This window comes from Panthera pardus, unplaced genomic scaffold, assembly GCF_024362965.1.
Source record: "Panthera pardus isolate Hobbes unplaced genomic scaffold, ASM2436296v1 HiC_scaffold_27, whole genome shotgun sequence".
Lineage (NCBI taxonomy): Eukaryota > Metazoa > Chordata > Mammalia > Carnivora > Felidae > Panthera > Panthera pardus.
Genome location: NW_026526843.1, coordinates 81,656,507 through 81,861,447, shown reverse-complemented (window position 1 = coordinate 81,861,447; position 204,941 = coordinate 81,656,507). Strand labels below are relative to the sequence as shown.

The 204,941-nt window shown below is 39.0% G+C and overlaps 1 protein-coding gene and 1 pseudogene across 1 annotated transcript; both read right to left on the bottom strand.

The window, feature by feature from the left end:
* Nucleotides 1–23,557: 23,557 nt before the first annotated feature.
* Nucleotides 23,558–204,564, bottom strand: DGKK (diacylglycerol kinase kappa). The gene is made up of 28 exons (XM_019417507.2): nt 203,947–204,564; nt 139,388–139,498; nt 137,603–137,683; nt 135,549–135,653; nt 95,712–95,847; nt 95,132–95,238; nt 94,684–94,806; nt 74,836–74,938; nt 66,947–67,130; nt 66,121–66,229; nt 65,207–65,346; nt 64,217–64,298; nt 61,958–62,049; nt 61,027–61,126; nt 44,916–45,135; nt 43,171–43,275; nt 42,636–42,732; nt 40,996–41,103; nt 36,326–36,422; nt 35,944–36,051; nt 35,193–35,306; nt 34,718–34,852; nt 33,404–33,564; nt 32,718–32,859; nt 30,697–30,783; nt 27,016–27,126; nt 25,524–25,647; nt 23,558–24,419 (listed from the first exon to the last, which is right to left on the bottom strand). The coding sequence occupies exons 1-28, from the start codon at nt 204,562–204,564 to the stop codon at nt 24,340–24,342; spliced, it is 3,780 nt and encodes a 1,259-aa protein (XP_019273052.2). The 3' UTR covers nt 23,558–24,339.
* Nucleotides 176,556–177,016, bottom strand: LOC128773897 (60S ribosomal protein L32-like; annotated as a pseudogene).
* Nucleotides 204,565–204,941: the final 377 nt, after the last annotated feature.

Genomic DNA, 204,941 nt, shown 5'->3' with positions numbered 1-204,941 from the left:
CCTGGCCGCAGTCTTGGGGCACCGGCAGCAGGAGGGTCCAGAAAGCATTCCTGGGTGCAGCCAACATTTGGTCATTGCTCATTCGGGCATTGCTCGGTGAGACCCTTCCGCAGAGGGACGGAAAAGGTCAAAGCCGCAGTCCTTCAGAAGTCAGGGGCCGGGGAAGACAGCCACATCTGAGACAAAACTCAGGAGAGAGGTACTGCCTGGGGCCTGGTCACAGAGAGTGAAAAAGCAGGGAGTGGACAAAAGCTGAAGATAGAGGACAGGTGTGCAATTGCTGATCTGGGAGAACAGACTGGGTAGCTGGGTGTCCTCATTATCACTGCACATGCGCATATGCACCTACTAGCGCTGCAACAATCCACCCCAGTACGCTAGCAGCTCCATCGAGTGGAGAACAGAGCCGATACACGAGCCCCGCCCAACTGGGCCAACTTCGCTCTCAAGAACACAAGTCTCACCACCGGCTTAGTTTACGGACTATAAAGCACTACACACACTGACTTCTAGGGGAAAACGAAATAATTTCAGTCCTACTTCAATGTGTTAGCAGGTCCATCTATTCAATTTTCTTTCTTTCTTTTTTTTTCTCTTTTACACTTTTTCTTGAATACAGAAAGAGAAAAAACATTTTTATTTTCTATTTTTATTAAAAATATTTTTCTTTAATTTTTATTACTATAATTTTTACTTTTGTGTAAGTTTTTCAAATTCTATTTTACTTCCATCGTTTTATTTTAGTCGGCTTCAGTGTATTCATCTTTTTAAATTTTCAAACAATTTCCTTTTTTTCCTTTCTTTTTCTTTTTTTTTCTCTTTTTCATTTCTTTATCTTGAATGCAGAAAGAGAAAAACTTCATTTTTACTTTCAATTTCTATTAAAAATATTTTTGTTTTTTTACTATATTTTTCTTATGTAAATTTTTTCAAATTCTATTTACTTCTATCATTTTATTTTAGTCTAATACAGTGTATTCACTTTTGCAAATTTTCAAACGATTTCCTTTTTTTTCTTTTTTTTAATATTTTTTTCTTTTTCATTTCTCTCCTTCCTGAATACAGGAAAAGATTCATATTTATTTTTATTTTTATTAATTTTTAAAATTTGTTTTTACTTTATTCTTTTTTTTTTAACGTTTATTTATTTTTGAGACAGAGAGAGACAGAGCATGAACGGGGGAGGGGCAGAGAGAGAGGGAGACACAGAATTGGAAGCAGGCTCCAGGCTCTGAGCCATCAGCCCAGAGCCCGACACGGGGCTCGAACTCACGGACCGTGAGATCGTGACCTGAGCTGAAGTCGGACGCTTAACCGACTGAGCCACCCAGGCGCCCCTCTACTTTATTCTTTACTTTTGTGTATCTTTTTTTCGAATTCTATTTTATTCCCATCATCTCATTTTAGTTTACTTCAGTGTATTCATTTTTTCAAATTCTCAAACGATTTCCTTTTTTTCTTCCCCCCCTTTTTTTCTCTAACCTGTCAAACCACTTTCAACACCCAGACAAAACACACCTAGAATCTAGCATCATTTATTCAATTTGTGTGTGTGTGTGTTTTTAATTTTAAAATTTCTTTAATTTTATTTTTTAAGTTTAATTTTTCTACCTCATGAATTCCTTTTCTCCTTCAAAATGACAAAACCAAGGAATTCACCCCAAAAGAAAGAGCAGGAAAAAACAACAGGGATTTAGCCCATACAGATACAAGCAAGATGTCTGAACCAGAATTTAGAATCATGATAATAAGAATACTATCTGGAGTCAAAAATATATTAGAATCCCTTTCTGCAGAGATAAAAGAAGTAAAATAGCCAGAATGAAATTAAAAATGCTATAACTGAGCTGCAATCATGGATGGATGCAGCAGCGGCAAGAATGGACGAGGCAGAACAGACAATCAGTGATATAGAGGACAAACTTATAGACAATAATGAAGCAGAAAAAAAGGGAGATTAAGGTAAAAGAGCACGATTTAAGAATTAGAGAAATTGGTGACTCATTAAAAAGGAACAACATCAGAATCATAGGGGTCTCAGAAGAGGAAGAGAGAGAAATAGGGGTAGAAGGGTTATGTGAGCAAATCATAGTGGAAAACTTTCCTAACCTGGGGAAAGACAGAGACATCAAAATCCAGGAAGCACAGAGGACCCCCATTAGATTCAATAAAAACTGACAACAAGGCATATCATAGTCAAATTCACAAAATACTCAGGCAAGGAGAGAATTATGAAAGCCAAAGGAAAAAAAGTCCCTAACCTACAAGGGAAGATAGATCAAGTTTGCAGCAGACCTATCTACAGAAACTTGGCAGGTCAGAAAGGAGTGGCAGGATATATTCAGTGTGCTGAATCAGAAAAATATGCAGCCAAGAATTCTTATCCAGCAAGGCTGTCATTCAACATAGAAGGAGAGATAAAAAGTTTCCCAGACAAACAAAAATTAAAGGAGTTTGTGACCACTAAACCAGCCCTGCAAGAAATTTTAACAGGGACTCTCTGAGGGGAGAAAAGATGAAAAAAAATATATTTGTATATAGAAATAAATAAACAATAAATAAATACCAAAAGCAACAAAGATTAGAAAGGACCAGAGAACACCACCAGAAACTCCAACTCTACAAGCATCATAATGGCAATAAATTCATATCTTTCAGTACTCACTCTAAACATCAATGGACTCAATGCTCCAATCAAAAGACATAGGGTAACAGAATGGATGAGAAAACAAGATCCATCTATATGCTGTTTACAAGAGACCCACTTTAGACCTAAAGACACATTCAGATTGAAAATAAGGGGATGGAGCACCATCTATCATGCTAATGGTCAACAAAAGAAAGCCGTAGTAGCCATACTTAGACAATATAGACTTTAAAATAAAGAATGTAACAAGAGATGCAGAAGGGCATTATATCATAATCAAGGGGTCTATCCACCAAGAAGACCTAACAATTGTAAACATTTATATGCCAAATGTGATAGCACCCAAATATATAAATCAGTTAATCACAAACATAAAGAAACTCATTGATAGTAATACCATAATAGTAGGAGACTTCAACACCCCACTCACAGCAATGGACAGATCATCTAATCAAAAAATCAACAAGGAAACAATGGCTTTGAATGACATGCTGGACCAGATGGACTTAACAGATAGATTCAGAACATTTCATCCTAAAGCACCAGAATGTACATTCTTCTCCAGTGCACATAGAATGTTCTCCAGAATAGACCATATACTGGAACACAAATCATCCCTAAGTACAAAAAGATCGAGATCATACCGTGCATATTTTCAGACCACAATGCTATGAAACTCAAAATCAACCACAAGAAAAAATTTGGAAAGGTAACAAATACTTGGAGACTAACATACTAAGAATGAATGAGTGGGCTAACCAAGAAGTTAAAGAGGAAATTAAAAAGTATATGGAAGTCAATGAAAATGATAACACCACAACCCAAAACCTCTGGGAGGCAGCAAAGGCGGTCATAAGAGGAAAGTATATAGCAATCCAGGCCTTCCTAAAGAAGGAAGAAAGATCTCAGATACACAACCTAACCTTACGCCTTAAGGAGCTGGAAAAAGAACAGCAAATAAAACCCAAAACCAGCAGAAGACAGGAAATAATAAAGATTAGAGCAGAAATTAATGCTATCGAAACCAAAAAAAACAGTAGAACAGATCAATGAAACCAGAAGCTGGTTCTTTGAAAGAATTAATAAAATTGATAAACCACTAGCCACTTTGATCAAAAAGAAAAAGGAAAGGACCCAAATAAATAAAATCAAGAATGAAAGAGTAGAGATCACAACCAACACAGCATAAATAAAAACAATAATAAGAGAATATTATGAGCAATTATATGCCAATAAAATGGGCAATCTGGAAGAAATGGACAAATTCCTAGAAACATATACACTACCAAAACTGAAACGGGAAGAAATAGAAAATTTCTATGGGAACAGTCCCATAACCAGTAAGGAAATCGAATTCATAATAAAAAATCTGCCAAAATACAAAAGTCCAGGGCCAGATGGCTTTCCAGGGGAATTCTACCAAACATTTAAGGAAGAGTTAACACCTATTTTCTTGAAGGTGTTCTAAAAAATAGAAATGGAAAGAAAACTTCCAAACTCATTCTATGAAGCCAGCATTACCTTGATTCCAAAACCAGACAGAGACCCCACTAAAAAGGAGAACTATAGACCAATTTCCCTGACAAACATGAATGCAAAAATCCTCAACAAGGTATTAGCCAACTGGCTCCAACAATACATTAAAAAAATTATTCACCACGACCAAGTGGGATTTATACCTGGGATGCAGGGCTGGTTCAGTATCCGGAAAACAATTAATGTGATTCATCACATCAATAAAAGAAAGGACAAGAATCATATGATCCTCTCAATAGATGCAGAGAAAGCATTTGGCAAAATACAGCATCCTTTCTCGATAAAAACCTTCAAGAAAGTAGGGATAGAAGGAGCATACCTCGAGATCATAAAAGCCATATATGTATGACCCAATGCTAATATCATCCTCAATGGGGAAAAACTGAAAACTTTCCCCCTAAGGTCAGGAATGAGACAGGGATGTCCACTCTTGCCACTGTTAATCAACATAGTATTGGAAGTTTTAGCCTCTGCGATCAGACAACACAAAGAAATAAAAGGCCTCCAAATCAGGCAGAAGGAGGTCAAACTTTCACTCTTTGCAGATGACATGATACTCTATATGGAAAACCTAAAAGATTCTACCAAAAAACTGCTAGAATTGATTCATGAATTCAGCAAAGTGGCAGGATATAAAATCAACACACAGAAATCAGTTGCATTCATATACACCAACAATGAAGTGACAGAGAAATCAAGGGATTGATCCCATTTACAGTTGCACCAAAACCCATAAAATACCTAGGAATAAATCTAACCAGAGAAGTGAAAAATCTATACACTGAAAACTATAGAAAGCTTATGAAAGAAATTGAAGAAGACACAAAAAAATGGAAAAAGATCCCATGCTCCTGGATAGAAAGAACAAATATTGATAAAATGTTGATACTACCCAAAGCAATCTACATATTCAATGTAATCCCTATCAAAATAACACCAGCCGTCTTCACAGAGCTAGAACAAGTAATCCTAAAATTTTTATGGAACAAGAAAGGACCCTGAATACCCAAAGTGATCTTGAAAAAGAAAACCAAAGCAGGAAACATCACCATCCCAGATGTCAAGCTATACCACAAAGCTGTAATCATCAAGACAGTATGATACTGGCACAAGAACAGACATTCAGGTCAATGGAACAGAATAGAGAACCCAGAAATGGACCCACAAACATATGGTCAACTAATCTTTGACAAAGCAGGAAAGAATATCCAATGGAATAAAGACAGTCTCTTCAGCAAATGGTGCTGGGAAAACTGGACAGCGACATGCAGAAGAATGAACCTAAACCACTTTCTTTCACCATACCCAAAAATAAACTCAAAGTGGATGAAAGACCTCAATGTAAGACAGGAAGCCATCAAAATCCTCGAGGAGAAAGTAGGCAAAAACCTCTTTGATCTTGCCTGCAGCAACTTCTTACTCAACACATCTCCGGAGGCAAGGGAAACAAAAGCAAAAATGAACTACTGGGACCTCATCAAAAGGAAAAGCTTCTGCACAGCGAAGGAAACAATCAGCAAAACTAAAAGGCAACCGACAGAATGGGAGAAGATATTTGCAAATGACATATCAGATAAAGGGTTAGTATCCAAAATCTATAGAGAACTTATCAAATTCAACACCCAGAAAACAAAGAATCCAGTGAAGAAATGGGCAAATGACATGAATAGACACTTCTCCAAAGAAGACATCCAGATGGCCAACTGACACATGAAAAAATGCTCAATATCACTCATCATCAGGCAAACACAAATCAAAACCACAATGAGATACCACCTTCCACCTGTCAGAATGGCTAACATTAACAACTCAGGAAACAATAGATGTTGGCGAGGATGCGGAGAAAGAGGATCTCTTTTGCATTGTTGGTGGGAATGCAAGCTGGTGCAGCCACTCTGGAAAACAGTATGGAGGTCCTCAAAAAACTAAAAATAGAACTACCCTACGACCCAGCAATTGCACTACTAGGCATTTATCCAAGGGATACAGGTGTGCTGTTTTGAAGGGACACATGCACCCCCATGTTTATAGCAGCACTATCAACAATAGCCGAAGTATGGAAAGAGCCCAAATGTTCCTCAATGGATGAATGGATAAAGAAGATGTGGCATATATATATATATATACACACACACACACACACACACACACACACACACACACAATGGAGTATTACTCGGCAATCAAAAAGAATGAAATCTTGCCATTTGCAACTACGTGGATGGAACTGGAGGGTATTATGCTAAGTGAAATTAGTCAGAGAAAGACAATCATATGACTTCACTCATATGAGGGCTTTAAGAAATGAACATAAGGGAAGGGAAACAAAAATAATATAAAAACAGGGAGGGGGACAAAACAAGAGACTCATAAATATGGAGAGCAAACTGAGGGTTACAGGAGGGGTTGTGGGAGGGGGGATGGGATAAATGAGTAAGGGGCACTAAGGAATCTACTCCTGAAATCATTGTTGCAGTATATGCTAACTAATTTGTATGTAAATAAAAATAAAAAAAATTAAAAAATGAGATGTCAGAGGAAAGAGTAAACTTGAAGGTAGATAAAAATTATGCAATATAAACAACAGAGTGAAAAAAGAGTAGTCTCAAGGACATATGGGACTGTTTAATAAAAAATGTATCAGTTGTAGCACTGGAGTCCCAGAAAGACAGAAAGAAGTGCTGAAAAAAATCTTTGAAGAAATAGTGTCTGAAAAATTGCCAACTTTGGTGAAAGACACCAATTTATAGATTCAAGAAAATGAGTAAATTACAACCAGGATAAACTAAAAGAAATTCATAGATAGATACATCATAATTAACTTGCTGAAAAATAAAGACAGAAAAATCTTGAAAACATCAAGAGAGAAATGATGGTTTATGTATAGGGGAATGGTGATTTGAATGGCTGCAGATTTCTCATCAGAAACTCTAGATCAGAAGGAAGCAACACAAAATATTTCAAGTATTGAAAAATTTGTCATCCCAGAATTCAACATCCAGGAAAAATATTTTTTAGGAATGAATATTAAATTTAAAACAAATTTCAGATGAAGAAAAACTTAAGAAAATTTGTAATAAACAGACCTGGTGAAAAAGAATTGTTAAAGGAATTTCTTCATACAGAAATGAAATGATACCAAAAGGGAAATTGGAACATTGGGAATTGAGGAGCAACAGAAGTAGTAAATACCTAGGTAAATGTAATCAACTATTTTTTTTCTCTTGAGTTTTGATTGAAAGTAAAACTTATCAACATTTTCTGATAGGATATTCAGTGTATGTAGATGTAGTATGTAAGACAATGACAGTATAAAGTGGAGACGGTAAAGGACCCAATATGCTGATAAGGATTTTACATTGTAATTGAAGTGGTAAAATATTGATTCTAAGTAAACTGTGAAAGGTTTGTATTTTGTAATCCTTAGAGCAACTACTAAAAATTATAAAAAGAGATGTTAAAGTTACAATAAATATATTAAAATGAGATACAAAAAATATTCAAATAATCTAAAAGAAGGCATGAAAAGGGAAACAGGATTAAAAATCAGAGAGACCAAACAAAACAAAAGGTAAAATGGCAAATCTTAATCCAGTCATATCAATAATTATATTAAATGGTAAACACATCAATTAATAGATTGTCAGAATGGATTAAAAAACAAGACCCAACCATATGGTACCTACAGAAACTCACTTCAAAAATAGTTAATTACATGGATAGGTTAAAAGGAAAAGGATGAAAACAGATGGCATTCAAAAAACTAATCAAAATAAAGTTAGAGTGTTTTGTTAACATCAAAGGTGACTTCAGAACAAAGAAATTGCCAAGGATGAAGAGGGATATTATATATTGATAAAAATGTCAATTCACCAAGAAGACATAATGACCCAAATTATGTTTACTCTTAATAACAAGTTTAAAATACAAGAGGCAAAACTTGACATAGTTGAAAGAAACAAATCTATAATTATAGTTTCAGTAATTGATGGAAAGTAGCAGACAAAATCAAAAAGGATTTTTTATAGGTTAAATTTTTTTAATGTTTTATTTTTGAGAGACACAGAGCGTGAGTTGGGGGAGGGGCAGAGAGAGAGTGAGACAGAATCTGAAGCAGGTTCCAGGCTATGAGCTGTCAGCACAGAACCTGACATAGGGCTCAAACACGCGGACGGTGAGATCATGACCTGAGCTGAAGTCTGACACTTAACTGAGTCACCCAAGTGCCCCAGAAAGGATATTTGATTTTATTTATTTATTTTTTTTATTTTTTTATTATTTTTTTTAATTTTTTTTTTAATATATGAAATTTACTGTCAAATTGGTTTCCATACAACACCCAGTGCTCATCCCAAAAGGTGCCCTCCTCAATAAAAAAAAAAAAGAGGTTAGAGACCCAGAAAGGATATTTGAACAGCACCATCAACTGACTGACTCCAACTGACATTTATAGAATACTACACCCAATGACAGCAGGAATACACATTCTTCTCAAGTGCATGTGGGACATTCACCAAGACAGACTATTTAGTAGGTCATAGAAGAAGCCTTTCTCCCCAAGTTTTTATTTAAATTCCAGTTGATCAACATACAGTGTAATAGTAGTTTCAGGTGTACAATATAGTGATTCAACAATTCCATACATCCCCTGGTGCTCATCACAAGTGTGCTGCTTAATCCCCATCACCTATTTAACCCATCTACCCATGCACCTTCCTTCTGGTAACCACCAGTTCTCTATAGTTAAGAAGCTGTTTTTGGTTCGCCTCTTTTTTTCCCCTTTGCTTGTTTCTTTTGTTTCTTAAATTCCACATAGGTGTGAACTCATATGATATTTGTCTTTCCTGACTGATCTATTTTACTTAGCATAATATTCTATCTCCATCCATGTCATTGCAAATGGTAACATTTCATTCTTTTATCGATGAGTAATATTCTTGTGTGTATGAGATATATATCTATATATCATCTATCTATATCTCATATCTTCTTTATCCATTCATCAGTTGCTGGACAGTTGGGCTGTTTCCATAATTTGGCTATTGTAGATATTGCTGCTGGTGAACATCAGTGTGCATGTATCCCTTTGAATTAGTATTTTTGTACGCTTTGGATAAATACCTAGGAGTGTAATTGCTGGATCATAGAGTAGTTCTATTTTTAACTTTTTAAAATTTATAATATAATTTATTGTCAGATTGGCTAACATACAGTGTGTACAGTGTGCTCTTGGTTTTGGGGGTATATTCCCATGGTTCATCACTTATATACAACACCCAGTGCACATCCCAACAAGCGCCCTCCTAAATGCCCATCACCCACTTTCCCCTCTCCCCCACCTCTCCATCCACACAGTTTGTTCTCTGTATTTAAGAGTTTCTTATGGTTTGTCTCCCTCCCTCTCTGACAATAAATTTCATATTAAAAAAATAAAATAAAATAAAAAAGAAAGTTGAGAAACTTAACAGAAGACAATGGGGGAAGGGAAGGGGAAAATATTTTTAACTTTTTGAGGAAACTCCATACTGTTTTCCAGAGTGGCTGCACCTGTTTGCATTTCAATCAACAGTGCAAGAGGGTTCCTTTTTTTCACCACATCCTCACCAACACCTATTGTTTCCAGAGTTGTTAATTTTAGCCATTCTGACAGGAGTGAGGTGATATCTCATTATAGTTTTGATTTGCATTTCCCTGATGATAAGTGATGTTGAGTATTTCTTCATGTGTCTATTGGCCATCTGGATGTCTTCGGCCCATTTTATAACTGGATCATTTTTTGCATGTTGAGTTTTATAAGTTCTTTATATATTTTGGATACTAACCCTTTATCAGATATGTCATTTGTAAGTATCTCCTCTCATTCCATAGGTTGCCTTTTAATTTTGTTGTTTCCTTTGCTGAGCAGAAATTTTTTATCTTGAGGAAGTCCCAACAGTTCATTTTTGCTTTTGTTTCCCTCATCTCCAGCAACATGTCTAGAAAGAAGTTGCTATGGCTGTGGTCAGAGAGGTTGCTGCCTGTGTTCTTCTCTAGGAGTTTGATGGTTTTCTGTCTCACATTCATCCATTTTGAATTTATTTTTGTGTATGGAGTCAGAAAGTGGTCCAGTTTAATTCTTCTGAATATTGCTGTCCAGTTTTCCCAGCGCCATTTGTTGAAGAGACTTTTTTCTATTGGATATTCTTTCCTGCTTTATTGAAGATTAGTTGACCATATAATAGTGGGTCCATTTCTGAGTTTTCTATTCTGTATCTTTAATCTATGTGTCTGTTTTTCTGCTGGTACCATGCTGTCTTGACTACAGCTTTATAGTATATCTTGACATCTGAAACTGTGATGCCTCCAGTTTTGTTTTTCTTTTTCAAGACTGCTTTGGTTATTTGGAGTCTTTTATGGTTGCATACAAATTTTATGATTGTTTCTTCTAGTTCTGTGACAAATGCTGGTGGTATTTTATGGGTATGCATTAAATGTGTAGATTGCTTTGGGTAATATAGACATTTTAACAATGTTTGTTCTTCCAATTCATGAGCATGGAATGCTTCTCCATTCCTTTGTGTCCTCTTCAATTTCTTTCATAAGTGTTCTATAGTTTTCAGAGTACAGATCTTTTACCTCTTTGGTGTTAGGTTTATTCCTAGGTATCTAATTGTTTTTGGTGCAATTGCAAATGGGATCAACTCCTTCATTTCTTTTTCTGCTGCTTCATTATAGAAATGCAACAGATTTCTGGACATTAACTTTATATCCTGCAACCTTGCTAAATTCATGTTGTAGTTTTGGCAATTTTGGCGGAGCCTTTCCAGTTTTCTATATAGAGTATCATGTCATCTGCAAATAGTGAAAGTTTGACATCTTTCTGGCCAATTTGGATGCCTTTCATTTCTTTTTGTTTTCTGATTCTTGAGGCTAAGACTTCCAGTCCTATGTTAAATAGTAATGGTGAGAGTGGACATTCTTGTCTTGTTCCTGACAGTAAGGAAAAGGCTCTCAGTTTTTCCCCATTGAGGATGATATTAGCTGTGGGTTTTTTGTGTATGTCCTTTATGATCTTGAGGTATGTTCAACTAATCCTTACTTTGTTGAGGGCTTTTTATCAGGAAAGTATGCTGTATTTTGTCAGATGCTTTTCCTACATATATTTTGTTAAATTCTTTTCCTACATCTATTTCCTACATCTTATCCTTTCTTTTATTAATGTGGTGTATCACGTTGATTGATTTGTGAATATTGAACCAGCCCTGCATCCCAGGAATAAATCTCACTTGATTATGGTGAATAATTCTTTTAATGTACCATTGGATTCAGTTTGCTAGTATCTTTTTGAGAATTTTTGCATTCATGTTCATCGGGGATATTGGCCTATAATTCTTTTTAGTCGGGCCTTTGTCTGGTCTTGGAATCAAGGTAATGCTGGCCTCATAGAAAGAGTTTGGGGGATTTCCTCCCATTTCTATTTTTTGGAACAGTTTGAGAAGAATAGGTATTAACTCTTCTTTAAAGGTCTGGTAGAATTCCCCTGGGAAGCCATCTGGCCCTGGACTTTTGTTTGTTTGGAGATTTTTTATTACTGTTTCAATTTCTTTTCTGGTTATGGGTCTGTTCAAATTTTCTATTTCTTTCTGTTTCAGTCTTGATAGTTTGCAAGTTTCTAGAAATTTATTTCTTCCAGATTACCCAGTTTGTTGACATATAATTTTATCTTATAATTGTTTGTATTTCTGTGGTGTTGGTTGTGATCTTTCCTCTTTCATTTGTGATTTTATTTATTTGGGTCCTTTCTCTTTTTGATAACTCTTGTTAGGAGTTTATCAATTTTGTTAATTCTTTTGAACAACCAGCTCTTAGTTTTGTTGATCTGATCTATTGGGATTTTTTTTTTTTGGTTTCTATATCATTTATTTCTGCTGTAATCTTTATCATTTCCCTTCTTCTGCTAGCTTTAGGCTTTATTTGCTGTTCCTTCTTGAGCTCCTTTAGGTGTACGGTTAGGTTGTATACTTGAGATCTTTCTTGCTTCTTGAGGTAGGCCTGTATTGTAATTTACTTCCCTCTTAGGATGACCTTTGCTGCATCCCAAAGGTTTTGTACTATCATGTTTTCATTTTAATTTACTTCCATGTATTTTTTTATTTATTCTTTAATTTCTTGGTTGATCCATTCTTTCCTTAGTAGGGTGTTCTTTAACCTCCAAGTATTTGTGGTGTTTCCAGTTTTTTTTTGTTTGTTTGTTTGTTTGTTTTTTTTTTTTTTTTTACTGTAGTTGACTTCAAGATTAATAGCACTGTGGTCTGAAAATATGCATGGTATGATCTCAGTTTTTTTGTACTTGTTGAGGGCTGGTTTGTGACCCAGTATGTGATCTATTCTGGAGAATGTTCCATGTGCACTTGAAAAGAATGTGTATTCTGCTGCTTTAGGATGGAATGCTCTAACTATATCTGTTAAGTCCATCCGGTCCAGTGTGTCATTCAAAGCCATTGTTTCCTTGTTGATTTTCTGCTTAGATGATCTGTCCATTGCTGCAAGTGGCGTGTTACAGTCCCCTACTATTATTGCCTTATTATCAATGAGTTTTTTATATTTGTTATAATTGATTTATATATTTGGGTGCTCAAGTTGGGTGCATAAATATTTATAATTGTTAGATATTCTTGGTAGATAGACCTCTTCATTGTGATATAATGCCCTTCTTCATCTCTACTTAACAGTCTTTGTTTTAAAATCCTGTTTGTCTCACATGAATATGGCTACTCTGGGTTTCCCTTGACATCCATTAGCATGATAGATGGTTCTACATGCCCTCACTTTCCATATGCAGGTGTCTTTAGGTGTAAAATTAGTTTCTTGTGGGCAGCACATAGATAAGTCTTGGTTTTTTATCCATTTGGATATGCTATGTCTTTTGAGTGGAGCATTCAGTCCGTTTACATTCAGGGTGGTTATTGAAAGGTATGAGTTTAGTGCCATTATGTTACCTGTAAAGTTGGTGTTTCTGGTAATATTCTCTGTTGCTTCCTAGTCTTTGCTGCTTTTGGTCTTTTTTTCCCCACTCAAATATTAAGTTCCCTCTTAATATTTCTTGCAGGGGTGGTTTAATGGTCACAAACTCCTTTAGTTTTTTTTTGTTGTTGTTGTTGTTGTTTTTGTCTGTAAACCTCTTTATCTCTCCTTCTATTGTAAATGACAGTCTTGCTGGATAAAGCAAGACTGCATATTTTGGCTGCATATTTTCCCATTCAGCACATTGAATATATCCTGCCATTCCCTTCTGGCCTGCCAACTTTCTGTGGACAGATCTGCTGATAACCAGATCTGTCTTCTCTTGTAGGTTAAGGATTCTTTTTCCCTTGCTGCTTTCATGATTCTTTCCTTCTTGTCTGTATGTTTTGTGAATTTGACTACAAATGCCTTGGCAATGGCTGGCTTTTGTTGAATTTAATTGGAGTTCTCTGTGTTTATTGGAATTTGATATCTGTGTCCTTCCCCAGGTTAGGGAAGTTTTCAGATATAATTTGCTCAAATAAACTTTCTTCTTTTTCTCTCTCCTCATCTTCTGGGATTCCTATGATATGAATTTTGTACTTAAATTTTTTTAATGCTTTATTTTTGAGGGAGGGAGGGAGAGAGAGAGAACACACAAGTGGGGAAGAGGGGCAGAGAGAGGGAGACAGAGAATCTGAAGCAGGCTCCAGACTGAGCTGTCAGCACAGAGCTCTATGTGGAGCACAAACTCATGAAACATGAGATCATGACCTGAGCTGACATCAGATGCTCAACTGACTGATCCTCTGAAGCAACCCAGAATTTTATTTTACTTTAATAATTTGCTGAGTTCCCTAAGTCTACCTTAATAATCCATTACCTTTGTTTCTCTCTTCTTTTCAGCTTCATTATTTTCCATAATTTTGGCTTCTGTATCACTAATTCATTCTGCTGATTTGTCCATCCTTGCTATTATGGAATCCATTCGAGTTTGCATCTCGGTTATAACATTTTTAATTTCAGTGTGACTAGATTTTAGCTCTTTTATCTCTGCATAAGGGATTCTGTAGAATATTCCATGCTTTTTTCTAGCCCTGATAGAATCTTTATAATTGTTGTTTTAAATTGTAGTTCAGGGGCACCTGGGTGGCTCAGTTGGTTAAGCGTCTGATATAGGCTCAGGTCTTGGTCTCATGGTTGGTGAGTTTGAGCCCTGCATCAGGTTCTCTACTGTCAGCACAGAGACTGCTTCACATCCTCTGTCCCCGCCTCTCTCTCCCTGCCCCTCCCCCACTGGTTCTCTTCCCCCCCCCCCAAAATAAATAAACTTGACAAAAGTTGTAGTTCAGACATCTTATTTATATCTGTATTGTTTAAATCCATGACTGTCATTTCTTTCTGTTCTTTCTTTTGGGGTGAATTCCTCCATCTTGTCATTTTGGAGGCAAAAAAATAAAAATTTACAAATTTAAAAAATGTAATAAAGGAAGCTAGATCCTAGGGTGTATTTTGGTCTGCTTGTTAAGAGAAGCATGATAGAAAAAAAAGAAAAAAATTAAAAATAAAAAAAATAGTAGCACCTGGGTAGCTCAGTTAACTATCTGACTTTGGCTCAGGTCCATGAGTTTGAACCCTGCATTAGGCTCTGTTCTGACAGCTCAGAGCCTGGATCCTGCTTTGCATTCTGTGTCTCCCTCTCTCTGCCCTTCCCCACTCGCATGCTTGCTCTCTCTCTCTCAAAAATATTTAAAAAGTTTAATTAAAAAATAAAATAAATAAAACATTTGCTCTTTCTGTATCTAAGAAACAAAAACAAACAAGTAAAGCCCAAAGAAAGCTAGATCCTATTTCCCTTAGAGCTGAAGCCTTGCCACACTCTATGAGCGGTAGACTTAGTGCACAGAATGGGTTTGTGTTAGTCTTCTAGGGGAGGGGAGTGCTGCGCTGATTCTTAGAATGACTTGCCCTAGTGGAGATGTGCTTGGAGTGGGACAGGGCTTTGTGTAATGGCTTCATTTAGTGACGCTGTTTAGCTCACTGAGGTTGATCAGTACTGGTGGGCTAGGGGTGAAAATGGCTTCACCTTGTTCTCTAGTCTCTGGAGCAGGAAGTTCCCCCCTCACAGGTGTGCAGTCACTCATCCCTCCTGTGTCTCTGGCTTCTGTCAGATCCCTGCCTTCACCCTATCTGTATCTGAGCTTTCCACCTACCAGGCCATGCTGCTTTCCTGGGTTTTATCACAGACATAATTGTATTTAAAAACCCCATGCTTCAGAGACCCCCACAGTTTGGACCTGTGCTGATCCTCTGGGGGAGGGTCTTGCTGCAGTGCAGCTGGTACCTGCTTGTCCCAGAAAGTAGTTGGGTGAACTGCACAGTGGCAGCAACTTGGGTTTATGGTAAATCACAACACACCACCAGCACCAGGGTTTGCTGGTGTCTTTGTTCCTACACTGGTGACAGGGGCAGCCCTATGGCATGTGTTGGGTCTTTTGCCCCCAGAGAGGCCTTATCACCTCTACCAAATGCACTTCAAGCAGGAGAACTGCTTTTCCCTGTGTTATCTGTGGGATCCTCAGACTGAGCTGTCCACTCCCAGGGCTCTGCCTTACCTCCTCACCAGAGCACCACCAGGTGCTGACCTCCAAAACTTCAGACTCTACTCCACTGTTTATAAAAAAAACCTGGCACTCTTGAAGTCCTCTCCTTTTTCCTTGTCAATGGTTTTGGGAAAAGGTTTTCTTGTGCAGTCCCCTGTGTGTGTTTTAACTCTTTTTTCTTCTTAGTTCACCTCTCCACATTCAAGGATCCCTCCCCACCGCACTGCCCATGGCTCTTTTCTCCCACAAATCAACTCTCCACAGTTCCTACCTTCCACAGGTCACTTTTTCTGTTTCTGCATGTAGACATGCAGACATGTTTGTTCTCTAAGACCTCTGATCAATTTACTGGGTATTCAGAATGATCTGCTATCTATCTAGCTGTTCAGGGGAAAAGGTAAGCTTAGGGTCACACTACTTTCTGCCATCTTAACCCTCCTTTCCCAAGATTTTTTTTAATCACTATATTGTGCAAATATAATTTTAATATGTCTTTGTATGGTTCTGCTTTTGATGATTTTGATGGGAGTTCTCTGGTCTCTTGCATCTGGAAAAGAGGCCTTATGCAATTAAAAATAATGGAAATCATACAAAGTGTGTTATCTAACCACCGTGAAATTAAACTAGAAATCAGTAACAAAAAAATAATAGTAAAGTCTTCAAATGATTTGAAATTAAATAATACAGTTCTAAATAATTCATGAGTCAAAGAGATGTCCTGAGAGTAATTAGAAATAGTTTGTACACAATGAAAATTAAAATATAGTATATATCAAAATTAGTTGAATACAGTAAGAAAGTGACTTGAGGGAAATGTATAACACTAAATGGTCATATTATAAAACAAGAAAGATCTGACATCAATAACTTAAACTTTCATATTAAACTAGAAAAATAACAAACTAAATCATACAGAAAGAATAACAATCAATGAAATTGAAAATTAAAAAAGATGGAGGAAATCAATGAAACCCAAAACTGTTTATTTATTTATTTTTTATTTTTTAATGTTTTTTTTTATTTTGAAGTTGGGGGAGGGGCAGAGAGAGAGGGAGAGAATCTCAAGCAGTTTCCATGCTCTGTACAGAGACTGACACAGGGCTTGATCTCACAATCGTGAGATCATGACCTGAGCTGAAATCGAGAGTTGGATGCTTAACCTACTGAGATACCCAGGCACCCCCAAAACTGGTTCTTTTAAAAGATCAGTAAAAGGAATAAGTTAGGCTAAATAAAGCAAAATGAGAGAAGATTCAAATTTCCAGTATCAAGAATGAAATAGGGGAAATCACTGTAAACCTTACCTTCATTAAAAGGCTGTTAAAGGAATACTAAAAACAACTATTATGAACATAAATTGACAACTTAGATGAAATGAACCGATTTCCTGAAAAGCACAAACTACCAATATCATCCAAGATAAAATAGATAATCTAAGTAGTTCTATAGGTAATGTAGAAATTGAATTCATAGTTAAAAACCTCTGAAAGAAATCTCCATTACCAAGTGTTTTCATTGGGAAATTCTACCAAACATTTAGAGAAGAATTAACGTATACATTCTACGCAATCTCTTACAGAATATAGAAGAGGGAATACTTTCAACTCATTTTATGAGGCTAACTCTACCCTGATACCAAAACCAAAAGCAGTATAAAAAATGAAAATTACAGACAAATATCTCTCATAAGCATAGACTCAAAGATCTTTAACAAATCCAACCCAGAAATAATATACCACAAACAAGTGATGTTCATTCTGGGAATATAAGGCTGTTTTAATATTTGAAAATCAAACAGTGTAATCAACCATATTAAGGGTTTAAAGAAGAAAAATCAGAAGAATGCTGGTGCAATTTTGATTGGGATTGCATTGAATGTGTGGATTGTTTTGGGTAGTATTGACATTTTAACAGTATTTATTCTTCCACTCCATGAGCATGGAATGTTTTTCCATACAATCTAAAAATTTTTATGGAACCACAAAAGACCACAAATAGCCAAAGTAATATTGAAGAAGAAAACCAAAGTGGGAGGCATCACAATCCCAGACTTTAGCCTCTACTACAAAGCTGTAATCATCAAGACAGTATGGTATTGGCACAAAACCAGGCACAGAGACAATGGAATAGAATAGAGAACCCAGAATTGAACCCACCAATGTATGGCCAACTAATCTTTGCCAAAGCAGGAAAGAGCATCCAATGGAAGAAAGACAGTCTTTTTAGCAAATGGTGCTGGGAGAACTGGACAGCAACATGCAGAAGAATGAAACTAGACCACCTGCTTACAGCATACACAAAAATAAAGTCAAAATGGATGAAGGACCTAAATGGGAGACAGGAAACCAAGCCCTAGAGGAGAAAGCAGGCAATAACCACTTTGACCTTAGCCACAGCAATTTCTTGCTTGACACATCTCCAAAGGCAAGGGAATTAAAAGCAAAAAAGAACTATTGGGACCTCATTAAGATAAAAAGCTTCTGCACTGCAAAGGAAACAATCAACAAAACTAAAAGGCAACCGATGGAATGGGAAAATATATTTTCAAATGATATATTGGATAAAGGGCTGGTATCCAAAACCTATAAAGAACTTACCAAACTCAACACCCAAAAAACCAATAATCCAGTGAAGAAATGGGCAGAAGACATGAATAGACACTTCTCCAAAGAAGACATTTAGATGGCCAACAGACACATGAAAAGATGCTCAATGTCACTCATCATCAGGGAAATACAAATCAAAGTCCCTCTGAGATACCTCCTCAAAACAATAAGAGTGGTTAAAATGAACAAATAGGGAAACTACAGATGATGGCGAGGATGTGGAGAAATGGAAACTCTGTTGCACTGTTGGTGGGAATGCAAACTGGTGAAGCTGCTCTGGAAAACAGTGTGGAGATTCCTCAAAAATTTAAAAATAGAACTACCCTATGACCCAGCAATAGCATTACTAGGATACCCAAGGGATACAGGACTGCTGATGAATAGGGGCACATGTACCCCAATGTTTACAGCAGCGCTCTCAACAGTAGCCAAATTATGGAAAGAACCTAAATGTCCATCAACGGATGAATGGATAAAGAAGATATGATTTATATATACAATGGAATACTACTTGGCAGTGAGAAAGAATGACATCATGCCATTTGCAACAATGTGGATGGAACTGGAAGGTTATTATGCTGAGTGAAATAAGTCAGAGAAGGACAGATGTCATATGTTTTCACTCATATATGGATCTTGAGAAACTTAACAGAAGGCCATGGGGAAAGGGAAGGGTAAAAATTAATTACAAACAGAGAGGGAGGGAGGCAAACCACAAGAAACTTTTAAATACAGAGAACAAACTGAGGGTGGATGGGGGGGTGAGGAAGGGGGGAAAATGGGTGATGGGAATTGAGGAGGGCACTTGTTGGGATTAGCTCTAGGTGTTGTATGTAAGCCAATCTGACAATAAATTATATTCATTAAAAAGATAAAGACAAAAGAAAAATAAGAAAAATCACATATCAAATGATATAGAAAAGATATTTGACAAAATTTAACATCCGTGATAAAAATGATCAACAAAGAATAGATGGAAACTCTCTCAGCCTGATAAAGATTGTCTCCAAAAATCTACAGGTAATGTATTTAATGGTGAAAGACTATGAATATGTTCCCCCTAAAACTGGGAAAAAGGCAAGGATGTTCACTTTTTTAAATGTTTATTTATTTTGAGAGATGAGCATAAGTGGGGGAGGGGCAGAGAGAGAAAGGGAGAGAATCCCATTCAGGCTCCATGCTCAGCAAAGAGCCCAACATGGGGCTTGATCCCACAAACTGTGAGATCATGACTGACCTGAGTCAAAATCAAGAGTCGAGGCCTTAACCAAGTGAGTGACCCAGGCACCCCAGAAATAAGTCTTTAAATCAAGAATCATACAAGAGATTTATTGGGACAGTGGAAACTGTTCTATATCCTGATAGTGGTAGACACGAATGTCTACATGTGTTAAAATTCACTGAATTATACACCAAAAGAAAAACAATTTTATTGTATAATAATTTTTTAAAAACTGAGACAAATTGAATTCTGATGGTAATTCACTAGCCTACAGGATTAGTCTTAAACTTCTTAACATGAATTACAGGGCTCATTCTGGTGGTAGTTCTTCAGCAACAGGGCTTTTTCCCTCATAAAGCCCAAGAATGTAGTTTTTATGTGGGTAGACTGAAATATGGTCCTGAAAGTCACAACTTTTTTGTCTTTGAGTAAGAGACAGTTTTTAATATTGGAAAGTCAAAGATTTAGATCTGAGTTCTCACTCAGGTGTCGCATTTTGTGGAATCTGGTCTATTACATAAGCCTCAACGGCCTATCTATGAAATGTGACTAATAACTGCCCACCCCCGGTCATTGTTAGGACAGAAATTGAACCATTTTTGATCTTGGACTTAACGAATTTTGTCATCTGAACAAAACACACTCCTCCTCACTGAAAACCTTTGTGGAAGGGAGAGGAGTTACATGATGTATGTCTTAGGGGAGCAGATTGTATTATCAAAAGTTTTCAAGGTGCTTTTTGCATTTATGCATCTATTTAACAGTCTGGGCTGTACTATTCTACCTCATTTTACCTCTCTGGTAACTAATTCATTTCATTGAAATCTGGATCCTGAGGAGAATTGGCCTCTAGAATAATTACAGTGGCAGGTATTTCCCCACAGGATTATCCTGAGTTGTAGCTAGGTTTTAGAACTTTTTGTGGCAGCCCTTTTAGTGTTACGATCATCCTGATGGAGATTCTTGCCTTGTGCTGCTGCTGTCCTCCTCACCTGCCATCCCTATGTCCTCCTCACCTGCCATCCCCTCACAATGTGGCTTGTTTAGAATTTGGATGACTACCCAAGCTCACCCTCCATTTCCATTACTGTCCAACTCCCCCCATGCCAAGGTAAATGATGAGACACTGGTGTTGATTACATTTATCCATTTATTAAAATATTTTAAGAAGCAAAACTTTATTAACTTTGAGGACTGGTGTTACATTTGGGGGGGGGGGGAGGAGGAATAGGCACGCTTTTTGGACCTTTTCTTTCTGCTTTTTGCTACTATCCCTAATTACCCTAGTTTCCTCCCCCAACCAGACCCTGGCCCTGCTGCTTATTTGCAGGGACCTCTGAGGAAGCAAAAAACACAAAACAGGAAAAAACGTGGTTTACAGATTAGCAGAAATATAGACAAATCCAATTCCATAAACCATATAGCCAGTCAATGTTCTTTACAGGATGGAATGGTGCTCATGGGTTTGGTTGTTTTGGTATTAGTTTCTACCTCTTATGAAGCTACAGTTCTTCTACCTCTGTTCTGATGGAAGATGATGTTGACCCAAACTGTTTCTTCTTATGAACCTGAAACCTAAGTTTTTAAGTTGAAAATGTCTTCCTTATTCTTTCCTTGCACATTTGGACACAGCATAGGCCCTTTTTGGAGTGGGGACTGAAAGCTGCTGACCTTCTGTAGTATTGACACCAGAGGCAGTTGATGGCAGTCCAAAGCTCTTGATATTCTCTTTCCCCACTATTCTTCCAGCCAAGAATTGCCCACTGAATCAATCCCTCAGAAAGTACTACCAAAAATGCAACCAAACCCCAGAACGTTAGCTCTTAATGGCATCTCTGAACATAATTAAGATGGATATTTGGTGTCTGATTCCACCACCCGAGCGACTGTATTACTGCAAGTAGTTAACAATGAAATTCTGAAAGGAGCTTATTCTTCTAGAGGCTTAGCCAGCTCCCCTTGAGAAAGAGATCACCACTTCTTGCTTTGCTTCCAAGACAGGACATGCAAGAACAGGTGCTCAGCAAGCTGTCTTCCTTTATGGGAATCAACTGGTAACTAGGCAATTTAGGAGGTAAGCAAATGATTTAGCAAGCCACACCTGCTCCTGGGTCTCATCAGCTATTGATTCTGCTCTATGAGTTGACTTCAACCTTAAATCCTAATGGTTTCATTCAATATCGTTTTGACTCTGTGGGAGGACAGGATGGGTGAAAGGGAATCCAAATGGTACCATAGAGCAACAGTAGCCTTACAATGTACAAAGACATATAGTAAGTCAGCAAAGTAGGCACAAAAGATGGAGCCCTATTACAGTTTACTATCATCGGTGATGAAAATAATTACAAGACACAGCCCTGCTTAGGCACTGCCAAGATAAGGCTAGCCTCTCCTAGGACTTACTTCTGATTCCCAAAATTTGCTCATTTGGAAATTTTCCATTTTGAAAAAGGCTCTTCTGAGAAAAAAAAAATGTAACTTGGTACCCAACTCTGTGAGTGTGTATGCAAGACTGTGTAAGCCACAGAGAAGCCAAGTCGGGCTGCAATGGTGACCTTGTTGGTTTGATCTAATGCCTCCTTCTGGGAAGAAATAGTGATGCAGAGAAAGCCAAAAACACAGCAACAGCACAGTCCCCACTCACATACAGTAAGTTAACCTATTCTGATGCTCAAATAAGTTTTAAATGTTTTCTCATTTTTTCCATTAACTTTCTTCTCCAGTTGTAGAGCTAGGACTTTTTTTGTTTGGCACAGCAATCAGACGTCTGGGGACTATCCCCTTGTTAGTATTTTTCTCCTCACCCCTGTAGAGGTGGAACACAGGTGCCTGGTTTAAGTGGGCTAGGCTGGTGGAGTTCCAGAGTTGAGAACCAGTGCTTGGAGTCTGGATTGTGCACCTTGATGAACCAGCCAATGGACTGAGTCAGGTAATTGAGCACGCTGTTTGAGAAGTGGGGAAAGGCCAGTTTTCTGGCTTTCTCTTTATAAGTGGGAAGGGACACTTACCAAAGGTATGAGTTGAAGGGGATGGGGATGGGAATACAAGGCAGACCAGAGAGAACCTCTCTGGACAATGAGTTTGATTAGATTTGCCTGACCAGGTGCAGGCATTCAAAAAATGCTAATTGGGATTTGGAGCAACTTTTGCCTAGTTTGTTCCCATGAGAAATTTGGAGGAACCATGGGAGAAGCAGAGGCTTTTAGCCCCCATTTTCCCAGGCCCGTGTTGTTTCTGATCACTCTGAATGTCCTTTTGTACTCAAGGGAAAGGAGCAAGATGGGAGATTTGAAGGTGATTTGGGGACTGACCCAACAGCCTGTCCAGAAGACTCAGGCCAAGATGGAGCTTGTGGGGAAGGCCTAGGCTGTGACTTGTCAGGCAGTCCCTAGCTTAGGCATCTAAGTCACAGAGCTCAAGGCCTGGTTGCTCCATATAGTCTTTACTGGGGAAGGGGACAGTACAGTTTGGGGCAGTTGCTGATGTAGAGTCCAGGACAAATAGAGCAAAAAAGGCAGCATGCCAGCTTAGCCCCTTCTCTAGGGCATTGATGTTTTTGTTCCCCCTTCCGTGGCCTGGCTCAGAATTTTATGGAAGGGGGTCGTCAGAATCAGCTGGACTATAGATCCCAGCCACTTCTAAGACGCTGAAAATGCACCAAAATATTAGAAGCCCCACCAAGAACTAGGGCAGTTGGTAGAGGCATGTATATGGGTGTATGGTTATGGGAATTCGGGTGGGATCAAGGTGGGGAAGGATTTCTGGGTTAGCACAATAAAGTATAGGGTCACTTAGAGGTCGAGTTGTACTTTCAGTTCTTTAAAAAAAAAAAAATATATATATATTTTATATATATGTGTGTATATATATATATATATATATACACACACACATCTTTATGTCTCTGTACATAATCTATACTGCAGCACAGCGGCAAAACATTTAGTTAAAAAACCCAGCAAGAATGCAGGCAAACACTCCATGGAGGCATGCAGGCTAGGATCAAGGCAGTAGCAGGGGATCCTGTATGGTTGCCATTGAGGTGAGTTCCAACCAGTGGGCCCACCCAGCCACCAGAGCACCACCTGGACATGTGCAAAGATGTACATGCACACATGGAAAAACACAAAGAGTTTTCATAGAAAGCAGTCACCATGTCTACAAGAAAAGATTTCGCATGGTAATTGTAACAGGCAAGTGGACAAGCCCCCAGGACCTAGTTCTCATCTTAATAAGCCAACTAGAAGAAGCCTCCTGAAGTTACAAGTTGCAACTGGCAGGGATTGGGGGAGAAACAACCAAGCCTGGCTGGCCTCACCCCTCTCCTTATCTCCCTGAGAGTATTTCTTTCTTTCAGTCATTCCCTAGTATCAACAGTTTCTCTGCTCATCAGAGAAGACCATTCCCAAATTCCCTGAACAAGTGAACTTTATTGAATCCTTTGTAGATCCCAGGCCATTCATAATGAGCTTATCCCAATTAAATACTGTAGTTGCTCAAGATGCACAGAGGAGAACTGAACAAGACAACTCGGAACAAGAATCTTTGGCCAATGAGAAAATGTAAACCTCTAAGGAGACCTGATTGAGTCCAGGAAAAGCATATTAGTGTAAAGAACTGGAGAATCTTTCTTGGTGGTGCTCATGTTTGTTCTGAAATAATTTAGTCTAGCCTGTATTGAGGTTTTGAGAGTTTTGTAGTAGAATTCTAAACATTGTGAGTTCTCCTTCCAGCTTTTAAGGACTACAGTTGAAATCTTGATGATGTTGGAGGATCATCATCTTTTGCTTCATCTTCATGATTTCTGCGATGCCACAAACTTCCTTTAGAGAAAAAACAAGTATAGAAATAATGAGGTTAGCACATTACCAGATACCCAAATGTGTGGACCCTAAAGAGGCCCAACAAGAGTCTGTTAGGAGACAGACTGGTTTGTTCCTATTGTACCAACTGGCTCTGAACCATCTAAAAATACTAGCCGAAACCATGTGTGGCAAACACAAATGGGATGCGTTCTCAGAACCTGATAATCCATGGAACTGCTATTGACCCCTTCAGAGTTTTTAGAAAGACTCTCAAACACCATGGTCTCCAACTGGCAGATTCTTAGGAAATCAACCCAGTTAGACCAAACCTGAGAAAACATAGCTTGATCCAAGAAATTCTCTCTTGGCATCTGTGCAGACTCTCATTTCCTCAAAAACAAACAAACAAACAGCCACCCTTTCATGTCCACTATTGGTATATCTTTCAAGCTTTCAGGTTGTCTAGGCTCCAAATTTAGGAAAGACCACTGACATCACAATTGGCATAACTGACAACTCTAGAACCTTCTTTTGAGACCCACTGACATATCAATAACACTTAAGTCCAACTCTGAAGAAGGGATGACACCAAAATTCAAATGATAAAATATAGTAAACTTGCATTTCCAGGGATTTACAGATGAATAGGTTTAGATTAGTCACAGAAACTACTCTTCACCTTGTAGGTGCCCAGCACTGACACCCCCAAACCATATCAAACAATACTGCTTTTTGGAGCACAACCAAAAGCTTGTAGCTGTATTTGACTGTGAGAGTGATCTAAGTATGACTATTTTGCCATACTTTATTGACCAAGCACAGGAATGGGTCAAGGAGAAAAGTAACTGCCTGTTCCCATCTTTCTCTTCAGCTGTCTGTATCACAGAGACCACACAGCATGGTTACTTCTCAGGTTGTCCCACTGCCAGTGTCAATATCACTTTTTAACTCACACTTTGTCTAAGAGGCTGCTTGGCATTGCCTAAGGTTGGCTCCCAGTCCGTCTCCTCCTCCATTACCACCATACCCGTGAATATTTCTAATGGGAGATTTAGGTCCCTGGGAGGTTCCCAAGCTTCTGGGAAAGTCTTCATGACCCCTATGCCTGTGGGGGGCACTTACCAATAAAACCCTGGGCTCCTTGGCCTGATTTAGGCTTGTCTTCCTCTTCTACCTTCTTCTTCCCCAATTTGGGGAACTTAACTTTCAACTTGATGCTTCTGCTGTCAGTGTCTGAAGATTTTTCCTGGGAAACCACAGCAAGAGGAAGGTCAACATTAGTTGCCTAACATTCAGAAACAATTCCTAGAGACCTGGCAAGTTGCTGAACAAGGATGGCTGCAGAAAGCAGACGGATTTGCTATCTATCCAGGCATTGGAAACTAGTCCCATCCCCTAAGAAGGCAAATGATCTTTACTAAGATCCTACTCTATGCCAGGTGCCTTGCTAAGTGCTTTAATAAATACTCTAAGTCCCCAAACAACCTTCAAGGTGGATATTTTCATCACTATTTTAGAAATGAGGAAGCAATGGCTCAGAGAGGTAAAATATTTTGCCTGAGGTCATTTGGATAGGGATTGGAAGGGTGAGCTTGCTAGGAGAACTGCTAGCTCATATGGCACCTCTGCATGAATTAGAAAAAGACACCCCTTCTTCCATACATATGGTTTGGTGAGCTGCAACATACTTCTTGACCAAATACCTTCATGTATGGAAGAACCTGCCTCACAGGCCACCTGCTTCCTTGTCTGGAATGCGAAGAGTGTTCTCCACACGTAGCTCTTAATTATGAATGTGGATTCTCTGCTGTACAGATCATCTTTAATTCCAGCCTAGCCTCCTAGTCCTCTCACTCCTGCTAAAGTGTACTTATTTTACTACTAGTTGTAATAAAGCATAATTCCCAGGTTAACTTTGTTGCCAGAAAGTTCAGCAAAACACATTCCAAGAAACTTTGGGATTTTCTTCTCAAGATATTTATACCTCCAATCCTCTCCATTAGAAGAAGAGTATAAACCTATCTTCCTCTTTTTCCTGATCTCACAGCTATATTGTAGCCACTGCTGCCATGCTTGATTTTCTTTCAAGCCATACACCTGCTAAGGGAAGGCACTGAGAGAGCCTGCTATGCTCCCTGAGTGGGAGGGACAGGAAGTAGCAGAGAGAGGTGTTTTAACCACCATATAGCCTGGGCACCAACCACTTGGAACAAATGTTGGATGCACACAACTGGTATTGGCCATAATTGTATGTGCCAGATGAAATCTAATTCCTAGTAGCAGGTATTGGGCAGGGAGGGGGAATTATGACCAGAGAACAGCATAGAAAAAACCAATCTTGCTTATTCTTTCCCAATAACCCCCTGCCACAGAATAGTTCTTCTTTTTGGTTATTTACACAGGGTCATCTAGTTTTCAGTGTGCTTTCTACCATGTCCTGTCTGCTTATGATGAGGAGATGGGTGGAGGAGGCTCCTTTAAGCTCAGGCTGAAAGCCACTACTTGGACGCCTTTTGCTACATCAGTCACTGTTTCCTCCTGGTCCACACTGGAAAGGAGGGAACCAAGGAAGAATCCCTTTTCCTCATTATTTCCTAATCCCCAGTTAACACACCTCTGAAACAAGGATTGAATTCATCCAGTTGATCTCAGATAGCTTTTCAAACTCCTTATTCATGGTATCCAGGGTAGTTTGCAGTGTGGTTTCATCCTCAGCACTTCTCAGCTGGCAAAGACAGGAAAATGAGTGGGTGTCCAACTCCTAACACCCTGTCTTCATAAACTCTGGCTGTCTCCCACACTCCCAGTCCCTGCTAGTGGCCATGAGACCACAGGGTATTTCTTTGGGTAGCACTTGTATATCCTTTGGCCATGGGGTCAATAGAAAGTGTAGCTAGTTCTTTACTTTCTTAATAGGGAAATCCAGGAAACAACCACATTGTGGTGATTTCTTTGGGTCTGGGCATGCTCACAGTCTGGCAAGCAGAGAGGTCCTTTGATCAATACCAATGAACACTTGAGTTATACTCCTACAGCTTAAGATCCAGAACAAAGGTCTTATCCCTGACCCTCAAATCCCTGGAGACATAAAAGTGTCCCCCTAAATAACAGCTACCAATTTCTAACACATGCTGTATGTCAGGCATTATGCCTACATGATATTCTATCTTTCCAATAACTTTATAATACCTTACAAGGTACTATTCTTATTTTATAGGCAAGAAAACAGACTCAAAGAAGTTTGGTGATCAAGATCACATAGCTAGACAGAAACTCAGATATGTTTAACTCTGTAGCCCACCCTATACACCACACTTCCCAGAAAGGATATGTGGGGTGGTCAGATGCTGAGGGGAATCTTTATTACACAGTCACCACAATTTAAAGGCTACTTTGTGAAGCAAGGAGAAGGCTAGAGAGAGACTGGCTCAAATTTTCCCTTTCTGGTGGAGAAGGTCTGCCTCCACAAGTTGTGCTTTTGCTCCCAGCTAGTCACTGTTTGTAATTAAGAAATGAGATCCAGATGGCTTTTCCCATAGGTTCAGCAAACAAAGCTTAAGCATTCACTAATAACCCACAGAACCCACTGGATGAACACTTTAGAGTCTATGGAGAGTTAAAACGAATTCTTCTGGGACCATCTCCAACTTAGAAGAACCAAGTCATAGACTAGCAACATAGTTGAAATAGTTAATTTCCCTTAAATAGTGAGCTCGGAGAATAGATGCATGTTGCTATCATCAGCCCGGACATGCTTTCCAGCCCACCTAACTGGGCCTCACCTCTCATCCCTGTCATATACTTTACTTTCAATCTGGCATTTATGTGGCTTCTAGCTGTGCATGGGCCACTTGATCCTCCAGCCACAAACAGAGCCTTGCCCACTGTCACAAATGGCAGGTGAATAGGTGGGGGATGGGGTTGGAGATTATGGTCCATCAGGATGGGATATGAGAGAGAAACAAGTCAGTGATGACAAATAATCTTTTGTGTTTGCTTTACAAGTAATGATTTAGGACAGTACAGAGTAGCCCAGATGCATGGGACATGTGTATGCAGATGGCAGTGGGATGGGGGATAGGAGGTGTCAGGTAGAAATGGCTATCACTTCAAGGTAAGGGAGAAGGGGCAGGGAGTCCATAGGGGCATACTTACCAGCAATGCTCAAAAGGGGTTTGGTGGTCAACCCAAAGCCACAGAGAAGAAATAGGGATTTGGGACCTTGGAAAATGATTTCTAATCTTAACAGGAGAATAATAAAATGGCTTCCTAATGACTTCCTATTTGGCATCCAGAGACTCAGGCTCAAAATATTGTGGGTTGGTGGGACTGAATCTCATGCTCTATTCTCCTATCCTTCTGGCTGTATTGGAGACATTGTCCAGGAATCTTCTCTGAGGTAAATGTGCAAAGTGACTCAGAGGACTTTGTTGCTTATTTCTTAGTTCCTATTCTAACACATCAATGGCCATACATAGCATAAGTGAGGTTGCCAAATAAAGAAAGTGGGAGTTACTGGGTGGGATTTACTTCATCATAAGTCTACATCACTCTGCCAACACTGAGCTCCTTACTGCCTTCTTTCTTCAAGGGGAAGAATAACAACACCAAAATGAAAAGCTTTATTTCCATGCCACCTCTGACATAGTCTTTCTGGAGATATGTGGACATTCTTAGCTGCTGCCTGTCCCCTGGTCTCATTTAGATGTGTGTAATGTGTGTGTGGTCATTATCAGGCCTTTAACCTGTGTTAAGTGTGGTATATTCTCAATTTGGGTTATTGGCTGGCACAAACCAATTTTCATGCCATGAGCTTCAAGAAAGCCTGAGTGGCAATGAGAGGCCAAGCTCTCATATTTCCTGCCGCTCAGACTGGAAAGGCCATTGAGTTCTGCCTATGTATAGAACGTACTTCTGTTGCTGTTGCTTAAGGCTGAAAGATTCTAGCTTGGGCTCAGATGCTAGGACAGCCTGGCCTGATTGCCTTAGCCACTCTGCCACCTGTGCAGTGTGCCAATTAGATGTGCAAATGGAAAAGGGGAAGTGGATGCACTTCTTTCAATATCAACTCAGAAGCTCCTCTTCAAATAAACCTTAGATAAGAGGCAAGAACAGCACCTGCCTCAGGGCTTTAGCAGCCAACCCAAAAATGGGGTGGTCACGATCAGTTGACTCATCAGAGCACACTCGTGAAGTGTGCCTATGGGCTTTGCATTATAAGAAACATTCAACTATTCTTATAGCTCAAAAACTGAGTGTCAGTCCATTTTTCCTAACACTAATAAAAATGTACCATCTATCAGGCTGGTACTAGGTTCCAGGCTAGCTATGTACTTAATATACAACAGGTAATTTAATTTTCACAACCTGGAGAGGTAGAGATTACAATTACTATTTTATAGATAGGGAAACTGAGACCCAGAGATGTGATGTTACTTCATACAGCTAGTGTTATGTATTCAACTGTGTCTCCCTCCCCCCAAGAAAGATATGTTGAAATCCTAGCCCCCAGTACCTCAGAATATGACCTTGTTTGGAAATAGGGTCATTGCAGAGAGGTCATACTGGAGTGGGGTAGGCCCTGATCCAGTGTGACTGGTGTCCTTATAAGAAGATGGTCATGTGAAGACAGAGACACAGGGAGAATACCATATAAAGATGAAGGATTGTAATGCATCTACAAGCCAAGGAACATCAAAGATTGCCAGCCAGTCACCAGAAGCTAGGAAAGGGCAAGGAAGGATTTGCCTATGGTTTTCAGAGGGAGTATGGCCCTGCTGACACCTTGATTGTCTCCAAAACTATTAGACAATAAATTTCTGTTGTTTTAAGTTACCCAGGTTTCAGTACTTTGGTACATCAGCCTTAGGAAACTAATACAGTTAGTAAGTGGCAGATTTTGGATTTGAACCTTGAGTTTCCCACATGGTGACAAATGTATTTGGAAACTTCGAAGATTTAAAGCAACTCAAAAGAGCTCATCCTTTTCTACTGAAGTTGTGTTATGTATGATGAGAACACCCTACTTTTGATTGGCTTGGTCTGGACCCAGGAGACATTTGTCAGAGAAGGAGAGACTTTTTTTTCAAGGATATGGTAGTCCCTATGGTTTAGCATAACCTGTGAATTGATACAATCAATGACAATCCTGGGTGAGGATGACACATCAGGGACTTCCAGGGTAAGCATCTGGCCAAAATGTTCCTACATGTCTTCCAATACTCTGGAACCAAGCATAGAACATGACCATCTTCAGATGGGATTGCCCTCCCTTATTCCAACCCCCTCCACTCACCAAGTTTTCATCCAGGAAAGCTTTGGTATCATCGTAGAGCCCTTTAAGACTAAATGTAACATCTACTGCATCGTTTCTGCTTAGAGTCTGAGAGGAAGAGAAAGGAAAAGAACAGAAGGGAAAGGACAAAGACAGGGGAGTTGTTGGTTAGTAAGCATGCAGCTGGCTTCTCTGTAGGAAGGTAGGAGAAGGCTAGTAGGATGTGGCTGTAGGTGAAAAAGTAATTTTCAAAATATAGTACAACTAGTATAGCATGGGCATCAACCAATCATAACTGACAGAACCAGAGGTGTCAACTACTGGTACAGCTTTATTGGTGTGTCCTACGAAGTGGTGCAGCAGACCTTGGCATTTGGCACCATTGATCAAGTGCTGTGGATATAGTGAAATAGGAAGTATGTAAACCAGAGAGTAAATCTGATGCTACTTGTTGCTGATATACTACAATCACCTTCCCCATGGTAGGTGCAGTTGAGTTCAACCATCTCTTTTTGAAACTCCAGGCTTATTCTCTTCACAGGATATGCAAAAGCTAGCTATTTATTACTTTATACACATAGTATAAAATGTGGTACTAAAAACATTCTGCTGTCTGAAAAGTCCACATTTGTGTTTCTACAAAAAAATACAGAAGCCTATCAAAAGGAGATTAACTTAGAATATTTCAAGTTCAGGTTTATTTTACTTTTGGAATTGAAAAATAAATGCATCACTTCCTGTAGATTATATAAATGCAAAATAACATAATTATTTTAAAATTTTAAATTAAGCTGCCTGAATATAAATTTACTTCTGATATAAATATGTAATGAAATATTACATAATCCATATTACTTTTGACAATTAAATTTTTGTTAATTAATGTTTTCCACCAATTGTTTTAATTTTTCAAATATATAGGCACCTGAAGATTCACTTGAAATTCTATCAACTAATGATAATTTATAGCATTCTTTAAATCAGAAGAGAAGGGTGGTAGATTTCCCAATTCATTCATTATAGCTTCATGAGTGTGAAAAATATTCAGCTTAATAGTAGCATCACTTAAGGGTCCAAATTTATTGTATACAAGTGATTCTTTGACTTCTTGAGTGTAAAGAAGTGGTAAATTAAAATAAGCATAAGAAAAATCTCTACCAAGAATTTACATTATATCTAAGAAAATAGATACACTCAAAAACAAATTATAAAACCTACTTTAAATTTTAATGTGGCCAAATTACTGAAATGTAAAACCAAAACAAAACAAAAAACCTAAATTTACTGATCATGCTTTTTTAAAATGAAAGATGTGGTATAAAGTAAAAATCAGAATAATTGGAGAATTCTCTAGTAGCTTAAATCAAATAAACTTTTCAAACAAATCACTTGCTCATTAGGAAAAAATAAATAAAAGAAACTCCAGGCTTTGAGTTCCAGACCTCCACCAACTAAGATATGGCCTAAAATAAATAGGTAATCCACATTTCGAGAGGTCCTGATCCTATATATGGCCCTTTTGTATTATTTGTCTAGCATTAAAGTTACTTTTTAAAAGAATCACTTAAATATCCCAGCAATGGGTAAAGTCGTGGGATGGTACATTTAACACCAAGTATCCTAATCTGGACCTTATCCTCAAGAGGGAAACCAAGGCAGCCTGGAGCTCAGGCTTCAATGACAGGCATTGCCTTAACAGGCTATACAGAGATCCACCAGAGATGAGGAAGTGCCAATGCCAAGTTTCTCTCTATCTATTGGCTATTTCTTCCCTGAGGCCAGTGTGGTTGATAGCTATCAGGAAGAGGGCTAGTTCTCAGGCTGATGAAATCTGCTATGGGATTCCTGTCCCTCCCCGCCCAGCCATTCTGGACCTGTAACAAGCCAAGGAATATCTGCCCTCCCTTTCACTCTATAGACCAGTTTCCTGCCATATCATTTGCCCAGTTTCTCCACCCAGCCTCTGGCTCACTTTCCTTCACTTTCACCTTCTTACCTATTTGGTTTGACTCCTTTTCTTCATCTGCCCCTTCCTTTCTTACCTCATTGGGAATGCAGGAAGCTGCACCTGCCTCATTGCCACTGTCTTGGCTGTAAAATATGTCATTCAGGATGTTAGTACTGGCATTCACAGAATCCATGAGGACAGACACATGCTGGTGGACCTTGCTCAGGTCAGTAAGTCTGTAATAAAGCAAGAACAGATAAATGGGTCTGGATATTCTAAAAAAAAACTTCTGATGTGGGGTGCTGGTGAGAGGTGAGCTGAGGATAGAAATGAGAGCCCTGGGTATTCGAGTTGGGTAGGCAACTATGCCAGAAAATGTTTCTGTTCTTCTCTAGGTATTTGTCTTTTTTGATCCTTGTCTCACCTGAATTAGATGTTGGATGCTTTGGGCGAGTGGGAGACCAGGCTAGAGAAGGGTAGCTGACTCCACGAACTCTGGGGCCCTCCTGATATTTAAGGGCAAGGATAAATATTCTTAGTCTTATTGGGCCTGGGGTAGCAGGAGATCAAAGTTCATCTCTGGGGCTAAAGGGAGAGGTTCAAGCTGGCTTATTGCTAAGCCAAAGACTATTTTCTGCCTAGATTGTCAGGGTCCCTGTCAATCTTCAGGGCTCTGGAAAAGACTCCTTTCTGAGGCCAGGCTCTCTAGTAGCCAACACAGACAAGTGTCCCTATCTGTTCTTGGGATTCCCAGCCCTGTATTTGGGTCAGTCTACTTACTTGCTGATGAGGTTTTCTGCAAGCTGAACTAAGTGCTGCATCTGGGCATACTCTTCATCAGAGAGGCTATCCTGAGATTCCTGGGAGTCCAGTTGGGGTTGAGAGGCAGCTTGAATTTCACTATGTTTGTACTCCCACATTTTCATTGAGTTCTCAAAGTCCTGGAAATGAAGATGGTGGCATATCCTGGTGATTGCTATAGCTAAGAGAGTACATGGCAGATCTGTTTGTGAGTCTTATATTTGTGGGTATGGTGGGTAAAGGAGAAAGAGGACCCCATCCATTCTGCTATACATTCATCTACACACATCCACATCTATCCTTCATTTTACTTCATTTTACTTACTCTTTCCTATTAGGCACTATTAAATTTTGTTGTTGTTGTTACTGTGCTGCATCTTGAGACAACATGCTTCAGTCAGATGTTAACCTTCCAGAAGCTCTTATATGAGGGCATCACAATCATAAGACAGTGGAACACCTTTCATGCTCCCTTCTTTGCCAAATCTAGGCCACATGTTGTGACGGATTTTAGAGCCAGACATATCTAGTTTAATTTTGAATTATGCTTCATCATTTACTGGTTGTGTGACCTTCAGCACATATTATTTAACATTTCTGGTTTTCATTTTCATCACCTGTAAAATGGAAATAAGAGTATCTACCTCATAAGATTGTTGGGAGTACCTGAGAGACTACATGTGACTAGCACAAAATAGGCAGTTTGTAAACTAGACATCCCCTCCCCTCTCTATTACTGTTTCTATGGACTGTTCACAGGTTAGAGTGGAAGAAAGCCTCTAAGTACTGAATATCTGATCATTAATGTCTTCTTTCTAGCTTTAGATGCTTTGACTTAAATGGGTGACATTTGTGAATGCAGCATTTTGAAACTTAGAGGAACCTAAAGACCATATTCAGTGAAGAATCTCTTGTTGAAGATTTCTTTAGCACTTTAGACTTTAGCACTCTGTGCAGTCGAGGGAGCAGAATAACTGTCCAAAACCAAAGGAGGGAGCTCCTTGTCTCACTCTCTTCTTTTGGACAGTGGTTTGCAAATGTCAGTATATAGCAGAATGTCTCAGAGAGCTTGTTTACAAATGCAATTCCCAGGAACTACCCACCCCCATTCTGATTCAGTGGGTCTGGTGTTGGACCCAGGAATGTGCATTTCTAATAAGCACCCAAGGTGACTCTGATATAATTGGCATGCAGACCTCCCTTTGAGGAATTCTGCTTGATGGAAGTATTCAATACTCAAGTGATAGCTGTAGATGAGACAATGTAGGAGAAAGATGAGACTTTCTTTCTTACCCGATCTCTTGTCAACATTTGGGCGGCATTCTTGTATCTGATCTTTATAAGTCCTGGCCTCTGAACCCAGGCCTCCCCATCCACCTGAACTGGGATACCTTCTTCACCATCAATAGTTATCATCACCTCACGGCACTGCCAGAGAAGACGAGGGAGAATGGGGCAGAAAAATGAGGTAACTGCTACAGACCAATCTGATAATCCCACAGTAATGGCCTTAATGTGTATCTGAAGCAGGACTGGCAAGGATGTGAATCAGATTATCTCAGGGAAAAACATCTGTTTCCTATGGGATTTTTGCTCCTTTTGATCCCCACAAACTCTTTCCAACCTTAGCCAGCACCTTCCCACCCACCAAATAATTTCCTTCTACCCTGGCACTCTTATACCTAGTTAATTCGTGGGAGTACTCCACATTCTAAGTTGTAGCCACAAAGCCCAGCCTTTTTCTGATGCCTACCCAGCCCCTGCCTACCTGGGCGATACGATGATGATGCAGGTTAATGATACGGGACATTGCCATTTGTACTGAGCCAAAGATAGCCACTACCTCCAGCTTCCCATCATCTATTGCAGGAGCCTCATATTCCTGAGGAGGAAAAACTGTATCACATATCCCACCCTTGAGAGACCCCTTGTCTATCACAAGCACATATGCTTTTAAGGATCCTGGTGAGAATTTTTCTAGCTCATGAAGAGTAGAAAAACTACATATTAAAAGGGGAGAGATGAGGTCAGGAAGCCAATCTGGGAAAAGGGCACTGAGATCATAATTTTTAGCCCCTTTTGAGATGACAACTCTTAGCTGGTTCCTCGCTGTCCAATCTAGCATCATAAATCCCAAAGGCCAGTCCCACTGACCTGATAACCGTCTTGGGTGAGCTCAGAGAAAAGGGGCCATGGCAAATTTCCCAGGAGGTTTTATTGACAGAACTCCTTGGAAAAGACAGAAATATTTCAAAGATCTTTCAGGCAGGCCTAGGAGTAGAAAATTTGAAGTCAGGGCAAAATTAAGAATTGGTTTGATCCTGAGGTCTTTGGTTGATTCTGGAATGGTGATTGCCTTTTACATAGGCCCTGATCATATATCTGGGCTAATAAATGTTCCCAGTCTACCTCCTATTTCCCCAGTATCTACTTCCTACACCAGTCAGTGCAGCTACCCTTTAGGAGAGACCTTAGAGAGGTTAAACCTTTTCCTTCCCTGATCCTTGTTCCATACTCACTGTGGTTGCTGTGCTGCTGCCCCAAAAGTTGACACCCCCAGCATAGCTGGTAATGTTGAGCACTACGATGCCTTGAAGGTTTGGCAAGGAGATGGCTTCTCCATCACACTGAAAGAAAAGAGTAGTTCTCATTGGTTGGCCCTTCAGATACCAGTATGAAGGGACATTTACAGATATGGGGAGAGGGCTCTGTTTTCTCTTCATGCTGTCATTTTCTAATCCATAAAATGGAAATCTATCCTCATGCCTTCCTCCCTTGAGCTGCGAGGGAGGATCAGAGTTAAAGCTTGGGAAGAACAAAAGATAGGGGAAAGTTGGTTCCCAAAGTAATGAGATTTCCTTTCTCCATGTCCAGGAAGTATTGCCCTCTTTTTCCACTCACCTCCAGGTGTATTCGTTCTTCTAGTTTCCTATAAGAGCGCTGCAAAAGTTCCTTGCTTCCCAGAAGGCCATACCACATCTTGTTCTTTAGACGGCTACTATGGGGAGATAAAGGTAGAGAAAGATAGTCAGAGGTTGAATAATATAAAGATAAATGAATGAACAAAAGCAAGAGGAGACACCATCTTATTCTTCAAGTGCCTTCCTTTCTAAAAAAGTTTTTAAAAATTGAAGTATAATTAACATACAGTGTTATATTAGTTTCAGGTGTACAATATAGTGATTCAACAATTCTATACATTACTCAGGGCTCATCTTCAATCCCCATCACCTATTACACCCATCCCCACCCCCCAACCTCCCCTTTGGTAGCCATCAGTATGTTCTCTATGCCTAAGAATCTGTTTTTTGGTTTGTCTCTTTTTTCTTTGTTCATTTGTTTTCTTAAATTTCTTAAATTCCACGTATGAGTGAAATAATATGGTATTTGTCTTTCTCTGACTTATTTCACTTCGTATTATACTCTCTAGATCCATCCATGTTATTGCAAATGTCAAGATTTCATTCTTTTTTATAGCTAATATTCCATTACACACACACACACACACACACACCCCACATCTTCTCTATCCATTCATCTATGGATGGACACTTGGGTTGCTTCCATATTTTGGCTATTGTAAATAATGCTGTAATAAACATAGGGGTGCATATATCTTTTTGGATTAGTGTTTTCATTTTCTTTGGGTAAATATACAGTAGTGGACTTACTGGATCATATGGTAATTCTATTTAATTTTTTGAGGTACCTCCATACTGTTTTCCAAGTGGTTGAACCAGTTTGCATTTCACCAACAGTGAAAGAGCGTTCCTTTCTCTACACTTCCTTGCCAACACCTGTTTCTTGTGTAGTTCATTTTAGCCATTCTGATAGGTATCAGGTGGTGATGATGTTTTGATTTGCATTTCCCTGATGATTAATAATATTAAGCGTCTTTTCATGTGTCTGTTGGACATCTGGATGTGTTCTTTGCAGAAATGTCTATTCACATCTTCTGCTCATTTTAACTGGATTATTTGTTTTTCTTGTGTTGAGCTGCATAAATTCTTTATGTATTTTGGATACTGACCCCTTATTGGATATATCATTGGCAAATATCTTCTCCCATTGAGTAGGTTGTCTTTTTTGTTTTGTTGATTTTTTCCCTTGCTGTGCAAAAGCTTTTATTTTGATGTAGTCCCAATAGTTTATTTTTCCTTTTGTTGCCCTTGCCAGAGGAGACATATCTATAAAGATGTTGCTATAGACTATGTCAGAGAAATTATTGGCCTGTGCTCTCTTTTAGGATTTTTATGGTTTCAGGTCTCACATTTAGGTCTTTGATCCATTTTTAGTTTATTTTTTTGTATGCTGTAAGAAAATGGTCCAGTTTCATTCATTTGCATGTAGCTGTACAGTTTTCCCAGAATAATTTGTTGAAGAGAATCTTTCCTATTGCATATTCACACCTCCTTGGTTGTAGATTAATTGACCATAAAATTGTGGGTTTATTTCTGGGCTCTCTATTCTGTTCTATTGATCTATGTGTCTATATTTGTGCCAGAACCATCTTCAAGTGCCTTCTTATAGAGAGGAGTCCTGTCAAATGGTAAGTGAACACAAGAGGGGATGCTAGGATAATATAAAGGGTATCCCTATGCAAACACCTGCTGAAACGGGTTCCTGGGCACCCTGGAAGCCCCAGCATCCCCCCAATTTGCTGATTTTCCTTGATGTTGATATTAGCTCAGACTTGGAAGAGATAGGCTATATTCAGAAAGCAATACTCATAAAAAGCTATGAGCATAACTGGTTTATACACACCAGCTAGCCTGGAAAGTGCCATTCCAGGAGCACAAAATTTCAGCTGCTTGGGATCAATTTCATTAGAAACATGTGACTCTTATACTGCCATATATTTGAAGCGTAACCTTTCTGGCAAAATGGAGGGATTTCCAAGACCTGTATATCAAGCCCTTAGTTCAGTGCCATAGAATAGGGCTAAGCTTACTAGGCAGATTATAAAGGAGGAGCCAATGGAGAAAATGTGGGACAGCCAAAGGATATTGGGAGACTTGGGGAGGAGGTGGGAAAGACAGGGTTCTAGTGACTATAGGATATCTGATAAAAACAGGCAGGGGACTTAAAATCACTATAAAGGTTGGATAGAGTTTACTATGAACTTTTATTTTTATTTTTTTTAATTTTAGAGACAGAAAGAGAGCATGAGTGAGGGAGAGGGGCAGAGGAGAGAGAGAGAGAGAGAGAGAGAGAGAGAGAGAGAGAATCTTAAACAGGTTCATGCTCAGTGCAGAGCCTGACATGGGGCTTGATCCCATGACCCTGGGATCATGACCTGAGCTGAAATCAAGAGTTGGACACTCAATTGACTGAGCCACTCAGGTGCCCTACTATGAGCTTTTAAAGTAGAGCCACGATGAGTCACTACAAAGCATGAGTTTTGAAATGCAAGAAAGCTAGCACAAAATTATTTGGACTCTGTTTGAAACCATAAGTTCTCTGGGCAATCTAGTTTTCTCATCTATAAAAATAGGAGTTCAGTCATATGGAAATTCAAAATACCTAGAACGACCAAAACAATTCTGAAGAAGAACAAAGTTGGAGGACTTTCATCTCCCAATTCCAAAACTTATTATAAAGCTACAGTTATAAAGATAGTGTGAAAATAGACATATAGAATACTGGAACAGAAGTGAGAGTTTAGGGGAAAAAAACCTTAAATTTATGATCAATTTATTTTTGACAAATGTGCTAACACAATTCCTTGGGGGAAAGGATAACTTCAAAACTGGTGATATGGTAATTGGATATTCATGTGCAAAAAGATGAACCTAGACCCTTACCTCACACCATACACAAAAACTAACTGAAAGCAGATCATAGACTTAAATGTAAGAGCAAAAACAACAAAAATTTTGGAAAAAACTTAGGAGCAAATTTTTGATACTTTAGGTTAGGCAAAACTTTTTTAGATGTGGCATCAAAAGCGTGGTCCATAAAAGAAAAAACTTGATCAGTTGGAACTCATCAAATTGTAAAGTTTTGTATTTCAAACGATACTACTGAGAAAATTAAAAGATAAACAACAAAAAAAGACAAGCAACAGAATTAAATCTTGCCATTTGCAACCACATGGATGGACTCAGAGGGTATTATGCTAAGTGAAATAAGTCAGACGGAGAAAGACAAATACTGTATAATTTCACTTGTATGTGGAATATAAAAACAAAATAGGGGTGCTTGGGTGGCTCATTGGTTAAGTTTCTGACTTCAGCTTGGGTAATGATCTCATGGTTTGTAGGTTCAAGCCCTACATCAGGTTCTGCACTGACAGCTCAGAGCCTGGAGTCTGCTTCAGATTCTGTGTCTCCTTCTCTCTCTGCCTCTTCCTGGCTTTTGCTTTCTCTCTTTCTCAAAAATAAATAAATAAATATTTAAAAAATAAAAACAAAACAAAGCCAAAAAAGGTTCACAAATACAGAACATAAACTGGTGGTTTACAGAGGCAGATGTGGGTGGGAAGATGAGCAAAACAGATAAAGGGGATTAAGAGGTACAAACTTCTAGTTATAAAACAAATAAGTCACAGAGATGAAATGTACAACATAGGGAATAGAGTCAGTAATATTTTAATAACATTGTGTGGTGACAAATGGTAACTACATTTATCCTGGTGAGCATTGAGCAAATGTATAGAATTGTTGACTCAATATGTTGTACACCTGAAACTAATATAACATTGCATGTCAATTATATTTCAATAATTAAAAAAGAAATATATAAAGTAGAAATCAAAATTACCCTGCAACTGAATCTCTATGAAATAATCACTGGTAACATTGTCTTATAATTATAAATCTTTTCCTATATACATCTATGCATACCTATTTAAAAATGTTTACTATAAAATGAGTCATAAAAAAGACAAGCAACTGGAAAACACTATTTGCAAAGCACGTATCTGATAAAGTACTTGTTCCTCAGCCCATGTCTGCTCTGAGAAAGAGGTTCTGGTAGCAGATGGCAGGGGTGGTGGAAGGAGGCATGCTTTTTTTTTTACTTGAGGTTTCAATTTACAAGAACTCTGAGGCTGCATTTAGGTATGTCTGTAGTACAAAAGTACCAAAAGGTGTCAAGTAAGCTAACACCAGATAAGGTAAAATCAGTGGGTCCAGGGGGACCAGATTAGGGACACCAAGAACTAGTAGGGAAATCTTTGATAATTTGCAGCCTTGCCAAACTGCAAGCCACTTAAGCCACTCCTAGGACCTGGTCAAGCTCTCACATACAGAGCAAAGGTAGGAAATTTGCTGAATAGTCAATGTAATCTGTTTTCAATAATAGTAACACCATGAGCTGTGTTACAAAGCAATCTATAGGTCTAAACTCTGTAGGCAGCTCCAAGTTCAGGATACCAGTGCAGAGTCATCACAAACCAGGTCAACATTTGGAGCAAGCCATCACACTAGGCCAACGTTGGGACCAATGTGTTTTACTTCCAAAGAACCTCTTTCTTTCTCTTTCTTGCCTGGAAGTTAGGGGATGTAGGAGGATATGTGTATATTATGATTGTGTGTTTGGATATAGGGAGGGGAGTTTCTTTTCCTTACTTGTATTGTCCTGGGTGTTCATCTCTTCTGGTGTTGAATTCCAGAGAAATTTTAGCATCCAGTCCAATTCCAAAATAGTTGTTCATGACACACCTTTCTTTGAAGCGTCTTAAATTCACCAACGGGAAGAAGAGGACAGACATAGGTGCAGGAAAGAAGTGCCATTATCATTAGGCTGGAGGCTTCATCTATATAACTGAAAACCACTGAGGGAGGCCTCCCTTACATTGGGCACAAGACTTTATGCTCTTGACAGGCATATACAAATACCCTATTATGTTAACAATTAGCTTGTTAGCTTTAAGAGAGGGAACCCAGCAGTTGGGAGGATTCAGTGGGATTGAAACTCATAATAAAGAAATCATCCTTGGAGGCCCTTAGATATGAGTGGCCAATATTTTCTTCACATATAATAAAGGGAAATAGTCATTGACTTATTCCCATAAAGAATAAGTATCTCAGATAAAAATGTATGATGAAAGTAAAGTCTGTACTACCGTTTTCAGAGATGTCTGAACTCCTTTGTACCACTTTCACATCAAAGGTCAAAGTGACCACACATTTGAGGGAAAAGACTGATGAAAGAGGGTAGATATATATACAACCAAAGCCAACCAGTTTCTTGATTCTTCTGCAACCACCTTGGGTGTCAACATCAAAACCAGTAGTGTGCTAAAGCCAGTTAGTACCAGCTCATATAAGCTGATTATGCCTATTATGTCCCAACTCTGCATTCAATGGAATTATATCAGTAGCTTGAAATAGGCCATGGTGGGAGGGTTTGCACCAGGAATAAATCAGGATTTTCCCCCCAGAGAGCTAGTTGTTAAACATTTGGCAGCATACAACTGATCAAAGCTCATAAGGTAGGTACATGAGACCTCAGACATGAGCATAAGCCAATAATGAAATAGAGGGGAGTGGGGGTTGGAGATAGGAATAAATGAGAAGCTGCAGTTAAATAACTGCCAACTGTGTCCTTCTTTTGAGCAACTGAAAATGAATACAGTTTAGTTACTCATAGATACATTTTTATTTGATACTAAACTGACCCCACATCTCTCACATGAGATTTGCCTCTCTCAGCTGCAGTCCAGAGATTGGAGTTTCTTCAAGTGATGTCCAAACTGTTCTTAGTGAAACTCAAAATGAGTAAATGTGGTGGAACTTGGCTCCTGGGAATATTTTAAAGAGGTAGGGCTAGTGATACAGATGTTTTTAGATTTCCTATCTAGTCCCCTAAATGATCACTTATTTTTTAGTGTTTCCAATTATTTATTGTTAAAGGCAACAATGGAAAAACAGGTCCTTTGCAATAACAACAGCTAATATTTATCAAGTATTTACAATAAGAATAACAATAATTATGTTAACACATATAGTACTTAACTGTGGATGCTAAGCACTGTTCAATGCAAGTACTGTGTGTATATAAACTGAATAAACACAAGAAGCTTATGTGGCTAGTTCTACAATTATCTTACATCTTTACATGAGAAAATTGAGGTTCAGATTGGTTGAATTACTTGTGTAAGGTCACACAACTAGTAAGTAGAGTCAGGATTTGACTCAATATCCTTAGGCTACTCTTAATCAGAGAAAGGAAAAGTCATAAAATGGTGGTAGGGCTAAATACTTACATAGTTTCAGGTGTGAAATATAAGTGCTCCAAATTAAGGTTGTCTAGGTCTTCACTTTTGAGAGAAGATATAGAAGACAAAGTGCCACGATGGGAACCTAGACACAAAAGATGTCACCTTGGTGTCAGATACAAACAAGAAAGCCCTTCCCCCCACTTGCATTTCACCCTATTTTCTCTGTGGAACCATGGTCAAACTCAATGACTTTCTCTTAGATTATAATCAAGGTTCTCATTCCAAAGAGGGATCATCTTAGATGGACAGGGACTTCCTCTGAGAGAACAGTAAGGTTGGGTTGCTTGCTTCAAATCTTGGGTTTCATCAGGCCAGCCTTTTCAAAGTACCTAATGAGGTCATTACTTCTGGACATTGGCATGGGATCTTATACTGTGAAGTTTCTAGGACATAGGGAGAGATATCTACTGCAGAGTAGGATTATGGCTAAAGAAAGATGCATGAAAACACATCTTAATTCCATGGGAACTAGAAAACAGTGATAAAGGATAGAATAAGAGAAGGAGAGAAAGATCCTTACGGTGTCTTGGGTTCATCTGGCTAATGTCTTTTAAGTCATCTTCCAGGAAGAAAGTTGAAGTAAAGTTCTTAACCGATATTGTCTGACGGCTTTGCTCATCAAGAACTACAGAGAAAATGTGGAAGGAGAAAAGGAAGGAAGGAGAGAAGGAGGAAGCAAGGTAGGAAGGAAAGATGAGAGGGAGGGAGAGAACAAGGTAGGAAGGGAGGGAGAGAACAAGGTAGGAAAGGAGGGAAAGAGAAAAGGAGAGAACGAGGGAGGGAGAGAAGGAGAGAAGGAGGGAAGGAAGGAGGAAGAAATAAAGGAAGGAGGATTGGTCACATTTGTTGAACTTTTCTTAAGCATCTCTTTCGTTTAGTTAATGCCAGTAGAGACCCCCATCTGACCATCTCCTTACCTCCATAATGCTGTTTGTAGTCTTAGCTTTCTTACAGTGTTGCCCCCATGTCTCTTCATATCCATACTTGAGCTTTCTCTATTTTACTGGTTACTCTTTTTTCTGTCACTCAGTAAATGTGGTGTGAGTAGAAGCTCAGAGCCAGGGGGAGAGGGAGAAAGGTGGAAAACCCTCTGCTCTTCTACCTCCATTATCATCTTTGTTAATACATTTACTCACAGGACTGTTTTCCAGACTTGAGCCTCTAGGACCATGCCATTCTTTCATCCAAATGTTTCGCCCATTCCAAGAATATTTGAGAAGCCTCCTTCCTTTCACCAGCGTATATGTTGTATGGCTCAGATGCTCAGCGTGTGCCAAACCTCATAGGTTCAATCCCTATTCTACTAGATGTGCCTTTCTCTGTCCCATGGCCACAAGCTGCACCTCTAAATCTGACTTATACGTTCATGGAGGAGACTGAGAGTTAGTTGTGATAAGATTATGGGTACATCCCCACTTGGAAACTTAATTACAGAAATAGAGGCAAACAAGCTGTTTACTGCATTCCCAGTGCATAATGGAGATTTTCCTTCTTTTTTGGAAACTTGCTGAGGCTGTAACTAAAGGAACCAAGGCAGGAGAAAGTGCCATGGCTAAAAGTCAGAGGCCATCCAAGGGACTTCCTTGCTACGTGGACTTCTCAACTCCACCAGTTCAAGAACACATGGTCTTATACCATTTTATGATATGTTTTTCAAGGAAGCATTGTGGGTAGAAGTGGGAGCCAAAATGTTAAATTTTGGAGGAAGAAGTTGGAGGAGTTTAAAGAGTTTTCATACTGAGTTGGAAGCTTACAGATGTCATGAGTTGTGGGAAATGGCAGTCAATGCCAGAGATCCCAGGACCACTCTCAGGGCCCTTGTGCCTGATTAATACTATATAAGACATGCAGAGATGAACATTATTTTCTTTTTAAAATAGTCACAGGCTTGTGGGTTGGAAAGAAACATGAATAGGTGGAAAAAAACTCCATGGCTGGTGGTGGAAGCTGACAGAGCTTTGAGCCAGACCTCTTGGGAACTGTAATTGTTTAGGATGAGTGTTAGTTCCAAAAATAAATGTGTTGCAAGGATTGAGTGTCTGGGAGGTAGGAGGAGCCAAAGAGACAGCTTATTAGGACTGAGGTTTTTCAAATTATCAGTCTGAAGACTGACTTTGAATACTATATGAATACAGGATCTAGTCAAGTTTTGGCAGTGGAGTCAAATAGCAGTCCCAGAGTGCCCAGAGTGAGGGAAACCAGTAAACCATCCACTGGAACCTTCTTTTTCCTTTACCTCAATTGCCACAACTCTGGGACCCTTACCTTGTTCAACTTGGAATATGATGAGCTTCAAGGATTTCTGGAGATTCTGGGCCTTTGTGGCCAGCTCCAACTTGCACTTGGCTATGTGGTCTATTTGAGGGATGAAGGTCTTTCCATCTGCCTTTCCACTGTCTGCGCATACTGTAGCACTTCTCTCAACTGCTGCTTCCTCAGCCAGGACATCAATCAGGACACTGAGCTTGTCATACATTATGTCGCTCTGTGTAACAATGAAGGGGACAGGGCATTGTTATGAGAGGTTAGTGCTTGAAAGGACAGAATAAGGAACTGGGTGGTATGTGAGAGGTGGGGAGAGGTAGTAGTTGGCCAGGAACTCTGAGCATAGAAAGTTGAATGTGAGGAGAGAAAAGTTTGGGGAAAGAAGTACTTGGTAGATGTGATGAGATAGCCAAAGGGTGCTAGGGTATCAAACAGATATCGTTTGCTTCTGAGCAGTTACAGGCATCAATGTATATTGCCAAGTTTTTCTCATGTCAGATTGGCCTGTAAAATGATATGTAATGTGGCAAACTTGAGGAAAGAGAAAAATTACTGGATTGGCGTTTCTATGGGCATGCTCCTATGGATGTGGGTGTACCTCTGCATGGGTGCCTAGTGTCTTCCTTGGTATATGCATATGTTTGGGGACTGCATTCAGTGATTATGGCTTGATTTCCAGCTCCATCCCTTAATAGTTTGTGACCTGAGGCAAGTTACTTAACCTCTATGTGCTTTTATATTCTAGGGCAGTTGTGAAGATTACATAAATTAATGCATTAAAAATCCTTAAACATTTCCTGGCATAGTGTAAGTGTTATATAAGTTAACTATTGGTGCTGTTGTTATTATAGAGAGGCTGTTATACAGAGGTTATTATATAGAGGTTATTATAGAGGTTAATGTGGGTGTATTTCTAGCATGTATTTGTACATATTTTCATGTATGTTCTAGTATACAACCATGTGCATACATGCTTGGTGTACACTTGTGTCTATGTGTAAGCAGATGCTTGGCATATGCTTAGGTACATGGTACATGTATTAGCATGCATAATGCCACTCTTCATTTGGTGAGATGGAAGTTTGATGAGGTCAGACTTCTCCCATAATGGAGGCATACCAGCCTCTTCTCGTTCCCTTTCTTTTACAATACCCAGTGAAAGGCACATTTCCTTTTCTTAAGTTTATTTATTTATTTTGAGAGAGAGAGCACAAGGGAGAGGAGAGAGAGAGGGAGAGGATCCCAAGCAGACTCCACACTCAGAGCACCATACGGGGCTTGAACTCACAAACCTGTGAGCTCATGACTTGAGCTGAAATCTAGAGTTGGACACTTAATTGACTGAGCCACTCAGGTGCCCTCACATTTGCTTTTAATTAAAAAGGGGGCCCTGGGACTTCCAGGGAGATGGCAGAGTAGGAGGATCCTAAGATCACCTCATCCCATGGATACACCTACATAACAGCCACATCAGTGTAAATAATGCAGAAGATGACCCAAAGACCAGCAGAACAGATTATCCACAGCTAATCACAGAGAAGAGGCCACATTGACAGTTGGAGAAAGGGCAGAGACATGGTTGGGAACCAAAATGACCTGTGAGACTGTACACAGGGTGGAAGGACACCAAAGGTACAGAGAAGGGAGAGAAGACACCACACAAGGCACCCCAGGTACAGGGGACACACACTGAGAAGACAAACCCCCATAACATTTGGCTTTGAAAACCAGAGGGGCTTTGTGAGTTCCTATAATCAGTGGGGCTCAACACCAGGAACTTTAAAAATCAGTGGGCTCAGTTATGGGAGAGCTGGAAGGTGAGAGGAAACTGAGTTTCTACCCTTAAAGACACAACAAAACAACCCCACTGAGATACAACATAGAAGCAGCAGTTTGATAAACACTTGGGGACATATGGGAAGGAGACTTATTTACTAATCTCAGAATGTGTGCTGGAAGGACAGGGATCCTTAGGAGACTTCTCCAAGAATAAAAGAGCTGGCAGGTGCCATTTCCTTCCCCTGCTCCCAGCCTAGAAACACAGACACCTGTGGGAACCAAGAGGAACACTTTCCACCTAGCTTGCTAACAGCACACCCCACCCCTGTGCACTTCTGTGGACCTGCCCCCTTCAACCCATCCTCAGCAGTTCTCCAAAGGAGCTACACGTCCCCTCCCACAGAGACCGGCACACACCTTGCTAATACCGGGCACCCCACTCCCTGAATTCTGTGGACCCACCCCATCAAACATGCCCTTGGCAGGAGTCCATCCAAAGTGAGGACACAAGCATGGCATTGTGCAAGCAGCCAGGACAAGGGCGAGCACCACTCCAAAGTGACTCCTGCTCTGGGGAGAGGGGAAGATAACCACACACATCAGTTCTACTGCAGCTCAAGCCGTGGGCTGGGGGCAGACATATGGTCTGACTGCAGGCCTCAACCACCAATGAAAGCTTCTCAGGGTACAACACAGGGAGAGTGCCCTGCCTACCAACAAAAGCCTCTCAGGGGGCAACACAAGGAGAGCATCCTGCAGTTTGGTCTCGGCAGATCTGACAAATGCCTGGTCTGACCCACCTCAAGCCTAATGTGGCTCCAAACTGGCCCATTAACCACACAAGGATGAAACACTACCCACAACAGGCAAAGAGAACCATTTCAGATGACTCGACTTAAGACAAAAACAGCTCAGCCACAAGACCAGGGTACACACAACACACAGGAGACACTCTTGAAGTGCCGGGTTCTGGTAAGCAGAGGACACTGCACTGCAGGGCCTCTTTTTTTTTTTTTTTTTTTTTTAAATAAGGCTACTGCTTTCAAGAACAGGAGGCATAGCTGACTTTTCTAACACATAGAAACAAGTATAAAGAGTTATAAAAAAATGACACAGAGGAATGTGTCCCAAATTAAAGAACAGGGCAAAATCACAGCAAGAGAGCTAAACAAAATGGATATAACTAATATGCTTGCTAGAGAATTTAAAGTAATGGCCATAAATATAGTCACTGAATTTGAGAAAAGAGTGGAGGACCTTAGTGAGACCCTCAACAAAGAAACAGAACACATAAATAGAACCAATCAGAGATGAAAAACTCAAAAATTGAAATTAAATATACAGAAGCCGAAGAACAGATGAGTGACCTGGAGGACAGAGTAATGAAAATCAAGCAGGGTGGACAAGAGAAAGAAAACAGAATAATAAAAAATGAGAATAGATTAAGGGAGCTCAGTGACACCATCGAGCATAACACCATCCACATTGTGGGGATCCTAGAGGGAGAAGAGAGAGAAAAGATTGCAGAATATTTATTTGAAGAAATAATAGCTGAAAATATTCCCTAATCTAAGGAAAGAAATATCCAGATCCAGGAAGCGCAGAGATTCCCTGACAAAATCAACCCAAGGAGGTCCATACCAAGACACATGGTAATTAAAATGGCAAAAAATAGTGATAAAGAGAGAATTTTAAAAGCAGCAGGAGAAAAAGAGATAGCTCCTTACAAGAAAAACCACAAAAGGCTATCAGCTGATTTTTCAGCAGAAACTTTGCAGGCCAGAAGGGGTGGCATAATATATTCAAAGTGCTGAAAGAAAAAAACTTGCAGCCAAGAATACTCGATCCAGCAAGGCTATAGTTCAGAATAGAAGGAAAGATTGCTTCCCAAACAAAAGTTAAAGGAATTCATCACTACTAAACCAACCTTACAATAAATGTTAAAGGAGATTCTTTGAGTGGAAAGAAAAACCATAGGCAGAAGTAAGACAAGTAGGAAGCACAAAAGCAGTAAAATTAAGTATATCTATAAAATCAGTTAAGGGAGTCACAAAATAAAACAATGACACCATATACCTAAAACGTGGAGTTGGAAAGAGGTAAAAATTTAGTGCTTTTAGAATGGGTTCAAACTTAAATGGCCATCAACTTAATATAGACTGCTATATGCAGAAGATGTTATATCCAAACCTAATGGTAACCACAAATAAAACTAGTAGTGGATATCCAAAAAAATAAAGAAAAGGGAATTCAAGTATGTCACTAAAGAAAGCCAGCAAGCCATGAGAGAAGAGAGCAAGAGAAGTAAGGAACACAGAAGAACTACAAAAACAATCATGAAACAAATAACAAAATAGTAATATGTACATACTTTTCAATAATTACTTTGAATGTAAATGGACTCAAAAGTCATAGGGTGATATAATGGCTAAAAAAGTAACACCCATCTATACACTGGGGTGCCTGGGTGGCTCAGTTGGTTAAGCATCCGACTACTGCTTTTGGTTCAGGTCAAGATCTCATGGTTCATGAGTTTGAATCCCGCATTGAGCTCTGTGCTGACAGTGCAGAGGCTTCTTGGATTCTTTCTCTCCCCTCTCTCTCTGTCCCTACCACACTCATGCTCTCTCTCAAATAAACTTAAAAATTTATACAGAAAAAAGACCATCTATATGTTGCATACAAGAGATCATTTCAGACCTATAGACACATGCAGATTGAAAGTTAAGGGATAGAAAAAACATTTATCATGCCAATAGAAGTGAAAAGAAATCTAGGGTAGCAATTCTTATATCAGACAAAATAGACTTTAAAACAAAGACCCTAACAAGTGCCAAAGAAAGACACTATATAATCATAAAGGGACCAATCCAACGGGAAGATATAATTATAAATATTTATGCACCCAACATGGATACATCCAAATACATAAAGCAGCTATTAAAAACCATACAGGAAGTAACTGATAGTAATACAATAATATCAGGGGATTTTAACACATCACTGACATCAATGGGTTAGAAAATCAATGGGTTAGAAAATCAACAGAAAATCAACATCCAACAGAAAATCAATAAGGAAACTGTGGCTTTAAATGATACTGTTGACCAGATTGATCTAATAGATATATTGAGAATATTCTATCCTAAAACTGTGGAATACACACTCTCTTCAAGTGCACATGGAATAGTCTCTGGTTAGATCACATGTTTGGCCATAAAATAGTCTCAACAAATTAAAAAAGATTGAAGTCATATCATGCATCTTTTCTGATACAATGAAACTAGAAATCAACCACCAGACAAAATCAGGAAAGAAAACAAATACATGGAGGTTAAATAGCATGCTACTAAACATGAATAGGTCAACCAAAAATAAAAGGGAAACCAAAAAATATATGCAGACAAATGAAAATGAACACACAAAGTCCAAAATCTTTGTAATGCAGGAAAGTTGTTCTAAGAGGGAAATTAATAGTAATACAGGTCTACCTCAAGAAGCAAGAAAATTTTCAAATAAACAACCTAACCTTACACCTAAAGGAGATAGAAAAAGAAAAGAACAAAACCCCAAAACAATAGAAAAAAAAGAGGACTCAAATAAACAAAATCAGAAATGAAAGAAGAGAAATAAAAAATGATAACACAGAATGGTAAAAGATTATGAAAGAATATTATGAAAATTATATGCCAACAAATTGGACAACCTAGAAGAAATGGATAAATTTTTAGCAACAAGTCACTTCCCTTAACTGAATTAGGAAGAAATAGAAAATTTGAACAGACTGATTTCCAGCAATGAAATTGAATCAGCAATCAAAAAAACTCTGAATGGACAAAAGTCCAGAACCATCTGGATTCACAGGTGAATTCTACCAAATATTTACAGAAGAGGTAAAACCCATTCTTCTGAAACTATTCCAAAAAAACAAAAGAGCAAGGAAAGCTTCCAAATTCATTATATTAGGCCAGCATTACCATGATAACAAAACCAGATAAAAACAATACAAAAAAAAAAAAAAAGAAAACTATAGGCCAATATCTCTGATTAACATAGATGCAAATATCCTCAAGAAAACACTAGCAAATCAAATCCAACAATACATTAAAAAAATCATTAACCATGATCAAGTGGGATTAATTCCTGGGATGCAAGGTGGTTCAGTATTTGCAAATTTATCAGTGTGATACATCACATCAACCAGAGAAAGGATAAAGACCATGTGATTATTTCTACAGATGTAGAAATAGCATCTGACAAAGTAAAACGTCCATTTATGATAAAAATCCTCAGTAAAGTATGTTTAGAGGGAACATGCCTCAATATAATAAAGATCACATATGAAAGCCCACAGTGAACATCATAGTAAATGGTGAAAAACTGAGAGCTTTTCCCCTAAGATCAGGAACAAGACAAGGATGCCAACTGTTACCACTTTTATTCAACATTGTAGTGGAAATCCTAGCAACAGCAATCAGATAACAAAAATAAAAAGCATCCAAATTGGTAAGGAAGCAGTAAACTTTCACTATTTGCAGATGACATCATACTGTATATAGAAAACCCTAAAGACTCCACACACACACACACACACACACACACACACACACACAAACACCACTGCAGCTGATAAATGAATTCAGTAAAGACACAGGATACAGAATTTATATACAGAAAACTATACACTGATAATGAAGTAGCATAAAGAGAAATTAAGAAAACAATCCCTTTTACAACTGCACCAAAAATAATAAAATATCTCAGAATAAATTTAACCAAGGTGGTGAAAGATCTGTACCCTGAATACCAGAAAACACTGATGAAAGAAATTAAAGATGACACAAACAAATGGAATGATATTCCATGTTCATGGACTGGGAAAAAATTTTTTTTGTGAAAATGTCCATACTACCCAAAGCAATACACATTTAATGCAATACCTATCATATTATCAATAGCATCTTTTACAGAACTAGAACAAATAATCCTTAAATTTGCATGGAACCACAAAAGACCCCAAATAGTCAAAGCAATCTTGAGAAAGAAGAACAAAATAGGAGGTATTACAGTCCCAGATTTCAAGATGTACTACAAAGATGTACTTCAAGATGTAAGGTACTGGCACAAAAATAGGCACATAGATCAACAGAATAGAGAGCCCAGAAATAAACTTACAAACATAGCTCAACATAATAAAGGCCATTGGTGAAAAACCCATAGCTAATATCATCCTTATGGAGAAAAACTGAGAGCTTTTCCTCTATGGTTGGGAACATGACACGGATGTCCCATCTCACCACTTTTATTCAACACAGTACTGGAAGTCCTAGCCACAGCAAACAAACAACAAAAAGAAAAGGCATCCAAATCAGCAAGGAGGAAGTCAAACTTTCACTTTTTTTGCAGATGACATGATACTACATGTACATAGAAACCCAGAAAGTCTCCACCAAAAAATTGCTAGAACTGGTAAATGAACTCAGTAAAGTCTCAGGATACAAAATCAATGTATAGAAATTTGTTGCATTTCTATGGACCAATAATGAAGTAGCAGAAAAAGAAATTAAGAAAACATTCCCACTTACAATTGCAACCAAAATATTAAGATACCTAGGAATAAATCCAGCCAAGGAGGTAAAAGACCTGTACTCTGAAAACTGTAAAACACTGATGAAAGAAACTGAAGATGATACAAAGAAATGGAAAGACATTCCATGCTCATGGTATGGAAGAACAAATATTATTAAAATGTCTATACTACCCAAAGCAATCTACACATTTAATACAATCCCTATCAAAATGCCACCAGCATTTTTCACAAAACTAGAAGAAACAATCCTAAAATTTATATGGAACCACAAAAGACCCTGAATAGACAAAGCAGTCTTGAAAAAGAAAAGTGAAGCTGGACGCATCAAAATTCCAGACTTCAAGTTATATTACAAAGCTGTAGTGATCAAAACAGTATGGTACTGGCACAAAAAAATAGGCACAGAGATTAATAGAACAGAATAGAAAACCTAGAAATAAATCCATAATTATATGGTCAATTAATCTTCGACAAAGCAGGAAAGAATATCCACTGGGGAAAAGACAGTTCCTTAAACAAATAGTGTTAGGAAAACTGGACAGCAACATGCAAAAGAAAGAAACTGGATCACTTTCTTACACCATACACACACACACACACACACACAAAAACTCAAAATGGATTAAAGACCTAAATGTGAGACATGAAACCATAAAAATCCTAGAAGAGAGCACAGGCAGTAACTTCTCTGACATCAACCATAGCAACTTTTTCTAGATAGGTTCCCTTAGGCAAGGGAAAAAAAACAAAAATAAAATATTCTGACTATATCAAAATAAAAAGCTTCTGCACAGAGAAGGAAATAATCAACAAAACTAAAAGGCAACCTATGGAATGGGAGAAAATATTTGCAAATGACATATCCAATAAAAAGTTAGTATCCAAAATATATAAAGAACTTATCAAACTCAACACCCAAAAAACAACCCAATTAAAAAATGGGCAGAAAGCATGGACAGACATTTCTCCAAAGAAGACATCTAGATGGCCGACAGACACATGAAAAGATGCTCAACATCACTAAGCATCAGGGAAATGGAAATCAAAACATCAATGAGATATCACCTCACAACTGTCAGAATGGCAAACATCAGAAACACAAGAAAAAAGTGTTGGCAAGGACGTGGAGAAAATGGAACCATCGTTCACTGTTGGTGAGAATGCAAACTGGTGGAGCAATTGAAACAGTATGGAAACACCTCAAAACATTAAAATAGAATTACCATGAGATCCAGTAATTCCATTACTGGCTATTTACCCAAAGAAAATGAAAACACTAATTCAAAAAGATACATGTAACCGTATATTTATTGTAGCATTATTTACAATAGCCAAGCTATGGAAGCAGCCCAAGTGTCCATCGACTGATGAATGGATAAAGAAGTGGTATAGGAGGGGCCAAAATGGTGGAACAGCATGGAAGTTTTTTGTATCTTTTGTCCCTGAAATGCAGCCAGATCAACACTAAACTATCCTACACATGAAGAAAACTGATTTGAGGATTAACACAACAATCTACACAACCTGAACTACAGAACTTGGCAGGTACACAGTGCAGAGAGGTGAAGGAGGGGAGAGAGAAGCTGTGGAGGGCAGGGAGCTGTTTTTGCTTGCAGAGAGAGGACAGAGATGGGGGGAGAGTATGGGAAAACCAACCCCCACAAAAATAAGCTGGAGAGAAAGGGGAAAAGTGGAAATAGCCGCAGGTACTGAACAAAAAAGGGAGAAAGGAGAAAGGAGAGGGTTTAAATTCCATTAGGACTCTACAAACAGGGGAGCGCAGAGTCTGAAATTCCACAGCCTGGTACCTGGCGGTGCTCTGGTGGGAAGGGCGAATCCCTGGGAGCAGAGAGTGAGGTCCGAGGGGTCCTCAGGCCATATGGGGAGCAGCGGTTCCCCTGCTGGGACATTTGGTTGGTAGAGGCTGTGCAGTCACCCCACAGGCAAAGGTCCCAGCGGACCCTGGAGAACAACCACATTCACTGGTGTTGGAACAAGAATGTTAAGGGGGAATCCTGGCACTAGATGTGTGTTATGATTTTTCATAATCCCTGAAGTGCTGCTGCTACAAGATCATGTGAACTTTTCCTGGGGAGGGCTGGCACCTAACCACAGTCTCTGGGCATCGGCAGCAATGCAGTCTTGTGCATGTTCCTGGGGGTGGGCCAGCACCTGGCCATTGCTCAGCACGACCACCCCCAAAGGATCTGAGCGGGTCAAAGCTGAAGTACCTCAGAAGTGAGGAATTGGAAGGAGGGGCAGAAGTAGGGGGATCCAAAGTTCCCTCCTCTCTCAAACAAAGCAGTGTTGAATCCAAAGGACTTTGAACTCCAAGAATCTGGGAGGCAGGAAACAGTTGTGTCCAGGGACCCACCAAGACAACCTGATGGGCCATAAGTGGGGCTTCAGAGAATGGACAGCGGGCCCACAGTGGAGGCGGGACCCACCTCACCAAACCACACTCCTCCTCGCCTGTTAACTGCATATCTACTAGAGTGGGATTGACGCTGACAAACCAGACATCCCCTCCTCCAGACCAGCGCTATTGCATTGTCTGATGTAACTCTTGGACAATTCTTATTATATAGATATATTCTTCCTTCTTTTTTTCCTTCTTATCTCCTCCCTCCTCTAGTCTGGTTACTTTGGTTGTTGGTTTGTTTAAGCAGAAATATTTAATCTATTCTCTTGATACATGTTCTACACCTTCTTTATTTTCTTTTCTCTCTCTCTATTAAGCTGAATAGTTTCTCTGTCTGGTCAATTTTCTTTTCTTTTCTTTTTCCCTGCCTCCTTCTTTACTTTCCTTACTCTCTCTGAATTAAGCTGTAGAGTTTCTTTGGTCAATTTTCTTTTCTTTTCTTTTTCCCCACCTCCTTTATTTTCCTTTCACTCCCTCTGGATTAAGCCATACAGCTTCTCTGTCTGGTCAATGTTTATTTTTTATTTTTCCCCATCCCTGTCATTTCTCTCTTTGTATGGGATAAGTCCTCTTCCATCAGCACTGCCTCCACCCTGTTGTTTACTTGTAGCTGGTGTTTCTGGTTGTTTGTGGGGTTTTTTGGTTTGTTTGTGTGTGTGTGTATGTGTGTGTGTGTGTTTGTTTTGTGTCTTTGCTTTTTGTTTGTTTGTTTGCTTGCTTTCCTTTCCAGGTCTATTTCAATGAACAAATCAAAGCACACCTGGTGGAGGGTCCAAAACATCACTATGAGGAGGGAGATAAAGTAACCAAAGTCACATCAACAGAGAGCAAGTAACACTCTCCAAAAAAACACCTCCTGGAGGACCAGGCCTTGGACAGTGTGTGATCCCTCTTTAATATAGTAGTGCTCACAGGGCACATAACAAGTCTTTAAAATGCAGAAGGGACAGAAAACTAGCCAAGATGATGAAATGGAAGAATTCTCCCCAAAAGAAATACCAGGAAGAAATGACAGCTAAAGAATTGATCAAAACAGATATAAACGATATAACTGAACAAGAATTTAGAATAATAGTCATAAGATTAATTGCTGGGCTTGAAAAAAAAGCATAGAAGTTAGCAGAGAATCTATTGCTGCAGAGGTCAAGGAACTAAAAAATAGTCATGATGAATTCAAAAATGCTGTCAATGAGGTGCAAAATAAACTAGAGGTGGTGACAGCGAGTATTGAAGAGGCAGAGGGGAGATTAAGTGAAATAGAAGATAAAATTATGGAAAAAGATGAAGTTGAGAAAAAGAGAGAAAAAAATTCTGGACCACGAGGGGAGAATTAGAGAACTAAGTGATTCAATGAAATGGAACAATATTTGTATCATACGAGTTCCAGAAGAAGAAGATAGAGAGAAAGGGGCTGAAGATGTACTTGAACAAATCATAGCTGAAAACTTCCCCAATCTGGGGAATGAAAACAGACATTGAAATCAAGGAGGCGCAGAGAACTCCCTTCAGACGTAACTTGAATCGATCTTCTGCACAACATATCATAGTGAGACTGGCAAAATACAAAGATAAAGAGAGAATTCTGAAAGCAGCTAGGTATAAACGGGCCTTAACCTACAAGGGTAGATATGTAAGTGTAGTAACAGACCTACCTACTGAAACTTGGCAGGCCATAAAGGAGTGGCAGGAAATTTTCAATATGCTGAATAGGGAAAAATATGCAGCCAAGAATCCTTTATCCAGCAATCCTGTCATTAAGAATAGAAGGAGAGATAAAGGTTTTCCCAAACAAACAAAAAATTGAAGGAATTCATCACCACTAAACCAGCCCTACAAGAGATCCTAATGGGAACTCTGTGAGTGGAATGTTGCAAAGACCACAAAGTACCAGAGACATCACTACAAGCATGAAACCTACAGATAACCCAATGACTCTAAACCCATATTTTTCAATAATAACACTGAATATGAATGGACTAAATGCTCCAATCAAAAGACATAGGGTATCAGAATGGATAAAAAAAACAAGACCCATGTATTTTCTGTCTACAAGAGACTTATTTTAGACCTGAAGACACCTTCAAATTGAAAATGAGGGGATGGAGAACCATATATCATACTACTAGAAGCCAAAAGAAAGCTGGAGTAGCCATACTTCTATCAGACAAACTAGATTTTAAACTAAAGGCTGTAACAAGAGATGAAGAAGGACATTATTTCATAATTATGGGGTCTATCTATCAAGAAGAGCTAATAAACAATAAAATCAATAAACAGTGGCCAATAAACAATAATTAATAAACTGGCCTAGATGGACTTGACATATATATTCAGAACTTTGTGTCCTAAAGCAGCAGAATACACATTCTCCTCGAGTTCACATGGAACATTCTCCAAGACGGATCACATACTGGGTCACAAAACAGCCTTCAATAAATGTAAAAGAATTGAGATCATACCATGCGCATTTTCAGATCATAATGCTATGAAACGTGAAATCAACCACAGGAGAAAGTTTGGAAAACCTCCAAATGCATGGAAGTTAAAGAACATCCTACTAAAGAATGAATGGGTCAACCAGGCAATTAGAGAAGAAATTAAAAAATATATGGAAACAAATGAAAATGAAACATAACAATCCAAACCCTTTGGGATACAGCAAAGGAAGTCCTAAGAGGAAAATACATTGCAATCCAGGCCTATCTCAAGAAACAAGAAAAATCTCAAATACAAAATCTAACAGCACACCTAAAGGAACTAGAGGCAGAACAACAAAGAAACCCCAAATCAACAGAAGAAAAGAAATAATAAAGATCACAGCAGAAATAAACAATATAGAATTAAAAAAACAGTAGAACAGATCAATGAAACTAAGAGTAGGTTTTTTGAAAAATAAATAAAATTGATAAACCTCTAGCCAGGCTTCTCAAAAAGAAGAGAAAAAGGACCCAAACAGATAAAATCACAAATGAAAGAGGAGAGATCACAACCAACATCACAGAGATACAATTAAAAGAGAATAGTATGAAAAATTATATGCCAAAAAACTGTATAATCTGGAAGAAAAGGACACCTATATTCTTAGACACCTATACACTACCAAAACTCAAACAGGAAGAAATAGAAAATTTGAACAGACCCATAACTAGTGAAGAAATTGAATCAGTTATCAAAAATCTCCCCAAAAATAAGAGTCCAGGACCAGATGGCTTCCCTGGGGAATTCTAGCAGTCATTTAAAGTAGAGTTAATACCTATCCTTCTCAAGTTTTTCCAAAAAATAGAAGTGGAAGGAAAGCTTCCAGACTCATTCTATGATGCCAGCATTACCTTGATTCCTAAACCAGACAGATACCCCACAAAAAAGGAGAATTACAGGCCAATATCCCTGATGAGCATGGATACGAAAATTCTCAACAAGATACTAGCAAATCGAATTCAACAGCACATAAAAAGAATTACTCACCATGATCAAGTGGGATTCATTCCTGAACTGTAGGGCTGGTTCAATAGTTGCAAATCAATCAACGTGATATATCACATTAATAAAAGAAAAGAAAAGAACCATATGATCCTGTCAATTAATGCAGAAAAAGCATTTGACAAAATTTGGCATCCTTTCTTAAATAAAAACCCTCAAGAAAGTCAGGATAGAAGGAACATACTTAAACAATATAAAAGCCATATATGAAAAGCCCACAGCTAATATCATCCTCAATGGGGAAAAACTGAGAACTTTCCCCCTGAGATCAGGAACACGACAGTGATGTTCACTCTCACCATTGTTGTTTAACATAGTGTTGGAAGTCCTAGCATCAGCGACCAGACAATGAAATGAAATAAAAGGCATCCGAATTGGCAAAGAAGAAGTCAAACTTCCACTTTTAGCAGACAACATGAGACTCTACATGGAAAACCTGAAAGATTCCACCAATAGGCTGTTAGAACAGATCCATGAGTTCAGCAAAGTCTCCGATACAAATCAATGTACAGAAATCGGTTGTATTTTTATACACCAATAATGAAGCAACAGAAAGAGTAGTAAAGAAACTGATTCCATTTTCAATTGCACCAAGAGCCATAAAATACCTAGTAATAAACCCAACCACAGATGTAAAATATCTGCATACTGAAAAGTAAACTTATAAAGGGAATTTATGGAGATGCAAAGAAATGGAAAAAATATTCCATGCTCATGGGTTGGAAGAATAAATATTTTTAAAATGAAAATACTACCCAAAGGAATCTACACATTCAATGCAATCCCAATCAAAATTGCACTGGCATACTTTTCAAAGCTAAAAAAAACAATCCTAAAATTTGTATGGAATCACAAAAGACCCCGAATAGCCAAAGTAATATTGAAGAAGAAAACCAAAGTGGGAGGCATCACAATCCCAGACTTTAGCCTCTACTACAAAGCTGTAATCATCAAGACAGCATGGTATTGGCACAAAAACAGACACAGAGACCAATGGAATAGAATACATAACCCAGCATTGGACCCACCAATGTATGGCCAACTAATCTTTGCCAAAGCAGGAAAGAGCATCCAATGGAAGAAAGACAGTCTCTTTAGCAAATGGTGCTGGGAGAACTGGACAGCAACATGCAGAAGAATGAAACTAGACCAATTTCTTACACCATTCACAGAAATAAAGTCAAAATGGATGAAAGACGTAAATGTGAGACAGGAAACCATCAAAACTCTAGAGGAGAAAGCAGGCAATGACCTCTTTCACCTCAGCTGCTACAATTTCTTGCTTGACACATCTCCAAAGGCAAGGGAATTAAAAGCGAAAATGAACTATTGGGACCTCATGAAGATAAAAAGCTTCTGCACTGCAAAGGAAACAATCAACAAAACTAAAAGACAACTGATGGAATGGGAAAAGATATTTTCAAATGACATATTGGATAAAGGGTTAGTATCCAAAATCTATAAAGCACGTACCAAACTCAGCACCTGAAAAACAAATAATCCAGTGAAGAAATGGGCAGAAGACATGAATAGACACTTCTCCAAAGAAGACATTCAGATGGCCAACAGACACATGAAAAGATGCCCAACATCACTCATTATTAGAAAAATACAAATCAAAACCACACTGAGATATTATCCCACACTTGTCAGGGTGGCTAAAATGAACAAATCAGGAAACTACAGATACTGGTGAGGATGTGGAGAAATGGGAACTCTGTTGCACTGTTGGTGGGAATGTAAACTGGTGCAGTTGCTCTGGAAAACAGTATGGAGGTTCCTCAAAAAATTAAAAATAGAACTACCCTATGACCCAGCAACAGCACTGCTAGGAATTTACCCAAGGGATACGGGAGTGCTGATGTGTAGGGGCACATGTACCCCAATGTTTATAGCAGCACTTTCAACAATAGCCAAATTATGGAAAGAATCTAAATGTCCATCAACAGATCAATGGATAAAGAAGATATAGTTTATATATACAATCGAATACTGCTTGGCAATGAGAAAGAATGAAATCTTGCCATTTGCAGCTATGTGAATGGAAGTGGAAGGTATTATGCCTAGTGAAATAAGTCAGTCAGAGAAAGACAGATATGTTTTCACTCATATGTGGATCTTTAAAAACTTAACAGAAGATCATGGAGGAAGGGAAGGGGGAAAATAGTTACAAACAGAGAGGGAGGGAGGCAAACCACAAGAGACTCTTAAATACAGAGAATAAACTGAGGGTGGATGGGGGGTGGGGGAGAGGGAAAATGGGTGATGGGCATTTAGTAGGGCACTTGTTGGGATGAGCACTGGGTGTTGTATGAAAGCCAGTCTGACAATAAAGTATATTTAAAAAATAAAAATAATTAGAATTGAAAAAAAATGGTATATATATTCAATGGAATATTAGTCATAATACAGAATGAAATCTTGCCATTTGCAACAACATGGATGGAGCTAGAGAGCATTATGCTAAGCAAAATAAGTCAGTCAGAAAAAGCCAAATAGCATGTGATCACTTATATGTGGAATTTAAGAAACAAAAGGAATGAGCAAAGAAAAAAGAAACAAACAAAAAAACATACTCCTGAATATAGAGATCAAACTGATGGTTACCAGAGGGGAGGTGGATGCGAGGGTGGGTGTAATAGATGAAGGGGATTAAGAGTAAACTTATCATGATGAGCACTGAGTAATGTATAGAGTAGTTTATTCACTATATTGTACATCTGAAACTAATATAATGGTGTACATTAATTATACTGGACTTAAAATAATAAATTAAAAGATAACAAATCAAAAGGCCCTGGCTCCACTAAAAGTACTAGATAAAAGGAATGGAAACTTACTTTCAAAATCACAGATTCTATTGCTGTATTGTTCTGTTTTATCTGACTCCAGGCCTTTACAATATCCACCACAAAATCTTCCACTGCTGAGCACAGGAATCTGCAAAGATAAGATAGATGGGCAATGTGACATGGACCATAATATCCAGAGCCCTTTTTTATTATAAAGTACATCTTCCTCCTTCTCATTCTTTCTGTCTCTGTTTCCTGATCTCCCTTCTCTCCCTGTCCTTCCTCTCTCCTCTCCCTTTGTTTCCGCATTTTTTCATGTACATATGGTCATATGTGTGAGTACCTATGAGAATTTAACTGGAATTTCCTAGCATAAATTCAGAATTTTCAGAAAAGAAAATTAAATTGATCCAACTTAGGTAAGGTTTTCATCCTGGGTCAAATGAGCTATGGTTGAAGAGCCCATATAATTTAATACAAAGATAATGACTTTGGGAGGACTGTTCCTGGGTGTGGAGTGTTTATCAAAGGAGAATGTGGCAGACTTGGCAGGAAACCTCCAAAGAATCCCAGGAGGAATGAATGACCCACCTACTTGGAAGGGGAGAATGTGTTGCTCAGGCTATGAGAAAGCAACTCTGTAGGTTCTACAGAGACTTCTTCCATTGTCAGATGGAAATCATTGTGTCCCTGCTGTAGGAGTTAGGTTATGCTCTTGAATGGTATGGAATGTTGTGTTTCCCTTCTGTAACCCTTCTTCTAAATCTATGGCTTGCAATTTTGTCTTTTTGGAATAGCAGGAGCACTCACCCTAATCTCATCTATTTTTTTCCTAAACTTTCCAATCAGCAGGTTTCAGTTGGCAGTAATTTGATACTTTCCTAGGCCCAAAGCTATCAAAATGAGCTCCTTGTCTGACTGAGGAACAGCCCATGAGGGCAAAAATACACCCCAGTTTGAGAGCGAAAGGAAGACTGACCTGGTTGCGATAATTATCTCTGTGGGGTACTTGGCCTTCAGGATTTTGTTCAACTCAGTGGTTGCAGATTCTAGATGTTGGATGGCAGAAGCCTAGGGGGAAAAGGAGTGTTCACTCTGGAATCTTAGCACTGGGACATAGTCTGCTGCCCATCCTTATCCCCTCATTATTTTCTACTGACTGTTTGCCAACAACTCAACTGCCTCTCTGAAAATAATCATAATCAAAGGATTCTTGTTGAAGATCCCCACATATAATCTTAGCTCTGTGGTCATTCTAAAAATAAGAGACATATATTGTTTGCTCTCATTTAAATAATTCTCAAAAACTCATGGAGGTACTTTTTGTTCCATGTTTCAAATGAACAACCAATCTCATATTGCATAGCTAGTAAATAATAGATCTGGGATTTGAACCCACATCTTCCCAGTGCCAGAGTGCAGCTCTTCTATAATAATATTAGTAATAATAAAAGTATTCACTTATATTTACTCTGTACCAGACTCTGTTCTAAAGTATACATAAATATTTTCTTATCCTTATAACAACTCCATTTCACAGAACAGCAAACTGAGGCACAGGAAATGGGAAGCTGATAAGTAGTGGAGCCTGGATTTGATTCTAAGTAGTCTGGCTCTTGAGTCTGTATTCTCAACTACTGCTTCTACTTCACCCTCTCTGTTATCCCCTACATTCAAAAAACTACCAGGTCCTGATGATTCTATCTTCCTCATATGTCTTAAATCTGTCACTTCTCCTTACCCCTGTTACAACTTCACCAGTCCAAATCACAATCATCTTTTGCCTAGACAATTGCAGCATCTCCTATCTTTTCGCTTTGCCTCTAGTCTTTATTCCTTCAAATGTTTCTCCACGTACCATGGAGCACTTCTGCATAAAACCTTTCTATTAGATAGCAGAATGGATAGATGGACAGATATGTGATAAGGCAAGTATAATGAAATGTTAATGGTAGACTCTACCATTTTTTAAAAAAAATTTTTTTAACGTTTATTTACTTTTGAGACAGAGAGAGACAGAGCATGAATGGGGGAGGGTCAGAGAGAGAGAGGGAGACACAGAATCTGAAACAGGCTCCAGGCTCTGAGCTGTCAGCACAGAGCCCAATGCGGGGCTCGAATTCACGAACCGTGAGATCATGACCTGAGCCGAAGTTGGACGCTTAACCGACTGAGCCACCCAGGCGCCCCACTACCATTTTATTTTATTTTTATTTTTTAAATTTATGATAAACACACACAAAGTTTTGATAGTTTCTATGTTAGGATTCTGTATACTTATTGGCATTATATGTCTCAAACTTTAATATAATGCCTAATGATATGTACTGTGATATTGAAATCAGCATTTTGATGTCTTTGAGAGTTATATCCTGTAGGCTAGAGTTGTAACTAGTTCTACTATTTAGCTCAAGAAGCTAGTATGTTTGAAAATTCTCATAATAAAATAAGAAGAAATAACCCACTTCTATAATTCTTATTAAGATAAGAGCCCAAATTTTATACCATGGATTACTAGGTTCTTCCTGGCCTGGCCCTTGATTGCTTCTCTAGTCTCATCTTTAGTCATTCTCCCAGCATATCTCCTCCCTGTCCCCTATGCCTTAGCCATTACAAATGTATGTGAATATTCTGTTCCGTTCAGTGAATATTCTATGCTCTTTCTTGCCATTGGAACAAGATACACTATTCCATCTTTCTGAAACAGGCCACCTTTTTCTTAGTATCCTGGTTAACTCCCTCTGGTCCTTTGATCTCTTCTGAAATGTCATTTCTGAGAAGCTTTCCTTGATTTCCCCCAGACTGGGTTTGGTACACCTGCTGGGTGTTCCCACCCCTCTCTACTTCCTTACATACTAACACTCATACTACTTTTTAAAAGTATTGCTTCTATCACTTCAACTGGGCTCTGAACTCCATGAAAGCATGAACTGTTTCATTCTTTTTTACCCACTAGCACATGAGAACAGCTCCTAGAACAGTATCTCACACATAGTAGGTAATCCATAAAATTTTCCATAGATACTTTGAGTGAATGAATAAGTAAATGGCTGAATGAGTTATATTCCTAGTGCCTAACACATTTCTTAGAAAAGCTGCTGATTGATATGTCTCCAATCCTCAATGATCTCATCCACATTGAGCCCATGGATAATACAAAAGCTTCTCTCTGGGTTTTGCCTATTATTTCACTGTGTAACAAAGGTGTTGGCCTGAATTACAGCTGGGCAGTAGTTACCTCAAATCGGGATACATCCATTTCAACCTGTCCTCTTAGCAATGGAGTTTGTCTAGGAGTCTCGCGGATCATCACACTCCATCTGAAATGAAGGTCAAAGAAAGATATTTAGACTCTGTTTCATCAAAAGCTGGCATTAATGCTTCACATATCAATAAAAAGGTCAAAATGTTAATGTGATAGGTGAAGATAAGTTGTAGGGATGCCCGCATTATTCCAGGTCACCTGATGTCAAGATATACCACAAGTAGAGCCTCTGCCTCAGGACTTCTTAAGGCCAATGTGATGGAAAGTAGTCCATCATAGGGTTCTCAGAGAACAGATAGAGAGGTAACTATCAAGATCACCTAAGGTGATTTTGTAAAATACATATACCAGGGCCCTACCCAAGACCTACTGAATAAGAGTCTTTGTGGTAGGCTTAGCTTGGTATCTTGAAAAAGCTTCTCAGAATATCCTTATGGGCAGCCAGAAATCAAATACTATGACACAGCATTGAAAGTCTTTCTTCTCAGGACTTAGGACGGCAATACTCATTCCTCTCTAGAGCAGAGACAATCTAGGCCATTTGTTTCTGAACCCTCATTTCTATGAGTTTCTTTGAAAAACTGATGGAGCTATAGAATAGTTTCTATACTATTCTAGAATAGAACAGAAAGATAGAAATGCTCCCAAGGAAAAATATGCTTACATAGATTATTAGCTATGCAACTTGAAGGAGGTTGACAGAACCTTAAAATTTACCCATGGGGCTCCTGATTTAGGATCTTCTGAGTTTGGAGAAGGGCTTTAGTGATGTCTAAAGGATACATAGTAGACCCTGACTTCCTAATAGATAAGTGCTTCCCCACACAAACTGCCCTACATTGAAGCTAGACAGGAAATGAGGCACTGTGAGGGAGGTTACAACATTCATGGTTGAGATGATGTAACAGAATAACTGATGTGGGACTGGAATAGGCACAATGACCTGATCTTTCAGCCACTCACCTGTCTAGAATTCTCACACTAGCCTGCTCCACTCTGTTGAGGATGTTGACAGGCGACTTGTTTTTGTTCCAGAATGCGCCCCAGCCTAGAACACGGGCCAGATCATTGCCGGTTCCAAGTGGTATGACTGCCAACTGACACTGCAAGAACAAAAACAGGCACCCCTTTCAGACAATCCTACCAAGATCCACCCATAAACAAACCCAGAAGGTGCTCCTTGGGAAAGATTGTGGTCTCAAAACCAGTGGCAATAGGAGACTTCTGATTTTAGGAAGTGTAATAGGAAGATGTCTGATGTTGAGTGAACTTTTTCCTAAGGGGTTGGGCCCCGCTCTTGGCAATATAGAACCTACTCAGTGAAAGAAAACATTGCTAGAATATGCCAGTATTTATAGCCATGCTTATGAAAGAGAAGTATAGCCATAAATTTCTATCAAGGGTTGGCCAAGGAGATAAGGTGACTTGGGAGACAAAGTTATAAGATTCAGAAGGGCATGGAGCTATCTAGGGAGAGAAGGGAAAGTTAGAGGAAAGTTTCTGCTACTCTTGAGACTTGGGGAAGAAAATCAGTGGCCTCAGGAGGGTAAGAAAATTGGGGGCTGAATGTTGCCTGAAGCCACTTCTTTTCTGTTTGCTCTCCTCCCCTTTGATTCTTCACTTTGTGGCCTGGAGAATATAGCATTGCTCATTCTTTCTGATAACTCCCTCATTTCTCCTTCTCACAGATAGATAACCAGAAAATGGTTTAAGTGATGAAGCTTAGATTGGGAATCTGTCAGCCGGGTTGGCTATGAAACCAGTGGAAAACATGTTATATACATAAGGAGCATGAAGACCAGGGACTTTTTGGGATGAGCAGCTCCATACTCCCAATCTCTCTAGCAATGGCTAAACTGAGTCAGCCAGGAACTCACCCTTTCATGTAATCCAAAGGCATCAATCAGAGATAAGACCCAACTCACACTGCCATCTCCACCACAAACCACAATGCGAAAACGAGCAAAATTCTTGAACATGGACAGCCTAAAAGAAAGAGGGAGAAAAAGAGTAATTTCATGAATGGTTAGGGTTCACAACTCTTTTCTATACTGTGCCAAGAGCTAAGGACTGCTGCTTCTGCATCCTGCTAACAGGCTACCTTCCTTCTTTCACTTAGCTCCTATCTCTCTGTATTCCTAACATCACAGGCAATGCTCCCATAGGCAATCCTGGAGATGAGGCCTTGCTTCAGCCTACCATCTTCGATGCCTAATCATACTTTAGAAGCTGCAATAACATAGCTAAACTCCTTGTTGAGCCCAAGAAGAATGCCTTGCACATTGGCCAGGGGCCTCACAAAAACCAGAGCTGAACAGTCAGATGGTCCCTAAATAAAACAGGCCTATAGATATATCTATTTGGTCCCCGGAAGGAATGAGGGACAGGAAAGGTGAGCAGTAATATTCATTTGTCTTCTCCTCTGAGGTCAGGAGATATAGTTAGACTTCTTCCAACCAGGAAAAGTGAAGCAAATCTGAGACCAGGACATGGTCCTGAAGGGATTTCTGGGAGAGGGCTAAAAGTTCTCCAACTACCCAACCTGAAATGTTCTGAAGTTATATGTTTGTGTCCTGACTTGAGAAAATATATCTTTCCTACCCAGGTACTAGAACTGATTTCAGGAAACCTATCCTAGTCTAGAATGTATAGAGTGAAAAGTTCCATATATATACCCAACTATATCCCTTACCCCATGCTTACCCGGCTTCAGGTCCACCCTTCGACAGGTCAAAAACTTGAGAAGGATTAAGGTATTGCTTGAATTTTCGGAGGAAGATGATCCCTTGGTGATCGCCACTTTTGGAGTTGATGAAGATGAGAAGGGGACATGAACAGGCTGATGACCAATCAAGGTTCCAGAAGTCTGAAGATACTACTAATTGGCCTGATATATGCACACAACAAAAAGAAAAAGGAGAACAAAGAACAGGGCCATTGAGATGGAAACAAGACATGACTTAACATCACATTGTGGAAAGACTTTTTAAAAACAGCTTTATTGAGGTATAATTGATATACAAATAATTGTACATATTTAATGTGTGCAATTTAATGAGTTTAGATATATCTAAACACCCATGATACAATCACCACAAACAAGGCCAAACACATATCCAACGCCTCTCAGATTTTCTTTATGCCCAGACCCCTGAGAATGAGAACTAGAGGGGAATTCAGAACACAGCCCAAAGGGGCTTTTATTTAATGTTTGCCCAGCTGTTGCCAGGCAAACATTTGTTAAGCAACTACTACATGCCAATCATCATGATAGATACTGCTAGGGATACTGCCCTCAAGCTGGAGGAACAGACTCATACACAATAATATGTTCAACCACAAAGATTAAGGAAATTGGTGCCATAATGAAGGGTTAATAAAACACTGTGGGGAATCTGAAGGAGAGTGTTGGGAGCCCAGGAGGAGGATCAGCATACCAACTAGTCCTCTCTCTGGGATAGCTCAGTTCTCACAGTGAGAAAGTACCAGGTAAGGAGAGAGGGGGAGGAAAGGCTGTCTTTTAGCTAGGAGCTAATTACAGAACATATCAAAGTGGGATGAAGCAGGGAGCTTTAATCACTCCTTTAAGGCTCTGGCAGAGCAATCCAAGTTATCACACCAACTTCCAGGGGAAACAAGACTATAGGGAAATTGTCTGAATAAGAGAGATGCTTTTAATAATCCCTAACTCTGAAGTTCCCTACAGTGAAGTGGAGTTATAGCAGTCTAAATTGCCAAAGCCTACCAGCTTGTGCTGTCTTAGAGCCTGTGGGCAGGGAGACAGGTAGTGAGCAATGGCCCCCTAGGAGATGGTAGACAAATCGTGAGCCCCCAAACCTCTGAGCTTATGACTTGCCAGGGATACCCCAGCAAAAATAAATGCAAAGTGAAAAAGGTATGTGGCTCACTCCTGAATGGTGTGGGACATGGGGAGGGAGGTGAGATATCCCATTTGTTGTAACCTGGGTGAAAGGGAGCCTGGAGGAATTCTGCTGACTTGAGCAGATTTCATGGCTGTTTTGCCTGGAAAAGCAAAGGCTTCCTTTGCTTCTTTTGCTCCTTTGCTTCCTGGAAAAGCTAAAGCAGGCTTCCTCTATGGGCCAATTCCTACTCAATGGCCAGTAGAACTCAAAGGGATCCTAATCCAGCTAGCCAGTCATGCACCAAATTTTCAGGGCTTGCTAGGACTCACAGCTATAAGGGGAGTCTGCTATATCCCTTCAGTAGCATAGCTTAGAAGTAGTTGCTCTCCCTGAACACATTATCCAAAAATAGTGCCCTTTTCAACATTTGTTTTACGAAAGGTAATATGTTGACACAATGGTAGTTAAGACATTCATTCAACAAATATGTATTGAGGGCATTCTCTGTGATTGTCCTTGTGTTCTGAGAATAAATGGTGGACAAGATAGAAATAGTCTCTGTTCTTGTGGAACTTATATTCTAATGGTGGGAGCCACACCATAACAAAGAAATATAGAAAATAATATCAGGTCGCCTGGTTGAGTGTCCAACTTCAGTTCAGGTCATGATTTCCCAGTTCGTGGGTTTGAGCCTGTCATCAAACTCTGTGCTGATAGTTCAGCTTGGACCCTGATTCGGATTCTGTGTCTCCCTCTCTCTCTGCCCTTCTCTGACTCTCTCTCTCTCTCTCTCAAAAATAAATAAACATTATTAAAAATAGAAAATAATATAATTTGAAGAAAAAGAAGTCAGGGTAAGGGGATGGTGACTGAAGGGGGTGTAATTTTAGACAGGGTAGTCAGAGACAGCTTCTCTGGGGAGGTGACATGTGAGATGAGACTTAAATGAAATAAAGAACTGAGCAATGCAGATATTAGGGGGAAAAATTTCTGGGGCAGAAGAAAGAGTAAGTGCTAGGACCCAGAGAAGGGAGACTGTCTGGGGTGTCTGAAGACCAGTAAACAGAAAGGCATGACTGTTGTGGAGTGAGTGAGGGGGGGAGTGGCAGAAATGAGGTCAGAGAGACGACAGGGACCATATAAAATGATAACAAGATGTTAGAGGACGCAGTTAAAATAAGGGTGTGGCTAGTATGGTATGAAACATTAGGGTCAAGTCATAAGATACATGAAGAAAATTAAAAAAAAAAGGTAGTATCTTTTTATGCGCTTGCTCCTTTACCAAACATCAATCAGGCCCCAACTCACCACCTGGTTTCAGGCTTACCTCTCCTTTGAGAATCTGATTTTGCTCTGTGGTTCCTTTTATTCAGCAACCTCTCGCCAACGCCCTTTAGGTGAGCATATGACTTTGAGTATGCACTTCAATGAAAGGATTTATGGAAACAGCCTCCTGCCAACATCTAGTGGAACTGTGAGCTATGCTTAGAAGCAAGGACTCCCTCTGCCAGAGGTTATGGAATAGATCTTTCTATGCTCAATGATTTTTAACAGTGCCAAAGGTCCAATGGGTTAGTCCCTTTTTAAAGATGAGACAGCAGTGGCACTGATACCAACGGCTATGAACTATTTGGGCCTCAGTTTCCTTATCTGCAAAGTGGGCCATTCCAAAAACTAACTTGTTTCCCAGTGTTGAGATGAAAATAAACTAGGTGTTACATTGAGGAGAAAAAGAAATATGAATTGTTTCTTAAATGTGAAAGATGAACAAACTCGCTATAGTAAGAGACTAGTTGAAACTGGCCATGGTACCATTTTTTTTTCTTATCCAGAAGATTGGCAAAAATAAAAAAAAAAATAGGTAATACAGTTGATTGAGGAAGACATGGAAAAATATGCACTATCACTGAGGGTGGAAGTGCAAAGTGACAACAAGCCTTATGGAGGGTAATTTGATAGCATCTATGAAAATTACAAAGGCCTATTCATTATGACCCAGTAATTACATTTCGGGGAATTTTTCCTATAGATGTATATGTAAAATGACCTGTATGAGATTGTTCATTGCAACATTGTTGTAATAGCAAAAGAGTGAAAACCACCAAGTTATCCACCAATAGAGAACTAGTTAAGTAAATTATGGTATATCCATATAATGGGTTATCTTATAGCTGTAAAAAAGAACAAGGAGGCAATATTTTATTGATACAAAAGACCTCCTAAATATACTATGAAGGATAAAATAAAAGCAAGGTTTAGAGCAATGTGCACAGTGTTAAAAAGGGGAGGGATAAGAATATATGTTTATATTTACTAGTATATACTGGAAGACATACTCGAAGCTATTGAATAAACCAATGGCAGTAGTCAACTTTTTGTGAGTGGTCATGGGATGGGACTACAGGAGATTGAGAAGATTGAGAGAAAGGATAGTAATATTTTTAAACTAAATATGTGCATATGTGTGTTTCTATTTTTTAGAAAAACTTTAACCATGTGAATATATCAACTATTTAAGGATTAAATTAAGAAATAGGAAGAAAGAATTATGCTAATGTTATCAATAAGTTAAATAGCCACGAGGGTGTAGCTGAAATCATTTGTAGATACATTTGGCAGCTTGGATCATGGGTTGCCTTCTGCAATGTACTTCTACAACATAATGCAGCTGTGTGCCACAGCTGGTTGCCCTCTAGATTTATTCACTAAACTAGAGCAAACATCTTAACTTCTCTGGGTATTCATTTCTCCATATGTACAATAGCATCATGTTGCAATGATTAATAAAAATAATCCAGGATGGGGATGGAAAACTGTGAGATAAGGAGAAAATTCTATAATTAAGGCAACCCACACTTCAGTGTCAAACCTAATTTGGTTACAGATGGGAAGACAAAGGGAAGCAGTGTTGGCAGAAAGCTATTCTTTGGAAAAGACAAGGGCAGACCCATCTAGCATTTCTCCTAGAGTCAGAGAACATCTGAATTTGAGCAAGGCCAAGTTTGTCAAGAGAATCTGTGAACAAGGTGACAAAATTGTGTGGCATCGTGGACTGGAATATAGCAATGTTAGGCAGATTCATAACCAGGTAAGTAATTGTGCCCACAAGGCTGCTTTTGAATAAGCTGATGTTAATTGTAATGGAGTGTCCTGTACTGTTCAGCAATTTTAATCAACAATTCAAATGAAAACATAGAAGGCTGGCTTCTCAAATTTGAAGTACTCAAAGCTGGAGGGAAAGCTATTGGATGACAGAATCTAGATTGAAAAGTGACCTAATGGGCAGATAGGTCAAAGTCAACAAGATGAAAAAGGGATAAATGTGAAGCTTGGATTTTACACCCGAGGACATAAATTGTACCAGAATCAGACAATAGGAACTTGGTTTGGCAGGATCAAGTGTGAAAAGGGCTTAGAGAATTTAGTTGACTTTAGATGACTCAACAGCCTGAAAGAGCCTTTCAAAAAACAAACAAATAAAAGCTCATGCTTCTTTGAGCTGCCTTAATACAACCACAGTTCTCCAAACCAGGAAGCCTATAATCCCTCTCAAATTTGTTCAGTTTGTACCACAGAAGGATGTTAAATTAGCATAAAGACAGCTTACTTATCCCCTTCCTATATTTTAAAATGATCTCTAACAGATGTTAGTTCATCTAACCCTCACAATGCACCTGAGTATAACTGTTATTTAAAGAAACCTTCTCAAGAGTGAGATTCAATTGGATCAAGATTGCAGATGAGTAAAAGGAAAGGCTAAAACCTAGCTCATGGGGCATTAGATGAAATACTACACAAAAAGAATGGCTTAGCTCAGGTTCTTCTAAGCAATAATACTACGTCATTGGTGGAAAACAAAAGAAAGAAGCAATGCCATTAGTTGATTGTCTATAACAAGAGTAAGAAGTGATAGGATAGGAAAAAACAAACTAAGAAATTCCAACTTCCCTAGGACAGGAAGCATAGAACCTGTTGGGCTAATTATAAATAGGTTGCAGCCCCTTAATACCTATTTAGGGTGATTGGAGGGATGCTGAGGAGGGCATCCTTCAGTCTGCTTAGACATCTTCCCCAGGTCCCCCTGTTGGGGTGAGCAAAATCTCAGATTCGAGACTAAATTGACTTTCATAGCAGCTTGAGTTTGCTTGGTTGACTAGTTTGTTACTTTTTCTCTTCTATCAATCCTATTTTCCTCCTACTCCCTTCCTTTCCCTGTCCAGTCAAGCATCTTTAATTTACCAAGTCATCCACCTCATCACCTCTCTAGTTAACTATCTGGTAGGTGACTTTATGTGTGTAAATATTTGAGTAGATTTGAGAATAATATATGTATGCATCCCTGAGTGAAGTTAGCTTTGTGTCTGTGCATGTCATTAAGGAAACACGACAGAAACCTGAAGAAACCTGTGTGAATGGCTCATTCCCTGTACCAATGTCTATCTGGATGTATCTGTGTTAGGGTTAGAAAATTACTGGAAAAGACTAGAGTGGCTCTGAGTGTGTGTAGATGTGTATGTACACATGTGCACATGTGCTATGTCCAGTTCTAAAACTCTGCTGTACTGGCTGCAGAATCCTTGCCCACTTCTGTTCTCTGACTAAGGAACCTATATACTTTTCTTTCTTTTATTTGCTGTCAGCTAATGTTGGCTCTTCCTTGGCAACAAAATGTGCAGCAAGCATCGATATGGGGATAATTTTTAAGTCAATGAAATTCTGGTTCACTAACCACTCCTGGGTGAGTGGACCACCACATGTTAGAGTTGGATAAATTAGCATATTAGTGAAATATAAATGAAAACATTTCATGCATGAAGGATTCGAACTTTCCCCTCCAGTAAGTGAAATTGACCATATATAGAGTGAAGTTAACCATACACAAACTGAAATTGATGGGTAGTGTATCTCTTTGCTGGTTTAGTGAAACAGTAGTGTGTCAGTTGGTAAATATATTAGATTTCTAAATTCCTTAGTGCTAGTAAAATAGGTCAGCTCTTTTTAGCTGTGATATGTGATTTTGATATTGACAGCTCCCATTATTTAGTAATGAATAATGGGAGAAGCAAATGAACAACTCAATGGCACAAAGGAGAGTCTCTCAAAAGCAAAGAAAAAGTGGGGAAGTAGAGGTATACTCAAAAAAGCATTCATTGTTAGCAATTGCTAAAAAGTGAAGTATTCCTGTGGGAGTCTACATTTTTCATTAGGCTACAAGACTAGTGATTTAATTTCGTTGTCCTTTGGGCTATGTTTCTTCATGTTCAGGCCCTTAACATATTATTACTTATCCTCACAATATACAGTATCATTCCATTTACAGATGTGGAAAGTGAAGCTCAGAGAATGTAAGTGACTTACCCAAGGTCACCTAGCTAGTAAGTAACTAAAACTCATGGTTGCCTGGCCTTTATTTTATCCTTTATACCTTGTTGCTTCTATGTCATATCATACTTTAAAAAGCAAACACAAAACTAAACAAAACGTCCCTCCCCTTGGACCCTGTTTTATCTGTTCTAACATCTCCAACCCTCTGATAGGAGACCCTATAGAAAGTTTAGTCTTGCTGCTTTGATTTCATTACTAACTCCATTCTGTGCAACCTCCTATAATTAGTTGACAGTGGTAACATTTTCTGATCTCCAAGTGCCTCCAAGTGTCACTCCTTTGGAGCTTAGCATATGCTACCTTTTGTCATATTATATCCATATGTCATATCAATTGTCATATTATATCCATATCCTGGGTCGACAATAACCATAAACTCTAGATATGCTATTATCTTGGTTCTCTTTGTAGCCTTCCAACACCTTATGAATAGAATCTCAATAAATCACTAGTGTTTAGGAATTGACAAAGCATGAGCAGAGCATGCTGGGACAATAATCATGCTAATTTCAGATTTGGAGACAACCTTGGTATTAGTGCCCATTCTAAGAGTAACATAACCTGGGCCTTCATGTAGTTCTTCCTTGCCCACCTGCATGCAAGCAAACTTCTTTTATGGATTATCTAGTGGCTGAAAATCATGAAAAACCTGAAATCAATTCTGATAATTTAGAAGCAACCGGGAAAGAGCCTACAGAGAATATGCCCACATACATATACACCATAAATACCAACATTCATTATCCCAAAGGTCTAAAAAGAAACATGAGCTGTCTTTACATATATGCACATTCCTACTCCCCAAAAATATTTGACTGGTTGAGAATAATAATTTAATTAAAACATTTCCAGCCTAAATGTCCATCAACTGATGAATGGATAAAGAAATTGTGGTTTATATACACAATGGAGTACTACGTGGCAATGAGAAAGAATGACATATGGCCCTTTGTAGCAACGTGGATGGAACTGGAGAGTGTGATGCTAAGTGAAATAAGCCATACAGAGAAAGACAGATACCATATGTTTTCACTCTTATGTGGATCCTGAGAAACTTAACAGAAGACCACGGGGGAGGGGAAGGAAAAAAAAAGTTAGAGAGGGAGAGAGCCAAACCATAAGAGACTTTTAAAAACTGAGAATAAACTGAGGGTTGATGGGGGGTGGGAGGGAGGGGAGGGTGGATGATGGGCATTGAGGAGGGCAGCTGTTGGGATGAGCACTGGGTGTTGTATGGAAACCAATTTGACAATAAATTTCATATTTAAAAAAATTTCCCCAGTCTTAGCACCTTCCCTCCTGTCCCAATGAAATACATTCTGAGATTAAAGTTTAGGTACTCACCATCTCCTTTAGGGTCGCTGAGGGCAGTGGGAGGAATGACTGATGTTCGATGACTTCCAAACCAGCATTCCTTGGAAAACCGTCTACGGCAGTCATCGTGCACCTGAAACGACAAGAGAACAGAGAGAAAAAAAGGAAGGGGGAGAGAAAAAGATACAATTGATCAGTCTTGAGGTCAAATTCCAAGGTTTCAGTCCCCAGTATTAAAAATCTCCCTTTCTGAGATTTGGTGCCATACACTTTCCCCTGACTTAACCTGGACACTCACTTTCCACTCAGAGCTTGAACCATCCCTGAAGATGGCCTCTGAGCTCTGTTCCTTTCAAAGGTAGCTTTTAGAAGACACCCATCACAGGCATTAAGAAGACACAAGTCCTAGGGCACAATCTTAGTGACCTACACAATAGGGAGCTTACTTGCAATTTAAGAATGCTAATCCTGATAATATACTATTACACTCCAATCCTTACATCAATCATGTATAGTAGGGAATACATTATTAGGTTCATTTTAGAAATGAGGATACCAAAGGTCAGAGAGGTGAAAAGTCTTGCTTATGGTCAAATACCTGGGAATTGGCAGAGCTGAGATTCTGCTGCCTTCTCCGCAAGAGGTCATATTTCCCAAATTTCTGATATTTTTAAGTACCACTTCCTGGACAATGACATAGTTCCTAGTGGACATGAATCTGGCCTGATTACACAAGAGCAATTAAAAAGAAAGCCAAAGGACAACCAGAGTTTTCTTTTTTTTTTATTGAGATATAATTGACATATAACATTATATCAGCTCCAGGGGTACAACCTAATGATTTGATATTTGTATATATTCCAAAATGATCACCACAGTCAGTAAGTGTAGTTAACATGTGTCACCATATATAATTACATTTCTTTTCTTGTGATGATAACTTTTAAGGTCTACACTCTTAGCAAATTACAAGTAAGCAAAACAGTATTATTAACTACAGTCACCATGCTGTCCGTTATATCCTGATGTCTCATTTATTTTAGAACTGGAAGTTTGTACCTTTTGACCACCTTCACGTATTTTGCCCATATCCTAACCCCCATCCCCATATCTGTGAGCTCATTTTTATTTTTAGATTCTACATGTAAGTGAGATCATATAGTATTTCTTATTCTCTGACCCATTTTATATAGCATAATGCCCTGAGGTCCATCCATGTTGCTGCAAATGCCATGATTTCCTTCACTTTTAGGACTGAATAATATTCCATTGCATATACATCTACCACATTTTCTTTATCCATGCATCCATCACTAGACACTTAGGTTCTTACCATATCTTGACTATCATAAATAATGTTGCTGTGAACATAAGAGTGCCTATATCTTTTTGAGTTAGTGTTTTCATTCTCTTCAGAAGTGAAGTTGCTAGGTCATATGGTAGTTATATTTTTAATTTTTAAAGGAAACTCTTTACTGTTTTCCACAGTGGCTGCACCAATTCACATTTATACCAACAGTACACAAGGGTTCTCTTTTCTCCATATCCTTGTCAACGTTTATTTCTTGTCTTTTCGGTAACAGCTATTCTGACAGGTGTGAGGTGGTATCTCATTGACATTTTGATTTGCATTTGCCTGATGATTAGTGATATTGAATACCTTTTCATAAATCTGTTTGCCACCTGTATGTCTTTAGAAAAATATCTATGTAGATCCTCTGTCCATTTTTTAATTGGATTGTTGCTTGCTTTGTGCTGTGGAGTTGTATGACTTCTTTATATATTTTGGATATTTACTTCTTATCAGATATATGATTTAAAAATATTTTCTCTCATTTAGTTGATTGCCTTTTTCCTTTTGTTGATGGCTCCTTTGCTGTGCAGAAGCTGTTTAGTAGTCTCATCTGTTTATTTTTTCTTTTGTTGCCTTTACTTTTGGTGTCAAATCCAAAAATCCATGACAAGTCTGATCTCAAGGAGTTTACCAGCTATGTTTTCTTCTAGGAGTTTTATGGTTTCAAGTCTTACATTCAAGTCTTGAATCCATTTGAATTCATTTTTGTGAGTGGTATAAGATAGCGGTCCAGTTTCATTCTTTTTGCAGGTTCCCAGCACCATTTATTGAAGAGACTATCCTTTCCCTATTGTATATCCTTGACTCCTTTACCATAAATTAATTGACCATATGTGCATGAGTTTATCTCTGGGATATTTTGTTCCATTGATCTATGTGTCTGTCTTTATGCCAATACCATACTGCTTTGATTACTATGGTTTTTTAATGTAGTTTTAAATCACGGAGCATGATGTCTCCTGCTTTGTTCTTCTTTCTCAAGGTTGCATTGGTTGTTTGGGGACTATTGTGGTTCCATAAAAATTTTGGAATTGTTCTACTTCTGTGAAAAATCCCATTGGAATTTTGATAGGGACTGCGTTGAATCTGTAGATTGCATTGGGGAATATAGATGTTTTAACAATATTAATTCTTCCAATCCATGAGCACAGAATATTTTTCCATTTATTTGCATATTATTAAATTTCTTTCATCAATATCTTGTAGTTTTCAGAGTACAGGTCTTTCATCACCTTGGTTAAGTTTATTCCTAGGTATTTTATTATTTTTGTTGCAGTTATAAATGAGATGGTTTTCTTAATTTCTGATAGTTTATTAGTATATAGAAATGCAACAGATTTTTGTATATTAATTTTGAATCCTGCAATTTTATGGAATTTATTAGTTCTAACAGGTTTTTTTTGGTAAACTCTTTAGGGTTTTCTTTTCTTTTTAAAAGTTTATTTTTTTACTTTGAGAAAGAGAGAGAGAGTGAGAGACTGGAGAAAGAGGGAGAGACAGAATACCAAGCAGGCTCCACGCTATCAGCACAGAGCCCAACATGGGGCTTGACCTGAGCCAAAATTGAGAGTTGGATGCTTAACTGACTGAGTCACCCAGGCAACCCTCTTTAGGGTTTTCTATATATAATATGTCATCCACAAATAGTGACAGTTTTACTTCTATCTCTATGATTTGGATGCTTAAAAATTTATTATTGGAGTATCATTGACATACAATGTTATATTAGTTTTAGGTGTACAACATATTGCTCCAACAATTCTATACATTAGTCAGTGCTCACCATAATTAGTGTAGTCACCATACAACGTTACTACATTATTTGACTCTATTCCCTCTGCTGTACTTTTCAACTCCGTGACTTATTTATTTTATAACTGGATAACTTCTATTTCTTTTTCTTGCCTAGGACTTCTAATACTATGCTGAATAAAAGCAGGGAGAATGGGCATTCTTGTCTTGCTCCTGATCTTAGAGGAAAAGATGAAATGTTTTCACCATTGAGTATGATGTTAGCTGTGGGTTTGCCATATATGGCCTTTATTATGTTGAATTATGTTTCCTTTATACCGACGTTGTCAAGAGTTTTTATCATAAATGGATGTTGAATTTTGCCAAATGATTTTCTACATCTATTGAAATGATCATATAATTTTTATTCTTCATTTTGTTAATGTAGTGTACTGCGTCGATTGGTTTCTGCTTGTTGAGCCAGACTTGCACCCCTGGAATGAATCGTACTTGATTATAGTGTATGATCCTTAATGTACTGTTGAATTTGGCTTGCTAATATTTTGTTGAGGATTTTTGCATCTGTGTTCATCAGAGATATTGACCTGTAATTTTTTTTCTTGTGACATCCTTATCTGGTCTTGGTGGTAGGGTAATGCTGGCTTTATAGAAGGAGTTTGGAAGTGTTCCTTCCTCTTATATTTTTTTGAAGATTTTGAGAAGGATTGGTATGAATTCTGTTTTAAAAATGTTGGATAGAATTTACCAGTGTATGTGTCTGGTCCCAGACACTTGTTTTTTGGGAGGTTTTTGATTACTGATTCAGTCTCCCTACTAATAATCTGTTCAGATTTTCTATTTCTTTATGATTCAGTCTTTGTGCTTTTATGTTTCTAGTAATTTATCCATTTCTTCTATATTTCCAATTTGTTGGTGTATAATTGTCCATAGTAGTCCCTTATTATTCTTTGTGTTTCTGTGGTATCAGTTGTAACATCTCCTTGTTCATTTCTGATTTTATTTATTTGAGCCTTCTCTTTGTTTTCAGGGTGAGTCTAGCTGAAGGTTTGTCAGTTTTCTTTATCTTTTAAAAGAATCACCTTATAAATTAATGGATTCTATTGTCCTTTTAGTCTCAATTTCATTTATTGCTGCTCTGATCTTAGTTATTCCCTTACTTGTACTAACTTTGGGTTTTGTTTGTTCTTTTTTTTTTTTTTTTTTTTTTTTTTTTTTGTTAATTTTTTTTTTCAACGTTTTTTATTTATTTTTGGGACAGAGAGAGACACAGCATGAGCGGGGGAGGGGCAGAGAGAGAGGGAGACACAGAATCGGAAACAGGCTCCAGGCTCCGAGCCATCAGCCCAGAGCCTGACGCGGGGCTCGAACTCACGGACTCACGGACCGCAAGATCGTGACCTGGCTGAAGTCGGACGCTTAACCGACTGCGCCACCCAGGCGCCCCTGTTTGTTCTTTTTATTTACTTCATTAAAGTGTAAAGTTAGGTTGTTCATTTGAGATTTTTTTTCTTCAGGTTTTTATCACTATGAACCTCTCTCCTAGAACTGCTTTTGCTGCATCCCATAAGTTTTTTTTTTCTTTTTAAAAATTAAATTACAACTAACATAGCGTTATATTAGTTTCAGGAATAAAATATAATGATTCAGCAGTTCTATACATTATTCAGTGCTCATTAGGAAAAGTGTACTCTTAATCCCTTTCACCTATTTCACCCATACGCCCACCCACCTCTGCTTTGGCAACCAGAGAACAGTTTGTTCTCTGTATTTAAGAGTCTTATTTGTCACTTTTTTTGTTGTTCATTTGCTTTCTTTCTTAAATTCCACACATGAGTGAAATCACATATTTGTCTTTCTCTGACTTATTTTATTTAGCATTATACCCTCTAGATCATTCCATGTTGTTGCAAATGGCAAGATTTCATTCTTTTTATTATATATATATATGTATATATATATATATATATATATATATATATATATATATATATTCGTTTATCACTTCTTTATCCATTCATCTATGGATGGACACTTGGGTTTCTTCCATATATTGGCTATTTTAAATAATTCTGCAATAAACATAGGGGTGCATATATCTTTTCAAAATAGTGTTTTAATATTCTGTGGGTAAATATTCAGTAGTGGAATTACTGGATCATGTGGTAATTCTATTTTTAATTTTTTGAGGTGCCTCTATAGAGATTTCCACAGTGGCTGCACCAGTTTGCATTCCTGCCAACTTGCACCTTTGCACGAGGGTTTATTTTTCTCCACATCTTCACAAATGCTTGTTATTTTTTGCCTTTTAGATACTAGCAATTCTGACAGGTGTGAGATGATAGAGAGCTCATTGTGGTTTTGTTTTGCATGTCCCTGATGATTAGTGTTACTGAGCATCTTTCCATGTGTCTTTTGGCCATTTGTATGTCTTCTTTGGAAAAATGTCTATTCAGGTCCTCTACCCATTTTTAAGTGGATTATTATTATTTTTTTAATGTTGAGTTGTATAAATTCTCTATATATTTTGGACTATTAACTCTTTATCCGATATATCATTTGCAAATATCTTGTCCCATTCAGTAAGTGGAGTTTTGTTTTGTCAATGGTTTCCTTTGCTGTGCAAAAGCTTTTTATTTTGGTGTAGTCACAATAGTTTAGTTTACTTTTGTTTTCTTTTCCTGAGGTGACATATCTAGCAAAATGTTTGATGTCAAAGGAATTACTGTCTATTTTTTGTTCTAAGAGTTTTATGGTTTCAGGTATCACATTTAGGTCATTAATCCATTTTGACTTTATTTTTGTTTATGGTGCAAGAAAGTGGTACACTTTCGTTCTTTTGCATGTCACTGTCCATTTTTTCCAGCACTATTTGTTGAATAGACTGTCTTTTCCCCATCATATATTCTTGACTCCTTTGTCATAGAAAAATTGGTCATATAAGTGTGGATTTACTTCTGAGCTCTCTATTCTGTTCCATTGATCTCTGTCATTTTTCTGCCAGTACCATACTGTTTTGATTGCTATAGCTTTGTAGTATAGTTTGAACTCAGAAAGCATGATACCTCCAGCTTTGCTCTTTTTTCTCAAGACTGCTTTGACTACTTGGGGTCTTTTGTGGTCCCATACAAATTTTAGGATTCTGTGTAAAATGTTGTTGGTTCTTTAGGATGTGTTAAATCTGTAAATTACTTTGGGTAGAATGTACATTTGAACAATATTGGTTCTTCCAATCCATGAGTATGGGATATCTTTCCATTTGTTTGTATTATAAATTTCCTTCCTTTCAATATTTTGTAGTTTTCAGAATACAGATCTTTCACTACTCTGGTTAAGTTTATTCCTAGGTATTTTAATTTTTATTGTTGTTGCAATTGTAAATGGGATTGTTTTCTTATTTTCTCTTTCTGCTTTTTCATTATTAGTGTATACAGTGCAACAGATTTTTGTTTATTAACTTTGTATCCTGTGACTTTACTGAATTCAGCTATCAATCCTAGTAGTTTTTTGGTGGAGTCCTTAGCGTTTTCTATCCATAGTATCATGTCATTTGCAAATAATGAAAGTTTTACTTCTTCCTTACCAATTTGGATACATTTTATTTCTTTTTCTTGTCTGACTGATGTGGCTAGGACTTCCAGTACTTGTTGACTAAAAGTTGGAAGTAGACTTCCTTGTCCTGTTCTTGATCTTATCGGGAAATCTTAGTTTTTCACCCTTGAGCATGATGTTAGGTGTGTGTTTTTCATATATGGCCTTTATTATATTGAGGTATGTTCTCTCTAAGGTTACTTTGTTGAGAGCTTTTACCATGAATGGATGTTTTACTTTGTCAAATGCTTTTCTGCATCTCTGCTAATGATAATTTTTAAAAATCCTTTCTCTCGTTAATGTGATGTATCATGTTGATTGATTTGCAAACATTGAGCCACTCTTGCATTCCTTGAATAAATACCACTTGATTGTGGCAAATGATTTTTTATAGTTCTTATATTTGGTTTGCTAATATTTTGTGGAGGATTTTCATCAGAGATATTGACTTGTAAGTTTTTTTTTAAAGTATCTTTATGTAGCTTTGGTATCAGGGTAATTCTGTCCTCATAGAATGAATTTGGAAGCTCTCCATCCTTTTCTGTTATTTAGAACAGTTTGAGAAGAATAGGTTTTAACTCTTCTGTAAATGTTTGGTAGAATTCACCTGTGAAGCCAGCTGGTCCTAGACTTTTGTTTGTTGAGATTCAATTTCATTGCTAGTAATTAGTCTGTTCAAATTTTCTATTTCTTCCTGATTCAGTTTTAGAAGGTTATATGTTTCTAGGAATTTATGCATTTATTTTAGGTTGTCCAATTTTGTTGCATATAATTCTTCATGATATTCTCTTAAAATCTTTTGTATTTCTGTGGTGTTGTTTGTTATTTCTCCTCCTTCATCTCTGATTGTATTTATTTGAAACCTCTTTTTTTTCTTAATGAGTCTCATTTTTGATTATTAAAAATAATAATAATTGGGTTGTCATTTTTGTTTATTAAAAAAAACAGCTGCCGGTTTCATTGATCTCTTCCATTGTTTTTTTTAAGTCTTTATTTCATTTATTTCTTCCCTAATCTTTATTATGTCCTTCATTTTACTGGTTCGGGGATTTGCTTGTTTTTTGTTTTCTAGCTCTTTAGATGTAAAGTTACATTGTTTATTTGAGGGTTTTTTTCTTTTCGAGGAAGGCCTGCAGTGCTATAATCTTCCTTCTTGGAACAGCTTTTGCTGCATCCCAAAGATTTTGGACCATTTTGCTTTCATTTTTATTTCTGTCCATGTACTTGTGTTTTCCTTTTTAATTTCTTCATTGACCGTTTTTTGTTTAGTAACATATTATTTAGCATCCATGTATTTGTGTTCTTTCCACATTTTTTCTCATGATCGATTTCTAGTTTCATATTGTTGTGGTGGGAAAACATGCATAATATGGTTTCAATCTTTTTGAATTTATTGAGATTTGTTTTGTGACCTAACATGTGATCTATTCTGGAGAATGTTCCATGTGCACTTGAAAAGAATTTATATTCTGCTGTTTTTGGATCGAATGTTCTAAATATATCTGTTAGATCCATCTGGTCCAATGTGTCATTCAAAGCCACCATTTCTTTGTTGATTTTCTGTCTGAATGATGTATCCATCAATGTAAGTGGGTGTTAAAGTCCCCTACTATTATTGTATCACTGTCAATTTCTCCCTTTATGTCTGTTAATAGTTAACACTATGTATTTAGGTGCTCTCAAATTGGGTGCATAAATATTTATAATTGTGATATCCTCCTGTAGGTTTGTTCCTTTTCTCATTATGTAGTGTCCTTCTTTGTCTCTTGTTACAGTCTTTGTTTTAATGTATATTTTGTCTGATATAAGTATTGCTACCCCAGCTTTCTTTTTGCTTCCATTTGCATGATAAATGTTTTCCAATCCCTTCACTTTCAATTTGCATGTGTTGTTAGGTCTGAAGTGAGTCTCTTGTAGGCAACATACAGATGGGTCTTGCTTTCTTATCCATTCAGTCACTCTATGTCTTTTAAATAAAGCATTTATTTCATTTACATTGAAAGTAATTATCACTAGGTATGTACTTATTGCCATTTGTTACTTATTGTATGGTTATTTTTGTAGTTCTTCTCTGTTCCTTTTTTCCCTTACTCTCTTCCCTTGTGTTGTGATGGCTTTGTTTAGTGATATGCTTGGATGGATTCTTTGTCTTTATTTCTTGTGTATCTACTATAGATTTTTGATTTGTGGTTACCATTAGGTTTGTATATAACATCTTATGCATATAGCAGTCTATATTAAATTGATAGTCACTTAAGTTTGAACTCATTAAAAGCACTAAATTTTTACTCCTCCCTTCACATATTTTATGGATGTCATATTTTATGTCCTTTTATTTTGTGAATCCTTTGACTGATTTCTATAGGTATAATTGATTTTACTGTTTTTATGCTTTAACCTCCATACTGGTTTTCTAAGTGATTAATCTTATACTTTTATTATATGCTTCCATTTACCTGTGAAGTTTTTTCTTTTCATAATTTTCTTACTCATGATTATGGCCTTTTCTTTTCACTCGAAGAATTTTGTTTAACATTTCTTGTAAGATTGGTTTAATGGTGAGGGACTCTTTTAGCTTTTTTTTTTTTTTTTGGTCTGGGAAACTATTTATCTCTCCTTCTGTTCTAAATGATAGCCCTTCTGGGTAGAGTATTCCAAGTTTCAGGTTTTTTCCTTTCAGTAGTTTGAATATATTATGCCAGTCCCTTGTGGCCTGAAAACTTTCTTCTGAAAAATCAGCTGATAGACTAAGGGGGTTCCCCTGGTATGTAACAGTTTGCTTTTGTTGCTTTTTAAATTCTATCTTTATCACTAGGCTTTGCCATTTAAATTATTATGTGTCTCAGTGTGGACCTCTTTGGGCTGATTTTGTTGGGGGCTGCCTGTGCTGCCTGGAAATGGATCTCTGTTTCCTTCCTCAGATTAGGGATGTTTTCAACTATTATTACTTCAAATAAATTTTCTGCCCTCCCTATCACTTTTCCTTCTGGGATCCCTGTAATTGGAATGTTATGCTTGATGATGTTGCTGAGTTCCCTTAGCCTATTCCCATTTTTAAAATATTCGTTTGTATTTTTTTGATCTTCAGCTTGGTTGCTTTCAATTACCCTGTCTTCCAGGTTGCTGACATGTTCCTTTGTCTCCTCTAATCTACTATTGATTCCCTATAGTGTATTTTTAATATAATTTATTGTCAAATTGGCTAATATACAGTGTATAAAGTGTGCTCTTGGTTTTTGGGGTAGATACCTGTGTTTCATCACTTACATACAACACCCAATATTCATTCAACAAGTGCCTTCCTCAATGCCCATCATCTATTTTCCTCTTTCCCCCACCTCCTCATCAACCCTCAGATTGTTCTCTGTATTTAAGAGTCTCTTATGGTTTGCATCCCTCCCTCCCTGTTTGTAACTATTTTTTCCCCTCCCCTTCCCCCATGGTCTTCTGTTAAGTTTCTCAAGATCCACATATGGGTGAAAACATATGATATCTGTCTTTCTCTGTATGACTTATTTTATTCAGAATAATACCATCCAGTTCCATCCACGTTTTTGCAAATGGCATGATTTCATTCTTTCTCATTGCCAAGTAGTATTCCATTGTATATATAAACTACATCTTCTTTATCCATTCATCAGTTGATGGACATTTAGGCTCTTTCCATAATTTGGCTATGTTGAAAGCACGGCTATACAAAGCATAGGAGACTGTTAAAAACTGAGAACAAACTGAGGGTTGATGGGGGGTGGGAGGGAGGGGAGGGTGGGTGATGGGTATTGAGGAGGGCACCTTTTGGGATGAGCACTGGGTGTTGTATGGAAACCAATTTGACAATAAATTTCATATATTGAAAAAAAAAAAAGAAAGCACAGCTATAAACATTGGGGTACAAATGCCCCTATGCATCAGCACTCCTGTATCCCTTGGGTAAATTCCTAGCAGTGCTATTGCTGGGTCATAGGGTATATTTTTAATTTTTTGAGGAACCTCCACACTGTTTTCCAGAGTGGCTGCACCAGTTTGCATTCCCACCAACAGTGCAAGAGGGTTCGTTCCCTTTTCTCCACATCCTCACCAGCATCTGATGTTTCCTGAGTTGCTCATTTTAGCCACTCTGACCGGTGTGATGTGATATCTCAGTGTGGTTTTGATTTGTATTTCCCTGATGATGAGTGACGTTGAGCATCTTTTCATGTGTCTGTTGTCCATTTGGATGTCTTCTTTGGAGAAGTGTCTATTCATGTCTTCTGCCCATTTCTTCACTGGATTATTGGTTTTTCGGTTGTTGAGTTTGGTAAGTGCTTTATAGATTTTGGATACTAGCCCTTTATCTGATATGTAATTTGAAAATATCTTTTCCCATTCCATCGGTTGTCTTTTAGTTTTGTTGATTGTTTCCTTTGCAGTGCAGAAGCTTTTTATTTTGATGAGGTACCTGTAGTTCATTTTTGCTTTTAATTTTCTTGTCTTTGGAGATGTGTTAAGAAATTGCTGTGGCTGAGGTCAAAGAGGTTATTGCCTGTTTTCTCCTCTAGGGTTTGGATGGTTTCCTGTCTCACATTTAGTTCTTTCATCCATTTTGAGTTTATTTTTGTGTATGGTGTAAGAAGTTGTCTAGTTTCATTCTCCTGCATGTTGCCATCCAGTTCTCCCAGCACCATTTGCTAAAGAGACTGTCTTTTTTCCATTTTTCCTGCTTTGGCAAAGATTAGTTGGTCATACATTTGTGGGTCCAATTCTGGGTTCTCTATTCTATTCCATTGGTCTCTGTGTCTGTTTCTGTGCCAATGCCATATTGTCTTGATGATTATAGCTTTGTAGTAGAGGCTAAAGTCTGGGATTGTGATGCCTTCTGCTTTTTTTTTCAATATTACTTTGGCTATTCAGGGTCTTTTGTGGTTCCATACAAATTTTAGAATTGTTTGTTCTAGCTTTGAGAAGAATGCCAGTGCAATTTTGATTGAGAATGCACTGAATGTGTAAATTGCTTTGGGTAGTATTGACATTTTAACAATATTTATTCTTCCAATCCATGAGCATGGAATATTTTTCCATTTTTTTTGTCTTCTTCAATTTCCTTCATAAGTATTCTATAGTTTTCAACATACAGATGTTTTATATCTTTGGTTAGGTTTATTCTAGGTATTTTATTGTTCTTGGTGCAATTGTAAATGGGATCAATTTATTGATTTCTCTTTCTGTTGCTTCATTATTGGTGTATAGAAATGCAACCGATTTCTGTACATTGATTTTGTATCGAGACTTTGCTGAATTCATGGATCAGTTCTAGCAGCATTTTGGTGGAGTCTTCCAGGTTTTCCATGTAGATTATCATGTTGTCTGTGACCCTGTAGTGTATTTTTAATTTCAGTTATTGAGTTCTTCATTCGTGGTTGGTTCTTTTTTAATATTTTCTATCTCTTTGCTGAAGTTCTCAATGAGATCCTCTGCTCTTTTCTTAAGTCCAGTAAGTAACTTTATGAACGTTACTTTGTATTCTTTATCAGGTATATTGCTTAGTTTTATTTCATTTAGCTCTTTTGCTGTGGTTTTGTCCTGTTCTTTGAAATATTCCTCTGTCTCCTCATTTTGTCTAAGTCTTTGTGTTTATTCCTGTGTATTAGATAAGTCAGTTATGTCTTCTGATCTTGAAAATAGTGGCCCTATGAAGAAGATATCTTGTAGTTCCCTGTAGCATCATGTCCCTTATTCACCAGAACCAGGTACTTCAGTAGTGCCTCCTATGTGGGTTGTTTGTGCCCTTCTGTTGTGGCTGCACCTTGTCTGCCTTGAGTACAGTTGGCTGCAATGGTCCACTTTGACTTTTGTGGCATAGTAGGTACAGTTTAATCCCTGTGCCAAGAAACCTGTGTGGGGCTGTAGGCTTATAGTTGGGCAGTGTTGGCAATCAAACCAAATGTCTGTCCTAAGCTCACTTACCAGGGCTGCAGTCACACTGACCTGCAGGACACTCTCCCTGCATTGTCTCCTGAGAGGCTTTTGTTGGTCGGCAAGGCCTGCAGTAAGATCAGATGCCTGCACCCTGCCATACATCCATCTGCCAGGGCTGTAGTTACACTGATCAGCAGGATACCCTCTCTGCACAGCCAACTATAAGGTTTGGATGCTAGGACTGTGGTGCACTGGTGTGTGTGGTTATCTTCTACTCCTTCCAAGGTAGAGGTCAACTTTGGAGTAGTGTTTTTCCCTGCTGGGGTTGCTTGCAGGATGCAGTTTACCAGGAGCTGCTTTGAAGGGACTATCTGTGGGTTGAATGGGGCAGATCTGCAGGAGAATAGGAGAATGGGGGTAGGGCACACAGTGTTAGTAAGTTGGGTGGAGAGTGTTCTCGCTGGTTCCTGTAGATGTGCAGCTATTTAGGCTGGGAAGGATGGGAGAGAAATGGCACCCAATAGCTCTTTTGTTCTTGGAGAAGTCTCCTACAGGTCTCTTCCAGCATATGTTCTGGGATTAATAAACAAATCTTCACTTATACCTCAGGTGCTCAAACTGCTGCTTCTATGCTCTATCTTGGCTGGGTTGTTATGTTGTCTATTTAACAAGGACCTAGCTTCCTATCACCCTCTGGTTCTCCTGGACCTAAGCTCACTGGTTTTTAAAGTACTCAGAATTAAGCCCTGCTGATTGTAAAAACTCATGAAGTTAAGGCCCACTGTTTTTCAAATCCAAATGTTATGGGAACTCATCTTCCCAGTTCAGGTTCCCTGTGCCTGAGGTGTCTGTTGGTAGGGTCTGATTCTCTTACTTCTCTGTACCTGTGGTGTCTCTTCCATTTGTGGTTTCTTTCCCAATTGTGTCTCACTAAGGGTTTGGTTCCCAATTGTACCTCTGCCCCTCTTACCCTTTTTATTGTGGCCTCCTTACTACAATTAACTGTGGAAGATCTCTTCTGCCAGTCTTTGGGTCATTTTCTGAATTAGTTACATTGATGTGACTACTATCTCAGTGTCTCTGTGGAATGAGGTGAGCTCAGGATCTTATTACTCTGCATCACATAAGTTTTGGTATGTTTTTTTCCATTTTCATTTGTCTCAAGTTATCTTTTTATTTCTCTGTTGATTTCTTCTTTGGCCCATTTTTGTACAGTAGCATGTTTAATATAAACATATTTGTGGATTTTCCAGTTTTCTTCCTGTAATTGATTAGTAGTGTCATACCACTGTGGTCAGAAAAGATGCTTTATATGATGTCAATCTTTTAAAATTTATTAAGACTAGTTTTGTTGTCTAACATATGATCTCTCCTGGAGAATGTTCTATTTGCATTTGACAAGAATGTATATTCTGTGGCTTTTGGATGAAATGTTCAGTATATATCTATTAAATCCATCTGTGGTAATGTGTCATTTAATGCCAATGTTTCTGTATTAATTTTCTGTCTGGATACTCTTTCTATTGATGACAGTGGAGTATTTAATTTCCCTAATATTGTATTGCTATGCATTTCTCCCTTAGGTACTTCTATGTTAGGTGCATAAATATTTACAAATGTTATATCTTCTTGTTGGATTGTCCTCTTTATCATTATGTAATGACCTTCTTTGTCTCTAATTACAGTCTTTGTTTTAAAGCCTATTTTGTCTAATATAACTACCCCTGCTTTCTTTCGATTTCCATTTGCATGGAATGTATTTTTCCATCCCTTCATTTTCAGTTTTTGTGTGTCATTATATCTGAAGTGAATATCTTATAGGCAGGATATAAATGGGTCTTTTTAAAATCCATCCAATCACTCTATGTCTTTTGTTTTGAGAATTTAGTTCATGTATATTATTTAAGATAATTACTGATAGGTATGTACTTATTGACATTTTGCTCATTGTTTTTTGGTTGTTTTGTAGATCCTCTGCTCTTTTCTTCTCTTACTCTCTTCCTTTGTGATTTGAAGATTTTCTGTAGTGGTATACTTATATTCCTTTCTCTTTATATTTTGTGTATCTACTAAGATTATTGCTTTGTGGTTACCATGAGGCTTGCATATAACACCTTTTGTAACAGTCTGGTTTCTTTTTATTAAAAAAAATTTTAACATTTATTTATTTTTGAGAGAGAGAGGTAGAGCATGGGCAGGGGAGGGGGAGAGAGAGAGGGAGACACAGAATCTGAAGAAGCCTCCAGGATCTGATCTGTTTGTTAGCACAGAGCCCAAAGTGGATCTCGAACTCATGAACTGCAAGACCATGACCTGAGCTGAAGTTGGAGGCTCAACCGACAGAGTCACCCAGGTACCCCCCCCCATTTTTTTAAAATTAAAACTTATTTATATTTGAAAGATGAGAGAGGCAGAGCATGAGCAGGGGGAGGTGTAACAGTCTGTTTTAAGTTGATAACAATTTAAGTTTGAATGCATTCTAAAACTCTATATTTTACTTCCTCCAAACCTTTTGTGTTTTTGATATTAGTATTTAGAATCTTAAAATTTTTTTTAATGTTTATTTATTTCTGAGACAGAGACAGAGCATGAATGGGGGAGGGGCAGAGAGAGAGGGAGACACAGAATCCGAAGCAGACTCCAGGCTCTGAGCTGTCAGCACAGAGCCCAATGCGGGGCTCGAACTCACAGACTGTGAGATCATGACCTGAGCTGAAGTCGGACGCCCAACCAACTGAGCCACCCAGGCGCTCCACCACTTACAATCTTTTTATGTCGTGTATCCCTTATAAAATTATGGTTATGGTTACTTTTACTATTTTTATCTTTCATACTAGCTTTATAAATCATTAATTCACCACCTTTACACTGTTAGATTATTCTGAATTTTACAATATATTTACCCTTACCAGTGAGATTTATATTTTTCATATGTTTTCCTCTTACTAATTAGTGCCCTTTAATTTCAGCTTAAAGAAGTCCCTTTAACATTTTTTTATATGGCCAGTATAGTGGTAATGAACTCATTTAGCTTTTGTTTGAAAAACTCTCTCTCCTTTAATTCTGATTGACACTGCTGTGTTGAGTATTCTTGCTTGGAAGTTTTTTTCCCCAGCATTTTGAATATATTGTCCCAATCCCTTCTGGCTTGCAAATTTTCTGCTGAAAAATCTGCTATAGTCTTATGGGGGTTCACTTGTACATGACAAGTTTTTGTCTTCTTGCTTTTAATATTCTTTTCTTGTCTTTAACTTTTGATATTTCAATTATAATGTGTCTCTTTGGTCTTTATGGGTCTCTTTGGTTCATCTTATTTGCAACTCTCTTGACTTCTTGTATCTGTAGGTCTGTTTCCTTCTCCAAGTTAGGAAAGTTTTCAGCCATTATTTCTTCAAATAAGTTTTATAACCCTTCTCTTTCTCTCTCTCTTCTCCTTCTGTAACCCTATAATGAGAATGTTGGTCCACTTGATGTCTCATGATCTCTTTTGCTATCTTCAGGTTTGTTCATATTTTTTTTTCTTTTTGCTTCTCAGATTGGGTGTGATCCACTCCCCTGTATTCGAATTCACTCATCTTTTCTTCTGTTTTGTCTAGTCTGTGTTGAACCTCTCTCATGTAATTTTCCAGTTCAGTTATTGTATTCTAAAGTTCTGTGACTTTTATTTGCTATTTTCTTATATTTTCTGTCTTTTGTTATTGAGATATAAGCATACAACATTATATTAGTTTTGGGTGTACAGCACAATAATTTGATATTTAAATGCATGGTGATATAATCATCACCATAAGTCTAGTTAACATCTGTCACTATACATAGTTACAGAATCTTTTCCATGTGATGAGAAATTTTAAGATCCACTCTCTAGTAACTTTCCAATATGCAATGTAGTATTATTACTAACTATAGTCATCACATTGTACATTACATCTCATGACTTATTTATTTCAGAACTGGAAGTATATTATAATCTTCCTCTTCACCCATTTCACCCAACCCTCACTTTGGCAACTACAAATCTATTATTTAAATCCTCTAATATCATATTGCTGTGCTTTTCTCCCTTAGGTTCACCTATGTTGGGTGCATAAATATTTACAAATGTTATCTCCTTTTGTTGGATTGTCCCTTTATCATTATGTAACGACCTTTTTTTGTCTTTGTATCTATGAGCTTGGCGGGTTTTTTTTTTTAGATTTTGCATATACATGAGATCATATAATATTTGTCTTTCCCTGACTTATTTCACTTAGCAAAATGCCCTCAAAATCAGTGTTGTGGCAAATGGTGAGATTTTATTTTTTATTGCTGAATAATATTCCATTATTGTGTATATCACATTTTCTTTATTCATTCATCTGTTAGTGAATACTTCAGTTGTTTCCACATCTTGACTATTGTAAATAATGCTGCAATGAACATGTTGGTGCACAGATTTTTTTTCAAGTTAGTGTTTTAATTGTCTTTGGGTAAATACCCAGAAGTGTAATCACACTTTTTTGTTTTTACTTTTGTTTCCTTTGCTTTTGGTATTAAATACAAAAAATCATCACCAAGACAAATATCTTATTGCTTATGTTATCTTCTAGGAATTTTATGGTTCCAGGTCTTATGTTCAAGTCTTTAATCTATTTTGAGTTAATTTTTTGTGAATAATGTAAAATAGTGGTCTGGTTTTATTCTTTTACACGTTGTTGATCAGTTTTCCAGCACTATTGAAAAGACTGTCCTTTCCCTGTTGTATATTCTTGGCTCCTTTGTCATAAATTAATTGACCATATATGCATGGGTGTATTTCTGGTTCTGTATTCTGTTCCATTGATCTATGTGTCTGTTTTTCTACCAGTACCATACTCTTTTGATTACCATAGCTTTGTAATAGAATTTAAAATCAGGGAGCATGATGTCTCCCACTTCTTCTTCCTTTCTCAAGATTGTTTTGGCTACCTGTGGTCTTTTGTGGCTCCATACAAATTTTGAGATTGCTTGTTCTATTTCTGTGAAAAATGCCATTGGAATGTTGACGAAGATTGCATTAGGCCTTTAGATTGCTTTGGGCAATCTATGAACATTTTAACAATATTAATTCTTCCAGTCCATGAGCACAGAATATTTTTCCATTCATTTGTCTCTTCTTAATTTTTATATTTTCTCTCTTTGTTGAAGTTCTCACTATGTTCATCCATTCTCCTGAGGTTCGTGAGCATTTATGGTCATTATTTTGAACACTTTATCAGGTAAGCAACTCTTCTACATTTCATGAAGGACTTTTTTTTCTGATGTGTTGTCTTGTTCTTTTATTTAGAATATATATTCTTCTGTTTCTTTATTTTCCTTCATTCTCTGGGTTGGTTTATATCAATTAGATTAAACAGCCACCTCTCGGTCTTGAGAGTGTGGCCTTGTGTAGGGGATGAAACTTATTATTCAGCCCTGCCTACCTTTTGGTTGTCTAGTGGCTCCTAGTAGTTGAGAGTGTGCCAAAACATGTCACTGTCCCAAAGGGGGGGATTTTAATCAGTACCTAGTTCGAGTGATTGGAAGCCAGACCCTTAAATAGCAGCTTTTAAAGTATGCAACTATATATAATCCTGTGGGACTGCAGGCATAAGGCCCATGGCCACCAGAGCTGGGAGACCTAGAGGTGCTTCCTGTATGGCAGTTGAAAATATTGGTGTGCCAGACAAGTGTACAAGCTCCTTTTTGGGTGATAGTGGCAACCTGGAGCAAGTCAGAGGGAAAGCACAAAGATAGCATCCACTGGATTTCATCCTGAGATAACACCTTAGTAGGCCCCTAGATGTGTGCCAGACCAGAAGCCTGCCCTTTAGGCTGAAGCTGGACAAACAGACCTCTTTTCAGTCTGTTGTCTGTGCTGTGCCCTGTTTATGGTAGTGGGCCAGGAACCCTCTCTCCATTTGTCACAGTCTTATAGGACCCAGTAATGCAAGTCCTGCTGGCCAGCAGAACCAGGAAATAAAGGGGATCACCTGGGCAGCAGCTGTGAAAAGCCAACATACCAGATTCATGTAAAAGTTCCCCCCTGGGAGATACTGGTACTCTGGAGTGTGGCAGAGAGAGAGCGCCAATGTGGTGCTTATCCTCCTAGGTCTCTAAAATGTATACAGTACACTCTTAGATATGTGTTCAATTAGAAGCCTGCTACTCAGGCCATAATTATGAAGATATGGTAAGAGTCCTCTTCTACAGTAACACTGGGATCCTCAGATTGTTGCTTCTTGCTCTATCCTGGGTGTGGTAGCTGGGTAAGAACTCTTTCTCCATTAGTTAGAGTTCTTGGGACCTATACTCACTGGTCACCAGATCCACGTGATCTAGAGTTGTCCCCTGGGGACAGCTGAAAAACTTGGGGTGCCTGATGGGGATACAAGCTCCTTTACAGGAGAAACTTATGACCTGGAGCAAGGTAGAGGCATCCAGAGTCTTCTAAAAAGAAGCTCAGGCATTAGTTTCTTCTGGCCTAGAATAACCAGTTTCACAGGAGCATCTAAAATCTAAATGGTCTAGATAAGTGTTTCTCAACATTGGCACTATTGATATTTTGGGTCAGATAGATTTTTTGTGTTGCCTTGTGCATTATGGGAGGTTTAGCAACTCCCCAAGTTGTAACAATAAAAAATGCCTGCAGACATTGTCAAATGTCTCCTGTAAGTGGGACAAAATCACCCCCAGTTAAGAACAATTGGTATAGAGGAAGGGTAGTGTTGTAGTTAAGAATATGGTTTTGCAGAATTATATATGAATCAAGACTCTTTTTGCTTACTGGCTGCATGACCTTGAGCAAATCACTTCATTTTTCTGAACCTCACTTTCCTCATCTGTAAATGGGGACAATGAGGCCCTGTTTAGGGTTGTTGTAGGGATTAAATGAGATCATGTACACAAAACACTCAGTAAATAGTGGCAATAGTAGTATGTTAATATTATTAACCATTATTAATTAACAAAGATTACAAGTTCCCAGAAAATGGTGAATGAAGAAAGGAGGTTTCTTAAGGATAGACTCAGAACTTATTTTTTTTTTTTAGTTGCCTGTCCTGTCATAACAGAGTTAAGATTTTCCCATTTACTAGTAGACCTCACTAGCAAGTCTTTCTCTTCAAGACTCTGTAGCCAGATCTGGAAAGGCTAACTACTGAGCTCTATACTATGTAATCTGCATAATATATTTGGGGTAAGGGTCTCTTAGATTTCTATGTGTAGGCACATAGCTTAACTCCACCCCCTCTCTAGAAGTCAAGTTCTCAAGGAGACAAGAAGAGTCTTACCGTAGAATTACACCAGAGACATCGGAAGTCTTGAAGTCTTTGGTAACTGCCACAGTTCTCATGACATACTGCACACTGAGAACTGACAGATATATTTCCTTCTACCCACTGATGAGGCATAGTCTTCTGAAAGGTAAATAAAAAGATAAGAGATAGAAGTTAGAGATATAAAAGAGAGAAAGGGCCAGTTGGAGTAACTATGCTACCCCATGAGGGACATTAAGTGACCCCAACAAGGTTCTTCATGGTCTTGCCCTCCCCACTCCAATGCTAGCAAATGATAACAGCTGGATGTGGGGGCTTTCATTCTTCTAGATTGGCTGGATTGTAAGCCTAAGGAGGAAGTCTACTTGGGTTGTATGTAACGAGAAGTCTTCGTTCCCCTGTGTGTCCTGGTTAAAGGGGAGATGGGAAAGAGTGGCTGTAAGAGAAGATGGCTGGTACTTACCACTTCATCTGCGGGCATGAGGAGGTCATCAGTGATAGACAAAGTATTCCATTTACAGTCTTTGATTGCTCTCAAAGCACATAATTTGTGAGACTTCACTTTGCACACTATGATAAAAGGAGGAGAAAAGATGGATGTGAATCTGGTGACAATGAAGATTCTAAAGCCCTTCCCTAATCTCTCTGAAAGTTAGAACCTAGGTGAATCTAAATAGTTCTGACCAACCTCCAAAGGCCTGATTCTCATATGATCTAGTTCCTTTTTATTCTTATGGACTAAACTTTCTACTTATCTGATTTGAATGGAAATTGATGGCAAGAATGAGGTGATTTCTGTTTTTCCAATTCTTGTGACTATGTTGTCCAATCCTGTCAGATCCAACCCTCCATTTTAGTTCATGAGAATTCCCCCCTTTGCCAGCTTCTTTCCATCTCTTTTCTTTAGTCTGTTAAGTGTCAGAATTAACCTTACATTAGAGTCAGTGACTTAGTGTGAGTCAGTGACACTAAAGCCGCATGAATTCCTTTACCCCTATCTCTACCCACTGGGCTCCATTTCCTAAAGTAATCAGAAAAGGTACCTTCGCAGATTATAACATTTCTAGATAAGGCAGGAATGCTCTCCCGACAGATGTTGCAGTGCTGGGTCCGGTGGCTGTGGCTGGAGTACCAGTAGTGCATTCCAACAAGGAAAGGGTTGTTTTCTGCTGCAGGTATCTAAAATAAGTCAAAGAGAAGAGAGAATAGAGTTAAGGAAGACATGTTAGGGAAGGCCAGAAAATCTGCTCCTAAGGCTGAAAGGGCCACGTAGGTGTCAGACCGTGTAAAGAGGAAAACCAAATATTGGAGCCAATACCTAACAAATATCCCACCTCCAATTTTTTCCAGCAGTGGTTTTGGAAAGGGAAAAAGAATAGGGGGGTAGATCCTGCAATTGGAGCTGGATACAGGAACAATGATATCTAAACCACTGTATTGGTTTAGTCTAAGCAAAATTAGTTCTGTTAGCCTTGGCCGTGGTTCTCTTTGAGTAATCAGGAAAAGGAGGTAGTTACTTGGAAATACAGTGATAATCCAAGTCATCTGGCCAAGCAAGAAAGGGAGATGGCAGGGCTCTGTGACTCTGGGCTAAGGAATGCTTTACCTCCTGGAGACATACATTCTCCTTCCTGGCCTTGCTGCTGCCAAGTAAGCAGAGTACTGCATTACCTGGACAATAGTTTCATCTCAGGGGTTTCTTGCCCAAGACTTTTTTTTTTTTTTTTTTCTGAATGCCACACTCTGACTACCTATAGCAGTTTCCTGTTTAATCAGTTTAATTCATTCAAAATTCATTAAACAAATATTTACTGAGTAACTATTATGTGCTTAGCACCTTTCTAGGCATTGGAGCTATAAGAACAAGACAAAAACCTTGCCCTCATGAAATTATATTCTGTTTGGGGTCCTCTCTTATGGTATTAAATTTGACGTTTGCTGTTAACCAGTCTATAAATGCTGCATTTGTTTATCACAGCCTGACTCTCATGACTATGGGGAAGGCAGAGGGTAGTTTGGGGGTTAAAAGGAGAAAGGAAGTGGTGGGCACCAAACACTCTCATTTGTTCTGGGTGTGCATTCCATGGGACTCCTCCACTTTTCTCACTCCTCTGAATGTCTGATTTGTTCCTTTTCTGCACTCCTGTTGAGTGTAGACATAGGTGTACACATTTAGCTTTTTATTCTTGACAATAAGTAATGGACTATATTTATATAATATAATGGGTTGGTGTGTAAAGGCATAACAAGACTGTAAAAAGGGATATATACTCTCCCTTATCCCAGCTTATAGAGGTCCATTAGAGACACACACACAGAGAGAATGAGAGAGAGAGAGAGAGAGAGAGAGAGAGAGAGCGCTATTGAGGGTTTTAGCACATTAAATATTCAGCCTTGATCAGTTTACAGGAATTAACCATCTAAACCATAGCCTACACATGGCACTCTATGATCCCTCCTTACCCCTTCTGGTATGCTGGATATGTGCTAAGCTGTTGTTGGATTGACCAGGAAGCTTCTGGAAGGAAAAGCTACTTTGATGAGCTAAAGGCTTACCTGGCCTGGGATCACTTTGTGATCGCAATGTTTCTTGCATGCTTAGATCCTGACAAGGCTCTAAGAAGATCAGAGTAGATGGCTAAGAGTCCTGAGGAAGTGACATAGTCTTGGCTTTGGAAGTCTGAGCTCCCAGCACCTTTCTACTTCCCACGAAATTATAACTCTACCAGTATGTTCCTTCCTTCCAATATCTTTCCCTCCTCCAATAATTACTAAAAGCCAAATTTGTGTCATCTATGAAGCTGGACACTGGAGACACAGGGATAAATGATCTAAACTTCTTGCCTCCAAGGAGCTCATAGTCTAGTGGAGCAAACAACTTCCTAAACAGATCATTTCATTACAGAGTGACAAGTGAGCTCTCCTAGAATGTGCAAGGCTTAGTCCATTTAAGAATTATTAAGTAAAATGTCACCAGAATTTGAAGATTTGGAAAATTATTACCCTATGTTTATTGCAAACCATAAGAAACTGTGCTCTGGAGAGAACACAAAGAGTGTGGCTGGACAAACTTTTGCTGGAGGGATTAGATGTGTGACACATGGATCCAATAAACTATCTCAGCAGAAACATTGCCAGCTTGGACTGAAGGATCAGATATGGGACCAAATGAAGAAAGGCTGTCAGACTTTGGGGATTCTACAGGCAGAATATAGGCTGATAGAGTTATTTGGCTGTGAATATGTGTTATTCTTCAAGAAAATGTAAGAAAGACTCCACGTGGGCTCAGAGGTAAGCAGGGATGTTGAGAGTGGCTCAGAGGCCAGAGGTGCTGCCCCTACCACCATAGATCCAGAGAGGGCTGGCCTGGAAGTAGGCCACTGTCCTCTGGACCCAGAGAGTTGGGCCACTTCCTTGGTTAGAAAGGGTGGCTGCCACTCCTGTGGGATTGAGAGAATGGGGCCAGAGGAAAGAATATCAAGTCACCAGAGAATTATTCTGAGGCCTGGAAACCTAACGGAATTTGCTCTGCTGGGTTGTCAGTTTGCTCTAGACCAGCAACCCTTTTATTTCTTCCATTTCCTCTCTTTCATAATGGGAATGTCTATTCTATGCCTGTCTTAGCATTGTATTTTGGAGAGAAATAACTTGTTTTCTAGGTTTTACAAGTCCACAAATAGAGAGGAAATTTTCCTCAATTGGGCCATACCAAAAGTCTCATTCATACGTGATTTAGATTATGTAGAAGGTAAGGTTTAGAGTTAAGAGTTAATGCTGGAATGGGTTAAGACTTTGGGGGATGCCAGGAGGGGGTGGATGTATTTTGAATATAGGAAGGATATAAGTTTTGGGGGGATGAGGGCAGAGGACAAACTCTTATGGTTGAATTGTATTTCCCCCAAAATATGTCAAGTCCTATTTCTCAGTGCCTGTGAATGTGACCTTATTTGGAAACAGGGTCTTTGCAGATATAGTTAATTTAAAGAGGCCATACTGGATTAGACCACACATAGCCCTAATCCAATGACTGGTGTCCTTATAAGAAGAGGAAAATTTGGACACAACTACGCACATAGAAAAAAGTACCACGTGAAGATACAGAGCATGTAGACTCAGGGGGTAAAACCATGTGATGATGGAAGCAGAGATTGGAGTAATATGTTTAACAATCCAAGGAATGTCTGCAATAACCAGAAGCTAAGAAGAGACAAAGAAGGATCATCCCCTAGAGACTTCAGAGAGAGCATGGTTCTGCTGACACCTTGGTTTTGGATTTCTAGACTCCAGAACTGTGAAAGAATAAGTTTGTGTTTTTTTAATTCACTCAGTTTATGGTGATTTGTTATGGCAGTCTTAAGAAACTAATATAGTATATCATTACAGGCTTCTCCAGTAGTTGACACAGATTAAAAATCCATTTTGAAGACAGATGAAAAACTGGCATGTATACAAATAACTGATCTCTGGATGTTAAGGAGGACAGTTTAACTTAAGGCTTTCAGTGCATGGGTGTTGGATTTTGTGCTTGATTTTTTTTATCCCCTCTAAAATATTTAGGTGAATTACATTTGTGCAGAGACCATCACTCCAATCATATTCTTTGCTCTTTTAGGGCAGCTAAGGCTATTTCCTCCATCTACTGAATCTCTCTCAGCATAATCCAGAACCCAGATAGGCACAGTAATTATTTTTCTATTAAAGAAGTTCCAGGCTTTTTGTAAACTCTACAGCACTATCCAAATGTGAGGACTTAATAACATTACTTATCTGAAAAGTGTTTAATAATCTCAAATGAAATATCCCATAAAACACAAAATCTTCTAAAGATGTATTTTCTTAAAGGAATCTTGTTTGGGATGTCTTATATGATGAAAGGCTATGTTTAGATATAGCGGAATCTGTGATTTGTGCTGTAACTTGAACTCAATTGCTTTGTTATTTCAAGGATTAGTAACTACAAAATGTTAGGGCTTCCAGGTTAGCCATTGGTAGCATAACCATATCATCCAAATCAGGACACTTTAACAGTAAAAGGGAAGGCTATTAGTAATTATGCTGGGGTAATAAGTGTAAACTGTGTTCATCCTGAGTATGCATGAGCTAGACAATCATTTAGTCAACTTGAATCTATTTGTTGATCTACACAGTCTAGTTGTCTGACTTAGTGCCACTAAGGTGTCTATCAGACTACCCCATAATCACAAGTGGTGGGGACTAGGAGAGAGAATGAAGATAATTAATTAGCCAGAATTTAAGATGTCCTTCCAAGAGCATGGATTAAGAGTTAGGAGATCTGAAATCTCAATTCTTCAACAGTAAACTGTGACTTTAGGCAAGACAACTGAACTCCGAAGTTCAGTTTTCTCATCTGCTTAATTAAATCTTAGAATCATAAGGTTTTGAAATTGAAATGAATGTTAGAATTCATCTAGTCTGCCTATCAGAAAAAAGACTAATTTTTGCTTTAAACTGAATTTAAAAAATTGAGGTGTATTTGACAATTAAAAATTATATATTTTAATTTAATTTGATGATCTGATACAAACACACACACACACACCCAAAGTCAAACTAATTAACATATCTATCACCTCAGATAGTTACCACTTTCTTTCCTTCTATGTTTCTGTGTGTGTTGGGAACACTTAAGATCTTCCCTCTTAGCAAATTTTAGTATACAATGAATGATTGTTACTTAAACACATTGTTGTACATTAGATCTCCAGAACTTATTCTTCCTGCATAACTGAAACTTTGTACCCCTTAACCAACATCTCATTTCTCTTTCTCCTAGCACTTGATAACTACCATTTACTCTCTGCTTCTCTAAATTTGACTATTTTAGATTCCACATATAAGTGAGGTCATGCAGTATTTGTCTTTCTGTGTCTTCTTTTTAAATTTAATATAGTGTCCTCTAGGTTCATCCATGTTGTTTCAACTGGAAAAATTTCCTTCTGTTTAAAGGCTGAACAATATTCCATTATGTATGTGTGTGTGTGTGTGTGTGTGTGTGTGTGTGTATCACATTTTCTTTGTCCATTCATCCATTGAGGGGCATTTAGGTTGTTTTCATATCTTGGTTATTGTAAATTATGCTGAAATAAACATGGGAGTGTTGATATCTCTTTGAGATCTGGATTTCATTTCCATTGGATATATATGCAAAAGTGAGAATGGTGGAACATAAAATAGTTCTATTTTAAAAACAGATGAGCATAAGGTAAGGGAAGCAAAAATAATTTAAAAACAGGGAGGAGGGAGGAGGGGCCAAGATGGCTGAGTAACATGGAAGTTCTCTGCTTCTTTTGTCCCTGAAACGCAGCTAGATCAGCATCAAACCATTTTTGCACACCTAGAAAATTTGTCTGAGAATCAACACAACAATCTGCATAACTTGAGTCACAGAACTCGGCAGTTACATGGCATGGAGAGGTTAACCGGGAGAGAGAGAAGCCATGGAGGGTAGGGAGCAGTATTTGTGAAGACAGGACACAGAAAGTGGGGAAAATACAGGAAAAGCACTCCCCCCAAAAGTGGCTGGAGAGAAAAAAAAAGAGTGGAGGCACTACAATTGCCTGAACAAGAAAGGGAGAAAGGAGAGGGTTTCAATATCATGTAAACAGGGCAGAGCAGCTTTGGAAATTCTGCAGTCCAATACCTGGCAGTGCTCTGGTGGAAAGGGCAAATCCCCAGGAGCTGGCAGTGAGGTCTGAGGGGTCTGCAGGTCACACAAGGAGAAGTGGTTCCCCTGCTACCCTGCTAGGAAGACATTTGGTAGGCCTCCCCACAGGCATAGGTCCCAGTGGACCCCAGAGAACACAATTGCTGGTACTAGAACAAAGATGGCAGGGTATGCTGAAACCTTATGTGGGTTGTGTGCTGTGATTTACCATAATCCCTGAAACGCTGCAGCTATGAGATTGCACGAACTTATTCTGGGGCAAGCCAGCATCCAGTCACAACCTTTGAACCTCTGCCACAGCATGGTCACGTGAACATTCCCAGGGGGCAAGCCAGCATCTGGCCACTGCTTGGAGAGGCCCTCCCCCAAAGGGTATGAGTGGATCCAAGCCGCAGTGCCCTCAGAAGTGAGGGGTTTGGAAACACAACCTCATCTGAGATAAAATTAGGGAGGGGGTTGCCACTTGGCAGGCTGACATCTTGGACTCAGGCAGTGTAGAAGCAGGGAGTGGAAGGAAGCTGGAGACAAAGGAGGGGTGTGTAATGGCCAGTTGGTGAAAGCACAGAATTCTGAAGGTAGAAGGTAGAGCCTGGGAAGCTGGGTGATGCCATTTTTACTTCTGTGCATGAGTGTGTGCGTGTGCACGGACACACACACACAAATGCATGCGTGCCACAGCAATCCACCCCATTACGCTAAGCAGTGCCACCTAGTGGAAAATGGAGCCATTACACCAAGCCCTGTCCAACTGCACCAACCAAGCCCCAGAGGACAACCACAAGTCTCTCTGCCTGATTAGTGTACAGACTATAAAGTGCTTCATATATGACTTCTAGGGAAAACGGGATGTAATTTTATTCAAATTTCATTCTGTATACTGGTCCATCTATTTGAGGTTTTTTTGTTAGTTTTGTATTTTCTTTTCCTTTTTTTCTTTTCTTTTTTCATGAATATGGAAAGATAAAAATTTATTTTTAGTTTATGTTTCTATATAAAAATTTGTTCTAGTTTTTTACTTTATTTTTTGGAACTTTTATCTCTATTTTATCTATATTAATTATTTTATTCTATTTTATTGTATACATTTCCTTAATTTTTAAACATTTTCTTTTTTTCTTTTTCTTTTCTTTTCTTTTCTTTTCTTTTCTTTTCGTTTCCTTTCCTTTTTCTCTATTCTATCAAGCTTCTTTCAACAACCAGAACAAAACATACCTAGGATCTAGCTTCCATTATTTGACTTTTTTTGTGTTCTTTTTAATCTTTTTAATTTTCTTTTTTAAAATTTTATTCATTCTTTTTCTTCATCTAAAATGATGAAAAGAAGGAATTCAACCCAAAAGACAGAACAGGAAGAAATGACAGCCGGGGACTTAACCAAAAGAGATATAAGCAAGATGTCTGAACTAAAATTTAGAATCACGAAATTAAGAATACAAGCTGGGGTTGAAAAAAGCATAGAATCCCTTTCTGCAGAAATAAAAGAAGGAAAATCTACTCAGGACAAAATTAAAAATGCTATAACTGAGATGCAGTCTTGAACGAATGCCATGGCAGCAAGGATGAGTGAGGCAGAGCAGTGAATCAGCAATATAGAAGACAAACTTATGAAGAATAATAAAACAGAAAAAAAGAGGGAGACTAAGGCAAAAGAGCACGATTTAAGAATCAGAGAACTCAGCGACTCATTAAAAAGGAATAACATCCAAATCATAGGAGTCCCAGAAGATGAAGAGAGAGAACAAGGGTCAGAAGGTTTATGCAAGCAAATTATAGTGGAAACTTTCCTAACCTGGGGAAAGACACAGACATGAAAGTCCAAGAAGTGTAGAGAACTCCCATTAGATTCAACAAAAAATGACAATCACCAATGCATAGCATACTCAAATTCACAAAATACACAGACAAGGAAAGAATTATGAAAACAGCAAGGTAAAAAAAGTCCTTAACCTATAAGGGAAGACAGATCAGGTCCAGAGCAGACCTGTCCACAGAAACTTGGCAGGCCAGAAAGGAGTGGCAGGATATATTCAGCATGCTGAATCAGAAAAATATGCAGCCAAGAATTCTTTATCCAGCAAGGCTGTCATTCAAAATAGGAGAGATAAAGAGTTTCCCAGAGAAACAAAAACTACAGGAGTTCATGGCCACTAAACCAGCTTTGCAAGAAATTTTAAGGGGGACTCTCTGAGGGGAGAAAAGATGAAACAAAACAAAAAATACCAAAAACAACAAAGACTAGAAAGGCCCAGAAAACATCACCAGAAACTCCAATTCCACAGGAAATACAGTGGTAATAAATACATATCTTTCAGTACTCACTCTAAATGTCAATGGACTAAAGACTCCAATCTTATCCATAGAATGGATAAGAAAGCAAGATCCATCTATTGGCTGTTTACAAGAGACGCGTTTTAGATCTAAGGACACCTTTAGATCAAAGTAAGGGGATGGAGAAACATCTATCATGCTAATGGTCATGAAAAGAAAGCCAGAGTAACCATACTTATAGCTGACAATCTGTATTGCAAAATAGACCATAACAAGAGATGAAGAAGGGCATTATATCATAATTAAGGTGTCTATCCACTAAGATCTAACAATTATAAACATTTATGCCCCAACGTGTGTCACCAAAATATATCAAACAATTAATCACGAATGTAAAGAAACTCACTGACAAAAATACCATAATAGTAGGGGACTTCCACATCCCATTTATAGCAATGGACAGATCACCTAAGCAGAAAATCAACAAGGAAACAATGGCTTTGAATAACACACTGGACCAGATGGACTTAACAGATATGTTCAGAACATTTCATCCTAAAGCACCAGAATACACATTTTTCTCGAGTGTACATGGAACTTTCTCCAGAATAGATCACATACTGGAACACAAGTCACGTCTCAAAAAGTACAAAAAATTGAGATAATACCATGCATATTTTCACACCACAACATTATGAACTCGAAATCAACCACAAGAAAAAATTTAGAAAGACAATAAATACTTGGAGATGAAAGAATATCCTACTAAAGAATGAATGGGTTAACCAAGAAGTTAAAGAGAAAATTAAAAACTACATGGAAGCCAATGAAAATGATAACACCACAGCCCAAAACTTCTGGGATGAGCAAAGGCGATCATAAGAAGGAAGTATATAGCAATTCAGGCCTTCCTAAAAAAGGAAAAAAGGTCTCAGATACACAACCTAACCTTACATCTTAAAGAGCTAGAAAAAGAGGGGCGCCTGGGTAGCTCCGTCGGTTGAGCATCCGACTTCAGCTCAGGTCATGATCTCACAGTCAGTGGGTTCGAGCCCTGCATCAGAGCCTAGAGCCTGCTTTGGATTCTGTCTCCCTCTCTCTCTGCTCCTCGCCCACTCATGGTCTGTCTGTCTCTCTCTCTCAAAAATGAATAAATGTTAAAAAAAAAAAGAGTTATAGAAAGAACATCAAATAAAACCCCAAACCAGAAGAAGATGGGAAATAAAGATTAGAGCAGAAATCAATGCTATGGAAACCAGAGCCAAACCCAAACCCAAAACAAAACAACAAAAACAACAAACAAAACAAAACCAATCCAAAACAAAAGAAAAAAACAACAAACAAAAAAACCGTAGAACAGATCAATGAAACCAGGAGCTGGTTCTTTGAAAGAATTAACAAAATTGATAAACCCCTAGCCAGTTGGATCAAAAAGAAAAAGGAAAGGACCCAAATAAATAAAATCAAGAATGAAAGAGGAGAGATCACAACCAACACCACAGAAATACAAATAATGATAACAGCATATTCTGAGAAATTATATGCCAATGAGTTGGGCAATCTGGAAGAAATTGACAAATTCCTAGAAACATATAAACTACCAAAACTGAAACAGGAAGAAATAGAAAATTTGAACAGAACGATAATCAGTAAAGAAACTGGATTAATAATCAAAAATCTCCCAAAAAACAAGACTCCAGTGCTGGATGGCTTTCAGGGTAATTCTACCAAATATTTAAAGAGTAGTTAACATCTGTTCTTTTGAAGTTGTTCCAAAAAATAGAAATGAAAGGAAAACTTCCAAAGTCATTTTTTGAAGCCAGCACTACCTTGATTCCAGAATCAGACAAAGACCTCACTTAAAGACAAAGTACAGACCAAATCCCCTGATAAACATGGATGCAAAAATTCTCAACAAGATACTAGCCAACTGCATCCAACAATACATTAAAAGAATTATTCATCATGATCTCTTGGGATTTATACCTGGCACGTAGGGCTGGTTCAATCAATGTGATATATCACATTAATAAAAGAAAGGACAAGAACCACATGATCCTCTCAACGGACACAGGGGAAGCATTTAACAAAATTCAGCATTCTTTCTTGATAACAACCCTCAAAAAGTATGGATAGAAGGATCATACCTCAAGATCATAAGAGCCATATACCAAAGACCCACCACTATCATCTTCATTGGGGAAAAACAGAAATTTCCCCCTAAGGTGAGGAACATGACAGGGATATCCATTCTCACCACTGTTATTCAACATAGTATTGGAAATTCTAGCCTCAGTAATCAGACAACACAAAGAAATAAAAGGCATCTAAATCACCAAGGAGGAAATCAAACCTTCACTCTTCACAGATGACATAATACTCTGTATGGAAAACCCAAAAGATTCCAACAAAAAACTGCTAGAACTGATCCATGAATTCAGCAAAGTCTCAGGATATAAAATAAATGTACGGAAATCTGTTGCATTCCTATACACCAATAATGAAACAGCAGAAAAGGAAATCAAGGAATCTATCCCATCTACAATTGCATCAAAAACCATACAATACCTAGGAATAAACCTAACCAAAGAGGTGAAAAACCTATACACTGAAAACTATAGAAAGCTTATGAAAGAAATTGAAGAAGGCACAAAAAAATGGAAAAATATTCCACGCTTATGAATTGGAAGAACAAATATTGTTAAAATGTTGACACTACCCAAAGGAATCTACATATTCAAGGCAATCCCTATGAAAATAACATCAGCATTCTTCACAGAGCTAGAACAAACAATCCTAAAATTTGTATGGAACCAGAAAAGACCCTGAGTAACCAAAAAAAAAAAAAAATCCTGGAAAAGAAAACCAAAGCTGGAGGAATCACAATTCCAGACTTCAAGATGTACTACAAAGCTGTAATGATCAAGACAGTATGGTACTGACACAAAAACAGACATCTTGAGCAAAGGAACAGAATAGAGAACCCAGAAATGGACCCACAAACATATGGCCAACTAATCTTTCACAAAGGAGGAAAGAATATTCAATGGAATAAAGACAGTCTCTTCAGCAAATGGTGTTGGGAGAACTGGACAGCGACATGCAGAAGATTGAACCTGGACCACTTATACCATATGCAAAAATAAACTCAAAATGGATGAAAGACCTCAATGTAAGACAGGAAGCCATCAGAATCCTAGAGGAGAAAGCAGGCAAAAACCTCTTTGATCTTGTCTGCAGCAACTTCTTACTCAACATGTCTCCACAGGCAAGGGAAACAAAAGCAAAAATGAATTATTGGGACCTCATCAAGATAAAATCTGCACGGCAAAGGAACAATCAGCAAAACTAAAAGGCAACTGACAGAATGGGAGAAGATATTTGCAAAGGACATATCAGATAAAGAGCTAGTATCCAAAATATATAAAGAACTTATCAAACTCAACACCCAAAAAACAAATAATCCAGTGAAGGAATGTGCAAAAGACATGAATAGATACTTTTCTAAAGAAGACATCCAGATGGCTAAGAGACACATAAAAAATTGCTCAACATCACTTATCATCAGAGAAATATAAATCAAAACCACAATGAGATACCACTTCACAACAGTCAGAGTGGATAATATTAACAACTCAAGCAGTGACAGATACTGGAGAGGATGCAGAGAAAGAGGAACGCTTTTGCATTGCTTGTGGGAATGCAAACTGGTGCCGCCACTCCGGAAAACAGTATGGAGGTTCCTCAAAAAATAAAAAATAGAACTACCATATGACCAGCAATTGCACTACTAGGTATTTATCCAAAGGATAGAGGTGTGCTGTTTCAAAGGGGCATATGCATCCCAATGTTTATAGCAGTGCTTTCAACAATAGCCAAAGTATGGAAAAAGCCCAATGTCCATCGACAGATGAATGGATAAAGAAGATGTGGTATATATGTACAATGGAGTATTACTTGGCAATCAAAAAAGAATAAAATCTTGCCATTTGCAGCAGTGTGGATGGAACTAAAGTGTATTATGCTAAGTGAAATTAGTCACATGAAAGACAAATATAATATGACTTCACTCATATGTATAATTTAAGATACAAAACATATGAACATAAGGGAAGTGAAGAAAAATAATATAAAAATATGGAGAGGGACAAAACATAAGAGACTCTTAAATATAAACAACAATCTGAGGGTTGCTGGAGGCATTTTCGGTGGGGGGATGGGCTAAATGGGCAAGGATCATTAAGGAGGACACCTGTTGGGATGAGCACTGAATGTTATATACAGGGGATGAATCACTGGATTCTACTCCTGAAATCATTATTGCACTATATGCTAACTAACATGGATGTAAATTAAAATTAAAAAATAAATAAACAAGCAAGCAAACAACTTGGGGAAAAATTTTTTTGAAGAATATCCATACTGTTTTCCATAGTCAGTGCACCAATTTACATTCTCACCAACAGTGAACAAGGGTTCCCTTTTCTCCCTATCCTCACCAGAATTTATCTTTTGTCTTTTTGATAATAGGCATTCTAACTGGGTTGAGATAATATATCATTGTGCTTTTTATTTTAAATTCCAGTATAGTTAACATATAGTATTATAGTAGTCTTAGGTGTACAATATAGTGATTTAAAAATTCCATACATCACCTGGTGTTCATCATGACAAGTGTAATCGTTTTTTTAAAGTTTATTTTATTTTTTTTGACAGAGAGAGAGAAGAATGAGCAGGGAAGGGACACAGAGAGAGAGAGAGAGAGAGAAAGAGAGAGAGAGAGAGAGAGAGAGAGAGAGAGAGAGAGAGAGAATCCCAAGCAGCCTCCACACTAAAAGCATGGATCCCAATGTGGGGCTCAATCTCATGAACCGTAAAATCATGACCTGAGCCAAAATCAAGGGTAGGACGCTTAACCAGCTGAGCCACCCAGGCGCCCCATGACAAGTGCAATCCTTAATCCTCATCATAGGGAATAATGGGTAAAATAGGTAAAATATCATTGTACTTTTGATTTGCATTTTCCTAATGATCAGTTATGTTGAGCAGCTTTTCATGTACTTGTTAGCCATTTTTATATCTTCTTTGGAAAAATGTCTATACAGTACCTTTCCACATTTTAAAATCAGAGTTTGTTTTTTTCGGTATTGAGTTGTAGGTGTTACTTATATATTTTGGATATTAACCCCTTATCAGATATATGGTTTGGCAATATTTTCTCTCATTCCCTAGGTTACCTTTTCACTGTTGACTGTTTTCTTTGCTGTGCAGAAGCTTTTTAGTTTGATGTAATCCCAATATTTATTTTTGCTTATTTGTTTGTGTTTTTGGTGTCATATCTAAGAAATTATTGCCCCAAACAATGTCCAGAAATTTTTCTCTGTTTTTGTCTAGTAGTTTTATACTTTCAGGTCTCATGTTTAAGTTTTTAATTCAGTTTCAGTTGATTTTTGTATATGGTGTAAGGGTCCAAATTCACTTTTAAGCTTACAGATATCCAATTTTCCCAGCGCCATTGATTGAAGAGACTATCCTCCTATTTGGTGTTCTTGGCACACTTGCCAAAGATCAAATGGGGGTAGAAGCATGGATTTATTTATGTGCTATTTTGCTCCATTGACCTATATGCCTTTTTTATGCCAGTACAGTACTGTTTTTATTTTTATTTATTTTTTTGTTATTTTTTTTGAGAGAGAGAGGCAGACAGACACAGACATGAGCGGGGGTGGGTATGGGGGCAGAGGGAGAGGGAGACACAGAATCCAAAGCAGGCTCCCAGTTCCGAGCTGTCAGCACAGAGCCTGATGCGGGGCTCAAACCCACAGACCGTGAGATCATGACCTGGGCCGAAGTCGGACGCCCAACTGACTGAGCCACCCAGGCGTCCCTATAGTACTGTTTTTAGTACTATAACATTGTAATATATTTGGATACAGGAAATATGATGTCTCTAGCTTTTTTCTTATTGCTCTAGATTGCTTTAGCTATTTAGGATCTTTTGTGGTTCCATATGAATTTTAGAATTGTTTTTTTTTTTCTATTTCTGTAAGGAATCACACTGGTATTTTGATCAGGATTACATTGAAACTGTAGATGGCTTTGATAATATTAATTTGATAATATTAACAGTTATAATCCATGAACATGGGAGATCTATCAATTTATCTATGTCTTATTTAATTTCCTTCATTAATGTTTCATAATATTTATTGTACAAGTATTTCACCTCTTTGGTTAAGCTTATTCCCACATATTTTATTCTTGTTGTTGCTATTGTGAATGGGTTTTTTTTTTCTTAATTTCTCTTACAAATAGTTCATTGTTTATGTATAGAAACCCAACTGGTTGTTGTATGTTGATTTTACATCCTACAGCTTTACAGAATTCACTTAGTAGTTCTAACAATTTTGCTGAGGCTTCAAGTGTCCATATATAGATGAATGGATGTATATACACACAATGGAATATTTTTCAGCCATGAAAAAGAACGAAATGTTGCCATTTGCAACAACACGGATGGAGCTGGACAGTATAATACTAAGCCAAATAAGTCAGTCAGAGAAAGATAAGTACCTTATGATTTCACTCATATGTGGAATTTAAGAAACAAAACATGGGCAAGGAAAAAAGAGAGAAAAAAACCAAGAAACAGACTCTTAATTATAGAGAACAAACTCATGGTTAGTATTGGGGAGGCGGGTGGGGATGGGTTAAGGAGTGAACTTGTCATGATAAGCACCAGATGATGCATGTAATTGTTGAATCACTACACTCTACACCTAAAACTAATATAACACCATATTTTGGCTACACTGCAATTAAACTTAAAAAAATTAGAAAAACTTGTTGAGGCTTTAGGGTTTTCTATGTATATAATTATGTCATCTGCAGAGAAAATTTTACTTTTTTTCTTCTAATTTGGATGCTTTTTATTTCTTTTTCTTGCCTAATTACTTTGGCTAGGATTTCCAGTATTATGTTGAAAATAAGTGGTGAGGGGCGCCTGGGTGGCTCAGTCGGTTAAGGGGCCAACTTCGGCTCAGGTCATGATCTCGCGGTCCGTGAGTTCGAGCCCCGCGTCGGGCCCTGTGCTGACAGCTCAGAGCCTGGAGCCTGTTTCAGATTCTGTGTCTCCCTCTCTCTGACCCTCCCCCGTTCATGCTCTGTCTCTCTCTTTCTCAAAAATAAATAAACATAAAAAAAATTAAAAAAAAAAAGAAAATAAGTGGTGAGAGTAGGAATCTTTACATTGTACCAGCTTTTAGAAAGCAAACTTTCAGTTTTTGCCATTAATTATGATGTTAGCTATGGACTTTTCATATGGCCTTTATTGTCTTAAGGTAAGACCCTTATGTTCCTAGTTTGTTAAAAGTTTTGATGATTGGTTATTGTTGAACATTATGAAATACTTTTTCTGAATCTATTGAGATGATCATGTTTTTCCTTTCACTTTGTTAATGTGTTGTATCAGAATGATCAATTTATCTATGTTGAACCACTCTTGCATTTCTGGGGTAAATACTTCTTGGTTATGATATATGATCTTTTTAATGTACTACTGAATTGAGTTTGCTAGTATTTTACTAGGGATTTTTGCATTCATGTTTGTCAGGAATACTGGCCTGTGCTTTTCTTTTCTTGTAGTATCTTTGCCTGGTTTTGTCTGGTTTGGTACCTAACTTTGGAAGAATTTAGAGAGGACTGATATTAATTTTCTTTTATTTATTTATTTATTTATTTATTTATTTATTTATTTATTTATTTTTATTTTTTAATATATGAAATTTACTGTCAAATTGGTTTCCATACAACACCCAGTGCTCATCCCAAAAGGTGCCCTTCTCAATACCCATCACCCACCCTGCCCTCCCTCCCACCCTGCCCTCCCTCCCACCCCCCATCAACCCTCAGTTTGTTCTCAGTTTTTAACAGTCTCTAATGCTTTGGCTCTCTCCCACTCTAACCTCTTTTTTTTTTTTTTTTTTTCCTTCCCCTCGCCCATGGGTTTCTGTTATGTTTCTCAGGATCCACATAAGAGTGAAACCATATAGTATCTGTCTTTCTCTGTATGGCTTATTTCACTTAGCATCACACTCTCCAGTTCCATCCATGTTGCTACAAAAGGCCATATTTCATTTTTTCTCATTGCCACGTAGTATTCTATTGTGTATATAAACCACAATTTCTTTATCCATTCATCAGTTGATGGACATTTAGGCTCTTTCCATAATTTGGCTATTGTTGAGAGTGCCGCTATAAACATTGGGGTACAGGTGCCCCTATGCATCAGTACTCCTGTATCCCTTGGATAAATTCCTAGCAGTGCTATTGCTGGGTCATAGGGTAGGTCTATTTTTAATTTTCTGAGGAACCTCCACACTGCTTTCCAGAGCGGCTGCACCAATTTGCATTCCCACCAACAGTGCAAGAGGGTTCCTGTTTCTCCACATCCTCTCCAGCATCTATAGTCTCCTGATTTGGTCATTTTGGCCACTCTGACTGGCGTGAGGTGATATCTGAGTGTGGTTTTGATTTGTATTTCCCTGATAAGGAGCGACGTTGAACATCTTTTCATGTGCCTGTTGGCCATCCGGATGTCTTCTTTAGAGAAGTGTCTATTCATGTTTTCTGCCCATTTCTTCACTGGGTTATTTGTTTTTCGGGTGTGGAGTTTGATGAGCTCTTTATAGATTTTGGATACTAGCCCTTTGTCCGATGTGTCATTTGCAAATATCTTTTCCCATTCCGTTGGTTGCCTTTTAGTTTTGTTGGTTGTTTCCTTTGCTGTGCAGAAGCTTTTTATCTTCATAAAGTCCCAGTAATTCACTTTTGCTTTTAATTCCCTTGCCTTTGGGGATGTGCCGAGTAAGAGATTGCTATGGCTGAGGTCAGAGAGGTCTTTTCCTGCTTTCTCCTCTAAGGTTTTGATGGTTTCCTGTCTCACATTCAGGTCCTTTATCCATTTTGAGTTTATTTTTGTGAATGGTGTGAGAAAGTGGTCTAGTTTCAACCTTCTGCATGTTGCTGTCCAGTTCTCCCAGCACCATTTGTTAAAGAGACTGTCTTTTTTTCCATTGGATGTTCTTTCCTGCTTTGTCAAAGATGAGTTGGCCATACGTTTGTGGGTCTAGTTCTGGGGTTTCTATTCTATTCCATTGGTCTATGTGTCTGTTTTTATGCCAATACCATGCTGTCTTGATGATGACAGCTTTGTAGTAGAGGCTAAAGTCTGGGATTGTGATGCCTCCTGCTTTGGTCTTCTTCTTCAAAATTACTTTGGCTATTCGGGGCCTTTTGTGGTTCCATATGAATTTTAGGATTGCTTGTTCTAGTTTCGAGAAGAATGCTGGTGCAATTTTGATTGGGATTGCATTGAATGTGTAGATAGCTTTGGGTAGTATTGACATTTTGACAATATTTATTCTTCCAATCCATGAGCAGGGAATGTCTTTCCATTTCTTTATATCTTCTTCAATTACCTGCATAAGCTTTCTATAGTTTTCAGCATACAGATCTTTTACATCTTTGGTTAGATTTATTCCTAGGTATTTTATGCTTCTTGGTGCAATTGTGAATGGGATCAGTTTCTTCATTTGTCTTTCTGTTGCTTCATTGTTAGTGTATAAGAATGCAACTGATTTCTGCACATTGATTTTGTATCCTGCAACTTTGCTGAATTCATGTATCAGTTCTAGCAGACTTTTGGTGGAGTCTATCGGATTTTCCATGTATAATATCATGTCATCTGCAAAAAGCGAAAGCTTGACTTCATCTTTGCCAATTTGGATGCCTTTGATTTCCTTTTGTTGTCTGATTGCTGATGCTAGAACTTCCAGCACTATGTTAAACAGCAGCGGTGAGTGTGGGCATCCCTGTCGTGTTCCTGATCTCAGGGAAAAAGCTCTCAGTTTTTCCCCGTTGAGGATGATGTTAGCTGTGGGCTTTTCATAAATGGCCTTTATGATCTTTAAGTATGTTCCTTCTATCCCGACTTTCTCAAGGGTTTTTATTAAGAAAGGGTGCTGGATTTTGTCAAAGGCCTTTTCTGCATCGATTGACGGGATCATATGGTTCTTCTCTTTTTTTTTTGTTAATGTGATGTATCACGTTGATTGATTTGCGAATGTTGAACCAGCCCTGCATCCCAGGAATGAATCCCACTTGATCATGGTGAATAATTCTTTTTATATGCTGTTGAATTCGATTTGCTAGTATCTTATTAAGAATTTTTGCATCCATATTCATCAGGGATATTGGCCTGTAGTTCTCTTTTTTTACTGGGTCTCTGTCTGGTTTAGGAATCAAAGTAATACTGGCTTCATAGAATGAGTCTGGAAGTTTTCCTTCCCTTTCTATTTCTTGGAATAGCTTGAGAAGGATAGGTATTATCTCTGCTTTAAATGTCTGGTAGAACTCCCCTGGGAAGCCATCTGGTCCTGGACTCTTATTTGTTGGGAGATTTTTGATAACCGATTCAATTTCTTCGCTGGTTATGGGTCTGTTCAAGCTTTCTATTTCCTCCTGATTGAGTTTTGGAAGAGTGTGGGTGTTTAGAAATTTGTCCATTTCTTCCAGGTTGTCCAATTTGCTGGCATATAATTTTTCATAGTATTCCCTGATAATTGTTTGTATCTCTGAGGGATTGGTTGTAATCATTCCATTTTCATTCATGATTTTATCTATTTGGGTCATCTCCCTTTTCTTTTTGAGGAGCCTGGCTAGAGGTTTGTCAATTTTGTTTATTTTTTCAAAAAACCAACTCTTGGTTTCGTTGATCTGCTCTACCGTTTTTTTAGATTCTATATTGTTTATTTCTGCTCTGATCTTTATTATTTCTCTTCTTCTGCTGGGTTTAGGCTGCCTTTGCTGTTCTGCTTCTATTTCCTTTAGGTGTGCTGTTAGATTTTGTATTTGGGATTTTTCTTGTTTCTTGAGATAGGCCTGGATTGCAATGTATTTTCCTCTCAGGACTGCCTTCGCTGCGTCCCAAAGCGTTTGGATTGTTGTATTTTCATTTTTGTTTGTTTCCATATATGTTTTAATTTCTTCTTTAATTGCCTGGTTGACCCACTCATTCGTTAGTAGGGTGTTCTTTAACCTCCATGCTTTTGGAGGTTTTCCAGACTTTTTCCTGTGGTTGATTTCAAGCTTCATAGCATTGTGGTCTGAAAGTATGCATGGTATAATTTCAATTCTTGTAAACTTATGAAGGGCTGTTTTGTGACCCAGTATATGATCTATCTTGGAGAATGTTCCATGTGCACTCGAGAAGAAAGTATATTCTGTTGCTTTGGGATGCAGAGTTCTAAATATATATGTCAAGTCCATCTGATCCAATGTATCATTCAGGGCCCTTGTTTCTTTATTGATCCTGTGTCTAGATGATCTATCCATTTCTGTAAGTGGGGTGTTAAAGTCCCCTGCAATGACCACATTCTTATCAATAAGGTTGCTTATGTTTATGAGTAATTGTTTTATATATCTGGGGGCTCGGGTATTTGGCGCATAGACATTTATAATAGTTAGCTCTTCCTGGTGGATAGACCCTGTGATTATTATATAATGCCCTTCTTCATCTCTTGTTACAGCCTTTAATTTAAAGTCTAGTTTGTCTGATATAAGTATGGCTACTCCAGCTTTCTTTTGGCTTCCAGGAGCATGATAAATAGTTCTGCATCCCCTCACTCTCAATCTAAAGGTGTCCTCAGATCTAAAATGAGTCTCTTGTAGACAGCAAATAGATGGGTCTTGTTTTTTTATCCATTCTGATACCCTATGTCTTTTAGTTGGCGCATTTAATCCATTTACATTCAGTGTTATTATAGAAAGATATGGGTTTAGAGTCATTGTGATGTCTGTATGTTTTATGCTTGTAGTGATGTCTCTGGTACTTTGTCTCACAGGATCCCCCTTAGGATCTCTTGTCGGGCTGGTTTCGTGGTGACAAATTCCTTCAGTTTTTGTTTGTTTGGGAAGACCTTTATCTCTCCTTCTATTCTAAATGACAGACTTGCTGGATAAAGGATTCTCGGCTGCATATTTTTTCTGTTTAGCACACTGTAGATATCGTGCCAAGCCTTTCTGGCCTGCCAAGTTTCAAAGGAGAGATCAGTCACGAGTCTTATAGGTCTCCCTTTATATGTGAGGGCACGTTTATCCCTTGCTGCTTTCAGAATTTTCTCTTTATCCTTGTATTTTGCCAGTTTCACTATGATATGTCGTGCAGAAGATCGATTCAAGTTACGTCTGAAGGGAGTTCTCTGTGCCTCTTGGATTTCAATGCCTTTTTCCTTCCCCAGTTCAGGGAAGTTCTCAGCTATAATTTGTTCAAGTACCCCTTCAGCACCCTTCCCTCTCTCTTCCTCCTCTGGGATACCAATTATGCGTATATTATTTTTTTTTAGTGTATCACTTAGTTCTCTAATTTTCCCCTCATACTCCTGGATTTTTTTATCTCTCTTTCTTTCAGCTTCCTCTTTCTCCATAACTTTATCTTCTAGTTCACCTATTCTCTCCTCTGCCTCTTCAAGCCGAGCCATCGTGGATTCCATTTTGTTTTGCAATTCGTTTAAAGCGTTTTTCAACTCCTCGTGACTGTTCCTTAGTCCCTCGATCTTTGTGGCAAGAGATTCTCTGCTGTCCTGTATACTGTTTTCAAGCCCAGCGATTAATTTTATGACTATTATTCTAAATTCACTTTCTGTTATATTATTTAAATCCTTTTTGATCAGTTCATTAGCTGTTGTTATTTCCTGGAGATTCTTCTGAGGGGAATTCTTCCGTTTGGTCATTTTGGAGAGTCCCTGGCGTGGTGAGGACCTGCAGGGCACTTCCCCTGTGCTGTGGTGTATAACTGGAGTTAGTGGGCGGGGCCGCAGTCCGACCCGATGTCTGCCCCCAGCCCACTGCTGGGGCCACAGTCAGACTGGTGTGTGCCTTCTCTTCCCCTCTCCTAGGGGTGGGATTCACTGTGGGGTGGCGTGTCCCTTCTGGGCTACTTGCACACTGCCAGGCTTGTGTTGCTGGGGATCTGGCGTATTAGCTGGGGTGGGTGGGCAAGGTGCACGGGGGCAGGAGGGGCAGGCTTAGCTCGCTTCTCCTTAGGTGATCCACTTCAGGAGGAGCCCTGTGGCAGCGGGAGGGAGTCAGATCCGCTGCCGGAGGTTTGGCTCCGCAGAAGCACAGAGTTGGGTGTTTGCGCGGAGCGAGCAAGTTCTCTGGCAGGAACTGGTTCCCTTTGGGATTTTGGCTGGGGGATGGGCGGGGGAGATGGCGCTGGCGCCTTTGTTCCCAGCCAAGCTGAGCTCTGCCGTCCGGGGGCTCAGCAGCTCTCCCTCCCTTTGTCCTCCAGCCTTCCCGCTTTCCGAGCAGAGCTGTTAACTTATGACCTCCCAGACGCTAAGTCGTGCTTGCTGTCGGAACACAGTCTGTCCGGCCCCTCCACTTTTGCCAGCCAGACTCGGGGGCTCTGCTTGGCCGGCGAGCCGCCCCTCCGCCCCGGCTCCCTCCCGCCAGTCCGTGGAGCTCGCACCGCCTCGCCGCCCTTCCTACCCTCTTCCGTGGGCCTCTAGTCTGCGCTTGACTCCGGAGACTCCCTTCTGCTCGAGATCTCAGCAGAGGGTCCAGTAGCGTCACCTGCGTCCAAGTGCCGACCTGGCGTCTTCGGCTCGTCTCCCAAGTCTGCCTCACTGTCAAACTGCTTAGGAAGGGCTTTGGTGCCCTTTATTCGAGGTGAAACGATCCACTGAAGACAGGAGGCCTGCACCTGCCGCACAGCACAGACTGGTGCAGGAAGTTTGTCCCGGAGCACCTTTATACTGGGCCGGCCGCGGTAGAAGTGGCTGATATTAATTTTCTTTGAATGTTTGGTAGCATTCACCCATGGTATCAGTAAAGCCATCAGGTCCTGGACCTTTCTTTCTTGGAAGGCTGGTGATTACTGATTCAGTCTCCTTATTTGTTACTGGTCTATTCATGTTTTATATTTCTTCCTGATTTATTTTTAATAGTTTGTATGTTTCTAGGAATTTATCTGTTTATTTTAGAATATCTAATTTGTCATAGTAGTTTCTCGTGATCCTTTTTATTTTGGAGGTATCTATTTTAATGTCTATTCTTTCATTTCTGACTTTTTTTGAACCTTATTTTCTTAGTTAAATTCTGTTCACCCTTTCAAAAAGATCACCACTTTGTTTTGTTAACTTTTATAATTTTTGTTCATTTGATTTAGTTCTTCTCTAATCTTTATTATTTCTTCACTGCTACTAAATTTGGGCTTAGTTTCTTGTTTTTCTAGTTCCTTGAGGTGTAAAGTTAGGTTGTTTATTTGAGCTCCTTTTTTTCTAATGGAGGTATTTACTATAAACTTCCTTCTTACACATGCTTTTGTTACACGCCTAAGTTTTGGTATAGTTTATCGTCATTTGTGTTTTTCTAAATATATTTCAAAATTCCCTTTGGATTTCCTCTTTGACCCAATTGTTCAAAAGTGTTTAGGGGCACCCGGCTAGCTCAGTTGGAAGAGCATGCAACTCTTGATTTGGGGGTTGTGAGTTTGAGCCCCACAATGGGTGTAGAGATTACTTAAGTGAATAAATAAAAACTTGTCCAAAAAAGTGTACTAGGAGGAGTTAAGATTGTGGAGGCATAGGGGGACCCTAAGATTGTCTTGTCCCTTGCATATAGCTAGATAAATATCAAATCATTTTGAACATTGAAGAAATCAATCTGAGAGCTAAGAGAGCAAAACTGAACAACTAGAGATAGAAAAAATGGCCACATCATGAAAGGAGAAAGAATACAACAGGCTTTCATAACAATCACACACACACAAAACCAGTGACCCAGACAAAATGACAAGATGGAGAAGATCACCCCAAAAGAAAGAACCGGAAAAAGCCATGACCAGGGATTTAATCGTTACAGATACAAATAATATGGCTGAACAAGATTTAAAACAATAATCATAAGGATACTAGCTGTATGTGAGAAAAACACAAAAGACACTAGAGGCTCCTTTATTGCAGAGATAAAAGAACTAAAAAACTAGTCAGGCAAAAATTTAAAAATGCCATGACAATGAGATGGATGGAGCAGAGGAGTGAATCAGTGATATACAAAATAAACTTATGGAAAATAATAAAGCTGACAAAAAGAGGGAAAGAAAAGTATTGGATCACAAATATAGAATCAGGGAACTCAGCCACTACTTAAAGCATAATAACATTGGTATCATAGGAGTCCCAGAGGAATAAGAAAGAAAAGGGAGCAGAAGGTTCATTTGAGCAAAGTAAAGCTGAAAAGTTCCCAATCTGGGGACAGAAAAAGACATCGAAATCTAAGAAGCACAGAGAACTCCCATTAAATTCAACAAAAGCCCTCCTTCACCAAAACACATCATAGTCAAATTCACAAAATACACAGACAAGGAGAGAACCCTGAACGCAACAAGGGTAAAAAAGTCCTTAACCCACAAGGGAAGACAGGTCAGGTTCACAGCAGATCTGCCCCAGAAGCTTGGCAAGCCAGAAGGGAGTGGTGTGATATATTCAACATGCTGAATGGGAAAAATATGCAGCCACTAATACTTTATCCAGTAAAGCTGTAATTAAGAATAGAAGAAGAGATGAAGAATTTCCCAAACAAAAACTAAAGGAATTCAGTAATACTAAACCAGCACTTTAAGAAATATTAAAGGGGACACATTGGGGGGGAAATACCAAAACCAACAAAGACTAGAAAAGAACAGAGAGCACGACCAGAAACACAAACTTTACAGGTAACACAATGGCACTAAACTGTTATCTTTCATTAATCACTCTGAATGGAAATAGATAAATTCTCCAATCAAAAGACATAGGGTATCAGAATGGATGAAAAAACAAGACTCATCTATATGCTTCCACAAGAGACTCATTTTAGACCTAAAGACATCTGCAGGTGGAAGGTAAGGAAATAGAGAATCATCTATCATGCTAATGGACACCAAAAGAAAGCTGGAGTAGTCATACTTATATCAGACAAATTACATTTTAAATGGAAGAGACAAAGAAGGGCATTATATCATAATTAAAGGGTCTATCCATCCAGAAGATTTAACAATTTTAAGTATTTATGCCCCTAACATGAAGCACCCAAATATATAAATCAATTAATAACAAACATAAAGAAACTCATTTACAATAATACAATAATAGCAGGGGACTTTAACACCTCACTTACAGCGATGGACAGATAATTTAAGCAGAAAATCAACAAGGAGGGGCGCCTGGGTGGCTCAGTCAATTAAGCATCCAACTTTGGCTCAGGTCATGATCTCACAGTTTGTGAGTTCAAGTCCCACGTTAGGCTCTGTGCTGAGAGATCAGAGCCTGGAGCCTATTTCATATACTGTGTCTCCCTCTCTCCCTTTCCCTCCCCCACTCATGCTCGCTCACTTACTCTCTTTCTCTCTCTCTTAAAAATAAATAAACATTGAAATTGGCAGGCCATAATGGAGTGGCAGGAAATAGTCAATGTGCTGAATAGGAAAAAAAAATATGCAGCCAAGAATCCTTTATCCAGCAAGGCTGTCATTCAGAATAGAAGGAGAGATAAAGGCTTCCCCAGACAAACAAAAGCTGAAGTTCATGACCACTAAACCAGTCCTGGAGACTATGAGTGGAACACTACAAACACTAGAAATGACCAGAAACATCACCATAAGCATGAAACCTACAGATAACACAATGACATTAATCCATATCTTTCAATAATAACTCTGAATGTAAATGGAATAAATGCTCTGATCAAAAGACATAGGGTATCAGAATGGATAAAAAAAATGAGATCCATCTATATGCTGTCTACAAGAGACCCATTTTATACCTGAGGACACCTTCAGATTGAAAGTAAGGGGATGGAGAACTATCTTTCATGCTACTGGAAGTCAAAAGAAAGCTGGAGTAGCCATACTTATATCACACAAACTATATTTTTAAACTAAACGCTGTAACAAGAGCTGAAGAAGAGCATTATATAATAATTATGGGGTGTATCCATTAAGAAGAGCTACAATTGTAAATGTTTATGCCCCCAATTTGGCACACCCAAATACATTAATCAATTAATCATAAACATAAGAATCTTATTGAGAGGAATACTGTAATTGCAGGGGACATTAATACTCCACTTACAACAATGGACAGATCATCTAGGCAAAAATTCAATAAAGAAACAATGGCCTTGAATGATACACCAAACCAGACGGACTTGACAGATATACTCAGAACTTTTCATCCAAAAGCAGCAGAATACACATTCTTTTGAGTGTACATGGAACATTCCCCATGATAGACCACATATTTGGTCACAAAACAGCCCTCAATAAATATAAAAGAACTGAGATCATACCATGCATATTTTCTGATCACAACAATATTAAACTTGAAATCAACCACAAGAAAAAATTTGGAAAGCATCCAAATGCATGGGTGTTAAAGAACATCCTACTAAATAATGAACTGGGTCAACCAGGCAATTAAAGAAGAAATTTTAAAATATATGGAAACAAATGAAAATGAAGACATGACAGTCCAAACCCTTTGGGATGCAGCAAAGGCAGTCCTAAGAAGAAAATACATTGCAATTCATCCCTATCTCTAGAAACAAGAAAAATCCCAAATACAAAATCTAACAACACACCTAAAGGAACTAGAAGAAAAACATCAAAGAAACCCCAAAAGCAGCAGAAGAAGAGAAATAATAAAGGTTAGAGAAGAAATAAACAATATAGAATAAAAAAACCCAGAACAGATCAATGAATCTAAGAGCTGGTTTTTAAAAAAAAAATAAGCAAAGTTGATAAACTCCTAGCCAGACTACTCAAAAAGAAAAGAGAGAGGACCCAAATAGATAAAATCATGAATGAAAGAGGACAGATCACAACCAACATCACAGAAATGCAAAAAATTATCAGAGAATACTATGAAAATTTTATGCCAACAAACTGGACAACCTGGAGGAAATGGACAAATTCCCAGACACCCACACACTACCAAAACTCAAATGGGAAGAAATAGAAAATTTCAAGAGACCCATAACCAGCGAAGAAATTGAATTAGTTATAAAAAATCTCCCAACATATAAAAATCTTGGAGAAGAAGATGACTTCCCAGGGAAATTCTACCAGACACTTGAATAGAGTTAATACCTATCCTTCTGAAGCTGTTCCAAAAAATAGAAGTGGAAGGAAAGCTTCTGGACTCATTCTATGAAGCCCATATTACCTTCATTCCAAACCAGAGAGAAACCCCACTAAAAAGGAGAATTACAGGCCAATATTCCTGATGAACATGGATGCAGAAACTCTCAACAAGGTACTAGCAAATCAAATTCAACAGTATATCAAAATAATTACTCACTATGATCAAGTGGGATTCATTCCTGGGCTGCAGAGCTGGTTCAGTATTTGAAAATCAATCAATGGGATACACCACATTAATAAAATAAAAGATAAGAACCATATAACCCTGTCAATAGATGCAGAAAAAGCATTTGACAAAATACAGCATCCTTTCTTAATAAAAACCCTCAAGAAAGTCAGGATAGAAGGAACATACCTTAACATCAAAAAAATCATATATGAGAAGCCCACAGCTAATACCATCCTCAATTAGGAAAAACTGAGAGCTTTCCCTTGAGATCAGGAACACAGCAGGGATGTCCACTCTCACCAGTGGTGTTTAACATATTGCTGGAAGTCCTAGCATAAACAATCAGACAAAAAAATGAAATAAAATGCATCCAAATTGGCAAAGAAGTCAAACTTCCACTTTTTGCAGATGACATGATAGTCTATATGGAAAACCTGAAAGACTCCACCAAAAAGCTGCTAGAACTGATATATGAATTCAGCAATGTCGCAGAATAAAAAATCAATGTACAGAAATCAATTGCATTTCTATACACCAATAATGAAGCAACAGAATATCAAGAAATTGATCCAGTATACAATTGCACCAAGAACCATAAAATACTTAGGAATAAACCCAAGCACAGATGTAAAAGATCTGCATAGTGAAAAGTAAAGAAAACTTATGAAGGAAATTTATGGAGACACAAAGAAATGGAAAAATATTCCATGCTCCTGTATTGGTGGACAAATATTTTTAAAATGTCAATACTACCCAAAGGAATCTACACATTCAAAGCAATCCCAATCAAAATCGCACCAGCATTTTTCTCAAAGCTAAAACAAACAATTGTAAAATGTGTTTGGAACCACAAAAGACCCCGAAGAGCCAAAGTAATATTGAAGAAGAAAACCAAAGCTGGAGGCATTACAATCCCAGACTGTAGCCTCTACTACAAAGCTGTAATCAACAAGACAGTATGGCATTGGTACAAAAACAGACACATAGACCAATGGAATAGAATAGAGAACCCAGAATTGGACCCACAAATGTATGGCCAACTAATCTTTGCCAAAGCAGGAAACAGCATCCAGTGGAAAAAAGATAGTGTCTTTAGCAAATCGTGCTGGGAGAATTGGACAGCAACATGCAGAAGAATAAAACTGGACCACATTCTTACATCATACACAAAAATAAACTCAAAATGGATGAAAGACCTAATTGTGAGACAGGAAACAATTAAAACTTTAGAGGAGAAAACAGGCAACAACCTCTTTGACCTCAGTCGCAGCAATTTCTTTCTCAACACGTCTCTGAAGGCAAGGGAAATAAAAGGAAAAATGAAGTATTGGGACCTCATCAAGATAAAAAGCTGCTGCACTGCAAAGGAAACAATCAGCAAAACTAAAAGGCAACCGACGGAATGGGAAAAGATATTTGCAAATGACATATCAGATTAAAGGCTAGTGTCCAAAATCTATAAAGAATTTACCAAACTCAACATCCAAAAACCAAATAATCCAGTGAAGAAATGGGCAGAAGACATGAATAGACACTTTTCCAAAGAAGACATCCAGATGCCCAATAGACATCTGAAAAGATGCCCAACATCATTCATCATCAGGGAAATAAAAATCAAAACCACATTGAGATACCACCTCACACCTGTCAGAAAGGCTAACATTAACAACTCAGGAAACAACAGATGTTGGTGAGGATGTGGAGAAATGGGAACCCTCTTGCACTGTTGGTGGGAATACAAACTGGTACAGCTGCTCTGGAAAACAGTGTGGAGGTTCCTCAAAAAATTAAAAATAGAACTACCCTAAGACCCAGAAATGGCACTACTAGGAATATATCCAAAGGGTACAGGAGTTCTGATTCATACGGGAAATTGTACTCCAATGTTTATAGCAATGCTTTCAACAACAGCCAAATTATGGAATGAGCCCAAATGTCCATCAACTGATGAATGGATAAAGACAATGTGGTTTATATTTATAATGGAATACTACTTGGCAGTAAGAAAGGATGAAGTCCTGCCATTTGCAACAATATGGTGGGAACTGGAGGGTACTATGCTAATTAAAATAAGTCAGTCAGAGAAAGATATCATGTTTTCACTCATATATGAAACTTGAGAAAGTTAACAAAGACCATGGGGGAAGAAAAAGGGAAAAATAATTTCAAACAGAGAGGGAGGCAAACCATAAGGGACTCTTGAATACAGAGAACAAACAGGGTTGATGGGGGTGAGCAGGGGATGGGGAAAATGGGTGATGGGCATTTAGTAGGGCACTTTTTGGGATGAGCACTGACTGTTGTATGTAAGCAATGAATCATGGGAATCTACCCCCAAAAGCAAGAGCACGCTGCATACAATGTATGTTACTTAACTTGACAATAAATTATGTTAAGTAAATAAGTAAATGAATAACCATTTAAAAAATTTAAAAAAAAAGAAAATCAACAAAGAAACAATAGTTTTAAATGACACACTGGACCAGATAGACTTAACAGATATAGTCAGAACATTTCATCTTAAAGCAGCAGAATACATACTCTTTTTGAGTACACATGGACTATTCTCAAGATTACATCACTTACTGGGTCACAAACCAGACTGCAACAAGTATAAAACCATTGAGATCATACCATACATGTTTTCAGACCACAATGCTATTAATATTGAAGTCATCCACTAGAAAAAAATTGGAAAGACCACAAATACATAGAAATTAAAGAATATCTTACTAAAGATTTAATGGGTTAACCAGGAAATCACAGAAGAAATAAAAAAAGTACATGGAAGCAAATGAAAATGAAAACATGACAGTCCAAAACCTTTGGGATGCAGCAAAGGCAGTCCTAAAAGGGAAGTATATTAAAGTACAGGCCTACCTCAAGAAGCAAGAAAAGTCCCAAATATACAATGTAACCTTACACTTTAATGAGCTACAAAAGGAACAGCAAATAAAGCCAAAAGTCAGTAGAAGAAGGGAAATAATAAAGATTAGAGCAGAAATAAACCATATAGAAAAAAAAATACACAGTAGAACAGATCAATGAAACTAAGATCTGGTTCGTTGAAAGAATTAACAAAATTGATAACTCCCTAGCCAGAATTATCAAAAGGAAAAAGATAAATGACACAAAATCATCAATGAAAGAGGAGAGATCAAAGCTAACATCACAGAAATACAAACAATTAAAAGAGAATATTAGGGAAAATTATATGCCAACAATTTGGGCAATCTGGAAGAAATGAAAAAATTCCTAGAAACATACAAACTATCAAAACAGAAACAGAAAGATATAGAAAATATGAGCAGACCCCTGTCCAGCAAAGAAATTGAATCATTAATAAAAAAAAAATCTCCCAACAAACAAAAGTCCTGGGCCCGATGGCTTCCCAGGGGAATTTTACCAGGAATACTACTTGGCAATGAGAAAGAATGAAATCTGGCCATTTGCAGCAACGTGGATGGAACCGGACAGTATTATGCTAAGTGAAACAAGCCAGGCAGAGAAAGATAGATACCATATGTTTTCACTCATATGTGGATCTTCAGAAACTTAACAGAAGGCCATGGGGGAGGGGAAGGGGGGAAAATGTTACAGAGAAGGAGGGAGGCAAACCACAAGGGACTCTTAAGGACTGAGAGCAAACTAAGTGTAGATGGGGGGTGGGGGAGAGGGGAAAGTGGGTGATGGGCAAGGATGATGGCACTTGTTGGGATAAGCACTGGGTGTTTTATGGAAACCAATTTGACAATAAATTATATTTTTAAAAAAAGTTAATACGTTCTTCTCAAACTGTTCCAAAAAATAGAAATTGAAGGAAACTTCCAAGCTCATTCTATAAGGTTAGCATTACCTTGATTCCAAGACCTTGATTCCAGACAAAGACCTCACTAAAAAGGGGAATTACAGGCCAATATCCCTGATGAACGTAGATGCAAAAATTCTCAATAAGATACTAGCAAATCAAATCCAACAGTACATTAAAAGAATGATTCACCATGATCAAGTGGGATTTATTCCTGAAATGCAGGGGTGGTTCAATATTTGCAAATAAATCAACATGATACACCACATTAATAAAAGAAAGGATAACAACCATATGATCCTCTCAATAGATGCGTTAAAAGCATGTGACAAAGTACGGCATTCATTATTGATAAAAAAAAAACCTCTCAACAAAGTAGGTATAGATGCAACATACCTCAACATCATAAAAGCCATATACAAAAGACCTATAACTAATACCATACTCAATAGGAAAAACTGACAGCTTTTCCTCTATGGTCAAGAACAAGACAGGGATGTTCACTTTTATCATTACTATTTAACATTGTAGTGGAAGTCTTAGCTTCAGCAATCAGACAAAAAAAGAAATAAAAGGCATCCAATTAGGCAAGGAAGAAGTCAAATTTTCACTATTTGTAGACGATATGATACTCCATGTAGAAAACCTGAAAGGGGGCACCTGGTGGCTCCATCAGTTAAGTGTCCAGCTCTTCGTTTTGACTCAGGTCATGATCTCACAGTTTGTAAGATCCAGCCCTGAACTGGGTTCAGTGCTGACAGTGTGGAGCCTACTTGGGGTTCTCTCTCCTCTCTCTAGCCCCTCTCTCCACTCATGCTCTCTCTCTTTCTCAAAAGAAATAATAAATGATTTTTTTTAAAGAAAAGGAAACCTGAAAGACTCCATCAAAAATTTGCTAGAACTAATACTTGAATTTAGCAAAATTTCAGGATATAAAATCAACATATAGAAGTCTGTTGCATTTCTATACCCCAATAATGAAGCGGAAAAAAAAAAGAAATCAAGGAATTGATCCCATTTACACTTACACCAAAAACCATAAGATACCTAGGAATAACCTTAACCAAAGAGGTAAAAGATCTGTACTCTAAAAACTATAGAACAGTTATGAAAGAAATTGAAGAGGATACAAAGAAATGGGAAAATATTCCATGCTCATGGATTGGAAGAACAAACATTGTTAAAATGTCTATACTTCCTAAAGCAATCTACACATTTAATGCAATCCCTATCAAAATACCACCAGCATTTTTCACAAAACTAGAAAAAACAATCTAAAATTTGTATGGAACCACAAAAGACCCCGAATAGCCACAGAAATCCTGAAAAAGAAAAGCAAAGTGGGAGGCATCATGATTCCAGACTTCAGGCTATATTATAAAGCTGTAGTCATCAAGACAGTATGGTATGGGCACAAACACAGACATATAGATCAATGGAACAGAATAGAAAAGCCAGAAATGGACCCATAAGTATATGGTCAACTAATTTTCCACAAAGTGGGAAAGAATATCCAATGAAAAAAAATGACATTCTTTTCAACAAATGATGTTGGGAAAACTGGACAGGAACATGCAAAAGAATGAAACTGGACTACTTTCTTACACCATACCAAAAATAAATTCAAAATGGATTAAATACCTAAATGTGAAATAGGAAACCACCAAAATCCAAGAGAAGAGCACAGGCAGCAACTCTTTGACCTTGGTTAGAGCAAGTTCTTACTAAGCAAGAGAAACAAAACCAAAAAGAAACTATTGGAACTTCATCAAAATAAAAAGCTGCACAGTGAAGGAAATAATCAACAAAACTAAAAGGCAACCTATGGAATGGGAGAAGATATTTGCAAATGACATATCTGAAAAGGATTAATATACAAAATATGTAAGAACTTATCAAACTCAACACTCAAAAAACAAATAACCCAGTTAAGAAATGGGCAGAAGACATAGACACTTTTCCAAAGAAGACACCCAGATTGCCAACAGACACATGAAAAGATGCTCCACGTCACTCATCATAAGGGAAATACAAATCAAAACCATGATGAGATACCACCACACACCTGTCAGAATGGCTAAAATCAACAACACAAGTAACAACAGGTGTTGGTGAGGATGCTGAGAAAGAGGAACACTTTTGCACTGTTGGTAGGAATGCAAACTGGTGCAGCCACTCTGGAGAACAGTATGAAGGTTCCTCAAAATGTTAAAAATAGAACTACCCTACATCCCAGCAATTGTACTAATAGGTATTTACCCAAAGACTACAAAAATACAGATTCAAAGAGGGTACATGCCCCCTGATATTTATAGCAGCATTATCAACAGTAGCCAAACTATTGAAAGTGTGCAAGTGTCCATAGAGTGATGATATAATATATAATATATAATATATAATACATATGTATTATATATATATATATATATATATATGTATAATGGAATATTATTTAGCCATCAAAGATAATGAAATCTTGCTATTTTCAATGATGTGGATGGAGCTAGAGGGTATTATGCTAACCAAAATAAGCTAATTAAAGAAAGACAAATACTATATGATTTCACTCGTGTAGAATTTAGGAAACAATGCAGATGAGCATGTGGGAAGGGAAAAAAAAGGAGAGAGGGAAATAAATCCTAAGAGACTTTTAACTACAGAGAACAAATTGAGAGTTGATTGAGGGAGGTGAGGGGGGGAATGGGCTAAATAGGTGATGGGAATTAAGGTGGGCACTCATTATGATGAACACTGGGTGTTATATGTAAGTGATGAATCACTAATTCTTTTCCTGAAATCAATATTACACTATATGTTAACTAACTAGAATTTAAGTAAAAATTTGGGGAAAAATAAAAAATAAAAAAGTGTACTGTTTAGTTTCCATATATACATGAATTTGCCCATTTTATTGTTGTTATTTATCTCATTCCATTATGGTCAGAAGAGATACTTAGAGTGATTTCTATTTTCTTTTTTTTTTTTAATTGAGAGATAGAGTGTGTGGAAGTGAGTGGGAGAGGGGCAGAGGGAGGGAGGGAGGGAGAGAGAGAGAGAGAGAGAGAGAGAGAAGAATCTTAAGCAGTTTCCACACCCAGCATGGAGCCCTACGTGGGGCTCAATCTCACAACTGTAAGATGATGACCTAAGCTGAAATCAAGAGTCATTTAACCAACAGCCACCCAGATGCCCCTGATTTCTATTTTCTTAAACTTGTCAAGACTTGTTTTGTGACATAATTTGTTACTATCCTGGAGAATGTTCCATGCACCCTCAAGAAAAATGTGTCTTGCAGCTGTTGAGTGGAAATTTCTGTATATGTCAGTTAGGTCCATTGGGTCAATAGTGTTATACAAGTCAACTGTTTATTAATTTTCTGTCTTCAGGTTTTATACATTATTGTAAGTACACTATTGAAGTTCCCTATAATTATTGTATTGATGTCAATTTCTGCTTTCAGATCTGTCATTATTTGCTTCATCTATTTAGGTACTCTGATGCTGGGTACATATATTTTTATAACTGTATTTTTCTGTTGAATTGACCCTTTTATCATTATATAATGCCCTTCTTTGTCTCTAGAAACAGTTTTAGACTTAAAGTATAATTTGTCTGATATAAGCATATAAGTATATCATATAGGCATATGATATAAGTACCTCTGCTTTCTTTTGATTGCCATTTGCAATCAAAACAGACTATATTTTTTAGTCTGTTCCCTTTTAGCCCATAATTTCTTCAATTCTAAAGTGAGCCTTGTATACAGTGTTATTTCTGGATCTTACTTTTTTTTGCATTCAGGTACTCCATGTCTTTTCTAAGTTTTAATTTAAATTCCAGTTAGTTAATATACAGACTAATATTAGTTTAAGAAGTACAGGTCAGTAATTCCACACTTCCATACAGCATTCAGGTCTCATCACAAGTGCACTCCTTAATCCTCATCACCTATTTAGCCCATCACCCCCATCCACCTCCCCTCTGGTAATGATTAGTTTGTTCTCTTTAGTTAGGAATGTGTTTCTTAGTTTCTCTCTCTCTCTTTTTCCCCTATGCTCATTTGTTTTGTTTCTTAAATTCTACATATAAGTGAGATCATATGGTATTTTTCTTTCTTTGACTGACCTATGGGGAAAACTGCACTGTTGATGGGAATGAAAACTGGTGCAGCCACTCTGGAAACCAGTATGGCGGTTGCTTGAAAGCTTAAAAATAGAACTACCCTATGATCTAGCGATTGCACTCCTAGGTATTTACCTAAAGGATACAAAAATTACAGATTCAAAGGGGTACATGCACCCCATGTTTATAGTAGCATTATCTACAATAGCCAAAATTTTAAAACAGCCCGAGTGTATGTCAACTAATGAATGGATATACATATATACACACACACATAATGGAATATTACTCAGCCATAGAAAAAAATGAAATCTTGCCATTTGCAATGACATGGTGGAGCTAGAGAGTATTACAGTCCATATCTTTTGATTGATGACTTTAATCTATTTACATTTAAAGTAATTGTTGGTGAAGACTATTACCACTCTGATATTTGTTTTCTATATGTATTTCAGTTGTTTTGACTCTGTTTTCTTTTCTTGTCTTTTTTTTTAATTGTTTGATGATTATTTTTTTTTGCAGAGATTTGTTTTGGTTTTCTTCTCTATCTTTTATGTATCTATCATAGGTGTTTTTCCGGGGGGAGGCAGCTCAAGACTTGTATAAAATATCTCATAGTTATAACATTCTATTTTAAGTTGCTAACAATTTAGCTTCAATAGCACACAAAAATATTACACTGTTACTCACCCCACCAAACGCATATACTTTGTGTTCTTATACACAGAGTTTGCTTATTTTTATGTTACATATGTATCCATTAACACATTTTTACCTACTAACTTTTATTTTAAGGTTATAAGGAATTTATTCACTACATAAATTAACACATAAATTGCCATTGTTATATTGATCCTTCTACAGATATATATTTACATTGACTTGTGAGCTTTATGCTTTCATAAGCATTCATATTGTTTAGCGTGTTTTTATTTCAATTTGAAGAACTCCTCTAATCATTTCTTGTACCCATCTTTAAGGCAGGTCTAGTGGTGACAAACTCCCTCAGTTTTTGTTTGGGAAAGACTTTACCTCTCCTTCATTTGAAAGGATAATTTTACCAGGTATAGTATTCTTGTATGTAAGTTTTTTTTTCTTTCAGCACTTTGATTACATCATCTCACTCTTTCCTGGTGGGGAAGATATATATTGAAAAAAACTGCTTATACTCCTATTAGGGCTCCCTTATATGTAATAGGTTACTTTTCTCTTGCTGCCTTCAAAATTCTCTTTGTTCTTGACTTTTAACAATTTGATTATGTCTTGGTGTAGTCTTCTTTGTGAAGAGATCTTGTATGAAGTCTTTTGAGCTTCATGAACTTGTATTTCCAACTTTCTCCCAAGATTTGGGGAGTTTTCAACCATTATTTCTTTAAATAGCTTTCTGCCCCTTTCTCTTTTTTTCTTGGATTCCCATAATGCATATATTTGCTTGCTTTTATCCATGCTTTTTAATTATTTTTTTCTCTTCTGACTGATTTCAAATGACCTGTTTGCAGATTCTTTCTTTTGCTTGATCAAGTCTGCTGTTAAAGCTCCCTGCTGCATTTTTCATTTCATTTATTGTATTATTCAGCTCAAAAATTTGGCTCTTTTTTAATGATTTCTTTTGTTGAGGTTCTCATTTTGTTCATGTATTATTTTCCTGGTTTCACTGAATGATCCATCTGTGCTCTCTTGGAGCTCACTGAACTTCCTTAAAACAATTACTTTGACTTCTCTTTCAGGAAATTCATAGATCTTTATTTCTTTGATGTCAATTACCAGAAAACTATTGTTAATTCTTTGGTTGTGTTCTGTTTTTTTGATTTTTTTTTGTATTTTTGGTACCATTGCATTGATGTCTGCACACTTGATGGAGCAGTCACCTCTTTCAGACTTTACAGGTTCTCTTTGGGGATAAAGACTTATCTATAGGTGGTTGTGAGGATATCAATTTGGGTTGGATATGGCGGCTCTGGTTTCAAGGTGTGCAGCAGCAGTTCCTGCTTTAGGAAGGGCACAGCAGCAAAGTTTCAGTGGAGCTCCATCAGCTGAGGCCAGTGTTGGTCAAGGCTGTGGGATTCCACAATGGTGGTAAGAGCTGTTGTGCTCCTTGGTGGTGAAGGCTCCTTGGTTATCCTGTTCTCCTTTTTCTCTACAAAGGAAGTCATTGCCAAGAAGATCCCTATTATTGTTAAGTTCAGTGTGTGGGCACACACGTGTCTGTAGGTGCCTGAATCAGGGTCACAAACACATTTGCAGTGGCAATGGTGTTGATGTCTGGGCTGTGGGCACCTGCAGAGTGGCCATGGCACTGGGGTTGGAGTTCAGGGTCATCCATAAAAACTGGTATTATGGACTGGGGCACAGGTGTATTTATCATGATGCCCTGGTGTGTGTGGCATGGGTGTGTGCTGAGCAGCCATGGAGTTGGAGTCCAGGATGTGTGTACGGTTGCAGGAGTGGAGGTTGTGATTCTGGTTGTAGGGAGGATCAAGATGCAGTGTTGACAGCTTAGTGGGGTGCATGCAGTGGCACTTCCCCAGTGTAGGCACAGTGGTAGCAGCTTTTTCAGGGACATTAATGCAATAGCTCTCTTGGGGAGCATCACAGCAGCATGGGCTCCAGGTAACTGATTGTTTTAGCATCAATAAACTCTGTAGAGCATCTCCATGGTGGAAGTTGCATGTGTCCACAGCATTGATGAGGACTGTTGGAATCCTCCTGCTCTCCTTTTCCCTTATGGAGGGAAGTCAGACTAAGGGGATTCTTTTTGGCCCCAAGCTCCCGCCAGACTGGAGGCTGGGGCAATGCATGTAAATAACTAGCTATGCTTTTCTACATGGCCATTCTGTCTCTGTGCTCCATAGAGTTTCTACAGCTTCTTTATTGTATTCTGGAGCTCTTTCAGAGCTATTCTAGCTAGGATGTACCTCTTTATTTGTTGTTCTGGATGTTTTTGTGGGAGAGAGGATGAGCATTGGGACCTCCTAATCCACAATCTTTCTGATGTCACTATGAAAAATTAATTTTTTATACAACATTCTCAGAAGCAGTTCCTTAAATAGTTTGCTTTAAATGCTTCTAGTAACAGGAAGGTTTCTACCACAAGGGGCAGCAGATGCCATTCTTGTAGCACAAACTGAAATGTTAGAAAGTTATTCTACTAGGCCAAAGACTAGAAAAACGGTCTAACATTTAGAACTTTAACAACTGAATGGACTCTTTTGTAAGAATCTTAGTTCTCCATCTTTGGAAGCATTCAAATAAAGGCTGCATGACTTGATCTAAAGATGCTTTGAGTGGAAGATGGCAGCGTAGGAGGACGCTGGGCTCATTGCACGTCCTGCTGATCACTTAGATTCCACCTACACCTGCCTAACTAACCAAGAAAACCACCAGAAGACTAGCAGAACGGAGTCTCCGGAGCCAAGCGGAGTCAAGAGGCCCACAGAAGAGGGTAGGAAGGGCGGCGAGGCGGTGCGTGCTCCACGGACTGGCAGGAGGGAGCCGGGGAGAAGGGGCAGCCTGCCGGCCAAGCAGAGCCCCCAAGTCTGGCTTGCAAAAGCGGAGGGTCCGGACAGAGTGTGTTCCGACAGCAAGCGCGACTTAGCATCTGGGAAGTCATAAGTTAACAGCTCTGCTCAGAAAGCGGGAAGGCTGGAGGACAAAGGGAGGGAGAGTTGCTGAGCCCCCGGACTACAGAGCTCAGTTTGTTGGGGAACAAAGGAGCTCACCAGCGCCATCTCCCTCGCCCATCCCCCAGCCAAAATCCCAAAGGGAACCAGTTCCTGCCAGGGAACTTGCTTGATCCGAGCAAACACCCAACTCTGTGCTTCTGCAGAGCCAACCCTCCGGCAATGGGTCTGACTCCCTCCCGCTGCCACAGGACCCCTCCTAAAGTGGATCACCTAAGGAGAAGCAAGCTAAGCCTGCCCCTCCTGCCCCTGTGCACCTTGCCTACACACCCCAGCTAATACGCCAGATCCCCAGCACCACAAGCCTGGCAGTGTGCGAGTAGCCCAGGCAGGCCATGCCACCCCACAGTGAATCCCACCCCTAGGAGAGGGGAAGAGAAGGCACACACCTGTCTGACTGTGGCCCCAGTGTTGGGCTGGGGGCAGACATCAGGGCTGACTGTGGCTCCGCCCACCAACTCCAGTTATACACCACAGCACAGGGGAAGTGCCCTGCAGGTCCTTACCACTCCAGGGACTATCCCACAGGGATGATGATGGAAGAGGAGCATGCAAATCACAACTTTTTGTGGCTACCACTAATTCTATGCCATAGTGGGCTCAATTGGAGTGGAGGGGGAAGAATGGGATGAAATCCTCTATTAGGAAAGGAAGAAGAAAATAACAAAGAAGTAAAACAATGAGAGTATTTAATATAAAGACCATCATCAGATTCTAATCAAGAATTTCTCAATTATGCATAGACAATGTGAGCCTGGGAGAGGCCTTACAGTTATGTGGGGAGATACCTAGGCCCCAGTTCAGTCAACTTATCATGTACTAATAGCCATGTGTAGCAATGAAAATAAGTGTTTAAGAGCCAGAGGAGTCATAGGGAAATGAGGACACATGGTTTTTTCCATGGCATTATTTTTACTTATAAAACCCATTATTACCATTGGTCCATCCCAAATGCCCATAACAATCCTCTATCTTTTGCTAGTTAATTAAAATATCAGCTTTTTTTGCTTTAGGATGAACTATGTATCGTTCTCTTTCTAAACCCTGGCTCTGAGATTACCCTCAGATTCATTTATTCATTTAAAAAATATTTATTGAGCCTCTACTATGTGCCACACACTGATACAAGGAAACAAATGACAAAAATCCCTCCCCTTTTGAAACTTCTAACTATTGTAGGTCTTCAGAGGAGTGGAACGAGGGCATAGCCCAGAGTTTGAATGGTATACCATTTGTTGCAGGGAGCAGTGGCCAGAGGTTTGGTATTAATAATAAGAATTCTGCTAATCTTTGGAGAGGACTGCTCCTTGCTCTTCCTCCTACATTAGCATAGGGTTTAAGGACATAGGTTTTAGAGTCACACAGCCTGGGTCCAAATCCTGCCTTTTCTACTGAATAGTTATTTCATCTTTGTCTATTTTTTTCTCTTCTGTGAGCTCGAGTTTCATTAGCTGTTATTGTAGCCACTCATCAGACCCAGGTCAAAACTGCTGATTACAGCTTTGCTAACATAAGAACATCGAGGTTAGCTGCTCACATACATCTTGAATGACTCATCCATCGGGCATATAGTGACATCTACATATCAAATGGATGTGTAAAGAGGAAGACACTTGTTGGGATGAGCATTGGGTGTTATATGTAAGCCAATTTGACAATAAATTATATTCTTTAAAAAAAGAGGTATCTAAACCACATACTTACCATGGTTTGAGTCTAAGTGAATTACTCCTATTTATAAATAGTTCTAAACAGGTTTCCTAATGATATCCATCTATAATTCCTGACCACATGGTCTCTCTACTTCCATTTTCTATTTCCCTTTTTGAAAGGTGGCTTAACTAATACAACCAATTAAACATTTACTTCTGAGAGTTGTGTGAGTTCTCTACTATTTTTCTTACCTTGCGAATTTCTCCCTGTTGGACGGTTTTTATGACATTGATCCATTCTTCCATGTCTTTTCGGTTGGGTGCAGCCAGGGTAACTTTTCGTTGTGGTGTGATCACCTAAACAAAAAGTCACATTATTAGCTGGTTCACATTCTACAAGTTTGCTCCCAAACAGAGCCTGTGAACTCTCTAAGGAACTAGACAGGACTATCAACCATAACCCAAGCCACTTCTTAAATGTAAGACAAATTCTCAGATACCTACCCCAAATAATAATAATGGTAATAGTAATAAATAACACTTTAATGACACTTACTATGTGCCAGTTACTGTTCTATTACACTTTATGTATACTATTTATTTCAATCTTCATTAAAACTCCATGAGATGGGCATTATTATTTTTCTCATTTCATAGTCAGGAAAGCTAAGGCAAAGAGAGTTTAATGACTTGCTTAAGGCCACCTAGTAGTTAGAAAGCTGACCTAGAATTAAAATCTAGATTCTTTGGGTCCAGAATATATACTCTTAAGTACTAAGCCATGGACCATCTATTACTCCAGAGAGGTTGCCTGAAAATCCTACTCACTGATGCTCTATCTACTTAAAAAATGGTAAAAATGGTATATGCTTCAGCAGGGTGTACCTCTTTCTGTTTGAGGAGAGAGTAAAAATAGTGAGGAATCTAAAAATCCAGTTTCTTTCTTGCTTATGGTCAAGCCAACCTGAAGAGAATTTTACCATTATGTCTCTTAATCCTGGTTGGTGTAAGAACCCCAGCAGGAATAATGAGAAAACTATGCTGAGGGTCTAACAGAGGTAGACCATAGTCAGGACTTAGTTTTTTGCCAGAAGGTAGGAGGGACACAGATGGCTATAGCATCAGCGATTGCTTCAGTAACCCTACTTGTCTTTAATACAAGCCTCCCAAATCTTGGAACTAGTGCTCACAATACCAACAAGCAATTGTTTTTCTCCTTTTGCATGTAGCACAGCATGATTCTGTGATAGATGGGAATAGAATCTAGTGGGAACTGTGATAATGCCACTCATTTTGTCCAAACCCACTCTTGTGTGGGGCTGATGAACAGTGCCTCTGTGTTTTAATTAGGCTAAGGGACATCTTAGTCCTTGGGATTTCTTTGTAGAATAAAGATGAAAAACAGCCTGTATGCTCATCACCTAAAGGTTGAGCTTTTTGGGACTGGGCCAACAGAACTCTTAACTTTACCCTAGGTCAGTGTGATGTAATAAGAGAGAAATGATAGTAGGGTCTCCCTCTTATAGCCTATTGCTTTCCTTTCAAAAGATTATGAAGTGTGGACCAGCGATAGAAGTAGGGGTATTGGGCCTGTAGCTCTTTAGTCTGCTAAGTACCGCTCTCCTGAAGGGGAACCCCAGTCTCCATAACCCATCACTGAGGCTGGAAGAAGACAGTTCTGGGAGGAGGTGGGTAGGAGAATTCCTGGGCCAATGGGATTGCTATTTTTCAGTGAGATTTCTGGTCTGGATTCACTTGAATAAGCAAAGACTTAGGACATTTCAGCAGTTCCAAACCCTTGAATGCATCCATAGAAAATCCTCTGCTTTCTTTGAGGTAATCTCAGCACAAGGTAGTTTTCACTTTGGATTTAGGTTATTATCTATCAGATCAAAGGAGAGAGTGTCATGTAGTTTGATTTTCCTGATATGTTATACAATATATTAGCAGTCTCTTGAAAGCCTCTCAATGATACTCTTCTAAATCACCTTCACCAGGAGAATTGATTTTTTTCATAATAGTCACTTCCCCACCACCCAGAAGTCAGTTCAGCTTTATACCAGGCTGGTGTTAGAGAATAGGGACATCACTTTTCTCCCCTATCAGTGGGCTGGTAGAAAATATTTACATGAATAATTTTTAGCACTCATTTGCAATGCTTACTTTAAGTGGATTCCCATATACACTTTAGGATCAAAGGAGACTTGGGAAACCTGAACTCCAAAGAGGCAACACATGGGTATGGCAACCCCTTTTCCCAGCTAGCTCACACCTCTACCCATTGAATCATTTCCAATGTTACTTACACAAAAGCTATGGAAAAGATTTCTACAGCTGCTTTCTGCCAAGGCGACCTGAGACAGATCAATTGTTTCAAAACGTGCAAACTGGGAAGATATAAGAGGGAGAAGGAAAAGAACCATCTGGTTAATAATGTCAACAGACACTAAAAGGTAAACACACACACACACAAATAGGCATTTTTAACAGCCATGAACCAATCATATCTCTGGCTTCAGTGCTGGGATTTATTTAGCATCATGATTTTTTGTTGATATATCATGTGACAAACAAAAACCAAACCAAACTAAAGCAAAACACAACACTTCCTAAAACTCTTATGTGGATTTACAGGAAGGCTTAGGTGGTTCAGAATTATTCAAAACTAAGGGTTTATGCTGGAGAAGATAAAGGGATATGGTTTAACTAAGGGCCTAGTGGAGCAGATAGAAGTTATTAGTTCCTATTTTATCAGCTGGCAACCTCTGACTTTGTTGCTAGTCCTATCCAGTTTGAGGCCTGCATCTCCTTATAAACTGGTTCTAATAGGTAACATCCAGCCAGCAGCAAGGATAGCAGCACTAGGAATACAGATAGGCCTGGCTTCACTGGTATGCATCTTGTGCATTCATACAGGGCACCATGTTCAGCAGTGCCCTGCACTTGGTTTAATGTTCTATTGCAATCTTGACATTTTTAATAACTTTATCCTTGAGTGTGTATTTTGTAAATGAAGTCCAGTGGGACAATGGCTCATGGACATGAGCAGGGGAGATATGCACAATCTGCATGTCCACCCCATGCCTTGTCACTCCATTTGCATTCATGATGCCCATGAGCATACAATTCCAGTGGACTCATGATGTGTAAGAGTTCAGTAAGACTCAAAGCAAGTATAAGGTAAGCATGCTGTACCTATGATTGAGTACGTAAGGGAACTGTTAGCCCTGAGAGTCCACAATTTCTGTGGAGACCAAGACTTGCTTCCAATACAGAAAAAGGCAATGATGTTCTAAGAAACATGAACAACCAAGGAACTCTATTGTGTTCTTTCTTGCTTATGTCACTTCCCTGTATTAGCCAATAATTTATGTTGAAAATGATAACATTGAAGGAAAGAAAGATAGGGTAGCCCATAGTTCCTTTTCCTTTTAGTCAGGGTATTGGTAGAATGTGTAAATATCAAGATGTGAAATAAAAACAGTTGAGCTGGTTTTGTATACTGTTAAGAACAAAATATATATGTGTGTGTATATGAGCTACTAAATGCAACTTATATAATTTTTGTGGTTTTTCATATGAGTTAAATGCTTTTATATTTGTTTTTATAACTGACATTGTACAATGTGCAGATGAATGGCAAAAATACTCATAATTTAACATTTTATTTTTTCTTTACTTAGAATGACATTGAACAACAAATAAAAGATGCCATGACAAATCATTGCATTACATTTTTGTATCTTTAATGACATTTTTTCCTTGATTTTTAAATAAGGGGCCCTGCATTTTCATTTTGTATGAAGACCACAAATTATGTAGTTGGTTCTGAGTGTAGAAGCTAACTGAGGAATCTGTAAAAGGGAAGGGAAAGAGGAAGGGGAAAGGAGAGAACAGTATCCCCCCATTTGGCCCAAAATAACAAGTTAAAAGAAAAATAGATTTCAACTTCTACCTTGATATTTGCCAACATGTCTTTACCTATTAGCCTATTTCTCCATACAAACATTTCCTGAAATCCCCACCCATTAACCCAAATGACAAAATTCTATAGATATTCTATAGAATAAATATTCTATATATTCTCTTACGGCGGGATGGTGTGCAAAACAGAGTCTTTGTCCTCGAACCAGAAAATATCTAAGCTTCCATCTCTTGAAGGAATTACAGTTCTTCAACAGAGGTCCTTCCTTCAGTATTTTCTGAAAAATAGAAGCATAAGGTTGAATAGTTAGATGAATTTGCAAGACCATATAATTTGTTCTCTCAGTTAAGAATATCAGACATCTGGAAGGCTCTATCTCTGTCACATATCTGAGGAATGGCCTGAGGGACAGACAAAAATACAAGGAAATTAGTTCAGTCTGAAAAGGAATTGGTTACCTTTGGATATCACATTAAGATTACATAGGCTCTAAGTTCCTTGAGATATATGGCCCAAGAACCATGGAGAACATCTCCACTGGCGGTCAGGGATAAGGATGAGTGACATGAACACAAAAATAAGAACAACATTCCTGGGCACCTGGGTGGCTCAGTCGGTTGAGTACCTGACTCTTGGTTTTGGCTCAGGTCATGATCTCAGAATTCATAGGTTCGAGTCCTGTGTCAGGCTCTGCACTGACAGCATGGAGCCTGCTTGGGATTCTCTGTCTCCCTCCCTCTCTCTGTCCCTCCCTCCACTTACTCTCTATCTTTCTCTCACACACACACACAAAATAAATAATTCGGGGCACCTGGGTGGCTCAGTTGGTTGAGTGTCCAACTTCGGCTCAGATCATGATCTCACAGCTCAGGTCATGATCTCACAGTTCGTGAGTTTCAGCCCCCCATCGAGCTCTGTACTGACCACTCAGAGCCTGGAGCTTGCTTTGGATTCTGTGTCTCCCTCTCTTTCTGCTCCTCCCCCACTTGAGCCCTGTCTCTACCTCTCAAAAATAAATAAACATTAAAAATTAAAAAAATAAGTAAGTAAACTTAAAAAAAATAAAAAAAGGAACATTCCTAGAACAGAACAATTAATAGGCAAAAAGGCAGATTTTCTGGAAGTCTCCACATTGTAACTCTATACTGTTCTATCAGTTTTAGAACGTTTCTTTTAGAATATTAAGCTGGATCATATCCCTTCCCTGCTCACAAAACTCCAATAGTTTCCTAAAATTTTAAGAACTAAATCCAAAGTATTTATCATGAATTCAAAGGATTCATGATCTGGTAAGAGAGGAAAAAAAGGCACCAAAAAGGAAATACCTTCTGATTATTTTCTTTATGTACTTCAAGTCTGGTCACTGCTTTTTCACTTCCTTATTTAACAGACGGACTCTAACCAAGCATTGAGTCTATTTACCATTTTTACCTCAAGAAAGTTTAGAGTTACATTTATGAGATACAAACCAACATACAAGTTTGCCATTTGGGAGAAGTATTCACACCCACCAAGCTGGAACCAAACCCATACTGAATGGACAAAGAGCCAGACTTAGTTTAAGTCACCAAATCAAGGCTCTACCATGAACTCCATCCATAATCTAAATTATAATTCACCACTGAGTGGTTGTGTGTTTTTTTGGCCCACCTAGTGTTTTTTTTGTTTGTTTGTTTTTTAATTACTTTATTTATGTATTTATTTATTTATTTATTATTTGAGAGAGAGAGCATGGGGGAGAAGGGCAGAGGGGGAGAGAGAAAATCTTAAGCAGGCTCCATGTTCAGTGTAGAGTCTAACACTCTACAAGGTTGTGGGGCTCAATCCCACAACCTTGGGATCATGACCTGAGCTGAAATCAAGAGTCGGATGGTCAGCCAACTGAGCCACCCAGGTGCCCAAGTTGATAATATTTAAAACGCAGAATATTTCATATAAAAATTAAGGTTTCCTATTTTTTAAAAAACCCCAGAACATCTGGTAACCGTGGACCTATATTCTTACATAGCAACAATCTGGTGGAACAGAGTAGCAGCTGCTCCCTTCAGATTGGGGTGTCTGACTCCAGCAGGCATTTGAGTTTGGGACCCTGATCTAAGCAATACTTGGCTACTCCTATTATCCCAAATATACACACATCTATTACACTCTCTGTCCAATTCTTTAAGCTACAAGATAGTACAAGTAGAGAGAACCTCTGTCAATTATAAAATAAGTTCATGAGCAAAGTTTACCTGAATCTTCTTGATAACTTATGAGAGTTTCAAGATTATTGTAACACTTTCGAGATGCTTACAAAAGAATGGTGCCAAGGAGGCAAGACAAAGAGAACAACAAGATGTTGTGGGAAGGGGAAATGTGGCAGGGAGAGGGAGAAATTATATTTAAATTGTTGACACTGAATCATCAATTGAGAAAACAACTCTTCTCTTTTTTTAATGTTCATTTATCTTCCAGAAAAAAGACAGAGCACAACTCTTCTAAGCATTGAAATTACATCATTCTTTCCTTTCTCTGGTCTGGTGGCCTATGGTATATACACTCTCAAAGATGGTATTTAATTTTTTCTATCCTAACTTTCTCACCTCCATGCCATATATTCTTCCACACTAAGTCTTCATGATACCTAAGCAGTCATATTTGTCTCCTTCTATTAAAGACTTAAGCTCAGGGGAGAGAGGGAAGATGGCGGTGTAGGAGGATGCTGGGCTCACCGCGCGTCCTGCTGATCACTTACATTCAACCTACACCTGCCTAAATAACCCAGAAAACTGCCAGAGGATTAGCAGAACGGAGTCTCCGGAGCCAAGCGCAGATGAGAGGCCCACAGAAGAGGGTAGGAAGGGCGGCGAGGCAGTGCGTGCTCCACGGACTGGCGGGAGGGAGCCGGGGCGGAGGGGCAGCCTGTGGGCCAAGCAAGCCCCTGAGTCTGGCTTGCAAAAGCGGAGGGGCCGGACAGAGTGTGTTCTGACAGCAAGCGCAACTTAGCGTCTGGGAGGTCATAAGTTAACAGCTCTGCTCAGAAAGCGGGAAGGCTGGAGGACAAAGGGAGGGAGAGCTGCTGGGCCCCCGGACGACAGAGCTCAGTTTGGTGGGGGACAAAGGCGCTCGCCAGCGCCATCTCCCCCGCCCATCCCCCAGCCAAAATCCCAAAGGGAACCAGTTCCTGCCAGGGAACTTGCTTGCTCCGCACAAACACCCAACTCTGTGCTTCTGCGAAGCCAAACCTCTGGCAGCCGGCAGCGGATTTGACTCCTTCCCGCTGCCACAGGGCCCCTCCTGAAGTGGATCACCTAAGGAGAAGCGAGCTAAGCCTGCCCCTCCTGCCCCCGTGCACCTTGCCTACCCACCCCAGCTAATACGCCAGATCCCCAGCACCACAAGCCTAGCAGTGTGCAAGTAGCCCAGACGGGCCATGCCACCCCACAGTGAATCCCACCCCTAGGAGAGGGGAAGAGAAGGCACACACCAGTCTGACTGTGGCCCCAGCGGTGGGCTGGGGGCAGATATCAGGTCGGACTGCGGCCCCATCCACCAACTCCAGTTATACACCACAGCACAGGGGAAGTGCCCTGCAGGTCCTCACCACTCCAGGGACTATCCAAAATGACCAAACGGAAGAATTCCCCTCAGAAGAATCTCCAGGAAATAACAACAGCTAATGAACTGATCAAAAAAGATTTAAATAATATAACAGAAAGTGAATTTAGAATAATAGTCATAAAATTAATCACTGGGCTTGAAAACAATATAGAGGACAGCAGAGAATCTCTTGCTACAGAGATCAAGGGACTAAGGAACAGTCACGAGGAGCTGAAAAGCGCTTTAAACGAAATGCAAAACAAAATGGAAACGACGACAGCTTGGATTGAAGAGGCAGAGGAGAGAATAGGTGAACTAGAAGATAAAGATATGGAAAAAGAGGAAGCTGAGAGAAAGAGAGATAAAAAAATCCAGGAGTATGAGGGGAAAATTAGAGAACTAAGTGATACACTAAAAAGAAATAATATACGCATAATTGGTATCCCAGAGGAGGAAGAGAGAGGGAAAGGTGCTGAAGGGGTACTTGAAGAAATTATAGCTGAGAACTTCCCTGAACTGGGGAAGGAAAAAGGCATCGAAACCCAAGAGGCACAGAGAACTCCCTTCAGATGTAACTTGAATCGATCTTCTGCACGACATATCATAGTGAAACTGGCAAAATACAAGGATAAAGAGAAAATTCTGAAAGCAGCAAGGGATAAACGTGCCCTCACATATAAAGGGAGACCTATAAGACTCGTGACTGATCTCTCTTTTGAAACTTGGCAGGCCAGAAAGGATTGGCACGAGATCTTCAGTGTGCTAAACAGAAAAAATATGCAGCCGAGAATCCTTTATCCAGCAAGTCTGTCATTTAGAATAGAAGGAGAGATAAAGGTCTTCCCAAACAAACAAAAACTTAAGGAATTTGTCACCACTAAACCAGCCCTACAAGAGATCCTAGGGGGATCCTGTGAGACAAAGTACGAGAGACATCACTACCAGCATAAAACATACAGGCATCACAATGACTCTAAACCCGTATCTTTCTATAATAACACTGAATGTAAATGGATTAAATGCGCCAACCAAAAGATATAGGGTATCCGAATGGATAAAAAAACAAGACCCATCTATTTGCTGTCTACAAGAGACTCATTTTAGATCTGAGGACACCTTTAGATTGAGAGTGAGGGGATGGAGAACTATTTATCATGCTCCTGGAAGCGAAAAGAAAGCTGGAGTAGCCATACTTCTATCAGACAAACTAGACTTTAAATTAAAGGCTGTAACAAGAGATGAAGAAGGGCATTATATAATAATTACAGGGTCTCTCCATCAGGAAGAGCTAACAATTATAAATGTCTATGCACCGAATACCGGAGCCCCCAAATATATAAAACAATTACTCATAAACATAAGCAACATTACTGATAAGAATATGGTAATTGCAGGGGACTTTAACACCCCACTTACAGAAATGGATAGATCATCTAGACACACGGTCAATAAAGAAACAAGGGCCCTGAATGATACATTGGATCAGATGGACTTGACAGATATATTTAGAACTCTGCATCCTAAAGCAACAGAATATACTTTCTTCTCGAGTACACATGGAACATTCTCCAAGATAGATCATATACTGGGTCACAAAACAGCCCTTCATAAGTTTACAAGAATTGAAATTATACCATGCATACTTTCAGACCACAATGCTATGAAGCTTGAAATCAACCACAGGAAAAAGTCTGGAAAACCTCCAAAAGCATGGAGGTTAAAGAACACCTTACTAACGAATGAGTGGGTCAACCAGGCAATTAGAGAAGAAATTAAAAAATATATGGAAACAAATGAAAATGAAAATACAACAATCCAGACGCTTTGGGATGCAGCGAAGGCAGTCTTGAGAGGAAAATACATTGCAATCAGGCCTATCTCAAGAAACAAGAAAAAACCCATATACAAAATCTAACAGCACACCTAAAGGAAATAGAAGCAGAACAGCAAAGGCAGCCTAAACCCAGCAGAAGAGGAGAAATAATAAAGATCAGAGCCGAAATAAACAATTTAGAATCTAAAAAAAACTGTAGAGCAGATCAACGAAACCAAGAGTTGGTTTTTTGAAAAAATAAACAAAATTGACAAACCCCTAGCCAGGCTTCTCAGAAAGAAAAGGGAGATGACCCAAATCGATAAAATCATGAATGAAAATGGAATTATTACAACCAAGCCCTCAGAGATAAAAACAATTATCAGGGAATACTATGAAAAATTATATGCCAACAAATTGGACAACCTGGAAGAAATGGACAAATTCCTAAACACCCACACTCTTCCAAAACTCAATCAGGAGGAAATAGAAAGCTTGAACAGACCCATAACCAGCGAAGAAATTGAACTGGTTATCAAAAATCTCCCAGCAAATAAGAGTCCAGGACCAGATGGCTTCCCAGGGGAGTTCTACCAGACGTTTAAAGCAGAGATAATACCTATCCTTCTCAAGCTATTCCAAGAAATAGAAAGTGAAGGAAAACTTCCAGACTCATTCTATGAAGCCAGTATTACTTTGATTCCTAAACCAGACAGAGACCCAGTAAAAAAAGAGAACTACAGGCCAATATCCCTGATGAATATGGATGCAAAAATTCTCAATAAGATACTAGCAAATTGAATTCAATGGCATATAAAAAGAATTATTCACCATGAACAAGTGGGATTCATTCCTGGGATGCAGGGCTGGTTCAACATTTGCAAATCAATCAACGTGATACATCACATTAAGAAAAAAAAAGAGAAGAACCATATGATCCCGTCAATCGATGCAGAAAAGGCATTTGACAAAATCCAGCACCCTTTCTTAATAAAAACCCTTGAGAAAGTCGGGATAGAAGGAACATACTTAAAGATCATAAAAGCCATTTATGGAAAGCCCACAGCTAACATCATCCTCAATGGGGAAAAACTGAGAGCTTTTTCCCTGAGATCAGGAACACGACAGGGATGCCCACTCTCACCGCTGGTGTTTAACATAGTGCTGGAAGTTCTAGCATCAGCAATCAGACAACAAAAGGAAATCAAAGGCATCAAAATTGGCAAAGATGAAGTCAAGCTTTCGCTTTTTGCAGATGACATGATATTATACATGGAAAATCCGATAGACTCCACCAAAAGTCTGCTAGAACTGATACATGAATTCAGCAAAGTTGCAGGATACAAAATCAATGTACAGAAATCAGTTGCATTCTTATACACTAACAATGAAGCAACAGAAAGACAAATAAAGAAACTGATCCCATTCACAATTGCACCAAGAAGCATAAAATACCTAGGAATAAATCTAACCAAAGATGTAAAAGATCTGTATGCTGAAAACTATAGAAAGCTTATGAAGGTAATTGAAGAAGATATAAAGAAATGGAAGGACATTCCTTGCACATGGATTGGAAGAATAAATATTGTCAAAATGTCAATACTACCCAAAGCTATCTACACATTCAATGCAATCCCAATCAAAATTGCACCAGCATTCTTCTCGAAACTAGAACAAGCAATCCTAAAATTCATATGGAACCACAAAAGGCCCCGAATAGCCAAAGTAATTTTGAAGAAGAAGACCAAAGCAGGAGGCATCACAATCCCAGACTTTAGCCTCTACTACAAAGCTGTCATCATCAAGACAGCATGGTATTGGCATAAAAACAGACACATAGACCAATGGAATAGAATAGAAACCCCAGAACTAGACCCACAAACGTATGGCCAACTCATCTTTGACAAAGCAGGAAAGAACATCCAATGGAAAAAAGACAGTCTCTTTAACAAATGGTGCTGGGAGAACTGGACAGCAACATGCAGAAGGTTGAAACTAGACCACTTTCTCACACCATTCACAAAAATAAACTCAAAATGGATGCAGGACCTGAATGTGAGACAGGAAACCATCAAAACCTTAGAGGAGAAAGCAGGAAAAGACCTCTCTGACCTCAGCCGTAGCAATCTCTTACTCGACACATCCCCAAAGGCAAGGGAATTAAAAGCAAAAGTGAATTACTGGGACCTTATGAAGATAAAAAGCTTCTGCACAGCAAAGGAAACAACCAACAAAACTAAAAGGCAACCAACGGAATGGGAAAAGATATTTGCAAATGACACATCGGACAAAGGGCTAGTATCCAAAATCTATAAAGAGCTCATCAAACTCCACACCCGAAAAACAAATAACCCAGTGAAGAAATGGGCAGAAAACATGAATAGACACTTCTCTAAAGAAGACATCCGAATGGCCAATAGGCACATGAAAAGATGTTCATCGTCGCTCCTTATCAGGGAAATACAAATCAAAACCACACTCAGATATCACCTCACGCCAGTCAGAGTGGCCAAAATGAACAAATCAGGAGACTATAGATGCTGGAGAGGATGTGGAGAAACGGGAACCCTCTTGCCCTGTTGGTGGGAATGCAAATTGGTGCAGCCGCTCTGGAAAGCAGTGTGGAGGTTCCTCAGAAAATTAAAAATAGACCTACCCTATGACCCAGCAATAGCACTGCTAGGAATTTATCCAAGGGATACAGGAGTATTGATGCATAGGGGCACTTGTACCCCAATGTTTATAGCAGAACTCTCAACAATAGCCAAATTATGGAAAGAGCCTAAATGTCCATCAACTGATGAATGGATAAAGAAATTGTGGTTTATATACACAATGGAATACTACGTGGCAATGAAAAAGAATGAAATATGGCCTTTTGTAGCAACGTGGATGGAACTGGAGAGTGTGATGCTAAGTGAAATAAGCCATACGGAGAAAGACAGATACCATATGGTTTCACTCTTATGTGGATCCTGAGAAACTTAACAGAAATCCATGGGGGAGGGGAAGGTAAAAAAAAAGAGGTTAGAGTGGGAGAGAGCCAAAGCATAAGAGACTGTTAAAAACTGAGAACAAACTGAGGGTTGATGGGGGGTGGGAGGGAGGGGAGGGTGGGTGATGGGTATTGAGGAGGGCACCTTTTGGGATGAGCACTGGGTGTTGTATGGAAACCAATTTGACAATAAATTTCATATATTAAAAAAAATAAAGACTTAAGCTCAAAATTTTAACTGCTTCAACCACTGAATCCATGCCCATTATTTCTGCCCATTTCCCAAGTTATTCTACTCTGTTGAATACTAAATGCTCCTTGTACTGTTCTTATTTTGTCATATACAGTGTCCTTTGTAATGGCTCATTTTATAGTTTTTGGATGGATATTTTTCCCTTCCCTCCATTTTCAGTTTAAAGCTTTCCTTAACTTCTTTAAAGCCACCCTTAACATCAACATTCCTCTTACTGCTGCTGCCATGCCTAATTCTCTTTTCTTCTTGTTCCTTTAAAGGGGGGGGGGGCGCATGATGGGATGAGGTAGTAATGAGAAATGAGAATCTTCCAGAAGATTCCCAGAACTCTGGCCTTTTTGGCCTTCAGAAAATTCTCTGACCCTGGTGATTTGAAACACTGAAATAAGTAGAATTCATCCTCTTCTCCCCAGCTGCTTCCTTCCATCAACCCTTAGTAATGATCACTCTTTAATTTCACTTCCTGGTACTTAAGAAATGTTCTCTTTTCTTCTCTTACCTGTGCCTTCCTAATTAATGACATCCTGTTATCCATCCAAGGACACAGTGAACCAATTAATTAATTAATCTATTAATATGAGGACACAGCAAGTCATCAAAACCTTCAATTCTCATTCCATGAACCTAGCATTTGTCATAGTCAAGAAAAAGGAAAAAAAAGACTTTGTGGTGCATATATCATTGGATAGAATGCTTCATTCATACTTTATGAGCTCCTTCTATGGACTCCACCTTTGGGTAGGCTCTTTGCAGTAGCTGAAGGCACATTCCCCATCTCAAAGATGGGAATAGTGGGAGTGGAGGAGGAGGGACTGATATTTCATGTAGAGAAACTCAAAGGTATGTGAGGTCAGAGAATTATTTAAAAGAGCCTTGGAGGCTTCATGCTTATTGCTCTAAATTTTTACCTTCTTGTTCAAATGAGGTGTTCCACCAAGACAGTGGCTGTCTACTCATATATCCTGTCTTTGGGCACACCAGCCAAATCACAATGATCTCCTCTTTTTCCCATAATATTAAACAGGTCACTTTGAATGCACTAGCTTTAAGTATACGGCTATCTACTCAATGCCCATAGGAGGTTGGTTGGTAACAAAAGGCTCATAAAGACCTAGCAGGGGAATTGGAGAGACCAAGATAAGTTGCTACTAAGTTCTAAGTGATCGTTAATGATTGAATGCTGACCAGTGTTACAAGCTTATTACATTTTTCAAGACAAGCTGGCCATCCAGGCTATAATTTGTGTGAATTTTTATAATATTGAAATGCTAGCAACTAAATTTTTAAAAAAAAATTGTGAGTGCCGAACAAAACATGTATGCAGGCCAAAGTCTACTCATAGGAACCAGTTTGTAATTTCTGAACTATAACTATTGTCACTTTCTCTAGAGGACAAAGTGAATGAATTGGTGGGTATTTCTTTTTTTTTTAATTTTTTAAAATGTTTATTTATTTTTGAGAAAGAGAGAGACAGGGCATGAGTCGGGGAGGGTCAAAGAGAGAGGGAGACACAGGATCTGAAGCAGTCTCCAGGCTCTTAGCTGTCAGCCCAGAGCCCAATACAGGGTTCGAACTCATGAACCATGAGATCATGACCTGAGCTGAAATTGGACATTCAACTGACAGAGCCACCCAGGTGCCCCAAGTGGCGGGTATTTCTAGTGTCAGAGGAGATTGCAACGTATGGGTTCTGAGTTTGTGTATGAGGATTCTCTCCATATGAGATATATATTACCATGTTGGGAGCAGATAAATGTTGATGTGATTTATGTATAATAGGGAGGAAGGTTAGAAGGTCATAAAAGAGTTTAAGTTCTAAACACAGACTCTATATCATCAACTCTGAACTTCTACAAATATCCAAATCTGGGTAGAAGAAGGTAATGTTCCTATAGTTCCTTTCCTTTTCAACTCTGTTCCTTTTTGGGAGAAACTTACCTACTAACCCAATCCTTATTTTTAAATAAACCTCTCTTTATTTAAAAACTCAATAAGTGGCTCCTGGAAGCCAGTTTGAACAAGTAGAAGCTAACAATCGCTCAATGGGTAGTCTCAAGTCAATAAAATATGTGCATGCAAACAAACCTTTACCTGCTCAAGTCCACTAAACCTAACAAGGATGTGACACAAAAATTAGAAGACACACACACACACACACACACCCTGCAAAGGGAAGCTTTGGAAGAAGAGCCCTTGTCTATCCCATGAGAGGATTTGCACAGTGTTTCCAAGTTGCTGGCTGCCTACAGATAATATCATCTCATTGCCCTTCACCACAACCATGCAGTGTTATCTCTAATTTCCAGAAAGTAAATCCGGGGCTTGGACATTTTCTGTTGCTTTGCTTGAGGATCCACAATTACAAAATGCTGGAGGGCTCTATGCTCTTTCCACTACTCTGTCCATGACAAGAAAACTGGGAGAGACTGATTAATTCGTACGTGCATCACAGAGTGAACATACTACCCTCCAAACTTCATCCTGAAAGACAAGACCATAGATATTTAAGAATTAAAACTTGTTCTGAGAATAGCTCTGAATACTCAGTACTAAAACTGTTAATGAGCTTCCCTTCAAGGGGCAAATGGTAATCCATGGGGGGCAAGAGGTAGTTCTCCTGTTTTTTTAAAGTAAACGTAGGATTGACTAGAAGAGTAATGAGAATTCATATATATGCAGCATTTTCAGTTGATAAAGTCCTTCTACTTTTGTTATTGAATCCTTTCAGAAGTCCTCTGAAGTAGGTAGTGAAAGCATCTAACTCAGTTCTGCCCTTTTAAAGATCACCTGAACTTCAGTTTAAGTGGCTTGTCCATATATTTTTGTTTCTAAGACATTATCAAGATATTTGAACATTTTCCTCTCAAATAAGATTGCCAATGTTTATTTTGCATTTCTGAGATTTTGCAGTGTCTTGAGGCTAAAATATTTGTCAGAAGAATGCATCTCTAATGTTATTATGAAAGGCAATGAAGAACAGGATTCTAAGTGGGAAATTGTTCTTGGTGGCCACGTTTACAGGCACACAGTTGTTTCATAAAATGGAGCACACCTGTAATCCTTTTGGTCCAAGCTGCCACACTTTTGTGGCAATTTTTTTTATGCTGCAGTTAGAAAGAAGTTAGGAAGAGTCATAGGATCCTTGCGCATACTGAAATGTCATGTGACCCACCTAATGCTTCTCAAACCAGGACATACTACAGGCGAGCCTCCTAGTCCTTCCTGCCAGTTCTGACACTAAAACCCAAATGACACTGCAGTGTCTACTCTTAAACTCTCAAGGTTGGCTCTTTTGTGGTGGGAGTGACTGTGTGTTGAATTCAATTACCAAAGAGATTGATCAGCTTCACTCAAATCCAAGAATGCAGGACTTATCAAGGCATAGGTAGTTCAGGTTCACACAAAATGTCTTTCCCTAAACTATGGCAGCATTTTCAGAGAAAGTCAGAGCTTTGGAAAGCTCTGTTTCAGTTTCCTTTTGGGTCCTCTTTGATAAGCCAATCTCTGTTATTCCCAGAAACTCTTGCATCCTGGCACAGATGATCTCTCTCCCTGATGCTCTACAACTCAGCATGTACAAATTAATTGCCAGCAGTGAGGGTAAGCATTTCCCTTGCCCCATATTTATTAAATATCTTCTATAAAATATCTCAACAGGGTCTGAAAAGCAGCCCAATTTCCTATATATAATTAACACCTGCCTGCTGCTTAACTGGGAAAGGGCAAGTACAGCTGCTGCTGTGACCTTTTCCTATGCTCCTCCCAAATCCCCCAAACTATCTGCTATGTATGTTTTCTGTGGTTTAGTGGTTTTTTTGATGGATGAGGCTTTGTTTTTTTTTTTTTTTTTACTCTTTCCTAGCAAAAGGAGCCTGTATTACATAGCCAAATTGAATTCCACCCCCAGCCAATCAAAGAGTAGGCAAGCATCATGACAGGCACCAATATCTGTTATTAGCTGGCTGCTCTTCTGTTTTACTTTCTCATGCTGCCTTTCAGAGTGAGGTGGATCAAGCTGGGGGATGAATAGCTTATCACTCTTCAAGTGAGAACTGGACTTCCACTATGAGCACAGCTGGGGAAGCCAGCTTTATGCCTATGGCTCCTTCAGTCTAAAAACCTGGAACATCTCTTCTCTTTGCTTTGGGAGTGGAGGTGATGGGAAGAAAGCCATTTCCCAAAATGGCCTGCCAAAGTTGATTCAGAGCAACAGTGTTTGATTTGGTTAAAATGCAACTCCGGGTGCTTCAAGCTTTAAAAAAGGCCAGACCTGCTGTTTCGCTGAAAGCTTTACATTCCCCAGGGTCCTGTTGACATGGCAGGAGTCAGACAGACTGGCTCCAGCACTGACTAGCTGTGTGACCTTGGGAAAATCACTTAACCTCTCTGAGACTCAATTTCCTTGTCTTGTTAGATGAGGATACCTCACAAAGCATGTGCCTGTGACTCTGTAAGTGTGAGTCCCTTATGGATTGTGGAAGCAGGGGCTTGTGCTACAGTTCCACTCATCCCACTATTAGGAGCTTCTCCTTTGGCACTAGCAAGCCTGGCTGACCAAGGGCTACAGTAGAAGAATGAGAAGGTGACCAATTGTCCCAGTTTTCCTAGGACTTTCAGTGCTAAAACCATGAGAGTCATGGGAAAACCGAGATCTGTTGGTCACCCTAACACTGAGGGGCTAGAGTTTTCTACTGCTCAGGTCTACAAGGACTATAGCTGCAAATCCCTCCCACTACTTCCTGTGCTAAGGAAGAATTATAGACAATCATCCATGTCCCTGTTCTCTATTAGTGAAATAAAATAAATTTGAGAACAATTCTCCTTTTTTTCTGAATAGGCAAAAAACTTTAAGCAGTTTCTCACATATAATTCAAAATATATTTTATACACATGCACAAACATATACACATATTATGTTGCCTTCACATAAATCATAGCATTCTATGCACAGTTTTGTTTCTTACTTTTGATGCTTAATTTATCATGGAGTCCTTTCAGTATTGGTACATACTGAGCTGCCTCATTTCTTTTTACCACTGCATAGCATTCCACTGTATGGATGTAATGTGATTTATTTAAACAGTCCCCTATTGATGGACAGTGATTTAAAATCTTATTCTCTTACAAACAATGCTGCTGTGACTTTCTGCATATATATATGTCATTTTGCACTGGTATGATATATTGATAAGATAAATATCAAGGGTTGGTAACTTTAAAACTAGTCTACTGGGACCATAAAGCCTAAACACATATATCTTCTCAGATCTCTCTGCTCTCCCTTTCCTTTTTCTCTTATTGGAGTTTCCTAGGAAGGGTAAGGACCACTAATTGCCTGGGGGTTGGATAGGAGGTGAGAAATTTGGATCTAGGCTGACAAAGTGCAGAAAACTGTAACCTGGCTCTCAATAATTGCCCTGGGACCGGCAGCAGCCAGGAAGGGGGAAGAGCTCAGCTGAGTCTTCCCAGACCTACACACAGATTTGAATACTGGTTTTGCTGTGTTGAACTGAGCGGATTTGAACACGCTATTTCACTGCTATAAGTTACCACTAATAACTTGGCTCAAGGTGGGGATATGAAGGTGGGGTCTTTGTAGTTCAAAGTTTGTGCTCGTGCAACAAAACTGCTTTTTAATTGTCAGAGCTAACCTTGACCTTACCAATGACTAATTTTCTCCCTCCTCACACTGTTAGAGATCATGAAAATAAGGCCCTAAGAGGGACTATATTTACCTAAGTCAAACAGCAAATTAGTGGTAAGACTAGCCAGGACTGGGCTTCAGGCCATTCTGTTTTAGTGGTGTGGGGAATCCTCTTTGACTCTTTAGTGGGAGTGAAGGTTCCCTATAAGCACAGCCATTGAGTTTGTTCTGTATTGGCAGTGCTTCTTGGAACATGTGTATAATTTGGGGGGCTCTAGGATAGCATGTAAAGGGATTTGAGGAGACCAGCAGGAATATAGTTTGACTCCATGGATTGAATCAAGAGGAAGGGCTGGGTCAGAGCTTTGGAAGTTTGAGAGAAAAGTGGCTTATGGTAAGGCTTCCCACAGAAGGTCGGCCTTCCTCTGCAAATGTAGGGAAGGCTAAAGGTGTCAAATAGAGGAAAGAGAATTGTTTTTGAGACTTGGGAGAACCAAAAGTTTAGAAGCAGAAAATTCAGTGAAAGGAATGGTGTAAGTGGGAGCTTAGTGGAAGGTTCCTGTTGCTAAAGCACAGTTGCTAACAGAAAAGGAAGTTCTGTGGTCATACAAGGTCCCTAAAGGAAAGATATCACAGAATTTTGGACACTGTTCTTCAAGTTAACCAAGATCACAGAGACTGGGGCACCAATTATCTAGTGCCACCAACTTACAAAGAATGACAAAGGATGCCTGCTTCCAACTGCCTCCTTCCCCACTCTTCTGCCTGACCATAAGCTACCAAGGATGGATAGGTTCTTCTGTGGGTATTTCTTCTTGGGGACACTCCCCCTACTGCTTCCAGCTCTGAGATCCCACCACCAAGCCACATGCTATCCTCACCACCTCTTATGAGACCACTGGCTCCTGTTCTGACTCTAGTGATGTCCTCATTGAAGCAGCCAGGGAAGCAAATTCTTCTCTAAGTTTCTCTTCAAACATCCCACTCCAAAAGAAGAGAGTTGTTTTTGGCTGACAAATGCCACTATTAGCCCTTGATTTACATGCATTATCTCATTTAATGCCCACAGTAACAATCCTGTAAGGGAGATGGAGAAGTTGAGGCTTAAAGAGTTTAAGTGACTATTTCCAAGTCATAGAGAGTAGCAGAGCTGGGGTTGAAACCCAGGTTTGTTTGACTCTACTGCCTGTCCCCTCTGAATACCAAGCATCTACAAGATGGTCACCATGTTCTGGCTTGGGTGTCAGGTATAACCTGGGGATCACTTCAGTCCACTTCTTTCTTCTCCCAATGGCCACTATTTCACCCAATAGAAAAAGCCATGGACTGGTAATGTCTGAAGATTTCCTACTAGTTTAGCTGGAGTAGACCATATACTGCAAATGATTCACACATGGGAAGGAAAAAAAAATCACAGTCCTTTGGAGAGGTGCCTGAGATGTCATAATCCCAAATTTTCTTTTTTTTTTTCTTTTAGAGGATACAGCCAAATTTTCCATAATTTTATACTTTGTAACCACATGCTATACCATGCCTACAAGCTCTTAAACCTGGAGACTTCAGCCTTTAGAGGTATTTTTAAATGCTTGCAACCTAGGGCCATAGGAACCTTGTAAACATGCAACTATATAGCTCATTCGGCTCCAATTCACTCAAAGAGCACAGCAATGCAGAGTCAATTGATGTTTTCTGTGCTTTGGTCTTTATAAAATACCTCTTTCCAAGCATGGCTTCAAGTGTCTCTCATAATGTGGGTGTGACAAGCCCATATCACCTAACCCATGTACTTGGGGAGTTGGGGAAACTGCCTTATTGCCAAACTGGCCGAATGCAGACAAACTATCTGAAGGCATGCACAGGACCTAAGAATACATTTACTAACAGGTCCTCTTGGGATGAAGTGGTTATATAATAAAAAGGGGATGTGTGAGTTTTCATTTTTATTTTTTTTCAGCTTTATGAAGTGGTGTTGACAGGAATCATGAAGTTGACAGATGGAAACTGATACTAGAACCAGTTGATTCTACTTGCTTCTTGCAGCAATAGTGGTCCAGGGAAGATGAAATTAATTAATTAGTGTTTCTGTATGTGAGGGGGGAAATGAGAGGCATATGTGCGCATTGGGTGTGTGTGTGTGTGTGTGTGTGTGTGTGTGTGTGTGTGTGTGCCTTTTCTGCTTTGCCCCATCAGTGATAGGTAAGAGCAGGAACAAGGTCTCAGGTAATGAGACCTCAGGGGTGGGGTTGGCTGGGGGGAGGTAGCATGAGAGACAGATCCATGGGAGACTTCACTTAGCCCCTGAACCTGTGGCTACCTTAGCTGCCTCTGAGCAGAGGACTAAGCAAAATTGCCTCCCCTGGAGGCAATGGTAGTTTGACAGCCCACCAAACATGGAGGGAAATGGGAGAGGAGAGCTGTGGTTGCAGGAGACACTAATTTGTCAAAGAAGAAATTATGCTGTGGGCTTTGGTTCCAGAGGAATTACTGGCCAGGTGACAAAGCTGAAAAGCTGTGCCAAAGAAGGCAACCAGGGACAAGCTTCCTTAGCATTGGTGGTAGTAAAAGTAGTAACAGTAGTAATAATGGTAATAACAATGTGAACTGCTAACAGTTGGTGAGTATTTACTATGTGGGAAGCACTGTATTAAATCATGTTACATGAGTTATCTCATTTGAGCCCAAAAACAACCCTAAAATATTGGTGCTGTAACAATCCTCATTTTATAGAAGGAGAAACTGAGGCTTCGACAGATTTAGTAACTTCCCTAACAGGTTAATAAATACCAGAGCTAAAATCTTTCTTGGAGTTTCACAGGACATCAAAAACCAGTTTTTCCCTCAGTGAAAGAAAAAAAAAGGTTTAAATCACTGGTCATTTTGCAAGTTATATCCTATTTTCTTTTTTTTTTTTACGTTTTATTTAATTTTTGAGAGAGAGAGAGAGAAAGAGAGAGATAGATGGGTGGTGGGGGACAGAGAATCTAAAGTGGGCTCTGCACTTGACCGGGTGATAGCAGCGAGCCCACTGTGGGGCTCAAAGTCATGAACCAGGAGATCATGACCTGGGCTGAAGTTGGACGGTTAACCGACTGAGCCATCCAGGTGCCCCAGTTATAGCCTATCCTATGTCATTTGAGAAAAGGAGGCAAGATATGGCAGGAGGGGGGGTGGAGATTGGTGGTGCAAATCACAGCTATTTGGTTCAGTTTTGTTTTTGTTTTTAATATTAAATGTTAAAATAATTAAGTTAATAATAATTGTTTAATTTATACATCACTTTATCAACTATAAAAATCTTGAAGATTCTTACTTGGCTTTGAGGACAACCCTGTGGAGTAGGCAAGGTAGGTAATACTATTGGCCTTTTTCCAGAGAAGAACACTGTGACCCAAGAAAGTGAAGTAAGTAACTTGCCCAAAGTCACTATGTGGTAAACTATGTCTGACCTCCTGGCTTCTAGTACAAGGCTCTTTTCACTATATCTCTCTACATTTTATGTTTCCAGTGTTGTTTGATAACATTTTAATTAGTAGTCTGTATTTTCAAAGTCTAATTTCCCCTTATCCTCCTTTTTCTGCCATCCTGCAGTATAACTCTCTGCCATGACCTCTGGTAAAGAAATATGGCATAATCAAGTGTGCCATTAGCATACATCTTCATGGTTAATGAGGGTAATGCCATGCTGGTAATGTCAAAGGGAAAATTTTCTCTGACCTGGACAGCTTCTAGTAGTAATAATAAAAGATTAACTTGGCCATGCAACTAGTGAACAAAAGCATTCTTTAAGAATATTACTATAAAAGACTATAAAACAGTGTTGCTGTTACTGCCGCCTCGTCCTCCCAGGAGCCACTTGCCGCATCCTGTTCAGATGCTTTACCCTAAGACCTATTGCTACCCTCGTCATAGTTTTGGACCTTCACTTTTTTTCCCCTGTTGAAACACCATCCAGATCTGCATCCCTTTCTAACTTCTCCCTGCAGGCAAACATCTGGTAAAACTACACCCCCATCTCTATCCAGGTTATATTTAAGGGATTAAGACTGCTCAGATTCTAAATGACTACTAACTACAATAATCAAATTCTAACACCCACTGCCAGGGCTTAGAGCAAAGCTGACTGTTACCATCTGAATTTTGTGCTGCTCAACTCTTGATAACCTATCCAGAAAAGTAAAAATGCACTAAGGGAGAGGGAAAGAGAGAGAGGAAGGGAGAGATAAGTGTATTATAACTCAAGCTGACAGGCCTGGAAAGAGGGAGGAAGAGAGGAATAGAAAAGAAAAAGGAATAAGATGAGTATGTTACATCGGAGGAGCAGCTGGGGATGGCAATGATCATTCACGGACTTGTAAATGAAAAAAGATGTTTGTTTTACCACTAGTGATGCATAGGATTCCCAGTGGTCCTGGAACCATCTCTCAGCCACCATTTAATTAACTCTGAGATTGTGTCCTAATCAATGTGTGCAGCTTTCTGCTCAGAGTTGCTGGGGAGAATGCAGCATTGACTAAACTGGGAAGAGAAGGATTATCAGCTGAGATATGGGGGACAGCTAGATCTGGATCACACAAAAGATAAACAGTAGGAAAAATTGTCATCTGGGAGGGTGAGGGGACTAACCTTTAATTGGAAACAGAGCTTAACAAACCAGGATTGCTTAAGAAAGGGAAGGAGCAGGAGAAGTGGCTGGGGAGAGAGGAGAGAGACCAGTGTGAAACAGACTAATAGCAATATACAAACACCAAAATTGATAAACAGAGAAATATGAAGACACAGATAATCCCTCTTGTCCCTTTCATCCTTTCATGCATATGATAAAAAGTAATATATTAAATCTGTAAATTGCTTTGGGTGGTATAGATATTTTAACAATATTTGCTTTCCCAATCCATGAGCATGGAATATCTTTCCAATTGGTTGTGTCACCTCCCATTACATTCATCAGTGTTTTATAGTTTTTGGTGTAAAGGTCTTTTACCTCCTTGGTTAAGTTTATTATAGGCACAATTCTAATATCTACACCTTTTCTGAAGTGTCCATTATGGCATCCTTGTAGTCACATTGTATACATTATTACTAATACAATACTTCCAGGTAAGTATTACTACCTTAATATTACAGCTAAGGCACTGAAACCCAGAATGGTCAATCATATTCTCCAAGATCATACACAGTTACAAAGGAGGATGACTGTCAACCCAAATCTGTCTGATTTATTATACTATACACACTGCCTCTCTCTCCTAGAAAGTATGATTTTTAAAAATTTTTAAAATATTTATTTATTTCTGAGAGGTAGAGACAGAGTATGAACAGGGGAGGAGCAGAGAGATAGGGAGCTGGAATCAGAAGCAGGCTCCAGGCTCCGAGCCGTCAGCACGGAGCCTGATGCAGGGCTTGAACTCACAAGCTGTGAGATCATGACCTGAGCCAAAGTCAGATGCTTAACTGATTGAGCTACCCAGGCTCCCTGAAAGTATGATTGATTTGAGGTGAGAGAGAGGGTAGTTTCCAAAACCACAGGTGGTCTGAATGATCCAGTTTTGGAGTTTTCATAGAAATATTTGTACATGGGAGCAATATGGGCAGCAATATGGCACCTGGGAGAGACAGTGGGCATAATGGACCCTGAATTCCATGGAGTTTGGTACCCAGCAGTAAGCTGCTATGTGAGCAAGTCACATCATTTCCCCACGCTGCCATCTCTTTGCTGGGAAATGCAGATAAAGATGCTAAAATTTGGCATATGTTTCATTAAGGGAAGACCAAGACATAAGAGACAAAACTGTTAATATTGTTCAAGTCTGTTGCCATAAAGTATCCTCCCACCAAATTAAAGACTGCAGGGATAGGTCCTGGACTCAGGAATAGAAATTATTTCAAAACTGGGGTGCCTGGGTGGCTCAGTCAGTTAAAGGTCCAAGTCTTGATTTCAGCTCAGGTCATGATCTCACAGCTCAGGTCGTGAGATTGAGCCCAGCATTGGAGTGTGGAGCCTGCTTGGGATTCTCTCTCTCTCTCTCTCTCTCTCTCTCTCTCTCTCTCCCCTCCCATGCTCATGTTCTCTCACACACACATTCTCCCTCTTTCTCTCTCAAAATAAATAAGTAAACATTAAAATATTATTTCAAAGTCAAGCAGGCCAGAAAGACAAAATTCTTGGTAAATCACAATTATGTGTCATGGCTGAGTTATGTGTGACCAGCACAGTGCCTAGAGTGCCACAATGTACCCATAGTAGGTACTTGATGGTTGTATATAAAATGAAATTGAGTACAGGAAAAACACCCTTGGAGAGAATAATGAGAAAGGGTATTCTTGAATGTTTCTATTGATGGGCTCCTAAAAGTCACTTGCTGTTGTAGGAAACACATGATAAAGATTCTTGTATTTCCAAGCACATATATTTAGGCAAAAGCCAATTAAGTATAGTAAAAAGTAGTGTAGATTTTGGAGTCAGATAAACCTGGATTTGAAACTCAGCTCCATCACTTATTGGGTATGTGCCCTTGGGCGAGTAATTTAACTTACAAACCTCAGCATTTTTATCTGCAAACACATATATAATGACATTCAACTCTTAATAAAGACCAAGAGAATACATGAAAGTGCTTAGTACTAAGTATAAATTCAATACTTATTTCTTCTTTCCTTTTGTGGATATGGTGACAATACTTTTTGACCCCTAACTTGGAACACAAGTCTTATTAAGTGCAAGTATATATTTGATTGCAACAGGATACTGGGGGGTTCAATTTGAAATCAGTGTTTTTCCCCAAATTTGACATCATAGTTTACTATACTGTCAATACTATACTAATAATCCAAAACTAGTGGATCTTTACTCCAGAGGTTAGGGTGCTTTTGATTTTTATGGATTACTCCATGTGAGCACACTCTCCTTCCCATTAGTAATGGAGCAGGGATCACTGGAAAAGGAAACAAAGACTATAAATAGAAAATCAAATTTATTCTGTAGAGGAATTTGTGATTCTGTCCCCATAAAGATAGTCATAGTGCTGGGACTTTTGAACTTTGCCCCCCAAAAAACATAACCTAGATCATAAGGGCTTTTGATTATAGGTATGAATATTTAAGGTAAGAGAAATATTCTACTGAAGTCTGGAAGAGAAACTAGTGTTAAAACAAGTGGTTAGAACAGTTAGGATTAGTGAACCCAAGTGTTTGTATCCTTTAAATTTAGCACATAGATATTTCAAATCTAATCCTCTCCAATGTTTATATTAAAACAGCAAGGGAAGTTTTGAAAGACCAAAAGGATGACTGAGTTGAAAACATCCTTTTCTTTGTTGTATTCTATTAACCACAGCTATGGGAAATACAGTTTCAAGAGCTGCTATAATCTGCCATAACTAAGGCATCACCATTTACCTGGTGGCAATTTATTCTGATAGCATATCTAATTCTAGGCCAATTATGTATGTAGGAGGAAATGACTAGCTTTTAGAGATCTGACCTTGCAAACTCAAAACTAGTTAAATGAAATAAAGTACGTATCACAAGACTATTTCCCACAAAACAAACAACTAAGAGCAGTGTCATCACACCAACTAGCAAGGTCTATAGCTTTACTGGACAGAACCCAAAAATCTACAGCTATCTGTAGATTTGTAAGCAAAAATTCTAACCCCTTTTATTACACTTTGCCATTCATGTGCCTTGGGCTTTCAAGGGAAGTCTAAATGTACAGTTATACAATGAAAACTGGCAAATGCATCTTTTCATTTTAGCTGTGTACCTTTCTTTTTTTTTTTAATATATGAAATTTATTGTCAAATTGGTTTCCATACAACACCCAGTGCTCATCCCAAAATGTGCCCTGCTCAATACCCATCACCCACCCTCCCCTCCCTCCCACCCCCATCAACCCTCAGTTTGTTCTCAGTTTTTAACAGTCTCTTATGCTTTGGCTCTCTCCCACTCTAACCTCTTTTTTTTTTCCTTCCCCTCCCCCATGGGTTTCTGTTAAGTTTCTCAGGATCCACATAAGAGTGAAACCATATGGTATCTGTCTTTCTCCGTATGGCTTATTTCACTTAGCATCACACTCTCCAGTTCCATCCACGTTGCTACAAAGGGCCATATGTCATTCTTTCTCATTGCCACGTAGTATTCCATTGTGTATATAAACCACAATTTCTTTATCCATTCATCAGTTGATGGACATTTAGGCTCTTTCCATAATTTGGCTATTGTTGACAGTGCTGCTATAAACATTGGGGTACAAGTGCCCCTATGCATCAGTACTCCTGTATCCCTTGGATAAATTCCTAGCAGTGCTATTGCTGGGTCATAGGGTAGGTCTATTTTTAATTTTCTGAGGAACCTCCACACTGCTTTCCAGAGCGGCTGCACCAATTTGCATTCCCACCAACAGTGCAAGAGGGTTCCCGTTTCTCCACATACTCTCCAGCATCTATACTCTCCTGATTTGGTCATTTTGGCCACTCTGACTGGCGTGAGGTGATATCTGAGTGTGGTTTTGATTTGTATTTCCCTGATAAGGAGCGACGTTGAACATCTTTTCATGTGCCTATTGGCCATCTGGAAGTCTTCTTTAGAGAAGTGTCTATTCATGTTTTCTGCCCATTTCTTCACTGGGTTATTTGTTTTTCGGGTGTGGAGTTTGGTGAGCTCTTTATAGATTTTGGATACTAGCCCTTTGTCCGATATGTCATTTGCAAATATCTTTTCCCATTCCGTTGGTTGCCTTTTAGTTTTGTTGGTTCTTTCCTTTGCTGTGCAGAAGCTTTTTATCTTCATAAGGTCCCAGTAATTCACTTTTGCTTTTAATTTCCTTGCCTTTGGGGATGTGTCGAGTAAGAGATTGCTACGGCTGAGGTCAGAGAGGTCTTTTCCTGCTTTCTCCTCTAAGGTTTTGATGGTTTCCTGTCTCACATTCAGGTCCTGCATCCATTTTGAGTTTATTTTTGTGAATGGTGTGAGAAAGTGGTCTAGTTTCAACCTTCTGCATGTTGCTGTCCAGTTCTCCCAGCACCATTTGTTAAAGAGACTGTCTTTTTTCCATTGGATGTTCTTTCCTGCTTTGTCAAAGATGAGTTGGCCATACGTTTGTGGGTCTAGTTCTGGGGTTTCTATTCTATTCCATTGGTCTATGTGTCTGGTTTTGTGCCAATACCATGCTGTCTTGATGATGACAGCTTTGTAGTAGAGGCTAAAGTCTGGGATTGTGATGCCTCCTGCTTTGGTCTTCTTCTTCAAAATTACTTTGGCTATTCGGGGCCTTTTGTGGTTCCATATGAATTTTAGGATTGCTTGTTCTAGTTTCGAGAAGAATGCTGGTGCAATTTTGATTGGGATTGCATTGAATGTGTAGATAGCTTTGGGTAGTATTGACATTTTGACAATATTTATTCTTCCAATCCATGTGCAGGGAATGTCTTTCCATTTCTTTATATCCTCTTCAATTACCTTCATAAGCTTTCTATAGTTTTCAGCATACAGATCTTTTACATCTTTGGTTAGATTTATTCCTAGGTATTTTATGCTTCTTGGTGCAATTGTGAATGGGATCAGTTTCTTTATTTGTCTTTCTGTTGCTTCATTGTTAGTGTATAAGAATGCAACTGATTTCTGTACATTGATTTTGTATCCTGCAACTTTGCTGAATTCATGTATCAGTTCTAGCAGACTTTTGGTGGAGTCTATCGGATTTTCCATGTATAATATCATGTCATCTGCAAAAAGCGAAAGCTTGACTTCATCTTTGCCAATTTTGATGCCTTTGATTTCCTTTTGTTGTCTGATTGCTGATGCTAGCACTTCCAGCACTATGTTAAACAACAGCAGTGAGTGTGGGCATCCCTGTCGTGTTCCTGATCTCAGGGAAAAAGCTCTCAGTTTTTCCCCGTTGAGGATGATGTTAGCTGTGGGCTTTTCATAAATGGCTTTTATGATCTTTCAGTATGTTCCTTCTATCCCGACTTTCTCAAGGGTTTTTATTAAGAAAGGGTGCTGGATTTTGTCAAAGGCCTTTTCTGCATCGATTGACAGGATCATATGGTTCTTCTCTTTTTTTTTTGTTAATGTGATGTATCACGTTGATTGATTTGCGAATGTTGAACCAGCCCTGCATCCCAGGAATGAACCCCACTTGATCATGGTGAATAATTCTTTTTATATGCCGTTGAATTCGATTTGCTAGTATCTTATTGAGAATTTTTGCATCCATATTCATCAGGGATATTGGCCTGTAGTTCTCTTTTTTTACTGGGTCTCTGTCTGGTTTAGGAATCAAAGTAATACTGGCTTCATAGAATGAGTCTGGAAGTTTTCCTTCCCTTTCTATTTCTTGGAATAGCTTGAGAAGGATAGGTATTATCTCTGCTTTAAATGTCTGGTAGAACTCCCCTGGGAAGCCATCTGGTCCTGGACTCTTATTTGTTGGGAGATTTTTGATAACCGGTTCAATTTCTTCGCTGGTTATGGGTCTGTTCAAGCTTTCTATTTCCTCCTGATTGAGTTTTGGAAGAGTGTGGGTGTTTAGGAATTTGTCCATTTCTTCCAGGTTGTCCAATTTGTTGGCATATAATTTTTCATAGTATTCCCTGATAATTGTTTGTATCTCTGAGGGCTTGGTTGTAATAATTCCATTTTCATTCATGATTTTATCTATTTGGGTCATCTCCCTTTTCTTTCTGAGAAGCCTGGCTAGGGGTTTGTCAATTTTGTTTATTTTTTCAAAAAACCAACTCTTGGTTTCGTTGATCTGCTCTACCGTTTTTTTAGATTCTATATTGTTTATTTCTGCTCTGATCTTTATTATTTCTCTTCTTCTGCTGGGTTTAGGCTGCCTTTGCTGTTCTGCTTCTATTTCCTTTAGGTGTGCTGTTAGATTTTGTATTTGGGATTTTTCTTGTTTCTTGAGATAGGCCTGGATTGCAATGTATTTTCCTCTCAGGACTGCCTTCACTGCGTCCCAAAGCGTTTGGATTGTTGTATTTTCATTTTCATTTGTTTCCATATATTTTTTAATTTCTTCTATAATTGCCTGGTTGACCCACTCATTCGTTAGTAGGGTGTCCTTTAACCTCCATGCTTTTGGAGGTTTTCCAGACTTTTTCCTGTGGTTGATTTCAAGCTTCATAGCATTGTGGTCTGAAAGTATGCATGGTATAATTTCAATTCTTGTAAACTTATGAAGGGCTGTTTTGTCACCCAGTATATGATCTATCTTGGAGAATGTTCCATGTGCACTCGAGAAGAAAGTATATTCTGTTGCTTTAGGATGCAGAGTTCTAAATATATCTGTCAAGTCCATCTGATCCAATGTATCATTCAGGGCCCTTGTTTCTTTATTGACCGTGTGTCTAGATGATCTATCCATTTCTGTAAGTGGGGTGTTAAAGTCCCCTGCAATTACCACATTCTTATCAGTAATGTTGCTTATGTTTATGAGTAATTGTTTTATATATTTGGGGGCTCCGGTATTCGGTGCATAGACATTTATAATTGTTAGCTCTTCCTGATGGAGAGACCCTGTAATTATTATATAATGCCCTTCTTCATCTCTTGTTACAGCCTTTAATTTAAAGTCTAGTTTGTCTGATATAAGTATGGCTACTCCAGCTTTCTTTTGGCTTCCAGTAGCATGATAAATAGTTCTCCATCCCCTGACTCTCAATCTGAAGGCGTCCTCAGATCTAAAATGAGTCTCTTGTAGATGCAAATAGATGGGTCTTGTTTTTTATCCATTCTGACACCCTATGTCTTTTGGTTGGCGCATTTAATCCATTTACATTCAGTGTTATTATAGAAAGATACGGGTTTAGAGTCATTGTGATGCCTGTATGTTTTATGCTGGTAGTGATGTCTCTGGTACTTTGTCTCACAGGATCCCCCTTAGGATCTCTTGTAGGGCTGGTTTAGTGGTGACAAATTCCTTCAGTTTTTGTTTGTTTGGGAAGACCTTTATCTCTCCTTCTATTCTAAATGACAGACTTGCTGGATAAAGGATTCTCGGCTGCATATTTTTTCTGTTTAGCACACTGAAGATATCGTGCCAAGCCTTTCTGGCCTGCCAAGTTTCAAAGGAGAGATCAGTCACGAGTCTTATAGGTCTCCCTTTATATGTGAGGGCCAGTTTATCCCTTGCTGCTTTCAGAATTTTCTCTTTATCCTTGTATTTTGCCAGTTTCACTATGATATGTCGTGCAGAAGATCGATTCAAGTTACGTCTGAAGGGAGTTCTCTGTGCCTCTTGGGTTTCGATGCCTTTTTCCTTCCCCAGTTCAGGGAAGTTCTCAGCTATAATTTCTTCAAGTACCCCTTCAGCACCTTTCCCTCTCTCTTCCTCCTCTGGGATACCAATTATGCGTATATTATTTCTTTTTAGTGTATCACTTAGTTCTCTAATTTTCCCCTCATACTCCTGGATTTTTTTATCTCTCTTTCTCTCAGCTTCCTCTTTTTCCATAACTTTATCTTCTAGTTCACCTATTCTCTCCTCTGCCTCTTCAATCCAAGCTGTCGTCGTTTCCATTTTGTTTTGCATTTCGTTTAAAGCGCTTTTCAGCTCCTCTTGACTGTTCCTTAGTCCCTTGATCTCTGTGGCAAGAGATTCTCTGCTGTCCTGTATACTGTTTTCAAGCCCAGCGATTAATTTTATGACTATTATTCTAAATTCACTTTCTGTTATATTATTTAAATCCTTTTTGATCAGTTCATTAGCTGTTGTTATTTCCTGGAGATTCTTCTGAGGGGAATTCTTCCGTTTGGTCATTTTGGATAGTCCCTGGAGTGGTGAGGACCTGCAGGGCACTTCCCCTGTGCTGTGGTGTATAACTGGAGTTGGTGGGCGGGGCCGCAGTCCGGCCTGATGTCTGCCCCCAGCCCACCGCTGGGGCCACAGTCAGACTGGTGTGTGCCTTCTCTTCCCCTCTCCTAGGGGCTGGATTCACTGTGGGGTGGCATGGCCCGTCTGGGCTACTTGCACACTGCTAGGCTTGTGGTGTTGGGGATCTGGCGTATTAGCTGGGGTGGGTAGGCAAGGTGCACGGGGGCAGGAGGGTCAGGCTTAGCTCGCTTCTCCTTAGGTGATCCACTTCAGAAGGGGCCCTGTGGCAGCGGGAGGGGTTCAGATCCGCTGCCGGAGGTTTGGCTCCACAGAAGCACAGAGTTGGGTGTTTGTGCGGAGCGAGCAAGTTCCCTGGCAAGAACTGGTTCCCTTTGAGATTTTGGCTGGGGGATGGGCGGGGGAGATGGCACTGGCGAGCGCCTTTGTTCCCCACCAAACTGAGCTCTGTCATCCGAGGGCTCAGCAGCTCTCCCTCCCTTTGTCCTCCAGCCTTCCTGCTTTCTGAGCAGAGCTGTTAACTTATGACCTCCCAGACGCTAAGTTGCGCTTGCTGTTGGAACACACTCTGTCCGGCCCCTCTGCTTTTGCAAGCCAGACTCAGGGGCTCTGCTTGGTCGACAGGCTGCCCCTCCGCCCCGGCTCCCTCCTGCCAGTCCGTGGCGCGCGCACCGCCTCGCGACCCTTCCTACCCTCTTCCGTGGGCCTCTCGTCTGCGCTTGGCTCTGGAGACTCCATTCTGCTAATCCTCTTGCGGTTTTCTGGGTTCTTTAGGCAGGTGTAGGTGGAATCTAAGTGATCAGCAGGACGCACGGTGAGCCCAGCGTCCTCCTACACCGCCATCTTCCCTCTCATAGCTGTGTACCTTTCAAAAGCTTAAGATGGTTAGAATAGATATCATGGTCAACAAATCCATCTCCTTGTTCATGACTATATACTTAAGTATATCCCCTCCAAATGGCTATTCTTACTTTTCTTAAAAATTTCTCCTCCTCCTTTTAGCCTTGATGCAGAGAAAAGAAATGCTTGTTCTACTTAGCTCTCAATTCTTCAAGAGCAACTAAAGATTTGCTCTACCAATATGAGACTGGTAGAAAACCAAGAGCACTTTTGGCGCGCCTGGGTGGCTCAGTCGGTTGAGTGTCCAGCTTCGGCTCAGGTCATGATCTCCCAGTTCGTGGGTTCGAGCCCCACATCGGACTCTGTGCTGACAGCTCGGAGCCTGGATCCTGCTTCGGATTCTGGGTCTCCCTCTCTCTCTGCCCTTCCCCCATTCACACGCTGTCTCTGTGTCTCTCAAAAATGAATAAATGTTAAAAAAATTAAAAAAAAGAAAGAAAACCAAGAGCACTTTTAATGCAGAGAAGTAAGTGTAGAGTAGGCAGAGATTGCCTGTGCCAATGAACTCTGTCTGGTTATTGCAGAGAAATTATCTATAAGAAAACACTTTGTCTACCTATAATCTCTGTGCTTTTCCTGATGGGCAGAATTTCCACCGTGACATTCCCAACTGATAGACTTTTACATTTCTCCAGGTCTTTATCACCTGGAAGCATGGTAAGACTCTTTTCAGGATCATTATTCACTGATTTTTTTTAATCACATGGTTTTTACCCAGGAGTAGCACCTTACATAATGAAAAATAACAAGGGAAATGTAACCTGAAAACCTCATACACCTTAAGTATGAAAGAGGAAAATCTTATTGACCCCCAAATATGCAAAGTATATGCACATACCATCTCCTCATTCAAGGCCTTAGAGGTGCATTGAGATGCCCTTTGGTCTATCTCAATTTCTTATTTCTTTATTCTCAATTTATCTATATGAGCCCCACATATACAAGTCCTTCAAAATGCATGTTCAGAGATAATAGGACATGTTGATTGATGGCTTGAAATGAGAGTAGGTATATGGATATTTGGATGAAAGTAGGTGGTTCTGGAGTGAACAGATAGGAGAATCAAAGATTTTCTCTTTGTAGTGATAGGAAAAGATGTCAGTGAAGGGTATCAGGAAGGCAGAATTCAGTGTGTAAAATCTTTTACTATATGAGGAAAAAAATATCAAGCATATATTTTCCATGAAGCTCAAAATATGCTATATGCTCTGCCTGATTTATCCTTTCAGCATCCTACAAAGGCAATGAAGATGTAGGTTATCATCTTCATAACTCATTGTTTCAATAGGTACAGTTACAGTGCTTTTCCTTCTCCAAGTTTAAGGTGTGGTAAAATGTCATATTTTCTCAATGGTATCTAAGAATGTCAAAGTGTGTTACAGATCATGTTCATTTTACATTATTGCCACTTACATGGTTTTTTTCCAGAATATGTGTGTAAGTATATATTAGCTTACATATAAACCTTTTAGTAAGTTGATATAAATAAATAAACATTATACCATTTTCCTAGGCTAAAATGTTTTCAGGGTCTCGCTAATAAAATTTAACAAAGGATCTTGAAAAATTCTATTGATAACACTCTTTATTCTCTTCTTGAGTTCTGAATTCTAAGGCAACCTATAGCCCTAAAAAAGGCTTCTTGAATCAAAAGGCTTAATTAAGTTCTCAAGGTAAATGTCACAAGACCATCTCTCCACATAATAAACAACCTAAAGCAACTAAGAACTAATATACATGTGAAATACATATTTTTCAAGTCTCAATACAGCCTTTCTACCTTAGATACTTTGCTTGAGTCTAAGATGTGATGCCATCTATTTTCTGATTGGAATATGGACTCCCTCAGGCTTATATAACCATATTTAAGTGAAAGTATAAAACACACTCTAAAAGGCAAATATAAATGTATTTTGATTAGTCATGTCACAACTTAGGACCGGTTATTACACTATCCTAAACAAACAACCCTATGAAATTTGTCAACTACAGCTTAAAAATGGGCCACAAAACCCTGTTTTCAGCTGTGTTCAGGTACCTCCCATTTCCACCATCACATCCCTACACCAGAGAATTAATGTCTTTTTACATTACAGGCTGTACTTTTAAAAATATATTGTGCTATGTTTAGGCACAAAAAGACAGGAAATTATATTTTAATACACAGGGATTACCTTTAATACACAAAATGAAGAAATTAATTATATCCTACATAGAAAACAAAATATATAGCATCCAAAAATGTTATTCTTGTGTTTTGTAGACATTTAAAATGTTTTTTGAAATAATTGTAAATTCACAGGGAATTTCAAAGATATGTAAAAGGAGGTCCTGTGCATCCTTCACCCATCTTCCTCCATTTTACCATTTTGCATAACTATCGTACAATATCAAAAGCAGGAGATTGACATTGGTACAATCTATAGAGCTTATCCAGATTTCAGCAGTTATACACAAACTCAGTGTGTGTGTGTGTGTGTGTGTGTGTGTGTGTGTGTAGCTCTGTGCAATTTTATCACAGGTGTAGGTTTGGGTTAACATCAGGAAAATCAAGATATTGAAGTGTACCATCACAAGACTCCCTCATGCTACTCCTTATAACCACATCTATTCCCTCTGCCCCCTCCCATTCCTAACCACTGACTTCCACAAATCTGTTCTGTTTCTATAATATGTTATTTCACAATTGTTACATAAATGGAATCATTCCGAATATATCCTTTTGAGATTAACTTTTTACACTCAGGATAATTTCCTTGCAGTTCATGAAAGTTGTATTGCTGTATTCCATGGTATGCATGTACCATGATTTGTTTAACCGTTCATCCATTGAAGGACATCTGGGTAGTTTCCAGTGTTTGGATAGTATGAATAAAGCTTCTATGAATATATGCATATAGAGTTCTACCTGAAAATATTTTTTCACTTCTCTGGAATCTATGCCCAGGAGTACAATTGCTGAGCTATGTGGCAAATCTATTTTTAGTCTGAAAGGGAATTTCTAAAGTATTTTCCAGAGTGCCTATACCATTTTACATTCCCACCAACAATATATGAGTGATCAAGTTTCTTTATATCCTCTCTAGAACTTGGTGGTGTCACTACTTTATTTTAGCCATTCTAATAGGTGTGTAGTAACATCTTACTGTGGTATTAATTTGCATTTCCCTAATGGCTAATGATATTGGACATTTTTCATGTACTTATATGCCATCTGTATATTCTCTTGGATGAAATATCTATGTTTTTTGTCCATTTTCTAATTATATTCTTTGTTTTTTAAATATTTAGATTATAGAGTTCTTTACATATTCTAGAAACAAGTCCTTTGTTGGAAATGTGATTTGAAAATATTTTTTCCCAGTCAATAATTAAGTTTTACATTTGAATGAAATCCAGTTTTTCAGTTTTTACTTTTATGAATCATGCTTTTGGTACCATATTGTCATATACCTATTATATAACACCTTCAGAGAAACATTCCCCATGAAGTTCCTTCTGGTATCTTTCATGCTTTTGGATGCTTTTATGTGTCTGCACACACACACACACACACACGCACTGACTGACCTAACTAGAAGAATTAATGCATATGTACTACTATGGAATTTATAGAAACATAGCTCTTAGTGCTGAGTATAATGCTACAAAATATATTATCTAGGGGAGTTTACTTACCATCTCTGATGCAAACAGGGGAAAATGGTTCATAAAATTACAATTTTTTTTCAAATTATACTGTCCTCTATTTAGACAAAATAGGGAAGCATGACTAGTATATATGCAATGTTATATAAATCTGTGAGTTTTATAGCTTGAAAATTATGTGGTCATATGCAGGCAAAAAATCTAAAATTCTTCAGCTTCTAGGAGAAATAGTATATAGTTTTACAGAAATTGAGATTTGAGGCCATTGTACAACAGATGCCTGACATATCTCCTTTAGTAAGATAACATGAATGAAATTCAGTAAAATGGAACTCACAGCAGAACAGAGTCCATGAGTTTACATTGCCAACCACTGACTTGTCATTATCAGCCCTGAAAACTTAACTTGGCTTCAGGTAGGGCTAAATCCCTGATACCTTGCCTTAGTTTGTACCACTATTTGACCAATTCCACTTATTTGCACAATAACCTTTTGAGATCAGGGCAAACAGAGAGTCCAAGTGACTTGTCTGAATTCCCAGTGGGAAATTATCCCAAAGTCAGGAATGAGGGGGCAGTAACCCAGCTTTTCTGTATTCTTTTTGTAAATCCTTCAGGACATAAATGCTGCTTTCCTCCAACAGAGTGACTTAAAGGTGATCTAAAAATAACTTAAGTACTGAATAAACCACCTCTACCCCAGTCTACCCCCAAATATACATGGTAGAAAGTTTATTTGGAACCCTTAAGCAAAAACATTGCCAAAGATCCTTTGATCCTTGGTTAAATACAAAATAAATAGATCTCCAGCCACCTGGGCAACTCAAATGTAAGAGCTATTTGTATGGCATTTGCACACATTGAAAGAGAAATTAGGCATCTGGTAGGGGCTATGTCCTTATTTGTTGTTCTTTTTAACCTTTTACCAAACCTCCTTTCTCTTCTCTTTTACCATCCCATCCCCAGTACCTCCATCTTGCAAGCTCTAACCCCAATACCTTTCCCTAGATCCCAATTGTCTAATCTGAAATTGGACTATTTGATCTTCTGAGAACTTCCCAAAGAGTTTTGATTTGAATCAGTCCTTTTTGTAATCAGCCTGGTCTGCTTAGGGACATCTGGAGGTGGGAAGTGTTTTCTAAACAAATTGTTCTATTATTTCTCCTGAGAATGCCCCTTATAGGATTTGACTAAAAAACACAATTCCAGACTCCTACACAGAAACACTAACTCCACTGGTAGGAAGAGAAACACACATATGTCAGCAGGGGTAAATCCATATGAATATGCGTAAGTATACAGTGAGCCACAAATGGACTTGATACACAGAGGGGATAAAGTAGGGGATGGTGAGATTCAAAATGGATTTTCTTATTCTTCTTAGGGTTTGTAAAGTCTGCATAACTATCAAGAGCTCATAATGAACACTGGATGACCAGCATCCCTTAATAGTGGTGACTCAAAAGATCAGGCACCTACTATGAATCACTATGAAAGGTGCCCCAACAGTGAACCAAGCTGTATCCCAACCAAAGCTAATGGCTCCATCCTGCTCCCTGACCTGGAAGTCCCATTTTAGGATTCCATAGGAATAATGGTCTTCACTATCCCAGGGGGACTGCAGGAACCTGTGAAGTTGGAAGGAATGGGGAGTTGCCTCTGTATTCACCATGGCAAAATAGTTGTCAGGATATTGGAATTAATTGAGCAGTATCTTTACTTACAGTGAGTCTTCAGGCTTTTCTTCTAGATAGGGGGCAGGGTAAGGTGAAGATCATTGTTGTCAGCCTAGTCTCAAATGTCTGCCAACAGTAGCTTGGTTTCTCATTAAGATTATCAACTTCCTTCTTGAGGTCACCACTACTCTGCTGCTTCTGGGCAGGAAGTCGAAGCTCTGGAGTGTGACTAGCATGCTAAAATACATGCTGATACCAAAACCCAAGAACCATGTACCCCTCAAGATGTCAGCCCAGGGAGTGGTCAGAAGACAGACAGAGGAAGTAATAGCATCTGAGATTTACTCACTTGGAGCTTCCTCCCCTCCCACTTTTATCCTCCTCAAGCAGAAGTGGGAAAGGCCTGCCCAAAGGTGATGAAATACCCAAATGCCCTACCAACAGCGATCCCACAAAGGAAGTATCTGTTATAGTGGAAGCCTCAATTAAAACAGCTAAGACAGAGTTCAACAGTGATAGGACTAAAAGACACTGAAGAGAGAGAAGGCTGACTACTACTTTGTTTGCGTTTCCTCCCTCCACCCTGTAGTTAAAAAGCCACACACAGAGAAAAGATATCCTTGCCTCTGAGCACAGAATGCAATGGGTCATGCACATATTCAAGTTACCAGGCTCCCTAGAAAGAAAAACCAATAACAAAGCACTCTGGCCTTAAGATGTGACCTGGCTCAAAACCACCCCAGTGTTACCATTTATGCTATTGGTATGATGCCTGCCCTTGTTCCAACACACACAGAGTGTAGGATGAGTCAACAGCTTCTGCAGTTAAAGCTTTCATGCCTGACTTCTCCAGCTACACTACTATCACTTTTCCAATAAGTCTCCCCACTGGCAACCAAGAGTCAGTTCCTAGGATTGACTTTAGCCTAGAAAGAATGACTAGGTTTGTGTGGTGTTTTTTCTTTTCTTTTTCTTCCTCCACTCCCTAAATCATAGAAAATGTGTATATGGACTTCTGAGATATGGACTTGAAAAACAGGGAGTATTTGTCCTTCATGCTGGAATGTGGTACAGATGCAAGTGATGACTACTCATGTATACACATGGCTGTAAGTAATTAGTGTGGGAACACGCTCTATACATAAACCCTATGCTTGAGGCCAGCCTTATCCACTGAGTATCCACTTCATGCCAGGTTTCTTACATACATTTGTAACTAAGATTAGATTTGGCTAAAATGTAAAAAGGATTCTGCTTCTGAGAGTTCCTGACTAGGAACATACATTCTCATGTTCTAGAAGTCCAAGGCTAAGTCATGCTATGTTTCAGTGTGTTTTGGAAGCTTCTCTTTGTCCTCTAGGCTTCTGGCAACCTCACCTCATTGTATACTGGTTGTTGAGTTCTAGCTTTCATTTATAATTCACATATAATTCATTTATAATTCACATATAATTTCATTTATAATTCACATCAGCCAACGCTGATGAGTGGAGGTATGATGGAAAGTTATATCCTGCTAACCTGACTTTTTGATACTTCCCACCTTGTTCCACTGGTGGGGTTTAAGTGGCAGCTTCCCAGTGAGTGTCATCTATGCACAGAACCTGATCCTGTTGCAGGATGACACATAAGCTAGATTTGCCTTATGCTTCCCAAAAGTGCATTGCTGCCTCTGTACTGCCATTTATAATCAATTGCCTGCCTTCTGAGGTGTGTGCTTAACAAACACAACCATTTAACCACGGCAGTATCTAAATGACTTTCTCTGAAATTCAAAGGTTATTTTTAAACTACTGAGTTTAAGAATTTCCCAGAGGCCAAGAGACATGGTCCGCCATGAACTTCCTCTATGAAATCTTGTCTACCTGGCACTATAAATTAAATACCTAAATCTGTGATGGAGAGTTGGTTATACATGATATCATCTACTATGAGGAGGCTTCGGATATAGAGACCTTGTCAAAGCAGCCAAACTTGATGTCAGAGTTCAAGTCTCTTAAGTAGCAAATGCTCTTGTAGTATCAGTGCCTTGTTTCCTTCATGTCTTCTCACGGATAGAAGTATATGTATCAGACATGTGCCTGAGGCAGAGATCATGTCTGCCATGTTTGCTATGCTACAACATCAAATCAAAGGCAATACTATGAAAATATATTCTTTGCTAGCAGCTTCAGAATAGTTCTTATCAAAAGGGGTGAGGAGAAAGGCAACACAAAATCATTTTCTTATTTTTATTTTTTAATTTTTTTCTCTTTCTAAATGAAAGAGTGATAAAGGGGGATTTGAAATCTAATGGCATTTATCTAGTCCTCCATCTAAGGGAAAAATCCTATGTAGATATTGAATTAGTACCTCTACTATCTGCTTTAAAAATCTCCCTAGAGAGCCTCCAAGTGAAAAGAGCCTCTTTCAGGGCTTAAATTTCTGCAGCCACTTCTTCAAAAGTTGGAATAAAGTTAACAGTAGACTAAGTTCTCATTCTTTGATCATGAAAGTTCATCATCATCCTTGATAATTTTTTTTATTTTTTTAACGTTTATTTATTTTTGAGACACAGAGACAGAGGATGAATGGGGGAGGGTCAGAGAGAGGGAGACACAGAATCGGAAACAGGCTCCAGTCTCTGAGCTGTCAGCACAGAGCCCCACGCGGGGCTCCAACTCACTGACCTCAAGATCATGACCTAAACCAAAGTCAGACTCTCAACTGACTGAGCTACCCAGGAGCCCCCATCATCAATCTTGATAATTGAAGGAAGATCACTCAAGTGTTATCGACATTCTTGCTAGAAGCCAACATAAATTAAATTGGTGCCAATTCTATGCACCCTGGGTATATGTGTATGTATATATGTATGTGTGTGTGTGTGTGTGTGTGTGTGTGTGTGTAACCTGCAGGCTGCCTGCGGAGAGAGTGCTGCAACTTTATCACTTCTGCCCTCCAGCTTTTTGTGGGTTCTTTTCTTCTCCTTCACTCACACATAAAATCGCTTTCAAATTAAAATTGCTGCTTTTCTGGGGAAAAATCCTGAGAAATATTGGCACCTCAGATATCAGGATGGATTGAAATAATTATTAACTAAAAACTTAGGAAATTCTATAATTAATTAATGTTAATGAACTCTCTGGTCCCCTCAATAAATCATGGCAAGAAGAGAGAACTTATGACAGAAGTCAGAGAGGTGCATACAAAATGCTCAAAAAAACCTTATACTGGAGAAAAAAAATGTTCTAACAGTGTATGGTGACAGATGTTAACTAGACTTATTGTGGTTACCATTTTGCAATATATACAAATATGGAATCATTATGTTGTATACCTGAAATGAATATATATATATATATATATATATATGCATATATATGTCAATTATACCACAATAAAAAAATTTTAAAGCCAAAAAAGTACTTGTTGAATAGAATTGGAAGTCTTTCTATTGACATGCCCCTCTAAGCAGCAGAAGAAAACAGCAGTAAGGGGGTACATGATTCTGATGTTAAGATACATTACTAAGAAGCAATGGTAGCCACCCTTGTTATTTTCAGTTTTCTTTACTTTGCATGAGAACCACCCCTTTTAAAAGAGAAGGGGAGCACAGTCAATGAGCAAATATGTGCATTATACACACACACACACACACACACACACACACAGTAGTTGCTTGAAACAAAATCAGTGTCTTTCACATGGTAGCAGCTACCTTTTTAAAAAATAGTTTAATGTTTTTTTTTTTAAATTTTTTTTAACATTTTGAGACAGAGAGAGACAGAGCATGAACGGGGGAGGGTCGGGGAGAGAGGGGGACACAGAATCTGAAATAGGCTCCAGGCTCTGAGCTGTCAGCACAGAGCCCGACATGGGGCTTGAACTCACAGACCACGAGATCATGACCTGAGCCAAAGTCGGACGCTTAACTGACGGAGCCACCCAGGCGCCCCTAGTTTAATGGTTTTATTAACACAAATACAATGTGCACACGAGCTGTCTATTCATTTTCTTTGCTGTGCAGCATGGCATTGGAATTGGTGACTCTGATGGCCAGTTGGGCTGCTCTTTTCACAATGGTTTGTGATTCTTAGAGGAGACATTGTAAGCAATCTCTGCATAGTAAGATTTGTTGCACATCAGCAGCACTTGACTGTTGTGGACTAGGAACTTCTGGAACCCACTGGGCAGCATGTGCTTTGTTTTCTTATTGTTCCTATAACCAATGCTGGGCATCAAGATCTGGCCCTTGAATCTTCTGCACACCCTATTTTCAATGCCTCTGGGTTTCCACCAGTTACACTTAATTTTGACATATTGGTCTGAGTGGCGGTGGATGAACTAATTGGTCCTCTTTTTAACAATCTTGGGCTTTACAATGGTTCTGAGGGTGGCTATGATGCCAAGTAGGAGATGGCTACCATCTCTGCAGACAGTGGCAAGGAAGAACACATTTACCATTTTTTAAAAAACCAACTAGGTGCCAGGTACTGAACTAAACACTTGATATGTCATTTATCCTTAGAACAACCTAGTAGGTGGGAATTATTAATCTCACGTGTAAAATGAAGAAAATAAGACTCAAAGAGGTCAGTGAGAGTCTTTGTCCAAGGCCACAGAGCTAAGAAATTACAGAGCTGGGATTTCAACCCAAATGTGTCTGACTCTGAAGCCCACTATATTATACTGAAATTTCCACAGTTAGTCTCACACCATCCCCTTTGCAGCTAGGAGCATATCTTGATAATGCCATTTTATACAGAGGGACATTAAGGCATGGAACAGAGAAACGTTATTCTAGAATCTAAAATACTTTCCCTTCCACATAATCCAGGCTTCAAAGGGGGGAAATGAAATTAGAGAATTACCCTTCTTCACTAGGCTTCTACCATAGAAAAATCTCCACCCAGGGATATTAGTCTTAGTGACATATGGCACTGCAGGAGGTGGGATACAAGATGATCCAACTAGCTGTGGCCGCACCACATTGTGGCAGAGGTGAAAGTGGAACACAGACCTGAGCTGCACCTATTAAAAAACACAGACCTGAGCTGCACCTAGTAGGAAGGCAGAAATCTGTGCTTTAACCCCGTCTCCATACAATTTACTTGTTTTTAATAAACTAATTCCACCTTGTATCAATGTGACAGTCATTTTGAATCTGTGCAAAGTGATTTACAGAATTTATAAGGCTTTAAAATACTTTTGAGCCTAGAATTTTAAAGTGATTCCCAGATATTCTATGGTGGGTAATATACTTATTTTTAAATGGATAAATAAAAAGTGAAAGGTTAAAGGATTTACCTCAAATCACAAAGGCACAGCTAGGAATAGAATCAGCCTCTTAAATCCCAATCCTGGGGCCAGATGACAAGACTGGTGCATTTTTAATCTCTTAAGAATTGTAAAAACCTTTTGATAATTCTGATCTTAGGAAGTTCCTAATTATTTATGAATGAATCATCATTATGAGCATCTAAAGCATTTTTTTTTTTAAAAAGAACCATCACAACCACCTTAAAACCTTGTCTCATCTTAAGCCTGTGGATTTGGTTGGCTTTAAAGAAGGTAATTGGCCCCCATTATCCCACACTGTTTAGAGGAATCTATATCATTTCTGGGCTCAAGAGGGCTGCTTTGGAAACCTTGTACTAACTAGCCTGACATGGATTAGGGATTGGTTTTGGAGTCAGAAGCCTTGGGCTTGAATCTTGACTTCAATCCTTAGTAGCCAAGTATCCTTTAGCCTTAGTTTTCTCATCTGCACAATGGGAATAAAGCCAATATCACACACAGAGGGTTGGGGTGAGAATCCAAGGACACAGGACATGGGAAATGTGGAAGCATTTTAGAAAATTGTAGAGTATACTCTTTGACATCAGCTGTAGCAATTTATTACTAGAATGTTACTGGAGGCAAGGGAAACAAAATAAAAAATGAACTATTTGGACCTCATCAAGATGAAAAAAACTTCTACACAGCAAACAGTCAACAAAACTAAAAGCAATCTATGGAATGGGAGAAGATATTTGCAAACGACATATCTGATAAAGGGTCAGTATCCAAAATCTATAAAGAACTTATCAAACTTAACACCCAAATAAAGCAAATAGCCCAGTTAAGAAACGTGCTGAAGACATATATAGACACTTTTCCAAAGAAGACATCCAGATGGATAAAAGACACATGAAAAGATGCTCCACGTCACTCATCATCATGGAAATACAAATCAAAACCATGGTGAGATACCACCTCGCACCTGTCAGAATGGCTAAAATTAAGACCACAAGAAACAACAGATGTTGGTGAGGGTGTGGAGAAAGGGGAACCCTCTTGCGCTGTTGGCGGGAATGCAAACTGATGCAGCCACTCTGGAAGATAGTAGTTTCTTCAAAAAAATTACAAATAGAACTACTCTATGATCCAGCAATAACACTATAAGGGATTTACCCAAAGGATACAAAAATACAGATTTGAAGGGGTATATGTACCCCAATGTTTACAGCAGCATTATCTACAATAGCCAAACTATGGAGAGAGCCCAAATGTCCATCGACTAATGAATGGATAAAGAAGATGTCGTACACACACACACACACACACACACACACACACACTGGAATATTATTCAGCTATCAAAAAGAATGAAATCTTGCCATTTTCAACAACATGGATGAAGCTAGAATGTATTATGCTAAGCAAAATAAGTCAATCAGAGAAGGACAAATACCATAGGATTTCACTCATGTGGAGTTTAAGAAACAAAACTGATGGACATATGGTAAAGGGGGGGAAAAGGAAGAGATAAACAAACCACAAAAGACTCTTAAACTGAGGGTTGAAGGGAGGTGGGTGGGGGATGGGCTAGATGGGTGATGGGTATTAAAGACAGAACTTTTGATGAGCACTGGGTATTGTATGTAAGTGATGAACCACTGAATTCTATTCCTGAAACCAATATTGCACTGTATGTTAACTAAAATTTAAATAAAAGGAAAAGAAAACACAGAATATTGTAGAGTATAATATAAAAATCAAGTGGTAGTCTCGAAAGACCCCTACTTTTTATCACTATAACATGAATGATTGGGAAGGAAGGGTCTCTGAAAGTTCAATCTGAAAATTTAATATTATAAACATACAGAGAAAGCTTATTAGGAATGGTGTTCCTTACATGCATGACAAGGCCTTTCCAAAGGCATGACAAACACACATATACAGATAGCAAATGAGACTGGAAGATGCTATTGGATACCAAAGATTGAATATAGATGCTGCTTACTGTGGAAACAGGCCCTATATGAACTTCATGAGTGAATCATTTCCCTTCTCAGACCAGGGTATCTCTGAACATCAGTCAGAACCCTATAGCCTCATGTCAGAGAAAGATAGTATGTGGAAGTGGGCAGTCCAGAAATCAAACAAAAGCATCCTGGACCTTTGGATATCACCAAGAAAGAATCCAGACAGAGTTTGAGAAAAGGGGGAGTTGCAAAGTAAGAGAAAATAAGAAATTATTAATATCCTATGCTTCTGTCTTAACAATTTCCCTTCCTCCTTACCACTCATTCAGTTGTCAAACTCCCATCTTCTCCCAGTTCTTCATTTCTATCCTTGAGGCTTCAAATCCTGGGGTCTCCAAAAGAAATCCCAGTGTTTTCTCACCTCAGGTCCTTTGCTCACATTGTTTTGTTTACCTACAATTACTTTCTTATCACTCCTGGTACTTCTCCCCAAATAAGAAGAATTATGGAATTTACTTTAACTCATCTCTGAACCCAAGTCTACCCCGTTCTGCTAGGTTCCCATCAATTCTTAACTCCTTTGAACTCAGAGTTTCTTTTATATTAAAATGAGTATCATTTTCTCCTTGGGGTTGCAGTTATTTGTATACTTGGTGTTATTTCCTTTGCTTGCCTATAATTTCCTTCAGGTAAATTACAGTTATCAGCACAGTGCCTGACATGGAATAGGTATTCAATAAATGATTTTAGATGAATGAATGATCATCATCGCTTGCAATAATCAGGCCACCATCATTTTTCACCTGGATTTTTGCAACAGCCTAAGTAATCTCCCTGCCTTCTATCTTGTTCTCCTCCAATCTATCCTTTTCACTGTCACAATATATATCTTAGAAAAATTTCTTTCATTATATTACTCTCTTACTCAAGAATCTTAAATAATGTCCTGCTGTACAGAATAGAGTCCAAATCCCTCTGCCTTTCTCTAAAACCTCTTTGATACCAGTTGAATAGAGTCCCTGCTGCTTCCAAGTCTGGGTATGTTGCCCCCAGATCTAAATTTAATTGATCTCACCTGTATCAGGAAGCCTTCCCAAACCAATCCACCCTTTATTGTTCCTCTTTTATAATTCTACAGCATCATTCTCTGTACTATACATATTGTAATATAATAATTTCTTTCCTTGTATTGTTATGTACCTGTCTCCAGAGTACATGTTTTTTCTTCCAAATAAGATTGCAGACTTCGTATATACCTTTGTTCTTTCCACACCAACTACCAAAGAGCTGGAGACCTATTAGGACTTCAGCTCACACTTTCAAACATTTATCAATTTCTTCTCTGATTATTCTGTCTGGCCTTATCTGTGCTTCCTTCACTGTCTGGAGCCATTTTAAGGGACTTATTATACACTTTATATTTAAAAAACAAAGTTTACCTGGTAAGAATAGTTTTCTTTAAGAAAGTCCCTATCTCCCCTCAACATATTCAGAGCAAATCTTATAGTACCTCAAGATATCTTAGTTTACTGTGTTTGGAGATCTTTTAATATCATTATACATATAAGACTGCTGTGTGGTTCTTGTTATTTCAAGCTATTAAGCGAGTACTATGTGCAAAAGAGCTTTAAAATAGAATCTTTGATGTAGAGGACAATATATTCTTCTTATATTAACATAAGAGAAATGTTCTCATGCTTCTCTCTTAATAACTAGGTAACTACTAACCTTTCTTAATGGTTTCCCCAAACACAGTATATTCCTAGGCTTACAAATAAAGACGTGGATAATGAGAGAAGAGCTACTTGCATTCAGTCTGAGGACAACACATTAACAATATTCCATCTCCTCTCAAGGTCATTCAGAGGATTTTCATCAACAAGGAGAAAATAGCCACAGGAGAGGATAGAGAAGCTATTGAAAAAAAATACTCAGGATCAACACTTAAAAAAAAAATTGTTCCTTTAAAAAAAGTACACATTTGGGACATCTGGCTGGCTCAGTTAGAAGAGGATACCACTCTTGATCTTTGGGTCATGAGTTCAAGTGCCACATTGGGCAGAGAAATTACTTAAAAATAAATAAATAAACAAACTTAAAAAATAAAGTAATCTTTGCTTTAAAAAAACAATACTTTTTTTTAAAAAAATACACATTCTCTTCTTTCTCCCTTCTTTTATAATACTTCAGCTTCTAAATTAATATTTTTTCTCTGCCTATTTTCCCTAACAGTATTTGTCCCCATTTGTCTCTCTTCCATTATCTGATTCTATTTATTTCATTTCATTGCTTTTAATCCAGGATCAGGGGAACAGCCCTCTAACTCTTAAGTTCTTGCCTTTCTATAATCACTGTCTTGAGCACAGGGCTTACCAATACCTCTAACTCAAATTATCCAAAGCTGAACTCATAATCTTCCTTTAGTTACTATCAAAGCCTGCTTTTGTCCCTGTCTTCTCTATAATTCTAACAACTCCAGACTCGAAAGTTTAGAATCATCTTCTACTCATCTCTCCCCCATCATCCACATCCAACCGATTTCAAACCAAATCTTATCAGCATCTCTTCTATTTCTTCCCATACTGATTGCCTTAGGTCCTCAACATCTCTTGCCTAGACTGATGTCCCATTCTCTAGAGTCTTCCTATATAATCCATTCTATATATTGGTAGTTTTCTTAAATCTAAACCTAGTCATGGTACTCCCAATCAAAAACCTTCCATGATTCTCCACTGTTTATGGAATAGAACACACATTCATTCACCTGGCATTCAAGGCCCTCTGCATTTTAGTTCCCACCTAGTTCCTTCAGCCTTTCTTCCTGATTCAATAAAAGTTTCTATCATATCTAGTCTTTGTGGGATTCTCAGAGCATTGCCCTTTCTACCTCTTCCATGCCTATGCTTAGGATATTCCTTCTGCTTTTTGTCTTTTTTTTTCATTTTTGCCTATCAAAGTCCTACTTAATCTTCAGACACAGTTCAGATCTCACCTTCAAACAACCTTCCAAGACTGAGTGGCTTGCTGTATCTACTTAGCACAGTTCTTTGTCACTAACAAATCCTTAGAAAGGTTTGATGACTTGAACTCTCATAAGAGCATGTAAACTTTAGGGAACTCATGACCTGTAGGAGTGAGACAGGCTAAAAATATGTTAAATAGGAAAACTGGGCAAGCAGCCAGAGTCTCCTCCTTTTTATGCTTTAATGTCCAGCTAAATCTGTATTTGTGTGTGTGCGTGTGTGTGTGTGTGTGTGTACACCTACCTACCAGGCTGTTCAGCTACTGGAATATATATACTTGGGTATGTTCCTGGTAGTGAATGTACCAGTGTGCATCTATGGATGTATGCCTGCCTATTCCTGTACCCCTGTAAATTCCTTTTTCAAACCCTTGTTGCAGATTTCTGTTTTAAAATGATGTTCAGGTTAAATGTGATGTGGAATAAAATAGGTACTTTTTGAAATTGGTTCTGAGCATATAGGGTACAGGCTTCTAGGGAGTTGCTAAGAGAGACATTTTATTTAAATGTAAGGAATTAGTAGCAGGATCAGCCCATAACACACTATTGGGCACATCAGGAAAATGTACCATTTACTAAAGGTATTTTACTTCCATTTGTCAGAAAATTGTCATACCAATTTTGTTAGCACAAGGTACTTGACTGCCATCTTCAGGAAAATTGTTACAATAAATATATATATCTTTATGGCTTACTTTGTGAAACGTGTCCCCTTAGAGATGGCAGCCTCATATACTGTATAGACTGTACAACTTTATGTGCTGATCTTTCCCAGTTGCTATTCTTAAAAAAGGTAGAAGTTGTATATCTTATTTAAGGGAAAAGTTGTTCCTTTTGTTTGGAAAAAAAGATAGCTGTTAGAGTTTCCTGTGTCTAAGTAGAGACTCCATATTATCTTTCCTGATCAAATCATTTTCAAGATCAGGGTGCTGATCTGATTACAGGTATTGGTAAGTTAAGGATTTTCCTGTAAGCTATTTTGGAAGAAAATTTGGACTGCCAAGGGGACATCAAAGCTTAGTTGTTTCTTCTTAGTCCTCACAAGAAAGGGAGAGCCTTGGAACATTGACACCTAGCTCCAATTTCTAGTTCCAGCTACAGGAGAAATTTGACACCAAGGTAATGAATCAGGAACTTTTCAATTAATGTGAAAAGAATACCATACATAGATTAAATTCTGATTAATAGTTAAGATAGTGAAAAGGGTACCAAACGGTATCTAATAGTTAAGATAGTGAAAAGGGTACCAAACGGTATCTAGCTATGTTTAACCCTTCTCTCCATATACTATACTTAAGAATGATATTTTTTAGTGTTGCTCTACTTGAGTGTTTTAAGGAATTTGCATTTTTAAAATGACTGGCTAAATAACTCATTCTCATTTTCACCAGAATTAGCTATGTTTATGACCAAAGACTAATAATTCAAGACCACATGATCAATATAGGGCTGCTCCTAATGAGTAGGGTACCTCTGTATGAGTTAGAAAAAATTACAATCCTCTGGGAGGATATGAGGCAGCCCTGCCTACTATCACCTACTGGTAATGCACTTGAATAGCTAAGTCCATTATATTGAGGGGCGACTATATCAAAACTCCTCTGCATACCTGAATACAGAAAGTGATGGCAGCAAATATCATGGCACATATACAAATGATACTAAAATAAGGTAGCATTTGCACATTTCTTATTTTTAATATACGTTTTAGGGATGCCTGGGTGGCTCAGTTGTTTAAGCATCTGACTTGATTTTATTTCGGCTCAGGTCATGATCCTGTGGTTCGTGAGTTTGAGCCCCATGTCAGGCTCCATGCTGACAGTATGGGGCCTGTTTTGGATTCTCTCTCTCCCTCTCTCTCTCTCTCTCTCCCCCCCCCCACTTGCGTGCTCGTTCTCTCTCAAAAAAAAATAATAAACTTAAAATATGTGTTTTAGATCTAATTTCTCCATGAACCTCTATGATATTTTTATAAAGCAGTTCCACCACAATTTATTGAGTGGCAGGCTGTATGTTGGGCCCTGAGGGCCTTATCCTTATAACCCTAATGGGATACACAAGCTGTTAATCTCAATATTATATGGCAATTGAGAAGCAGAAATTTGTGTAGGGTGCTATGGGAGCACAGAGAAAGGGCACCTAACCTAAATGGGATACCAGTGAAGACTTGCTAGAGGAGATGGCTGAGCTGAGTCAGCAGCACATTATTGGCTTCATTTAAAAGACACAAAAGTTAAGCCATGGAAAGATTAAGCAATTTGCCCCATATTGCACAGTTATGCAGAGTGGAACTATAACTAGAACCAATGCGAAGTAACTCCCAATCTAAGAAAGAGTCCAAACTAGTGAACCCCTGGCTACACAGTACCATTTGGATTTATTTGAGAAATTTTATTTGAAATACTATTTTATTTGAGGAAGTTCCATACTTACATGCCTTACAGATACCTGCCTATGATATTAGAAAAATGCAAGCACACCAAAATAACCCAAACCGCAGCTTTCTAGGACAGTTAATTAGCACCTGTAACACAATCCTGGCAACTTTTAGTTCTTCATTCTGTGGTTGCTGCAGCTTGCTACAGGAAGATGTATCACATAAAAATGAGGCATGAGCTCAAACTTCCTTGGATACCAACTTGAAGAGGTCTGAGTAACTCAAATCATTCCCCGAAGTTCTTCAACCAACAAAGGCAGCTAACAAAAGTACTGCTAATTAAATGTATAATTAGGGTTTATTATAACTAGCATATATTAGTTTAGAGTCTCATTCACCACTGCTTTGAATTGGTTTTGTCCTGTTTTTATTTGTGCTTAATTGTCCTGTTTTATATGTGTTTAATTCTATAGGCTACTTCATACCCTTTCTGGATGCAGGCAGAGTGTGAATATTAAATAAATAATAACAATAGGTTAAATTTATGTAGAATTGGATCTTTTATGTGCTGCATGTACACTTTATAGTATATTAGGACCCCTTACAAAATCAACCTATATGGTACATTTATGCCTATTTTATAGGACTTGGAATAATTTTGCTGTTTTAAATTATTACAGAAGCTTACAGTTATATATTAGCTTTTACTACATATTTTTAATTATATCTACAATTTACTTGGTGTAGTGTCCTTGGCCAAGAACACAATCCCCCATAATAAAAATGTTCCTATAAACAAAGACAATGCGTATTATGACAACCCACTTAATGAGGCCTATTGTAACACTTACCTGGGGTCAGGGGAGGGAGGAACTTTCCAGCATGGCCATGTTTCCAGGAGAATATTATTAATTTCTGGAATATTTTAGGCCAAATTTTAAACTGTGACTTGCTTCTTTTTCATATTCAATGTGTTCCTACATCACCAGCGCTTTGCTAAGAAGCCAATAATAAACTGGGAATGCAAAATCGCTTTCCTCTTAGCTTAAAATTTTTTAAATATTTATTTATTTTTGGGAGACAGAGAGAGTGCAAGCAAGGGAGGGGCAGAGGGAGAGGGAGACACAAAATTGGAAGCAGGCTTCAGGCTCTCAGTACAGAGCTCTACACGGGGCTTGAACCCATGAAGGGTGGGATCATGACCAGGGCTGAAGTCGGATGCCTAACCAACTGAGCCACCCAGGCACCTCTCCTCTTAGCTTAAAATAAATAATTAGAAAGGTACATCAGTTACAAACCCATTTTATCATAAAAGGAAAGGACTAATGAAATACTTCTTGTATTTATATTAAATATTAGGCTTTCATTTAAAATTTTATTGAGAAAAAACATTAAAAAGATTCTATTGCTAAAGAGGTTTTAAACGTACTAGGCCAAAAAATAAATAAATAAACATACTAGGACAGCTGATCCCCAACTTAGGCCCTTTTTAGAACTTTCCATGGGTCTACAACATTGAAGATAAAAGATTTCACTGGATTTCCGTACTGGTTTCTTACTTTTGCTGTACAAACTCTGTGATATAGAAAAAAAAATATCAGAGAGAAAGCCGACCAGATGCTTACAAAAGTATAGTGTGGGTCAAAGAAAGCCCAAAACAATAGAAAAAGGGAACTAGATAATGTAATTCTTTTCTTTCACTTTTAGCTTTAGTAGTTTAATTTGGAATTTGGCATACAAAGAAATTGGAAGTTAGTTTTTAAGTATATACCAATCAGCCAATCCTCTGCTTCAGCCATGTTATTTTGCTAGTCAACAGCACTCCAATGGTTGTATCTCATCATTTGGATAATATACACAATTTTGTCAGTTTCCTTCAAAGTTCTAATAGGACTTTGCCATCCACTTTATTTTCCATATTATTTCAGTCTTTATGATTCTATTAGAATGGCCATTTTTTCCAACTCCAGATACTGTACAGGGCCTCATTCTTCTGACTGTAGACCTTGGCCTCACCTGCCCAATTTAAAGATAACCTCACTTCTACTTGATACTGTCACTACTTAATTTAATTCTGATTTTCTCTAGGCTTGAGGAGGATATATTGTTCCCAGTTACCTCAAACAGCTTTATTTTTTCCCCTAAATTTCTTCAATAAAAATGAATTTTCTTTTTTTTTTAATATATGAAGTTTATTGTCAAATTGGTTTCCATACAACACCCAGTGCTCATCCCAAAATGTGCCCTCCTCAATACCCATCACCACCCTACCCTCCCTCCCACCCCCCATCAACCCTCAGTTTGTTCTCAGTTTTTAACAGTCTCTTATGCTTTGGCTCTCTCCCACTCTAACCTCTTTTTTTTTTCCTTCCCCTCCCCCATGGGTTTCTATTAAGTTTCTCAGGATCCACATAAGAGTGAAACCATATGGTATCTGTCTTTCTCTATATGGCTTATTTCACTTAGCATCACACTCTCCAGTTCCATCCACGTTGCTACAAAAGGCCATATTTCATTCTTTCTCATTGCCACGTAGTATTCCATTGTGTACATAAACCACAATTTCTTTATCCATTCATCAGTTGATGGACATTTAGGCTCTTTCCATAATTTGGCTATTATTGAGAGTGCTGCTATAAACATTGGGGTACAAGTGCCCCTATGCATCAGTACTCCTGTATCCCTTGGGTAAATTCCTAGCAGTGCTACTGCTGGGTCATAGGGTAGGTCTATTTTTAATTTTCTGAGGAACCTCCACACTGCTCTCCAGAGCGGCTGCACCAATTTGCATTCCCACCAACAGGGCAAGAGGGTTCCCGTTTCTCCACATCCTCTCCAGCATCTATAGTCTCCTGATTTGTTCATTTTGGCCACTCTGACTGGCGTGAGGTGATATCTGAGTGTGGTTTTGATTTGTATTTCCCTGATAAGGAGCGACGTTGAACATCTTTTCATGTGCCTGTTGGCCATTCGGATGTCTTCTTTAGAGAAGTGTCTATTCATGTTTTCTGCCCATTTCTTCACTGGGTTATTTGTTTTTCGGGTGTGGAGTTTGGTGAGCTCTTTATAGATTTTGGATACTAGCCCTTTGTCCGATATGTCATTTGCAAATATCTTTTCCCATTCCGTTGGTTGCCTTTTAGTTTTGTTGGTTGTTTCCTTTGCTGTGAAGAAGCTTTTTATCTTCATAAGGTCACAGTAATTCATTTTTGCTTTTAATTCCCTTGCCTTTGGGGATGTGTCGAGTAAGAGATTGCTACGGCTGAGGTCAGAGAGGTCTTTTCCTGCTTTCTCCTCTAAGGTTTTGATGGTTTCCTGTCTCACATTCAGGTCCTGCATCCATTTTGAGTTTATTTTTGTGAATGGTGTGAGAAAGTGGTCTAGTTTCAACATTCTGCATGTTGCTGTCCAGTTGTCCCAGCACCATTTGTTAAAGAGACTGTCTTTTTTCCATTGGATATCTTTCCTGCTTTGTCAAAGATTAGTTGGCCATACGTTTGTGGGTCTAGTTCTGGGGTTTCTATTTTATTCCATTGGTCTATGTGTCTGGTTTTGTGCCAATACCATGCTGTCTTGATGATGACAGCTTTGTAGTAGAGGCTAAAGTCTGGGATTGTGATGCCTCCTGCTTTGGTCTTCTTCTTCAAAATTACTTTGGCTATTCGGGGCCTTTTGTGGTTCCATATGAATTTTAGGATTGCTTGTTCTAGTTTCGAGAAGAATGCTGGTGCAATTTTGATTGGGATTGCATTGAATGTGTAGACAGCTTTGGGTAGTATTGACATTTTGACAATATTTATTCTTCCAATCCATGTGCAGGGAATGTCTTTCCATTTCTTTATATCTTCTTCAATTACCTTCATAAGCTTTCTATAGTTTTCAGCATACAGATCTTGTACATCTTTGGTTAGATTTATTCCTAGGTATTTTATGCTTCTTGGTGCAATTGTGAATGGGATCAGTTTCTTTATTTGTCTTTCTGTTGCTTCATTGTTAGTGTATAAGAATGCAACTGATTTCTGTACATTGATTTTGTATCCTGCAACTTTGCTGAATTCATGTATCAGTTCTAGCAGACTTTTGTTGGAGTCTATCGGATTTTCCATGTATAATATCATGTCATCTGCAAAAAGCAAAAGCTTGATTTCATCTTTGCCAATTTGGATGCCTTTGATTTCCTTTTGTTGTCTGATTGCTGATGCTAGCACTTCCAGCACTATGTTAAACAACAGCGGTGAGTGTGGGCATCCCTGTCGTGTTCCTGATCTCAGGGAAAAAGCTCTCAGTTTTTCCCCATTGAGGATGATGTTAGCTGTGGGCTTTTCATAAATGGCTTTGATGATGTTTAAGTATGTTCCTTCTATCCCGACTTTCTCGAGGGTTTTTATTAAGAAAGGGTGCTGGATTTTGTCAAAGGCCTTTTCTGCATCGATTGACAGGATCATATGGTTCTTCTCTTTTTTTTTTTATTAATGTGATGTATCACGTTGATTGATTTGCGAATGTTGAACCAGCGCTGCATCCCAGGAATGAATCCCACTTGATCATGGTGAATAATTCTTTTTATATGCCATTGAATTCAATTTGCTAGTATCTTATTGAGAATTTTTGCATCCATATTCATCAGGGATATTGGCCTGTAGTTCTCTTTTTTTACTGGGTCTCTGTCTGGTTTAGGAATCAAAGTAATACTGGCTTCATAGAATGAGTCTGGAAGTTTTCCTTCCCTTTCTATTTCTTGGAATAGCTTGAAAAGGATAGGTATTATCTCTGCTTTAAACGTCTGGTAGAACTCCCCTGGGAAGCCATCTGGTCCTGGACTCTTATTTGTTGGGAGATTTTTGATAACCGGTTCAATTTCTTCGCTGGTTATGGGTCTGTTCAAGCTTTCTATTTCCTCCTGATTGAGTTTTGGAAGAGTGTGGGTGTTTAGGAATTTGTCCATTTCTTCCAGGTTGTCCAATTTGTTGGCATATAATTTTTCATAGTATTCCCTGATAATTGTTTGTATCTCTGAGGGATTGGTTGTAATCATTCCATTTTCATTCATGATTTTATCTATTTGGGTCATCTCCCTTTTCTTTTTGAGAAGCCTGGCTAGAGGTTTGTCAATTTTGTTTATTTTTTCAAAAAACCAACTCTTGGTTTCCTTGATCTGCTCTACCGTTTTTTTAGATTCTATATTGTTTATTTCTGCTCTGATCTTTATTATTTCTCTTCTTCTGCTGGGTTTAGGCTGCCTTTGCTGTTCTGCTTCTATTTCCTTTAGGTGTGCTGTTAGATTTTGTATTTGGGATTTTTCTTGTTTCTTGAGATAGGCCTGGATTGCAATGTATTTTCCTCTCAGGACTACCTTTGCTGCATCCCAAAGCGTCTGGATTGTTGTATTTTCATTTTCGTTTGTTTCCATATATTTTTTAATTTCTTCTCTAATTGCCTGGTTGACCCACTCATTCTTTAGTAGGGTGTTCTTTAACCTCCATGCTTTTGGAGGTTTTCCAGACTTTTTCCTGTGGTTGATTTCAAGGTTCATAGCATTGTGGTCTGAAAGTATGCATGGTATGATTTCAATTCTTGTATACTTATGAAAGGCTGTTTTGTCACCCAGTATATGATCTATCTTGGAGAATGTTCCATGTGCACTCGAGAAGAAAGTATATTCTGTTGCTTTGGGATGCAGAGTTCTAAATAGATCTGTCAAGTCCATCTGATCCAATGTATCATTCAGGGCCCTTGTTTCTTTATTGACCGTGTGTCTAGATGATCTATCCACTTCTGTAAGTGGAGTGTTAAAGTCCCCTGCAATGACCACATTCTTATCAATAAGGTTGCTTATGTTTATGAGTAATTGTTTTATATATTTGGGGGCTCCGGTATTCGGCGCATAGACATTTATAATTGTTAGCTCTTCCTGATGGATAGACCCTGTGATTATTATATAATGCCCTTCTTCATCTCTTGTTACAGCCTTTAATTTAAAGTCTAGTTTGTCTGATATAAGTATGGCTACTCCAGCTTTCTTTTGGCTTCCAGTAGCATGATAAATAGTTCTCCATCCCCTGACTCTCAATCTAAAGGTGTCCTCAGATCTAAAATGAGTCTCTTGTAGACAGCAAATAGATGGGTCTTGTTTTTTTATCCATTCGGATACCCTATGTCTTTTGGTTGGCACATTGAATCCATTTACATTCAGTGTTATTATAGAAACATACGGGTTTAGAGCCATTGTGATGTCTGTATATTTTATGCTGGTAGTGATGTCTCTCATACTTTGTCTCACAGGATCCCCCTTAGGATCTCTTGTAGGGCTGGTTTAGTGGTGACAAATTCCTTCAGTTTTTGTTTGTTTGGGAAGACCTTTATCTCTCCTTCTATTCTAAATGACAGACTTGCTGGATAAAGGATTCTCGGCTGCATATTTTTTCTGTTTAGCACACTGAAGATCTTGTGCCAATCCTTTCTGGCCTGCCAAGTTTCAAAAGAGAGATCAGTCACGAGTCTTATAGGTCTCCCTTTATATGTGAGGGCAAGTGTATCCCTTGCTGCTTTCAGAATTTTCTCTTTATCCTTGTATTTTGCCAGTTTCACTATGATATGTCGTGCAGAAGATCAAGTTACATCTGAAGGGAGTCCTCTGTGCCTCTTGGATTTCAATGCCTTTTTCCTTCCCCATATCAGGGAAGGTCTCAGCTATTATTTCTTCAAGTATACCTTCAGCACCTTTCCCTCTCTCTTCCTCCTCTGGGATACCAATTATGCATATATTATTTCTTTTTAGTGTATCACTTAGTTCTCTAATTTTCCCCTCATACTCCTGGATTTTTTTATCTCTCTTTCTCTCAGCTTCCTCTTTTTCCATAACTTTATCTTCTAGTTCACCTATTCTCTCCTCTGCCTCTTCCATCCTAGCCGTTGTCGTTTCCATTTTGTTTTGCATTTCGTTTAAAGCGTTTTTCAGCTCCTCGTGACTGTTCCTTAGTCCCTTGATCTCTGTAGCAAGAGATTCTCTGCTGTCCTCTATATTGTTTTCAAGCCCAGCGATTAATTTTATGACTATTATTCTAAATTCACTTTCTGTTATATTATTTAAATCCTTTTTGATCAGTTCATTAGCTGTTGTTATTTCCTGGAGATTCTTCTGAGGGGAATTCTTCCCTTTGGTCATTTTGGATAGTCCCTGGAGTGGTAAGGACCTGCAGGGCACTTCCCCTGTGCTGTGGTGTATAACTGGAGTTGGTGGGCGGGGCCGCAGTCTGACCTGATGTCTGCCCCCAGCCCACCGCTGGGGCCACAGTCAGACTGGTGTGTGCCTTCTCTTCCCCTCTCCTAGGGGCGGGATTCACTGTGGGGTGGCATGGCCCCTCTGGGCTACTTGCATACTGCCAGGCTTGTGGTGTTGGGGATCTGGCGTATTAGCTGGGGTGGGTAGGCAAGGTGCATGGGGGCGGGAGGGGCAGGCTTAGTTCGTTTCTCCTTAGGTGATCCACTTCAGGAAGGGCCCTGTGGCAGCAGGAGGGAGTCAGATCCGCTACCGGCTGCTGGAGGTTTGGCTCTGCAGAAGCACAGAGTTGGGTGTTTGCGTGGAGCGAGCAAGTTCCCTGACAGGAACTGGTTCCCTTTGGGATTTTGGCTGGGGGATGGGCAGGGGAGATGGCGCCGGAGAGCGCCTTTGTTCCCCACCAATCTGAGCTCTGTCATCCGGGGGCTCAACAGCTCTCCCTCCCTTTGTCCTCCAGCCTTCCCGCTTTCAGAGCAGAGCCCTTAACTTATGACCTCCCAGACGCTAAATCGAGCCTGCTGTCGGAACACACTCCATCTGGCCCCTCCGCTTTTGCCAGTCAGACTGGGGGCTCTGCTTGGCCGGCAGGTTGCCCCTACACCCCGGCTCCCTCCCGCCAGTCCGTGGAGCGCGCACCGCCTCGCCGCCCTTCCTACCCTCTTCGTGGGCCTCTCGTCTGCGCTTGGCTCCGGAGACTCCGTTCTGCTAATCCTCTGGCGGTTTTCTGGGTTATTTAGGCAGGTGTAGGTGGAATCTAAGTGATCAGCAGGATGCGCGGTGAGCCCAGCGTCCTCCTATGCTGCCATCTTCCTGTATATCCCAAAAATGAATTTTCTATCATTTAGTCCCTCATATATGAATCTAATCCACCCCTGAAAACTTATTGGATAGTGAATTTTGAATAGGGAAAATTTATTTCATTATTCTACATTGAAAAAATAATAATGCATTCCCATTTCATCTTGGAACCCTCAACTAATTTCCCCAAATATCAGTAAAGTACTCTAAAATTCCCATGTAACAATCCTCCAAATATGTATCATATTGTAAAATATTTTTAAATTTTTTTAAAATTTACTTATTTATTTTGAAAGAGATAGGAGAGAGAGAATCACAAGCAGGCTCCACCCTGTCAGCGTAGAGACCCATATGGGGCAGTCTCCAACCCACGAACTGCAAGATCACAACCTCAGTGGAAATCAAGAGTAGGATGCTCAACAGACTGAGCCACACCCAGATGCCTCTTATAAAGCATTTCATATACCAATTACGTGATTATTGAACATTTAGTGAGCTAACTGACAGATATGTTTATGTGTAGTTCACAATGATGCCTTACTGTACTGGATACAAAACAAACAAAAAACAAACAAACAAAAGCAAGCAAACTTTCAAGCTGCCTGGGAGTGTCTATGTTTTTTTTTTCCATTAGAATTCCATAGATTCCATAGAATCAAAAAATTTAGTGCTGATGAGGGACGATGGAAAGGCAACAAAAGGTTTTCCAGGAATTTGTAGAAAGACAACTCACCAGTGAAAAGCAATATACTAACAAAACCATCAAGTGAGCCACTAAATGGGTGCTTTGATTCCGCGTGAAACCAAAAAAAAATTTTTTAAAAATGCCCTGGAGGTCTAGTCAGCAAGTTGAGTAAATTAAAGCAAAAGAGACCATGGCAATGCCAAAATTATCATTTTAATTGTCTTGACAGTCAAGCGGAGTAAGGTGAAGGAGTGAGAAAGGGACAGCAAAATCCAAAGTCTGAGTAAGAGAAAAGTTATGTTCCACTGAAGCCTGGCAGGACGGAAACAGTCACAGTAAGCATTAATTGAGGTTAGTGAGAAGGCACAAACTTGTTAATTTTCTGAAATCAATAATCTTGTTTTGTAGCTTGATTTACTTTCCTCTTTGCTGTTTATGCTTAGCTGTTTTAATAAAGCTACATCACATTTTTCTTTTATACTGGAAGGGACACACGTGGTGATGTAAATAAGCCATGAAATAGTATGTTCAAGGTACATAACAAATGCAAATGACACTTATTGAAGGAAAATTAACAATTAAAGTAAGCAGGGACTACTGTTATAGGTGGGGTTCAGAGGATGGTGCTGTGATGCTGGAGCTGGATTCAGGAGAGTGGGGGACTCAATTGACAGAGCCCAAGTTAATAAAAACTCTCCTGGTTTCAAGTGTCTCTACTCATAGCCAAGGAGATTAACAATTTTGTTTGTACTCAGTGGGTACCTTTCATTTCCTGTCTCAAACTGCAAAATCCCAGGTAGAGACATTAGCTGCAGGAGAGGGCAAATGAATGAACATCCAGGATTCTTGAATTTCTTAGTTGAGCCTGCAAGCAGTGCTTCCATCGCCCTCCTACTCCTGGAGGCAGGGGCAGGCTCATTCCTCATGCCCACTGCCTCTTGTTTCAGAAGAATTCAGCAAAACTCTGGGTTGGAGCATCACGCTTATCTTTCAGAATCCCCTGGTAACATGTGCCATGCCCTGTGCTAGGAGGAAAACAAGAGGGTGGGAATCACTGTCCTCAGGGTCGGATATCTCTTTTATAAGGCTCTTTAAGGAAAGAGGCTTAACCAACAAATGCCTGAAATGCTTTGGAAGATGAAAATCTCTAAGTGCTACAGAAGAGGCTGAAGACTCTGATCTTACTCAATACCACATTATACTTGCCTGTTAAATTACTGATTCAACCTTGGTTGGATTGTATATGGTTTATTAACTCGCTCAATTTTCTACCACAGTTGGCTAATGAAAGCTGAATGAATATTCTATCCCCTCATAATTGTTGGTAATGTCCTCACAGGAAAGTATTTCCCTTCTGGGTAAGAGCAACCTGAAAGAGCATGGTTGGTAACTGTGTGTTAAAGAGACAAAGCCATTAGTACATTTTTGCATATGGTGAAAAGTGACCCAACTGAGTCTCAGAAATTTAAATTTAGATTTTCTTTTTGGGAATTTAACAGTGGGAAGAGGGTGGATTTTGCTTAGGGTCTCCTTCTTCAAGTCCAAATCACAAAAGCTATCAGGACAAATGAAATCTGGATGTCATAGAAAGTGCAGTAAGTAAATGTGAGATCACACTGCCAATTGTATATGCAACATTCGTTAGTGTAGACACAAGTTTTGTCTACATAAAGTGTGTACTTTCATTGCTTTACATTGCAATCACGTCTCTGAACAGTTATGTTTTCAGCTTGTGTTTATCAATCAGATCATACAGGTGTTCGACTAGATAAACTTTAAGCTAAAATTAACAATTGTTTCCTAAATACAATGTAGAACAACGTAGCACATGATCTAATAATTAAGTCAGGGAGGTAACGTGTAGGGGGAGGAGGAGAGCCTGAGACACTATTGTACATTTCCCTAAAGTCTTACTACTGTAGACTATAAGATATATAAGCATATATTCAGAGAAAATAAACGGAAAACAACAAAATATTAATTATCTCTTGATACTTCATCTTGAGTGGTGGGGTGCTGCGTAATTTTTATTTACATTTTGGAATTTTTTTAAAATTTTTAAGTTTATTTATTTATTTTTGAGAGAGAGAACACAAGCAGGGGAGAAGCAGAGAGAGGGAGAAAGGGAGAGGGCAAGGGAGAGAGAGAAAGAGGAGAGAGAGAGAGAGAGAGAGTGAGAATCTTAAGCAAGCTCCACCCTGTCAGCACAGAACCTGATATATATATATATATATATATATATATATATATATATATATATATATAAATTATTGTTGTTAGCTAACATACAGTGTATACAGTGTGTTCTTGACTTTGGGAGTGGATCCCCATGATTCATTGCTTACATACAACACCCAGTGCTCATCCCAACAAGTGCCCTCCTCAATGCCCATCACCCAATTTCCTCTCTCCCCCCCCCTTCCCATCAACCCTCAGTTTTTTCTCTATATTTAAGAGTCTCTTATGGTTTGCCTCCCTCCTAATTCTATTTCCATGGGCAGAGTTTGCCTTTCTGGAGTGCACAGCCTGACTGGCTGATGGGGAAGGTAACCAGAAATGGGCTGGAGTTGGAGCAGAGGGAAACCAGCTGGGAATTAAGCATTTACTACCTTTCATCTTCAGGTTCTCAATTTAAGGTTCATTGGCATGGTTCTAGAATGATATTACCCTTTCTTTATATAACTTTCCTACTCTTTAGAGTGGGGTAGGTGTGGAGAGCACTTTTTCCTAAAAGACAGGCTTTTCTCTCCCCTCTTTCTCTTTAGGGGAATAAAGTTTAACGATGTTGGTGAGATTATGGCCAATTTGCCTAAGGTTAGGAGAATTTCTTTTTCTCTTACAGTTCTTTTCTGGTTTTTTTTTCCTTGTGGATGTGGAGAGGAATAAGGTCTATTGATTTTAGTGAAGTTGAAAGCTTCTTTTATGATGGGCGGATTTTCCTTTTAAAAAATCTCTGGGTAAAAAAGTCCCTTGCTTTTGGTTGGGTTGTGGGAGCACACATCTTTAGGTTTGGAGGATTTCCATTTTTATAAATCTAAGTTTTGTAGGGAGAAACTATAAGGGCCACTGGTTTTAGTGAGGTTGGAAGCCCTCCTCAAGGGGGTTTCCTTTCTTTCATTTTCTGTAAAATGAACAATTTATTTGGAAGAAATAAGATTGGGAGCATCTTTCTGTAAAATACTTCCTTTTTCTTTTATTTCATTAAAAAATACTTGAAAGCTGGAATATAAATAAGGTCCCTGGGTTTGGGTGGGGTTGGGGGCATCTCCCCTTGAATAAGCTTTAGAAAGAGATTTTGTGAGGTTTTCTTTTTTTCTCCTTTTTGTGGGAGGTAGAGTGGGTTGATCATCAGGAATAATACACTTTATGGACAATAAAGAACTGGTGCACCTTTCCTGAGGAAAATTTCTTTCTTTTAAAAATTATCCCTTAATTTATTTTCTTCTGCATCTCATTCCCTCCCTCTTTACCCCTTCCTTTCCTCCCCCTTGCTCCCTCTCCTTCCACCTCCCCTTTGGTCTCTCTTTTGCTCTCTTTTTTTTTTTTATTTTTTACTTATTTAATTTTTTTGGAGAAAAATGTTCAGGGACTTTGGTGGGTTTTGAGGCATTTTTATTCTCTAAAACGGAGGTTTCTTTTTGAAAATATTTATATTTCCAATTTTTAAATTTCCTATATTAACAATCAAGTTTTGGAGTTTGAATAAATTCAGATCATCTCCCACTAGAAGGATTTCCTTTTAATTTTTCTTCTTAAAAAATTTGCATTTTTTTTTGCTGTATCTTGACAAAAAAGTTCATGTGTCTTTGTGTAGATGGAGTACTTCTCTTTAAGAGGATTACGTTTTCATTTCATTAATATTATCTCCCCCCCCAACATACATGCCTTTCCATTATTGATTATTCTTTTAAATCTTAAAATTGTATTTGGAGGATAGGTTCATGTGCTTTGGTGATGATGGGGCTTCTCCCCTTGGCAGGGGAAGGATTTATTTCTTTTCTTTTTTTTCCTTTTCTGGAAATTAAAAATTCAGGATGTTTGGTATGATCAGGGACTCTGTCCTTTAATATTTCTTTTGTTTGTTAAAATGTTTGTGTGTTTCTGGGATGGAAGTATTGGTTAAGTTTCATCTATGACTTTGATGATTTTGAAAGTATCAACACTTAAAAAGACTTCCTTTTTGTTTGTTTTTCCCAAAGAGAAAAAATTGGGGGGTGAATAAAGGTTCTTTTCCTTGTTGAGGTTGGAGGCCTTGCCTTTAAGAGGATCTTCCTTTTAGTTCTTTTTGATAAATGTCTTTTTTTGCTTATGTATTCATTTATTCCTTTGTTTATTTGTGGGAAGATAGTAGGTCCAGTATGTTGCAGCTGGAGGAGTGACCTTCCTTTTACTTATTTTTTAAAATTGATATATAATTCACATATCACACAATTCACCATTTTCAAGTGTACAGAGTGAGTGTTTTTTAGCATATTCACAGTCATGCAATCATCACTGCTATCTAATTTCAGAAGATTTTTATCATCCTTCCAAAGAAATCCTGTACCCTTTAGCCATTACCCACACTTCCCCTCTTCCTCTTACCCCAACCCGCAGGCTACCACTAATCTACTTTCAGTCTCTAAGAATTTGCCTATTCTGGACATTTCATGTAATTGGAAGAAATAACGTTAGGGAGATTTGGTGAGACTGGTATACCTCCCCTTTGGGAGATTTATTTTTGCCCCCATAACTTTTGCAAGGAGTTCAGCATGAGACGTGAGGTGGAAATAAAGTTTTATAAATTTCATGATTTTTTTAAAGGTTAGAAATACTGTTTACCTTGAGGTGATTTCTCTCTTTTTCTCTTTAATTTTCCTCTTGGGGACATAAGTTTCATGGGTTTTGATGAGAGTGAGGAACACCTCCCTTTAGAATTTTTTTTTTCTTAAAATAGTTTTTAAGGGAGGGATAAGTTTCATTATCTGGGGTCACTGTTCCTTTCTTCTTCTTCTTTTTTAATTCGTACATTTGTTTTTCTATTTTGAGAATAAGGTTTATTTGCTTTGTTGAGGGTGGGGCATCTCCCTTTAGGAATGGATGCTTTCTTTTTTTAATCTTTGAAATATTTTTTTTTTTCGTAGAGGGAATTACAGTCAGCAGTCTTTGGAAAGGTTGGGCACCCTATCCCTAGCAGAATTTCTATTTATTTTCTTTCCAGAAAAAGGTCTTCTTTGGGAATAATAGGTTCAGGGTTTTGTGCCTCTTATCCTTCCTTCTCAGGCTCCTGTTCTAGGGTGGCCCCCGCTGGGAGCATCAGACTGGGAACAGCAATTGCTGCTTTGAACAAATTCCAGGCTGATGGAATGTCAGCTTAAAGATTCTTCTTAGACAAATGAGGCTCTTATGTGTCACAGAAAGCCCTATTTTGGATACTTTCAAAAATCCACATTAGATAAATTAATAATTATATTAGGTGTCAAGTTTTATTTTTCGTTCTCCCACCCTGCTGCCTTCTTCAGGGAAATAAGAGTTAATAATGCAGAGGAAAGCATTCTGCAAACTGTAAAGGGCCATACTAGCAGGATTATCTAATCCTTATTATAATATCCCTGAATGGCTTCCTGGCCTCTATGGATTTTCCTCTTTTCCTTGGGAGCACTTTGGGAAATGGATCAGTCTTTCCTTTTGGGCTGCAGATGTGCAGAAGCCCCAGCCAGAGATTTTTAATAAACGCATAAGAATTGTATTCTCAGGAAAGACCACTGACCAAATATCTCATTATCTTTTTTAGAACATACTGCCGCAAATGCTCAGGAGCTCTCAGAATATACCAAATAAATCAGATAGTTTCATCAAAACCTGGCAAAGAGGGGGGAAAGAGCCTAAAAGGAAAGAAAATAATTTCATCTTGACCTTCAACAGGTTAAACATTCGATCCTACAATCCCAAAGCTGCTTATAGTCATTGCAGGTATTCTATTCACTTAGGAAAAAATATATTACCCCTGAAACCCACAACATCATCATTAGTCTGCTGCTGCTGGGACTGCAAGGGATAAGGACACTTTCCAAACATTTTTTTTTAATTGTTGGTAATTTGCTTGTTAATTATGGCTCTAACATCCATTCTGAAAAAGGAAAGACTGACTGCATTTCTTTAAAGGCTATATATTCCAGGCTATTTATTTATTTATTTATTTATTTTATATTCCAGGCTATTTAAATAATCATTTACTTCTTACTCTGAAATCAATGAGAATGCATTTTTATTCATTCACAGCAACAGTCTCTACATCTCGCTGGAAATGGAATTTATAGGTTTCAAGCTTCAGTAAATGTTTACTGAGCAAAAATAGGGAGGGCTGAATTGTACTAGGCACTGAGAGGGAAAGAGTATCTACCTTTGAGAAGCTCAGAAATAAGTAAAATGATAAAGTATTTAGGTAAGAATTACCAGATATCCTATAAACAAATGCTTGCTACTTTGGAAGAAAGTGTGTGCAAAGAAATACCAGGAAACTGCTCTGTTATGGTTTGGGGTATAATGGTAACTGGTAATTGATCTATTAGCACATACCCCTCCCCCCAAAAAAATAAAGGCCACAAAACTGTATTTATTTTCAGATTTTCATTGATCACCTGTATGATGTGGTTATAATTCCATAGCTAGTTACACCCAATTAATAAAAACATAAGCTATCTTTCTTCAACCACAACTGAGGGGAGAGAAACAAATACAGTACCCTTCATTTAAGCCCCACTCCCCCCCAAGGAGTCATGGCATTGTTAAAGAACCAATTCACACATCCTTACTTACACTTACTGCCACCAGGTGGGAGACTACAGCTCATTTCCTAGAAATCAAAACATTTTAGAAAGGAAGGAAATAGACAGGTTTGGTTCATAAGATTATGTTATCCTGGTATCTATTTGGAAAGACACATGAGCCTCCTTTTCTCAGTCTCTACCCTCATGATTGGCATGGATTTGCAACCAACATGTTCTGAAACCTGAAAAGAGCAGACTCCAAACTGGAAGATGTTGACTTTTCTTCCTTCCTTCCTTCCTTCCTTCCTTCCTTCCTTCCTTCCTTCCTTCCTTTTTTCTTTCTTTCTTTCTTTCTTTCTTTCTTTCTTTCTTTCTTTCTTTCTTTCTTTCCTTCTGCAATACCAGTCAGCAAAATTATCTGGGAGAAACTTGCAGTCACATTCAAACACTTTGTTTTGCTCATTTCATCCTTTGACTTATCAGGTTAGTTCCATGCTACTGGTACTGACTGTGCCTTGCCAGGTAGGATCTCATTGTATGATAAGAGCTGTATTTTGTTATGATCTCTGAGTGTGTGTGTGTGTGTGTGTGTGTGTGTGTGTTTCCCCAAGTTTGCCTCAAGGAGGCAGTGTCTGAGAACAACACCTCCTCAGGTAAGATGGCAACCTGTTTGCCTTGAAAGTTAAGATGCAAGTCAGCTGGTTGTGGGTGCTATTTGCCTGAGGAGGATGCAGCAGAGAACGGTCCTATCACTGAAGATCAGATGTTCCCAGCCAGAGAGCAATTGCATAGCAACACCTAGGGGGTTGAAGAGGCTTTGGCTCCCAGGGATCTGAACATATACCCAGATCCTTTGCATCCTTCAAAATCATCTAGAGCCACTGATAGGTTCGTCTACATGGCCCTCTTAGCGGATAGTCAGGGTTCTTAACCCAATCCTAAAAGATAAATGACTGGACAAATGACTAACTCTACGGAGGACAAAGTCAAACCTTGGTGGGGGGAGGAAGGTCCTGGTCCCCTGCCAGGGCTGCCAAATGCCTATGGGTCAGTCACCCAGCACATCTGAGAGGGCACTGTGTAGAGGAAGCTAACCTGATTCCCCTTACCTTGATCCTCCTTATCTGTCTGGCAACAGACATTTTTCCTGTTAAGCTCGTGGGACATGTTTTCCCCCTGTCACGGGGCTCATCCCTAGAGCTCCTGGCCTCTAGTCAGTCTACCAGAGGCCAAAGAGGCCATATATTTGCTGGACATCCCGGTAATTAAGTCCCCAGGTGTTGGTTTCAGAGCCAGGTTCCCCAAATCTCACTTAAGAAGGCCATAGGTTAGGTGGTCCCTGCTGGTCTCCCTCCCATCGGCTTCATTGCAAACTCTCCCAAAATGACAGGAGCAAGTCCCAGTTTAGGGTGATCTCTGGTGTCTTGCTACACTGCCATTTCCTTTCCTGAGATTGCTGCAGGGAGGAGGAGAGCCACCCCCCTGGAGAGAGCCGGGTTGTTGGATTTAAAAAAAAAAACTGGGGCGCCTGGGTGGCTCAGTCGGTTAAGCGTCCGACTTCGGCTCAGGTCACGATCTCACTGTCCGTGGGTTCGAGCCCCGCGTCGGGCTCTGTGCTGACTGCTCAGAACCCGGAGCCTGTTTCAGATTCTGTGTCTCCCTCTCTCTCTGACCCTCCCCCATTCATGCTGTCTCTCTCTGTCTCAAAAATAAATAAATGTTAAAAAAATTTTAAAAAAGACCAACAACTTGTCTTAGTCTCCTACAGTCCTATTTTATCTATTTTTTAGCCTCTGCACTTTTTTTCACCCTGTGAAACTTTTCGCTTTAGGCTTCCTTTTATTCAATCATTTATCATTGCAGTTATTTTGCAAACTCAAGCCTTCCTACTCATAATTCAGGAAGCAACCAGCGCTCCCATTTCCATTTCGCGATGCCAAGTTCTGCCCCCTTCCCCTACATTCTACAAGTGTGCGCTCCACAGCAGAAGGATTCCAGAGTCGTGTCCCTACGACCTGCTAGGCAGCAGGATGGACGGGTATTGTTGGTGTGGTATGTTATTTGTTTCTGCATTTTGTTTCGTGTTTTTTTTTTTTTTTCCTGCAGTGGAAGCTAAATCAATGTGTATCTATACGTTATCATGATATTCACAGTCTCATGGAACGAAGTTTAGGGGAAAGGAAGAGTAGGGGGAGTACAGAGAAAGCAAGAAAGACAAACAGATTCCTGCCAAAGAGCCAACGGGGTTTCGGGGGTCCAAGGAGAACACAGAAAACCTTCCTCCTCCCCCCACCACCGCGGGTGCGCGAGGATCCTCCACTCGTCTTCTCCAGGCTAAGTGCAACGTTTAGGAAGGCATCTCTGAAGACTGGAAGAGATGAGGATTTCCATTCACACGCTCTCAAATACCAAGTCCTATTTTGGTGTCTCTAAGCCGGGACTCCTGTACCATTTCAACTGGCCCCAGTGCGGGATGCCAGTCGCCCGCTTGTGACGCGGCCCATCACCATATCACCTACCTGCCTGGAAATCCTGCAGACAGATGGAATGGTGGCTTCGACACACGCATGCTCTCCCCCTCCTCCCCAGTGAACCCTGCCCTTCCCCTGCAGTGCGCGTGGGCGCCGCCCATCCCCTCATCCCCACCCGGAGTACAAGCTCCCAGCAGCCAACAGAGGCGCAGGGTACCTCCTTGGAGCGCCGCCAGTTGCGCCCGCACTAATGACCCCCTCCCCAGTGTCAGGGAGGGGGCCAAGCTGACGACTGCGGCTCCGCAGCTTGGGCCTCTGCGGTAGTGACCGCGGCTAAGAGGTGTGTCCCCCCCCCCCTCCGCCATCCCCACCACTCAGTCCCATCGTTGTGTACCCAGGGCCAGTCCGAAATACTTCTCTAGGTCTCTTGCGCTCCCTGGGGACGTCTTCCTCCTCTTTTTCAAGATATAGGTGCTCACTGCACTGCCACTTCTCCCCATGGGGAAAACTGCTCCGACTCCCAATCCGTGCAGTCACCCCAGTTTTTAGCCCCAGAGAGCCCACTCTCACTTCCACCTGTTGCTTCCCGCCTCCCAACCATTTCCCACTGCCCCTCGATCCCCCACCTCTTCATCTCTTCGCGCATCTTTGCCAGTCAGTGGCAGCAGCCAAATGGGATGCTTCGGGTACAGAGTCCCACAAGCTCGGTAGCCTTTCGGCCTCATTTTACTTCTTTTCCCCCCGTCCCAGGGGTTCTTTTTCTTACCTTGATACTGGAGAACAGCACTGGCGTTCGGGGCGATGATGTCTTTGGACCCCTCTCTGGAGCTACCACCGGACACTGCAATAGACGTGGTGCTGGGCTCGGCTCCGGACGGGACTCTGGAGCCGGCTCAAGGCAGGACTCTGTGGCTGGTTCTGTGGCTGGTTCTGGGGCCGGCTCAGGGGCCGGTTCTGTAGCTGGTACTGGGGCCGGCTCAGAGGCCGGTTCTGTGGCTGGTTCTGGGGCTGGTTCTGGGGCTGGTTCCGGAGCCCGCTCGGGGGCCGGTTCCGTGGCTGGTTCTAAGATCGGTTCCGTATCGAGTTCTGAGGCTGATTCTGGAGCTGGCTTGGGGGCCGGTTCTGTATCTGGTTCTGGGACCGTTTCAGTGTCGAGTTCTGGGGCTGGTTCTGGGGTCGCTCTCGGACAGGGCTCCGGAACAGGCTCTGGACAGAACTCCAGTACCGGTTCCGGCGAAGGCGCGTGGAGCAGCGGAGGAGCCCGCGGCGGCGGCGGCTGCTGCGGCGGCGGCGGCCACGGCGGCGGCGGCTCTGGAGACTCCGCGGGCTGCTCTCCATCCTGAGGCGGGTCAGTGCCCTGGGCCGCGGCAGCTCCGCTGTCCATGGCCGCACACCTCCTCAGGTCTGGGCAGCTAGCACCCGGGAGCTCAGAGGGCTAAAGTACCCTCGGGCGCCCCGCCCACTCCAGTTCGACGACCCCTTGCAGGATGCCAAACTTTCCCCCGCCCTGCTCCATTGCTGGCTCCGCTCTGAGGTCTAACCTAGGGGCGCTCGGCGTCTCCCAGTGCTGGAACACGCCCCTCGGTGAGCGCACACCTCTTCGTAAGCAGCCACGGGTCCGATGGGCGGGAAGCAGAGGGGCTTGCGAATGGGGACTGGACAGAGCGCTTGATGACCTCCTAGCGACGTGCTGGAGGGGAGGGGGGGGAGAGACAAAAAAGGGGAGGGGGGAGTGGAGCGGCCCGGGGGGGGGGGGTTGGA

Excerpts from the sequence above, each read along its gene's own strand:
- DGKK (XM_019417507.2), bottom strand. The coding sequence starts at position 204,564 with ATGGACAGCGGAGCTGCCGCGGCCCAGGGCACTGACCCGCCTCAGGAT. Across the intron at positions 35,307-35,943 it reads GCAGCAGCACAGCAACCACA|GAATATGAGGCTCCTGCAAT; the intron begins GTGAGTATGGAA and ends TTTCCTCCTCAG. Across the intron at positions 34,853-35,192 it reads ATCATCATCGTATCGCCCAG|TGCCGTGAGGTGATGATAAC; the intron begins GTAGGCAGGGGC and ends CTTCTCTGGCAG.